Below are 262,181 nucleotides of genomic sequence, written 5' to 3'. Positions count from 1 at the left end.
ATATGTATATATGTAAAAGCATATATATGTTCACTATTGAGAAAAAACAAGCGTTTTGCATTTTATAATTGGATATAGTCAACCTATGATGTATGTCTTTGTTTGTTGCTGGGTGTTGTCCCATTTAACCGCTCTTCGCACCCTGTCCCACAACAAATAGCCAAGCATCAAAAGCACTTTCATTTGAAAACTATGTTGTAATTTTTCAGTTTAAACTTTAAGGGGGACTTTGGCCTTGTTTATGCTTCTTGTTTTCTGAGAGCAGCAGACACCCCCCGCAGCAGTCATTACCAAAACAGACAAACCAAAGGTAACCAGCCAGCCCACCACCGAGGAGATCCGAGACACGGGGTTCCCACTGAGAGCCAAAGGACGTGCCCCGGCATGGTTTGCGTTTGGCCCGTGTTCAGATCAGTGAACATGACTTATTGCTTTATTTATTTATATTTCTTTTCAGGGAGCTTTCCCCATTTTCCTTTCTTGTATACCTGCCCCAGGTCATCCAATTTCTGTTGTTAATTTCATCCTCAATGTCACTGTAACCATCAGTGATGTCCTCTCATTGGGAAAGCTACATAACGGTATTTTATATGCGCTTACGCATATGTGTGCATGTGTCTGGGCTGTTCAGATCCGGAGGTCATTTTTGTTACAGTGTGTACACACTCACTTCTCCCTCTTATGTGCATGCACTCTCTCATTTAGTCTGTTTCTCTCCCTGGCTTTAGAGGTGCACCCACTGGTCCCCACTCTAACCCATTGCCAGGAGCTGCTTCTGGCTGTCCCCAGAATGTGGATGACCCCCATTGTCATCATGTTGGGCGTTTCTTTTCCAGATTGGCCTGCAATGGAAAGGAAGGCTTCTGATTAGTAGAAAACACAAGAGAAGACCTGTAGTCTCATGCCCCTTTGTCCTACCACACAAGGAATCCCTGGGAGACAGCCAGTCTTCAGAAGAGCGAAGTCCCATCTCCCATTCCCACCTTTCAGCCAAGAGAAATTGGAAAATCTGGGCCATTTTAGGGTTACCATTTTTTCCTTATTTGTGCCAATGTCCAAGCTGCAGACTTCCCCTTTTTCCTGTATTGTAACATATTAGAAAGATAAGTTGGTATTGCCAGTTAGAATTTTCTGTTTGGGCAGCCCTGGGGTGACACCCTGCCCTGAACCCCATGATTTCATAGGCTCTTCTTCTCTTAGGGTTCATGCTCCCCTAATTCCCAGCAAGACTTAAAGATGGTCCCTCCTGATCAAATTCTTCTCATTGTGGAACTTTATACCTGGAAGCCTTCGCGTAGGCTGCTAATGAGTTACATTAATTACTGCAAATCAGTGGAATTCTTGAGACAAGATAAGCTTCGTGTAGACTTGTCACCTCTCTTTCTTCCCTGTCATCCCTGCTACCCCAGTCCTAGCTTTGTTATACACCATCTTAAAGGGTTTTTAAGCCCTGACACTTGTCTAGCAGATGGAGAGCCTAATTTACCAAAACGAAACTTGTACATTTTTGTGTCCTTGTATGTAAGTTTACTTTTTACGAAGGAAGATTCTAGATAATGACAAATGAAGATTACAAAATGTGTTTTACTCCTGTGATTAGGTTATGCGCACATGAGTCACAGCTCGCAAGTCGAGCCCCCTCGGGTGCAGGGTGAGAGAGCTCGGCCTCAGACGGTCAACGTTCAGTTGTTCAGGTTCATTAGTCAAAGTTAAGTTTTAGAACTACCTGTACTCAGTAACAAAAATGATTTTCTTTCTTTTTTTTTCTGTTGTTGTGCAAAAGTGTGAATTTGTTATTAAGCATTTGATTTTCTGTGTCCTTAAGTACTGCCTAAAGAAAAGCAAATTTTAAACTGGCAATTACGAAAAAGAACTATTTTAGCTCTGAAGAACTTAGTCGACTTTGTTAGATTAGGGAGGCCTTACAGACTGACTTGACTGAAGGAGGACGCGTCACTCACTGTCAGTGTGGTGTGGGCTTTATTTGCTTAAATACCTTCATTTGTATAGTATGTCTCACTTGAAATTGCTTTGTATACATTTTGTAAAAATATTTATAAAATGTTTTGTAAAAAAAAGTATAACAAATTGCAGTTTATTTTGTTATGTTGGATAAATACTGTTAAAAGAAACCAGTCAGTAACTATATTGTTAATCCATGGTTAGGAAATGTTTAGTTGGAGATTACAAAATGAAACAACCATTGCAATACAGCCAAAGATTTGGGAAAATGTGCACCTGTGATTGTCTTGATTTTGCAAATAGGAATGGCTGCTTTTCCCAGAAGAAAAGGGTAAGTAAGTGTTCAGTGGGAGTTCTATTTAAATATATTTACCATCACCAAAAAGTAGCCTAACCAGTGAGGGGATAGGATTTGAATTAATCGGCCTTTCCAAACAGCTACAAATTAACCAAAGCTGGTCAGTGAGGAAGGTAGTCACGGACCCCTCCGGCCTCCATCCCTGCTCCTGTCACATGGGTCTTTACTAAGGAGGAAAAAATGGAGTCATTGAAGTTAGAGAAGTGAGCTTGAATCTGCAGGAAGTTCTCATTATCATATTTATTTTGTTTCTACAAGGACAAGAAGGGTAGGTAAAGAAAACTGTTTTACATAAGACTTGTTCCGGAATTAGCATGTTTCTCTTTGGATTCACAATTTGACCAAATTGTATTGAGAAATACCTCTGTGACTTATCTGTAAAATCAGCCCCAAGAGGCCCGTCTGAGTTCTTGAACAACTTGTTAGGGCAACTACCAGAGGGCGAAATCTATTTCTCGGGGTGAGGGTATAGGATTCCTTACATTTTTCTATGGGGCCTAGAATTTATACTTAGACTCCTTACTCGGTGGTTTAATTGCACTCCCCCCACCCTCAAAGCAGTAGCAGTTGGGAAATGAAGACTGCAGTACTCCATACAGAAATAGGAAGTAGTTCTCATAAAGAAAAGAAGTTAGAATAATCACGTCAATGGATGGATCCCTTAATGTCTTTTGAAGTGTTGCCATGATGTCAAGCTTCTCTTCTTGCTAAGGACAAATGTTTGTCCACCATGACATTCTAGCTCCTCTTCAGGCCCTTCACTGTGGGAGTGCCCCCTGAATGAAAAGTTAGAAGGATGGATCATCTGGCTGCTTGGTTAGGATCAGAGTTTCTGTGTTCCCCAGGGGCAGGCCCAGAGGAAAGACAAGGCATCTTCTCTTAGGATGGTTAAAGACCCCAGCCCTAAGTCTGGGCGGCCCCAGTACTCCTTGATGTGGAGAATGTGGCCAGTGGATGATTGCGGGGAAAGGGAAAGGAAAGGAAAAGAAACCTCCACTGTCTGGGGGTACTGAAACAGCATCTCAGGCAGGGCTCGAGCTGTGCTGTCCTCAAGGGGCCAGGCCCTGGCTCTACTTCAGCCTTGTGTGTGTTCTCCGACACAGACTCCTGGGCAGCCAGCTGCAGGTGGAGAGCATTAACCCCCAAACATTCATTGAGCAGTTGACAGGCACTGCACCAGACACTGGGGATATCGGATAATTCAGTATGATTTCTGCTCTCAGGGAACTCACAGTCTAGAGAGGAAACAAGCACACAAATAATTATGTTACATGAAGGAACTGACGAGTTCAGGAGAGAAGAAACGGGGCTGAAACTCTCAGTCTGCCACTTAGTAGAGAGCTGCAATCTCTGTTTCCATGCCCTGGGTCTTAGTACAGTTTCCTGGGTTATATTTCAGAAAAAAAGAGTATGGTCCTTTCTGCAGGAATGAAGATAAAGGAATTTTGTAATTATAGTGCTAAATATGTGGAGAAACCTGCTTCAGTAAACACACAGATGGTAGGAGCACATTCGTAGTATGAAGTGGATTCCGTAGGATGCATAGCCGTGTCTACATTGCTGCAAGCGAAAAGCCTTTAGAAGAAACACTAATCTGTATTCTTTGTAGGCGTGCACTAGAGCCTGGCCTTTAAAAACGCTTGTAAAGGCAAGAAGATCCTTAGGAAAAAATTATTTGTGTGAAGGTCAAGGAAAGCAGTACAATGGGCTGGGCAGAAAGTGCCTTTGGCAGCAGAATCTGGAAACAGGTCCCAGAACTTCATCAAACAGGTAAGCAGATACCTTCATGCAAGTTACTCTCAGCCTCAGCTTCCTTGCCTATAAACTAGGAAGACTTGTCCCGGCCCTCCACTTCTTAGGGTGTAAAATGAGGTGTTACTGAAGAAGTGTGGAAGGTGGAATAAGCTAATGTTTCATTACCCCTGAAATAACTCAGCAGAGGTTTGGGTTTTCTGTTGTGCTTTTGTTCTTACCTACTGCACGCTGTCCCCTTCCAACCCTAGCCTTCCTGTGTCTACCCTCAACCCTCAGAAGGCTGCTGCCCTTCACGTGTGCTCTCCTTCCTTCCCGCCTTTGCTCCCTTATGCTTGTTTTTCATCAGGATCAAAAGCTGTTGTCCATGTTCCTTCCCGAACGCCAGGCTCATCTGGCTGCTCTCACCGTCCTCTCTTTCCCTTCTGCTTCCTGGACACCCCACGTCACTCTCTAAGGAAGCACCAAGGAAAGCCTGAAACCAAATGAAGTTGACTGCAGGAAGGGTCATAATCCAAGAGGTTTGGGGGAGATGGGAGATTATGGATGGAGCCCCCTTCTGGTTGTGTTGAGTGTGGTGGTTTTGCCTTACTGAGAAGGTACTGCTCAATTATCTCTTAAGTGAAAAAAAGTAGGATTCCAAATAATCCAGAGGTGCAGGCAATACTGAAACAACTTATTGTGAGACATGTTAGGAAAGGGATCCTGGAGTCAATTCAGAGAACCACAAAATGTCGGCCCTGAAAAGTCTTTAAAAACGTATAGTCAGGGGCTGGCACAGTGGTGCAGCGGTTAAGTTCGCACATACCACTTCTTGGTGGCCCAGGGTTCGCCAGTTCGAATCCTAGGTTTGGACATGGCACCGCTTGGCACACCATGCTGTGGTAGGCATCCCACATATAAAGTAGAGGAAGATGGGCACGGATGTTAGCTCAGGGCCAGGCTTCCTCAGCAAAAAAGAGGAGGACTGGCAGTAGTTAGCTCAGGGCTAATCTTCCTCAAAGAAAAAAAAAAAAGAATTATAAAAAAAACAACATATAGTGAAGCGGTTTCTAAAACAGGCAAATCAGCAGAACCTGATTACCTAGAGAGTAACACCTGAGTAATATCTTAGTTTTTCTTAAACGAATACATATGTGATAAAAGGCATAAAACAAATGTAAACCTTCCGTTCCAGACCCCACTCCCATTTCCCAAAAATAACCCCCATCAAGTTTCTTGTATATCCTTCCAAAATCGTTGCACACAAATACATTTATAGCCAAAAAGCAAAAACAGCAACAAAACAATCTGGGAGCACTCCTACACCCTATTCTGTATTTTGCTTTTTCAGATGTAACCAAATGTCTGGGAGCAGTATTATTGTCAGGACTCTTTGGTTGTAAGCAACAGAAACCGATCTGGTTCACCAGCATAAAGGAGTTTTATAGGAAGGATAAGGATTGAAGGGAAGATTGAAGAACCATCAGGCTTGAGAAAGACAGGAACAAGGAAACTCCAGGAGCTCTTAGTGGGTGGAAATCCTTAGAAAGCCTTGCCCCAAACCTCCTACACTTCTATCATCACTCTACTCAAGATTCAAAACCCAGAGAAGTTTAGGCTCTGATGCCCCCTCCCACTGGGGAGGTGGGAGAAGTTGAAAAGATCTTCCAGAGACCCTCTCAACTTACCTATTAGGGGGCCAAGTATTTGGATATGATACCCTGCCCTTCCAGACTGCCCACGACGAGGGAGAGGCCAGTCCACAGGAGAAATGGGATACTGTTAGGAAATGGGAACGGATGTCAGCAGCCAAAAAATGAAAAACACCCACCACTGAGATTCTGGGATGTGGAGACCTACCTCACTGCATTTAATTGCACAGTCTTCCACAATTTATTTAGCCATTCCCTAATGATGGATAACTGAATTGGTTAAGAAAAAAGAGAAGAGAGGCCTCTGAGGACAAGCTAAAAAGAATAATTCTTGAGGCTGTAAATGGCCATGCCTCGCTCTCATTCAGCAACCTCACTTTGACATAAAAACCTTGTATCTTGCCTGAGCATATGGTCAATGTTCAGTAAACATGTATTCAGTTAGCGAACAATTTTGCATTGAAGAGGACTCAACCTCCTTTTCTCGGGATCAGTCTGGTGGAACAATAGCTCTAGCACTGAGAATAAGTACTCTCCTAGCACCATCTGCTGGCATTGGAAAACGTTGCCTGATTCCTGGCCTCCAAGTCCCTTTCAGCCAGGAGTATTGTTGATACCCCTGAAATTTCTCCTCTCCTCAATAATTTCAGTACCACAGAACATACCTTTTATCTGTAGACTGGAGGAGTTACAAAATATTACTTATTTTTCTTCCTTGTTTACTATCTAATGGATGTTTTACACTTTGGTGATGCTTCTGTTTTTGCCTCTTTACAAAGACACATGGTGAGATGCTGAAAGAGTGGATGAGAATGAGCCTCCCACCACTGTCTGTGACTCTGAAGACTGTGTTGTCCTTTGAGCTCTGTGCATTGTGGCACTGTCTCTGGTTGGACTAGCGACACAGCACCTACCAGAATGATGCCTTGAGCTTAGATAGTTCACAAGCCCCTGCAGGTGCCCATTGTTGTGATAGGTGCTGCAGAAGATACAGAGAGTATGAGACAAATTGCCCGCCTTCAGAGCACCCAATCTAAGTAGGGAAATAAGAAGCCAAACAGTACAGGAGAAAGTCTGTAGTGAAGCCTGTTAAGTGCCGACTGTCAAATAACGACATTGCCCTGGACCTTAAGATAGATAAATATATACATATATTAAGCTAAACATTTGGCAATGCCTGGAGATATTTTTCTTTGTCACAACTGGGGTGGGGGTGCTTCTGGCATGTAGTGAGTAGAAGCCTGAGATGCTGCTAAACATCCTACAATGCACAGGACTGCAACCCATAACAAAGAATTATCTAGCCCAAAATGCCAATACTGCCAAGATTGAGAAACCTGTGCTAGATTCTTAGGAACAGTGATGCACAAGGCAGGCACGGTCCCTGCTCTCTTACTATCACGGGGAAGTTATTTTATTGTGTGCCAAAGGAATTCAGAGAAAGGAAAGAGACTACTCTAGAGCCTTGCTAGGGAAAATGTAGTCCATAGAACCGAAGAATCGGCAGCACTTTGAATTATATTAAAAATGCAAAACATCGACCCCCCCAGACCCCCTCTCCTTCTTGAATAAAAATCTGCATTTTAACAAGATCCTCAGGTGACTCCTATGCACATTCATACTTGAGACGCGCTGTTCTAGAGGCTTCCAGAAAAGACAGGACTTGAGATGTTTTTCATTGTTTTATGAAGACCAGGAGAGAAGGAAGCATGTTCCAGGTGGTGAGAGCTATGACGGAAGGTTCTGAGATGGCAAAGAAGAATTTCTAGTTTTCGGTCTAGCACTAATAACTAACATAGTGTTGGCTGCTTAGTCAAACACTGTGCTAAGCGCTTTATATGGAGTATCTCATACAATCCTCATAACGCTGTTAGGTAAGGACCATTACTACACCTTTTTATGGGTAAAGGGAACCAAGCTACAGAAGGGTTAAATAACTTGCTCAGGTACCCGCGGAGGGAGCCAGGCAGACGGAATCGGAGCTGCATGCTTTACCATCCTAAACGGTCCACAAACACCTCCACTCACACGTGAGAGCCACAGCCGGAGCCCCCAGACCTCTCAACCAAGCTAGAACACTACCCGCGACTGCGTCTCTCCCTGGGTGAGGGGGGCACAGCCGAGCAGAAGCCGGAAGAGCGGCGCTCACCAACGCCGGAAGTCGCAGTGCGTTGTGGGAAGCGGTTCCTTGTTTACAGTCCAGCCACCAGTATTTTGAGACTATAGCTTAAGTGAAAAGGGCTGGATTTTGAAGATGATACAGGTTCTGAAATGCTTGGAAGCAGTGCGAGTAAAGCTCTGTGCAGCTTTTGTAGGGATCAGGGTTAACAAACCCTCAGCGGTTCACTGCTAAGAGGCTGCGGGCTGTCTGCGCCCGCCGGCCGTGAGCTAGACTAGACATCTCTATGGTCAAATAAACATAGAGCGGTTCCTCTCTGCCCCACGGGGTGGAGCTGCGCATGAGCGGTAGCCGCAGCAGCAGAAAGATGGCGGAGGAAGAGTGAGTGTTTGGGGTTTTGAATCTTTGGAAGTGGGGTCTTGAGCATCCAGTCCCATCCACGGTGCTCGTTCCTCGGTGGCAGGAAATAAGGGTACTTGTGAACTGGAGGCAGAGGATAGAAAAGGCTTCAGATGACAGAGGGTGGGGTGAGGAGCCGGAGGGTTGAGGGGACGGGTGGGCGGTTGGAGGGGGCCGCCATCAAGTTCCGGTTACCTCGAGGGGCGAGGGTTGACTCTTATCCTGGAGAGTGCCAGATTTGGGTTCTCCCAGCCTGACTTAATATTCCGCCCGCAGGTGGGTCTGCACCCGCTGCATCCCCGCAGGATTTTAGTAGAATCATATCGCTGCTGGTGTGCTAGTGTTTATAAAAGGCTGTAGCACAGTAACTGCTGACGTATACGAGAACCAGATGCTGGGAGGTTGCGGACTTTTTAAGGCTTTGGCGACGAGTGAATGGTACGGGTCCGTTTTGAGGACTAGAGTCAGAAACCACAGGTTTCAGGGGAGTCTCAGTCCTTAGGAATTTGAAGACAGTAGTGTTTCCCGAAGCCCAGGAAATGGTTTGGAAATTCATTGAAGATTTGTTTCCTAAATCTTATCGCTGATCTCAATTTTCTGTATCAGGCAAAGAAAAAAGATCCCTTTGGTTCCAGAAAATCTCCTGAAAAAGAGGAAGGCTTATCAGGCCCTCAAAGCCACCCAGGCAAAGCAGGCGCTTCTGGAAAAGAGGAAGGTAATGATGGGGAACCGGGAGGAAGGGGTTCGAATTGGAATTCGGTGAGTTTTATCCAGCACATGTTGAACTGGACTTGCTCTTTTTCCCCAAATCACCCCCCCCCCGTACATAGTTGTGTGTATATATATATTGTGTTTTTTTTTGGTTGTGGGTCCTTGTAGCTGTGACGTGTGTGACGCCGCCTCAGCATGGCCTGATGAGCGGTGCCATGTCCACACCCAGGTTCCCAACCAGCTGAAACCCTGGGGGGCTGAAGCAGAGCACGAGAACCTAACCACTTGACCACAGGGCCAGCCCCACATTTAGCACATCTTTATCAGACACTTTTTGCAGGCAAAATTCTGCAGTAAAGTTGGTTAAGGAAAAAGTGAAATGGTGGTGGTTCTTTCAGGTTCATACCAAGTAATTTGAGAGAGCAGACATACTTGTGAACCTAGAAGAACACATACGTATTTTTTTAAATGTGCCAAACGATTTTTACTGCTTGCTAAAATGTTTTTGGAGAAAAGTACATAATTTGTAAAAAAAAAAAAAAAAAAAAAAGTTGTGAAAGTATTTTGGAGGCAGAAAACAAAACAAGCTCCTGCCTGATTTGTGCTTTATGATGCCCAATACAATGCTAGGTTCCATAAAGACTTGTTGGTAAACATTGGTTGACAGCGTGTGAACTCATTTTTGCTTGTTTATTTAGCAGGGACTTTGCCCGGTAGTTCCCAGGTTTTCCCAGTCCCCCTTTACTTGGGTATCTCACTTTTCCTTGTCTAAGAATAGAGGTACTTGCTCCCCTTTACAGAACACGGGGAAGGAAGCTCTGTCAGTAGTGATTTGTGAATCCCTGTCGTGGAAGTAAAGATGAATAGAGGTACAAAATGGTGATGATGGTCTGCCTTCTCTGTAGCAGAAGAAGGGGAAAGAGCTCAAATTTAAGCGACTGGAATGGTTCCTGCATGATTCCTGGCGGCAAAAACGTGACAGGGTGCGCCTCAGGCGACTAGAAGTGAAACCTCATGCCTTGGAAGTGCCAGATGAACATTCCTTAGCGTTTGTTGTACGCATCCAGAGGTGAGGAACTCGTGACATTCTGCTGGGGCACATTGTTGGTTCGGCTTTAGACCCAGTCTCTAGGGAGATGAGAAGACAGGAGGCCTTCAGCTACTAAGGCAAGTCGTGCTGGGAATTCAGGGTTGAGCACAACATAGTTCTTGTCTTGAAGGTTAAGGAAACTTACTTTAGGTAAATAGACATGAAAATGCACCAAGTGCTATGAGGGTCAAGTGCTGGATATGAGGGGCTGGGGAGACGGGTAGCAGAGGGGATGTGCACACTGGTGGGGACACTTTGTAAAGCAGGCCCTTGAAGCTGAGACCTGCAAATGTGATAGGAATTAACTAGTGTTGGGGGACAGCTTTCTAGGCATAGATGCAAAGAGTCTTGACGTGAGGGAATCAAGGCGTCTTTCTAGGAGCTGAACAAAGGGTGAGTGGATGGATGGAGCATATTTGGTGCTGGGGAGCATGCATAAAGTGTTTCCCACATTTAGGGGCACTTTCCTTACCTGTTCCTACCTACACGTACAGCTTTGCCCTTTCTTGTTTCTCCTACCCAGTCACCCAAACCAGAAGCCTGTGGGGTTTTGAGTATTTATGAGCCCTCCTACCACTGCCCCTAATCTCTTTCCTGGAGTATCACATTAGCTTTCTAACTGAGTTTCCCTGCCTCTGGTGTCACCCTCTCAGATCGGTCATACATGCTTTCGTCAGTGATTGTCAAAAAGAAATCTGATCACATCTCCTTTACTGAAGGTCCTCCGTAGCTTTAACCTCCCACGGAAGCAAGTCCAGTTTCCTTAGCTTGACACGTATCGCCCCACCTCCCACGCAGGCGCGCGCACCACAGATCCAGGGACCATCTCTGTTGCTGTAGCACCTCAGGCGTTGCTCCATGTTGCGTGGAAATGATCCCTTTGCATAGCTGCCTCCTGCTCGGCTGAGCTCTGTGAGGCGCGATCTGCGTCTGCTCTGTGGGTGCCTAGTAGTGGCAGGCGTTTCGTAGGTGCTTGCTGGGCTGACATAAACTGAACAGAGCCTGACTTCCTGTGTTTCAGGATTAATGGGGTGAGTTTACTGGTGCAGAGTACCATTGCAAAGCTTCGCCTGAAGAAGATTTTCAGTGGTGTCTTTGTCAGAGTGACCCCTCACACCATGAAGATGCTGCGCACAGTGGAACCTTACGTGACCTGGGGGTGAGTACAGTTTTTTGTGTCTGTATTCACCTTAGATTGTATTTGAACGTGTTCGGAACAGCAGGGTGCACAGCATCCTGTTGTCCAATGCTCATGTTGTTGTGTTGATGGAACGTTTTGCTGTGACCACAGTCACCAGAAATCAACTGCCAGCCCTAAGAGCCTTGGAACATGGGGCAGGTAGAGCAGGAGGGGCAGTGCTGCTGATGCACCGTGAGCAGTACCCTGGCAGGGCTTGCTCCTTTGTAGGCTGGGGCTGAGTAAGATGGGTGGAGGAGAGAGAAATTCTCCGAGTCTTGAGGCAGAGCTGGGGCAGCGCTTGTGTAAGAGTAGTGTTCCTTCAAACATCAAAACCCAACAAAGGCTTGCATTTAATGTCAAACTCTTGCACCGTCCTGAGTAGAGGGTGACCTGAGGCCAGAGTCCTAGACTGTAAGCCAGGACTTGTTTTATTTTTCCGGGGAAATAAAATTTTTTGCCTGGTGAACATTTATATCTGTAAGTTTTCATTTCTGATGACATAGTCAGGGCCACTCTGGTTTTTCACCCCCTTCTTCGCTTGCGTATCCTCAAGCCTCCCAGCTGCACTGTGAGTGCAGGACGCTTCCTGGTGCGCAGAGGGGGTGGTTGGGAGAATGTGTCCTCAGCCAGACCCCAGGCCTGAGTGGCGCTTGCAGTGGAGTGTGCCAGGAGCTGGCTACGGCTGTACTTTATTCTGCCTCACATAGATTTCCAAATCTGAAGTCTGTCCGGGAACTCATCTTGAAACGTGGACAAGCCAGGGTCAAGAATAAAACCATCCCTCTGACGGACAACACAGTGATTGAGGAGCACCTGGGTAAGTGGTGCACGTTAGGGGTCAGTTGGGGCAGAAAGCAGGGATCTGGTGGTCTTGATGTGGGGTCCAGGTCATTTTCTTTTTGGGGTCCCAAGAACCTGGGACAGTACCCAGCGTTGGCATATAGGAGCCTTGCAGTATATGCTGGGTAAATGTCGAATAAAGGAACCTGTACCTTATGTTTCTCAGGGAAGTTTGGTGTCATTTGCTTGGAAGACCTCATTCATGAAATTGCCTTCCCGGGGAAGCATTTCCAGATGATCTCAGGGTTCTTGCGCCCTTTCCAGCTCTCAGTGGCCCGTCACGCTACCAAGAATAGAGTGGGCTTCCTCAAGGAGGTGGGCTCCCCTGGCTACCGAGGTGAACGCATCAATCAGCTCATCCGGCAGCTGAACTAAACCCAGGTGAGGCTGGGCTGACTTGATTCCTTGCCACTTAGAAATTCTTTTTATTTGCCAGTATTTGAGAGTAACACTGGCATTGTGGGGAGAGAGGACACTGGTATTTAAAGTCTAATGGATGGAGACCTGCTTGGAGCAGGGAATGCCTGGTTAGGTCACAGGGCTGTGTATATCCCAAGAGCTACAGGCTGGAGAGTGTTCAGTAACAAAAAACACCCCTTCTGCATTGCTGTGGTCATTTAGCTGGAAGTGGGGAGAGAATAATATTAAGAACTAATTTCAGAAGGGATTCGAAGATCTAAACCATATCTTTTGGGGAATCTCAACTGTTTGAAATTGCTTTTTATTACTGTTTTTACTCTTAGGTGCCAAGTTGCAGTAAGTTTTTATTAATGAAGTTTGTTCTTCTTCCTCAGAATATCTGAAAGCACAATGCGTTGGAAGCATGTGTTTTTGTTTCTTGGAATTGTTAGCCAGTATCTTCAAAGAAGATTATTTCCTGCTATATCTTCAGCAGCTGGAGAGGAAGGGTCAGGGAGAGGATGGCGATGGTCCTGGCAGGCGCTTCTCCTCAGAGTCCGGTTCCAAGGAAAAGTTCCTGTGTGTTTCCAGTTGGCCGCCACTGGCACCTCTGAAATCAGCAAACGACTCACGCCGTGGAGGAGGGAGTCCTGCTTTGTCAAATCTTCTTTCCGGGGGCTTAATGTTGGTGAATGAATACCAGACAGCAGTGGACCAAGCCCAGGGTCATATTGAACTTGGGGCTTCCTAGGGCCTTGTTTTGGAAAGAACTTGAAATACAGTTCAAAGAGCACAAAAACACTGCTCAGTTGTCTCTGTTGTGAGTCCATGTTCTAACTTTCCAGTGATGCCTTTGCGAGCTTGCAGACTTGGCTGGCTCTAAGTGTGTCTGGTAGTTTCCTTCTCCCAGCCTACATCTGGCATGGTCCTTTTCTCTAGCTCAGGATTTTAACCTCTTCTCATCTGTGAGAAGGGAAAGGACCCTTTCCCAGGAGAACATACATCAACTCCCATTTTTGCTTGGAAGTTGGAGGGCGTTTGTAGACCCTTCGCAGGGAGCCCTGCACCTCATGTGAGGAAGGCATGCGCTGTCAGCATTGCTCAGGCAGGCCGTGACCTTGCTAGTCTCCTCTGCTTCCATGTCCTGCGGAAGACCAAAGCTTACCCAAATAGCTTTTGTCCTTCATGCCAATTGGGCGTTTCCTGTTAAGAATACAGTCGTCGTTTGCCAAGCTCGTGTGCCATCTGTAACTTAGGGGCTGCTCACCGTGTATTTCCACTGGGCTTCAGGATGGAATTTTTTGGTTTCCCTCATGATCAGTCCTCTTCTTAAAACCCAAATCAGAAAAGAGTGAACCATTTCCTTGGTTTGGCCTAGATGAAATTAGCACTATTTGGTCTTTTAGACCCCAGGCAGGCAGTTTAGTTAGACCCTTTCCTCGCATATTCTAGACTCCAGAAGCGTTACCCTCTGTCCTGCTGATAATGACATAGTAGACCAACGCTAGGGCTCCTGGGGACGGTTGACCTGAAAAGGGGGTCTCATTCTGCTGTATTTATCATCAGTGTCCACTCCTAAATGAGCCTTCCCTCTGCTCCTGTCACTCAGTTGCCTCAACTTGCCTTCTGAGGAGTTGGATGAGGGCACACCAGGCCCAGGGTGAGACTTGTAAACACGCCTGAATTAACCATTGTGCCCCCTGGTCCCTTGAGATCAGCTTTGCTGAAGTTTTGGCTCCTGGGGCCCTCAAACATAGCTGTGAGATTAAGTTAGAGGTGTAATAATACCTTAAAATGTGACAGGTTGTGACTAATTAATTAGGTTGGTTGGCTCAAGTTAACCTCCCAGAGATAGATGTTATAGATGAATACTTAACCCTGTAAAGCATTGTGAAAGCAGATTACTTTAAAATGACGTATCAAAAAGTAACAGGGGTGCCAGCCCGGTGGTGCAGCACTTAAATTCGCACCTTCCACTTTGGCGGCCCGGGGTTTGCCAGTTCGGATCCTGGTGCAGACATGGCACCGCTTGGCAAGCCGTGCTGTGGCAGGCATCCCACATATAAAGTAGAGGAAGATGGGCACAGGTGTTAGCTCAGGGCCAGTCTTCCTCAGCAAAAAGAGGAGGATTGGTGACAGATGTTAGCTCAGGGCTAATCTTCCCCCAAAATAAAAAAGTAATGGGAAAAGAACAGTTTTAAGTGTGGAAGCCCAGGGTTTATATCGCAGATGTGTCTCATACAAAATATGGGAGTATTTCCACTCTTGCCTGTAAAATGGGGCTAATACACACTAGCTTTTCTGCTTCACATGGTTGGTAAAGGAGTAAGCAAAATAATAGTTTTTAACGTAGAATTCTATGTAAATAAATAGGGTACAAAAATTATGCACTTCTGCATAGTGTACCATGATAGAACATTTCCTGAAGAAGTCGTGGGACTATACTTTTTCTATCTGGGAAAAGCTCCTCCTCTTGCATTATATGTAGATTCGTGTATGCTAATGTGGGTTGTTGGTGACAGGGCATGTACCTGATATGTTCCAGGTGTAGGGGAGACTACCTAGTTTCAGGAAGCAGTGGGGCAGAGCCACATGGCCTGTTGAAAGAGACCGACTTCAGAAGGTGGTTGGAGGAGCTCTTCCTCGGCTCTGAGCCTCCAGCCCCTTGCCTGACCCAGCTGCTTCCCACAGCCATGGCTTCTAAGGTTTTTGTTGTTGGCTGTTTTTTTTTTTTTAATGCTTGGGCTTTTCTTCATTTACTGTATCCTTGAAGTCATTCGGGGCCAAGTTTTATCATCAAACCTTTTATTAACTGCTGATCTGGAGAATAGCTGTCTAAAATGGATCCTGTATTCACTTCCATAACCCCCAGAATAAGGTGAATCGGGAGACAGATAAATACTGACGTTCTCTACATTGCTAAGAAGCTGTTCCCAGTGGTTCAGACCCGGTTAGTGTGTAGCATCTTTAAAGTGAAAACATACCTGCATCGCAGATAGTCAAGGAAGTATGAGGTTTGTTTCAATTACATAAAAGGATTGAAACGGGATTTTTTAAACATTTTTAATGAAGATCATGGTCCAGAAATATGGATACAAACCAACCCCGATGATGCTCCCAGGAGGCCTAAGTCCAGTTGAGACAGTTTAGGGCGAACGCACAAAAGATGAATAACAGAGTGGCCAGTATCCAGGGTCCGAGTTCATGCCACAGTCACGTCCTCCAGATCTCGGCTGCAAAGGACCTCGAGCTTCAGGAACCCACTGCGTGCCATTTAGGACGGAGCGGTCGCTGCCTCCGCCGGGCCCCTCCAGGAGGGTCCTCCATGCGTACCTGACGGTCCGCGGGAGCTGTAGCCCCGGGTCTAGGGCGGGGGCGTGGGGGCCTCGGTCTTGTCCGCCGCTTCCCAGGGCTTGGGCCTCCGCGGGAGCAGGGACACCGAGGGCTCGCCAAGGGTCGCCGCGATGTGGCGCCTCTCCAGGCCCGGGAGCTCCCGGCCCTGCTGGACCAGCTGCAGTAGCTGCGCCAGGGTCACCGCGACCGGGGCCGACTCCGCCGGCCTGGGAGCTCGGCCCGCCCAGCGCGGAGCGCCTGGCCAGTCCGTGTCCGTCGGCGAAGCCATGTCGTGGACGCAGGCAAACACTTCCGGGTGGCATGGGTGCGGCAGGCAAACACTTCCGGGCGGCATGGGTGCAACCACTGTCGGAGGAAATGAAGGGGGGTCGCAGACCAGACCAAGCCGGCCCAGAAAGGGCGGAGCTTTGAGAATCGTGACAAGCTCCGCGCAGTAGCGCTGCACACACCCATACACAGTTTAGCCCACCCCAGAGCCTCCAACGTGGCATATGCTTTAGAAGAAACTTGAAGCCTTGCACAGACTGGAACGTGCGTGCAGAGACGCTGATGCGAGCAAAAAGACGCACGTTTGCACACATGCATAGGCATTGTGCACATACCTGCTTTCCTGCACACGCAGAATTGCGCACGTACAGGGACACATGCATGGACACATGACGGGGAGATAATCTCCATCCCAGGCTCAGAAGCACCGGACAGATAATGGCTGTGGAGCCATCTCCAGTGGCCTCAGGAGAACTGGGAATAAGTGACACCACTGGAGAGCCTGGACACTCTCTTCCCATTTCCTGCCATCCAGACTCTGCTCCTCATGTTCCCAAAGCGGGTGAGAAAAGATGAAAGCAGGCCAGGTGTGCTGCAGTCCCTCTCACTGCTTGGAAAGTCACTACCAATAATTCTCGGGTTTCCAAGTTTATCGAAAGCTAGCCTGATCTTAATCAAGGATTCAAAGTTTAATTACTATTAAGAGGACAAACTGGCATCATGTGCCTCCTGAGGGGATGCACTGAGAAGGACACTGCAGATGCGGGAATACTATGTCTCTTCCATAGTCTTCCTGCCGGAAACGTTCACTCTGAATCGAGTCTTGAGGAAAGAGACAAACCAAAGTGAGAGACATTCTACAAAATGACTGGCCTGGACACTTTGTAGATGTCAATGTCATAAAAGAAAAAGAAAAAGAAAAGACTGAGAAAGTCTGTCAGTTGAAAGGAGATATGAAACATGTGAAGATTGGATCCAAGATGAGGGGGAAATCAGCTATAAAGGACGTTTTCTGCTCCACAAATGACCCTGGGGGAAATGTGAATGTGGCACGTGTATTAGATGATGGTGTTGTATCAATGTGAAATGACTTGAGTGCAGTCACTGTGCTCTGGTTATGTGGGAGATTGACCTTGTTCGTAGGAGACACATGCTGAAGCATTTAGGGGTGAAACATCATGATGACAGAGAGAAAGCACATGTGGCAAAATTGCCCAGAATTGGTGATCTACATGGTTTGAAACTTGTCGAAATAAAAAGTTGGAGGGAGGGAGCTTGAGAAGCTGGTCTGGAGGAAACCACGCTGAGTGTCATATAATAAAGAATTTGACTGGCCTTTGTCCCTGGTTCCTGGGAGAGAGACTGTAAATCCTTGAAATTTCCCAAGAATTAGGAGTGATACTCATGGTGGGCCCTGATAGTTTATGCCAACAAGGTGACTCATGGTGGCCTCTAAATAGCTTCAGGATTGGGGCTGGCCACGCCAGAAAGACCAACCACATGATTAGAGGGCTGGGGCTTTGAGCCAGTGAGGTCCAGGAGGGGAGGGAGCTGGAGATGGAGTTCAAGCTCCAGCCAATGATCTAATCAACCATGCCTATGTAATGAAACCCCAGTAAAACTCTGGACATGAAGTCCAATTGGCAGACATACTGATGTGTCAGGAGGCTGATAAGCCCTGATTCCACAAGGAAAGGGCCCAGAAGCTCGGCACTGCCCTATGAGTCTGTTCATTTAGCTGGTCATAGTGATCTGTGTCCTCTCTGATAAAATTGTAATCATAATAGTACTTTCCTGAGTTCTGCGCATTGTTCTAGTGAATTATTGAGCCTGAAGGGGGTCATTGAAACCCCCCAAATTTGTATCCAGTCAGAAGTACCTGCAGCCTGGGGACCCCTCTGACCTCTGAAATTAGAGCAGTCTTGTCGGGGACCATGCCCTCTAACTTGTGGGGTCTGCAGTAACTCCAGGTGGTTAGCGTGAGAATTGAATTGCAGTACAGCAATCTGTGTTTTTAACAGAATACCGAATGAAGGAAGAGCTCATCCTGCTCTGTGGCCTGCTTCAGTTTCCTGGGCAATCTGCAGTTCTCGCCCTAAGGATGCCCTCCTAACTCACCAGCTTCACTCCCTGTCTCAGATGTCCTGGCACCAGTTCCACTCCCAACATCCTAGCTGGGGCGCTCTGGTTTTCTGCTCCACAATTTCCTTCTTTCCTACCTGTCAAGTGCAAAATGAAAACATCTCTATGAGGTCAAAACAAACCTTGGGTGTCCTCCCAGGCACAGTGAGGATCAAATTTACTCAGAATTAGGGAGAGTGACGTGCATGGGTTTGGGAAGTGGGGAGTTGTCTCAGTGTCATCATTTTTCTTCTCTCGCATTCTTTCCTTTTATCCTTAGCACAACTCCATAAGAGGGGCAGGATGAGCCTAGGAATCGAGGGTTGTCAGGAGGGACCTCAAACACCATTGAGCCCAACGCTCTTACATACAGAGCGGTAAGCCAAGCCAGTGGAAGGGAGGAATAGGGCCAGCCCCGGGCGGAGTGGTTAAGTTCGTGCACTCCATTTCCGCAGCCCAAGATTTTGCTGGTTCAGATCCTGGGCGCAGACATGGCACCGTCATCAAGCCATGCTGAGGCGGCATCCCACATAGCACAACCAGAAGGACCTACAACTAGAATATACAGCTATGTACTGGAAGTTGAAGAAGAAGAAAAAAAAGAAGATTGGCAACAGATGTTAGCTCAGCTGCCAATCTTGCAAAAAAAAAAGAGAAAGAAAGAAAGGGAGGAACAGGGCTGGGGTTGGAACCTGGGCCTGCTGACTCCTAACCCAGTCTTCTCTCTCCATCCCAGGCTGCCTTTCCTTTGAGGGCACAGAGACCCCAGCCCTGTGGGTAGCCATTCTGAGCCTGCGCACTGTCATGGATGTGCATGCAGAAGGCAGGGAGGCAAAAGAAGGAAAAGTGAATAAGCCCACAGGCAGGGGCAAAGAGATTTCCAGTCCAGGCACGTCCACAGCCTCTCCCTGCATCAGCTAGGACCCCAGGAGGCCACGAGGTCATTGCGGCAGGGGGTGGCAAGGCCAGATATCAATCTCTAAGTGTAGAGATAGGCTCCAAACACCCCTAAGCTCATTTATAACTCATTAGACATCTTTCATCCATGATTTTAAAAAATTCTATCTCATTGAAAATTCCCTCTCTCTCATTATTTCAAACTCAATTTATCCTTCAAAGGCTTCTCCTCAATGGGCCCACCTCTTCCATCATTGCCTTCAGAATTAACTGATCCTTTTTCTGCGCTTCCACCGTCCCTTGCTCATCTCACTATCCACATGTTGTCTCTTAGATTAGACTGTGAGTCCTACTCTCCATATGCCCATGTGCCTAGACCAGCACCTACAGAGACCTAATGGTGCTCAGAAATGTTAACTAAATGACTGACTGACTGACTGAATCTATTGTTATAAACTCAAGGAGAAAAGATCGATTTCAACTCAAAGCAAGCGTCGTTTGAGAGCCCACCTCACGCTGTGCACAATGCCAAATGCTTGGCATACAGATCTCCACCCTCAAGGGGCTCACCGCATACAGGGGAAAAGTCACAGAGCTATGTTATTGTGATAATTATGATATACACATATACTATAATTTATTGCATAAATAATGTAGCATGTGCCTGGTGCAGTAACAACGTTACGTGCCAATTGAAATCAGCAGCCCACACATTATACTGGTTTTGAAACGTATTTGATCTTACCAGCACACACGGGCGTAAGCTGCTCTTATGGTCAGCTTGTCAGCCTGCAGGGCTGGCCCAAGCCCGACTCTGGAGCCAGACTGAGCCTGGGTCCTAATCCCACCTCCGGCACTTACGAGCTGTGGGACTTGAAGCAAGTTGTTTCACTTGTCTGTGCGACAGATTTCTTTCTTTTTTTTTTTTTAAAGATTTTATTTTTTTCCTTTTTCTCCCCAGAGCCCCCCGGTACATAGTTGTATATTCTTCGTTGTGGGTCCTTCTAGTTGTGGCATGTGGGATGCTGCCTCAGCATGGTTTGATGAGCAGTGCCATGTCCGCGCCCAGGATCCGAACCAACGAAACACTGGGCCGCCGGCAGTGGAGCGCACAAACTTAACCACTTGGCCACGGGGCGAGCCCCATGTGCGACAGATTTCTATCTGTGAATCGGGAGCGATGCTAGTGCCTGCTTCACAGGATTGTCCGACAGATTAACTAGGATAATGAATGATGTTCAATGAAGGCAGTTATTAATGCCCTTATCAGATGGGTGGTTTTGCTGGTTCTCTCCTCTTGGCCCCTCCAGGTCCTCTCTCCACCCTTGTCCACCCAGCCTCCTGGACACTGACATCTACAGACACCTGCAATAGGCTCCCTCGCCCTCTGGCTTTTGGGTTTGGCCAAGAGGGGTGGGGGTGAGGGAGGTCCAGCAGAAGAAAGGAGGGGAAGGAGGTCAGGGTATGGATTCTCCCGTTTCCCTCCCTACAGGATCAGCACTGGCCGCAGGGTCCCTCCACACGGCTTTCTGGCTTTGGGGCCCTGCTGTTGCTCCCTCCCCTCACTCCTCCAGGCCTGTTAATAGTCCCAGGCACTGCACTGCCGCTTGAGATTTCCCTTCACGCTTCCCTCTGTAAATAGTCCTTTTATTAAGTTCTCCTCAAGTTCCCCAGTATAAGTGTGTCATCTATTTCCTGCCCATACTCACCAATACAGGAACTGGTTCCAAGAGCAGCCTCAGACAGGATACTGGAATTGATCATAAACTCAAGGAGTACAGGGGAAGCCTCCTTGCAGAGTGAGGGGGCAATGCACCCAGGGAATCCACTGCACACAAAGATATCATCATTACTCAAATTATCATTGGGAGTGGCATGGGATGAAGTGTAGGGTACTCCATTGCTGGGGAGAGGAGATGGGAGATGAAATGGCCATGGCTCTTCTTTACTATGGATGGAGTCATTTGGCTTCTGATGACTACAGGGAACACGCACAAGGGAAAGGAGAGCTAGAAGTTATCGCTGTCTGGTGGGGAATGTGAGTGAGCAGTCAGGTCACCTCGATGGCAGCTTGAAGGAGTCCCTCATCTCCTACAGGCAGAGAGGGCTGATGCAGCTGAGGACTGGCCCCGGGATGTCATTGTAAGGGTTGCCACAGTGTGGCGCTCATTAAATACTCAACCCTTTACATCTCTTATGTTAAGATAAGGGTATTGATGGGGAAGGGTGGGACCCTGAGATGGGATAGGGACATTTGGGCAGGCACAGATGAGGCTGAGAACTTTGAGCCCCCAAATTCTCTTGTCTGTGGAGACAACCTTCTCTTACAGTGCTCCTATGTCCTAGGACATCAGCCTCTGAGCCCTTCCCACCTCCATCCCTCTTGGCCCCAGGCCCTACATGAGTTACATCCCACACAGCCTGGGTGGAGAAGCACAAGGCCCACGCTAAGAGGAGAATGCCCAGAAGGAAAGAGTTACAGGCTTTGCCAAACTGCCTTGGCGGGAGCCATGGGAGCATGTGTGGAGAGGGTTCTAAGGGAAATAGACCCAGGAGGGTGGAATGTAAGGCTCAGTTTGGCCAAACTCATCGCCATGGATGCTTATCCAGGATTTGGGATTTAATGTGTTGGCTCAAGCACCTGGGAGAGGCATTAATACTCTGCTAGGATGGTTCGTTAAAGCCTGGACTTAATGGTAGCCTACAGTTAATACTTTGAAATGCCAGAACTTCTCTGGGGAAGTAGAGGAAGGAATCGGAACTCTCAGAAAGATGGGAATGCTGGTTGGATTTATTATGTGAAACTTGCTTACCCATTCCTAGCCATATATTTTAAGGGGGTCTGGAAAACACTCCTCTTACCAAGGCTCTAAGAAAGCCTTCGTGAGGGCCACCAGCATTCTTGACTTGCTCTGATGGTTGTCCTCTCTAGACGAGATGCTAGTGAGGGATGCTGGATAGATCAATGGAACTGGATTCCCTGATCTCAGTGAGATAATGGTGTCCTGGCAGAATAAAGGATTGTGTAACAGCCAAAGGCAAAGTAGCTACAATGACCCACAATAAGAATGGTCATCAGGTGGACAAGGTAACAGTCCTGTGGTCCATGGTCAGCCTCTTTCCCCAGGCATTCCAGGGCTTGCTCAGTGGACCCATGGTGGAAGAAATGGAAGCTATGCTCTGGCTCAGTGATAGTCTTCTCCTCTCCAAGGCTAATCCGACAGTGGCCAGTGCTGAGTGTCCATCCTACTTACAGCTCAATGCTGAGTCCCTAATTGAGCATCGTTCTCACTTCATTGTAGGTTGATTTGACTGGGCCCTCCTAGCATGGAAGGGATGTACTTTATCCTCATGAGAACAGACACACATTCCAAGTATGAATTCACTTTCCCTGCCTACGGTGCTTCTGTCAACACCATCATTCCTGGACTTACAAAACATCTTATCCATCACCATGGCGCTCCACATAACATCCCCAGCCAGGGCACACATTTACAGCCAAGGAGATGTACAAATGACCTTATACCTAAGGAATTTACTGGCCTTACCACATGCCCCATGACCCAGAAGCAGCTAGCATGGTGGATAGCATGGCCAGCTGAAGGCTCGGTTGGAGCAGAACTGAGAAACTATGCCTGCGAGGTGGAGGTGCGATCCTACAGGTGCAGTGTCTTCTTTAAGCCATAACCAGAATCATATATAACAAAGTAGGTGCAGCAGCAGTCTCCTCACTATTATACCTGAAGTCTATAACCTACTGGAAGAATTTTTGCTACCCATTCCCATAACCTTGGACTCAAGGAGTCTGGCAATCCTAGTATCCAAGGGAGAAACACCTGCACCGTGGAACAATTACAGTGCTGACAACTGGGAGGCTCAGAGGGTCCCTGGTCATTTCGATTTCTCATGCTATTGAACCAACAGGCAGAGAAAGGGGTCTCTGTAACGTCTGGGGTGATTTTTCCCAATGACCAGAGAAAATTAGGTTGCTACTGCATAGTTGAGATAGGGGCTAGATCTGGAAGCCAGGGGATTCACTGAAGTGCCTCTTAAGAATCCTCTGCCCAGTAGTCCTGGTTAACAGAAAACTTCAGCAACCCAACAAAGTCAAGACCACCAACGACTCAGACCCTATAGGAATAAAGGTTTGAGTGACCCACAGGTAAAGAATCCTGTCCAGCCAAGGTGCTGGCAAAGGATAAGGAGAATGTGTCCTCGGGGGTGACAAGGGGCAGCTGTGATTATGAACTTAGGCCTCATAACTCTCATTTTCCTCTGCTAACTTACGTGAAGAACACTGGTGGTAGCTCACATCTTAGGTTTCAGTGGGAGTAGAACCAAATTGACATCCCCTCTCAATAATATAACAGGTGATGAGATACTGTGTGTCCTCTGTGCTGGGGACATGAGTTTTTCCTCTGAATCAAGGATAAGAGGAGATTCTCTGTGACCCTCCAGCTTCACCTCACCCCCACCCCACCCCAACTGGCCCTGTGCCCTGGGGAGCTGAACTACATCCAAGGATTCCCACATCCCCCACTTGGATTCAGCCAGTGAGGGCACCAGCCAGGGATCAGAAGATGGGGGGATGACCAAGTCAGGGAATTTATCCTCCTGTTTCTCTCCCTTCGGAATCAGCACTATGTCCATTGACTGAGGGTCACAGCTGTTGTCAGGCACCCTCTGCACGCAGCTCTCTCTGGCTCTGGGTTCCTGTAACTGCTCCCACTCCTCCCCTCTTCAGACTCAGGTGCTCACACCCCACCATTACCAGCCACGGGGTGCTGCAGCAGCCCCACCCCAGTGGTTTCCCTATACCCTGCCCACCCCTTTATAAACAATCCCTTTGTTAAACTCTGCTCAAATTACCCACCTGTGTTCCTGCTAGGACCCTGGGACATCCAGTATTTTTTTTCTGTTAGAATTAGTTTTGGCAGTGAGCAACAGAAAAACCAAAATAACAATAGTTTCCACAAGATAAGTTTATGTCTTTCTTATATAAATTAAATTTGGTGTCAGGCAACCCAAAGCTGGTGTGGTGGCTCCATCAACATCAGAACACACATGTACATTTTTTTATCCTTTTAAAATTAACACAACTGAAACATTTTTCCATGTCATTACAAACTCTTCAGAATGAATCAAGTCTTAGCTCAAGTATCATCTTCTAAAGCACTTTTCCTGATGTCCACCCCAACTCTATAAGAATGACCTCACTCCCTCGGGACCCCACTCTCTACTTCTACGCGTGCGCACACACACATATCGCATACACTTCAGTCACAATATCTATTACACTCCAAGTCTCCATCTGTTTATGAACCTATTTCCTTCCTTGACTTTTGGGAATATCTCTTTTTTATCTTATTATCTCCAGCACCAATTTCTGGCATAAAACAGAGACCAATAGGGGGCTGGCCCCGTGGCAGAGTGGTTGAGTTCGCACGCTCCACTTTGGCGGCCCGGGTTTCCCAGGTTCGGATCCTGGGTGGGGACCTATCACCCCTCATCAGGCCATGCTGAGGCAGCGTCCCACATGCCACAACTAGAAGGACCCACAACTAGAATATACAACTATGCACTGGGGTGCTTTGGGGAGAAGGAGAAGAAAAAAAAGATTGGCAACAGATCTTAGCTCAGGGCCAATCTTAAAAAGAAAGAGACCAATAAATGATTTTGAATGAAAGGACATTTTAAGGCCTGCATAATTTTGCATCACATAGATGTACCCTAGTTCATTTAGCTATTTCCTTATCATTAAACATTTAGGTGATTTTTACTTATTAGAAATATCATTGTAGGATTTTTAGTTGATCAATGGATCAGGTGCCCCTGTCGGTATCACTGGAAGAGACGGCTCCTTGATATTTCAGCACACGCACCTGCTCACTCCCATTTTGCACCTCTGGTTACAATCTTCTGATGGGATATGTCTGATTTACAGCCAGTAATGAGTTGGTGATATCAGCAGTCTTCTCTATAAGCACTGCTACTTTCCCTTAATTTTCCTTTTCATTTTCTCTGTGGGTCATCTCCGTCTAACAAGGGGCCTCGGTTTCCTACCTGTGCAAGCGAAAAGAGAGGAGAGTAATAATCCGTCGGACACCAGGCGCTCAGATGGGTACTCATATTTAACTTAATTCTCCCAAAAGCCTTGTGCAAAGAGTTTTGGAGAGACACAGACCTGTAAACACATCCCTGTGGGGAACGCCGGGCTCCACCACCTGCCTGCTGGAGAATCTTCAGCGACGTAACTTCGCTTTTCTGAGCCTGTTTCCTCCACTGTAAACAGGCTTGAGAACTCTTCATGGGGCGGTTGTGAGGATTCCATGAGATGTCTGTGAACACCGCCTGGCTCGTGGCAGTGGTCAGCAAATGGCAGGTTCAATGCCAAGTGAGGAGATCAGAGAAGGGATTGGGCTCTGGGATCTAAGGCCAGAGTGTCAGGGCGTCCTCCCTGACCTGGGCATGGGTATCTTTAGGACCAGCAAGACTGTGAGTCAGGAAAAGATTCCTAGGGCTCTTGGAAGGAGAAAACTGAAGTGAGGAGCAGGCAAGAAGGGCTTCCAGGCAGAGCTGTGTCCAGGGAACTGAGAGTGGGCCAAGCAGAAGGGTAGCTGTGCCAGCTGGACGTGACCCAAGAGAGCGAGCGCTCGCGGAGGAAGGGGCTCTCCCCTTCCAGTCCTCGGGAAGGTCTTGACACTCCGAAAAGAGGGCTCTTTCCCCATCTGTAATGTGGTCATGGAGCCCGGACCAGCCCCTCCCCTGGCTGGAGGGCGGGAAAGTCGTTAGGGACACCTGCCTCTCTCCCACCCCCTCCCGGCGGGAACCCACGTTGACTGAGCGCACCTGGGCGCCCGCTGCGCCTGGGAACACGTGGCGCCCTAGGCCTCCAGGCTGCCCCGCGGGAAAAGGGGCGGGAGCGCGGCGCCGGCTGCAGACGGTTCCCTCAGGACGTCGGCTAGTCGTCGGACACGATTGTTAAAATAAACATCCAGAGGGAAATGGGGTGAGGCTGGCACCAGGGTAAAGAAGTCCGGTAACCAGGAAGAAATAAACCCGCCAACATAAAAGATATTAACGTGCAATAAAGAAAGTTTCGCAAAAGATGGGGACAGGAGGGATTATTCAATTAATAATCCTGGGATAATTGGTAAGCTCTTTGGAAAAAAATAAAATTTAGATGCACATCTTCACCATGCAGCAAAATTAATTCCTAGGAGAGTTAAATGGGGCTGGGGGGTGGGGATTAAACTACACATGCAAAAAGATGATAGAGGGAGAACGTATCCGCTCTCTAGAGGGGAGCGCACTTTCTACGTTTAAAGGGGGTGAGATAAATCCCAATAGGAAAGATACATATGGTGCTTCATATGAAACAGAAAATTGCAGGTTAAAAATTTAAAAAGTGAGATTAAAAGTAGTCAGTGAATTAGGAAATAGCTCCAAAAGTGCAATATACAAAGAGTTTGTATCTTTAATATGTGAAAGCTCTTACAAAATCATCAAGACACTAGGACTACAAGAGCACAATAAATAGGCAATACACTGAAGGAAACAACAAGATGGGAAAATAATGTGATCAGAGAAATGACATACTATTTTAACTGATTAAATTAGGATTTTTTTTTAAGGAATTCCAAATGCTGGCGGGGATGAAGTGGGTCTTTCATAAATAGTGGTGGAATATAAATTAGTATAACATAAATGTGTGTAAAAGAACCTTAAAATACAGAGGCCTTAGGTACTCCACATCACTAATCATCAGGGAATTGCAAATTGAAACCCTAATGAGAAAACACCTCATACACATTAGGATGGCTGCTTTAAAAAACCAAAATCACAACTGTTGGGAAGGCTGTGGAGAAATTGGAGCCCTCATGCACTGTTTCTTTGTTTTGTTTTGTTTTGTTTTGTTTTTTTGAGGAAGATTAGCCCTGAGCTAACATCAACTGCCAATCCTCCTCTTTTTGCTGAGGAAGACTGGCCCTGAGCTAACACCCGTGCCCATCTTCCTCTACTTTATATGTGGGACGCCTACCACAGCATGTTTGACAAGCAGGGCCATGTCCTCACCCGGGATCCGAACTGGTGAACCCCGGGCCGAGGAATCCGAACGTGTGAACTTAACCACTGTGCCACTGGGCCGGCCCCTGATGCACTGTTGGTGGAAACGTAAATTAGTGCAGCCACTGTGGAAAACAGTATGGTGGTTCCCCCCAAAATTAAAAATAGAATTACCATATAATCTGGCAATTCCACTTCTGGGTATACACAGAAAAGAATGGAAAGGAGGATCTTTTTTTCTTTTCTGAGGAAGATTCCTCCTGAGCTAACACCTGTTCCAATCTTCCTCTATTTTGCATGTGGGTCACCTGCCACAGTGTGGCCTAGGAGTGGTGTAGGTCCACACAGGGAACCAAACCTGGAACGCTGAAGAGGAGTGTGCCAAGCTCGGCCGCCAGGCCTTGGGGCCAGCCCCGCGAAGGAGGGTCCTGAAGAGGAGTGTGCCAAGCTCGGCCGCCAGGCCTTGGGGCCAGCCCCGCGAAGGAGGGTCCTGAAGAGGAGTGTGCCAAGCTTGGCCGCCAGGCCTTGGGGCCAGCCCCGCGAAGGAGGGTCCTGAAGAGGAGTGTGCCAAGCTCGGCCGCCAGGCCTTGGGGCCAGCCCCTGGGAAGGAGGGTCCTGAAGAGGTATTTGTAAACCCAATTTCATAACAGCATATTCACAATAGCTGAAACGCGGAAGCAGCCATTGAGAGATGTCCATTGAGAGATGAATGCATAAGAAGAAAAATATGGTATATACATATTAAGGGATATTATTCAGCCTTTAAAAAGGAAGGGAATTCTGACACATGCTACAACATGGGTGATGAACCTTGAGGACATCATGCTAAGTGGAATAAGCTAGGCACAAAAAGACAAATACTGTATAATTCCACTTTAATGAGGCAGTCAAATTCATAGAAACAGAAAATAGAATGGTGGTTGCCAGGGTCTGAGGGGAGAGGGAAGGGAGCATTAGTGTTTAGTGGGTACAGGGTTTCAGTTTTGCAAAATGAAAAGGATTGTAGAGATGGATGATGGTGATGGTTGTACAACAATGTGAATGTACTTAATACCATTGAATTGTGCACTTAAAAGTGGTTAAGATGGTAAATTTTATGTTTTGTGTATTTTACCACAATTCAGTTTTGTTTTTTGTTTTTTGGGTTTTTTTGAGGAAGATTAGCCCTGAGCTAACATCTGCCACCAATCCTCCTCTTTTTGCTAAGGAAGACTGGCCCTGAGCTAACATCCATACCCATCTTCCTCTACTTTATATGTGGGACGCCTACCACAGCATGGCTTGCCAAGCAGTGCCATGTCCGCACCCAGGATCCGAACTGACGAACCCCGGGCCACCCAAGTGGAACATGTGCACTTAACTGCTGCGCCACCGGGCAGGCCCCTCAGTTTTTTTTTTTTAAGTTAAACAGAAAACAAAAAGCAAAAACGTCACAGAGGCGGCCAGCCCCGTGGCCAACTGGTTAAGGTCACACGCTCTGCTTCAGCTGCCCAGGGTTTTGCTGGTTCGGGATCCTGGGCGCTGACATGGCACCGCTCATCAGGCCATTTTGAGGCGGCGTCCCACACGCCACAACTAGAAGGACCCACAACTAAAATATACAACCAGGTACCAGAGGGCTTTGGGGAGAAAAAGGAAAAGTAAAATCTTTAAGAAAAAAACCTAAAAAGTCACAGAGGTCTTAATAATTTTAAGGACATAAGTATGAATTTGGAAAATACTTTATAAACAAAGATATCCGTTGCCCTAAACTGGAAAACCCAAATGTCTAACAATAAAAGAATGGCTAAATAAACTATAGTACATCTATAGTTTTACTTTTTAATAATGTTTGTTTTTCTAATTTTTAAAATAATACAGGTTCATTGTAGAAAATTTGAGAAATAAACAATTATAAAGATGAAAATAAAAACTATCCAAAATGCTAACATGCCGAGATAACCGTTGCTAGCGTTTGGTCTGCTTTCTTCTGGGGATAGTTACTTATTTCGTATACAAAATTGGGTCTATCTTCTCTGCTTACACTGGCATCCTGTTTAGTTTACAAACATGCGACTTTGAGTTGTCTGTGACTATGTGTACACACGCATGCCGAGAAAGAGAACATTTATTGACTTCTTCCTACGGAACTGTGCTAAGGCCTCTTCATGGATTATCTCGTTTAACTCTCACAGGACACCTTTGAACTATGACCATCCCCTCTGTACAGACGAGGACATTGAGGCTTAGGGAAGAAGTTGGTGGGAGTCACACGACTCCTGAGTGATGTAGTCAGGATTGAAAGCCAGGTGTTCTGACTTCACAGTCCACACTTCAAACTCTTTTTTTACATCCCAGGTGATTAAACATTCTTTGAAAACAGGATTTTAAAAGCTGCTGCGTAATAGTCACTAATAAAAATACACCAAACATTAATTCATTCAACCCTCCCCCTAGCATTGAACAATTAGGTTGTTGGCTCAATTTCTCTTTCTTTTTAAAATATAATACTTCCAAGAACATTTTTGTGCATAAATCTTTGTCTTATAATGACTGAATCTCTTATTATTTCATTGGGGTATATGCCTCGGTGTGAAGTTCCAGAGTCAAAATGACTGCTCTAGCTAAAATTTAATGGAGTCACTGAAAATGGCATTTATAAAATATTTATTTTTATTTATTTATTTTTTAAAGATTGGCACCTGAGCTAACAACTGTTGTCAATCTTCTTTTTTTTTTTTCCTGCTTTTCCTCCCCAAATCCCATAGTTGTATATATTTTTAGTTGTGGGTCCTTCTAGTTGTGGGATGTGGGATGCCGCCTCAGCGTAGCCTGATGAGCGGTGCCACGTCTGCGACCAGGATTCAAACCTGCGAAACCCCGCGCCGCCCAAGCACAGCGTGCAAACTTAACCACTCGGCCATGGGGCCGGCCCTAAAATATTTATTTTTAAAGACAGGTTTAGGGGCTGGCCCTGTGGCCGAGTGGTTAAGTTTGCGCGCTCCGCTGCAGGCGGCCCAGTGTTTTTTTGGTTCAAATCCTGGGTGAGGACATGGCACTGCTCATCAAACCACGCTGAGGCAGCGTCCCACATGCCACAACTAGAAGGACCCACAACGAAGAATATACAACTATGTACCGGGGGGCTTTGGGGAGAAAAAGGAAAAAATAAAATCTTTAAAAAAAAAAAAGGTTTGATGTGAGGGGATAAGGAATATATGGGAAATCTCTGTACCTTCCCCCCAATTTTGCTGCAAACTTGAAACTGCTCTGAAAAAGTAAATTCTATCAAAATGTGTGTCGGGGGCGGGGGTTCTAACAACATGGAAGTAAGTTATTGGGCATCTTTTGGGCTGTAGTAAGGCAAGCCATAGGGAACAGATCAAGCCCTGGCTCTGCCACTTTCCTGTCGTGTGGCCTCGGGCAGGTCACTTGATCTCTCTGAGCCTCAGTTTCTTCCCCCGTGGGATGGAACTGCAGTGGTTGGGTGGACGGAGTGGAGTGCGCAGGTTAAGCCCCTGCCATTCAGCCTGGTGCTCTGTTTCCCGGAGAGGACAGTTGCCCTCTAGCAGGGCCAGTGACTGGGAAAAGCCTTTGCGGACCGTGAAGGGCTCTTCAGACGGGAGGGAGTTTGGCATCCACCTCCTGGTGTGGGAGTGGCACCCTGAGCCCCCCTGGTACCATGAGAGAGGATTGGGTTTAGGGGTCAGGTTGGGGGTGGGAGGGGCTCACCCGGGTAAACGGCTCCGTGGTGGAGCAGCTGAGGTGCAGCTGGGCCTGCGGCCTGGGAGGCGGTCTTGTGGGCACCTCCTCCCCCAGCCCACGCCTCAGGTCTGCAGCTGGGTCCTGCCTCCTCTCAGGTGCGCCATGGCCCGGACTTGGCTGCTGCTTCTCCTGGCCCTCGGGTGTCCAGCCCTGCCCACCGGTGAGCCCCCTCCCGGCATGCCTCTCTGTGCCCGTCCGTTAGTCTACTCAAGCCCACTGCGTGGCTCTGAGCCTCCCTGGGGGTGGGTGGGATGCAGGGAAGCAGGACAGAGCCACGGGGGCCTGCGGGGACGGTCTCCACAGAAGCCCATCACTGCCTTCCCTAGTGTACTCCACCTCCCAGCTACCTCGCTCCAGGCCCCAGATCCTGCTCCCCTGGAGTCCACAGCGGTGGTGGAGGGCGGTCACCTCTTGGAGGTATAGGGAAACAAGAGCAAGCTGGATGGGCGTCCACTGCTGGGGTGGGGGGGAAGCTTGGAGGGAGGGTGTAGCCGGGCTGTGTTATGCGATATGGGTGATGGGACATGAGCATTGTGAGGCCCTCTCCTGTCCTTCCTGGCCTGGCCTCCTGACCTCAGGGTGCCTTATTCCAACAGGGCTCAGAGTGTCTCAGGTTCACTCCCAGATCCCCCTTATCAGTGGGCTCTCAGGAGATGTCCCAAGGCCTCGGTGACTTCCCCGGGGTATTTACCCCGAGTCCTCCACAGAACAAGGTTGGAGCCAAATGACTCAAATTTTGAGAATTCCAGCTTCAGTTAGAAGCAGGTGCGTGTTTGCCTGTGTCAGGGGGAAAGGTCCTTGACCTTTGAGTCAGGGTGTTTTCTTGATCTGAAGCTAGCCCCAGTATGACACAGGCTCTCCCTCGCTAGGGAGACAAACCATACCCGTGTGGAGCAGGGAGAGCCCATGGCAGGAGGCCCGAGCTCTGGGAAGGAAGCAGCCAGGGTGAGAAGGAGCAATACTGAGAGGCTTCCTGGAGGAGGTGGAGGCTGAGCTCGACTTGGAGAGTGTCTCTATCTGTACGACTGAAAAGGCTCAGGAGGTTGAGGGTCCTGGAGTTAACTCCCAGCCTTCCCTACTCCCTTTGTTTGTGATACCTTATTAATATTAGTATCGATAATAATACTAATAACTATCTGCTAAGGCATTTTACATTCATGATCTTTACAACAAAATTCTATTGGGCTGGTATTATTAACCTCGTTGTATTGATGGGACAATTGAGACTCAGTAAATTCAATGGAGGAGTTAGGGGGCTGGCCTGGTGGCGCAGCGGTTAAGTGCGCATGTTCCGCTTCAGTGGCCTGGGGTTCCCCAGTTGGGACCCTGGGGGCGGACGTGGCACCGCTTGGCAAGCCATGGCATCCCACACATAAAGTAGAGGAAGATGGGCATGGATGTTAGCTCAGGCCCAGTCTCCCTCAGCAAAAAGAGGAGGATTGGCAGCAGATGTTAGCTCAGGGCCAATCTTCCTCAAAATAAATAAATAAATAAATAAGTAAAAATAATAAAATTTTAAAAATTTAAATAAATAAATAAATGGAGGAGTCAGTAATCAACCCAACTCTGTCTGAGGCCTGTCCCAGGCTTGGGCCACTGTGTCACATAGCAAAATCTTAGTTATCCTTCCAAGGGTGGGGTGGTCTGTGGGATTTGGGGTCACAGAGACCCGAATTCAAATCCTGAGTTACCATCCATGTGCTTCTGGTCAATTATTTGACCTTCAAGAACTCCTTCCTGAGCAGCCTCCTGTCCTATTTCCCCATGAGATTCTCTGGCACCCTTCCCACACCCTGGGGCATTTCCTTAGCCTGGCTGTGCTTAACTCATGGTGTGAATTTGTTTGTAGGTTTGTTTGTTTTTTGTGTTTTTGTTTGGTTTTTCGTATTTGTTTTTTGAGGAAGATTAGCCCTGAGCTAACCTCTGCTGCCAATCCTCCTCTTTTTTACTGAGGAAGACTGGCCCTGAGCTAACATCTGTACCCATCTTCCTCTACTTTAGATGTGGGACGCCTGCCAAAGCATGGCATGCCAAGCGGTGCCAAGTCTGAACCCGGGATCCGAACCAGCGAACCCTGGGCTGCCGAAGCGGAACGTGCAAACTTAACCGCTGGCCACTGGGCCAGCCCGGTTTGTAGGTTTTAACCTTTGAGATTTTATTGATATGACAAGATACCCAACCTTTCAAAAATAACATTTTGTTATGTATTAAATGAGTCATCTTTACTGAAAAGAATAAGTTTGTGTAAAATCAGGACTATTCTGGAAAATATAGGACAGAGATGACTTATTTTTCTTTTTTTAAATTATGAAATAATACAGACATACACTTTAAATGGGTGAATTATATGGCATGTAAATTACATCTAAACAAAGCTATTAAAAATACTGCAGACTTATAGAAAAGACTCAAGAATAATACAACACAGGCATACTCAACTCAGATTAACAAATGGTTAAAATTATTCCATATTTGAATCAGATATACTTTTTAAAGGAACAAAAATGTACAGATAAATTTGAAGCCCTTTTTGATTTCATTCCAGATCCTATTTCCTTCCCTTCCTCCCCAGATGTAACCACTCTCCTGAGGCTGGCACGACAAGGTATTATAAGTATTTGTTTATGCATCTGCTATCTTTCCCATGGGACTGAGTTCCTTAAAGGCAGGGACAATATCTTAATTAATGTTGTTTCCTCAGTGCCTGGCACAGAAAGGTTCAGATATGATAGATAGGTGTATGGGAGGATGGATGGATGGATGGACATACAGATGGAAGGTAGAGAGAATAGATGTAGGAAAGATGGCGATAGAAGGATGAATGAAAAGATGGAGGGAAGGAAGAGTGGTTAGATGGGTAAATGCAAGGAGAGAGGGATGGATGAGTGGGTAGAAGGATAAATAGATGGATAGTAGAAGGATAGATGGAAGGATAGAAACTCAGACGCAAGGATAGAAGTCTGCAATGAGATGCTGGCCTGGGAGGGCACAGACAGATGCAGCCCCCAACAAGTGTGTGCTTTCTTGCAGGTGTGCGTGGCACCCCCTTCCCCTCCCTGGCCCCACCAATCACGCTGCTGGTAGATGGGAAGCAGCAGACACTGGTGGTCTGCCTGGTCCTCGATGCTGCACCCCCTGGCCTTGAGAGCTCCATCTGGTTCTCAGCTGGCAATGGCAGCGCACTGGACGCCTTCACCTACGGCCCTTCCCTAGCAGAAGATGGCACCTGGACCAGCTTGGCCCAGCTCTCCCTGCCCTCTGAGGAACTGGCAGCCTGGGAGACCTTGGTCTGCCACACTGGGCCTGGGGCTGGGGACCACAGCCGGAGCACACAGCCCCTACAGCTCTCAGGTGGGGACCGAGCCTGGGCCCCTGTGGATGCTCCCTGCCCTGGAACACACCCTGGAACGAGGATATGGTGGGAGGGAGGGCAGGCTCCAGGCCTGGGGGCATGAAGGGTGTCCAAGTGCTGACATCTAGGTGAAGTGATTCCTGGGCTCAGAGCAGGGTGGCCTAAGGGCCCTGAGTCCTGGGATTTGCAACTGTAATATCTCATTCAAATCCAGGCTGATGTTTGACTTCCAAGAGGTAATAATGACTCCTCCCTCCTGGGGTTGAGATATACATACATACTGAGGTATATATATTAACCCTATCACTGAGGGTTAATATCTCTCTTTATATACCTAATGTTTTGTTTTTGTTTTTGTTTTTTTGTTGCTGAGGAAAACTGGCCATGAGCTAACATCCGTGCCCATCTTCCTCTATTTTATGTGGGACACCTGCCACAGCACAGCTTGACAAACAGTGTGTGGGTCCGCACCCAGGATCCGGACCTGCGAACCCTGGGCCACCAAAGTGGAACATGCGAACTTAACCCACTGCGCCACCAGGCTGGCCCTATACCTAGTGTTAATATCTATATCTATATATATCACCCTATTTATGACACCCTACCTATTAGAGCCAAATATAATTAAATAATAAATTGCTATCACTTACTTAATGCCAGGCACTGTTGTAAACACTTTACATTTATGAAGTAGGTCATATTATTTTCCTCATTTTATGGGCACAGAGAGGTTGAGTAACATGTCCAAATCCAGCTATTATTACTGACCAGATGATTTTCTTCCTCTTTTCGGATTATGTTAATTTTGTCATCTTCGCAATGAGACTATTTATTGAATAAATGCCCTGGCTTCCAAAGAAGGCTGCTAAGAAAACTGATTCCCTGTCTAAAAGTGCCAAGGCACCTCAGCCTCCCCGGGGCACAGAAGGGGGGCCAGCGAGGAGGGAGGGAGAGCTGGGCCCCTCCGAGGACATTTAGCAAATGGCTCAGGTTCTGCTGCTGGTTCATTTGTCCATTTAGCCACATGCCATGAAGAGCTGCCCTGTGCCAGGGCCAGGGCATAGCATCCGGGGGGAGGGCACGGCTCATCCCAAAGGACTCACTCCCTTCTCCTTGGCTGGCAGGAGAGGCTTCCTCAGCCAGGATCTGCCTCCGGGAGCCTCTCAGGGGTGAGTACTGGGGACCAGGACCTTAGACCATGTTGGGCTGTAGCCTGTGGGTCCCACCCAGTGTTGGTGGGTTCCTTGCGGGGTTGGGGCACTGGCTAGCCTGGACCCCTGTCTTCCCGTGGGTGAGACCGGAATAGATCCTCCGACCCCAGCCTAATTCTTGCACACAGCTGAGAAGCGCAGGTGAGAGCTAACAGAGGGTCCTTGGAGCTCTCCTTGCGCAGCCCAGATGGATGGTCTCAGTGTTAGAGCCTTGGGAGTCTCTTGGGAGCCTTGGGAAACTGTCCCAAGTCCCACCACCTGCTGGACAGAGTCATGAGTCAGGTTCTCCTTCCTGACCAAATAGAGAATTTTGAGCTGGTTATTCTCCTCTGCATCAGATGTTAATTCCTGCCTGGCCTACATCTCCCTGGTTGTTGGGGAATCAAATAAAATGAAGGCTAGGAAGGTATTTGTTATTATGACCAGTAAGAGCTGAGGTTAGACACCAGGTAGGACTTTCCTTGGATTTGGGGGGGGCGGTAAAAGGGAGGAGGGATGGCAAGGGCAGAGGGCAAGGCCCTTCTGCCCTAGAGAACAGTCTCCTGTCGGGGGGGGGGGGGGGGGGGGGGGGGGGGGTGGGCTCAGGGCCAGCCTCCAGGCCCCTAACCCGCTCCTTCCCTCTCCCGCAGGGACACGGGGCCAGACGCTGCGGCTGGGGGCGCTGCGGCTGCTGCTCTTCAAGCTGCTGCTGTTTGACTTGCTCCTGACCTGCAGCCGCCTCCGCGCCCTGCCCGCCGCGCGGGGGTACCCGGCCCGGGCGCCTGGCCCGCGAGACCCCGCGACCCACGAGCCCCCCGCGGCCCCGAGGGCGGACCGTCCTTTCCTTCCGCAGCCTCTGCCCGTAGGAGAGCCCTCAGCCCCCGCCCACTGGCTTCGCCGCCGTGATGGGGGGACCACAGGCCGAGCGCTCACCCCGTCCACCCCGCCGGCGCTGCAGCCCAGGGCCGGCCGGGAAGTTCCCACCCTCCGTCCGCGTCCGGATCCCAGGAGCCCAGTCTGGGAGGAGGGGATGGTCTCTGCCAACCGAGCTTGGGCCTGAGGCTCAGGACCCCCCTCAGTATTCCTGCCTCGAGCCTTGGAGCATTTGTATGTGACCTGCCTCCTCCTGCGGACAGGAGCGTCCTGGGGGCTGGGCTCTGTCTCCCCCCTCAGACCAAGGCTTTCTGAGGGAAAAGGCTGTGTCTCTCCCGTCAGACTGGGAGATCCTTGAGGGTGCTGATGGACTCAGGCACTGGGACGTTTAGGGTGCAGATAACCGAGAACAATTAAAGCAGAGCGTAAATGACACAAACAAATGAACAATATTTTGATTCAAATCTGCCCTGGGAGGAGGGAATTTGGCAGAATTAAAGGAGGCAGAAATCTGGGAAGACTCCCTTGAGGAAGAGGGCTTCCTGAGGGTGAGACCCTGGGAATTGCAGAGTGGGGTTGGGGTTGGGGAGGACCCTGTCCCACCTCTGTCTCCTTTCCCCACAGCCAGGCATGGGGCAAGGCCCCCTCTCTGTCTCCTCATGTGGCCCAACCTCTGTGAGAGGTCAGGGCGAGGAGCCCAGAGACCCAGGAAGGCGAGGTGCTAGGCCTCTGTGAAGTCTTGTACAGACTCAGCAGAAGTGAACAGGGCCAGGATCCCAGGGTCACGGGATCGTGTCCAGTGCCAAGACCATAGATGGTAATTTCAAACTTGCACATTATTAATCCATTAAGGGTCATTATTCATTTGAAAAATATTCATTGAGCATCACCTCTGAGCCAGGCACTAAGGAGGTTTTTGTTTTGTTTTGTTTCCTAAAGAGAGTTCTTGCAGCGATAGAATATGAGGCTCCCACATTGGAGGGTACACTGTGTGTCCCCTGTTCTCCAGCACGGGCCAGAAATCCAACCTTTCCCAGGGATTCCTCGCTAGTAGTCACCCCAACGTCTGGGCGTTTTCATGTGAATCTAGATGTCCCCTGGGCAGCATAGGACAGTCTGCCGGATCAATGGTGCTCCTTTAGTCTTCCTTCTCTCAAGGCGTCAGTGGGGAACTATGCTTTAACACCCCCCACACACGTGGTGTCAATGACACCTCCAGCTTCCTTGAGCCTCTGTGCCCTCTCAGCTGCTGTTCCATGGCAACTCTCACTGTCTCCTCCCCTGCTCGCCTCTCACCAGCCTGTAAGAAGATTCGCCTACCCCTTTTTTGGATTCTTTGTCAGGGGAGGGTGTCCCACAACTTCTGGGGGTGAATCTGTCCACCGTCCCATAGGGCCTGCTCCTTCCCCAACACCAGACTGAGGGAGGAGGTAGGCTGGGGTGGGGTGGGGGCATGTCCAGCTATCTCCTCAGACTTTCTCCAGCCACTGTCCCTTCCCAGCTCTCAGCTGAGATGCTAAGCCCAGGGCTCCCGCCAAACTACTTCTTACCTCAGTAAATGTCTTCTCATTCTGCAAGAGGGCTTCCCTTAGCTTCAACACCCCTCCCCATCTTGCGCCAATCCTGCCCTGCGCCAGACTCTGAATCTCTCCTGTGGCTGGCTTAATGTTATTTCCCAGGACGGCTTGTGGGCCTACGTCAATCAAGTCTCTGCCTTCTGGGAGCTCAGAATCCACAGAAATAAATAATAGGGCAGTAAAAAGGGCTGAGGTTACACACATACAGAAAATACACACGTAAAAAGAAAATTAATGCGTGAACTTTTTACAATCTGCTCCATAAGCTTTATTCCATTAACCTATTTGAGCTTCCCAGCAACAGGCAAACCTCGAATAGCAGCTGGGAGGATCACAAAGTGATCATACAGACAGACACTGAGGCTCAGAGAGGAAGTGGTTTGTTCTAGTTCTCACTGGGAAAAATCTAGGGTTACTGGCACTAAGTTTGAAGGCTGGGGACTGTTTGAGTCGTCCTGGTCTCACCCACAGTGCCTATTAGAGTGACTGGTAGTTAGAACAATAACAATAACCAAAAAAGTAATAATAATAAAATTAAAAAACAGGTGCTCAGTAAGAGCTTGATGCATTATGACTCCAGGAGGGAAACGACGTGCAAGGAGGCGGAGAAGACAGTGAAGACGGCCTCTCGCACATCTTCCAGGACCAGCGTGCAGGACCACGTCCCACTCAGGCCCTGTCAGCTGCTTCCCTCCCTCTTGTCCTGGTCCTCCAGCCCCGCCCAGAGCCACCGTTAGGGGGTGGGAAAAGATGTTGCCATAGGTCGCTGAGGACACCATCCGCCCTCTCATTGGCTGAGGCCGAAAAAAGCTCGGCCTCCCATTCGCTAAAGGACAAGCCCCGAAAAGCCCATTGGCTGCGCCGTCCGCGGGCCCCCGTCGGCTCCGGGGGCGGGCCGCGGAGCGAGCGCGCGAGGGGCTCGCGGTTGCCCCGGTTACGCCGAGGCACGTGTGCAGTCCCGGAAGCGGCTCCGGGAAGCTGCCCAGCGAGCGCCGCGGGAGGGAGCGCAGCCTGGTCCGCTCGGGTTGGGTCCGGCTGGGCCATGGAGCCGTTGGCTGAGCCCGCTCCCCGGCCCGGGCCTGGGCCCCGCTGTGTCCTGCTTCTCCCCCTGCTGCTGCTGCTGCTGCTGCTGCTGCTGCCCGCGCCGGACCTGGGCCCGAGGCAGGCCCAGGCCGAGGAGACCGACTGGGTTCGACTGCCCAGCAAATGCGAAGGTGAGGGGGCGGGGCCCTCGGGGAGTATCTGCCGGCGGGCGGGGCTTGCGGAGAAGGGTCAGGGGGATGGAAGGTCCTGGGCTTCTGAGCGAGAGTCTCTTCGTTCATTGAAACTACTGTGTGCCTGGCACCGTGCCGGACGCTGGGGACCCAGGAGCGGGCGAGAGAGCAGGTCTCGGTGCATCTGGAGCTTACAAATCGTTAAAAAGAAGCAGTTATCCAGGATAGTAGATGCCGTGATAGAGGAAGTACAGGGCTTTGGGGACCCGGTGAGGAGCACCTCATCTATCTTAGAGATGGGAGAAAGGCTGTGTGTAGAGGGAAGTCCGGAAAGGCTTCGTACAAGAAGCCCAGAGGGTGGTTAGGAGTTAGCCGGGTGAAGAGAAGAGAAAAGAGAGGGTCCCGCTCAGGAAACCACAGAGGCAGCGGCCTGCAAGCTGAGAAGCGAAGGAAACGTTTGAGGAACTGAAACGATCCGTGTGACTGGTCTTGGGGGAAGGAGACCCTGAGACTCTCCCCTTTGTGCCCTCACTGCAACCTCGTTTGTGTAAGTGGCTGTCTCCCGCGCTAGCTGTGGGCTCCTGAGGGCAGGGACCTTATCTCAAATATTTATTCACGCAGGGCCTGGTAGGTGCCCAGTAGATGTTTTTCGAGTAAATATGCATAAACAGGGGCCTGTGGGTGTGTGTAGAGGAAGGACGAGGGTCTGAGGTCTAAGGGGCCACTGTGGGAGAAGGATAGAGCCTGAGGGAGGGAGATTTTAGGAATATGGAGAAAGAGCAAATCCCAAAGATGTAGGAGTGGAGGTGTGGAACTTTGAGGGGAGTGTCAGCAGACAAACCAGTGATCCGGGACTGTGAAGGGTCTGCCTCTCCTTCCTCCCCTCCATTCCTCGGTTTCTCCTTAGCCCTTTACAGCCACTCCTTCCTTCCCACCTTCCTAGCCCCAGGGCCCCCAGAAAGTTGGCGATAAATATATTTCATCCCAATTCAAAGCTCTCAGCAGGCCAGATGTTCCCTGAGCGCTGGAAAGTGGGGGTGGGGAGGTTTAGGACACATAATCCTTCCCTGTAAGAGATTAAAGGTGAGATGCTTTAGAGATGAGCGACCGACTGCTTGGGCTCCCAGCGTGGGTTCCAGCCTGCACCTTTACCTGTACTCCTCAAGTAGACAGTCGGGTTATGGTGCTTTCCTTTCTCCCCTCCACTGGTCCTTACCCATATCCTTTGGGGGTTTCACTTCCTCTTCTCTTCGTTTTCTATTTCATTCTGGTACCAAAGAGCCCCTGATGTTCCTCTTATTATTCTCATAACCTAAGAAGCTCACATTTCTTTTCCTTAGGAGGCATCCACTCATAGAAGCATAGAACTAGTAAGGATCTTAGAGATCAGTCTCGTCCTACCTCATTTTGTAGGTTATTGATAAAGATTAATTTAAAAGGGATTTTCAGTCACAGGATGGCTTGGCAAACTCAAACCGCTAGGGTCCTCTTACTAATGTATTCACTTTATCCTTGTTATACCTTTGTTATTAAATGCTGACCATGTCGGGCTCGCAAAGCCTGCCTCCTGGCTCAGTAGCCTGAGTGGTACAGACCTTGGCACAGAGGAAGGAGAACCTGCCCTGAAAAAGAGTGGGTGGGTGCCCACGAGGGTCTGGGATCTGTGCCATGAGTCTCCTCCAAGTCTGGTTCTGGGTAGGATCCCCAGAGGGGCTCTTGAAGAGGTAGGGTTTGCAAGAGTTGGGAAGCAAGGTTGTAGTTGATGGGTATGAGATGGGTTGATAGGTTCCAACCCCCCAGGCCTGGAACACTACATATTGAGGGCATGGGAGAAGGGGGCAAAGGAGCCAGAAAAATGCTGAGCTTGTACAGCGTACAGGACAAAAGGGTGGGGGGGAGCCCAGACGGTTTTGGATGGAGAGCCAGGGAGGTGAGGCACCCTCAATTCATTGCAGATCTGAGATCACCAGCTTATATTTTGGAATTGTTGTGTTCCAAGTTCTCCAAGCCATCCATTAATGTATATGTTACAGAATTTCACCAAGCAAGCCTCCAGGGGATGTATTTGTTTTGGTGGTAAATTGATTTTCTACCAAACTCTACTGAATGTTGTAACGATGCTGATGGCATCTAGCCTGCAGACCATATTCCACTCAGAGGCACTGGAAGCTGTTCACCCACGAACACAGTCTCTCTCAGCAATATATCAACTATCCAATACATACACAGTCCCAGCCTAGAAGAAGGCAGGAAAATTCCAGTACATGATACTCATTTCGGGTATCCTTGGAGTCTAATTGGAGAGACACATGAGGTGACCGAAGGCCTTTAGTGAGAGCCTGGATCCTGCAGAGTCCAGGAGTGAAATCAAGAGCAGGTGGGATTAGTCCAGAGGGCTTCCTGGGGGAGGAGGCTTTTAAGATGAGATTGGGAGAATGGGCAGAAGAGCCCCACAGCCCCTAGAGAACCTTAAGCACTTTCCCGAGGTCTCAGGTACTTCACGCTTTCAGTGGTAGCATCCTTATGCAGTGGCAATTATTTGTTTATACTTCTTTCTGCTCCATTAGACTGAGTGTCTGGAAGGGAGGGACCTTGTTTTCATCTCTGTGTCCCCAGGCAGTACCTGACACACAGGAGTCGCTCAGTAACTGTTAGAGGAAGTGTAAGAGGAAATGAGAAAATAAATGTTCAGAAACAGCAGAAACAAGGCCTCTGGAGGGAATGGAGCAAATTAACTTGGTAGGAATAGAGAGCTGGTGTTGGAACAACATATGAAACCAAGTAATAAAACAGTCGTAAAGGACGTTTTGGGGACAATTGGGGAAATCTGAATATGGACCGAGTATTAGATGATATTGGAATTATTGTTCATTTTCCGAGTATCATAATTATTTTGTGTTTAGGTAGGAGAAGGTCCTTGTTCTCACAAGATGCATGATGACATATTTAGGGGTGAAAGGTCATGATGTCTGCAACTTTCAAAGTGGCTTAGCAAAAACAGTGTATATATTGTTGAGGTAGATTATTGTCGCATTATTTTGTGCCTTGGAGAGAGATTGTGGTAAATTATTAGCAGCTGTTGAATACGGGCAGAAGGTATATACTTATTCATGGTACTCTTTCAGCTTTTTTATGTTTGAAAATTTTAAAAGAAAAATGATTGCTGGGAGCTGAGAGAAATGACGTGAGTAGGATGAGGGCTAGGAGTGGACATGGGACAGTGGATCTTGGAGCCAGGTTTCACCCAGTGGACTCCATTTGGTGGTCTGGTGCTACCTCCTTCCCCGCCCAGAGCGTTGACGCAGTCTGGGAGAGGTGGCCACTTGAGTCTGTTTTGCTGGGAGCTGGCTCCCGTCGAAGACTCACATGTACTCAGTAGGCTGTGCTGTGTCTCCCTCCCCCAGTGTGTAAATATGTCGCCGTGGAGCTGAAGTCAGCCTTCGAGGAGACTGGCAAGACCAAGGAGGTGATTGACACTGGCTATGGCATCCTGGACCGGAAGGCCTCCGGAGTCAAGTACACCAAGTCGTGAGTGAATGGGGGGACCCACTGGCCTGGCCTGCTTTGTTCCTTAGAGCTTCAGTGGCTTGGAGTTCCCTTCTCCCTTCCAGCTAGGCAAAACCACCAAAGGGAGGCAGCTCTAACTGAGAACTAAGTTAGCCCACTACTTCTACCCCCAGCTAATAGTGTGGGGGTAGAAATCCCTTAACTCCTTCAGACATCCCTGAACTCCCTGGGCTTCAGATTCCTCATCTGTAAAAGCAAGACTCTTGGACCTCATCAGTGACTCCCAGACTCTTGGATTTGCAATTTTAAAAAATACAAATAACATAGGATTACCAGCTTTTAATTTGGCCAGGTATAAACATTACAAATAAACCAACAAATACCTCCATCAGCAATGATCATCCTTTCAAAATGAAATGATATTTTAACATCAAAATTTAATTCATTTTGCTTTATAAAAAATATCTGAATACCGAATCCTTTAGCTTTATGAAAAAATTCCTTCCCATAGAGCTGTTAAAATTTTGTCTCTCTGGTCTGTGTTCCAGCATCTCAGAGCCCCCAGACCAGATGACCTATCTTCCTTCCAGCTCTGACCTCCCGTTGGTGAGATGCGCAGGTGCTGGGGTAGCAGGGCTGGAGGGACGGACCGCTGATCCTCTGGGGCGAGGAGGGGAACTCAGTCCCTCTTGTGCTGCTGTCTCGGCAGGGACTTGCGGTTAATCGAAGTCACTGAGACCATTTGCAAGAGGCTCCTGGACTACAGCCTGCACAAGGAGAGGACCGGCAGCAACCGCTTTGCCAAGGTTGGATTTGTGCTTGTCCTTCATCCCCGCTGGGGCCAGGCCTGCATGCATCTAAGTGTGTCTGCTGATATGGGTGTCATTGGAAGATCAGTGCCTTGGGAGCTTCCTTCCTTGGCCTCATCCCATGCTTCATTGATTGCTGTTTGCACTCCTCCCCTCCTGAGTGGCCTGACTTTTCCGTGGCAGTCGGCACATTCCTAATGGCCTGGGCCTGCCCATCAGGGTTCTGCCTCAGCCTGAGACAGAAATGCTGCAGGCTGGCAGTCCCCGTGGAGGCCTAAGCACTGTGCAGGAAGAACTCAGGAGATACAAACTGGCCAGGCTTAGAGACAGATTGCCCTGTCTTTCCTCTCGGCCCACAGGGCCCTGGACCTCCCTCAGGCTGCCTATGTGACCTTTAAGGCACCTACTATGTGCATAAATGCTTCTCTTCTCTCCCTGGAGAATGAGCTGCTGACAACAAGGCCCATATTTCTTGGTCTCTACATCTTCAGGGCCTGGCACATTTTAAGACGGTTGTCTCCCACATTGGTGCACCTAAGTACCTTCTAACAAAGCAGATCAGTCAGAAACCCCTGCAAACCCTAGAGGGATAGTCTCAAGCAGCAGAAGTCTTAGGTTTTATTTTTCTAATTTGTATGAATTTTGTCCTCTACTTGGTAATATATCCATGTTTGCCTTAATGTAAAAGTGTTTAACATTATTTTCTGTAGCAGAAAAGTTGGAAACAACCTAACCATTGGCCAGTAGGGGGTGGTTAAATAAATGGATCTGGCCATTCAGTGGACTGCTCTGCAACGGTAAAGCAGAATGTGGTACTCTTTACAGACTGAACTAGAGTTATCTCCCAGGTCTAGTGAGTACAAAAGGCAAGGCGCAGAACAGTGTACATGAAACATACTACTGCTAACATAGAAAGCGGCGGAGGGGGATATATTTGTATGGATCTCTGCTTGTATTTGTGTTCATTATCTCTGAAAAGATAGAGGAAGTAGATGCTATGTTGTCTCTAGGGAGAATACCTAGGTTAGCTGACAGAAATATTTTTTACTGAACAGAGTCCTCCCCGCCTCACCTGTGCCCTCCTCCCACCGAGGAAAGACACAAGCCCTAGAAAGAACCCGAAACAGGGAGTGGGCCTAGCCCCTTGAGGGGAGAGAGCCAAGACAAACTTATTTCCTGGAAAACAACTGTACGTTCAAAGGATCTGAGGGCAAGAGCAGACCTTTTCGAAAGGAGGAGGTGTGGAGAGGCAGGACAGGGGGTGTGTGTCTGTGTGTTTGTAGGGGTTATGGGAAGCAGGCCTAAAAGGGGAGAGGAAGGTGAGGTCAAGTGTGAAGAGCCCTCGAGGGTCCTGACTTAGAGCTGGGTGCTTGGGCCCCCCGCACCACCAGGAGAGGAGGGTGGGAGGTAGGGCAGTGTCTCTGCGCCTCATGTCTGGTCGCTTCTTCCAGGGCATGTCAGAGACCTTTGAGACGCTGCACAACCTCGTACACAAAGGGGTCAAGGTGGTGATGGACATCCCCTACGAGCTGTGGAACGAGACCTCTGCAGAGGTGGCCGACCTCAAAAAGCAGGTACAGGCCTTGTAGCTCTCAGAGGCTGCTGTGGCCCACAGGGCTGGGTGGGGATCGGGGCTGCAGCTGTGGAAGCCCACCAAGAGTTGGGGGACGTTGGTCAAGTGCTTCGCCTCTCTGGCTTCAGTTTCCTCAGGAGAATCACAGCCCCTGCTGTGGGTCGTGAGGCTCCGCGGAGCTCCGCCAGGAGCGAGTCAGCGTGGGGGCTTTGCCAACGCCAGGTGTTGTGATTAATAGTGCGACGTGCTGGTGGAAGAGTTTGAGGAGGTGATCGAGGACTGGTACAGGAACCACCAGGAGGAGGACCTCACTCAGTTCCTCTGCGCCAACCACGTGCTGAAGGGCAAGGACACCAGTGAGTCTGAGGCAGGGAGAAGGCAGGGTGGGTCGGCCCTCGATTTTATTGCTTGCTCCCCCTCAGGGGAGGTGGGTAGGGAAAGGATGGAAAAGAAATAAGGAATAGGGGTCATCATAGCATCTCTGCCCACAGGGAGCTTGATGGGACGGGGTGGGGGGAAGAGGCACTGAAACCAGGTGCAGAATAACCTGCGACAATTCGGCTGCCCCAGAGGGGCCTGGGCCGCAGTGAGGCGGGAGGTAGGGATGGTGACCTCAGCCGCCACTTCCAGTGGCCCCCTAATCAGTGCTCCTCACCCAGCAATCCAGTCTGTTAAGGGTCTCTCTCTTCCTCACCCCAGGTTGCCTGGCAGAGCAGTGGTCTGGCAAGAAGGGGGACACAGCCGCCCTGGGAGGGAAGAAGTCCAAGAAGAAGAGCAGCAGGACCAAGGCTTTGGGCAGTGGCAGCAAACAGAGGAAGGAGCTGGGGGACCTCGAGGGAGACCCCAGCCCCGAGGAGGATGAGGGCATCCAGAAGGCATCCCCGCTCACACACAGCCCCCCTGATGAGCTCTGAGCCTAACCCAGTGCCCCTGTACCAAGAGCCGTGACCGGGCAGCTGAAGAGCTGGGGCATGGCTCTAGCAGGCAGAGACAGCTCTCCTGGCCTTGGGGCCTCCCTGCCTCAGCTGTGCCCTCTTCCTCACGGGGACAGACACGAGCTGGGAAGAACTCAGATGGGCTGCCATCAGCACGCGCTGGCCTTTTCCCTCTGCTGAGCGTTTCTCTCCTGACCCAGGCTTCAGTCAGGCCGTGCGATTGCAGGCCTGCCAAGGGTGCTGGTGTGAACGCAGGAGGGGCAGGTGTCGAGCTGGACCCCAGGACTGGAGCCTTCCGGAGCCCTGCAGAGGTCACACCTGGCCTTCACCTCCCCTCACTCCTCCCCTACAGGGAAGCAAGATTGCAGGCCCCAACTCCTCCTCTCTGCTCACCCCCTCCTGTGGACACCTTGTGCTCTGCCCGGCCCTCCCCAGGGCTCACAGAGTAAAAACCTTTTGGTCTTTTTTGTTCCGATTTCTGAGTCCCCTTCAGCTCCTCAGAAGGGCCTGGAGCTCCTTGTTGCTCTTCCCTGCTGCTTACCTTCTAGTGTCTGGGCTGAGGGTGCGGAGGTGGTTCTCCTCCTCCCATTTTTGAGGCTGGACCTTCCAACTGTGGGGAACCGCGTGTGCAGGGAGGGCCTGTGTACTTTTGGGATGAGGGGTGGGTCTGGGCATGGCGTGAGGCCCGGCGCAGTGCTCTGGCCCTGCCCTTCACTGGCCTTGGTCCCCTTGAGCTCCCCAGGCTGGGAGGGGCCTCGCTTGTGCCTGGGCACCCAGCTGCCCTCATTCCCTCCCTCCCTCCTGCCTCCCCTCTCTCCCTCAAGGCCTTGTCATTTGTTGTGTAAAATGTTTACTGGCGACCTCACCTGCTCCCACCCCTCACCCCTCCCTCCCGCCTCCATCCGGCCTTGCCTGTTGGTCTTGAACCTTGTTCCCTGATGACCACAGCTGATCCCTCTGCTCTTGGTAGCTGTTGTGCCTGGAGTCCAGAGGGGAGGACACCCCAGTCCCCCAACAACAGCTGGTTACGGCATGTTCCCTGGGAGCAGGGAAGGAACAGGAAGACCGGCCTCTGGGGAGAATGGGTGGGAGGCTCAGGCCCCGCCCAGTCTGTCCTGAGGGCAGAGATAAGGGCAGTCAATAGCAATGGTGACAACTGCATGTATTCACAGTGCTTTTAACCTTACAACACACTTGTGGGGTGGGTGCTGTTAGCCCCACTTCGTGGGAGAGGAAACTGAGGCTAACGTCAAGTGACATGCCCGAAGTCCTGGCACTCAGACTCTGGTTTTGACTCAAGTCCATTGTATTTCCACTGCCCCGCAGCTGCCAGGGCCCCTTCCCCCAACACCTGGCACTGTGATTCATGGTGAACTGGCTTGGTTTCTTGGCCTTAACCCACCCCCACCAATAAGCCTCTTTTAAAAGGAAAATAGGAAGCAGCTACTGCTGCTTGGAAGAGGAGAATGGTGGAAGGTCCCACCAGGTCCCTGTGAGCACCCACACTGAGACCCCTTCACACTTCTGGGCTGGCCCAGTGGGTGGGAGGGGATGCGTTGCCAAGTGCCCCAGACTCTAGCTTCTGCTAAAGAGGCTCCAGGGCCTGGGGGCCGGCCCTGTGGCCAAGTGGTTAAGTTCACGTGCTCTGCTTCAGCGTCCCAGCGTTTCACTGGTTCAAATCCTGGGAGCAGACATGACACCACTCATCAGGCCATGCTGAAGTGGCGTCCCACATGCCACAACTAGAAGGACCCACAACTAAAAATATACAACTATGTATCGGGGGGCTTTGAGGAGAAAAAGGAAAAATAAATCTTAAAAAAAAAAAGAGGCTCCAGGGCCTGAACTGGGGCTGAGGGGCACCTTCATAGCCTGGGCCAAGCCCCTCTTCCCCTCCCCCAAGTTGGGGCAGCCACGGCCGCGGAGAGGGGAGCAAACTGGAAGCTTTTTCCTCCAGCCTGTGAGGCTTGGAACAGGTCCTTGAAGGATGATGCTTTTTGGTCTAGCCCCCACCTCCCCATCTCCAGGACGGATACTGCCCCCTCTTAAGGGGCCGTGGGCAGTGAGATTCCAGGCTGGGCTCAGGTCCCATCCTGGATTTTGTTCAGGGGCTGGAACCCAGGGCTGGGGAACCGCTTGCAGCCCCCTGGACTATCTAGGATTTGGTGGCCAGTCTCTGATTACCCACCATCCCCCATGCTGTCACTCATGTTACCACAGGACTTCAGTACCTGGCTTATGTCTGTCCCCAGAGCTCATTGTCCTTAGAGTAGGATGAGGTAAAGACCTATCCCCTTACTGGGGTGTTGGCGCTGGGGCCCAATCCCAGGCCCAGGCCTAGACCAGAGGGCACAGCACTCTGACTGCTTTGCTCTTTGACCTGTGGCTGCTGCATGATGAGCGGCCTTTCCCTCCCCCTGCCCCCCAAGGGCCAGGCCTGTGGCACACTGTTAGCCCTCTGCCCACCCACCTGCAGCAGCAGACAGCCTCTCCCGGTGCCCAACCTATGCAAGGCAGAAGGCAGGATCCAGCTTCCCAGGTTTTTCCAAATGTTCCCAGCAGCCCTGCATTGCTTTAGTTCACAAGCATGAACAAAATTCCTCTTATTTTTTGACCTTGAAAGAAAAACCCACATTCTTCACGACAGATGCATGGTCCATGCCTAACTGTCTATGGAAGGACTCTACTAATCCTAGTGGCAGAGCCAGCTGAATCTCTTGAACATCCCCTGATGGCCTAGTTTGTAAAGAGTTTTCACTGGAGTAATAAGAGTAGCCACTATTTTTCGAGTGCTTACTACGTGGCAAGCACAGCTCTACATGCTTTACATAATTAACTCATTTAATGCAGCTGTGACCTCCACAAGGCCATGGATTTTTAAAAACTTTATTAAAGTAAAATACACGTTCAGAAACATGCACATAAATGTACAGTGAAATGTATTGTTTTGGGGGGAAGTTTCGCCCTGTGCTAATATCTGTTGCCAGTCTGCCTCTATTTTGTATGTGGGTTGCCACCACAGCATGGCTGCTGACAGTGTGTAGGTCTGCACCTGGGAACCAAACCCAGGCTGCAGAAGCGCAGCATGCTGCACTCAACCACTAGGCCACAGGGCTGGCCCCCAGCACAATGAATTTTTACAAACTGAATATCCATCAGCAGCACCCAGATCATGAAACATTACTACTATCCCCCCAGACACCCCCCCCCCCCCACACACACACACACATACTCAAAACAACAGGGATTTTCATCTATTTTGTTCAGTGTTGTATCCCCAGAATTTAGTACAGTGCCTGGCAGAGTAGCTGCTCAATAAACATCAGTTGAATGAAGCACAGGAAGGTTAAAAAACTTGCCCAAGGTCACACATTTAGTAAGTGGCCCAACCAGGTGATGAGCCCAGGTAGAATGGCTTCAGTGCTCTGGGGCATAGCCAGAATGCCACTGTACCCTGCAGCTACAGCTTGTTGGGTTGGACACCATCTTCCCCTTACACAGCTCTCTCTTCTAGAAGACAGGCCAGCTGCTGTCCATTGGTCTATTTATGTCATCAGAGTTTAATGTTGGGAATGCAATTAGGAGTGAGTTACCATTCTAGTCTTTCTCCCTTTTCTTCTCTTCCTTTTGTTTTTTTTAAGATTGGCACCTGAGCTAACAACTGTTGCCAATCTTCTTTTTTCCCCCTGCTTTTTCTCCCCAAATCCCCCCAGTACATAGTTGTATGTTTTAGTTCTGGGTCCTTCTAGTTGTGGCATGTGGGACGCTGCCTCAGCATGGCCTGATGAGCGGTGCCATGTCTGCACCCAGGATCCGAACCAGTGAAACCCTGGGCCGCCGAAGCACAGCGCGTGAACTTAACCAGTTGGCCACGGGGCTGGCCCCTCTTTCTCCCTTTTCAAAGTTTACAGTTGCATATAGCTTAAAGCCAGCTTAACTCTTATGCTGCCCTCAATGGCTGGCTTCTCTTTACAACTTCGTTAAGAGGAATCCAATTTTATTCATTCTTTCTTTAAAATTGTACTCTCCATTTATGAAAGTTGTAGAAGCCAACAGAATTTAAACATCCATTAAAATGATTGTGATTCATTGAGAAGGGAGAGAAACAGGCTGATGCCACCACCAGCTCCAGGGGTGCTGGAGCTATCACCACCAAACCTCCCTAAAATATAAAAAATTCTCTGCCAAAAAGAAAACAAAACAAAAAATATACTCAAAAAGCCAGATGCTATTTTGTTAGGAATTACTCACCAAAGTGGTCTTGGTATTTTACTCCTCATCTCATCAAGATATGATGGTGGGGCCAGCCCGTGGTGCAGTGGTTAAGTTCAAACGTTCTGCTTCAGTGGCCCGGGATTCATTGGGTTGGATCCCGGGTGCGGACATGGCACCGCTTGGCAGGCCATGCTGTGGTAGGCGTCCCACATATAAAGTAGAGGAAGATGGGCACGGATGTTAGCTCAGGGCCAGTCTTCCTCAGCAAAAAAGAGGAGGATTGGCAGCAGATGTTAGCTCAGGGCTAATCTTCCTCAAAAAAAAACAAAAAAGGATGTGATGATGGCATGTACTAAGTCACCTGTTTCAATGAGCAATGTTTAGCCTGTTACCAGGGCTCAGATAGCATATCATTTTTACATAGGAAGACAGCTCAGTGAGCAGATCATATACTGACCAGCTCTTATCGGAAGTTAGCATACCTTAAAACTGCTTTTAACAAAGTGTGAAATGGTCAAAGGGAACCTCTCCTTACATGTTGGTGGAATTCTCATAGGTGCACTTAGCTTAATAGTAATGTAGCCACCATTAATTATCGTTACCACCCACTGATATAGGGACCAATTTAACACTCACTTAAAGGGACTTTATTAAAGCAGATTGAGTCTTATGTGGTATGTTAAAGGATCCAAAAAGGGACCCATTGTGATAAATCTGCTAGCAGAGTCCACGCGGGTGGGGGGCTCCCACCCCTCCCATAGTGTCCCATTGTTCAATCTGGGGAGACACCGTCAGCAGAGCAGTTGTTTTCAGCAGCTTGGACTGGAGTTTGGAAATTGGCATCTAGCCTCTGAAAAATGAATTTCTGCCTGTTCTGAATCAAAACAAAAACAGCCAGGAGATCTTCCATTTGCAGTTGCTGTATATACATAATTCACAATTCTAGAATTTTCCTGTGTCCTCAAATAGGAATGTCCTTGAAGTTTGTCCAGGTGCAGCCATATTCTAATGCGGAAGTCTTTTTGCAAACACATACATTTGGGGATGAAGAATTTAGTCTTTTCAGTCAATTCCAAATAATAAGTGTTGCATATTAAAAATATCACCTATTCTGGATAAAATCATCCCATTCACAACAACATGGATGGAGCTTGAAGGTATTATGTTAAGCAAAATAAGCCAGATAGAGAAAGACAAACTCTGCATGACTCCACTCATATGTAGAAGATTAGGAAACACATGGACAAAGAGAATAGATTAGTGGTTACCAGAGGAAAGCGGGGTGTGGGGTGGGCACAAAGGGTGAAGTGGTGTGCCTATAACATGACTGACAAATAAGGTACAACTGAAATTTCACAACATTGTAAACTATCATAACCTCAACAACAAGAAAAATTGAATACAAAACTGTAAAACACAAATCTTGTATGTATTTTGAAATTAAAAGAGCTTCTTTAAAAAAAAAATCACCTGTTCTAGGGCCAGCCCCGTGGCTGAGACGTTAAGCTCGCACGCTCTGCTTCAGCTGCCCAGGGTTTCGCCTCTTCAGATTCTGCACATGGACGTGGCACTGCTCATCAAGGCATGCTGAGGCAGCGTCCCACATAGAAGACATGGAAGGACCTACAACTAGAATACACAACCATGTCCTGGGGGCGGGGGGGGCGGGGGGGGTGCTTTGGGGAGAAGAAGAAGAAGAAAAAAAAGAAAAACAAATTGGCAACAGATGTTAGCTCAGGTGCCAATCTTAAAAAAAAAAAAATCACCTATTCTTATTTTCAATTAAGTCAAACTGTAGATTGATTTATATTCTGTGACCTCTTCCATCACCCAGGGCCTCAGATTTGAGTGATCTAAAATTCACAGGGACTAATCAAGTAAAACAAAAGGCAGTTTCAATGTATGTCACTGAACAGAGGACACGGGCAAACAGTTCAGAGATGAAGGACTGCAATTATTGGTACATTTTGGTAGTAATTAAAGATGATTACAGCAATTAGATATGATTTTCTACCCAATGAAATGTCAATAAATAACATCTTCGTGTAGAGAAGAGTTGAAACAAACATTTGTTTTGGGTGACAGTATCAATTAATAGAAACTTTCCATTTGGAAAACGATTTGATCATAATCATGCACATGCTCACTCTTAATTGTGGGTGCACTTTAGATGTCCAGAACTTGGGGGATGCTTAAACATGTTGCAGCACAGCTACTCGGCATAGCCATCGAAAAGGTGCTTAAGGCCAAATCATTTATGGTCAAGAGAAGAAAATATGCTTTTGATAGTTAAAAGGAAAAAGTAAAAGAGAAACAAAGGTCCATGAAATTTCACGTGCACTATGATCTTGACATTTTTTTTAACGCCTCTGGATGAGAAAGAAATCACATAATTATTAACTTCAGAACAAAAATCTTGTCTTTGAAATGGAAAGTAAAGATTTTATTTATTGTTTTTTTTCCTTCTTCTCCCCAAAGCCCCCCAGTACATAGTTGTATATTTTAGTTGTGGGTCCTTCTAGTTGTGGCATATGGGATGCCACCTCAGCATGGCTTGATGAGCAGTGCTAGGTCCGCACCCAGGATCCAAACCAGCAAAACCCTGGGCTGCTGAAGCGGAGTACATGAACTTAACTACTCAGCCATGGGGCCAGCCCCTGGAAAGGATATTTAGAAGATACTCACAACCTATAATTTTTCTAATCTAAATTTACCAGTGGCATTCATATTTTTTTAAAAGATCATATTACGGTTCTGTGGGTAAAATTTTATGTTTCTCAAAAATCATAAGTATCAATATTTAAATAAAACCAAATATTTAAATAAAATTAAATTAAATGAATTTAAATAAAAATAAATTTTAAAAAAAGATGTATTCATGGGGCTGGCCTGGTGGTGCAACAGTTAAGTGCGCACGTCCTGCTTTGGCGGCCCAGGGTTCGCTGGTTCGGATCCCGGGTGCAGACATGGCTTGGCAACCCATGCTGTGCCAGGCATCCCACATATAAAGTAGAGGAAGATGGGCACTGATGTTAGCTCAGGGCCAGCTTTCCTCAGCAAAAAGAGAGGATTAGCAGCAGATGTTAGCTCAGAGCTAATCTTCCTCAAAAAAAAAAAAAAAATGTATTCAGAGAGAGTTAAGAGGCAAAAGTAAATGAAAAAGAAAGCAATAGTAAGGGAAAAAATAATAAATTGCCCCAGGCCAGCCACTTAACTTTTCAACTATTTTATGTCCAGCCAATAAAATAAATCATTTCCCCATCATTTTGGTAGCTATTCCAATTTAACATCATCCTTCATTTTTCTTCAGATTTCTTAAGTGCATTTCAGAACTCCAAAATCACTAAAGTAAATAATTTCATAGGTCTATTTTTCCTTAAAATTTCATTTCTTATATGACCAAATTCTTAATTAACAATTTAACCATCAGCTCATCAATTTATAGCCAAACAATTAATTACTTTCCTCCTGATTTAGGGTAAAATAAATATCAAGTTTATTTCAAGTAAAGAATGCATTTTCCTACCCAAGGAAGGAACTAATTTTCTTGGTGCCCTCATACTTAAAAACAGTCCACCCCATAGAGAGAAGTGGTTGCATATTATGCCTCGATGCAAGGACATAGCACCAGATTGCTGCCCACCACTGAGAGGATAATTCTCTTAACATGAAATGCTTTTCAAAGTCTAGGACTGGTGGAGAGGATTTCCTGCAGAATATTCTGACAAAGGAAAACTCTGGGCCTGCTTGCACCCCCCAGCACAGTGCCTTCTAAGTCTGTCGCCAAAGACCTGTCTGCAGGGTCAGCGTGAGCACAAGCTTTGTTGCTCGGACATGGACAAGTCCATCTGAGGCCATGTGCTGGAAACAGGAAGTTAGGAGTGATTACATGATCTCTGGGGTTGCTTCAGCTCCTAACTTCCATAGACAATAAACAAGTAAGGGGAGGCTCCTTTGTTCTAAATTCCATACTCCCTCTTTCTGAAGCCAGAAGAACAAAGACAGATGGGGAAGTCTGTTTTGGCTGTTTTGGGCTTCGCTGGGTGGCATCATCTTCCTGAATCCACCTCAATCCAGGGTTTTGTCCTAGGTTGAGACCTTCTGCTTTGGGAGAAAGGGTGGATGGACACTAACCAAACCAAAAGAGCAATTTATGAAGTGACAATGAACAATACACCAAGCACTCCCGTCCCTGACCCTGGACTTCCCACCCTGTGGGCTCGGTGCCTCGGTGGAAAGCAGATGGTCTTTAGAAGGGTGACCAGTTGGTGGGGAGTTGGAAGGAAGGACCAGACTCCGCCGTGGGTGGCTCAGGGAAAAGCTTGATGCATCACCTACAGGACAGAGGAACACCTGCCTGCAGGTGGGTGGGGTGATCCCTTGGTCCGGAACTGCTCCTGGACTTGGATGGCCAGACCTGCATTATCCCCAGAGAGTCTCCATTCCTCCCTTCCCTAGCTGACCAGGCCTCCTTCAGTCGGACATTCTTTCTCTAGATACGCTAATATCTTCATTCGTTGGGGATGGTCCAGTCCTGAGCCTCAGTTCTGTGTGGACTGTGAAGTTTTCTTTCCTTTCTTTCCAGCTTGAGTGGAGGTGGAGTGGGCAATCTCACTGCTCCCGGCTCTCCTGGCCCCTCCCCGGTCCTCCTGAGACCTGAGCTAAGTGGATAGGGGGTCGGGAGAGTCGTTCCCGGCCATGGGATCGTCTAGAGGCCTGGATCTTCAGGCCGGTGAGAAGGGCTGGTCCAGGTTTGCGAGGCAGCGTCCTCCTGGCGGCGCGGGCAGCGGCAGGCGCCGGGCCAGGAGCCCAGCAGGGGCGTGTCCCCGCGCTCACCTGCCATTGGGCAGGTGGGGTGGCCGGGCCTCCGGAGGGGCCATCGTATAAAGGCGGAGCAGGCGGCCGGGAGCCCAGGCACGTCGCAGGATGGTGGACAGCGTGTACCGGACCCGCTCCCTGGGGGTGGCGGCTGAAGGGCTCCCGGACCAGTACGCGGACGGGGAGGCAGCGCGCGTGTGGCAGCTCTATGTCGGGGACACCCGCAGCCGCACGGCCGAGTATAAGGCCTGGCTGCTCGGGCTGCTGCGCCAGCACGGCTGCCAGCGGGTGCTCGACGTGGCCTGTGGCACCGGGTGAGCCCGAGCGGGGTCAGGGGCCCAGGGGAGTGGGCTCCGGCTCGGCCCCGGCGGGACCGCAGGACCACAGCCGGCCCGTCGGAGCGGCTTCCTTCACCAGCCTGGAGCTGGGCAGGGCGGGCTGCCAGGGCCAGGGGAGGGTGTCTGCCAGAGCAGAAGGGGCAGAGCAAGAGCCTGGGAGAGGCTGGCAGGAGGAGGGGGCCGAGGAGACCCAGCATGAGAGCGAGGTGTGGGCACTTCGCGCTGGGAAGGGCCAGTTCGCCAGAGCCGGGCTTTGGGGCCAGACCGATGTGAGCGCGTCCTGGCTCCAGCATTTCTCCTTGTGTGGTGGCCTTGGTCAGCCTTAACAGCTCACATTTGTCTACATTTGCCCCTGCCAAGTGCTGTGCCACGAGCTGTTGGTACAGCCATCTTAAAAATCCTCACAAAACCCCACCAGGATTAGGGTGGTGATAGCCCATTTACAGTTGTGGAAATTGCGCCTCAGACAAGTCAAGGGCCTCCCTCTAGTGGAGAGGAAATACAGACGTAGGGTGGTTAGGGTGCCTGTGCTCTAAAGCACCATGCTATATACCTCTTGTGCATAGCTCACCTCACTTCCAGGAGCTGTTTGCCCCTCTCTCAAGTAGGGTAACACAGTATCTACTTCACAGGATTGCCATGAGGATTAATACACAGTTTGTAAAGTGCCTGACTCCCAACAGGTGCTAAAAAACAAAAATAAGGTTGCCACCCGGTGATAAGAAACAGATTTGCCAGGTCATTCGAGGTCAGTGGAGAGGAAGCAGAGGAATGGGCTCTGGAGAGTTGAGGAGACAGGAGGGTCCAGCACAGGGCCTCCTCCTTGCCTTCCCAGGCCTCTGACTGGCCCTCCCCGCCCCTCATCCTTGGCCCTGCCCAGGGTGGACTCCATCATGCTGGTGGAAGAGGGCTTCAGTGTGACGAGCGTGGATGCCAGTGACAAGATGCTGAAGTACGCACTCAAAGAGCGCTGGAACCGGCGGCACGAGCCCGCCTTCGACAAGTGGGGTACGTGGTCCAGCCAGGCCCTCCCAGCCCAGCCATCATGCACACAGTTCTCTCTGCCCTGGGCGCCTTTAGCTTCTGCGGTAGGGTGTTTTGTTTTCCTCAAGGGGACAGCAAAATTACGGTCATTTCCCTGAAAAGGGAGGCTTAGGCACCAGAATGAGGAATCAGTTATGAGGGGCTGGTTTTAACTATGTTTATAGTGTTTTGTCCCTCCCCCCAAATAAAAACCCATAAGAGCCCTCCTTCCCAACCATGGCTTCCTCCTCCTTCGACGTCTCTTTTCCCTTCCCCCTCCAAGTCCATAATGATCTCTTCCCCCTCTCTGGATGGGGAGTCCCTCGGTGTGTCTTGAAGGTGAAACTGAGGCAGGACAGCTCTTGGTGGAAGTGGGTGTTGCTGGTACCATGGTGCCACCCTGATCCCTCTTCCCCTTCCTGGCCCCCAGTCATCGAAGAAGCCAACTGGATGACTCTAGACAAAGATGTGCCCCGGCCTCCAGAGGGTGGCTTTGATGCCGTCATCTGCCTTGGAAACAGTTTTGCCCACTTGCCAGACTGCAAAGGTGAGAGGTGTTGCCTTGGGAATGGCTTGCTTTGAGCTGTACCCCTTTCCCCAGACCCCTGGGCGTCTGCTTTCCTGCCAGAGCAGACTGCTTTTCCCCTCTCTGCTTTGGCACTGGCACCCCTGGGGAGGAGAGATGGGAGGGAGATGGTACTGGGGGCCCTGAGCAGACGCAGCCTCTCTGCCCTTGCCTGGAGTTCAGGGGACCAGAGTGAGCACCGGCTGGCACTGAAGAACATTGCGAGCATGGTGCGGTCAGGGGGCCTGCTGATCATTGATCATCGCAACTATGACCACATCCTCAGTACAGGCTGTGCACCCCCAGGGAAGAACATCTACTATAAGGTAGGGCCTCTGGGGGATGGAGGGCCCAGAGTGGGAGGTGTGAGCCTGGGGTCCAGGCCCCACAGTGGTTGCAGAGGCTAATGGCCTGCATCACCATCTATAGAGTGACATGACCAAGGACATCAAGACATCAGTGCTGACAGTGAACAATAAGGCCCACATGGTGACCCTGGACTACACGGTGCAGGTGCCGGGGGCTGGCCAGGACATTTCTCCTCGCTTGAGGTACCCACTTGGCTAGGCAGGGGGTGAGGTGGGGTTGCTGAAGCCACTAGCCCTCACGGTGGTCTGGGGGCTCTGTTGCAGTAAGTTCCGGCTCTCCTACTACCCGCACTGTCTGGCGCCCTTCACGGAGTTGCTCCAAGCAGCCTTCGGGGGCAAGTGCCAGCACAGTGTCCTGGGTGACTTCAAGCCTTACAAGCCGGGCCAGGCCTACATTCCCTGCTATTTCATCCACGTGCTCAAGAGGACGGACTGAGCACGGCCTCAGCTCCCACAACCCTGTCTACTGCTGGGCTGTCTAGGGAGGTGGGGACCGGCCGCCCCACAACCAGCCCAGCCCCTGGTGCAGATCCTGGGGGTGTGGGCAGGGGCTGACTGCCGCTTCAGGCCAGGGATTTGGCTTCAGGCCAATGGAGGGGTGGACAATATAGTGAGTGCCTTCTTCAGTTCCTGCAGCCTTGTGTTTGTGTCAGAAATGTCAGAAGGACCAAGCTCCTGTGGCGCCCACTCTGCCCTCCCCTGGGGACTCCTCCTGCAATCTTGCTCTTCCCTACTCCAACCTTTCAGGCCGCAGCACCAGCAGGGGGCAGCATACACTTTATTTTCAGTCACAGAATCGCCTCCCTGGGCCCAATCCCCACACTCCAAGCCCCACCGCTCTCCCAAGCAGAGGGGCCCTGGTCTCAGGCCTGGCCTGGAAGGACGCACAGGGGCGCAGCGAGTGCCTGTGAGCTCCTGCAGGGCTCCTGATGCCCTTCAGCACCCAGGGGATCTCCTGGAGGGAGGCAGCCTTCAGGTGGGCCAGCAGCAGCCTGAGAAAGAGCTCTTTGCTCTTTCAGGTCTCTGTGGGGATCCCTAGGTACCTTTAGCCATTGTGGGTGGGGCCCCAGACTGCAGACGGCTCCTAGCAGGCAGCAAACTTGCGCTGGATGCGCTTGTACCGGAGCAGTTCCTGCTCGCTGACTGAGGGCTGCAGCCGGGCAGCGGCCTGCAGCAGGTCCTCCATGGTAAGCAGCAGGGTGGAGCTCCCGGGCTCCAGTCCTGGGCGGGTGACAAGGGGGAGGTGAGGCCAGGGTCCCATGCCAGCTGGGGAACAGGGTGTGGTCTATACCCAAGCAGAGGAGAGCCCTGTGGGAGGTACGTTCCTGCCCAGAGTCCCCCAGACTCCTCTGAAATCCAGAATGGCACCTGATGCCCACTAGCTTTTTGGTTGACCTCTGGAGCTGGCGAGTGGCTCACCTTCCTCCAGGTCCCGAACCCTGCGTTTGAGGGCAGCTGTCATGGCATCAGAGCAGAGGGAGTAGAGGTCTGCACCTGTCAGCTGGGGAGGACAGCGATCCAGCACATTCACCAGGCTCACAGAGGGCTCTAGCTTGAATCTGTTGTGGGGATACAGAAAGAAACAGTTTCCCTGGCATCCCTCCTCCCTCAGAAGGCATCCCTGAGCAGGCTGTTCTCTCATTGCTCTCACCCCCTCACCATCCCAAGGCCCAAGCCCTTGGAGTCTCCCTCTGACAGGGCATACTTGCGTGTGATGGCACTCAGAACACGGAGCTGGGAGGCCCGGTCCTCACTCACCCCCACAAACACCAGCTTGTCAAACCTTTAGGGAGATAGGTGGGCATAAGTGTCAGGAAGCCAGCATGAGAGGTGGAGGAGGCACAGGATGGGGTCAAGTGACAGGCCTAAATGGGCCTGGCACAGGTGAGAGGTATGGGCTGCCCACCTGCCAGGCCGTAGAAGGGCAGGGTCCAGGAGATCTGGTCTGTTGGTGGCTCCGATAACAAATACATCCTGAGTGCTGTGAAGCCCATCTAGCTCGGCCAGGAGCTGAGACACCACCCTGCCAAGGAGGAAGCGAAGGCGAGAGAGTCCTTGGCCCATCCTCAGTCTTTCCCCTGCCTGTGGTGCCTCTCCTTGCAGGTCTTCTCCACAGGGCCTGCTGTCCAGTTGTGCCCTGTGGACCCCTCTGTACAGGCCCCCATTCTCCTCAATGTCCCACACCCAACTCCATGGCCCCTTTCAGCTTCCGTTATACTGTCTCAAACCAGAAAGGGCTCTGAAGGCTGCTGCAGCCTGTCTCACGTCCCTCCGTCCTGCACCCCAGACTCCTTTCTGGCCCAGCTCCTCACCTGTCCATCACACCTCCAGAGTCTCCACTTCGCCCCCGGCTTGGCGCCAAGGAGTCCAGTTCATCAAAGAAGATAATGCATGGAGCCGCAGCCCTGGCCCTGGCAAACACTGAGGAGAGAGAGGGGCCCACAGGAGGGGGAAGCTCAGCGGGGTGTGAAGTCAGGGGATAGGGCAGGAAACCCAGGTTCGACAACTCCTCACTAACACTCCAGGTACTAGGCCCTACTGGGCAGGAACCTGACTGTGGTAAGGAGGACTAGGAATGATCATGAGCAGGTTGAGGGTGGGGGTGGCACAGGGGTCACTGGGGTTTGGGAAGGGCTAGAAGCCCTGCTCCTCCCCACTCACTCACCTTCCCGCACATTCTCCTCACTTTGGCCCACATACATGTTGATGAGCTCGGGCCCCTTCACGCTGAGGGAGGGGATGTGAGAGGGTCAGATACATAAAGACACAATGATCTCCTGGCCAGCCCCTGGTCCTGCTCCTCAGAGCCTGGTGCAGCTCCCAATCCACCCATCATCCCTCCTAGGCCCCCTCCCCACCTGAGGAAGGTAAGGCTGCACTCAGTGGCTACTGCCTTGGCCAGAAGGGTCTTCCCAGTGCCAGGAGGCCCGTAGAGCAGAAGGCCCGAGCGCCTCAGGCCCAGGCTCAGCAGCTCAGGGTGCTCTAGAGGGAGCTGAATGGTCTCCAGAATCTCCTTCTTCACCTCTTGCAGCCCACCCACATCGTGCCAAGACACTGAGGGGATCTAGGAGATGGAAAGTGCACAGTTGGGGACATGCTGGTGGAGGAAGCTCTGGCCCTCCCTCCAAGGACCTGGAGTCCCTACCTTGGGGGCTCCGATGGCCTGGGAGTGAGCTTCCTGCAGCTGCTCCAGCGCCTGCCCGAAGTCCTCAGCCAGGAGAGGAAAACCAGCAGCACACAGCTCCCCTTCATCCTCCTCACTCCAGCCCCCTGCTAAACTGCAAAGAGAAACCCAGAGGGAGGCCTCTGGAGGACCTGACCTAAGGCCTCTTCCCCAGCAGAGTCCTGTTCCCTTCTGTCTTCCTCAGCAGCCCCCAACCAACCCATATTTCTTCTCGCCACCTTTCCCCTCCTAAGCCCAAGTTCCTTACCCCGAGTTCCTGATCCTGGTGCAGGCTGCCCGGCTGCTGTGGGTCAAAAGGGCATAGAGATCCCCCACCACAAAGCCCTAGGGAACCATAGGGAAGGTCACATGAGAGGACACGGTAGGCAAGAACCCTTGGGGGTTGGTCCCCCAGCTGGAGCAGAGGACCACCGTTGAGGCCTCAGATTTCTCTACCCTCACTTGCAGGGTGGCAGGACTGAGTGGTACTTACAGCACACCGCCGTGCCAGCTGTGCCAGGTTCACCTCTTGGCCCAGGGGGAGGTGGGCAGTGAGGGCCCGCAGGATGCTGAGCCGCTGCCCCTCTGACAGCACAGGCACCTCCAGCTCATGAAGAAACGCTGTCTGCACATCAGCAGGCAGATCCTGAGCCCGGCTGGTGGTGGCCACAACCATGAGAGGAGGGCAGCTGCAGACGGGGAGTGGGCGCTAAGGGCAGCAACGTGGCTGGCAGCCCTGAGTACTGCCTTGTCCTGAGGCTGGTGCAGGAGGGCAGGGAGGTGGGTGGGTGCTAGGATAGGAAGATGAGCACCCCAAAACTTCCTGGATGGGGTCGGAATACCTTGAGAAGGGGCCCTATGCTCCCCCTCACACAGGGAGCTCACTGAGGGCAGAGGCTGCACTTTTTCTCCAACCTAGTGTTCCTCAAGAAATACTGGGGACCGCATCCTCTTCCCTCTGGGTACCCCTAAGTTCCTCAGCTCAGGGCTGTCTGGAGGGCAGCCGAATGGGCATTAGATGTCTGAGAAGCCACTGAGGGGGTGAGTTAGAGAGGACGAAAGGCTGAGAGGGAGGAGGGCTGGGCCTCGCCCCTTACAGGCCCAGCTCCATAGAATACCTGGTAAGGGGATCCTCATCGAGGAGGAGGTGACGCAGCGTGGCCACCACACGGGCGTCCTCACCTAGCCCATCACGGTCCCGGCCCAGAAGGTCCACGGCTGTCAGCAACAGAACCACTGGCCGGCAGCACCGGGCCCGGGAGAAGGTGGCCTGCAGTTTCATCTCCACGGCCCCACTGCTATCTGCACAGAGGCTGGAGCAGGGCACCTGGGGAGCGGGTGCCGATGGGTCTGTGAGCAAGCGGCAGGTGTGACTAGGGCAGGAGAAGGGGTCAGTGGGGGTGGGTGTCAGAAGAAGATGCAGCCGTCTCTTTCTGGAAGGCAGGGATGGGGGAAGAAGGTAACACTGGCCGAGTCCTACCTCTTCTTTACCCTAACCTCATTCCCTGGGCAATCTACCAAAATCTTGAAACCCCTTCCTTCTTGAAATATCTCTCAGGAGCTGAGCATCATGGGAACACGCCTGACTCACTGGCCCACTGGGCTGAGGCATTAGGGCCAGGCTAGTAGGCAGAGGGGAGAGGGAGAGAGGGAGCATCTGATCTGGGGAGGAGACATAGTTGGGGTTCCACTCTCCAGGAACCCTACCTTCAGTAAGTGGAGTCCAAGGCGGCCGCAGGCTGCAGCAACTGCTGTGGTCTTCCCACTGCCAGGGGGGCCCCGTAGAAGGACACTGCTAGTTCCTGTCAGCAGGGCACACCTGCAACCAGAGAACAGACACTTGTCTCCTCCATTCTGCTCCCACTTGAGAGTCCCCAGTAAAACAGGGACCCTTGGATCTAGAAGGCAGACATCCTGTTTCTCTCCCTGAGACACCCCCTCTCCCCCAGGGCTGTCTCCACATGGTGAGGCCGTATTTCCCACACCACCTATGGTGCTCTGGCAGGGCAGGGACTAATTCCCTTTTGTCACCACTGCCTTCAATAAGGCCTTGACTGTTATGTCTGGTCTGGACTGTATTGACAGAAATTAGGGAGGGGGCTTTGTCTACACTTAGGCCAGTGGTTAAGAAGCTGTGTCTTTCAGGGCCAGAGTAGTGAAGGCCAGGTTAGCTGGTGGGCTCCCCAAGGGGAAGGGCAGTCTCAGAGACAGCTGTGCCTGTTGAAGTGTCTTCTTCCATAGCTGACCTTGGAGAAGGGAGGTTATCCCAGGAAAGGAGCCTGGGAATTTGCTTACAAAAAGGACCTGGGCTATTGGCCTGGGCATACTGGTTTCAGGGAGGTCCACCCAATCCCACTCTGGCCAGGGCATTAGACTACTTGTCTGGCCTGCTGCCCCTCCAAGGATGTTCCGAGCAGGCTTTTTTCACACCCGGAGGTAGTGCCCTCACTCACCCTGGCTGGAGGCGAGGCTTCAGGGCAACACAGAGTTCAGTCACCAAGGCCTCCAGGCCTGGAGGAGACAAGCTGCTCCAGGGAGTGGATTCTTCTGAAGGGAGCCTTGGAACACGGCTCAGGGTAGAACCCACCTGTGAAAGGTGGGAGGAAGCTTTAGTTTCTAGAAGTTGTTTCTGCTCCTTTCCCCAGGTCCACTCCCACCCCCAGGGCCTCACCAAGTACAAGGAGGTATGAGTGGTGTTGGCCAAGTAGGCACTGGTTGGCCCATCCGGAGCGTCCCCAACTGTTTTCTTCACTTTAAAAAACATCTCCCACCACCTGCAGGAAAGAGGCCCAATGAACCCCCTATCCAGAACCCACATACACCCCTTTCCAAGGAAAGGTGGCTGTCTGAATCACAGAGGGCCACTGCAGGGACAAGAGCAGCACAGATAAATGCCCTCAGACACGGTGGCAGGGGAGTAGGGGGAAAGGAGAGCAGACGGTCTTTCTTATCTCCCTGACTGGATCATATACATTTCAGGGGCGGAAGCTATGCCTGTCCTCCGCACCCCTCATGACAACCATCAGAGAGCCTTGGGGGGTGTTTCTCCAGGTAAAGGGCCCACCCACTCAGCCCAATGGGAGAAGCTACTGCTGCACCAAGTGATGAGCATCTGACCATTTCCACTGGCTTCAGAGTACAGTCTCTCCCTCAAACACATACCCACACTAGAACTATTGGTCAGACTTTTACAACATCTCTCACAGTGTGGGATTCCATTCAGCAGATTACTGGTTGCCAGGGGCTGGGGGAAGGAGGCAATAGGGAGTGACTGCTAATGGGTGGGGATTTCTTTTTTGGGGTGATGAAAACGTTCTGGAATAAGACAGCAGTGTTGGTTGAACAACCTTGTGAATATACTAAAAGCCACTGAATTGTACACTCTGAAAGCATGAATTTTATGGTATGTGAATTATATCTCAATTTAAAAATTAACATTTTCCCCTCTTTTGGAAAAAAACAAAAAGACTGCACAGGCCCAGCCTCACCCTGGTTCTGCTCCAATAGCTCTGGGGTGCGACTCAGGCATCTGTATTTTTCGAAAGCTCCCCCAGCCATAACCAGGGCTGTGCAGTCACTGGCTAGTATCCGAGTGAGTTCGTGTTACTCAGCCTACTAAGGGGGCCGAGGGTGGGTAGCAGGTAGCAGTTACTAGCCCAATTTTCCACATAGAGAAATAATGAGCCACTCTCCTTTCTTTTTGCTTGAGGAAGATTAGCCCCGAGCTAACATCTGTGCCAATCTTCCTCCACTTTATATATGGGTTGCCACCACAGCATGGCTGACGAGTGGTGCAGGCCCATGCCCAGGATCCGAACCCCTAAACCCAGGCCGCCAAAGTGGAATACACCGAACTTAACCACTACGCCATGAGGCCAGCCCTGCGACTCCCTACTTTAATCTGCATGCAGCAAGGCAATGACACAGCTAGACTATGAACTGGGCCTACTTAAGGTAAATCAGGGTGCAAATTCCTTTGCTCACCGTGTCCCACAGTCACAAAGCTGCTCCCCCTGGCAGCAAAGGCGGGGTGGGAATGCCTCCAGGTGGAGGGGGGAAGCATACCAGGTATTATGAAATTCTTGCAACTATTACTGTAGGCAGTGATTGTGGTAAAAACTAGAATACAAGGAAAATGGTGTCCTAGTGTTCTTCATTATAAATAAATGATGAGTGGGTCTATCACCTAGAATCCCAATCAAGCCAAGCATCTTGAGTCAGAGTGCATCTGGCAAGCACTGGAATCCAAGGCGGAACATCCCTGTGGGGGGCTGGGGAGACTCCCTCTCCCATGAAGGGTGGTTAGACCACCTCGGTGAGAACAAGGGCAGACCTTTGGAACACATCTGCACACTGCTGGGGAACAGTGGGTTGTGTCCCAAGAGCCAGATGGGAGAGTGTGAAGCTGGATGTCGTTGGCCTGGTTTTGGGCAGCAGAACACAGGGGAGAGTCTGCAAAGGCTACACTACCAACAGCAGAACTCTTTTCCAAGATCACAGGAGCCTCCTTGCAGGGCCTCCCTTACCATGGCTAGGGACGCAGGGTAAAGCACTCATCTTTATCTGGCCCTGGACCCACCTGCCCACCCCAACCCTGCTTTCCAGGATCTGCTCAGGAGGAAGAACTATGCACTCAGCACCCAGAGGAGGGAGACAGGTCTCTAGAGGGCTGCAACAGCAGAGGTCCAGGAGCAGAACTGGCCTGCTGGTCTGTCTCAGGAGGGCCTAGTGCCTGTTTTCCTTTGAAAGTACAAAAGATGGGCATTCTATAGTATTCCTACAGAAAGCTAGCTCATAGACATTTACAATATTTAGGATGGGAGGTAGAAATGAGAAGGAGGGGGCCGGCCTGATGGCTGAGCGGTTAAGTTCGTGCTCTGCTTCAGGGGCCCAGGGTTTCGCTGGTTCGGATCCTGGGCACGGACCAGCACTATTCTCAAGCTATGCTGAGGCGGCGTCCCACACGCCACAACTGGAAGGACCCCACAACTAAAATATACAACTATGTACTGGGGAGACTTTGGGGAGAAGTAAAAATAAAAAAATAAAAAATAAAATCTTTAGGGGCCGGCCTGATGGCGCAGTGGTTAAGTTCGCACATCCCACTTCAGCGGCCTGGGGTTCGTATCCCAGGTGCTGACCTATGCACCGCTTGTCAAGCCATGCTGTGGCAGGCGTCCCACATATAAAGCAGAGGAAGATGGGCATGGATGTTAGCTCAGGGCCAGCCTTCCTCAGCAAAAAGAGGAGGATTGGTGGCAGATGTTAGCTCAGGGCTAATCTTCCTCAAAAAAATAAAATAGTATAAATAAATAAATAAAATCTTAAAAAAAAAAAAAAAAAAAGAAGAAGTGGGAAGTGACTGATACTCCCAGCCTGGCATTTTCCACCAGGCCCCAGTTGTAGATTTGATCTGGGAAAGCTCAAAGGGGTGTTGTGGAACACTTAATGAGATTACCCAGGGCACTACCGGGCCCTTCACCTGGGTACCATAGCCCTGAGACTGGGGAGATAGAGCACTGGCCAGAACTAAGCTCTGAATGTTGACCAAGGATGAATCAGGAGCCCCAGACAAGGCATCTCTCTCTTGGCTGGGGCTTACTGCAGGGGGTGAGTGAGGAAGTGGGGGCTAAATATTTGGCCACCACTGTCTTTAGAGTAAAATTAGGGTTGGGTTGAGGTTAGGGATGGTCAACACCAAGGACTTTGGTCCTGACGGCTCTTATGCCCAGCTTCCTGCAGGGCAGTCCCACCACTTCACTGAGATTTTCCTGAAAGTTGAGTTAGCGTGTGTACCAGTGTTCTTCTTCTGGTAAACCCCTACAGAAAATTGGTCTTGAATAGAGGGACTGGCTGGGGTATGGGGCTACACATTCTTCCCCCTTCATATAAGGCCAAAGGAGTCTCTGAATTCTTTGCCTCCTCTTTTTACCTCTGTGGTCAGAGTCAACAGGAGGAGAAGGGTGTACTCCTTGTTTTGGAGTTCTTGGCTCAGTTACGCTCTATTTCTCATTCTCTGTTGAGGACAAGGAAAGAGCAGGCCTCTCAAGGACAGCAGCAATCCTTCACTCCCCCTCTTTGGGAGACAGGATTGAAAAGTAGCATGTGCACACTGCATCAATTAGGGCAGAAATTGGAGCCTGGATCTCCCTATGTTGAGTATACCAGAAGTGTGGCCCAAATCTTTGCCCAAATATCACTGTGGCTGAGAATGGAAAGCAAGGAAGCTCACCTTGGTTGAGGCCATTAAGCTATTTTTAAAGCTTCCCTTTACCTAGGACCACCAATCAATTTGAGGATAAACACCTTCCAAAGCCAGCAGGCAGTGGTTCTTCATCTTTTTTCAGTCATGTGCCTGTTTGAGAATCTGAAGATCATGTACCTTCTCTCCAGAAAAATGTACAGGACAACAAAACGTTCTTGTGCACAACATTATTCCATACCACCTGGGAGGAGAGGATCAAAGAACTCCTGCACCCAGGTTAAGAAGCGCAGCTGTAAGACACGAGGTGGCTGCATACCTGGGCAGTTTCTCTGGGCTTCCTTCCAGGATCTCCACTTGCCCAACTGTTGGCACACACAGAACATCCCCTTCCTGGACTGCCCTGCAACACAGCAGAGGCCCTGGTCAGCTCACAGTGGGAGTCAAGATCGCGTGCCTGACACATTCTCCCCGTTCCCACCCCCAACACGCAGACTACTTCTTAGGGGCCTGCGGCCCACCCAGAGATTCCAAGCAGTTGTCCAGAGAACAAGTCTCACCTAGAATGAGCTGGGGGAAATGGCGGAGAGGCTAGAAAGGGGGATCAGAGAGGAGAAGCAGGATCCTGGTTCTTTTGGGGCCCTCTCAAATCAAAGAGGTTTCTCAGTTTAGAACGTCCAGATCCACCTCGTGGTCCAGATTTCTCTTCTATTGTCTGCCTGACACACCAAGAAGCTTCTAGCCACAATATTGCCTAAAAGGTGGCTTTTTTAAAGTCAGAGGCTCTGTGGGTCTGGGTGTAGATACCACAGGATAGGAGGAGAGCAATGAAGGTCAGATGCTATCCACCTGAAAGGGGTAACCAGCTAACCTGGGTGTCTGAAAGTGTCGGTAAAGAACGTGGTCATAATTTCCATTACTGCTGTAGTGGGGAGAGGACACAATTTCGACGTGTAACTCTTTGGCAAATGGAGGCCCAGGCAGCACTGAGCAGCTTCCTTTGTCTTCAGGGGCGCTGGAACCTTCCAAGTACCTCTATTAGAGAAATAAGCACCACCTTATAACCTTCTCCCAAGGAGTCAGGCTCTGCCTTCTCTTAGCAGCCAGTATTCTACTTTCATCCTTGTCATTCCCATAGGCACAAGGCTTGTGGGAGGGGAGGCCTAGGCTGGCAGAGCTGAATACCTATATCTTCCCTAGAAAACAGAAACCTCTCCTTCTAATGGGCACTAGGAAGAGATTTCTGATTCTAACTTTTCTGACTCTAGCTCCAAAAAAGTTTCTCAGTAAAGATAACCTTTCTGTGATACCTTTAAGTTGGCCCCGAGCCACTGAAATGGTAAAGACATTTAACTCCCCCAAGTCCTTTGAGTGACGCCAGGAAGCCACTGGGATTGATATTAAGTGGACATTACTGGAGACACTCTGAATTTAGGCTGTGGGAAAAGGACAGACAGGACTGGATCAGCTGAATGAGCTCCAGTCTGAAGGTAACTGAAGCTGAAAGGGCTGGGTCAGCTAAGTGAGCTCCAGTCTCAGTACACCAGTAGTTTCTCCCCCATGCAGAAGGAAACCCACACCTGACTCCCTTTCATGCGTATCTTCTGTCTCTGCTTGACATCCCATAGCACTAACTGCTATGCCAGCATTGTCTAATAGAACTTTCTACAGTGATAGAAATGTTCTATAGCTACATGTGGCTACCGAGCACTTGACATGTGACTAACGCAACTGAAGAACTGAATTTTTAACTTTATTTAGTTTTAATTAATTAACAAAGTCACAAAGTGGCTGGTGGCTTCTATATTGGACAGCGGAGGCCTCAACCACACATCTAGGTGCTTAAACACTGGACTATATTTGTCTCCTCAAATACAATTATCTTCTTGAAGTAAGCTCCTTAAAGGCAGAAACCAAAAACTTCTCTTGGATATATTTAATAAAATATTAACATTAAACCCCAGGCATTAGAGATAACAAAGAACCCTTCTCTTCAAGGAATTTACAATACACAATTGCAGATTAGACAGATTACATATTCATAACAAAGCAGAATAAAATAAATGCCCTAAGAAAGGCACAAAACGCTATAGGAGGAAATCACGTTAAATTTGTGGTGGTGAGATTAGGAAAGCCCTTGTGAAGGTGGCATCTTTAGATGGGCCTTGAAGGAAAGGATGGTAGGATTTTAACACATGACGCTAGAAGAATAGGAAGGAATTTGAAGCCAAGGATAAGCAGGAGCCAAAGAAAAGCAGTGAGATACCATCCTCCATACTACCCAGCATAATACTGGATACACTGTAGCAATTCCACAAACTGATTAGATTGAGTAGATTAATATACACACCTGGTAATTTGACTATGAATCTCACTTTTCACCTGAATAGATGAAAGCCTTTCCCATCCACCACCACACCATGGAGGATTATATTTTGATGTAAAGAATGGATAAAATAAAGCTAAGAGACATCAAGTGAGAAGTCCAAGATCTAAGGCGGAACGGATGTGAACTCTACAGCTCTGGTCTTCCAATTCAGTTAAGACAAAGAAGAGAGGATAAGGAGGAGGAAGTATTCCTGACCTCAGTTCTGCATCATACCTGAATTCTGAGCTCTCCCACTTCCAGGGGATCACAGCCGAGGTTAAAAGCCAAAGTGGCAGGCACGAGGGCCAGTCCGTCGGCTAGGGGCTCTTCCAGCTGCTGCCCAGAGCCGGGTCCCAGCCTTTCAGAGAGGTCCCAGCGAGGCTCTAGGACCTGCACCGTGGCCAAGTGTGGCTGGGAAGCGTTCGATGACTCTCCGGCCCGGGTCACCCACACCCATTCGCCCTGGAAGAGGCCGAGGCTACGGAGACAGCTCCGGCTCACCCCCAGTGAATCTCCAGTCCCTCCCAGGACTCCCCGGAGTCGCCGGACTGTGCTGGAAACCGCGAAGGAGGACACCACGGGCGGGGGTGGGGGCCGGCTGCTGTCCCCAGGCTCCGGACCCAGTTTGGCCCGCTCACGGAGCTCAGTCACAGCAAGCCGCGTCGCTGGGCCCAGCAGCCCCTGCAACGCCGGCCGCGTCTCCAGCACCCGCGGTCCGGGCACTGGCAGGACCTCTCCGCGCCTCACCAGCAGCGGCCCAACTCGCGGTCCGAGCCCGGGCCCCGGCGAGGTGCCAAGCAGCGCCCAGGCCAGCGCCGGGGGCCGCCGCACGGGCCGCGCCCGCACCCACGCCCCGGAGCCCAGGGCCAGGAGCCGCAGCAGCGCGCGGCTGACCAGCAGCTGTGGGGGCCCGGGCCCCTGCTCTTCGGTCTCCGCGCCCGGCCCCTCCAGGGCCGCCACGAGCAGCGCCGGCCCGGCCGGGCTCTCCCCTGCAGGCCGCAGGGCCAGCACCAAGCCCAGCCCCGCTGCAGGCCACGGGCCCCCGGGCGGCAGCAGCACCGCCAACGGGGGGGTCTCGGTCGGGAAGGGCTCCAGGACCCGCAAAACTGCCAGCGCCATGGTGACAGGACACCAACCAGAAGGCGAGGGAGCGCGGTTTCCGGGGCCGGAGAGGCAGGCGCCGAGGCGGCGCGCGCGCCGTTTCCGCTTCCGTCAGGGCAGGTGCGAGGAAAGGGGGAGGGGCGTCGGGTGCAGGGAGCACGCTCTGAGAGAGAGCGCTGAGCCTCGGCTTGGCCGGGATGCGACGCTGCTTCGACGGCGGTAACACGATCACTGAGTGTACGCGCGCGTCCTTTCAGATTGTGTTTACGGGGATTTGCCTTCTGCTCCTGCTGGGGGAGTAACGTCCTCTTAACTACCCCATCCCATGTACTTAACAGTTCATTGAATGATCAATGAAGGGTCAGGGTGCCCCGGACCAACTCGGCCCGTAGCGGGGAACCGTGGGTGGAGTGTTTAGGAAGGAGTCCACTCCTCTGTGGAGCTCCTACAGTTCCCTCTGTGGAACTGTAGGCACTGAGGTTTGGGGGTTGTGGGGAAGGCTGCAGGAGGGAGTGGTAGGATTATAAAACTGTCTCAGACAGTTTTTATGGATATGTAGTGGCTGCTGGATGAATTACTGCATGTGATTCATGTAGCCCTGGAGTGCTTGGTGCTGTCACACCTGTTCCAACACATCCTACACAAAACCCGCATTACAGTGTTTCTTGTCCTGTTCATTCTCCTCCCACTAAACTTGAAACGAAGACAAAGCTTTTTCATCCCTCCAAAACCCAGTTGCTCTCCCCACCATCAATCCTTGCAGGCTGGAGACCCATTTCTTGTTTCTACCCTAGAGGGCGGTGGGCAGCAGAGCAGGCAGAAGAGAGGGGTTGAAGGCTTCAGTCATGAGCACCAAACCAACACCTTGCTTCCCACCTGTGCTGTTACTTAGATTCCGTCCTTGTCTCCACCTCTACTGCTCTGTACAAGGCACTTGGACATTGGTAGGCCACACTTCCAGTCGTTAGCAATATATCTGCACCTAGAATCAATGGATTGGTTGGTGGCAATCTAGTCTTTCTGCACATTGCATTCTCTTCCAGCTACTATGCAACTTTCTCCTTTTCTTTACAGCTGAACATCTTAAGGCAGTCTTCTACTTTGTACATTATGCATTCCTGAAAATCTGAGAGTTGAATATTAGATTTACATGTTATAAAGTATTTCTACCCTTGGAGAGACAGGAAAATATTTTTAAGTATCTGATTATAGTTCCTGGAAGTACCTTTAGTCCTAAACCAGAAATTGCCCAGTTCCACATCTTTAAAATAGCATGCAAGAATGTACTATGTACCTGAATTCATAGGGATGAAAGCTCCCATTTGGTAGTTCTAAACTATTATGTGGCTCTGTCCCCTGCCTCCCAGAGGGACCAAGGACTGGGAGGATGGTAGGGTGGGTCCAAAGAAGATACACCTGCTTTACACAGCAGCAGGCAAGCTCTACGCCTAAGGACTATGGTGTTCCTTGAGGTCTTGGGAATGAGTAAATACATCTGGTATCCCACCTGGGGGTCAGCACTCATACACATAATATCCATCCACAGATAAATGTCCTTTCCTCTCAAGCAAATAATGGTTGGCACGCAGTCCATTTTGCATTAACTTGAAATCGTCATTAGTCACTGAAAGCCAAATACTATTTCTGTAAGATAGCCAGGAGCCTACGTTGTTGCCTTTACCTCCATACCTCTTGCTATAACCTTCCTTCCACTCCTCTGAAACTTTTGTGCAAAGATCACCTATAACTTCTTAACTGCAGAGTTAAGGTAACGCTTTTAATCTTTACCTTACTCAACCTTTTTCTGGACTCTGAAACTACTGACCACTCTTCTGCCATTATGACACGAGTTTTTCTCCTACCTCTCTGACAGCTTCCAGGAGTCATCCTCGACTCCTCCCTTTCCCTTACCATCCTCTGCACAATCTGATGAATCACCAAATCCTGTTGATTCTATGCTTTTCCCAATTTTGTCCTTTCTTCTCCATATAGATGGCCACTGTCTTATTACTTTGCTCTCCTGAGCAAGGACAACAGGCTTATTCTTGAGCCTTCTCTAGTTTCTTCATGTAGTCAGTCTATCTGCTACTGGAATCCACTTTCTGAAAGGTATTCCTCCAGCCATCTCTAGGTTTGTGTAACTTATTACATTGTATCTTAATCATCCGTTTATACACGTCTGTGAACTTTACCAGACTGTGAAATCCTTGAGGGCAAAAACTAGTCTTATCCATTAGGGCAGTGGCTTGGGCAGGGTGGGGAGTAAGGCATGTACTTCCCGGAGACACTCAGCGATGAGGTAGCTTTGCTACTGCGTTCTCAAGTGCTCAAGTCTGGTTCCCAATCGCAGGACACTTGCAGCAGGAACGGGACCCTCTTTCCAAAGTTGCAACAAATCCGGGATTCTCACTTCATTTCACCCAGCTCCCGGTCTGCCGGGCTTCCCCTTTGATCCTCTGCAAGCCCTGTCTAGGAAACGGATGCCCTCAAGGACTCTTGGGAGCAATTTCAATCAATTTTGCGTATGCAGTTAGTGCTACGTTACCCTGATGAAGAAAGGTACCCTTCATTTTAGGGCTTCTTTCCTTCAGTTTGGACTGGGCGGAGTAGCAGAGTAGGGAAAGCGTGAGAGCCGCTTTAGGGGAGAATGCGCTGCGAAGAATGGCCGAAGCCGACGCACAACAGACGCCGGAGTGCGGCACTCTGCTAAGCTGGGGCTTCCCCTTACCCCCGCCTCCTTCGCTGAGCTCGACCCACTTTAGGGCGGGACCTCCCACTTCGGCCAATTCTGCGAGCCGAACCCTGGCGGTTTGTACTCTTCCTTTCCAATGAGAAAAAAAGGAAGCAGCTTGGCTCCAATGACCAATCCGAGGAGGCGGCGCCTGGTTGTCAGGCAGGTTTGTAAGAGTTCGGGCCAATTGGAGGCGCAGACACCGCTCGACCCGGGCGCAGCGCGCAGGCGGTGGCGAAGAGACGCCGAGCGGGCCGAGTGTGGCCGAGCAAAGCCGGAGCCGGAGCGGGGCCGCAGGAGCCGGGCCGGGGCCGCACGGGCCGAGATGCCCTATAAACTGAAGAAGGAGAAGGTGAGCGTGGCCCTTTTCCCCGCGCCTCCGCCTTGGGGCCTGCGTGGAGCTCTGGGAGGGGCCCGAGCCAGGCCCGGGACAGCCCCAGACTGACCCTCCCGTCCGGCCCCCGCAGGACTCCCGGGGCCAGCCCTCCGTCCCGCTGCTGGTCGCACCCCCAGCCTGTGCCGCAGCTGGGAAGGCTCCCTCACCTTGCCCGGGATAGAGTCCCCCTACGTACACCTCCCTCCTGTCCTCCCTCCACCTATCCCCGGCCCAGAGTAACCTCCTCCCTCCAGATCTGCCCCACTCCCAGGTCACTCGCCTGCTTTTTCTCCCCCAACGACTCCCCCATCCCCCACCCGTTTGCCCGTTCGGGACAGCCCCTCATCTGAGACAGCACCTCCCTCCAGAACTACACCCCCCTCCCCGCGCAGCCGCTTCCCTCCTCTTCTCACCCGCCGGGGCCTGGGCCGGCCTTCTCCACTGTCCCCTACAGCCTCTTCTCCCTCCCCGCCAAGCTCCCTGACCTAGAACAGCTCTGCTTTCTCTCTCCTCCACCAAATCTGGCCTAGGCCCCTCCCTCTAGTTCTTCCTTCGCACACAAACTTGTAAGCCAGGACTGAGCCCTTGCTTCTGTCGGTGGAACCTCAGAACGACAGTGCTAGCAGGGACCTCTGAGCGCATTCAGTGCAATCCCTAGTGATACAGATGAGGAGACTGAGGCCCCGACAGGGGAAGGGACTTGGCCAAGGTCACACAGCCTGATGGAGGCCCAACTGCAATATCGGGTCTCCTGATTTAAAGGCCTCCTCTGTACCAAAGCCCCTCCTAACAGGCATCAACCTAAACCCATCACCTTTCCTACTCTGAGCAGGCTCCTGCCCTTATTCCTAATCCTAGGATAACCTTTGCATTTTTCCTTTTTTGCACCAGTGCTGGATTTTTGTCTTTCTTGGGCCACGCTATCCCCAAATTGGGAATCTGCTCTCACAATCCGATCAGTTTTCCTTCTTACCCCACAGGCCAGCCACCCCTGGAACCCTTGCCTTTGTCATGGTGTCCTGATAGCAAGCCATTTCTTGATGTTGTCTTCTTTCGCTTTCCTCTTCTACCTCCGTAGTGCCTTCTCCTGTTCTTCATCTCTGCCTTTCTCTACCCTCTTGCCTGCTGTTGCTGAGGTCTGACTCAGAGGTGTGGTTCTCTTGAGGTACAGACTCACAGAGGATGCTAGGATACCAATTCCAGCCTCCCCCAGCTTCTCCTCTCCTAGGGCTGGCCCCCTGTGGTGGGAGCTGGCTCTGGCCTGGTGTTCTGCTCACCCACTTTATGACCCCAGACGTGTCTTGCTTTCATTTGTCCTCTGATTGGCTGGGTTGCTGGGCTGCCATCTCCGACCTTATCAATTCAACTCTTTATCCTGGGCTGTTGGAGATTTGCCAGGCAGCTCTGATTCTGGGTTGTCCCCATAACCTCTCAGGGCCTGAGGTTCTGGGTGTAGGGTTAGTGATGGTGTACTGGGCACTGAACCTCCTGGGGTGCCAAGCTGGGCAGGTTTGTGTGCCCCACCCAGGGCCTGTGTCCTTGGGGGCTGGGCATGCTAAGGTGGTTTGAGCAGCTTAGCTGTAGGTGATGCACACACAAGTTAGCCACACCAAGGGCTAAGGGCCTCCTTAAAGGAGTGTGGAGGGGCATGGAATTCAGGGGAAGCTGGTGAGGTCCCCACCCATCTTTAGTTGATAGTCTGATGGAACAGATGCTATCCCATCCACAGAAAGCCTTTCTCCATTAGATGATTGAGAAGATGAAGAAAAATTCTTAAATAGACTTGCTAGGACCACACGTATAAGTATTTGGTTGGAAAAGAATACTGGAAGGATCGGGGTACATGGGGCGTCTCTCATCCCCTTTAAGGTTTAACTTTCTGCTTTTGATTTCCAGTTGCATTTGGCCTGCTTCAATTGTTGGCAAGTCCGGAGGGGGAGGGAGGTGACGATGTGACTGAGGTTTGCCTGGGTGGGGTGGGGACAGACAGGAGGGATGGGTGGAGGATCTTTATTGCTCATCCATCACCTCTCCCCTTTCTCCGTCTCTGCTGATCCCAATCCTGGCCATCCTTCAGGGCCTCCTCCGTGAACCCTTTCCCAAACCCTCGGTGAGGAGTGAGGTCTCCCTCCTCCCCTGGATTTGCAGAACACTTGGTAGGTCATTTATGGCCCTTTTGTATTCCCTTGGACTGGAATTAATTGTGGACAAGTCTTTTCGTTCCCCTTGAGATAATAACTAAGCTCATTTTGGTTTAGCATCTCCCTTGCACACGTAGGTGCTCAATGGATGGGTGCTGAGTCAATCCCGTGGGGGGATTTGCATCCTTCCTCTTCTCTCATGTTCTGATCAGGGACTTATGTCTTTTAGGTTCCTGCTCCCTCCCACTTTCTTCTTGTTCATAATAATAGTAATAACATTGAATGACGTTAGGGTTTTCATGTGTCAGACACAGTGCTAAAGGGAATTAGGGGTGCTGACCCCGTGGCCAAGTGGTTGGGTTTGTGCGCTCTGCTTTGGTGGCCCGGGGTTTTGCCGGTTCAGATCCTGGGCGCGGACACGGCACCGCTCGTCAGGCCATGCTGAGGCGGTGTCTCACATGCCACAGCTGGAAGGACCCACAACTGAAAATACACAACTGTGTACCTGGGGGCTTTGGGGAGAAAAAGGAAAAATAAAATCTTTAAAGGGAATTAGGTACCATGATTGTCGTCACCTAATAGATGAGGAAACTGAGGCTCAGAGAAGCGAGGTGACTTGCCCAGGATTATACAGCTAGTAAGAGCTGGGCCCGAAACACAGGGCTGGCTCCAAACCACTGTGCCATGCAGGGCTGGGCTGAAGTGTACGCACTTCACCTGTTCTGCACGAGCCAGGGAGCAAGGGCCGTGGGCCTGGTTTCCCCACACCCACCCTCACCCTCACATACCCTCACATGCCCAGGCAGCTGGGCTCTCTCTTAGGCGCATTCCTGAAGAGATATGTCTGAGTGCTATAGGGTGGGTGGGAGGGCTACAAAAATGAATCAGGAGCTTATGATCAAGTAGAGAGATGAGACCTATGCGAAGACAGGTCAGCTTTGTCCCAGAGGCCTACATCTGGGGTGTGTGCAGACAGCTGCCTCCAGTGCTGTGTCCTGCCTGCACCCCCCTCATCCTTTTCCTCTCCACCCCACACTCTGAGCCACTCCCTGGCCCCTTGGCGAGGGATCAGTGTGCCCAGCCTGGTCAGCAGGCAGTGGGAGAATGCTCAGCCCAAAGAAAGAGCTCCTTCCCGCTGGTGCAACTGCCAGGAGCTGCTCCACACCTGGGCATGGCCTCCTTCCTCCCTGCCCCCACGAAGCCTTCCCTCTCTTCCAGCCCACACAGAGCTCTCTTCTCCCTGAAATCTTTTTGCCCCCATAATCATAATCACTTCATTTAACACTTCTCACTGAAGGGGCTCAGGTGCTGTTGAGTCGCAGAATCTCAGAGCTGGAAGTGATTTCCAGGGTCCTCCGATCCAGCCTTCATTTCAGGCTTGAATCCCTTCTGCAACTTGCCTTAGAGGAGGCATGAATGCTCCTCTGCTTGAATGCTCTCAGGCTTGGGGAGCTTGCAGCCTCACCTGGCAGCCACTTTCTGTGCAGCTGCTCCGGGAGAAAATTCTTCCTTGTTTAGAGCCTCAGCCTGTCTTCCTGCCTCTTCAGCCCATGGCTCTGGGGCCTCTGGATCCACATAGAGCAAGCTGCATCTTTAGTCCACATGGCAGCCCTTCATTTGTGTGTTAGGATCCCTCTTGCTCCCCCACTGCCATGACTCCTCCCTTCCATTGTTAACGATCCCAGTTCCTGCAGCTGTTGCTCTCAGGACATGCTTTTGAATCCACTCCCAAGATGGGTTGTATTTCTCCCCAGAAGAAAACCTAGGATTTGTCTTTGTCTCTCCCAAAGTCTGGTGCTCACGACTGAACCAGATCCTCCAGAATGGCCCTGTCAGTGCCGAGGACAGGGCACTTCCATGTCCCCCAGGGCCAAGCAGTCTGCACAGGTCTGTTCACTGGACGGAAGGTCATGCGAGCTGCCTGGCAGCCAACAGCACACAGATGATTTGTGTTGAACTTGCAGTCAGACCAAAATCCTAAGTCTTTTTCACATTTTCCCCATCCTGTCCCTGGACACTTGCTTTTTTCGGCCTGAAGCATAGGAAGAGATGCTGGCAGGCAGGACTCCGAGCCAGTGGCCAGGTTCCTGAGGGAGGCTTCGGACCAGTGCTCATTCCTTGTAGCACCTCAGGGCCTTACCCCCATTCTTGTCCCTGTGCTTGTCCACTGAGGCCTTCTTGGAGCAATTCCTATACCCGTTGTCATCCCTGGGCCCCATTGATTTTGCCAGTAGCACCCTCTAGTCTGAGAGCTATTTGTGACATCCAAAAAGTGCCTCTAGGTCTTTCCGGATGGCCTTGGGGGGAGAGTGGTGGCTTCCTCTGCTCCAGCAGGAGAGCCTCAGGCACCCTCTGCCCACTTTAGCCACAAGCCAATCTGAGCGGCTTGTTCCATGATGCTTCTCCCTAAGACTCCTCACCCTGGTGCTTACCTGACAGAGGCCCTCCCAGGCCCTAACTCATACACCAGTCTTATGAAGGGAAAGAGCAATATCATGTTTAATTATGGTGTGTTAGAGATGTCTTCCTAACCAGATTCTAAAGTCCTTGGAGGGACTGAATCTCCCTTTGTGTCCCCCAACCCCCCCTCCCCTCAGGCAGGGCACAAGGTAGATGCTCAGTGGTTCTGATTGATTGATTGATTTAGTTGGACAGAGGATAATTACAGCAGAGACCTATGGGGTCCAGACGAGGCCTCTTCCCTTCCCCTGCCATCTGCTAACTCTCCCTCCATCTTCTCCCTTCAGGAGCCCCCCAAGCTTGCCAAAGGCACGGCCAAGCCCAGCAGCTCGGGCAAGGATGGTGGAGGCGAGAGCACCGAGGAGGTAATGAACGTGGGCACAGCCCTAGTTATGGTGCAGGCACGAGCTCCAGCTGCTTGATGACTAGTAGGGTGAGGGGCCCAGAAGTTATCCAGGCAGGAGGGAAGGCGGCGTCCACAGCCTGGGAGGGACCTGGACAGCCCATCCCGGCTGCCCTCAGGCAGGCTTTCCCTTCGGCTGGTACAGACCAAATAAGCTCTCCAGTTCTTTGACTCCTCAGCAATTCCTGTAGAAGTCGTTTCTCTGTCTACCAACTTTGAGTGTTAAGAATTCCTTTTTTCTTAGGGCAAACAGCTAGGGGTATTGGGTCCTCCGGAGAAGGGAAAAAGTACCTGGGTGATCAGTGTGGTGGCGAGTGGCTTCAGCATGGCTCTGGGTTGGGCAGGGGCTAGGGAGAGGCTGGTGTCTGAGTCGGGCAGGACTGGGTCCACTGCCCTTGGTCCCGATCAGACGGGAGCTGCTAAAGGACAGTTATTAGCAGAGGCCAGCACAGCTCAGCAATCTAGGGCTATAAAGCAATAAATGGCAAACAGAGAGAGCACTGGAGGGTGGAGGGACTTAAGGAAATCCAGAGTATGTCCATGAAGGTTTGGGAGCGTGCACAGTGGGATGCTCAGGATGGTGAATGATCCTGTGGACATGTTGAGCAAGTGCCTGTATTACCTGGGGGCTGATGAGCCTTGGTTTCTCTGCTTCCTCTCTCCTGTTCTAAACTGTTCAGAGGGAGGGAGGAGAACAGGAAACAGCTCTTGAATTATGGGCAGGTCATGTGGTTTTTTGGAGAGATGAGATTGATTAACAAGTGTTTAGGGTTAACTCTGGATGTAGATTTTTCTGGGTACTTCTGGTCCCTGTCACCTCTAAAGAGCTCCCAGCACTTTTCACACCTGTGACCATCCTTTTAGGCCGCACTTGAATCATTGGAAAAAGCAGGGTAGGTTTTCCCCATTTTACAGACCTGGTTGTTGAGGACTACAAAAGATAAATTCCTCCTCCCTCTGCACTTACACGGTAATCTGAACATGTCTCCGTGATAGTCCTTATCCCTCATGTAACTATTTGTTCCCATGTGTGTTTCTCCCCAGCACACTGTGAACTCTGAGGGGAGGAGCTGCACGGTGTTGCTTCCTCCTCGCCCCTGTGTGCTCATGCGCTCGGTTCATATAGATCATCAGTAAATGCTTCTGGGGAACACTCCTCTGGGCTCAGTCTCCCCTTCAGGAATGATGACATCTGTGGGACCCACAGGGAAGGTGGCTGGGAGCTGGCAACTGACATTTAAAGCAGCAAGAGAGACTTAGAAACAGGATTTAAAGGGACAGAAAGGAATAGTTAGGAGGCCGCTCCTGCCTTTTGCCTAACTAACCCCTACTTGTTCAGTTACTAGATAGGCTGGATGTCCTGTCCTGAAAGCAGCCTTCCTTGACTGCCCACCCCCATCCCCAGGACGTGGTTGGGGCTCCTGCTATTTGCTCTTCCGGCATCCAGTACCAGTACCACTCCCCAGCATCACATACCCGCAGCTGTAATGAAACAATTCCATGTGAATTCATTGTTTTTCAGTGGTCTCCTGTGTTAGCACGTGAGGCTCTCGTGTAATGCCCAAGGGCCTGGCACACCGCAGGCACCAGCATTTGAATGCATTAGTGAGTGAATGAGTGAGTGAGTTAAGGAGCAGACAAACCAACTGCAAATTAGAGCTGGAAGGAACCTTAGAGTCTAGCCCTCTCCTTTCAAAGATGTAAGATGAAGGCTCAAACAGACCAGCTGCTAGGATTTCTCCACTACCTTTCTTGACATATCTGTTAAAGACAGTGGGTTGATATCAAGCCCTCTGGGAAAGGAGAGTGTTGAGTTCACCTTGGGCTCTGTTTTATGAAACACTGCTCAGGCTCCCCGTATGAGGAAGCTGCAGGAATTCTGCTCCTTGATTTTCCAGAAACGCACCCATGTGGCCCCAGGCAGAGGGACAGTGGAAAAGTTGGGGGCCAGGCTGTGAGGCCCACGTCACCAAAAGCCGTTTGGCACAGTCCTTCTCTTGCCCTTTTTCTAGTCCAGATTTTGGGGCTCTTACAGCCAAATTTAACATGTCATGCAATTGCCAGAACTTTTCCGATTGATCCTAATAAGTACAGCCAACATTTGTTTTATTGAGCAGTTACATGTGTGTTAGTTTCCTAGAGCAGCCATAACAAATTACTACAAAGTGAGTGACTTAAAAAAACAGAAGTTTATTCTTGCACAGTTCAGGAGGCCACAAGTCTGAAATCAAGCTCTCGGCAGGCATGTCCCTCTGAGGTTCTAGGGAAGAATCTGTCCCATGCCTCTCTCTAGCTTCTGGTGGCTTTCCACAGTCTTTGGCACTCCTTGGCTTGTAGATGCATCACTCCAATCTCTGCCTCCATCTTCATTGGACATTCTCCCCTGTGTGTCTCTATGTCTCTGTGTCCAAATTTCCCTCTTCCGTAGAAGGACACCAGTCAGATTGGATTTAGGGCCATCCTAATCCAGTATGATCTCATCTTAACTTGATTACATATGCAAAGACCCTATTGCCAAATAAGGTCACATGCACAGATGTCGGGTTGACGTGAATTTCGGGGCGACACTATTCAACCCTGTACACTATGTGTCAGGCACTGTGCTAAGAACTTTGCATGCCTTTCATCTTTTAATCTTCTCATTTAATCCTTACAACACTCTCCTTAGGTCATTCTGTTACTATCATCATCCCCATTTTACAGATGAAACAGATTTAGCGATGTTAAATAGCTTTCACTCAGCGAGTAAACAGCAGAGCTAGAATTTAATCCAGGTCTGTGTGGCTCAGGAGCCAGTTCTGTGTTCTTCATGACGTGACAGTGTGCTGGCTCTAAGGTTCTCGGAAACTTAGAACGGAAAGGAGCCTTGAGAGATTACGTCAGACTCACTTGACCTGCCACTGTAGGCAAGGGGCTTTCTCGGTCTGTCTTGGGAGAAAAAAATTCAATGCTATGGACTCTTATGTGCTGTGCTCTGTCCTGAGGTCTGGGAGTGGGGACAGAAGGAGGAAGAAATCCCAGTCCCCCCACTGCAGCCTGTCCTCCCTGTAGCCAGAGTTGTTACCCTGAAAAACATTTTTGGTCTTATCAGTCCTCTATTTAAAAACCTCTGTTGGCATTTCATTGCTTACAAGTTAAAAGCCGAATTCACACTCTCGGCTCCTCTCACCCCACTCTTCTAGCCCCTATCCTGGTTTCTTGCCCCCCAGGATTTCCCATCTTCTGATGTGACAAGCCTTTTTATGACTCAGGGCCCGTTCTGATTTGATTTCTTTGGCCCGGACTGCTTTATTTCTCTCCTTTCTTTCTTTTGCCAACTAAACTCACGTTCTTCCTTTAGGAGCCATATCAAAAGTCACCTCTTCAGGGACGTCCTCCCTAATTCTTCAGGCAGAGTGTGCAGCTCAGCCCTCTTGTGTTCCCTTATCCTTTGTGGCCCATGGAGCTTTTGCATTTCCCTTGTACTAAGAGCTGCTTCCATGTCTGTCTCACCCACTGGACTGTGAGCTCTTTGACGGCAAGGGCCATGTCTTATTCACCTTTTAATCTCTAATGCTTAGCATGATGTTTATTGAATAAATGAAGGAAGGAATTAAGCACAGCTAGATAGAGCTCTAGATGACACTATAGCAGGGGATGCTTCTGTGATTTTCAGGGTTTTAAACTAAAATGATCTTTATTTGGCTAGTTATTTCGTTATGCAAAAGCTATAACATTAATCTTTGCATTTTTCACTGTTAATTTTATTTTTCATCTTTCTCCTACAATATTTTCCATAGTGCTTAAATTATATTTCTATCTCCTACTTTTTGTGTTTAAATATATGGTTTAATTATTAATGCATCAAGTTGGACCAGGACTGGTTCAGAATGGGCAAGTGTAGTTGCAGTCTCCTGAGTGTGAGCATAGTGTGTAAATTCAAAGTGCCCTTTGATTGCTGGAGGCCTGAATCTGGGAAGGCTTCTTGGAGTCCAGATCCTCTTGAGAGTGTGGAAGTGGGAGAAGGTACTTCAGGCAGAGGAGATGGCCACTACAGAGCCTCAGAAGTGGGACCAGGCAGGACATAATAGGAGGCGGTGGGCAGGTTGGCCAGGTTGCCTTTGGTCAATGTGCATCCCTGCCCTGATGGCTGTAGAAGGTTCTCCAGGGGATCAGCTGCCTCCCACCTCCAGCCCAAGTCAGGAGAGAAGTTAGAAGCTAGAGCTTTTAGCAGAAAGGGTTGAACGTGAAGTGGGGTGCTGGCATCTCCTCATACTTCCCTTCTGACAAGCATGTTTCCTGGTGAAAGGTGAACAGACCAGAGGATGCCTTATCGAGTTCTGGCAGCCAAGGCCTTTGCTGGCTGGACCAGCTGTCTCTCAGATGCTTCTTGTGTATGGGGCCTGGGAGCCAATGGTCCTCATAAAACCAGGGTGGCCCAGTGGGCTGGGGGTGGGGCAGGCTCAGCTGCTCTCCAGCCGCCCCAGTCTTCAATAATGCAAGCCTAGTGGGGAAGGGGCCTTAGGCATCAGCTCGTTGGGTGTTTTTTTAAACTTTTATTTTTAGGCATGCAACCCTCTGTTCTCTTGAAACCTTACCTGGAGAGTGGTTGGGAAACCACTGATCTAGCCCAGCCCCCTCCTCATTAGCAGAGAAAATTGAGGCCTTGCTTTTCCCTTTCTGGGAAGAATGCCTCCTTTCTCTGAGGTCCCCTCAGTATGAGGTTCACGGAGGTGCAGGGTGTCTGCGTCTTATCTGGGAGGATGGAGAGACGTGTTCTTCCTGAGTCTTGTTCCTCAGCTGCCACTGAGCCCCTCACCCTAGTATCGCTGCTGTTTCTCCCTCCCACTCTGCTCCTGCCACTGTACAGGGCTCTGTTCTGAGAGCTCCCGAGTCAGGACAGGAAGGGCCTGTGTGGAGGGGCCTGGGCTTGGCCCCCAGTCAATCAAGCAACCAAACATTCATTGAATGCCTGTCAGGTGCTAGTGCTGAAGGGACCCAGAGGGGTACAAACCGGGGTTCTGGCTTTCAGGGACTTGCTATCTAGTTGGGGGATGACACATGAACAGACTGAGCAAGAGGTGTCACTGGGGATGATCACAGAGCCAATGGAACAGATACGTAGTGTCAGGATGGTGGGAGCGGAGTGGACACTCAAGGCCAGGAGTTATCTGAGAAGGCTTTTTGGAAGAAGCTGAGACTTAAGCTGGGTCTTGAAAGATGCAATGCTTTCTTGGGTTCCCCCATTTTAAAGCAAGGAGGATAATGGACTCTAAGGAACATTTGAGGTGTGCTAATATCAGGAATTTCTATGCTGCATTCCTAAAATCCAGGGATGGGAAATAGTAATAATAATAATAGAAGATATTGCTTATAAAACTCTTTTGTCTGCCAAATATTGTTCATTTAAATCCTTATTACAACCCTAGGAGGTACTATTGTCACCCCCATTTTACAGATGAGGAAACTGAGGCACAGAGAGGCCATGTGACTTGCTGGAGGTTACTCAGATAATATATGGCAGAGGGGCCAGCCCCATGGCCAAGTGGTTAAGTTCGCGTGTTCTGCTTCGGCGACCCAGGGTTTTGCTGGCTCGGATCCTGGGCACAGACGTGGCACCACTCGTCAGGCCATGCTGAGGTGGCATCCCACATGCCACAACTAAAAGGACCCACAACTAAGATATACAACTATGTACTGGGGGGATTTGGGGAGAAGAAGCAGGGGGGGAAAAAAAGATTGGCAACAGTTGTTAGTTTAGGTGCCAATCTTTAAATAAACAAATAAATAAATGGCAGAGCCAGGAGTCAAATCCAGGCAGTCAGACTTGAGTCTGCTCTTGACCATTAAGGGTTTGGTTGTTCCTACAACAGCGAAATGGAGGCCCAAAGCAGGGAAAGTCTGATGCACACCAGGCACTGGTGCGTCAAACTTCTGCCTCTCTCCATCTCTGCCCAGTCCTCCACTGACGTGGGATCCACCTGGAGACCCCAGACTCCAGGGTGCCTTGCCCTGTCTAACCAAAATCACACTGGCTGAGTGCTGGTCACGGCGGGAGAGGTGTGTGAGGGCTGTTCGTGCTCCACTTCCTTGTGTTCCTCTCGTCAAACTGATGTCTGGGGCTGTCATTCCAGGCGGAGGAGAGGGCCATGTGGCCAGAGGGGTAATGAGCTACACTGGGCCCAGTGCTCCTCTCCTGTTCTTTGATCCCCACATAGGTCACAAGCTTGACATACTTGTTTCTATAAAAAATTCAGAGCATATAAAGCACAGCATATCTGTCTTCCTTGCCCCAATCCCAGAGGATTTCAAATTCTCCCACTTTTTTTTTCCTTCTTCTCCCCAAAGCCCCCAAGTACATAGTTGTATATCCTACTTGTAGGTCCTCCTAGTTGAGTATGTGGGACGCCATATGGCTCAGCATGGCCTGATGAACAGTGCTAGGTCCACGCCCAGGATCCAAACCCGCAAAACCCTGTACCACCGAAACAGAGCGCACGAACTTAACCACCCGGCCACGGGCCAGCCCCTCTCCCATTCTTATTGTATGAAGTAGTTTGTGGAGGGAGCTGGAGAGGTGGGGATGGCAGGTATGAGGACGGGGGGGACAGCTTTTCCTGTGGTGTGGGTACCTGGCTGGATGTGGCCTCACTCCTTTGGCCCTGCTGCAGTCTCTGGTGGGGGCAAGGGCTGTCCTGTGGCTCAGCCTCTCTCCTCTCCCTACAGGGGTTACCTGGACAGTCGCTGTGGGTTGACAGCGCTGCAAACACCAGCATGTAGACTTCTGAAAATGGGCCTCGTGGTCCTCTGACACCCATTTCTGGGAGGAAGTAAAGAGAGAGCTTTTAGAAATTAGTTGTATTTCTCCCATTATAAAAGCAGTGTCAGCTTGTAGAAAATTTAGAAAAGGAGAAAAACATCCTGTATCCCTCTGGTACCGTGGGAGACCATCATGAACACAGTGGTGGGCTTGCTCTTGTTCTGTCCTTTTCCTCACCGGGTTTGGGGTTCTGTGCATGCGCTGTAACATGGGTGAGCTGATTTTGCATATACAGTTTTGTATTGTCCTTATTAACTTAGCATAGGAAGCAATTTTCTGCCATTATATAGTTTTAGGCTTTTTGTTTTATTTTACATTTTTATCAACATGGTAACATGTCCATCATTCGGAAGGTCAGATCATAAGGGCAGCCCCACCCAGGCCCCTGTTCTCCTGTGCTCTGTGGCAGCCACTTTCAACTCCTAACTCTTTCCTTGCAGACTGACTTCTATACTTCCAAATAAGATTCTTTCACTGCTTTTTTCCCCCTTTTTGAACTTTAAATATTATCTGTTGACTTCCTACCGTGGAAAATTAAGGCCTCGGTGTCTTATACCTCCATGCAGACATTTCCCCTCCTCCCAAAGTACTTGTTGCCAATTTGGGGTAAATTACTATGACTGTGTAAATATTTTTCACAGCTGAGCCATGTATGATTACATTTATACAGTTTTCATAAACATAATTTTAACTCCATGATTTCCCATTTATTTATTTGCTGTTATAAATAAGGCTGTGAAAAGTGCACACAAAGCCTTTTTTTATATTTAGGATTGTTCTTAAGCTATATTTCTGGTAGTTAAACTACTGAGACATGAGAATGAATTTCTTTAACTTGTAACTGAAGAATGTCATACATTCAGTAAAGTGGTAAAGTACAGTAAGCTTAGGTATCCTGCTCAATGAATTGTCATGTATGTTTATGCTATGAACCACCTCCCAGATCCAGTCAAGATACAGAATGTTTCCTGGGGCTGGCCCAGTGGTGCAGTGGTTAAGTTTGCACATTCCACTTCTTGGCGGCCCGGGGTTCACCAGTTTGGATCCCGAGTGCACCACTTGGCAAAAAGCCATGCTGTGGTAAGCGTCCCATGTATAAAGTACAGGAAGATGGGCATGGATGTTGGCTCAGGGCCAGTCTTCCTCAGCAAAAAAAAGAGGAGGATTGGCAGTAGTTAGCTCAGGGCTATTCTTCCTCAAAAAAAACCAAAAGATATAGAATATTTCTATTACTCAGAAGGTTCCTCCTCCCACTTCTCAGTCAGTACCTGCATCTCCCTACCACCACCACTGCCACCTCGGCCCTCGCCAGATGGCCACTTTTTTGACTTCTGTTACCATCAATCCATCAATGAGTGTTGCCTGTTCATGAACTGGAATGCACATTTTGAAGGCTCCTGATGCACGGGAAGTGGGCATCACTTTGGGAGACGTGACTTCTTGACCACTCCCTTCCAGGAGAACCCTTAGTTATGTCTGACCGTGGCCCTGGCTCCTTCAGGGCAGGAGACAGCTGCTCGCCGCCCAGACCTGTACAGGCATAAACTGACTGGGGGATGGACGGTGGCCCAGGCCCTGGATGGGAGGCATGTCTTGGGGAGTGGACTTCAATAAATCACTTGTTTGACCAGGCCCAGCCCCAGCCGCAGCCACAGCCCCAACCCCAGCCCCAGTCTCAACCACCGTCATCCAACAAGCGTCCCAGCAACAGCACGCCACCCCCCACACAGCTCAGCAAAATCAAGTACTCAGGGGGGCCCCAGATTGTCAAGAAGGAGCGTCGGCAAAGCTCCTCTCGCTTCAACCTCAGCAAGAACCGGGAGTTGCAGAAGCTTCCTGCCCTGAAAGGTACTTGGAAAACTTTGAGGGGGCTGGTGCACCAGGCCTAGGGGGCACTGGGTGTTGGCGGAATGGAGGTTTGGGGTATTTTGGGAGGATGGGAGTTCTGCTGGGGCTGGGGGTGCCAGGGGAGCAGGATGGCAGCAGGATGGGGCAGGGGAAGCCCTGTAAGGGGAGTAGGACACAGCAGTGAAGGACTAGGGAGGAGAAGCTGACTGTTGGGTGCTCCCCAGATTCGCCAACCCAGGAGCGGGAGGAGCTGTTTATCCAGAAGCTGCGCCAGTGCTGTGTGCTCTTTGACTTCGTGTCAGACCCACTCAGTGACCTCAAATTCAAGGAGGTGAAGCGGGCAGGACTCAATGAAATGGTGGAGTACATCACCCATAGCCGCGATGTTGTCACCGAGGCCATTTACCCTGAGGCTGTCACCATGGTGGGCACAGGGAGAGGGGAGAGGAGGCAGGGCCGGGGGCCAGAGAAGCCTTTACGGAGCTCTCACCTGGGCCTTACCCCTCAGTTTTCAGTGAACCTCTTCCGGACGCTGCCACCTTCATCAAATCCCACTGGGGCTGAGTTTGACCCAGAGGAAGATGAGCCCACCCTGGAAGCTGCCTGGCCACACCTCCAGGTACCAGGGCGAGGGGGCAGGTTGGTCTGGCTGCAGGGAGTGGGGCACTCTGAGAGCTGCAGCAAGGGGGTCTCTCCCAGTCCTTGGGGAATACCCCCTCAGCGATGCTCCTTCCCCCCACAGCTCGTGTACGAGTTTTTCTTACGTTTCCTTGAGTCTCCTGATTTCCAGCCAAACATAGCCAAGAAGTACATTGACCAGAAGTTTGTCCTTGCTGTGAGTCCCTGAAGTTCTGTCCTTTCCCTCCTTCCAGTCCGTGAACTCTGGCCCCACGGCCCCTCAGTCTGGTCTCAACTGCTCTTTTTCCTTCTGCTGAATATATTGGGTTTCAGCTGTGTCTGGTACAAGGGACCTATGGGGGCTTAGACAAACCTGCTCTGCCCTTAAGAAGCTTCCAGCATAATGGAAGGAAACAAAAGAGCAACATGGTTACCTCTTCCCCATGAATGGGGTCTGCAAACATGCTTCCCAGACCTCACCTTGGGTAGCGCAGTGTAATGGAATCACTCTGCTTTCCAGAGACTTGTCTCCACTCCCCATCTCCAGAAACCCTCTGGGCTTCCCCTGCCCAGGCCCCTGTCACCCCAGCCCTGGTGTTCCTGGGCTCCTGCCTCACTAGCCGCCTTTCCTCCCATCTGCTCCCAGCTCCTGGACCTGTTTGACAGTGAGGATCCTCGAGAGCGGGACTTCCTCAAGACCATCTTGCATCGCATCTATGGCAAGTTTTTGGGGCTCCGAGCTTATATCCGTAGGCAGATCAACCACATCTTCTACAGGTGAGGCAGGAGCCCAGGCTCAGGAGCAAAGCAAGCCTCCGCTAAGGTGGGGTGGGAGAAGGGAGGTAGGTGGGACTCTGCAGGAATACTGGAGGGGCATCAGGGTTGTCAAGAGAGCCTTTTTTCTTCCCTCAGGTTCATCTATGAGACGGAGCATCACAATGGGATTGCGGAGCTCCTGGAGATCCTGGGCAGGTGAGGCGGGGTGGGGTGGAGGCGCAGACAGCTGAAAAATGAAAAGCTTGGGAGGATTGGTGCATTGCGCTTGGACCTGGCCCTTTGGTCCTAACAAACCGCCTTTAACTCTTAGCATCATCAATGGCTTTGCCTTGCCCCTTAAGGAAGAGCATAAGATGTTCCTCATCCGTGTCCTGCTTCCCCTTCACAAGGTCAAGTCCCTGAGTGTCTACCACCCTCAGGTGAGCTGCCTTCCTCCTGAGCATCTCTGACTCTGGCAGCAGAGAAGAGAGGGGAAGGGCAGGTATTCCAGCTGGGATGCGGGTGGGATAATTCCTCTCTGGACCTCCTCTTCCATTCTGGAGTCTTGTTTCTGTCACTGAGCTCTCTGAGACCTGGGCCTTGTACCTCACCTCCTTTCTGCCTCGCCCTTTTGCAGCTGGCATACTGCGTGGTACAATTCCTGGAGAAGGAGAGCAGTCTCACTGAGCCGGTAATTCCCCTTCTGGGCCCCAGGTCCCACCTCTTCCTGGCAGCGGCACTGGCGAGTCTGTACCTATCAAGCAGTGCCATAAGCAGGTGTTCAGGAGGGATGTGGCCCAGCAGGTGACACGGTTCCCTCTCTGAAGAAGTAAAACCTATACACACCAAGGAAACAGATACAGGCCAGAGAAACATGAGCAGTTAGCTGAGGCCACCCAATCTGTGCTCACTGGGGTGGGGAAGAGAGGGCAGGAAGGCTTCCTGGAGAAGCAGGCAGTCATTGAGTGAGCATTGTATCCCCATATCCCCCCTTCTCACAGGTGATTGTAGGACTTCTCAAGTTCTGGCCGAAGACCCACAGCCCCAAGGAGGTGATGTTCCTGAATGAATTAGAGGAGATTCTGGATGTCATTGAACCTTCAGAGTTCAGCAAAGTGATGGAACCACTTTTCCGCCAGCTTGCCAAGTGTGTCTCCAGCCCCCATTTCCAGGTGAGACCTACACTCAGCATTTCCCAGCCCCTGCCTCCCAGAAATTGAGGGTCTTCAGCAAAGCGAGCCCTATCTCCACTGAGTTCCACCTGTTCCCACCAGGTGGCAGAGCGTGCTCTCTATTACTGGAACAATGAGTATATCATGAGCTTGATAAGTGACAATGCTGCCCGAGTCCTCCCCATCATGTTCCCTGCACTCTACAGGAACTCCAAGAGCCACTGGAACAAGTAGGAGGCTTGGCGGGGAGCTGGGCAGTGGGGCTCTGGGTTTGGAACCTGTGAGGGTGTGGAAGAACTAAAGAGCTAGTGGTCTCATCTGGTCACTCAGCAAGTGGGGCTGGTGCCCACTGCATATAGATAGGACCTTGTTGAGGGCCTGCCTGGGGAGAAAGGATCCCTGTGTGAGAGATCTCTGTGACAGCAAGCAGCAGAGCAGTGCCCTATATTACATCTCTGCTTGCGGTCAGATATCCTGCAGCTTTGGAGACTTAATTCCATGCTGTGAGAAGCTGATGTGATCTTCTTAGTATGTGCTGAATCCCAGTGTTGTAAAAAGGCTTTCCTGCTAAAAGCATGTGCAGTCCATCATGCTGCTAGGAGGCCATCAGTGTGGGCTGGAATGTAGGAAGTGGGGGGGTGGGGACGATGGACAGGCAGACCAGTATTTGTAAAGACCCTGAAATGCCAATCTCAAGTCACATGATTTGGCCAGAGAGATAAGCTTACACTGTACAGAGGTTTGTGGAATGGGAGCAGTAAACGAGAAGGCTCTTAGCAGAGACACCTTCTAGGAGAGAGCAGACTGGGGTCCTGGCACCAGGGCCAGGCTCTGGCCTCTACCTCATCTTTCTTCCTGGTGGCAGGACAATCCATGGACTCATCTATAATGCCCTGAAGCTGTTTATGGAGATGAATCAGAAGCTGTTTGATGACTGCACACAACAGTACAAGGCAGAGAAGCAGAAGTGAGTCTCTCTCCAATTGGGGGGCTTTCACCTTCGACCACCAGCCCCTCTTTGCTTCTCTCTCAAGCCCAACCCCAATCCTGTCTCTGCTCCCTCAGGGGCCGGTTCCGAATGAAGGAAAGGGAAGAGATGTGGCAAAAGATCGAGGAGCTGGCCCGACTTAATCCCCAGGTGAGGTTTTTCTGCCACTGCCCTGAACTGAGGGCCCCATCTTGGGCTGTGGGAGGGTTCGTTTGAGGAACGTGAAGCAGACAGGTTCACAGACTTCTGACATGGCTCTCACCATTTGTCCGTGCCTCTTTCCTTCTCAGTATCCCATGTTCCGAGCTCCTCCACCACTGCCTCCTGTGTACTCAATGGAGACAGAGACCCCCACGGCAGAGGACATCCAGCTTCTGAAGAGGACAGTGGAGACAGAGGCCGTGCAGGTGGGAGGGCACAGGGGGAGGGGGAGCAGAAATAAAAGACAGCTCTGGAAGGGAAAGGAGACAGGAGCAGCAGAGCCAAGGAATAAGGGAGGAAACAAGAGAATTTGGTGGGAATTGGTCACCATTCCTCGACTTCTCTGTATCCACATACAGATGCTAAAGGACATCAAGAAGGAGAAAGTGTTGCTTCGGCGGAAGTCAGAGCTGCCCCAGGACGTGTACACCATCAAGGCACTGGAGGCACACAAGCGGGCGGAAGAGTTCCTAACTGCCAGCCAGGAGGCTCTCTGACCCCCTCACCTTCCCACCACAGGGCCACAGCCCACGCAGCCCTGGGACGCTGCCCTAGCCCTCCACCCTCTGCTCCCCACTGACTGACCTGGGGCAAGGCAGTGCCTCTCTAGCTACTCCAGGGAGGGGGATGCGGCACTGAAGCAGGGACACCCAGAGTGGTCCCTCTTCTCCCCAAAATGTGTTCATGCCTCCCTGTGGCTAGTAGACAGGCTGAGTACTGAGATGCTCAGTGCTCAGACAACTTGGGGGTGCCCATCCCCCTCCTGCTCCTAACCCCACAGCTACCTGAGGCTGCTCTGAGAAATACAGGAATACATATGCTCCTCTCCCCTTCCCTTCATCTTCATTTGAACTCCAGGGGTCTTTCTTTCTCTCCCTTCCCTGCAGAAGCATTTGGGAGCAGCAGGAGATTATTCTCACCAAAGTTATGCCAAGCCCCACTGGCCCCTGGAGAAGCTGGAGGGGAGCCAACCCCCAACAGCACAAATAGGCCCCCAGCCCCAGCACTGTGCAGGCTGATGGGGCTATATTATTTCCTCTTACCCCTGCCTGACCAAGACAACGTGGGAGGTCAAAAGGAGAAAAGCCTAGGTTATGGACAGTAGGTGATGAATACAGGGCCCAGATGGACCAAGAGAAGGGGGTGAATGAACACCCGACCTGTGCCCTCTCTTTGGTGAGCAGCAGCCCTGGGATCACAGACATGGAAGGGACCACCCTGTGGCTGACTGCTTTCCTGTGCTGTTGGTTCCCAAATCGAGGAGGAAGGAAGCAGGGAGCAGTGCCCCAAGCATGGCTCCCCTCAACACCTATTTATTTCTTTGTTTGTGCTGATGCTGGGCAGGCCCTCACTTGTCCCCTTCAGGCACGTTGGAGGGGCAAGGGGCTGAGGAGGGCCAGACCCAGGTTCCAGGGGCACAGGCAGTGCAGCTTTTGGCTGTGTACATAGGGTGCTTTATTCTCCACAGAGTGATACATGCTACGGTGGGTTGGGCTTGGGCCGATGTCCCCATATGTACAGAACTGAATAAAGTGGGTCTCTGAGAAGAGGTCTGATTCGCCTTGATGTGGAAAGGGAGGTGGGGAGGATGGAGATGAACAGTACAACCAGGGATGTGTTCAGTCCTGTGTTGGTTCTGGCCTGGAATGCAGGGAGATAACGCAGCTCTCAGAGTGGTCACTTCCAGACTGGGGATGCCTGCCGGGCCTGGAGGGCCTTCTGTACCACATCTTCCCACTGGGCATCTGATATCTCCTGAGCCCAGGCAGGAACCCCTGGTGCAGGCAGGCTTACTCCAGCCATCGTCCTTTTCACCAGCTCTACGTGTTCTGAAATCATAGGCAGAGACCAGTTGGAGACAAAAAATGAGACCAGCTCCCCTCCCCAATCCTTGAAGTACCCAGAACCCTCTGGCTAGCAAGGTCACCAAATCCATCTTATTTTTAGGCAAGCCTGCGCATCCTCCAAGTCTAGCAGAAGAGCATTTCATCTGGATTCTGAAGTCTGCAAAATCTTCTATTACAAACTTGTTTTAACAACAGAGTGTTCCTCTGTGACTTCCCTCCTCTGGCTCTGGCCAGGCCCTTTCCTCTGTAACTATTCCAGAATGAAAGAACGATCCCTTTTACCTGGGTCCATGGGAATAGAGCTGTGGTTGCTCAATGCTGTAGCTCCCTCCTCATCTTCACCCTCGCTCTCTAATGGTGGGTCTGGCAAATGAAGCCCGAGGGCCTGCAGAGACAGAGAGAAGATAGGTCAAGGCCAGCCCTTCAGGGATCCCAGCTTCACCTGCTCAGGAACAATGCCACGTCCACCATACCTGGATCCGATCCTGGATATCAGCAACTACATCTTCTCCATCCCCCACTGGTGCCAGCTCCACCTCCTCTTGTTCAGGATCTTGGTTCAGGGGCTGGTAGGAGTAGCCAGCTGGGCCTGCCCCCGTTTCCTCCTGCTCTTCCTCAGGCTCCTCACTGCTCCAATCCCCGGTGCCTTCTGTAGGGCCCTGCTGTGGCCCTAGTTCCTCAGTCTGATTGGGGAAGATACGCTCAGGGCCCATGGTGTCTCCACCTAGAACAACTGCTGCCATCCGGGCAGGGGCTGCAAGAACAGGGAGGCATCAAGATAGGGATCAGATGAAATTAGGTCCATCTTCAGCTTCTCATCCAGTTCCTTGTGATCTCCTCCTGCGTCCACAAAACATTTAAATGCCCCCCAAGCTTCCTGCACCCCACCCCACCCCAGCCTCTCTTGGGCCCTCAACCTCTTAAGTCGGCTCGAGGGCTCTTATCTCGAGCCGAGGCCCATCTGCCTTGCTCCGTCAATTCCTAAATAACAGCCCAGCCGGAGGCCATGCCACCTCCCAAAAGACGCTCCTTCCAGAAGCCCCTCCTCACCCCCGACTTGGGAACTCCGGATCACCAAAACAAGCTCCCGTAGACAGGGCGTACCCGCCCCCTTCTCCCCTTCCCAAGGGGTTCCCCTCTGTACCGCGTGACAAACGCCCTTCAGGCCCCAGGGCCTCCCCTCAAACGGGCCCGACCGCGGCGTCCCCCACCGGCCCCCACCGACCCTCAGCGCCGGTACCCCCGCGCGCCTCACCTGCTCCCAGCCCGCGCCCGAACCGCGCCTTCACTTCCGGCGGAGCAGGACGCGCGGGGGCGCCCCGCCCCGTGCCCCATGATTGACACGAGCGAGGACGCGGCCCGCCGCTGTCCCCGCCTCCCCCCCCCCCCACCGCCCCGCCCTGACAACAAAGGACTACATTACCCAGTAACCCGTTTTGACACAGGTGGACCTACGCGGCCTCTCCTTCGGCCCCTGTCCCCCGCTTTGCCCGATCCGGCCCTCCCGAAACCCGCGGACTACAGGTCCCGGTAGGCTTCGGCGCTCGTCTGACTGCCTGTGCGCACACCGGGCCCGCCCGAGGGAGCGAGCCTGGCTGTGTTTATCTCGCTGGGGACTGAGCCGTCGGTTGGCGCGCAACCGGTTCTAGGCTGCAGGCAGCGCGAGGACCCACGGCCCCGCCCCGGCCCGGCCTGGCAGGTAGCCCGGGATGGGTTGAGGGACAAGGAAAATTGAAGGGGCTGGGGGCGCCCATACCTAGAGCTGGAGTCGTGGGGGAGGGGCCTGAGAGTGATGGGTGGGGGTGGGGAGGGAACTAGGGGGATGACGGGAAAGGAGAGTGTTAATGGGGAAAGAAGGGCTGGGGGAGGATGGTGAGGTAACGGGTGGGAGAGACCTGGTGGCTGGAGGAGGCACTGAAGGGAATTGGGAGGAAGAATGGGTTATGAGGAGAACGAGGCAGCTGAGGATAATGGAAGAAGCGGGGGGGTGGCGGCTGGCGTTGTTGGGGAGGGGAGGTTGGACTGACGGGAAGAAGATAGGGATAGCGTTGTATACAGGGAGGCATATCTCCGGCTGAAAGGGGTCAATGAATCTTAGCTTTTTCCCTCAGTGGAAGAGGGAAAATGGAGGGCTGTCGGGGTGGAGCTTGGAGTGGTGGGAGAGGGAAAAAGGAGAAAACCGCAAAGCTCTCAGGAGATCAAGAAGGACCAGAAATGGGGAGTGGAAATTGGGAGAGACCAGGGAAGGTGGGTAGGTAGGTACGAGAAGGGAATTGAAGAAGCTTGAGAATGCTGCGATGATGGAGCATCCGGGAGACCCAGAGAGAAGCAGAGCCCCTGAGACCTTGGGGACTTGTCCTCCATGAGGTTGAGTTCTCTTGATGGAAGAGAAGCTGAGATTCTCTCCACCTTTGGATAGAATTGCTTCTCTCTTCCCCTGTGAATTTTTTACCTTGACATAGCTGAACAGGGGAGTAGAAGCTAGGAGGGAAGGTGAAGGACTCCCATTCTTAAGCCCTTCAACCTCCTGTCTGTCCCCACATGCCCAGATCCACGATCTTTTGGATCGAGGGCAGGGTAGTGAAGTGAGAGTGGTTTCCTACTGGAGCTATTTCAGGTTTGGTAGGCTGGCTGTTGAAAGGGAGGGGTGGAGGGTTCAGGGAGGTTAGGTGAGGCTGGCAAGCCAGCTAAAAGCCATGTCTCTTTCTTGCAAGGGGCCTCCCTTACTTGTGCTTTCTCTGTGCCTGAGGTTCTGCCTGGCTCTTCCCTCTGCCAGGGCTTCTTGTAAAGAGAGCAGATGATCCACCCAAACCCAGCAGGTGCCTGCCAGGGACGGCAGTGCCAGTTGCAGGAAGATTTGCCTGACAGAGCCTTCAAACGTACCCATTATCACTAGGTTGGCAAGTTGTCTTTAAAAGACCAGGACCTTCATGCCTGGGTCTTTTTCTTGTCCTGCCCATGGTTATTTGTGCTTCCCTTCCCCTTTCCAGTGCACGCCCCCACCTCATCCCCCCTTTCAGGGACCCAAGTGAGAGAGGAGCTGTTAGAAACAGCTTGTTTTATACCCCAAAGGCAGGGCTGGGAAAGTGACAGGAGAAAACCCTTCTCCCCACCCCCACCCCCTCAATCCCCAGCAGACACATACCTTTCTGGCTTAAGTTCCTAGTCTTGGCAGCATACCAGGCACAGCTGTCAAAGGAACTCCTCGTGCCTGTGAGGGGCCCTGGGTGACCCCAATGACAACTGCTCAGCTTGACAAGAGCTTCCTGTGAGGGGCTAACCATCCATGGTAACGTGGAAGCCCCTGTCCTGGATCACTCCTACCTTGTCCTGGATAGAGGGACTGTTCCACTCTAAAAGCCTAAAAGCTTTTCTGCTTGGAAGCACCCATGCCAGCTTTCAATGGACCGTCTGGGGCTGGCTGTGCTATTAATAGCTCTGAGTATTTTGAGATCCCTCTCCCCACCTTAAAGAGCACAGAGATTCTTAGAGAGGTGGCAGTAAGCGGAGCAGAGAGCCAGAGAGACAGGAGAACACACCGGCCTGGGAAGGGGGCTTGGAGCTTGTGCCAGGCCAGGGTCAGAGTGGAGCCTCCATGAGTAGGGGGCGACCACACTGAGAGCCTTGATCAGCAGATTCTGAGCTAGCAATCAGGACGAAGTGGCCCCACCCTTTGCTGTTGGAGAACACAGGGCCAGGGCTAGCTCCCTGACCTCGGCAGCTCCCCTGGGGCAGGGCCAGCCAACTGAGCCGTGAGGGGTGGTGTGGGAGGGCCACCAGGGTGACACTTAGAGGCAAGGGCTGGCCCAGGGCAGAGTCACAGTGAGCCAGGCAAAGGCCTTGCCTGAGGAGCCTGTGGCCCTAACTTGTGTGCAGGGAGCAGAGGCAGCAGGCCGTGCCGGGGGGGCATGTTGCTGTAATCAGTGGCCCAGGGGATGTTACGGTGGACAGTGCACCTGGAGGGCGGGCCCCGCAGGGTGAACCATGCTGCAGTGGCTGTCGGGCACCGGGTCTACTCCTTTGGGGGTTACTGCTCTGGTGAAGACTATGAGACACTACGTCAGATTGATGTGCACATTTTCAATGCAGGTAAGCTAATGCTGAGACCATCCCTGGGTGTCTGTCAGGGAGGGAACGGGTGGCTGAATGAGGTTTGGTGGTGGACGCAGTGGCCAAAGGGATGGGGGAGTGAATATCTGGTTTGGGAAAAGGTGGACAGCCTGTAGGGATGTTCCCAGGGCTGAGCAGAATTGTGCCTACAGTGTCCCTGCGTTGGACAAAGCTGCCCCCGGTGAGGCCCGCCGTCCGCGGGCAGGCTCCCGTGGTACCCTACATGCGGTATGGACACTCAACCGTCCTCATCGACGACACAGTCTTCCTTTGGGGTGGGCGGAATGACACTGAAGGGGCCTGCAATGTGCTCTATGCCTTTGACGTCAGTGAGTATGGGTATCAGAGAGGCTGTGTTTTGCCAAATGGTGCTTCAGGGGGCTGGGAAGGGTGTGAGCTGAGGGGTTTTGGGAAGGGCACCCCGGAGTCTAGGAGGGAATGTCAGAGGTTGCTTACCTGGCCCATTCTCTCACCTCCTTCAGATACTCACAAGTGGTCCACACCCCGAGTATCAGGAACAGTTCCTGGGGCCCGGGACGGACATTCAGCTTGTGTCCTGGGCAAGACTATGTACATTTTTGGGGGCTATGAGCAGCTGGTAGGTCTGGGAAGAAACTAGAGGTTTAGGGTGGGGATGAGAGAGGAAGGGAAATTGAGGATGGTGGGATGGGAGGCTTGGTTTGTTGGCAGGTTTTGAAGGGAGGGATGGAGGGTCAGAGCGTGACCACTGACCGCTTCTTATATTCCTTCCTCCACTTCCTTCCTTTCTCTTGCCACTCAGGCGGACTGCTTTTCCAATGACATTCACAAGCTGGATACCAGCACCATGACATGGACCCTTATCTGTACAAAGGTCTGCCTCTTCTTCTTTCTTCCAGTTCCCTACCCTCAATTGAAGAAACCATAGGAAGTTCACACTGAGAGTAGATCCCCTCCCAGCCTCCATTCTGACCCCCGTCCCCGTCATCTCTGCTTCTGCCCAGGGCAACCCTGCACGCTGGAGGGACTTCCACTCAGCCACGATGCTGGGCAGTCACATGTATGTCTTTGGGGGCCGTGCTGACCGCTTTGGGCCATTCCATTCCAACAATGAGATTTACTGCAACCGCATCCGCGTCTTTGACACCAGGACGGAGGCCTGGCTGGACTGTCCGCCCACTCCAGTGCTGCCTGAGGGGCGCCGGAGCCACTCAGCTTGTGAGTGTCTGTTACGTCCCTGTGGAGGCCCCTTCCCGCCCATTGTCCTCACTTTTAACATTCCTCTCTCCTTCCAGTTGGCTATAATGGGGAGCTGTATATCTTTGGTGGTTATAACGCAAGGCTGAACCGGCACTTCCATGACCTCTGGAAGTTTAACCCTGGTAAAGAACACTACCTTTAGGGGAAAAACAAGAAGCAATTGAGGGGGGAGGAAAGAAAAGAAGAATCCTGAGTAGGTAAGGGGAGAGGGGTGGAGAGGATATCCAGACTGGGCAGGTATTGAACCTCCATATAAACTTCTCTTTAGTGTCCTTTACCTGGAAAAAGATTGAACCGAAGGGGAAGGGGCCATGTCCCCGCCGGCGCCAGTGCTGCTGTATTGTTGGTGACAAGATTGTCCTCTTTGGGGGTACCAGGTTCGGAGGAGAGGGGGAGGGCTCAGGGAAGGGCCTAAGTCTGTGACTCACATGGGAGGTATTTGAGCAAGAGGCTCTCATGGGTCGTCTTTCCTCCTTCCTTCATCTCTTTTTTGATCCCTACAGTCCATCTCCTGAGGAAGGCCTGGGAGATGAATTTGACCTCATAGATCATTCTGACTTACACATTTTGGACTTTAGTAAGTACACTTATCCAAAGGGCTGCTGCCGTCAAGGTCCTTGTCTTTAGGTGGGGACATCCAGGATTGAACCCTTTCCATGGCTTTGACCATCTCCCTCTTCCCCACTGTTCCTTTAAAGGCCCTAGTCTGAAGACTCTGTGCAAACTGGCTGTGATTCAGCATAACCTGGACCAGTCCTGTTTGCCCCATGACATCAGGTACAGTGAGTGGTTGGAAAGGAGGGATTGGTTGAGGGTGAGTGGGCAGCACAGGCATGACCTGATTAGCCTGATCACAGGATGGAGGAGACAGGAGTTTCTCTTCTGCTGGAGGTGGAGTGTACTTGTGGAGAAGGAGACGGAAGGAGATATAAAACTCAGTTGGGTGAAGTATATGGGGAAAAAACCCAGTTTTTTTTTAAACAAGCTCATAAGCATCACTTCCTAAAACCTGAGCCTATACCATTGTTTTGTTAACGTGCTGAGAAAGTTTGATTAAATTTTAGAACCTAGCTGCAAAGGAAAGACAAATTTAGGAGCCTCTGGATCACATTCGTTTCAGAATTAAAGGGTGGTTCTTAGCTACTTCCCTTTGAATTCCATTCTTAGGTCCAAACCAAGCACCAAAAGTTATTTTGTATATAATAATATTCTGTTATTTTATATATTTTGTGCTCTTCTGGGTCATTCTGTGACATTTCCCTCTCCTTGTATCAGTTCTGCTTAGCTCTTACTTGCTGAGGGTCTGAGTGTTCAGTGTTTGGTGATACATAGTATACAAAGCTGAACTGATGGATCCTAGGCTTGGCCAGGATTGACACATGTGCAAGTACCTAGTACCAAGCAGACTGTACTGAGGGTCTTGGCATAAGGTGATACGTGGTAAATCTTTGTAGAATGACAGAATTGTTGAAAAGAGAGGGATTTCATTTTAATATGGTGGATGGGTGGGAAGGCCTCAGGGAGGATAGGAGAGCCAAGACAGGGCCTGAAAGGGATGGGAGTTGAGAGCAAAAATGAGCATTGCTGGTGGGGGAGAAGGCAGAGGGGCTGTCTGGTTGGGTCCCAGCAGAGGAAAGGTAGATTGGGAAGTTTCTTGAGATGTGTACACAGATGCTTTTCTCCAGGTGTTGGGCACAAGAATATATAGATAAAAAGTCCACATGAGCTTGCAGGGGGAGGAGTGGGTGGTAATGGATTTGGTTGTGGGTGGGGTCTGATTGTTAAACTTATTAGTAAGGCTGTAAGGAAGAGGTGGCTGTGGGTGGTTGAGCTTTAGGAAGTTGAAGGGACTGGTGTGTTCATAGCTTTGTTCGAGCAATTCTGGGCTTGGGGGTGGAGGCTCCACCTTTTGTCCTTTCTGCCTCTCATTGTTGGCCTTCCAGGTGGGAGCTGAATGCCATGACCACCAACAGCAATATCAGCCGCCCCATCGTCTCCTCCCATGGGTAGGAGGAAGTTTCTGCTGCTTCCCCTCCTGAGCCTGCTGTTGTCTTCACCACCCCTGCCCATCTCACCCGCCTGCCGCTATACCTCCACATGGAGTTGTTGGACTAGAGGTGTTTTCCGTGCTGTGAACTCGTTGGGGAGCTGTAGGGGGGAGAGCTAGGTTCCTCCTCCCTTGGGCCAAGGGCCCCTTCCCTTGGTGCTGTCCCATCCATCTCCTTCCAGCTGCTCCTGGGCCTCTGCTTTGCCTCAGGCCAGACAAGCTCTGCTGGGAAGTGAAGGGAATGGGGAGAAGGGAGAAGCAAGCAGTGTCTGAGCCTCAGAAGCTTCCCCCAACCCGTTTCCACCCCTCCCCCTGCTTGAGCCCTGAGCATTGATTGGGAGCTGAGAGGAGCTGCAGCTGTTGGCATGAAACCACCGCCTCCCTGACTTGGGGAGGCGAGGACCAGCAGATGATCCCTCCCTTCCCCGAGCTGTTGCTGTTCCCTGACGCTCTCAGCCAGCTCAGATTTTATAAAAAGGAATTAAAAACTTCTAAACGTGTGATCTGTTTTTGTGGAATGCGATGAGGATGGCAGGGTGCTAAGATTCAGGCTTCTCAGCCAAGAGCATTAAGAGACCAAATGCCACCACGGCCTGGCCCTAGTTTCCCTTCGGCGCGGAGTCCAGCGCCATGCGACGAAAAGGCGGCGGCGTTCTTCTGAGCACGCGGCCACCCCGAGTCGGCGTGTCTGGCGCTTCCATCGTCACGTGGCGCAGACTCCGCCTCCGGAAGAGGCAGGGCGGCCCCTGTGGCGGCGGAAGTGGCGCCCTTTGTGCTCCCTGCGCTGCACGAGCGAATGCCGAGGGCGAGCGCCCGTTCCGCGGCGGCCGCCGGGTTTCCCCGCGGGGCCCGGGACGGCGGGGAGGACTGCGGGAGCCCAGGGCCCGGGGACTTGCAGAAGGGTGAGGGCACTCCGCCGGGGCCGGGGGCGGGGAGGAGGGCGGACGGCGGCGCCCGCCCCGCGGAGGGAGCGCACCATCCGGCGCGGGCTCCGAGCCTGCAGTTACCGTGAGACTACGAACTTCCCTGAAAGAGTTACACACGGCAAGCGCCCCCCAGCGCGATGGAAAGTCGGGAGGGAAAGGGGGTACTTCCTGGGTTGGGATATCCTGAGCAGTTTCTTAAAGAGAGGGTGAGGGTTTTCCGCAGGGAGAAAAGGCTTGTGCAAATGCCCAAAGTCAGGAAGGGGCGTGGGTAGCTGGGGAAAGGTTAGCGGGTCAGATTTCAGCAAATTGCGCAAACATCGAGCATTACTGTATGCAAGCACCGTTCTAGATGCTGGAGATGCCCTAGTGAATAAAGCAGTCGAAAACTCCTGTCCTCATGGAGCTTACCTTTTAGGAAGGGCAGTAAAAAAAAAAAAAAGTACGTTAATATATTAAAAGGCAATGAAACATGGAATTGTATATTTTAAAAGGATGAGTTTTATGGTGTGCAAATTGTATCAGTTTTTCGAAAGGCCATAAGGGCTATGGAAAGAAAGTAGGGGAGGGGTTACAGTTTTAAGTAATCAGAGAAGGCCTCACTGAATAGGTGACATTGAGCAAGGGTTTGGAGGAGGTGAGGGGGCAAGCGATAAATATATCTGGAGGAAGTGTACCAGAGGCAGCATCCGGTGCAAAGGAGCTAAAGCAGGAACATTCCTTCCTGCTCAGGAGCTGCTAGGACGCTGCGGGGTGGGTGGTAGGGGTGGCAGCGCCCCACCCTAGGTCACAGAGGGACTTTTCAGGCCCTTATAAGGCCTATGGCTTTTACTCTGAGCAAGGTGGAAGCCATTGGGGAGTTTTGAGTTCTGGAGTGACATGGTCTAAAGTGTGTGTGTGTAGAAATTAGGTAGGTGTGATGAGATCAGATCTGCATTTCAGATACCTCTCTCAGGCTGAAGCAGACAGTGTAGTTTTGGTTTTTTTTTTTGAGGAAGATTAGCCCTGAGCGAACATCCGCCGCCAGTCCTCGTTTTGCTGAGTAAGACTGGCCCCCAGCTAACATCTGTGCTCATCTTCCTCTATTTTATGTGGGACGCCTCCCACAGCATGGCTTGACAAGCAGTGCTAGGTCCACACCCAGGGTCTGAACGGGTGAAACCCAGGCCACCGAAGTGGAACATGCATACTTAACCTCTGCGCCATTGGGCTGGCCCCAAGAGAGCATAGTTTTGAGAGGAATGTGACTGGAGGTTGAGAGACCAGTTAGGAAGCTAGAGCACTGACTGAGGTGAGAGGATGAACCAGAATACTGGCAGTGGTAACGGAGCTTGGGAGACAGAGGCCCTGAGGGGAAACCTGTGAAGGAACAATTTAAGAGAGAGTGACTGTGGCTTGGTCCATTTCCAGCCTTACATAGACACCTTCCTTAGCAAGGTGAGGCACCAGGTAGCTGGGACAGTTGGGGAATTAGGTTCAGTGTAGCACCATTGCAACCTCTGCCGCCCAGGGGCTGGTAGTGATTGGTCTGATGGGGATGTTGGAAAGGATCAATTACCTAAGGAATGAAGCGGGGATGATGTCCTTACAGCAGTGGGAGATGCTAAGCTGAGTTGTGTGTCCCCGACCCCCCAACTTCCACAGGCACGTCTAACATGTCATTTGAGGAGCTGTTGGAATTGCAGAACCAAGTGGGGACTAAGACATACAAACAATTGGTAGCCGGAAAGAGCACTAAGAAGCAAGGCTCTAGACCACCTGTCCAAAATGCATGTGTTGCAGATAAGCACAGGTGAGCAGCAAGGCCTGTCCAGGAGTTGGAGAATACCTGGGACTTTGAGTGGGTGTCTGCTTTCTTGGGTAGCAAGTGGGAGGCCTTTGACCATAACTGGAGTCCTCTTAACTTGTCCTTTAATTTCTCTGTAGGCCTCTGGAAATGTCAGCCAAGGTCCGGGTGCCGTTTTTGCGTCAAGTTGTCCCCATCAGTAAGAAGGTGAGGTAAAGGCAGGAAGCACTTTCTCAGTGAAAGGAGACTGAACGGTTCTTTTATATTCTTTCTGTTCTCTCCAAAGGTAGCCCGGGACCCCCGCTTTGATGATCTATCAGGGGAGTATAATCCTGAGGTGTTTGACAAAACGTATCAATTCCTGAATGACATCCGAGCCAAAGAGAAAGAGGTCTGCAGCATGGGACTGGTTCATGGGGGTTTTAGGGTGGGAAACTGGGACACAGGTTAGAGAGTCAGGCAGAGGGGAGCGGGGAGCATGGTGGTGGGCAGATTTAATTCTTCTTCATTAATTTAACTTTATCTGATTTGGTTCTTATATTCCGATCTTGGCTCATCAGTTTACGAGCTCTGTGACCATTAACGGGTTACTAACCTGTGTATCAGTTTTCTAATCATAAAAAGAGACGATTCGTATCTAATAGTGTTAGTGAGTTAATATATGTGAACCTCTTAGAATAATGCTTGGCACACATTTCTGTAACACTAACAGTTACAGAATGCTAACCATCATACTCATTTTCCAATGTGGAGCTTGTGAAAAAGCAGTTGAAGAAGCACCGTTCAGGGGAGGAGCATGAGAAACTGCAGCAGCTGCTTCATCGAATGGTGAGTGAGTCAGAATCGCAGGTGGGTGGTGAGAGCAGTTCAAGGCGGGAGGTGAGTCATAGTCCCTCCTGTTCACCCATCTCACCTATCCCATCTTTGTTTCTCAGGAGCAGCAAGAAATGGCACAGCAGGAACGAAGGCGGCAGCAGGAGCTGCACTTGGCCCTGAAGCAGCAGCGGCGGGCTCAGGCCCAGCAGGGCCATCGGCCGTACTTCCTGAAGAAATGTGAGTGGGACAGATCATTACAGGCTGGTTACAGGGACAGGGTGGCTCTAGTGGCAGGATACTGTGTTGGCGGGTTCGTTGGCTCCCTAAGGAAGGCGTGAAGGCTGGATCCCATGGTAACTTGGAGGAAAGTAGAAATAGCAGGGAGGAGTTATTTGTAACCATTCTTATATCTGTAATTAGATGATGGGCAGGGATTGCCGCTTTTATCTCTGTCCCCCCACCCCCCACATACGCTGGGCCAGGCACATAGAAGGACCTCGCTGTTGAAATCATAGAAACAGTCAGCCTGTTTACACACACTGGTGAACTCACGTGTCCCAGCATAGTGGTTGAGGATTACTGACCTGGGGAAGGGGAAAGAGGGGGCTTCCTCATTTGCTTACCAACTTTCTTTCTCCCTGTCCTCTAGCTGAGCAGCGCCAGTTGGCTCTAGCTGAGAAGTTCAAGGAGCTGAAACGCAGCAAGAAGCTGGAGAGCTTCTTGAGTCGAAAGAGGCGCCGAAATGCAGGCAAAGACAGGAGACATCTTCCTTTGGGCAAGGAGTAATAAGGAACTGTTTCCAGCTCTGCCGCTGCCCCAGTGAGAAATGGATCTGTGGGGACAGACTTGGGCTTGACCTCTTCTGCTTCTTTCCCATTCAAGGGCAGGGATCACAGCTGCTCTTGAACTAGGTTGGTTCAGAGAAGACTAGAGGGCTCTTGGAATGCCCCTAAGACTGGACAAGAGCAGGTCAGCTTCTACCATGCCACACTGCGTCTGTTTGGCTCTGGTTCATTATGTCTCTCGTGTTGTTCTCTCATCCTTGCCTTAAACCAGTGATTCCATTACAGAAAGAAAGGGGCTAGTGAGTGACCTTGAAGCCTGTGAAGGCCATGGAGTCTGTCAGTGGCTCCCAGGGCTGAGACTTTATGTGGCAGCCAGTTCATACATATCCTTGTCATTCTTCTTTTTATTATTTGGCTTTTTTTGTGGGGTTTGTTGGTGGCCTAGAACTACTATTTTAGTGAGCCACGTGTAGGGGTAGGCAACAAACCTAAGGCTCCTACAGAGTGAGAAGTCAGATCAGAGACCACTCTGCTAAAATCCAGAAGATGACACGATCAATTAAAAAGTGAACCAATCCCACAGCTCACCTACTTAGCTTTGGTTTGGGATGCGGGGGGAGATAGGAGGTGGGGACAAAAAGCTTCTCCAGTAATATGTAAGCACAGCTGGTTCTCAGTATTGTTGGGGTCTAGAATTCATACTGTGCATCCACGTAGACTGGAAAATCCTCAAGCTGATAATTCAGTTTAAAGTAGTCTCAGGTTAGTGATGCCTCCTGGTGCCTGGCAAAAGTAAATGCGTTTCTCTCTTGAGGATTATACTTTAAATCCAGGCCTTAAGGAATTCCTTCAGATAAAATTTCAAGGAATATAAGCTTAAAAACACCAAGCACACAAGGAAAGAAACCACCATGAGCGGTAGAGAACAATAGGTAACGGACCAGCAAAGACTGAGATGTTAGAAGTCTAAAATAGGAAATATAAAATGTCTTATATTTAAAGAAGTATGACTAATGAAAAGAATATCAAAAAGGACCAAATTGATTTGATAAAAAGTAAAACTTTTAAAAATGAAAAATATATTCTTTGGGGCCAGCCCTGTGGCCAAGTGGTTAAGTTTGCGCACTCCGCTTTGGCGGCCCAGGGTTTCGCTGGTTCGGATCCCGGGCACGGACATGGCACCACTCGTCAGACCATGCTGAGGCGGCGTCCCACATGCCACAACTAGAAGCACTCACAACTAAAATATACAACTATGTACTGGGGGGGCTTGGGGAGAAAAAAGCAGAAAAAAAAATCTTTGTAGTTAGAAACTTTATTGTTAAGCAGCAGATTGTACACACCTAAAAGGAGAATGAACTGGAAGCAGATCTGAAGAAGCTATACAGATGGAGCCCAGGGATCCAGAGAAATGGAAACTAAGGAAAAGAGGTTAAAAAACATGGAAGATAGAGTGAGAAGGTATAACACACATAATCAGTTCCAGAAGGAGAGAGTATTTTAAAGAGGCTGTGAATTTTCTTGATAAAATTTGTAAGCTAAGACTCAGGCAACCCAGTTAATCCCAAGCAGAACTGAAAAAAGAGAACCCAGAACTCCATAAATCATAAGAAATTACAGAACATTAGAAAGACTAACATCTAAAAAGCAGTTGTCAAGAAAGGTAGAATTAGATGCTAGGACATCTATTGCTTGATGCTTCTGGGCTGGGGTAAAAGATACAGTTCTGATGACAGAAATGTGAGATGAAGGACAAAATGCGCTTCTTGCAGTGATTGTAAGCCCAGGCCTGCAGCTGCCAGGATAGTTTGCTCAGACTGAGTGAGGGGCTCAGTGCTACAGAGTCCCCACTGTCATGTGTCATCCTACTTTAAAGCCAAAGAACAGACTGGCTGGTAAAAGCAGGGAAAGACTATTCAAGTATGGAGCTCACCAGAACCACTGAGAAGGCTGGAGAGCAGCTCAAAAAAAGGGAGGAGCGGGCTGGGGAATAAAGTGAGCACTTAAAGCCCTCTAAATCTGACCTCGGAACAAGAGTGTTGATGTGAAGATGTCACTGCTGCCACCAAGTTACCACTGTCCCCCTCCTTTGCTCTTGACAAATTCCCTGCAGAGGCATCTCATTAGCTGAGCTTTGGTCACTTGGCTGCAAGGAGGACACTGGGAAAGCAATCTGGTCCTTTATATGGTGGGAGGTGGGCTCTCCCTTCTCTCTGGGTTTGTGGTGGGGAGTTTCCAATCATGAGAAGGGAGTTCAGATGATGGGTGAACCAAAAAACCATGATGAATGCCCGCTGCAGGGCTGTATGTGCCCCCCAAGCCTCCAAACTGTTATTTCCCCATCAACAAGGACCCAGAGGAGACATTGGAAAGCTCAGCAGCAGCTGTGGGTTGGTTTTGGTTTTATTGATAACAGCTTTATTGACATAATAATTCACGTACCATACAATTTACTCAAAGTGTATAATTCATTGGTTTTTAGTGTATTCACAGAATTGTGCATCCATCACCACAATTTCATAACATTTTCGACACCCCAAAAAGAAACCCATATATCCTTTAGCAGTCACTCCCCACTTTTTCCCAATCCCCCAGCCATAGGCAACCACTAATCTATTTTCTCTCTCTAGGTTTGCCCATTTGGGGACATTTCATGTAAATGGAATCAGTATATGGTTCTCTGTGTGCAAACCGGCTGTAGGGATATAAGGATTGAGGCTGTGAGGATGGTCTCACGAGGGGGTCAGGGTAGCAAACTTCTGTCCCTATGAGTCATCTGGGAAGTGTCTGCCCTGTAGGGATGGAAAGTTATGAGGGCAGAGGAAGAGGCTCAGGTCCTTACTGGCACTGGTGAGAGAAGGACAAAGTCAGGACTGCTCTTCTGCATGGTTAGATTTGGGCAGATCAACCAGGCTGGTCTGGCGGTGGGGTGAAGGTGTGCTGAGGACAGCGGGCAGCACAGGAGCTGGGCTGCAGGCAGGAACATACAGAGTTTTGGGGCTAAAGCTGGTGTGTGGTTCCCTTAATAATTATTGGAAACTCATCTATTGCAGATGAGCACGTAGGTACCCCGTGGGAGGCTGAGGGGCAGGGTGACTGAGTGGGATGAATAGGGGGTTGAGCAAGTGCAGCTTGTAAGACTCATGGCCTACATCACAGCCCACACAGAAGCTGCCCCCAGCACGGGGTGGCAGTGGGGGAAAGTCTCATCCTATCCTCTACATGCAGTCTATGCTGGCCTGGCTCCTGGAGCCCAGGGGCTCTCTGGGTTTCTGGTGGGAAGGATGGGCTCATGAAGAGCACGAGAGCACAGAGAAGGGCTATAAGCTCTGGCCCCTGAGAGCTTCCTCAAGAATAAGGCCATGGCCTTGGCCAGTAAGTGAGGCTGTGATCTCTGGAGCAAAAGTGAAGAGGCACCCAAGTGACAAACTGCAGCAACCCCAGTGTGCCCTGCAGCCCAGCACTGCTCCAGCCTGTCTTCTGCCTCAGAATAGCGCACACCAGCAGGATGGTTCTGCTGTGAGAACCATACTGCAAAGCAAGCGTGGGCCCTCTGTGTCCACCAGGGCCCCCTTTGCCGTTTTCTTGCCTCATCCTGAGCATCCTGACTCTCCCAAGCCCTGGCCTCTTTTCCCTCACAGATTCTATTCCAAATCTCAGTCCTGGTGGCACCCAGTTCCTTCTGTCTGGCCTCTGTGCCCTCTCACCATCTAAATCTTCCTCACCCCTTCCTCCTCTAGCTTTCTCCCAGTCACCTCTCACTGCAAGAACCATGGACTCAGCATGCCTGCCTGGGTCACTGCTTCCCTCCTCCCCTGCTGGCCCCTGCCAAGACAGAGCGCCATCCCTGGCACTGAGTCCCCTAGCCAGACCTGCCCCGCCTCAGTGTGGGTGGGGCCAGAGGAGCCAGTCAGCAGCACATAGCACCAGCCTGCCTATGGAGTTAGTTGGGGTCCAGCTTTGGTGACAGCATGTAGCTCTGCATGGCCAGAAGAGAGGGGCAACAAGGGGCTCATGGGAGCTGCAGTTCCTTCTGGGTCTGTTTTCAACTCAGACCCTAAAGCATCCTGATGGAACACACATTCAGGCTGCTGCTGCTGGGTGCCTACAGTGGCTGCAAGGGTCCTTTAGCTCACCTCACCCTCCCAGCCTTGCTTAGGGAAGGTGCTATGTATTGCACACACTTCTGGGAGAGGTGGCCAAATGAGGGACTCACTGGCAAAACCTTCACCGTGTCAAATGCTCCCACACCTGGTGCTGGGCAGAGTATCACAGCGACTCTGGTCCCATTTCACAAACGAGGAAAATGGAGCCCTGCTTGATAATCTGTCCAAGGTACAAGCCGTCTGGTGCATGGCCAGGTGGGCTTGGGTCTCCGGCCTGCCAGGTGAAAGCACTTCTGACCACACACCTCCTCCCCGCCCCGCCTGGGGAAGGGGCTGAGATCCATCTCTGTCCACTTGATCCCCACGTTGAGAGGAGGGGGCCACGTCACACTCGACTCTCTGTACCTTTCTCCCCAGGCTGCCACCCTCTCCCTAACAAGAGAGACTCCTGGTGTGGCATGAGGCAGCTTCAGAGCCAGAGGGCTGTCTTCCCCTCTCAGCCAGGAAAGCCTCCCTTCTGCTCTCAGATCCCTAGCAGTCACCAAACACACATAGGCCACGTATCGAACTCCTGCATTTTACTTGTGTAGAAAGCCCTGGCCCAAGCTCCAGGGCTACCGGAAGGTAGAGAAGCTCTGGGTGCCAGTGCAGGAGGCATAGGGCACACCCCGCGAGCGAATCTGCAGGGTGTGGAAGGTGAGGGGTGGATTGGGGCCCGAGGAGCCTGGGTTCAGGGACTCGGTGTGAGGCTCCATCACTGTCACGGGGACTGCATAGGACAGTGTCTGGGGCCGGTCATCATGGCGTCTCACTGTGCCCTTGCCCAGGAGATGTAGGATGCAGGAGAGGACATCGGTGCTGCTGCAGGCAGACCCCCTGCCAAGGCTGCTGACCAAACCCCTGGGAGGACATGGGCCCTTCTGCCAAGCCTCCAGCACCTGGTGTGGAGAGGAGGGGAAGCAGTTGGTCAAGACACGCTGCTTACCCCACCTCCAGCTGCCACTCCGACCACAAGCTGCCAGGACAGGAGGCCGCAAGGACATTACGTGTACCCAACCTCACTCCTCACACCCACAGGCTCCCTAGTGAACCAGATGCTTCAGACGTGGCCCCACCTCCTCCTGTGTCAGACTGCTCTCCACCCCAAAGCTCCTTCACCCACTGTCCACCCCACCTACCAGACAGACAAGCTGGTCAATGTGCAGCCCCTCGTCCCCATGGGCCTTGAGGATTCGGACAATGAGGCAGTTCAGAAGGTTCCGTCTCTTCTCCAGGTTCCGGCCCTCTTCATCCTCAGCTTTCAGGTATGTCTGAGGTGGGATGAGCCACACGTTGCCCCTCCTTGGCCTGGGCTCCTCACTGGCATCTCGAATCTTGAGTACCCCTGAAATAAGTGCTGGTCACTCGGTGGGGGGCCCACGAGGAGCCTGGCCCTGGCTCAGAACAGAGGCCCCTCTGTCCTAAGTGCATACCTCCTGGGACGTCCTTTTGCTCGTGAAGGTCTAGGGGGCCTCTTAAAGAGGTAAGAGGCCCAATTGCCTGATTCAGCATGTCTTGAGAAAGCCCTGAGAGAGCCAGCAGACTTTCCACAGAGACCTCCTGAGAGAAGAGGAGGGAAATACTCAGGGCCTCCTCAAGGGGTAGAGCAGAAAGGGTGGAGGGAAGGAGAGGGAGTCGAGGTGTAGGGAATAAAGGTGAGGGACAAGTGGTAGACAGAGGGAGGCACAGAGGGGCTGGGCCACCTTCAGGTCGTTGAGGTACAGCAGCAGCCACATCTGCACGGTGGACACATGCAGGGTCTGGTCTCCAAACTGCAGCTCAGCCCGGCCCAGCCACGTCCACTGCAGTCGCCTCTGTGGGCCCCGCTCTACGACAGGGTAGCTCTGACCTGAGAAGGTCAAGGAGAAGGAGGGAGTCATGGCTGTGAGGACACACAATTGGTGGAGCTTTGCCGTTGCTATTCTCTGCAGGGTGCGGCCCAGTGTTTATGGGCACTGTGGTTCCTGGTCTGAGTTTCCAGACCTCAGCCTGCTCTGTGCCTGCCTCCCAGGTAAGCCCCAGCTATCTGGGAGCCCACCCTGTGCCTAGCCCTGCACCAGGTGGGCTCTGATCAGTCCTTCCAGGAGTTCCCCTCTCTTTTTAGTGACAAAACCATGAAGTGAGGAAGGACTAGGGCTCTCATCAGACTGGAGAGAGGAAACAATGTCTCCCCCATTAGCCTGGGAGCTCCCTGAGGGCAGGGTCTGAGTCTCTTCCCCCTCCTTGGTGGCTGCCCAGCCCGGGATCAGCCCCCAGCGGGGAGCTCAGGTTACAGGGACTGACCAGGAGACAGACCCCTACCACTGAGGGAAAGCCCTTTCTGGTAGCCTCAGGTGCCTCCTACCTCCATCCTCCCCACCACCCATAAAGCAAAGTCCCGGGTCTTATTTTAAGGACAGAAAAGGCAACAGTTTGGGGATCTGGTGCCTGATAGCACCCCCATCCCTGCTCCAATCCCAAACCTAAGCTCCTGCCCCTTTCTTCTCAAATCCACCCCATCAAGACTCCCAACCCCAGGTTCTTTCCTGGTATCCCATCCTCTTCCCAGCCCCCAGTTCCCTCTGCCCGGCTCCTCACTCTTGTTGTAGAAGTTGGAGTATCGGTTCAAAGTGCCCCTCAGGTAGGAAGGCAGGCAGATTTTGGGGTTCAGCGTGTGGCAGATGGAGGCAATGGGCCAGCAGCGTGGTGACAGGACTAGCACAGACACTTCTGGCATTGCCCCTTCATAGTAGAGGTCCTCATTCTCCTCCTCCTCCTCCACCTCTGCTTTATCTGCTGCTGCTGCCGCTGCCCCAGCTTCCTCAGCTTCCTCTTCGTTCTCTCTCTCATACTCCTTGCCACTGGCCCCATGGCCCCCCTGAAGAAGGAACACAGGGTTCCCAAAAGCCGACAAGCCTCCTCTGGTCTGCTCCAGGCCTCTCTCCTTCCTGCCCTCCCATTTGCTAATCCCTCCTAACACCCACCTGCATCTTTTTCTCTGTGTCCTCCAGCTTCAGGAGTTCCTGGTCAAGCCGCTGGAGCTGGTAGACGTGGAACTGGCGCTGCAGCTCCTCGGAGGTGCTCAGACTCCGCAACATCTGCTGGGGGAGGCGGTTGGGGAAGCAGAGGCCGATCTGCTCCAGCACGGCCCCCTCCAGCCAGCTCGAGCCCACGCCCAGGAGACGGTCTGCCATGTAGTGCCTGCAGCACACACAGCCCAGGCGGAGCCTCAGTCTGGGCAGGCAGCACGACCCGGCCTCCTGCTCCAGGACACCAGTCTGCCTGGACCCCAGACTCCCAGGTCCTGTGAGCTGACTCTGCCCCTGTCATCCTCCCTCCTCCCACCTCCCACTGCCTAGGTCCACACTCACTGGTAGTAATACTCAAAGGTGGTGGCTATCTCCAGGCCAGAGAAAACCAGGACAGTTTCCAGGCATCGCTGCAGTTGCGCCAGCATCTCCATTCCCCGGGCACCCCCAATCCGGCTGCCCTGGATCCTCTGGTCAATGTGCCGAGCGAACTGCTCACTCACCTGGACAGTGGGAAGAGCACAGGAAAACCATGAACGAGCAAGTGGAGGAGGTGAGGGGGAGCAGTGAACAGGGTCAGAGGAAGTAGACATGAATGGCCAGCAGCTTCATAAATGGGTCAATGCTTCTATGAAATCATTAACAGTTGTGCAAATTAATATTAACAATTAATAAGTGTTTTTTCACATTGAGCGTGTCTAAAAATCAAACCGATAACAATAATTTAAAGTGAGGAAATAAGTTAAGTGCACAAAGATGGTCCCACTGGTGTTACTGATAAGAGCACAACCGGAAGCAACTCAAGGAGCCACTGCTCCATGTACCTGCTGCATGGTTCTTTGTTACCAGGGTGAGTATCATATTTTAGTTTATCATTTGCTAAACTGTGTGTCTTCCCTAGGAGACTATAAACTTTGAGGGGAGGGACAGCATCTATCCCAGCTCTTATCACAGTGCCTGACACATTTTAAGCGCTTATTAAATATTTATGGAATGAATGCTAATGGTGGAGTAAGTTATAGTACATCCATTAGATGGAATTTATGCAAATATAAAAAATGAAGACAAATAGCAACACTGAACAAGGCTTTTAATGTAATGGTCAAAAGAAAACAGGGTAAAGCATTTTAGCTACTTACGAGCAAACTACATGAAACCTCACACACAAACAGAAGAAAGTTTATCAAGATATATTAGGATGGCATGCTGCAGGTCACTTTTTTTTAAATTTTTTCTTTTGGTGAGGAAGATTGGCCCTGAGCTAACATCTGTGCCTGTCTTCCTCTATTTTGTATGTGGGACACCACCTCAGCCTGGCTGACCAGTGGTGTAGGTCTACACCCAGGATCCAAACCCAGGAACCTGGGTCACCGAAGTGGAGCACACTGAACTTAACCTCTACACCATGGGGCCAGCCCCTCTTTTTTCCATATTTTGAATTTTTGATAACATGGTTATATACAAATACGTGTTCCTTGGTGAATGGGAATGGAAGGGTGGGCCATTTTGAGGAGATGGAGAAGGGAGAGTTGCGGAGGTGAGGTGAGCTGGCAAGGCTTACGTGGGCAGCTTTGAGAAAAGGGAGCTTCAGCAAGGCACCAGCACAGCCGTTCTGCAGGGCCAGCAAGAAGGCTGCCCGTGGCCCAAACAGCTCGGAGCTCGACTTCTGCAGGTTATTAAAGTGTTCACAGTAGCGTGGCACGAAGTCATCATCCCGCCAGTGTGAGGTCAGAAAATTGTTCACCTGGAGGGAGGTGGCAGCAGCGTGAAGAGGCAAGCCAACATGCCACCTTTATAGTTCTTCCCTCCCTCCGCCGCACCTGCTCCTGCCCACCTGCTCCTCCACCACGGCTCCCCAGCAGCGGGTCAGGTTTCTCATGATGCTGCTGGGAAGTCCCCGGGTAGCCAGGGAGCTCCAGTCATGGCTTCTGTTTCTGCCCTCTGTGGAGACAGAGGAAGGGGCAGGGGCAAGGAGGGGGCAATCCCTCAGCTCCTGGGTCCCCATTCAAGGGTGAACCCTGGGGCCTTTCCTGACATGCTCCCACCCAAAATGATGCTCCTGGGTGGGGGTGACACAAACCTGGAAGATGAACAGGCTGAGCACATACGGAGGGGAAGGATGAGGAGGGACAGAAGCCTGTAGCATGCGAGTGGGGAACACAGGGAAATGCCCCAACTGAGCTCCCACCTGAGTCCCCAGTACTCACGGGGCCGAGGAGTGGCCACCACCAGAGGGGGCACCTCACAGGGCTCCACATGCACCAGCAGGTGGGTGAGGCGGCGCACCCGCGAGGAGAAAGCTGCAGCGCGGCTCTGGGGGTTGTGGGCAGCTTCCCGACACTCCAAGTACTGGTCCAGCAGCCAGCCCAGGGGGCTGACACCATCCTCATCTAGAGGTTGGGAAAAACAAGCAAGGCAGGGCGGTGGGAGAGGCTGGGCTGCACAGGAGCGCAGAGAGGAGCAGATGGATGAATGATATGGGGAAGAAAGTGGCAAGGCCCCTCCTGACCTTGTGGTATCAGGGAGACACGGGAAAGCACCGGGGCACCAAAGGAATGCAGTACTGAAGGGCCAAGAGCACAACCCTCAGGGCAGAGCAAGAAGGGCTGCTAAGTGGGGCCAAGCAATAAGATGGTAAAGGGGGCCAGGGTCAGGCTGGTTACCAGGGGAGGTGATGTTCTGCACCAGTGGGCTGACCAGGGCTTCCCAGCAGGTCTTGCCCAGAGCTTGGGCGGCCTCGTTGTCAGGGAGGAAGCCATCAGCAAAATTCTGCTCATGGCGCAGAGCCCCATGGAGTCTGGGGATGAGAATAGGGAAGGAAGGTGTCAGGAACTTGAGGCTTAAGTTACCCCAGTGTCCACCCAGCCTGAGACTGCCCGCTAACCCCTAGCAACCAGACCAAATCCCTGCTGGGAACTTCACAACTCCCCTAGGTTAACTGCACATCCCATTCCCAGCCCATCACGGAGATCTGTTTTCTTTAGCCTTTCTTCCCTTCCCCAACTGCAAAACACTCCAGCCCCCACCCCAAGCATGCTGACCTTCCATCTTATGCCCTCCACAGAACCCCGCCCGGCAGCCATCTGTAATACTCTTACCTTTCACACACACACAGGCACACTCACATGCTCACACACACCTAGAACTCAGGTGCAGGAGGCTCCTGCGGTCCTCTGCTATGTCCTGGCTCCAGGCCTGTGCCCGAACCATGTAGAAGAGGCGTGTGTGACGACACAGCTGCTCCTGGAACACTGGCCAGAACGTGGGCTTGGGGCCCAAGACCTCCAATCCCCGAATGCGCGTGTCGATGCCACCCTGCAACGCCCAAAGGCTTGTTTTCACCTGCCCCACATCCTCCTCAGGACGGGCTAGTGTCAGCCACACCCTCAGGCCTCACTCCTGGAGCTGCTCGCAACCCTGGCGGGAGCTCTGGCCCAAGATCTGCAACAGTACAGGGTCCAGAGCCCCAAGCCTGGGGCCACACCTCACCCTCCTGCCATACCTGCTGGCAGCGCTTTATGCGGATCTGGATGATGGGCCAGAAGCGGTTCAGGTTCTCCAGGAGGATCAGCCGGCTGGCAGAGGGCATCACATTGACCTGATGGTGGGCAGAGAGGACTGTCACCTCCACACATGTGGATGGGAATGCTGAGAGCACACAAGTCTTTTCCGGTCCCCTCACTATGTCCCTCTCCTCCCTCAGCCCTGGGATGGACAGGGTCCTAATGCCACCCTCACTGCTCAGGGCCTGATGCCATCACACAGGAACAGGGATAAACGACTCAACTTTCTATGAGGCTCAAGACAGGGAGGAATATAGGAGGTTAGGAGTCTGGGCAGGAGAGCAGATCCTGTGAGGGGTGGTCTAATGGCACGGGGGTCCCTACCGAGTTGAGTTCTGTGTTAAGAGAGCTGGTGCTGTCACCCCCAAACACTACCACTCTGGCTGGCATGTAGCTCGAGTCTTCGCCAGCCACCAGCAGAGTGAGCTGCCTGGGAGTGGAGAAGGGGAAGCAATCAGAACCAGAACCAGTCATGTCTTTGCAGACAGAACGGAGAGGACTCTGGTCACTTTCAGGGGGTGGTGCTTCCCAAACACAGGGAAGTCACGAGAAAGTGCAGGTCTATAGCTAAGCATATGCGTGGAATGTGATACCTGATGAGGACACCCTGGTGCATGTGCAAGGTGATGTAGTGGGAGCCGGCGCTGCCATTGGACTCCCAGTAGGTCTTGGGGTTGCGGTCCGTCAGCTTGCTGGCCCGGTGCGGGTTGGAGGACACCTCCACCTTCTCCCAGCACTTCTCCTCCTTCACTTCCACACTGGAGCCTGGGGGCAAGCGGGAGGGGGTGGAGGTCACAGCCTGGTAGGTGTAGAGGGAAAACAGACGTAGGTGTGGGGATGTGGCGTAGTGTGGGGACAGGCACGAACCCTGGCAGAGATGCCTGAGGAACACGTCAAAGAAGGGGATGTTGATGGGTCGGTGGGTTCGTCTGTGGTCTTCAATCTGGCCCAGCACCATCTGCAGCCGGGACATCAGAGAGGAGGGGTGCGGGGAGAGAGGAGGAACATGGAAACAAGGAAGGAGAAAAGACCCAGCAGCAATGGGACTTTCTTCATGACACTGGCACAGCAGGACCAAATGGGGAAGAGGGGCGGAGAACAGACGCCCCGGGGCCACTGGACTCACCTGCCTTTCCCAACTTCAGGAACACACCCCCTGCCCCGGCTGCTGCTCCAGTTTCATATTCTTACCCAGCTGTGAACCCACAAGCTTCCCCTGCCCTTCCTCCTGACCTGGATACAGCCTCCCAGGATGTTGGTGGTGAGTTTCCGGTAGAGGTGGGCATGCTTCTCACACTTGAAGACCATGTCCCGCAGCTCCTGAGCCAGCTCCAGCTTTCCCAGGTGCTTTTCCAGGGCCTTGGAGATGGCATCTCGGGCTCCCAGCTGATTAAGCACCACAGCATAGTCCCTGCTCACCGAGGCCAGGTGGTGCAGGAAGAAGATCAGTTCCTGAAGCACCTGGGATGGGACAGGGGGATGTGAATAAAGGGGACAAGGCATGGGCCGCAGGGTATTGCAGTAGTATTTATTATACACCCACTGTGTGCTGGATGCTGGGGTCACGGCAGTGAACAAGACAGAGTGAGGAAGTAAAAAGACAGGGATGGAAGAGACACGAAGGCTGGGTGGAGTCAGAGAACTAAAGACAAACTGAAAGGGACATGCCCTGCCACCCTGGGGTTCTCGACTACTGATTATGTTGGCAGCAGCTGCAGAGAGCATCCCAGGTTGTTTCTTTTCAGGCCTAGCTGTCCTAAGAACCAGCTGTGGGGCTGCATCTTGAGATGCTCAGGCCCCAAGCACAGATACCTGATAGCAGGGAGGGGACCGAGAGGGACCAGATATGTGTGTGGGCACTCAGTGAGTCCACCGCAGAAACCAAAATCTGAGTAACAGCCAAAGGTGTGTACTGCAGACCCCCACTGCCACTATGACCCTAGTTCTCTGACCCCTTCCCAAAGCTTTCCATGCCCAGGACCTCTCAGTGGCAGGGGTCTCTGGGATGTGATGATCCCCTCTGCCTCCTTCATCCCCCTTTCCCCACAGGCCCAGCCAAACAGGAGTCACTGAGGATCTTAACATAATATAGACATAACCTTTTGTGTAAGAAAGGAGAGGGCAAATAAGATCATGCATTTGGGTTTGTTTAGAAACACAGCAAGGATACAAAAATGAATACAAGTGGTTACCAACAAAGGGGCGTGTGGGGGCACTGGGAGAACAGGGATTCAGGTGGGAGTGAGGATTCTCAGTGTATACCTCGTTAGATCATTTTGATTTGTGAACAGTGTGAATGTAATACCTATTCAAAAAAATAAAATTCAGTTTTAAAAACAAAACCCAAACCAAGTGCACAAAGGCTCCACTGTGCCCTCCAGAGCCTCGCCTGGGGTCTGCCTCGGCACAGGCTGCCTCGTGTCCTCTCCCTCTCAGCATCTCCCCTGAGCAGGGCAGGGTACCTCTCGGTCAGTGTCTGGGGACCGCAGGCAGGCCATGCAGGCATCCATGGCCTCGTGCCAGGGGAGCAGCAGCGCCTCGGGAAAGTCCACCAGTTGCGTGAGGATTCTGGGGAGCAGAGCACGGGAGGGGAGAGATGTGCAGCCAGCCTCAGAGACCCCTTTGCCCAACCCTGTCTCTCAGCACCCCCTCACCTCAGAACGGTCAGGTGCAGGGACTTGTTGGCCGCCGGAGTATCAAGGCTCCGCATGAGCACGAGGAACGGCTGGGGCTGTCTCTGCAGCTGCAGCAGCAATGGCTTGACTTCACTGTCCTGGGCCCCCTCTGAGCTGAGGGCTCGCTCCAGATCCAGGAAGATTTTCCCAGGCTGACCATAACCCTCTGCCAGACGCCGCAGGGGAGTGTTGGGGCACTGAGTCGGGGGTTCTTTTGCTACAGGCAGGGAAAGTCACAAGAGTTGGGCATCGTTAGTCACGCAAAGGATCAGAGGACAGACTCTTAACTCTCCATCTTGTTTCCTAATTTCTTCTAAAAATGTCTTTGATTTTTTTTGTCCCTCTAAAAGTTAGGTTTGCGGATCTCAAAACGTCTCTTAATGTACTAATAAGGAGCTTCACAACAAACTTTGTATTCTTAAATAGCAAAGGAACTTCCTGTCTGCAAACAGCAGAGCATTTCCCTATATCTAAAAGCATGCAATAATTTGTTTTTCTCTACAAAAGAAAAAGTTAAATGTGGGAGCTTTTCAAGGCTTCAGATCTCTTGCGATTTTCTAACTGTACATCAGCCTTCACTCTTTGGAGGGAGTACAATGTCTGCTCCATTCATTGCTTATCTCTAAGTTTTAGATTCTTCCTAAGGTGCTATCTCTTCCAGACAGCACTGCACAAAAATCAGCACAAACATCTCTCCTGGGCTAATGCCCTCCTAGAAGCCAGTCTGCAGAGCTGCTGAGTCTGTTTGGCACCCCACCTTCCACTCTGGCTGCATCTGCTGATTCCTGAGGCTGGGCCTGGGCTTCCAGCAGGGATGCGTAAGCTGGCTGCCCTGCCAGGGCCTCGGGCCCATATTTCCTGTAGACTCGGCAGTTGAACAGGTCCCTGAGAGCGCTGTCATCAAGTCGCTGTGGCAGAGCCAGCAGCAAGTCTTGGGCCAACTCCATGGGCACGGCCAGCTCAGCCAGGACCTCGTCATCCAGAATCTGTCATCAAGGAGAAGCTCTCACTGCAGGCAGGCCTGCCAGCACAGAGGCTCCAGGGGCACTTGGCAGAGGTGGGGATCTCTGCACATGCCTTCTCCATCCTGAACCTCTCATGGCTGGCAGCTGGCTCCTCCCAAACAGCTCACCAACACCTCTGAACATTCTAGACCCCTCCCCTGCAGCCCCTTACACTATTGAACTCCGCGTCCCATCCTGAGCCTTCCGAATGTTCTATGACATTCCAGCCCTTGCAGTGGAGCCCTCCAAATTGTGTACATCTCCGGGAAGGCTCTACCTCCCCATCCAGGTTCTCCTGGAGGATCTGGAGAACCTCCTGATGGTCAGGTCCATCGAGCTTCTTGATGAAGAAGAGGAGCTCCCACCACTCGGCCTGGGTCAGGTGTTCACTCTCCTCAGTGTCCTCATCCTCAGGCAGCACGCAGGGCACAGCATAGAGCTCTGTCATGGGCTTCCACCGCCAGGATGGCAAGGCTATGGAAATGGGTCATAGGGCACAGGGATGTCACTGCCTACCCTGCCAGAGCACTGCTCCTGTGCTCAAAGCTGACCCCTGCCTCCTCTCTAGGCTTACCTGCACCCAGGGCTCCAGTGACCACTGCCCCCTTGTACTCATCAGCCTTGACCACATTCTCAATGTCTTCCTCAAAGCCCAGAATCTCCAGCATGTGCCAGTGTACCCAATAGGTACGGCCCGTCGACTCCCACAACACCTGGAGGATACGGGAAAGAGAGAGAGGGAAGGGGAAGAAAGGGCTCACTTAATGACTGGCTGTGGCCCAGTGATGAGCACATATAGCCCTCAGGGTGACTACCCAGCCAGGTTTGCAAAAACCTCCAAATAGCAAAACACTGGCATATGGAGGACACAAAATACACACAAAGGACTCCTTCCACTACTAGGGGTGGGGCTCTGCCTCTCCTCTCACCCTATCCTTGATGGCGTAAGCCCCTACACTTCCTCCTGGCCTCAACCACCCTGTCTCCTCTGACCTTTGGGAAAGTCTTGCTATATAAGCTTCTTCCTAGGAGAGTGTTCCTGACCTCACAGCCTCCTAGACTGAGGTTTTCTCAGCCCTCCAAATGGCCCCCCTCTCAATTGCTGACCCCCCTTTTACCATCCCAATCCTACTGAGGGTTTTCTCCCTGGGTGGCCTGCCAGAGCCCACTGCATGAAGCCCCAGTTATGCCCTACCCAAGAGAGATCCCCAGCAGCATCCCACCACCATGCACTCGCTCACCTGCACAGGGGGCACGCCACTGTTGCTCTGACGGAACTCGCCCTCGTCCCCAGCACTGATCTCCTCGTAATCATCCAGCATCCGCACTCGCATCCCTGGCTGCAGCGTATCCCGCACATACAAGGCATAGGTATTACCACTTGCAAACTCAGAGCGAGGGCGAAACCGCCTTGACCTCCTGAGGGAGGGCTGGGCCTGGGCAGGTGGCAGCCCTGGGCCGGCATTTGTCAGCTGGGGCTGGAAGATGGAACAGGAGGACCGTGCCAAGGGCCCCTGTCTGCTTGAGGCCCAGTCCCAGCGCATGGCCTGCACCAGCTCTGAGATCAGGGTGCCCATGGCCATGCTGAACTCCAGCTCCAGCCGACCCCTCTCCCCACTCAACTCCTCGGGGGCAGAGTTGTTCTGCACTCCTGGTTCTGCAGCACTGTCATTCAGCTTATCGAGGAGGAAGGTGACATGCAAATAGTGCTTCACCAAGGAAAAGAGCAGCCTTCCCGGGACCTGTAGGACACAACCTTTGTCTGCCTATGTGGACTATGTCCACCTTGTCCCACCTTCAGCCCCTCTCTACACCATCCTCTATGGACAGGTGCAAAGGCCTGGTCTCTAGATCTTGTTCATAGCTCTCCCACAATGCCCTCACAGAATACCTGTGGCAGTTGAATGCCCTCGAAAGACATGGGGTGTTCAGAGAGTGTGGCCTGTGCAAACAGAGCCAGCAGAGCACAGCGGCTGTCAAAATCCAGGTGCTTCTCAATGGCCTCTTGTTGGCTCAGTGACAGAAGAATCTGGGTCCGGGTGCCTGTAACCCACACCCCAATCAGTAACTGCTCCCTACCCTCTCCCTTCCCAGGCATCTCTCCTAGATCCTCTATTCTCTCAGTCCAATCCTCTGCCTCGACACACTAGGAATGACACGATTTGCTTCAAAAGCCAAAAGTGAGGGGCCGGCCCCGAGGCCGAGTGGTTAAGTTCGCGCACTCCGCTGCAGGCGGCCCAGTGTTTCGTCGGTTCGAATCCTGGGCGCGGACATGGCACTGCTCATCAAACCACGCTGAGGCAGCGTCCCACATGCCACAACTAGAAGGAGCCACAACTAAAAATACACAACTATGTACCGGGGGACTTTGGGGAGAAAAAAGGAAAAAATAAAATCGTTAAAAAAAAAAGCCAAAAGTGACTATCTTTTTCATATCTACCTATGTATCTATCTCCTACAACAGTCTAATAGTGTAAATGCTAAACTCTTCCTTTGCAAAGAAAGCCAACTAATATGAAGTTCTTGAGAACTCAGTCCTTCCTCTTTCTGTAGAGTTGCCTGCACCCACCTTCCCATCTCCGTTTTTCCAACTCTAAGAGAAGGGCAACAGAATCATTTACACACTGATGAAGTCAGAGGTTCCTGCCACTGTGTCTTGGCAGGCCCTAAGCCAGCCCAGCCCTTCTCCTGCTCCCTTTTCCTCCCCACGCTACTCCTCACCAGCATCATGGGATGCCAGGGCTTGTATCATCCGGCCCGCGCTCCAGCGAATCTGATAATCGGGACTGCTCAACATGTGCATGAGCAAGTCAAGGACCCTTGGGTCTTTGAACACCCCAGTGAGGGGCTCGATGCTGGCGTAAGCGCTGAGCACATGGACAGTGTGAAGCAGAGGAGCAGGGGGGATGCTGCCCACACACTCCTCCAGCTGCCGAAGCGCCCTCTGAATCAGAGACTTCACGTCGGTTTCCATCTCCCCCAGCACAGACTTGTCCAGGGCCCCAGCCTCCCCTCCAGTCTCCTGGGAGGGCCCGATGACCTGGCCATCCTCGCCCAGCATCTTGTGGCAGTTGGCATAGATCTCGTCGTTGGACATCCATAGCAGGATGTGCTCAGCCTTGCAATCCACTTGGCCAGAGCCCCCTTCCCCATCATCCCCACGCCTGAGGATGAGCCAGCGGATCTGGTACTCAGGATGCCCATCGTGGCCCACCCGCTGGCGGATCAGCTCATCAGGGTAGGCGTGCAAGCCGGGCCCCAGGGGCACTCTGAATTCCCTGTAGCGGAGCTCCCCCACCATCGTGGCACCTGGTACACACAAGGAAAAGAGAACAGGCAAGCTAGAGTGAGAGGGGAGGTCAGAAAAGCAAGGACATCCAGGAGTTGTGGGAACAGCTGTGGGGCTGGGTGGGGTAAAGCAGGGCCCAGGAGTTGCCTGCTACAGGCTGGGTGGGGTCAGGCCCAAGCAGAGGAACACTGGGGTGTTTGTTCTGAGAGAACACAAAAATCGGGGGCTAAAAGGAGGGTCCAAGGCCCTGCAGCCTGGAGGGGGTTGGTTTGGAGCTGTGGGAAGGGGACCGTGGGGGCAGGGCAGCCTTGGAGTTACAAGTGAGTCCCAAGGCCCTGCGACAAGCGGCAGCAGCAGCCCTGGGAAGGCAATATGCAAAGCCCAGAGGGGGGTGTGTTTGCGGGGCGTTGGGAAGAGAGACCCCGAGTGTGTACGGGAGGCGGGCCTAGCTCTAAAGGTAGAAGCACAGGAGTGTGAGTCGCAGAGACAACAGATCCATGGAATTGGTGGTGGGGTGAGGGCGCAAGGCGCGACGGGCTGGGAGGAGGGGCCGGTGGGCTGCAGGAGCTGATGACTGGAGGCACTGGAGCAGTAAGGCTTGGAGGGTGACGCGAGACCCGGGACAAGGGTCACAGGAGACCCGATGGGCGAGGGGCGCGAAGCTTGATGGCCGGAGTCGAAGGCCCGAGAAGCAAGGAGCGCGAGGCAAGGTGAGGGGGAGGGAGCGAGGCCGGATAAGCGAGAAACCCGAGGCCCGGTGGAAGGGGGGCCGCGAGGTCGGGTGAGCGCGAGGCTCCGTGGCCGAGTGGGCTGAGGAAAACGCAGGGTAGGGGCAGGGGGCCGCGACGGGGCTCTGGCCACCTCAGAAGCCGATGGGGGTCCTGGCGCGAGGCCTGTCCTTCGCAGAGCTAGGGACGCGGCGCAGACGATGGCGGCGACGCTGGCAGAGATTTGGGCCCCGCCTGCGCCCCCCGAGGGGGTCGAGGCGGAGAGGTGGGAGGGGGCGTGCCTCCCGAGGACTGGCAGGCGGGCAGGGGGCGTGGCGCGCAGGGACGAAGGGCCCTGGGGCCGGGCGCTGTCATCGCCCGCGCGCAGGTCCACGGCGGCTGGGGCGGGGCGGGGCGGGGCGGAGCCTGATCCCCCCAGCGGCACAGCCCCCCCAGCTTTGGGGGCTCCGGCGCCCGCCCGGAGCCGCGGCTCATTTCCGCCGGACCCAGCGGAAAGCTAGGGGCCCTGGGAGAGCGCCGGGGCGGTGCCGCCCGTGCCACCTCGGCGACGCGCGGCACCTCCTCTTTGCGCCGCCCTTTCCTCTTCCTTCTGGTCCTCCCTCCTGCCACCGGAAGTGCCTTTCCCCTTTCCCAAAGTCAGAACTGGTAAAGTCCTTGGAGGTCATTTATTCCCCCTCCTCCATTACACGTGAAGAAGTGAGACAAGGGGATGGGGGAGGGGCTCGAAAAGAAAGGGGAGCAGCTTCAGTCTTTGCCCATATTATCCTTTCCTTTCTCCTCCCCCCGCAGTTGTTTGCTCCTGGTTTTTTCCCGGTCCAGTATGTACCATCCTCCCGCCCAAAAAACCAGTAACAGATAAAAGTGGAAGGCCATTTTATTAGAATTCGGGGATATCAGCTTTGGGCAGCAGCTGAGGGGAGCTTCACATAACTCTTCATAGGCGGCAACGGCCGAATCTTTCGGCCAGCCCAGCCCCCCTTGCGGTGCCATAGCCCGCTGTTAGGCCTTTTGCCCAGCCAGCGGTTCCGCCCAGCCTTGCCGATGACCCGTTTGTTATGATCAACGTTGGATACTCGACCTACTGTTGCTATGCATGTTTCCAGCACCTGACAGAGAAAGCAGATGGAGAATACACCATGGGGGGAAAGAGCCTGATACTGTTGAGGGCACGGACTCTTAGGAGGCTTCCTACACTCAGTGAGAGAAGGGAGAGAGCAGGGGAAAAGCACAACATAATTGAACCTGAGTGCAGGTCCTACTGTCGCTAAAAACCAGACACTGTTTCCTGTTCCATCATGGTATCAGCCTGACAAGGCGTGCCTAGTCACGTGGCAGAAAAGGACAGACCCAACTGGAGGCAGTGCCTAACATAAAACACCTGGGAGCTATCTTGGACAGGAAAGGTACGTTCCAAAAATCCCTTTTTTGCTGATCCATTCCACCTGTAGCCGCACACATACCTGCATCTGCCTCTTAGAGGGCAGCTGGATGATGGCTGTCCCATTCACCTTCCGCAGAAGCACACCACATGTCCCTGGGGAAGGGAGAAGCAGCTTTGCCACCCTCCACAAAGGAGGAGGTGGGGAACAGATTTACAGGGGGCCGTACCCCACACTGCCCTCGCTTTGCCCTTTGGGAGCAGATATACTGAAGCAGGATGCATGCAATGTTTTAGGTCAAAACACAAGCACCTCTTCACCCTCATTTTCCTTCTTTCTCTCTGCCAGCGGACCAGAGGTGGGCCCAGGCGTTCAGAGACTTTTGACCTCAGGTACTCTTTGGCCTTCCAAATTTTAAGACCCCAAGTAGCTCCTTTCCTCATACCTGCAGCTCGGATATACTGAGCTCCCCGGCCTGGCTCACTCTCCACATTGTTGATGAGGGTCCCTACTGGCAAGGCCCCAAGAGGATGTGCATCTCCTTCCCGAGCAGCCACTAAAAGATGGAATTTCATCAACACCAGAACCCTTGCAGCCTCCCAGCCCACACACACTTGGAAGCCATCTCTCACCTGCCATTCGGCCTATGTGGTCAGAGTTCAGGATTATATCTCCAGCCTGCATGTTTTCTGTGGCAATGATCCAGCGTTTCCGGCTACCCCCAGCAACCAGAGCTATGTCTGCTGACCTGTTCAGGATGAGGTTCAGGTGAGCAGACCGTCTAGGCAGCCCCACATTTGAAAAGCCACAGAGCAGTCATTCAGGCATGCCATTATCACTGCACGTCCCAAACTTGCCTACAGGGATCATAGCGGACAGTGATGACCTTCTCCTCAAAGGGTCCTGACTTGGTTTCCTGCTCAGGCCGGAAGCGTAGAAAGTCAATCATGCGATAACGTTGCTTGTGGCCCCCGCCAATACCATGCACCTTGATTCGGCCTGTGGTCAGGACAGTGGGGCGGGCGACATGACCCAGGTCAGACAAATCAGCTCCCAGCATTGGGAACAGGCCTGTCCCGGGCAGAGAGCACTGCTTCCCAACATTATGACACAAGAAGAAAATTATAAAAACTTGCACAACACAATGGGGTCAAAGAGGGTGGAGAAACATCTACAAGGAGCTGGGTAAAAACATAATTGTATGATATTGAAATTGGATAAAACTTCCAGATAAAATCTCTACAAATTACTGATTTCAGTAAGTTTACCGAGGATTTGAATAAGGATTCAGTAAGGATTACTGAGCATGTAAACAGTGCTCAGTTTTAACTTTTACAAATTTTTGAAGGGTGTGAAGAAAAATGTTGTGGAACTTCCTGTGTATGTCGTTTTCTTCAAGTACTTAGATTGTCTTTAGGAGTACAGACCACTTGTCTGTTGCTTTGAATTCTACTCTCGCTCTTACACATATACTATATGCAAGTCTCCTAAGTGCTTTTTAATTACATTCCTCTGCCTGTATCAATATATAGACCTAGGGTCCTACCATGGTTCCCCTGTTTACTGCTTAAATCCTCTTGCCCTTGCTCCCACCTGTGTGGTCTCGGCCCCCAGACTTTCTCATCTTCATTGGTGTAATGGTGTACTTGGTATGACTCTTCCAGGAAACAAAATTGGCACTAAGGGCCACAGAGGTAAGGACTGGGCGGCAGGGAAGCAACATCGAGGCAGAGGGCAGCTGGAGGAGAGCATTGTTTGTCACCTAGAGATAAACAAAAACCTCTTTCACTTTAAAGCTAATTGGAGGAAAAGCATCAGAGAACCAAGGGAGAGGGCACAGACCAAGTTTAGCTTGTAGCCCACTTCCTCCTTTAGCTGTCCCAAAACTCCACTCTTCACAGCTTGCACAGATACCAATGCAGAACATTTATCCAGGTGTGTGTGTTGATTACCTCTCCTCATTTGATCCTCTCATCTCTGAAGCATTTCTTCAATGGAATGTTCTCCCCTTGGTGCATTTCCTTCCAAATTTGGCTCAAAACTCTCTCCAGGAAACTTCTCCTTCCCTAAACAACTCCCTTCTCCTGAGGTGGTAACTTCCACAGATCCATGTACCACCATTAGCACCAATACCTTTTTGGCCATCTGCATTATGTTTCTGAGAGTTTTTCAGATTTGAATGGAGGGGTGGGATCATATCTGTCTTGTTCCCTGCTGCATTCCCAGCATTTCGGAGTAGGCTGCTTTGGTTCTGAATTTTAAGTATGCACCTGCCAAACTACCATCAGCCTGAAAGGTCTAGAGGGGCAAAATTTACAACTTCTCTTTTCTGTGACTCACTAATCACCCACTGGGGACCTTGTAATGCCTTCACTTTAGGCTTCTATTCTTGGTATCTAGCCCTGCATTCTCTAATCTCAGCAATAACTCATCCTTAATGCTTATCGATAATGGTTACGAGCCCAGGCTTTAAAGCCAGACTACCTAGCTCGGATAGTTGATACATCACCTTGGCCTGCTTATCAGTTTCCTCATATGCAAAATGGGAATAATAACTACCTCATAGAATCGTTGCAAGGAGTTCATTTATTTAAAACGTCTATTATTTATGCTTCGCCTATAATAGGCACTCAATAAATATCAGTTATTATTGAAACCTGTACGACTGGTGATTTGTAAAGCACTTTCGCCTCCAATAGCTCGGCTGAGGAATCCAGCGGCCCTGTGAGATAGCAACATTTACAGAGGAGAAAGCGGAGACTGAGAGTGACTTATCCAAAGTAACGGGCCGGCATGATTCTGACCAGGTTCGCGTCCCGCGCCTCCCATCCCCGGTGCCCCTTCTCCGGCACCCCGAACAGAAACAGCCTGATCTCCAGGAGGATTACCTGGGCGGCCTGGAGCAGGCTTGGGCCGGAGGCGGCAGCAGCCGGGGGCGTCAGGCTCAGAGAGCCCAGAGCGCGGGTCAGTACCCGCAGGGCCATGACGGTGGCCAAGCTCCGCTGAGTTCAGCACGCCACCGTTACCTTTAGCCAGACTGCCTGGCGCTCCTGGATGACGCTAACGGGTCCCGGTGGCGTCGCTCCATCGTGACGTAAAAAGAGGCAGGCAGAGAACCCGAGACCGAGTTGGATACACACCTCCTTTCCTCCCCAGCGTGTAGTCAGGGCCAATCCTCGGGCGGCTCCTAGGTCGCGTGACTGGGAAACAGGCCCCGCCCCTAGGAGCCGTCAAAACAATTGCCTCAAGCGGTAGCCATGATGGATTTAAAGGGGCAGCACCGGCCAGGGCGGCAGCGGGATCGACAGACTGCGGGTGAGTCTTTGAAGGTACCTCTGGGACTGAGGGTTGAGGTCCCGCTACCTCCTTCCCGCACTCCCGGACAGAGGGACAAACCCCCTTCGACCGATCTCAAACAACTCCAGACCTATTCAAAAACTCCGCCCCCTGCGATTCTTCCCGCCCCTCGGCGTCCAGACAGACAGACAGACGGCCTGCCCCGCCCCCTGCGCTAGTCTGTGGCCTCGGGATTGTCGGGCCCCTGCGTCCTTGCCCGCGACCCAGACCTCGGCAGTCCACCTGCACCTCCCCCGTCGCCCCCGCCCATCGCACTCCATCCCCACCCTAGGCCCCAGGGCAGGTCCACTGCCTGGGACACTTCTCAACCGCATTCCTGGGCCCAGGAGACTAACTCCCAGCGCCTCGTTTCCCTGTGACCCCGCAGCCGCTCAGCAGACCCGCCGTTCTTCCCTGCATCATCAGGCGTCTGGGAAGCACCCTAAGGTGACTCCTCTCAGAGCCTGTTAGTAGGTGATCATGACACAGACAAAGCCCTGGAAGTGCCTGGGCTAGGATTGACCAGGTCTCCCTCCACACCCTTTCCGAAACACGCCCCTTGCCGCAGGTCTCGCATCACGTCTCACTCCTTTCTTGCGAGAAAATAGCTCCCCAGGCCTGGGATGTGAGGTTGACTTGGGGAAGGAGGAGGGACGTTGGTCGTCTTTGAAGACCTGTAAGCAGGGCAAGGGAGGGTGTTTGTCCTGGGTGGGGCTCTGTGTCAGGTCCTCTGTGTGTCTGTGAAGTGGTAAGAGAAGGGGTGGGAACGCTGGACTTCTGGACTTTGGGCAGGGCAGATCCTTTTGAGTCCCTGGCTGCCGAATAGAGTTTCTTCCGGGCTCCGGCCTGCGCGCCACAGCCAAGGACTCTGCTGTGTATACCGGTAAGAGGACTTAAAAGATGAGAAACAAGGCTCTTTTGAGGAAGTAGGAAGACAGCCTGACACCTGGGGGGTGGGAAGTGTGGGTTGAAGGCTAGTGGGGAAGAGTCAGGGCTGACCAGGTTTGGAGATGCTGGGCTTAGCTCCGTGAGTGACGCAGCCTGAAGACCTTGAGCCTTCTGGGGCCCTCTCATCTGGGCCCTGCGATGAAGGCTCTTATTTTCGTCTTTTCCCTCTCTTCCCTGATTTAACTTTGAAACCTATTCCTTCCCTTTTTTCGAAACCTCTGCATTATTTTCTGTATATCTCCTGTCTGCTTTAACCCCCTTTCCTTTGCAACTCTCCCCAGACACCCTCTGTGTTCCCTATAGTGCTGTCTCTCATCTCCTGATTCCTTTTCCTAACCCAAGCTCTTTCTCCAACTCCTTTTCTGTTCTGTTCCTGAGTTCTAAAACCCTCTGCTAGTTCTCAGCACCTTTGTTCCTTCTATAGTCTTTTGTCATTCAAGTCAATTCTTCTCCCTCTCTCTCTCCCACACCTTAGCTTTGTGTTTAGTGTTGCTGACTCCCTCCTCCCTGGTCAGTCTCTCCAGTTAGACCAAAGGGTCACCCGTACTCTCTCTCGTCCCTTCACTTGGATCCCCACCACCCTCTAGCCAAGGGGCTCAGCCTGTCTTTCTTATCTTTACCCTGTTGAGCTCTGGCTGTTCTCTCTAGTCCAGGGAAGGTCCCTCGGCCAGGATGTCGGGCCTGGTATTGGGGCAGCGGGATGAGCCTGCAGGGCACCGGCTCAGCCAGGAGGAGATCCTGGGAAGCACGCGGCTGGTGAGCCAAGGCCTAGAGGCCCTACACAGTGAACACCAGGCTGTGCTGCAAAGTCTGTCCCATACCATCGAGTGTCTGCAGCAGGGAGGCCATGAAGAAGGGCTGGTGCACGAGAAGGCCCGGCAGCTGCGCCGTTCCATGGAAAACATCGAGCTGGGGCTGAGTGAGGCCCAGGTGAGAGGGAGGAGGTGGTACCACATGGCCCATGGAGCAGCAGTTGTCTGATTGGAGGTTTGGGATCACTTAGGATCTCCTTGTGCTAGATGCTTGCATTTATTCATTCAGTAAATATGGATTAGGCCCCTTCTATGTGCCCCGCATTGCTCTTCTGGGCACTGGAGACACGTCACTGAACACATCAGACAAAAAATCTTTGCCATCTTGGAATCTAGCTGGGGGAGGCAGACAATACACAAATAAATAAGTAAACGATTCAGCATGCCAGAATGATAATTGCTAAGGATAAAAATAAAGCAGGAAATAGATTAGGGAGCATGGAGAGAGGATACAATTTTCGATAGAGTGGTCAGAAAAAGCCTCACTGAAAAGGCGACATTTGAGCAAACATTTGAAGGTGAGAGAATGAGTCGTACAATAAATGGGGGAAGAGCATCCTCAGCAGAGCAGACAGCAAGTGCAAAGGCCCTGAACTGGAGCCTTCCCAGTGAGTTCAGTGAGGGGCCAGGGTAGCTGCAGTAGAGTAAATGAGGGGAAGCAAGATGGAGTTTGAGTGGTCATGGGGTTGGGGGAGTGGGGGACAGATCATGTGGAACTTGTAGGCCATCATAAGGGCTTTGCTTTTACTTTGAGTTAGATGGAAACTCTTGGAATGTTTTGAGCAGAGGAGTGATGTGGTCTAATTTAACATTGAAAATATGGGTTGAGAATGTACTCTAAGGAAACAAGGGCAGAAACAGGGAGGCCAGGGAGGAGGCTCCTGTAGTCATTCACTGTCAGTGGGAACTGACAGTGGCTTGGCCTAAGGTGGTGGCTATGGAGGTGGTGAGAAATTGGATTCAGGGTATATTTTGAAGGTAGAGCCACTGCTACCCAACCCTGCCTCCTGGCCCCTGCCAGTCTTCCTGCCTCCTGGTAGGCTCCCCTCCCGCCTATCCCTGAACACTCCTACCCAGGTGCTCACAGGATGTGCTTACCTAGGTGATGCTGGCGTTGGCCAGCCACCTGAGCACAGTGGAGTCGGAGAAACAGAAGCTGAGGGCTCAGGTACGGCGGCTGTGCCAGGAGAACCAGTGGCTCCGGGACGAGCTGGCGGGCACCCAGCAGCGGCTACAGCGCAGCGAACAGGCTGTGGCTCAGCTGGAGGAGGAAAAGAAGCACCTGGAGTTCCTGGGGCAACTGCGGCAGTACGATGAGGATGGGCACACGGCAGTAAGTGTGTGCAGGCAGGGCTGGCTGGTGGGTGGACAGCTGGGAGTCACCACAAACATGGGGACAATTGCTCCATCATGTGCAGGGGCCAGCAATGCTACACACCCTGCCCCCACCTGGCAGAATAGAGGTCCTGACACCAACTCCAGATGATAGCAAGGGGAAAACAACATTCACTCATTCAATCAACATTTAATTAAGTGACTACTATATATGCCAGGCCTTGTGCACTTGGCTGGGGATGCAGCAGTGAATGAGGCAGAGAGAGTCCTGCGCTCACAATGATAGGTATGTAGGGGGGAAACATATAAGCGCCTGGACAATTCCAATCCAGAATCCTAAGCACTACCATTAGGGAAAGCATTAGCCCAGTTGAGCAAGATCCTCTTAAAATTTGCTCTCAAAATGTGTGAAATTTAACCCTCACTCAAAAGACATTTATATATCTCTCTGCCTGAGGCAGTGCAAGAAGATGTATGTAGGGGAGATGTAAAGAACTATAAAAGAGATGGGGCTGGCCTGGTGGTGCATGGGTTAAGTTTGCACGTTCCACTTTGGTGGCCCGGGGTTCGCGGGTTCGGATCCTCGGTGCGGACATGGCAATGCTTGGCAAGCAATGCTGTGGCAGGCATTCCACATATAAAGTAGAGGAAGATGGGCACGGATGTTGGCTCAGGGCCAGTCTTCCTCAGCAAAAAGAAGAGGATTGGCAGCAGATGTTAGCTCAGGGCTAATCTTCCTAAAAAAAACCCCAAAAACAAAGAACTACAAAAGAGAGTTCTTGCCGTCTCAAGATTATAATGTGGCTGTAGGGACAAGGCTTACACATGAGAACACGTAGGTGACAATGCAAGTGCTTAGTGTTGGATGAATGGTTCAGTCAGTGTGGGAGGAATTCCAAGAATATAGGTTCCTGGGGGCTGGAATGGTCTGAGAAAGGCTGGCGGGTGAGGTGGGTAAGACTTAGGTTGGACTTTTCATTTGAATGGGTTAGGAGCTGGGATGGCTTTTGATGGATGGTGGAGAGTGAGGCACTTTCTAGACTCCAAGTGGGTGTGTGTCATAGATAAGACTCCAGGGCTGAAAAGCTAGTTTATCTCCAGGAAAGTGGGATGATTTGCATGGGACACATTGGTAAAGCTGGGCAGGAGGGTTGGAGGTGTTTGTACAAGGCAGCAGTGTCTGGTGGGGTAAAGCAAATTTGCCCAGTGTGGAAGAAAGGTGGACAGTGAGTGTTGGGCACTAAGTCCAGAGAGAGCAGTGGCAGATGATGGGTGCAAGGCTGAGCTAGACACTTTGGGTACATGTCAATCAGATCAGACACACTCCCTGCCCTCAGGAGAGACAGAACAGACCTGTAATCAATGTAAACACAGAGGAATCAGCACAGGGCTATAATTACAAGAACTGAGGGGGAGAGAGGTTGAGGCTGGAGAAGGAGGATGTGTAGGAAGGAAACTCTTGATGTGAAGGAAGGGAAAGTCATGAGATTTACAAACGAGAGAGGCCTGAGCTTGGCGAGACAGACACTGGCCTCCCAGGGCCAGGGACATGAACAAGAGTCTTCTAGGCCCCAGCTGCCAGTGATTTCATGGTTTAGAGTGGGCCTGAGGAGGCTACTGGGGATATCTTGGCCCAGACATGCTGCTGCTTCCCTTCCAGGAGGAGAAAGAGGGCGATGCCACCAAGGATTCCCTGGATGACCTCTTCCCCAATGAGGAGGAAGAAGACCCCAGCAATGGCTGTGAGTCTGCCTCTGGAGCTGGAGGGTGGAGAGGGGCAGCAGGAGGTTGGTCCCAGCCCTGGCCCCCCTGGACAAAGGATGCTCACCATTCAGAAATAAGTTCTCCACTTGCTCTGGAGATGGGCAGGGCCTGGGCTAGTACTTTGATTTCCTCAGCCTCCCCCTTATTTGTCAACATTTATGAAACACTTAACATGTTCCAGGCACCATGCTAGGCACTAGGGATACTGAGATGAGAATGACGCAAGTCCCCCCAATAAGGAGTTCACAGTTGAGGTGAGAATGACCCTCAAGTGGAAAAGCGTGAGCTCCTCAAGGGAAAGAACTAGGTCTTTCTTATCTTTGTATCCCTGGCTCATATTCATTAGTAAATGTTTGTTGAATGAATGAATTATTGGGTGAACCAACTGGATTGAGATGGGCACAGGTGTAAGGGAGTAGGCAAAAGAATAGCAGTTGAGGTGGGTCTCAGGAGAGAGCCTGGTTGGGGTGGGCACAGCCATGGAGCAAGACATGGAGTGGGGTAGGGAAGGCAGACAGGAAAGGGGAGAGGAAGGGTCCCCTGAGGGAGTTCTGTTCATTTTCTGGGATCGTTTAGTGTCCCGTGGCCAGGGTGCCCAGCACAGCGGATATGAGATCCCAGCAAGGTTGCGGACACTGCACAACTTGGTAATACAGTATGCAGCCCAGGGTCGCTATGAGGTGGCCGTGCCGCTCTGCAAGCAGGCGCTGGAGGACCTGGAGCGCACATCTGGCCGTGGCCACCCTGATGTCGCGACCATGCTCAACATCCTTGCTTTGGTGTATCGGTGAGTATAGCCCTCCTCCTCACCACAAATCTGCCTCCAGATTCCCACCTTGGTCCTCTTTTGGTTCCTATTCCTCCTCTCCACAAGGTCTCTCTTCTCCCTGCTGGGCCTCCCAGGTACACCCCACTGGGGGGCTTTCTCCTGTACCAGACCTCTCAGTCTTTCCATACTTGAGCCCTTGACCCCAGAGAATACTCATCTCTCAGGTTCTTTGCTTCTCCAGTCTCCTCTCTGGGGAGGGTGTCTTTCTCTCTCTGCTTCTGTCTCTTGTGTCCTATAACTTGTGGCCTCCTCTTGGCGTGGCAGTGTTTTGCATCCAGGTATGGGTGTGTTGGTGAACCCCTCTCACTGCTCATATCAGGCTTCCTGTCTCCTCATGGTGGTCCCCAATCCCTAAATGTACCTCAGTTGTCCTAAAGGGAAGGAGGACAGGAGATGGCTTGGGGGCAGACTTCAGGGTGACCCCTGTCACTTTTTTCCTTTTCCAGGGATCAGAATAAGTATAAAGAAGCTGCCCACCTGCTGAATGATGCCCTCAGCATCCGGGAGAGCACCCTGGGCCGGGACCACCCTGCTGTCAGTATTCCTTGCTCTCCTTCCCCCATGCTCTTTTGGCCCCCTTCTTTGTCCATCTGCTGCCCTCAGCCCACCCACTAGGGGTGCTCAGGAAGGAGGCATGAGGATTCCATTCTTCCAGGCACTGTCTACTGATCCAGTGGTTCTCAACTCTCTGAGACCCAATGATTCCTTCTTATAATGGATATTTTCCTGAAACTTAATTCATAGATAATGTAACCTACCCACACATATAAATTCCAAAAAAATTGAATGATACCCTATTAATATAAAAGAGAAACAAGGAAAGTAATTTATAATAAAATATCATATATAATACATTACAATAAAATAAAAATACAATATAGTAACAGTTGTAAGGAGTACAATTGTGCTCAAAGACATAATATAGTTGTCTGATATATAATGAATAACTTTAGATTTAGAAGAAATATTACCAGTAAGCCATTCTGTATAAGAACTACTAAAAAATGACAGAGCAGAAGTATTGGTAGATACGAGATTAAAATCCACTATTGGAATAAGTAATGACAGACCAGATTTGTTTGTATATGATAAGAGAAAGAAAGAAAAACCCTTAAGTAGGGGTAGCACGCCAAGACAAATAATAGATTTTCAAAGTGGAAAAAATGAGAAATAAGATGTTTTTGAACATGAGCTGAAAATAATGCCCTGTGTTATGACATGTGATAGGCAGGGATGATGTATCTCAGAAAAAATAACTCCTATCTTGATATTCCACTAAGTGTCAAAGCTTACATTCAGTGTTTGAATGTCTGGCAGGACATTCAAAAGTTGGCAGAGCTGTCGCACACATGCAGAACACCTGTGGCATCCTTGCCTCCCCAAAGGTGATACTGCCCCTAATCTTTATGGCAACCAAAAGAAACACCTCCAGAAATGTGTAAAAATCCCCCTAGAGGGCGATACCACCTCCAGAGAGAACCTCATATCAGGTTCAGCAGTTCCCCCTCCCCCACTCTGGCTAGGGTGGTAGAGTCCATTTCTCTTGGAGTTGTGCAGCATGGGGCCCTGCTGTGCGGTGGGAGGAACTTTGATTCTCAAGGTCCTTGAAAGCACCAGTGTCTCAGCGGACAGGCCTGTCTTCCTAGGTGGCTGCCACACTCAACAATCTGGCGGTTCTCTATGGCAAAAGGGGCAAATACAAGGAGGCGGAGCCACTGTGCCAGCGGGCACTGGAGATTCGAGAAAAGGTGCCTGTGCCCTCTCCCCATTCTTCCCTGCTGCTGTGGCCCCTCCTCCACTGTCTTCTGGTCTAACCTCCTCCCTCACTTCTTTTTTTCTCACCCCCTATCTTTGCCTTGTTCTCACCTCTATTGTTCCCTTCCCCCTTCACCCGTCATGGGCACGTGCAAGCACATGCACACACACACACGCACATAATTGTAGCCATCTATTGCTCCTTTGCTCCCCTTCAGGTCCTGGGCACTGACCACCCAGATGTGGCAAAGCAGCTGAACAACCTGGCCCTGTTGTGCCAAAACCAGGGCAAGTATGAGGCCGTGGAACGCTATTACCGGCGGGCCCTGGCCATCTATGAGGGGCAGCTGGGGCCGGACAACCCTAATGTAGCCCGGACCAAGAACAACCTGGTAAGGGAGGAAGGGGAAGCATCATAGTCTGGTACACTAACCTCAGTGCCTTTGCGCTCATCTCTGGGGCAGAGGGATCTGCTCCATGCCAGCTGGATGGCAGAAATTCCATAGCCTCTTGGGAGTGGAGTGGGAACGCTTGACCCTGCAGCTAGAAAAGGAGATGTGGGGAGGATCTCCGGGGAAAGTCATAAAGAGACCAAGAAGTGGACATCCCTGAGCTTGACTGAGACCTTGTCTCCATCTCTTGCTCCGGTGTTTTTACCTTCCTGCCCCCAGGCTTCCTGTTACCTGAAACAGGGCAAATATGCCGAGGCTGAGACACTCTACAAAGAGATCCTGACCCGTGCTCATGTGCAGGAGTTTGGGTCTGTGGATGGTGAGTGGTGAGGGCCTGGGGAGGGAACTGCAGAGAGGAAAAAAAATGCAGACCAGAGGTGGGGGGTTAGGCCACAGTGGTTCCCAGGGCGAGCCAGACCCCTTTAGTCCAGTCCTGTGGACCTCTGGGTCCTGGCTCCCCCATATTGTCCAGCTCTGTTCTTTAACCTTGCCACCCCTTCCCATGTATCACCTCCAGACGACCACAAGCCCATCTGGATGCATGCAGAGGAGCGGGAGGAGATGAGCAAAGTGAGTGCAGGGGGCCAGCCTGGGGAGCACGAGGCAACCAGGGCCTCTGTCTTACTCCTGGCACTAGCCCAGCTCCTTACTTCCCACCCGAGCACCAGCCCCAGATGCATGGTGCCTTCCCCAGCCCTGCCTGCACCCCAGCATCTCTGTTCTTTCATCTCTGGCTTCCCCTCCCTCTCTGTCCTCCTGCAGAGCCGGCATCGTGAGGGTGGCACACCCTACGCTGAGTATGGAGGCTGGTACAAGGCCTGCAAAGTGAGCAGGTGAGCAGCCAGTGAGAAGCTGGTTTGGCCTCCGATGTTCTCCATCCAATCCCTGATCCTGGCCTCCTGGACCTTTTCCCTCCTTCCCTTTGACTTTCCCTCTGCCTTAGCTCTGCTCCAGCTCTCTCCTATTTCTTTTCTGAACCCATCCTCACTTCCTTCCCTGGTCTCACCTCCCATAGCCCCACAGTGAACACTACTCTGAGAAACCTAGGAGCTCTGTACAGGCGCCAGGGAAAGCTGGAGGCAGCTGAGACCCTGGAGGAATGTGCCCTGCGTTCCCGGAAACAGGTCAGAGACTAGGAGGGGAAGGAGGGCCTGGAGGGTAGGGCCCTGGGGATGGGGGACCACTGAGGCTTCTTGTGAGTCTTTGAAGAACAAGAGGAGAGGCTGAAGAGGAAGACAGAGAAAGGAAGGTGAGACACTCTTGTGGTTATGGTTGTTTTCAAGTGTGTTCTTACCCTCCATCTGCTCTTTGAGGTCAAGACTCCAAGTTTCACTTCACTAAATGGACTATTAGAAGGGAAGCCCTGCTCTTTCACAGAATCTACTGAGGAGGGGCATGGGGGGTGTAGGTGAGGGGGTTGAGGGTGAGAGGAGCCCTAAGTCAGAGTTTCTCAAATTGCTGGTCTTGACTCAGTGGGTCATGAAATCAATTCAGTGTGGGCCATGGCTAAAAACATACATGTATCTATATGTAGGAATGCATTGCAAATAGAAAGGGTGAGTATCGTTCCAGGATGTATGTACTGGGACATCACAAGGAAAAATGTTTTCCTTGCTGTGGCCGATGGTGAAAAAAACTTTGAAAGCCCCATCCTGAGGAGTTCGGGAGTGGGAAGTCCCAGCTCCTTCCTTTTCCTTCCAGGGCACTGACCCTATCAGCCAGACCAAGGTGGCTGAGCTGCTTGGGGAGGGTGACAGTGGAAGAACCTCCCAGGAGGGCTCTGGGGGCAGTGTGAAATTCGAGGGAGGTGAAGATGCCTCTGTGGCTGTGGAGTGGTCAGGGGTAAGTCTGGTTATTGCCCCTTGGTCTGTCCTGCCCCGTCCTGCTGGTGGTGGTGAGAGGCTCTGAGCCTGTCCAGGCAGGACATGAGGGCATGTTGTCCCCATTCCAATGACCCTAAACCTCTCAGGGGCATCTCTGCAAGCCAGCTATCGTCAGGGCTCTTGTTTTCACTCACAGGGCTTTTTGGGGGAGGGGAGATGTGTGCAGAATAAATGGCAGGAGTAGACTCAGAAGCCAGTCTGTGTGGGATCCCCTTAGCTTTTGTTCCCTATCCCTCTCTGCCAGGATGGCAGTGGGACTCTGCAGAGGAGTGGCTCTCTGGGCAAGATTCGGGATGTCCTTCGTAGAAGCAGCGAACTCCTGGTGAGGAAGCTCCAAGGGACTGAGCCTCGGCCCTCCAGGTACACAGTGAGACTGAGATATGGCACAGCAGGCAAGTAAGCCCTTGCCTCCAGCTCCTCTTGGCTCCTCTTCTCTGGAGGAGAAGTTTGTTGGAGAGAAACATGGAGGAAGTCAATGGCATGGCCACGGAGAGAGAGTTTGGGAAAAATGGGTGCCCCAGGGGGAAAACAAATACCTGAGGAGATGCTGGTTACTGATGAAGATAAGAGTCTGTGTGTGTTTATGTGTTGGGGCCGTCGGATGGTAGGGAGTCAGTGATTTGATTCTCTGTGGCAGTGTGCAAGGGGCCCGGAGCTTTAGAGCCACTCATGGGGAAGAGAAGAGGCCTCAGTTCTTTCTTTTTCCATTGTAGCAGCAACATGAAGCGGGCAGCCTCCTTAAACTATCTGAACCAACCCAATTCAGCACCCCTCCAGGTAAGAGTAGTGCTGTGAGCATGTGGGTGGGTGAGAAAGGACAGCCACAGAGCCAGCCCAGCAGGAGTTAGGGAAGAGGGGAGAGTCATCTGGGATGAAGACTCTAGCCAGGGAATTGGAGTTGGGCAGACAGCAATTGGACAGCCAGCTCGTTGGGGGTGGTGACCACCAGGGAACAGTTTCGGGCCAGAGATAGTGGCAAATAAATTAACCAAGAGGGGAACAGGAATTGATGTTCTCTAAACTGGTACTTTGGAATTATGACTAATTCAAGAAGGATTTGGGGAGGGGCCGACCCAGCGGTGTAGTGGTTAAGTTTGTGTGCTCTGCTTTGGCAGCCTGGAGTTCATGGGTTCAGATCCTGGGCATGGACCTACACACCGCTCATCAAGCCAGGCTGTGGCAGCATCCCATATACAAAATAGAGAAAGCTTGGCACAGATGTTAGCTCAGGGCCAATCTTCCTCACACACACACACAGAATAATTTGGGGATACTAATTGCTCTTCTTCCTGCAGCCACCATACTCCTCACCCTGGGGACTCATAGTAGATGAGAAGGGCAAAAGAAAAAAAGTATTAAATCATCTCTATTTGAGAAAACAGTAATGATATTTTAAGGGGAAATAACCAACTGTATCAACACATTCAAAGTATATGCCAGTATTCATGTGGCTCTTCCAGGTATTTCTCCACCAGAGCATTGTCTTCTAGAAAACCCTAGCAAAGGCTAAACAAAGCCCTAGAGCTTGGGGTTGAGGTTACAGGTTCCATCCTAGGTCCAGAGGTAGATTGCAGCCATGAGATGGACAGACTCCAGCGGACAGTCTTTGGGAGGCTGAGGTGCCTGGGCTGATGGCATGGTATTGTCTGTTTCAGGTCTCCCGGGGTCTCAGTGCCAGCACTATGGACCTCTCTTCAAGCAGCTGACAATCAACCCACCCCCCAGGTCTGCTGGGTCCCCCCACAGCCCTTACAGCATTCCCTATTGCTCCTGGCTCTTCCAACCCCAAGGTGGGACAGTGAAGGGGGAGCAGTTAACCAGAAGATTTGCTGCTGCCCTTAGGGTCTCGGCTCCCTCCTCAGGAATCCCCCCCAGGAAGGACCCTCAGGACGTCCTTTCCCCACCCTGTGGTCCTCTAGAGTAGCTAGCTCTAAGGTTCCCAAGGTGGGTAAGGAGCAGGTACGCACCTCAGAGATGCAGCCTGCTGCTGGCTTTTCTGTCAGAGGGTTTGGGGCTGGCCAGCCAAGCTGCCTTGCTCTGGCCTCTCTTGTTCCCTCGGCTGCCTCACTTCAGGTCCATGTATTTCACTTTTCTTAAATAAAAGAATCAGGTAACCAGTCTGCCACTTGAGTCCTGATTGAAGAGGGTAGGAAGCACGGGTTGTGTTGGGGCCCTTCACAGAAGGGTGAGGGGCATTGATGGATAGGGCATAGGAGGAGTGTTGATTCTTGGATCTCTCCTCTCTTCCTTCCCCTGTTGTATCCTCTCCAGCAGGGCCATCAGGAAGGCATCTGGGGGATGGGGGAGGAGGCCCACAACCCAAGGAGAAGGTGCTGTGGACTGGGTTGTCAGGGACATGTGGTGGCCATGTGGCAGGACCCTGGAGTCCTGGCGCCACTGCTCCTGGCCTGTGAGGCCCTCTGTGGCTGCCCCTCCTCCTCCCAGCTGCTTGGGGGAAGGGAGGTCTAAGCAGGCCTGGGGGGGCCCTCCGGAGCCAGAGGGGGACCAGGCACTCACTATCCATCCCTTCTCAGCATATCCTGGAGGCCTGAGCAGCAGCTGGGGCCCATCTTCTAAAGCTTGACTCCTCCTGACCCGCCTCCTACACCCCTTGCTGCTTTCACAACAAAGAAAGAATGTGGGGGTGGTGGCGCTGGGGGGGGGGGGGTGCCTGGAACAAGGGCTGTGCTGGGCCTCCCCACAGCTGGAGACTTGGCCATGCCCTGACACAGCCCAGACTGCCTGGAGATGGACTTGGGATGAATTTGTCAGTTTAACAGCCTTCACCCGGCCGTTCAGAGCCCAGTCTTTTTCTACCTTTGGGTTCAGATTGGTCCAGAGCCGAAGCAGACCACAGCCACGCGCTGGTCCCTCACTTCTCGAGGCTCCATCTCTCCTAGGGCTCCACAGTATCTCCAGGTTTACCTTGCTTGGGGACACCAAGGACACCTTTCTGTTCTAGGTCTCCCTCAGGATTTCAAGTTGCTGAGAAGTGATTCAGATCCCACGTTTTCCTCCCTTACCCCGAGAATTTGGGGGAACTGTTGGTGAGAGCCCTCAGGAAGGCCCAGAACCGACTGTCCTCCCTAGGGACCAAGGAATCATAAAGTCACTTTGGTTCCCCTGAGTCCCTGCAGTCTAGGCGGCAGGCACAGTCTGCGCTCCCCAACCTCGCTCAGGTCCCCATACATCCCGGGGCTTCGCTCCCTCGGTCCCTCATCCATCTCCAGACCCCACCCCCAACCACGAGCTCCTCCCCGCCACGGCGGGGAGGGGGCGTCGGAGGGGCGGGGCTTGGCGGCGGCCGGCGGGGAGGGGGCGTCGCGGGGCGGGGCTTGGCGGCGGCGGCGGCGGCGCGCGAGCACTAGGAGGTGCGGGCGCGCGCGGCTCCGGCTCGGGACGCCTCGGGCTCGGGCTCCGGCGGTGGCGGCTGCAGCGGACCCCGCGCTCCAGTGCGCTCGGCCTCCTGGGCCCGCCGCGGAGCGCAGTCGGCGCGCCAGCCCGCTCCTTCCCCCGAGCCCGCAGCGATGGGAGCTGCGCGGGGAGCCCCAAGCCGCCCCCGCCGGCTGCCTCTGCTCAGCGTCCTGCTGCTGCCGCTGCTGGGTGGTGAGTCCCAGCGCGCTGGGGGAACCGGGCTCGGGAAGCGCGGGAGCCCCGCGGGCAGGAGGGGCGCCGGGAAGGTGGTGGGGGTGGCTGGAGCGAGGAAGACACCTTGGAGTGCTGGAGAGGCTCGCTGGGGCTGCGCGGTCCCGGCGCCTGGGCGGTGGCGAAGCCCCCGCGGACTCGGTTGGGGCCCCTCTCCCACCCGCGCCCACGAGGACGCGTTTCCAGCCTCCAGAGTTTTCCCGGCCTGCGCGGAGAGTTTGCTCGGGAACTGCCGGGAGTTGCGGGCTCCCGGGCCCTGGTAGGGAGTTTCTTTTCGGGAGAGGAACGACTGCCCCCCACTTAGGAGGCTGCAGTGAGGTGACTGGAGGCGGGGGGCACGGTGTCCCCCGTCAGGCTCAGCCTAGGTGAGGGAGGCCGGCCTGGGGCCGGATTCGGGACCGACCTGCGGCGCGCGGGGCGCGGAGCTTTGTTACCTACGCCGGCCGACGCTCCCGGCTTCCCTCCTCCAAGTTCCTGGGCCAAGCGGGCACCCCTGATGGCCCTGCTGGGGAGGGCGGAGGAAGGGAAGAATTAGGGGTCACCTCATCTCCTCCTGCTCCTGGGCCCGAGCCCTGAGCCCACTCCCAGCCAGGGTCGAATCCGGGGAGCAGAGAGTCCCAGGCTGTCGCGGTGACTAACGTGTGAAGGCCGCTGCCAAAATCGGGCATGGCCGGCCTGCAAAGGTGCGGACGGGGTTTGTTCTGCCCCTTCCTGGATTTCCATCCTATCTCTCGTCGCCGGCGAAAGGAAATCTCTCATTCTACGGGTAGAAAGGGAAAAAGAGTTCATTCTGTCTTTTCTTGGAGGGCCTCAGCATTTTGATGAGGGTGTGGCCCGCATCCCCAGGGCGGACAGGACCTGAGCCCCACTCCCCCCCTCCCCCCACCTCGCCACATTATTTCTAGGCTTGGTTACACCTGAGAGTTACTACTGAGGTGTTGAAGTGCGTTACAGGAAAGCAGCAAGCTGCCCGCACACCCCACACAGCCTGGACTGGAAATATGCTCCCTGTCCCCCCAAACACAAAATCTTTGGTGATGATCCTGGCCGCACACCTCTCTGGGGGACCTTTGCCCAGGGGACCTGGTTCTAGCTTATCACTTTCCCACTTCTTTGAAGAGTGGCCGTGGTGGTGGTGGTGGGGGGGGGGGGGGGGCTGGGTAGGGAATTGCCCTTTCTGACATCGCCCTGGCCTGCCAGCTGTTTGAGGGGTTTTGGTGCTGATGGAATCAACCTCTCCCCCACCCCTAGTTGTAAATGGAGAGGTAATTGTAACCCAGGACGCAGAGGTACGAACAAGGTCCGGGAATGTGTAGGAGGTGTTTCTGGAGCTGCCCTGTGTTCCTTGTGATGTGCGGGGTGGTTATTGCTCATGGCAGAACCCACATCTGCTCCCAGAGGAAGTATGGAAGTTTTTTGTGCAGCTGGGATCGGGGGCCCAGCCATATGGGTGAGCAGCCTCAGCTCACAGGCTTCCTAGGTTGGCCGGCTGTTTGGGTTTTGGTGTGCCAGTCGCCCGATATGGCTGCCTTCCTTGCTGATGTTTGGAGTTCTGGAGTCTAGGGAAGATTCTGGTGGAGACAGGGCTCTTGTTCAACAAATGCTAAATTCCTAAATTCCTTCCGTGAGAAGACGACTCTGATGTTAATCGATGTTAATCCGGTGACGGGTGTTTAGTGGAGGGGGAGTCGTGTGGGGGGAAGTTAGGGCAGGCTAAGGGCTTGGGACTGGAGGTCTGGAATCTCCTCTGGGGGTGGGGAGATGTCTTGTGCTCAACAAAGGAACATTTTAATGAGAACCTTAAATCAGTTCCACCAAATGTGCCTTGGTGTGGAACCTGTCCATGCGCTGTAAACACTTCCAGTGGAGGCCCCTGCTGTCTTCCGGGGAAGTCGGGGGACTGAGCCCACCCCCGACGGCGTGACTTCAGAGGGCAATGATTTTTTAATAGATTAGAGTAGATTTTTTTTCATCTCATTGTTTAACTGTGTAATTAACTGGAATTGTAGTGAGACTCCTCCGTTAGTAAAGCTGGAATAAGGGACCTATACTGGCTAGGTTTGTGGATTAGACCATTTTGAAGTTTGGGTAATTATGCTGTAAATGGCTGAGTAACTTTCCAGACTTTGAGATCCCCGTTGTGATAAACACGGTGGTGTAGGAGAGGGCTCGATGTTTGAAACCTGGGATTCTTAGCCCAAACCTCTTGAACGGTCGGTTGTGGTCACTATCCATCCCCGATTCTGGGTTCTTTCCTCCAGGCTCTTGTTTCTTTGGGGAAATTGAGTTGTCACATTCTGAGATAGGCTGTCCTGCAGCTTCCTCAAGGCTCTGCAGCCTGTAATTCAGGCCTAGGAGTTGCTGTTATCAGTGATGGGCTTTCTCAGATGTTGGGAAGTATGTTGGGAGGGCAGGATAATCTCTGCACATCACTTGCCAAAGGATCAAGTCAAACTCCCGGTGTTCGGAGCAGGGTTGAGTGGTGGAGAGAGCTCAGGCTGTGGGGATGAAGTATTTGGCACAACAGCAACTCAGACTCTTTGATAGGCCCCGTGGCCCTGGGCAAATTTCTTGACCTCACAGTTTGCCTCCTCTATAAAGGGACTGACTTCCTGGAGTTGTGCTGAGGATTAAACGTAATGAAGTATATAAAGGGCCTCTTTCTTGTTCCTCCCTCTCCTGTGGTGTGCTTCCAGCATACCTTTCCAGCTTTACAGTCATCCCCAACAATAAACATTTTCCACCTCCTGGAACCCTCCGTTCCAGCCCAACTAGTCTCTTTCCCGTATCCTAAGACAAACATGGTTTCTGAGACCTTTCTTTCCTCTCTGGCCAGTCCCTTGGCTTGTATTGCCTCCCTCATCTCTCTTTTGCCCAGCCCCACTCCACTTCCTCCCTGAAGCTGTCCTCTCTCTTTTGCTAGAAAGTGGATGCCTGTAGAACTTCTGGACTCTTAAGACACCTTCTATATTTTTGCCCGAAGTTGGGTTTTGACTTACCGAAGGGCTCCCTCTGTAGAATTCATTACAGTATCTTATTTATAACAAGTTCCTATCTAGGTCTATTAAAAAGGTGAATGAAGCTTTTGGGTACAGGGCCGAGTAACCAAGGGCAAAGGAAAACAGCCCCTTTGCCTCTTAGGCATTAGGGGTCTTTTGTGTCCTTTTCAGCTTCTCTGGGTTCAGGTTCCCAGTTGTTCCTCCTTGTGCCCACTCTCCCGTGACCCAATCAAGGGACCAGACGTTCCTTCCCTGTTTCTGGGCTGTCTCTCCTTGTGTTTTTGGAGTCTTGATGCGGCATGGTGTCTGGCTTTCTCCAAGAGTTCTGGGCATCTGCAGCCACCTCTACCCGTGAAGCTGACCTGCCTCAAAAGGCCACAGCTTAAAAACCGTGAACTGTGCAGGGGCCTAGATTACCTACAACTTTGCTGCTCAAAATAAGGTCCAAAGACAAGTGGCATCAGCGTTCCCTGGGGGCATGGGTGAGAATCTGCATTTTAACAAGCTCCCCAGGTGACTGCACCCAAAGTTCCAGAAGTCCTGCTCTGGGCATCCCTCCTTCTACAGAAACTCAAGGTGCAGAGCTTGCCCGTTGGAGCAGTACAAATTAGGGGCCCTAGATGGTGCGCAGAATTTGAAGACTTACCGTGAATAACTTTTAGTTCATGTGCACACTCTTCAGTGTGATGTGTGCACTTAAAAATTACCCCACTTTGGGGTGAATTTGAATTAGATTTTGTCAGGAAACTTATCCCTTAAATGTGTGACTGGAGAAGGTTCGCAACATTAAGTGTGATGTTCATTTCCTCTTGAAGCCTCAGCTTTTGCTCGAGAAGCACGTGTCTCATTTTGTAATGAAAGCTAATGGAGAAATTGGATTTGTTAGGCAGAGGTTTGGTCAACAGACGACTTTTCAGGATTCCGTGTGGTTCACAGAGGGAGGAGATGTCTCCGTGGGGCTTCAGTGGTCGTAGCTTTGTTAAGTCTTTGGAGCATTTCAGATTTTGGAGTGAGGGGGTTTGTGTGAGTTTGTGTTTAAGCCAGTGCAGCTTCTGTGAGACTCATCTGGGATGGAGGTTGGCCAGTTCGGACTCTAACATTTGAGCCAAGAGCAGATTGGGCCCAGGGAGTCCGTCTTTGGTGCTTTTGTGATGGAAGAAAGGGTCATTAAGCAGGGTTGGGTATCTTTGGCCTCCCTCGGCCTCTCTCTGCTCTCCCCAACCTCAGTGGTGTGCCTCTCTGCTGCTGTGCCCCTGGCACTACCCCCTGGCAGAGCCACATGGTGGGGTTACAGGCTCAGCCACAGCTGCTGGCACTGATTCTTGCCCTCAGGCTGCTGGCCTCCTTCTCTCCTCGCATCCTGCTCTGGCCCCCCATCCGCCTGGTCCCTTTCCCCAAGAGTATGAAGTTCTGCCGGGGTGGCGAGGTGCTGGGTTAGCGTCCTGTCTTGGGGTTCTCTGAGTTCACTGTGGAGTGCCCGTTGGCCCTGCCGAGACCCCTGATGCTTTGGTATTAGGGGCTGCCGCAGCTAATCTGCGGTTTGAGGAAGCCCTCTGTACTGTGTCACTTTTTCCATCCTCTTTTCTTCTCGGAGTTTAGGCCATTTCCCTCTCACTAATGCTACCCAAGCAGCAGTGGGACAGGGAGGGAGCTGTGTTGGCAGGGCTGACATACGCAGGCGCCTTTTCCCTCTTGCAGCTTGGTTTGGGTCACCAAGCTCTCGAGTGTCTGTGCACATTCACACTGAGTGAATGAGTGTACAGGTGAGTGGGACACAGTCAACCAGGCGTCCTAGATCCCGAGTTCCTGCTAGAAGCTTAGATGTTGATGAGCTGGCTGTGCACTTGCTGGTTGAGGTGTGGATGTAACTTTGGAAAACTGGGGTCGTGGGGTAGGGATTGTGGGTCACACGTTAAGAAGATGTAGATTTGTGTTGCTCAAAAATGTCTGGAGATCGGAGAATATAGTGGGAGGGTAGACAACCAAAGGTACTGGTTAAAATTTGAGCTGCCTGGGCCTTACTGCAGACCTGCCCATCAGAGTCATTGTGGGAGGAGGCAGAAGGTTTATTTTATGTTCTTATTTGTTAGATTATATTGTATTTTTTTTTTTTTAGGAAGATTAGCCCTGAGCTAGCTACTGCCAATCTTCCCCTTTTTGCTGAGGAAGACTGGCCCTGAGCTAACATCCATGCCCATCTTCCTCTGTTTTATACGTGGGACGCCTACCACAGCATGGCTTTTGCCAAGTGGTGCCATGTCCACACCCGGGATCTGAACCAGTAAACCCCGGGCCGCCGAGAAGTGGAATGTGTGAACTTAACTGCTGTGCCACCGAGCCGGCCCCTATATTGTATTTTTTGAGTGGCCAATTCAGTTGTGTAGTTCAAATCTCAAAAGGAAACTGCACGGGCCGGCCTGGTGGCCGAGTGGTTAAGTTCGTGTGCTGTGCTTTGGCGGCCCATGGTTTGCTGGTTCCAGTCCTGGGGCAGACCTACATACTGCTTATGAAGCCATGTTGTGGCACGTGTCCCATGTATGAAATAGAGGCAGATGGGCACAGACGTTAGCTCAGGGCCGCTCTTCCTCAGCAAAAAGAAGAGGATTTGCAGCGGATGTTAGCTCAGGGCTGATCTTCCTCAACAAAAAACAACGTCCCCCCCCAAATCCAAAAATGGACGAACAAAGGAAACTGCATTTTAAAAGAGCTTCCCAGGAGACTCCTACCTACACTCAAGTTTCAGAACCACTGGGTAGCCATAAGGAGAATTTTGCAGTCTGATGTGGAGATGTGGTGATGAGAAAGAGGTTGGTATTACTATCGAGGGGCTTAGGATGGGATCATTTCAAAGTGTTTGCATGTCTTCTATGGGTGAAGCTGTCTCAGGTGGGGCAGGAGGAAGGAAGGAGACAAGATGGGAGATGTGAATCAGATAAAGTATAATAAAAGACACCACATGGTAAAGTGCTAAATAGATAGAAGAACATTCCAGAATGTATAGGAAGGTAAGTCCATGACACAGGAACAAATGGGGCGTGGGAGGGCTTCAGAGAGGAGAGAGGATTGACATTGCTGGTATATGTAGGCTGCTATGATGGATCAGAATGATGTAAAGGCATTGGACCAAGAGTCTGAAAACTTGGGTGGTTTTTCTCTAATATCACACACATCACTGCGTGATGAGAGAAGTGACGTCTATGGTGCTGTGACACCTGTTTTTCTGTCTTTTGGTCCCGGCTTAATTGCTGCCTAGCCACATGACCCTGAGCTGGTTAATTAACCTTTCCCAGCCTCGATTTCCTCATCTGCAAAATGCAAATAATGCTGATCCATCCCTTGCCTGCTTCTGGGAAGGAGTTATGGTGTAGAGCTTCCGGCTGTGAAGATGGTTGACCCAGGGGAGCAGCCCCTCTGGCCAGCCCTGGTATCTCTTCCCAGAGACTGTCCTGACCTTTTGTCTCCCTTTAAGGTGTTAGCCTTTCTTTCCAGTCCTCAGTCTCCAGAATGGTTTGCAAGGGCTCAACAAAGTCCATCTTGACTGGCAGCTTTAGAAATGATTTCCTCATTCTAAAGCACAGGTTTTCTAAATGCATCTCAGTATTCCACAGCAGCTCAGAAATGTGGGCACAGCCACTTTGCATTTCCTGGTGGGGATTCTTACTCTCTATCCCAGTAGCACACTCTCCCCAGGGTGGTTAGGGCTCGTTCAGGGCCACGGTTTCCCCTGGCCTGCTGAGGTTCTTCCAGGGAGCGAGTAGTAAACTGTTCTTCCTGCAGCCAAGGCAGACTTTTATAATACCCAAGGGAGGGGCTTCTGTCGTCACAGGATGGCTATGGGGGTTTCCGCAGTCAGCCACTGTGTAGCTTGTGGGAACTTCTGTCAGTGCCACGGGGAGGTTCCCGAGGTGCTGTGTGGTCTCCCTATGGGTGGTTAAGGTGGCCAGAGTGGGCACCACCATGCACTGCCTCTCCCCCAGGAGACACACTGGCTCTCTTTGATCCCCTGCTCACGGTGGGCAGTGGGGCAATGAGGAGAATGCTTGTCTGCTTTTGGGACTGCTGAGGTGTCCAGCAGCTAGCACATACAGTGCCTTTGTGCGAATTAGAAATGAGCGCCCTTCCTTTGAGTGAATGCAGCCCTGCCCCAGGACACGGCGCTTTGGCTGTGGAGCACAGGCGGTATTTCAGTATTAACACCTTGGCTGGGCATCTCGTAGTGCACAACCTGTGCAGTCATACGTGGCTGTCCCATTGGAGTGAGGGCCTTAAAACACATGGCTCTGTGCTTCTCAGCTGACGTGCCAGGGTGATTTTGGTGACCTCTATTCTAATAATATGTTTCAGGTGATCCCTTTTCACTACTGTTCTGCCTCCTGTGGTGGTGGGGTGGGGCACTGCTGCTCTTAACTTGCAGTAGGAAAAGCCTGGGAGGCTGGTGCCCCAGGGCTGTACCCCCTCCTCAGTACTCGTCTGTGGCTGCTGAGGTCTTAGCTGTTTCTGGGCTCTTTTCCCTCCAGAGGATTTTGCTGCCTTGTAGATACGGGCTTCTATCCTTATGTCATAAATGATGGAGAAGGCTGACTGAGTGCTCAGGGAAGAGGGGCTGCTTAGAGTTTATTTCACATTTCCTTACGGAGCTCAGGCTTCCCCCCTCCTGTGTCCTCTCTCCCTGGGCACATTGGGCCTCCCATGGCCCCAGGTAAAATGTGTGGGCGTCTGATTTAGAGGCAGTCCTGCTGGAGAAGTGGTGTCACTTAGTCACAAAGATGGGTCCTTGTTCTTGATGGGCTGTAGTCCTGGGTCCCCTGGAGGTTTATGTTCCTCTTAGCCTGAAGAGGCATGGGAGGAACACTGGGCTCGGAGTTGGGAGACGTGGACCCTGCTCTCATATTTGCCCCAGATCATGCATGTGATGTTTGGCAAGTCCCACTTGCCTGTTGGGCCTCAATTTGAGGATAGAAGACCTCAGAAGACCTTTACTGTGGTGACTTTTGAGGCTGACCCAGTATTGCCATACACAGTCTCCAGCTGTGTTTCCGTCTCACCTTACAGCCTCTCCTCCTCGCCATTGGTTTGAGGGAGAGGACTTGAATCTAAGGGCTGCATTTTATTCTAGAGTCTCTAGTGCGTGGGCACAGCTGCATTTACACTCCACTGACTGGTGATGTGGCTATTAGGGTGTAATTCCCTGGGTGCCAAGGGGAATGGAAAGGTCTGAGTAGATTTTGGAGAGGTTTGGGAGGGAGTTCTTATAAGGAAAAAAAGTTTTTATCTGAGTAAGAAGAGAAGGCAGAAATATTTACCTGGTTGGTCCTCAGGCATTTGAGGGACTAGTGCCTGGGTGGGGAGGACCTTTTCTTCTGCACAGAAGGGAGGACAACTGAAGGAAGGCTGAAAGTTGGGAAGAAGGGACCGACAAGCGCACCCAGCTTTGCAGTTGACAGAGTGCTTCACTCACGCTAACGTTTGATCCTATCAACAAGGCTTAGGGGTAGGCAGGATGAGGGTGGTATTTTTTTTTTTTTTTTGGAGGAGAAGAGGTGGGAGGCATTTGACAGGTAAAGAAACTGAGGCACAAAGTATGATCCACTGCAGAGCTGGTAAGGAACAGAGCTGATTCCGTGCTCTCGGATGACCTTCTGTGTTTGTCATCACTAGAAGCTATGAAATGTGCACCCACATCCGTTGGAGCAGGCTGAACATCGGGGAGTGGATTTTGCAGACAAGATAACTCTCTGGATGGGTTTAGGAGCAGTCCTGCTAGAGTCAGAGGGTGGAATAACCTTTGCTCTTTCTACATAAGGAGTATATCAATAACTTAACCATGGAGAGGTCTTTTGGGCCACAGCATTCAAGATCGCCAATTCCCCCACCTCACCCCCCCACCCGTTTTTTCTGTTACAAAACAGCAAGCTTAGGGTTTTCAGTGGCCCATTCAGAGGTTTGTATACATCTTAGTTTTTAGAGTTATGGACAGACTATATGTAGTCTAGAAGTCCAGAACACTGTGCCTGAATCCCCAAGATTTGAGCTTTTCTTATGAACCCAGAAGTTCTTAGTCTCTTCCGCCTGGTGCTTCTGGAAGGTCAGGGGCAGTTACAGGCCCCGGCTTGCAGGTGTGCTGCCACATTCCAGCTGGGTTAGGCTGTGGTGGAGGCCACATAGGTGCTAAGAGTCATCCCTGCTGTGGTGACTAGTTTGCTGCCTATAACTGCTTTCGTGTAGATAGATGTGCCCACGCTTGGTGGTTCAGGTGCTGGCACATAGTAGGGGCACAGTGGATGTAGGTTTCCCTTCCATTTCAGACTTGGGAGGTGAGTCTTTTAGTTCTCAAGGGTTTGCAGAAGTTGTTGGACTGAACATTCTGGGAGGTGTAAGTTTTTTGGTGCCAGGTTTGTCTCCCTGGGGCCAAGCAGTTGACTGCCTTCGGCAGTCCTGCTGAATTCGTTCTTCTGCTTCTCAAGTCCTCAGGTTCCCACGCTGGAACCTGTGTTCTGTCATGGAAGGGTGCAAAGTGACACTTGGGTGTTCTGATTCCGTCGTGGCTCATCTATGACAAAACTCAAAGCGGAGCTGTTTCCTGGCTGGGAGAAAAGAAGGAAGGATCCTTCAGGCCTGCAGGTCCTTAGAGAGGTGAGGATGGCATTTCAGATCTCAAGTTCATTTCCAGCCTCTTGAAAAACAAAACAAATCACAAACAAAGAAAACAGTTGTCTTGCAGCCTTAGGGGGGAAGAAAAAGGAAATGCTGTGGGTCATGTAGCTCCAGCTACAAAGAGCGAATCATTTTATCTGTTTGGTTAATTTAGCAGATTAAGCAATTGTTAAACTGACCAGTTTAGAAAATGCCCAACTTGCTGGCAGCTTTGTGGCCTGTGATCCGGGCTCCTCCTCCACCCCAGGGGTCCGGGTCTCCTGCTGGAGGAGCTTCTAGGGGAGGGGGGGCGCTGGGCTCTGGAACAGCCTTAGGGGCCTGGAGGAGGATCTCTGTCTTCTCTTTACTGCTCCCTACCCCCTTACCGAAGACTTCTTCTTAAAACAAAAGGCTTTTATTTAGTAAACACCGGCACCCAGGCTTGATGGAGTGTCCTGAGCTGCTTGGTGTGCTGGGGGCTGGGGTGGGGAATTTGCCCCTTTCTTTCTGGGTAAGAGGCTGGGGTGCTTCTCTGGCCTCTTGTGCCTTCCTTACTCTACCTTTGTTTCGAGGGCCTTTTGAAGATGGTCTGAGAGGTCCTGCCGAGCTGGCCTGCTCTGTCTCTGGCAGCAATTTTAGGCGAGTCTCTACTTGAGCCTCCCTGTGAGACTGACTTTCCCAGGCCCCCCAGAGCTGCCGCCGGCGACCCACACAGCGGGCAGGAGAGCCTGGGCTGGCCTGGGCTTGGGTGGCACCTCTCTCGGTCCCCTTCCCACCCGGCCCAGATCAAAGGAGCCTCCTCAGGGAACAGGGAAATGCCTCTCCCAAAAGCCCCCACCAGTGAGTAAACAACCAGGGCCTCTTGCAGCTTTTGAAGCGCGGTGCTTCAGGCCCCGAGGAATGCAGAACATTTCATTTTAGGAGTGGACTTAGGTTTCCACTGCTTTCGGTATTTGCAAATTTGAAACAAATGCCCTCATTTAGCAGCAGGCAGGCTGGGCAGTAAACGGGGGCTGTTTAAGGGCGTTTATGGCAGTCACAGGTATTTGTGGGAAGAGGGACCCCAGCAGGTTTGGGAAAGGACAGAGGGTTTATGGTTAGGTGGGTTGTACAAAGACCCCAGCCAGGTCTCCGTTGGAGGGTTGTTGTTAGGTGTGCTTTGTCGTAAAAAGTATTGCTGCCTCCTGCCCCCCAGGAAGTATCTCCTTCTGGCAGACAAAGGGGTTTGGGATGGTGTTTATCCCCCGGGGCTGATGCTAAGGGCCTTGTCCCCCTCGCTTGGCTGCCAAAGTATCAGATTTCCAATGAACCCTTCCTTCTCCCACTCCCAGGGCTTGAAAGGCTCGTTAAATGTGCTTTATATATAACGAGTTGGCTGGGAGGTTCCCCCCTCTCTTGTAGCCAGTTCTGTGAGGAAGGAGCTAGGGAAACCTGTTTTCCTTTGGTTGTTGTTTCTGGAAGTAGGAGCTGTGAAGGTGCAATTTGTAAAAAGACCTTGATTTTAGGAATCAGCCAAGCAAGTGTTATTTGCCTTTGATGGGGCAGCTTAACCAGGGATGGTCTGCCCCTCTTCTCCCCTCCTGGGGAAATTCAGAAATCTGTTTAGGAACTGAGTTCTGGCTTCACAGTGTGCTCCCCATGAGACCTTAGTTCACTTCACCTCTCTAAGCCTTAGTTTCCTCTTTTGTTAAGATGCAGATAATAATAGCGATACCATTACAGTTCTTGTGAGAATTAAGGGAGATAGTACTACATTTCATGAACCCTAAGATATTTTTTTTCCCCCGTGGTTTCACATCTTTGAAATTGGATTGTAACCTTATTATGTAGTATTGTGTCTTAGTTTAACTGGTACTATTTCCTGTTAGTGGAACATAAATAATGTTGTATCTTAAAATCTGTGATATCTTTGAAATTCACTGTTTGTGAAGGACTTAGTCTGTCATATAGTGAATACTCAATAAAAGATAGTTATAATGGGATGAAGGTGATTTATTTACAGGCCTGTTTTTATTTCCTATTCACCAAAAACTTTTCCTTTTAGTCTGGCCCATAAGTAACAAATGATGCTTAAGGCATAAGGCATCATGCTAGGTCATGTGTTTGGGGTGGGGTGGGGGACTTTTAAGTTGTTAGAAGGGAGGAGATGTCCAGAAGAGGAAGTAGATGTCCCTAAGAGGGCAAACAGTCTGTCATGGAAGGAAAATGCCTCTCTGATGGTAGAGTCTCCTTTTAAAAAGGCTGAACTATTTCTGGGGGAGACGGGAGACTCACTCCAGGAATGGATTGTCTGGCAGGCAAATTGAGACAGAACCAGAGGAGAGTAATTAACAAGGCAAGGACATAGAGAAGCACCAAAGAGGGGGACGCAGTAAATGCCAGGTGCTCCGAGGATGGAGACCTGAGTGGGGCAGGCAGGAGACGGTAGCGTTTTCTTCCCCTCCTGGGCAGCACAGTTGTGTGGGGTTGATCCAAGCTTTGTGGAGACAACTGGTGCTGTTCATTCTGCTTTGTGCTACCCAAACATTTGCTGAATGGCACTTCCCCCTTCAGGACACAAGTAGCCCAAAGGCCGGGGAGTTCTACATTTGGTTGAGTTCTGGTTCATTTGATGTGGGATGACTTGGCTGTAGGGTTGGGGTTTAGATGGTATATGAAAAGAGGAAGATATATCCCTTTTGTATGTATCAGTGAATGTCGAGAGCAAAGTTTTTTTGTTTGTTTGCTTTTAAATGGATTGCTGTGTAGAATTATGTTTCAAACCTTCCAGATGTTCACTTCTGTAGGCTTAGGCACTCCACTTGATAGGGGTCTGAGATGCATTCTCTCTGTGTGGTCGCCCAGAATTTTAACCCTTGGTAGGTGTGCCGAGCTAGAAAAGGGGCTGATTAATGGACCAGCTGGGAGCCAAGAATTCAGAAGTCCCAGGGTTGGGGAGACACAGGCCCTCTGTGGAGTGGATGCCCTTTGTTACTTCCTTTGGGAACATTTTGAAGAAGAATCTTGTGGCTGATGTGCCTTGAACAATCAGGAAGAATGATATTGAGGTTAAGAAAATTCCAGTGCTCTTTTCCTGAAAGCCTTTGATATACTGGTAAGGGCATTTTTGATGATATAAAAAATTATTATTTTTTTTCGGTCAGGAAGATTGGCCCTGAGCTAACACCTGTTGCCAGTCTTCCTCTTTTTGCTTGAGGAAGAGTGGTCCTGAGCTAACATCTGTGCCCATCTTCCTCTATTTTGTATGTGGGTCGCTGCCACAGCATGGCTTGATGAGTGGTGTATGTCTGCGCCCCAGGGTCCAAACCCATGAACCTGGGCCGCCATAGCAGAGTGCACTGAACCTAACCTCTATGCCACCAGGCCAGCCCCTAAAAAATTATTTTTAAACAATTCTAAAAGCTCAGTGTGACTTTTCTTCTGGGGGAGCTCATCTTCCCATTTTCTGTCCTGGGAGGGTTGAAAGAGGGAGTGTTTCTTTTCAACAAATACTTTGAAGCCCTTTTTAAGTCTAAGGCACCCCAAGTGATACTTGTGGGCCCTTAGTTTTCCTTAGTTTAGCCAGTAGCCCAGTTTGGGTCTGACACCGTTCATTCCGTACATCCATGGCCAGAGAAGTAGAGAGGACTTGGATGGACCTCCGTGGGTCTCCTGCCAGCTGTTGGCCTTGGGGGTGACAGCGGTGGCAGCTGAATTAACAGCTGCCTGTTCTGGGTCCCGCCACTGCCTTAGCCCTGGGGAGAGGTGTTGATCAGGCTGACAGAGCAGCAAATCCCCCTGAGCCCCAGGTTGGAAGTAAATTAGTTAAAAGTTGCTCTTAGACTCCTGACAAATTGCTTTCAGTTTTTGCTGCCAAAAGAGAACTCTGAAAACAGGGTGTAAATTGGGTTATTTACACTGTCTCTGTTTTTGTTGCTTCCATGAAGTTGGTGAAGGAGGGCGCCAATCCAAGTGAGTTTTCAGGATCCCCGTTGCTCAGTTCCTCAGGTACCTGGCATCAGGTGAAGGGGAGGTGGAGTGGGCGTGTCGGGGTGAAGTGTCCTTGAATACAGGAAGTGTGGTGACCGGACAGGCCTTTGAGGTGCCTGGGACCAGCCCCTTTCATTAGATCAAAGAAATACCTTTTGTTTTTCCGCTCACACTTTCCTCTGCCCTGGAGCCAAAGTCGTAAAGAGGTGGAGTTGTGAGGGTCTGCATCTGGTGGCTGGGGTGGTGGGTAGAATGGGGACAGGGGAGGGTCTTCCCTCATGCTGTGCACTTCCTGCATTCTGCTCCCACTGCCCTGGGTGTGCAGGGGTCTGCCTGGGCTAGCCTGGGCACCTTGGGTTCTGCTGGGCCGCCAGCCTGGTAGGGCCCTGCCTGAGCTGGGCTGTAAGCTGGTGAAACCAGCCACACAAAGGTGGATTTCACTCCGGGCTAAGTGTTTTGTTGCTGAATCATTTGCATTCATTAAAGGTAGTGACGGGTGAGTGATATTTAAGGCAACTGGATGGGTTTGCTGGAGGCTGCTGCCTTAGGACCTCATTAAGAATTCTTGGGGCCAGGAGAGGACGGGGGCAGCTCCTTCAAAGCTTACTTAACTTCTGACTGCTTTGGGCATAAGCCAGCTACTAAAATATGAAAAATGTTTGCCCAGCAGCCCCCAGAGCTTGGCCAGACTGCCCTGGCCAAAGAAAACACACACTGCCAGTTCATTATTTAGCTGCCTCCTGTGCGCTTGCTGGTGTCTCTTCCTCCCCTGAGACCTTGCTGAGTTGGGGGCACAGGAGGGGGGCAGGAAGGCTGCTACAGATTTTAAGGGGAAGCTTGGCCTAAAGCAAGTCTGTCTACGTTTTCCCCCTGACTCCCACCTCCCTTCCTGGGTTATTGCACCACGTCCCTACTGATGGTCTTGAGGGCGTTTCTGAGGGTTTGCCGTTTTAAGCAATGCCACCACAGTTATCCTCATACCTGTCTTTCCCCTTGTGAGTGTCTGTCTGAAAAATAAATTCCCAGAAGTGGAGCTGCTCTGTCAAAGGATATGAACATATCAAAATTGTGTACAGCATTCTGTATGTTATTTTTCTGGGGAGGAAGTCTATAGCTTGCATCAGATTTCTGAGTCACTGCTGTACAGTGGGCTTGTGAAAGTCACACGGGCTAATGCGTGAAAGCTGCTAAGCATGGTTCAAATGTGGGGCATTGCCGGGGTGACCAGAGAACTTATCATCTAGACAGGGGTGTTGTTAATAATTATGCCAAGACAACCAGCATAAGCCAAGGTTGTTCCAGGTAACTTGGGAGTATGGTGCCCAGTGCCCACCAAGGACCTTATTCCCTGGTCTCAGACCTTCTGTGTTCTCTCTTCCACACCGTGTAGCTCTGAATACCTGCTCCTTTTTATTTTCCATTCCATCAGACGTGTTCTTTTTTGTTACCCCCAACTTGATGATGAGCTTGACAGGGTGGGTCGAGTTCCTGTCCTCTGTTTTCCCACAAAACCTAACCCTGTTTCAGATGCTCAATGGGTGCTCAAGTCGTTTCTGGATTCCCAAGACCAGAATTCAAATCCTGGAAACAGTTTACCTTTTCTGAACTCCGTTTCTTAATCTGGAGGATGAAAATGATAATCGCCACCTCTTCTGGCTGTGGTGAGGGTCTCTTGAGGTAGTTTGTGCTGGGGTGTGGTCGTGTTGCCATTGTTCTCGGGATGTGAGCCTCAGGGACACTTGAATTGACATATATGGTCACTCCTCATTGACATGTTCTTGGGAGCCCTTAAGGCATTGCGAGCTGGGCTAGATTTGTGTTTTCTGCTTCGCCGTTAATTACTCTCCCCTTAATTGCTCTCTGTCTGTTCCCTCCTCTTATATCCCATTGTCCATGGCTTAGTCAGTTCTTGTCATTTTTCCCTTGGAATACTGCTTGGAAAAAGAAGTGAACTTTTGAAGGCAGCATCTTTTTTCCCCTGAACAGTATCAAGAAGACATATACTTTATGAAACTTGAGAAAAAAATCAGGTGAGAAACAACAGACTGAGATGAAAAGGAAGCTGACTGAGAAGGGTGAGGAGATAAAAAGGGGGCTGGCTGAGAAAATGAGTGAGAATAAGGAGGCAGAAATGCAATAGCAGAAGGAAGTTTCCAGTATAACCTTTAAAGGGCCGAATCAGCCCTGCAGTTAATCGAATCAACGTCACACAGTCGAGGCGCTCTCAGAATCCAGAGGAAAACGTATGGTGACATGAACATGATGGAAAAAAAGGTGATGGGGTTGGCCTGGTGGCGCAATGGTTAAGTGCGCATGTTCCGCTTGGGTGGCCCAGGGTTCACCAGTTTGGATCCTGGGTGCGGACATGGCACCGCTTGGCAAGCCATGCTGTGGTAGGAGTCCCACCTGTAAAGTAGGGGCACATGGGCACGGATGTGAGCTCAGGGCCAGTCTTCCTCAGCAAAAAGAGGAGGATTGGCAGCAGATGTTAGCTGAGGGCTAATCTTCCTCAAAAAAAAAAAAGTGATAATTAGAGAAATAGATTTGAGATTTTAAAAAGTAATAAACAGAGGGTATACTAGTAGAATGAAAAAGCAAAAGTATACCTTGCAGATCTTAAGAGGTGACGGAAAAAAAACACAAAATATCTGCCACAAGGGAAGCAGTGCTGCAGTATTAAAACATGAAACAGATAAAAGCAAAGACAAATATATCAGTTATGATGATAAATTTCAGTGGCATAAGTCTTCCACTGAGTTAAGACAAAACTGAGTAAAAAAAGTTTCATGTTCTTGACACCAGACAAACCGAAAATAGTGACAGTTTATTTTATTGTTCTTTTTTTAACTTTAGGCCAATAACTTAATTTATCTCACTCATTATTTAGGGAGTAATGTAAGTTATTGATTTTCTTCTGAATACAGCTTTGAAATTAATAAATTTGAAGTGAAAAAATATAGAATTGATAAGATCCATTGCTTTAGGAAAAAAACAATAAAAGAAAGAAAGTTGTGGCAAGTGGGGTCAAGAAAATGAGAGAAAAGGTCCATAGGCAAAATAAGAAAGGAAAAGGAGACTTTAACTTCCTTCCTGGTTTCACACCATTTTCTTGAGCACGTACTAGGTACCTGGTGCATAAGGGGACGTACGTCAGAGAATGAGATGGAGCTGGGCACGCCTTATGAAAATGTATACTGATAATTACAATTGTGATAATAGCAGTGGAAAAGATTGTAAAGTATATCGTCGGCCAGCGTGTTCAATGCTATGCTAAGAAATCTACGCTCGGAAAAGATAAATTGCTGAAATTTATTCAGGAGCCATTAGAATGACTAAATAGACCAGTAACTATTAAAAACAATTGAAAGATAGTAAAAAACAAAATAAAACAAAACATATAATTCAAACTGTTGTATCACAGGGCTTTGAGGGGAAATTTCAAAGAATGTTGAGTAAATAGAGCCTTGTGATGCTTTATAGACTCACAGAGTCGAGGAACAGATGGACGGCCACTCCGTGCGTGTCGTAAGGTTGATATAACCTTGCTCCCAAATGCTGACTGAGTGCAGAAAAAAAAAGCGCACTCCTTAGAAATACTGATGTAAAAGTCTCATATAGAATAAGGTTGAGGGGCCGGCCCTGTGTCCGAGTGGTTTGTGCGCCCTGCTTTGGCGGCCCAGGGTTTCGCTGGTTTGGATCCTGGACGCGGACATGGCACCGCTCATCAAGCCATGCTGAGGTGGCGTCCCACATGCCACAACTAGGAGGACCCACAACTAAAAAAATATACAGCTATGTACTGGAGGGCTTTGGGGGAAAAAGGAAAAATAAAGTCTTAAAAAAAAAAAGAATACGGTCAAATTAAATCTAATACTACTTTAAAGGGTAATGTGCCATAAATAACTAAAGGATTTATTCCAAAAACGCGTGGATGTTTTAATCTTATATAACTCATCAAAATGGGAAGTCAGAGGAGGCACGCAATTATCTCAATAGATGCAATTAGATACAAATTAACATCCATTCTTGATTTTTTAAAAAAAATCTCAAACCACAGCCAACATTATACTTAAAAATGAAACTATAATACTGTTCTCATTAAAATAAAGAAATCACTACATTAAAGTAACGAAGGCACTATATTTAACATTCTGGAAATTGCAGTTGAAATAATACTATAAGAAAGCAAAAGTCAAAATAAAGTTAATGTTCTTTGCAGATGGTATCAGTTTTTACATATGAAACCCAAGTATCAACTGAAAATCACCAAAATCAAGAAGGGAGTTGAGTCATTTGGCCAAATACAAAACTACACAAAACCCAGAAGGTTGGCCAATTAGAACCTTTTAGAAAATAGAATGGAAACATTTATCCCCATTCACTAAACCAATAAAAAGACATAAAATACTCAGGCATAAAGCAAAATAATAGAAACTATATGTTGCAGAAGTCGATAAATATTATCCTTCTCCCCTCTAAATCTGAAACCAGTGGAGGAAGGAAGGAAAGAGAGACACAGGAATTGGACAGATGGAGATCAGTGTATCATCTTTATTATTATTAATAAAGGCTAGTTTGAGAAACAGGGTTTTAATCTGAAGAGGATAAGCTTGTCTAATTCACCCCTGAGTTAGTGGGGGACGTGTGTATGTGTGCACACATGCGTGTGCATGTGTAGGCTGCCTATATAAAATGTGTCCTGTCTGCAGGGAGGTGTGTGTGTGAGGGGGCAGATCCCCCCTACCCTAAATGGGTGGAGGAGGAATCAGAGCCAAACCTGCCCAATCAGACGTCACCCTCCCTGGGGCTTGTGCGAGGAGTTACTTCTCCATGAAACTTCTCTCCCTTTGCTCTCTGAACTCTGGGGCGGCTTAACCGTTGAAGGCCCTGGACGCCTTGATTGTGGGCGCTTAGGGGTGTGGCTCTTCCCTCCAGGGAAATGGCGCAGCTGTTTTTCAGCTCTTCCTGCTTCCACCTTCGCTAACCACACTGCTCCTTTGTGGATCCTTCCAGGACACCTGGAGAGCAGAGTAGATTTCCCCCAGAAGGCTCTCAGACGGATCCAAACAGGACAGTATTTAAATTAATTCCAAGGCAACTCTGTACCCAAGGGTGGATATTCACTTCCTATCTATCTCCCAGCCCAAATCATGTGCAAAAATATTTTCTTCAGAGAAGTGAAATAATAATTGAGAACTGGAACCTTCCTGGCCTTGTTTGCTGCTGTCTTCCCAGCAGTTAACAACAATGCCTGGCTCATAGTAGGCATTTGATAATTTAATGAGCATTCTCGGGGGGAAAAGGTACAACATGTAATGCAGAAAAGGCCTTATATTCCTGGCCTTATTGATTGCAAATTAATAAAAAGATAGTGAAAAAGAAACAAGGAAAAAAATCGACAAGTTAAATAGAAAATGGACAGTAGGAAACTTAGCCAACCAGTGAACCCATGAAAGATGGCTTTATCTTCAGGACAAACTGAGTGTCCCAAACGAATTGCCAGTTAAAACAAAGTATTATTTTGCATCTCAAATTGACAAAGATTAGTAAGTATCAATGTTGGTAAGGAAGCATAAGTTGGCACAACCTTTTTAAAGAGCAGTTTGTCATTTATCAAAAACTTGAAATTGTATTCTTGAGTTGTAAACTTGAATTGTAGAAACAGAAGAGGGCTGTTTCTAGGAAGTTGTCCTACAGAAACACTCTCATTACCAATGTACGTAGGAGCATTGTTTGTAATGGCAAAAATACTGAAACCATCTGAATGTCCATTATTAGGGTGTTGGACAAATAGATGAGAAGTCACTGATACAGTGAAATAATACACAGCGGTTGAAATGAATGAACTAGAATTGTGTGAAGACGTGAAGAGATATCTGTGGTCAACTGTACAGCTGAAAAAGCAAGTTGCAGGTGTTGTGGGTTGAATTGTGTCCCCCAAAAGGATATGTTCAAGTCCTGTGACCGTAAGAGTCTTTGCAGATGTAATCAAGTTAAGATGGCGTCATTAAGGTAGACACTGATCCTATATGACTGGAGGTGTCCTCACAAGAAGAGATGAAGAGGCACAGAGACATTCACAGAGGGAAGACAGCCATGTGACGTCGGAGGCAGAGGTTGGGGTGATGGGTCTACGAGCTGAAGAATGCCAAGGATTGGCAGAAGCTAGGAGAGAGGCGTGGAATAGACTCTCGCCGGAGCCTCCAGAAGGAACCAACCTTGCTGACACCTTGATTTTGCATTTCCAGCTTCCAGAACTGTGCGAGAGTAAACTTTTGTTGTTTTAAGCCACCCAGTTGTGGCAATTTGTTACAGCAGCTCTAGGAAACTAATAGAACAGGTATGGCATTGTTATCCCGTAGTCGTGCCTTCTGTGAATGCGCCTGCTGCCCTTTCCATGACAAAGAGCTGCTTCAGTCCATTCTCTGCCCTCACCACCGCCTCCCTGGAAACAGGGACTCACTGTGCTGGTGACTTTTCCGTCAGAGGACAGCCCGAGCAGGGTAAATTTGTGTTTCACCTCTGTTGCCTCCCTCTCCCACACCAGTGCTGGTGGCCTCTTGTTGCGTTCCCCATCATCATCCCTTAAATTCCGAGCCTTGTGAGTCACCCGGAGTTCTCTGACATGGCTTTGTCTTTGTGCTCCTGTCTTGTTCTATTTGCCAAGCCCCATTTCTTCTTAAAACCTTGTTTCGAAGAGCCTTCTTCCAGGATTCTTCGCTGTCCCCACAGCCCTCCACTCTGAGCTAGAAGCTTGTCTCGTGTACCCATCCATCGTGTGCTGTGTGATAACGCAGTGAAGGCTGCTGATTGTGGTGGGCGTTCCCCTGGAGCCCCTGAGATTTGAATCCTGCATTTGTCGCTTACAAGCCGTGTGACCTTGAGCAAGTTGCTTTACTTCTCTGTGCCTCACTTTCCTCATCTGCGTAATGGGGATCCTAGTACCTACCTTACTGGGTGGTTGAGGCATTAACAAACTAAGATGGTTTAAGTGCTTGGAACAGAGCCTGGCCCATAGTAAGCGGTCAGTAAGTGTAGCTATTATCGTAATTATATGTTTACTTGTCTGACTCCCCTACTAAACTGCAATAATTAAAGGCAGTAATTGTGTGTTTTTCTCTCTGCATCCTCAGTGTCTTGTAGAGTACTTGGCACATGGTAGGCTCTAAATAAATGTTTGTTGAATTAATAATGATAATTAACGTAATTGCCTGCCAGGATCCCATATTAGGCTTGACCGTCTGCTGGTTCCACACCATGCAGCAATAATGGGGCCCAATGTCTGGCTCAGTGAGACGACCACAGACCAGCTGGTGTTTCCTGAGCACCTGCACTGGAGGGGACGGCCGAGAGTGAGACCAGCCTTTGTCCTCAGGGAGCTTAGGATCTAGTGGGGGAAGACAGGCTGTGAGCGTGTGAAACGTTAAACACCAGTATTAGGTTTTAATAACCACTTGTGGGAGCAGTAGAAGACAGAGAATGTGCGTTCACAGATACTATTGCAGTTGGTGGCACATTGTTATCTAACTTTTTCCTCATTTTCCACATTCGGTCTGGAAAGCTTCTTAAAGTTTTTAGTAATGAAACTTAGATCTAGAGGCTTCATGAGGTTCAGATTTGATTTGTTTTTCCATGTGTACTTTCCTCAGTAGACACGTAACATCTGGTTGTGTCTCTGAAATTAGCAGCCATCAGTAATCCTTGCTAGATCCATTCTTTCATTGGGGGTTGTGACATGGTGATATTCTATTTATTAGCTGGAGAATTCTATAAAGACAAACCTCCCCTCATGAACTGTTTACTTACCCTGAGGCATAGCTGTGCAAGAAGGAGAAAAGAAATGCTTGATTCTTTACCAGTTTTTAGAATAATGAGTTGGTTTTCTAGCATCCTTCAAAAGGGACTCATGGAGGGGCTTGCCCGGTGGCATAGTGCTTAAGTTCACGGGCACCACTTCGGCGGCCTGGGGTTCTCGGGCCAGATCCCGGGCGCGGACCTAGCATGCTCGTCAAGCTGGTCTGTGGCAGCATCCCACATAAAACAGAGGAAGATGGGCACAGATGTTAGCTCAGCTACTATACTCCTCAAGCAAAAAGAGGAAGATTGGCAACAGATGTTAGCTCAGGGCCCAATGGCCTCACAAAAAAAAAAAGGAAAGAAAAGGGACCAGTGGAAGGCTTTGGGCGCTTTTTTTAATCATTCTGAACTCATGAATTTTCAATTTATTCTTTGTGTTTAAGTCCATGTGGTTCTTACCCTCATGGATGCTTAAGTGGGCCTGTCTTTGGCCTGTGGGAGCCTCTTTAAGTTGGCTCTGAACCTTTATTTTTTTTTTTAAAGATTGGCACCTGAGCTAACAACTGTTGCCAATCTTCTTTTTTTTTTTTTTGCTTTTTCTCCCCAAATCCCCCCAGTACATACTTGTATATTTTTTTAGTTGTGGGTCCTTCTAGTTGTGGCATGTGGGACGTAGCCTCAACATGGCCTGATAAGTGGTGCCATGTCTGTGCCCAGGATCCGAACCGGTGAAAGCATGGGCCGCTGAAGAGGAGCGCTAGAACCTCTCAGCTAGGGGGCCGGCCCCTGCCCTGAACCTTTTGACGTGACCCTGCTAGTCTTTCCTCGTGTGATAAGATGTTCCAGGCTCATCTTGCACCTTTATTGCCCCAGACCTGGAATCAGGACCTTCTCCAGTGAGGAAGGGCATTAATTTTTTAGCCTATTGGTACAATTTTACCAAACTACTTTTCAGAAGGGAATTATTATTTACACTCCTGTCAGCAAAGTATGAGGACCATTTTCTCCATACGCTCGCCAGTGTTGAATGTTATTTTTAAAATCTTGGGGTTCATTTGATGGGCAGAATAACTTAGTCTAATTTGCATTTCTTAGATTACTAGTGCATTGGAATGTTTTTTATATTTATCAATCAATCGTTTATATTTGTTTTGAGGACTCTACATGCTTTGACCATGTCACTGTTAAAATTTTAGTAGTTATGATTGATTTGTAACTATATATCAAGGCCAGCAATCTCTCTTCCGTCATTTGCTGGAAATCATTTTCCTAATTTCTTGTTTGCCATTGAGAGTGTTTACAACTTCTATTTTATGTAGTCAGGTGTTTTCCTTTATAAAGCATAGAATTTTCCAGGCCTCTGTCATTGGGGCCTCATGGGATCGGAAAGCTGAAGTCTTATAGTTACCTCCAGACGTTAGTTGGTGCATGAACATTCACTGTGCTTCCCGCACCTCACTACAGTTGTGTTCTTGAGGCCAGTGACTCCCTCATTCTAAGATGGCCTGGATCCGTTTTCACCCAGACGGACTCGCTCTGATTCTTATTTGTGTTGAAGGTGCCTCTGATTTGAACAGCTTTTAGAGGGGAGTGATTGAAACTATGAGCAGCTGGTAGGGCACTGCTGTGGAGGCTCGCAGCTGTCAGCAGCTACCCCTGCAGGACTTCCCCACCACAGGGCAGCACCCCTTGAATGGCACAGCCCCACATATGTGCATCCGGTGACCAGGTGGCTCTGAGGCTCTGTCGGGCACTGGTGGGACAAAGTTTCAGACTGCAGGGTCTGTCCAGAGAGACCCACTATACCCAAATTGTAGATTGGGTGAGTGGCAAATCGAGCAGGCACTTTTCTAGCTCCCAATGATTTGCCTGAGAGGAATGCCAAGGGAGGCCTACACTGTGTAAGAGATGTTGCGATGGGATGTAGTTCCTAAGAGATGAAAAACATAATAATGACAATAAATAATAGCTGAGAGCCCAAACTCTTATAATACTTAATGTGTGCCAGGCACTGTTCCAAACATGCTACATTTGTTAACATGTGTATTTACTTTTCTCAACCGAGGAGGTAGATAGAATTATTGGCACCATTTTATAGATACAAAAATGGAGGCACCATAAGGATAACCAGCTTGCCCAAGGTCATCCACTTGGTGAGTGGGAGAGTAGAATTTGAGTGCAGCCCATCTGACTCTAGACTCTGAGCTCTTGCTCCAGCTCCATCCTGCCTGTACGCTGTAGGCCAGGGCCCTAAAGTTGTGTACCTCTCCAGCTTCCCAGAGGGTGTTCCATCTTTGTAAAGGCCCTGCAGGATGAAAAGCAGCTCGCTGGTTTTACATATGGGGCAACGAAAGCCCGAAGAACAGCGTGGCTTGCTCAGAGCCGAGTCTAGGATGCAGGTCTTTCTGCTTTTGGTAGCTGACACTCATTTGACATGAAAGTCAAACTCTGTACCTTCTAGGAGCAGAATTGCCCTTAGACAGATACAAACAAAGTAGTTGCCTTTTCCCTTTGAGAAGGCCAAATCCTTTGGGGTCTTGAACTTGGCGGTTTTACTCAGGACTTTTCTGGGCACAGCTCTGATCTCTGGCACTGGACTCTTGAGGGCTGTTTGGGGGCCTGCTCTCGGGATCTCATGGGCCTTTCTGAAAGTCGAATGCTTTGCCCTTGCGTGAGGAGCCGCAGACTGAGTTCCAAAAGCAGCAGGACTGCTGGGTCAGGGGTTCTGGAAAAGGTGGGTAGAAATTGCCCCGCTGTCTTCTTGCTCCTGGCCTAATGGCTCAGACCATTTTTAGATGTCAGGAAGTATAACAATATGGTACATTTATCTTGGTGAATAATGGATGAGCCCGGGGAAGCTACTGTACTTTTCTTGGTGAATTATTTACCAGGAGCCTCTAATCTGAGGGGTCTCCAATATGAATGGTCTGATCTGGCTTATATAGAACCCCCTCCCCTCTCCTTTCGATCCGCAGGTCTCCCACCTTCAGGCTAGCTGTAACCTTTCGTGTCTAGTGTTTTACTGGGCAGCCATGTGGCCTGTAGCCAGGGACTGTCTGACTTGGAGCCCTTGCAGCTGTTGGGGAGGGTGGCCGGAGCGGGTGGGAGGACCTCCGTGCTAGAGACACAGGGACAGATCTGCCGGGGGACAGTGGGGTACATGTGGGGCTGGGGCCTGCTCTACAGGCATGGGGGGCCCTGTGTGTGCTTACGTGTGTGTGTACATACGTGTGTTCTCTGTCTTCATTTTCTTGTTCCTTTCTCTGGGTCTCTCTATGACTCTGTTACTCTGTCTCTGTCCATGTCTCTCTATCTGTTGATCTCCCACCTTCTCCCTCTGTCAGGTCTGTCTCTCTCTTTGTCTCTCTCTGCCAGTATCTCTTTCTCTCTTAGTCTGTCGATCTCCCTCTGTCTCTGTCGCTGTCTCTGTCTCTCTCTGTCAGTTGCTAGTCTCCCTCTGTTTGTCTCTCTCTATCTGTCTCCCTCTCAGGCTGTAGATCTCTCTGTCATTCAGTCCATCAGTCAGTGTCTCTCTCTATGTCCTTCTCTCTCTCTCCCTCTGTCTCTCTTTTCTCTCTGTCAATCTCCCTCCAGTGCCCTTTGTCTCATCTTCCCATCTCCCTCTGTCTCTCTGGCAGTGTCCCCCCCCCGTCCGTCCCCCCCCCCCCCGCCTCAGCCACAAGCGTGACTTTAGAGCTTTGTAAGAGGCCCCTCCTGGAATGGAGGGACAGCCAGTTCCAAATTTAAGTGAAGCCAGATTTTCGTGCCTTCCAGACCCTGACTTAAAGATCGAGCGAGTAGGCATGAAATAAACTTTAGGTCTTTGTCATTTTTCTGGCTATTCAATTCGGTTATTGCATCAGCCACTCCTAGGGGCTTTTTTTTTTTCCTTCAGCTATTTGTGTGTGCTTTATGTTTTATAACGTTTTCCACCCCAAAGTTGGTTATCCCTAGGCTTTTAAGCATCTGATGATGAGTTGCAAGTTTTCAGTGCTTTTAAAAATAACTTACAAGGAATTGTTTCTGTCTGTTTTTCATCAGTTTGTATTTTTCTCATCTGTTGTTATTGATTTGGAGATTGAAATACTTATTTTGCCATCTTGAGCCAGATGCTTTTTCTAAACAGCTGATTTTTTTTTAAAAAACTCTTTTTTGGATATTTTCCTCAAAAAATAAAAGAGCAAATCATTAGTAATGCACTTAAAAGATTAAATAAAAGAATAAAATTAGTTTTGCCTTATTAGAAAGTTTACATTTTAAGCAGTAAAATGAGGTTTATGAGGATTCTAGGAATTGTCTGATGGTTTGACTAATTAAGCAGCTGGTCTGCCTTCCACTTCCCCCTCTGTCCACTGAGCCCTGCCCCCACACCTAGTGACACTGGGCCAGACTCCATTACATCTGAATAATATTTGAGCAATGATCATGGCTATAGTAGTTTATCCCCACTACAACGTATCTTACCCCTCCATCATTTTCCCAGCCATCCATGGTAGCAGAGGTGACTGAGAGGAAAGCTTTGATGGCAGGAGCAAATCTGTCTTCAGAAGGAGGCAGTGGGCACTGTGCAAAATCCTGCCCCCCACATCCCTCCCCAGCAGCCTAGAGTCCAGGAGGGCACCCTTGCCTCTTCAAGCCAATGGCTCTTCCAAGCCTCCTCCCTCAGTCTGAATTCTTCTTTTGTGTCCCAGGTTGAGGCCTAAAGCCTGGAGCATCCTTTTCTAAGACCCCTCCCTGGAGAGAAGGGTTGGTTTCCAAAAGCAGCTGTTGGTCAGACAGGTGGAGAAGGAAAGAAAGGAAGGCTGGGGGAGGGGCACTTTGAAGATGGTGTCTGGCTCTGACTCCTGGTGCCTGGCCCGGAGGGGACAGCCAGGCTGCCGAGTGCATTGTCCGACAGGGTCTCCTCCAGGCTGCCAAGGGGTGCGTTCGTCTCCTGCACATGTGTTAGGCATTGCTGCGTGTCATCTGGTGTGTGGCAAATGCAGCCCGCTGCCGCAGGCCCTGAGTGGCTCGTGCTTTCCACATCACACATAGCAGAGTGATTTCCTCACATTCCCCGCTCTTGTCTGCTTCGGGAAGTGGTTTGCAGAGCACTTCTAAATATAAAAGTATGAGACTGACTCTCTCATCCCTTTGAAACCAGCTGAGGTCCAGCCTCTTCAGTGACTTTTTGCGTTTGTGGGGAGGAGGAAGGGCAACAGGAGAATCTGGTGTGTGTGTCCGTGCGTGTGTGTTGCACCAGACTCTGCACGTACCCAGATGAGTGGGGGAAACAGGCAGCGTGGGGCTAGGTGTGGTCACGGAGGCCAGGCAGGGTACTGGGGGCATCCAGAGAGGAGGGTGTAGACGCAAAGGCTGATGTTGAAACTATGGCCAGCTGTGTTCATCTGCTTACTTGTTTAAAAAATTTCGTTTGCTTCTTCCCTCCCCAAACCCAACAGTATGTTCACGTCCTGGAGAGAAGAGCAGGATGTAGGAGATGGCCACAGCGAAGGATCTTAAAAACCTAGTGCTAAGTAGAAAAAAGTAAGAAGCAGAGTGAGAGATAACTCAAGACCATTACATAAGTTAAAAATACCCCCACAGGAAACAGTAATCACATTTTACCAGAGCACATACAAAGGGAAGGATTTACATTAAACACGATGGAATGGTTGTGCGGGGAGTGCGGATAAAAGGAAATAAGTCAAAGAAATGAAAAGCAGCCAGCTTGGCATCATGGAAAGAACACAGATGTAGGAGCCAGACCGATCCAAGGGCAGTTCCTGACTGTGCCATTTACTGAGATAGCCTTGGCTCCAGTTTCCTCCTCTGTAAAAGGAGGCTGACCCGTGATGAGGGTTCTTTGGATGAGAAACAATGTGCCTGTGCACAGGGCCGGCAGGAAGCAGACAGAGGGGCTGAGGCAGCACTGCCCAGTAGGACTTTTTGCAGGCGCGGAACTGTTCTCTTGCTGCACCATTTAGTACAGCGGCTGCTTGCCACGTGTGGCTCCCGAGCACTTGAAATGTGGCCAGTGGGACCGAGGGAATGAATTTTCAATTTTGTTTCATTTCAATAAGGTTACATTTAAATACCCCCACATGGCTAGTGGCTACCATACTGGACAGAGCAGGTCTAAGGGAGATTTTAACTTCTTTAGGAGCCAAGGAGAGTTTTCATTATTGAATGGAGTTGAGGCCACTCCATCTAAAGAGCAGGGAATCATGGTCTCCTTTCCACAGGGAATTTGGGGTGAAGTGCTGTGGCGGCTCTAGTTAGGTCTGGGGTCTGTGCTCACTGCCTTATCAGCCTCCCAGGGCTGAGGCATAAATGGGTAGAAAAGAGCTCAGAAAACAGAGTCTCACAGAGTTTTCTGAGCCTGTCTTGAAATTTAATAAACTAAAGCTCAGTCCAGCAAGTCCCAAGGTTGTGGTCCCCAGGCTGTCATTTAGTTTGCCCCCTGCTTGCACAGGAAAGACCACGGGAAGCTGACTCCCAGGCTCGCTGCAGAGCTCTTCTCACTGGTCTCCCAGAGCCCCTCACCAGTGCACCTGGCGTCAGACCTGGTTGGGCCTGCAGGCTTGAATGAATGGCTGTGAGCCTGCGGCCAGTCCTTTTCCATGAGGATGATGAGGGGCTGGACTCTTCATCCCCTCCAGGGTCCCTGCACACACTGGCTGAGCATCCTGAAGTCTTCCTGGGGTTGAGCTTCTGGCTCATTTCCCATTCTCTTGGTCCAGCGGCCCCATCACCTTCCCTGCGATGTATATTGTTTCCTCAGGCCCCTCACTGGTGTCTTCAGGAGACAGCTGGCTGCTGCTCCCCCACACCAACCTTGGGGCTGAGAGTGGATCTGTCCCCTGGCATAGAGGATGCAGAGAACTCCTGGTTCTCCCTGGCAATTCTGCTCCAGCCCCCCTCCCCCATTCACCAGGCCTTTGGATCCCCAGGGATCACCTTATCCAAGGACATTTTAATCTGGGGCCTACAGTTCCCTACAACTTTTGGGGTTTTTTACTTCCCTGAAAAATAATGTAGGCTCTTGTGTGTGTATTTCATTTGAACATCCTAAGGGCCTGACAAAGAATCACTAAAATCAATTTCAAGGCTGCCGTTTTCCAGGTGAGAAAACTGAGGCCTAGAGAGGAAAATTAAGTTGGCCAAGACTGGATAAAGGGAGACACAGGACAAGATTTTAGGTCAGATAGACTCTTAAGTGACTTCCTTCCCTGGTAAATGCTCGTGGGGTATTTATTGCACAGCCGGGGCACAGTGTATCATACTGGGCATGAGTGTGCGCCCTCCCCTCGACCTTACAGGCCAGCTTGGGGGATGCAGCGCTCAGTCACAGCACAGGTGGGAACATCAGGGGTGCCGCAGGCAGTGAGCTGTCAGTGCAAGTGTGTGGCCAAGGCAGAGGCGGGATCTCCTGGAGAGGCGGGATGCAAGCTGAGCCGCAGGAATGGCAGCAGCTTGTCAGAAGTGATGCTGGATCCCTGTTTGCAACCCCCAGCTGCCTCTGACCCGCACACCTGCCATTTATAGCATCACTCTTAATCCCTCCTGGGGCTGGCCCTCCATTTGCCACGTGGCTCCAGGGGTTGGCTGTGCAGCTGGAGGCTGGGGGGTGGGGAGGGGGATCTGGGGAGTGAGCCCTTTGTTTCTGTAGCTGCCTCTGAGGCTGATTGCTGCAAGTCTGGTGTTAGGTCCTGGTGACTGTCCAGTTGTATCCTCTCATTTCTCTAATGTGACATAATAAAACTGTCTGGCGTGGAGGTGGTCATCAGCCAGGGTCACTCTGCTTGTCAGTTGTTAGTGCTTGTTAGTGTATTGAGACTAGAACCTAGGTCTCCCAACCCGGTGTTCCTTCTGCCTGATCACACTGCTTCACTCTGGCTGGGTTTTTAATTCATTGCGGCTTCCTTGGAGACATTGTATCTGTTGAAGGATTGCTAAGGGTGAGAGACCTGTCCCGGTATGGCCCCCTCAGCCCCAACAAAAGACAGGCTGGTTCCAGGGTTGGGTGATATGGCTCCCGGCTGGGGAGCATCTTAAACCACATCTCTGGCTGGTGTATTTGTCCCTCTGGGCTCGGATGCCATGTGATGTTGGACACAAGGACCCGCTCCTGCCTTAGGGGTTGGTCTTCCCCCTGTCGGGCCTCCAGGAATGGACAGAGCAGGTCCGAGTTGTGGTTTTCATCTAAGGTAGGCGAGCTGGCTTACTAGATTGTTTCTGCCCTAATCCCTGATGATTTTGTTCTGTTCCTCTAATCCGGATGTGGGAGCCTCTCCAGATATTTACGGTTAAGTCCTGGGACAGGAAAACTCAGCTGAGTCCCTGGCTCACTCCCTCCTGCACTGCTCCAAGCAGGGGCTATGATGGCTCGTGGAGGGCTGCGGGGCTCCTGTCAGTGGACCTGGGGCCTTTTGTAGACTCTGGGAGGATGGAAGGGGGATGGAACTTCATGCTCTGCCTCTGGGTCTTGGAGTCAGCTGTGGCTGATTTTCAGTGCCCTTCTGAATGTTCTGAGCTCATCATCAGACAGTCTGGGTTGCTGGTGCAAAAACCAGTACAGTATGTTGGTGGTACACCAGTGGTGGTTGAGAGGGACATTCTAGATCCCCAGATTCACAAATCTTGCTGCACCATTTTCTTTTTCTGCCGACCTCAGTGAACGGGAGGATGAGTGGGCTTGCTGTTCATCCAACAGACTTATTCCTGCAGCAATTGAGATTTGTTCCTCAAAAAACCCACAAATGTCTACAGGCCGTGGACCTTTGAAGTGGCTTCAGAGCAGCTGAAACTGTACCAGTGAAATCCCTGAAGGCCAAGGGTCTGCGGTCCAGTGTCGGCCCCTTGGGGAGGGGGGTGGCCCTCATACCCCAGGGGCTTCCCACTTGGTGCCCTTAGAGTCTCCGGATGGAGGGGACTTGTGAGGAGGGCTGTCCTTGTGTGAGTGAGGGCCCTGGGGGCTGCTCTTTCTCCTGGATCATTGGTGCGTCTCGAGTTGAGGGCTACCTCTCCTGGCCTGTGTCTTGATGCCATCACCCCAGACAGGGCACAGGAAGTTGGCAAACCTCTCCCTCAGGGGTCTCTCTGCCCCAACAGGAGCCACCTTGGCCTGGGCTCTCGGGGTCACCTGGGAGTCAAGATGTCCCCACAGGGACCTGGCCCTAGAGCCAGAGACTGAGTCTTAGGTGTGGAGGAGTCAGTGGCTGGTTGGCCTGGGGCGAGGGAGAGGTCACAGTCACTTGCACGATCACACACAGCTGTGCAAAATGCCCATGCCAGGGCCACACAGGGATCATCTGGGTATCTCAGCCTGAGCCTACGGCATCTGTGTGAAGGATGGAATTTCTTTAGTAAGAGAGAGAGAAGGTAGACAGAATCAACTGGTCAGGTTTGGCAGGTTCTGGACACTGCTCAGGGTCCTGGGGGTGTTTTTCCTGGATCAGGAGGACAAGGCCCTGAGAGATGGGTAGTTGAGTGGCCCAGATGGATAGTTGGACCAAAGTAGCTGAAATTACTTCAGAGCAGAAAAACTTCCTGTCATTCTCTGCTCTCCATAAAATCATGTTTACACATATGTGTATGCATACATGCACACGTATACACAAGTGGGTCGACTGGGCCTGGAGCCCAGAGACCAGCACGGAGGGTGGGCACCAGACCAGATGCTTGCTGGGGGGTGGGGAGCAGGAGTTGGGCTGCTGCCCGCATGGCCCTTTCTCAGGGACTGGGGCAGGGCACAGGCAGAGTGAGTGTCTGCATACAGATGGCTGCTGGGGAGCCAACGAAATGGCTTGGAAAATGTCCTTATTGGGTATTTGCAGCTCCAGCTTTGTTGGGGTTGGCACCTGGTGTGGGCAGATGGCTCTGCCTGCCTGTCGTTGCCGAGTGGCTTTTTGAGCCCACCGTGCCCAGCGAGGCAGCCCGTGCCCTCTTGCGCTCCGTGCGCTCCGTGCTGTGCTGTCGGCTTTGCATATGTGAACCCACTTAGCCCCACACAACCCCTGTGCTAGGGCTAGGGTCCCCATTCCACTGCAAGAGAAAGGGTGCAGAGAGGCCAGGCTAAGGTGGCACTGCTAGGGAGCAGTCAGGCTGTTGGGCGGCATCGAAGCTGCCACCTGAGTCGGCTGCCTTGAGGGCACATCGGCGATGTGTTCCGTGAGGGCCTGTGTGTAGAAGGCATGATGCACGGTGTGGCTGGACTGTGAAAGGGCGCAGCTTTGGGAAGCCCTGGCCCAGTGTGCCTTCCACCAGAGAAGGCCTTCCCCAGACCACAGCCCTGGGGGCATCCTCAAGTCAGAGGAACAGGAATGTGCTGGTGACTGGACCACCTTGAGGCAGGTACCATCCCAATCCCCGAAAGCTTTCCTCCTCTCCCTTTGCTGTCCTCCCTTTCTTGTTGGTATCAGCCGTAGCTTCTGAAGAGTTCCTCCCTCCCCTGTCCCTCCTTTTCTGGAGTCTGGCGTTTCTGCTGGGGGCTCCTCGGTCTGCCTCTGAGTCTCCTCCCCGTTTCCCCCAAACAAAACAACAGACCAACCTCTCCTGCAAACCGCACAGATGGCCAGACCGGGCACACCTCACGCTGTCCTCTCAGCAAACGTAGGTGCCACAGTGCTGGGCCAGCCTCCCGCGCGAGGAGCCTCGTGGCCGAGATGCGGGCTCACAGCAGGGCCTGGGGGCTTGGAGAAGGCCTGGTGGCTGCTCTCCCTGCCTTTTGTAACATCTAAAGTCTGCCCCAGCCAAGCACTAACCAGGACCTGCTGTGAGCTGACGTCAGGACAGAGGGCCCCGCGGGGCCGGCTTTGATGTTTCCCAGGCCCTGTCGTGGGGGCGCAGGGGGCTCTGAGTGGCAGTCTGGGAATGCAGCATCTCTCACCACAGCTATGGAGCAGCCCCAGCCCCAGGAGGCTGAGCTGGGGTCCCTCTGAGTCATGCCATCTCTTGTCCCAGCTCAGGTTTCTGTGGCAAGTGGTCTGTGGTTCCTGCAGCCCCACGGCCCCTTTCCTGCCATCCCACCCCTGCAGCTGATTATCCCCCTTAAACTCCTCCCCATCCAGGGTCTGAGAGTGGTCCTGGGCCTTGCAAGGGGGGGAGCTTTCTCACGTCCTTACAGTGCGAGTCCTTGGGCAGGAAGGGTGATAATGATAATAGTAAGGGTAGCAGCCGCTCACTGAGTTTGCTCTGTCCGAGGCACTTCACACACATCACTGCCTTTGTGACTCACGACAATCTCAGGAGAGAGGCAGAGGAAGCTAAGACACACACTGTGTGTGACAGTCACACGCTGAGTATGACGGTCAGGATTTGAGCCAGACCTGTCTTGATTCCAAACCCTTAACTAATGCTCCTCTGCGTGGGCGAGACTTCCGTCTCCCCACTGTGTCTGGACAAGCCGAGCTGGGAAGTGGGGGTTGGCCCACACTTTGAGGCAGGTGGTCTCTCTTTGGCCTTTGACGAGCGTCCTGGAGTTCTGGGTCGAGGGTCCCAATATTTTGGTGAGTCCCCTAGGCAGAGGCCCACTGGGACCCCAGCTCAAGTCTGCCCATCTGTGTCGTGAAAGGCGGTCAGGAAGTGTTCCGGACCCCTCCATGTTCGCCAGCTTTGGCCCCACACTTCCTGTGAGGTTAACCTCAGTTCGGCCAGTGTTTGCTGAGTGCCTTTGTGTGCCTGGCATTGTCTGCAGGAGGTGTGTTCACCTCTCGCTCCCTGGCAGCGGGGAGTGAGACCGGCTGTGGGAGCAGATACTTCCAGGGTTGGTTTTGAGTTCCTTTGTGGGGCTGGGAGGAATGCGGGTCTAGGAGTTGGCTTCCTCGGGTCATGGTCCTGGCTCTGCCACAAATTAGCTGTCTTATCTCTGGCAAATCCCTTCATCTCTCTGGACCTCAGTTTACCCATTTGTACTACAAAGAGATTGTACCGAGTTGCCCAGTCAGGGCAGGGCCCACTCCTCTTTGGTGATTAGAAATGAGTGGGGGTGTTTGGATTGTCACGGTGATCAGTAGTGTCCAGGGGGCAGATTTGTGAACTTGCACGTTTGGCGAGATAGCCCGGCATGGGGGAGATTTATCCCTAGAATCTAGAAAGCCAGCAGTACCCACCGAGCAGTGATAGAGATGGTCTGAGCCACTTCCACCTCTCTATGCCTTAATGGCTGGCCCCTCTGAGAATGTTGGGAGATAGACCAACACCAGGGGCTGTCCCTCATCTGGACCCAGCCCAGGGGGATCCTGCACTTGCCTTGACACTGACTTTATGAGGAGACTGTTCTTAGGCCCTAAAGAACTAAACCCCACCTCTAGGGATTTAGAAGGTACTCTTTTTTTTTTTTTTCCCTTGCTGAGGAAGATTTGTCCTGAGCTAAGATCCATTGCCAATCTTCCTCTTTTTGTATATGAGTCGCCACAACATGGCCACTGACAGACGAGTGGTGTAGGTCTGTACCCGGGAACCGAACCCGGGCTGCCAAAGTGCAGTGCGCTGAACTTAACCACTAGGCCACTAGGGCTGGCCCTGGAAGGGTACTCTTTGGGCCAAGATCATTCTCCACTGGTTTGGGAGGGAATGGGCAGGACACCATTAACCTCTTCCTTCTTGTCCTGCCGGCCCAGTTTGGCCAGAGGCAGAGCCTGCTTCTTCACATAGCTGCCACAAGTGACCTGCTTCTTCCTGGTGGGGAACATCCTCTTCTGTGCTATCACCCACCTCTGGCAGGCAACTGGTGTTCCAGGCCCAGCAGCCCCAGGCCTCTGCAGGGCACCCGCGTGGGCTGGGAACAAAGACCAATGTGTTATTCCTGCCGCCATAACCATGCCGCCTGCCCTGCCCTGCCCTCTGCTTCCCCAACCCATCTGCTACTCAGCACAGCCTTCTCACTCTTCCCTTTGTTCCCACTGGCTGCAGTTCCACCTTTGGTTGCAGGGCCCCTCTTTTCCAAGGGTGCCTTGCCCCCTGCCCCGGCCAGGGCTGAACTGTAGCCATGCAGAAGGGAGAATGGAGTCAGTTGAAAACCCGGAACCACTTGGCCAACCTCTCAATTTAGCCCAGGGAAGTCAGCCTTGGCCACAGACCATCCTTAGGGATAGAGAGTAGGTGTCGGCTGGCGCTGGCATGTCTTTGGGAATAACCCAAGTTCTAGAGAATATTGGCTTCTTCCTTGATGAGTGGGTTCTCCCAAAGAGGCCCCTGGGGAATGCTGGGCTGAAGAAGGTCTATGGGTTGGATTCAGAGCACCCTATCCGACCTATGGCCGCCTCTGACGCTGCACCCTCAGTGGGTGTGAGTGCCTGGAATCCTTCTAAGATGCTCTTTAAATCATGATTTAAGTTTGTTCAACGTCCTGGACTCTGAAGATGGTGGAGAGGGTTGCCTGCTAACATCCCTGGCATCAAGACCTCCTGTGATCTGGTCCTGCATATCCAAGGCCCTCTTCCTCCAGGGAGCCTCCTGTGTGTGCCACCAGGCCCCCCACCCCAGCCCTTAAGTCTCCCTCCCTCTTCTGTGCTCTAGAGGCACTGAGTGCCCCCACCATTCATTTTGCATGAGCCTTGCCACGTCCTGTATTGTTTTCCTGTGTCCCTCTCTAGACAGGCCTCCTGGAGGGTACTGCGTCTTTGTATCTTGTGGAGTACCCATCACAGTTTAAAAGTTCCTCAGTGGACACTTGGCAGTTGTGGTCTCATGATCCTTCTCACCTGCACTTATTCTCGCCTCCTGTGTGCACAGCCCCTTTCCTCCTCCTGTGCACAGGGTGATGGGTGACCTGTGTTAGGACTGTGGCTGCAGCTCCTCCTGACCCTGCTTCTCCTGTGTCCCCACCTGCAGGTGCCCAGGCAGCCATTGTCTTCATCAAGGAGCCGTCCTCCCAGGACGCACTGCAGGGGCGCCGGGCGCTGCTCCGCTGTGAGGTCGAGGCCCCGGGCCGAGTACACGTGTACTGGCTGTTGGATGGGGCCCCTGTCCAGGACACCGAGCGGCGTTTCGCCCAGGGCAGCAGCCTGAGCTTCGCAGCTGTGGACCGGCTGCAGGACTCAGGAGTCTTCCAGTGCGTGGCTCGGGATGACGCCACTGGAGAGGAAGCCCGCAGTGCCAATGCCTCCTTCAACATCAAATGTGAGAGCCGGGGGCTGTGCCCGCCCCTCGCTACACCCACACCTCCTGAGCCCTGCAGGCCCCCTCCTTTCCCGCAGCTTCTCCCGTCTCCAGTTGAATGGGGCAGTCCAGGTGCAGTCGTGGTCAGGTCTTTCAGAGTTTCTTCTTCAGAGGAAAGGAAACTTTTTAATTTTTCCAAATGTGTTTTTTTCCTTCAAGTCTGGACCCATTTATCTGCTAGATGCTTTTGCAAATGGCAAGAGCAATGAGGCAATGTGGCCAAGTGTCAGGCTTGGCCTACCAGGGACCCGGCAGGCACTTGGTCCCTGGGGTCCTCGTCTGCAGCCCTGCCCTCAGCTTCACAGGGCTTCCCTGTGCCGTCTCTTGGCTCCAGAGCCTTTAGGTTCCATCATTTCCTGCTTGTCTCCCTTCCCCTCTGCCCTCCCACCCTTGCTCTGCTCCGTCCATCACTCTGCAACCGTGGCCTCTGCTACAGGGATTGAGACTGGTCCTGTGGTCCTGAAGCATCCAGCCTCAGAAGCCGAGATCCAGCCACAGACCCAGGTCACGCTGCGTTGTCACATTGATGGGCACCCTCGGTAAGGAGCTGACTTTGAGGGTGGGGATGGAGAGGGTTATTCCAGACAGGCAGGGATGTGTCCCCAGATGGTAGACTCTATTCGGATGCACCTTCATCCTGTAACCACCCTACCCATAAGCTGCCCCACACCAGCCCCTGGTGACTGAGGAGGGGCAACATTGTGCTGCGGAGTGATCCTGGATTCTGGGATCTGAGAGATTAGAATCTCAACCTGATTCTGCCCCTGAGTTGTTGTGTGCCCTTGCGCAAGTCACTTCCTCTCCCCAGGTCTCAGTTTCCCCATTTGTAAACTGAGGGGTCTAGCCCTGACCCCTTCATTCTGTATCCTCTCCGCTGGCCACCTGAGTACCCCTGCTCCCTGCTGCTGACCCCCTTGGCCCCGCAGGCCCACCTACCAGTGGTTCCGAGATGGGAACCCCCTCTCCGATGGTCAGAGCAACCACACAGTCAGCAGCAAGGAGCGGAACCTGATGCTCCGGCCAGCCAGCCCTGAGCATAGTGGCCTCTACTCCTGCTGCGCCCACAATGCCTTTGGCCAGGTCTGCAGCAGCCAGAACTTCACTCTGAGCATTGCTGGTGAGCCTGGGGCAGGGGTGGAGAAGGTAAGGTGGGGGTGGGAGTGGCCTCCCCACCCTGCCTGTTCACATGTTGTGCTTCCTCCACCCAAGATGAGAGCTTTGCCAGGGTGGTCCAGGCGCCCCAGGACGTGGTAGTGGCGAGGAATGAGGAGGCCATGTTCCACTGTCAGTTCTCAGCCCAGCCACCCCCGAGCCTGCAGTGGGTCTTTGAAGATGAGACTCCCATCACTAATCGCAGCCGGTAAGGCATCTGGCAGGGGGCCTTCATGTACAGTGGTACAGGTTGTGTACTGCACATGTGTGTTCTCTAAAGGGGAATGAGATTCCTATCACAGACATGATAGGTCTGTACATGTATTACTTCAAATTTCCAGCAGATGGCAGTAGAATGTCTTGCTGTTATAAAACGAGTCCAACAAAGGGAAGAGTCTCCAAGAAGGGCATCTTTTCCCAGTTCCCACAAAGACACTGTATGAGCTACTGGTGGCTCTACTTCTTTCTCCCTCCTCTCCTGTCCCTGTGGGTCTTCTGGGATGGGGGTAGAGACTGAGGGATGGAGGGGGCCTGGTGATCATAGTCTGAATAGGAAGGTCCTGAATGGCAAGGACACCTTATTAACACATGTGCACACATGCACACACAACGCGTATTTTTTGGAGGAAGCAAACATTTCCAGAAGGTGCTGGGAGGTGGCAGCCCTTCTGTAGGGACTTCTGTCCTCACCCAGGCCTTATGAGAGCAGAGAGCACCTTTGCCATGCCAGGTGTGGCCGTGGACCTTGGGGATGTGGCTCCCTAGGCTAGGGGCTTGGGTCCCACCTGGCGTCAGCCCTGAGGACATCATCAGTAGTTGATCTGGTATGGCCAAGGGGCTTCTGATTGCTGGAGCTGGGTGCCTGAGCAGCAGGCTTATCTTGACCCGGCGGGAAGGGGGCCCCTCCTTCTCTGCAGTTGCACATTGTTGATTACTTGCTGTCTCTTCCCTGCACTGCTGCTCACCTTGCCGCCCCAAAAGCCGAGTCTCTTGTAGTTAGAATACACACTCACACATGCACTTGAACACACACACCAACGTGGCGTGTCAGCTTCCTTCTCTCTGCCCTGTTCCTGGCCGACTGCTTCCTACATCTCTGACCTTTGTGGGACAAGGTTCCCTGGCATTTCCCTCCAGAAGTAGGCCTGTGGGCCACTTCTTCCACATAACACTCTTTCCCCTCCGCAGTCCCCCCCACCTCCGCAGAGCCACGGTGTTTGCCAACGGGTCCCTGCTGCTGACCCAGGTCCGGCCACGCAATGCAGGGCTCTACCGCTGCATAGGCCAGGGGCAGAGGGGCCCTCCCATCGTCCTGGAGGCCACGCTTCACCTGGCAGGTGAGTGTCTGGGTCTGGGGTGCTGAGGGCGGGGCTGCTGTCAGCTTTATTGGCATGTAGAGATTTAGGCTCCTGTTTGCCCTTGGAGGGAAGCTTGGAGGGCAGAGGTAGGAAGAGGATGCTGGGGTTAGGGAGAGAAGATGCTGAGGGTTGTAGGGGAGGGTTTGTGCTGGAAAGGCTTGCCGTGGGAGAACATTCGGTACCCTGATACGCTAATCAGCTGTTTGCTCACACCTCTGCAGAGATTGAAGACATGCCACCATTTGAGCCACGGGTGTTCACAGCTGGCAGCGAGGAGCGTGTGGCCTGCCTGCCCCCCCAGGGTCTGCCGGAGCCCAGTGTGTGGTGGGAGCACGCAGGTGTCCGGCTACCTGCCCACGGCAGAGTCTACCAGAAGGGCCATGAGCTGGTGTTTGCCAGGACTGCCGAGAGCGATGCTGGTGTCTATACCTGCCACGCAGCCAACCTGGCTGGTCAACGGCGACAGGAGGTCAACATCACCGTGGCCAGTGAGTACCTTTGCTCTGAAGGTGGAGGTGAGATGGAGGGGAGCCCAGGTCCTAGGAGGTCTTGGGCTCTGGGTGTGATAGACAGAGGCTTCCCTGGTGTTCACCCAAGGCCCTGTCAGCTCTGGGCCCTGCGGTCTGGGAATCAGTCAGCTGCTGGGAGGTGATGTTGGAGTAGACAGTGGAGAGCCAGGCACAGAGGTTGGAGTGACAGCCCTCACAGAAAATGATCCTCTGGCTTCAGAGGAAAGAGCAATGGACTGGGAGTCTAGAGTTCCCAATGCTAAGTGACTATGGGTAGCAAGTCACCCGCCTTGCTGGGGTTCAGTTTCCTCATCCATAAATTGGGGCTAATAGCTCCCTGCCTACCCTACAAGATGGTCAGCAAGATCAAATGAAGTGGATAAAAGAGATTTTTCTCTTTTGGGAAGGTGATGGTGGACAAAGTTATAGGTGATTATAATTTTGTCATTCTTTCTAAATTTCTACAATGGACATACTACTTGTGAAATAAGAGGAGGAAAAAAGCAATAGATATGACGAAGAGAGCATTGGACAAGTGCGCCAGGTGATGCTTATGCATGCAGAAGGGTGGAGGATGCCGGCTTTGATCCGTCATTCAACAGGCACTGAGTGAGCCGTGCCCTGTTCCCTGCACTGTGCTCTGAGGAGGAGGCCTGTGAAGTTAGAGAGAGAGTGCATGATGCGGGCAGGGCTAGATCCAGGTGCGGAGGGGTAGGGGATAGAGTTTGCAGGAGGGAGAGCTCCGTGACTGCCTTCCGTCAACAGATTTATCAAGTGCCTTCTTTGTGCTCGGCGCTGCTCCCAGTACTGGGAATGCAGGAGTGAGCAAAGTGGACAAAAATCCCTCCCCTTGTGGAGCGCATAGTCTAAAAGGAGCAACAAAGCAAACAGGAAAAACAGGTGAATGAGCAAGTGTATAATTTTAAGTGGCAGTAGAGCCATGAAGAAAAATAAAATAGGGTAAGTGACAGAGAGATGGCATGAGGGCCAGGGGGAGTTTAGAGAAGACTTTTCTAGAAGGTGGCATTTGAGTTGATACTTAAATTAAGGAAGGAGCCGTGTGGATAGGTCCTGAGACAGAAATGGGCTTGTATCTTGGAGGGACGGCAGTACCCTGTGTGGCTGGAGTTGAGTGAGTGATGGTGAGTGTGGTTGAGTTGTCTGAGAGGTAGAGTGAGATCTTGGGGGCCCTGTAAGAACAGAGTAGGGACTGTGACTTGTATTCCCAGTGTATCTGTTATCTGCTGCTGCATAACAAACCACTCCGAAACTTAGTGACTTGAAACAATAGCCATTGATTTGTGTATGATTCAATGGGCAGGGTTCAGGTGGGACGCTCATCAGCTCCGTCTCGGCAGGGCTGGGCTCACGCGTGTGTTTGCAGTCAGCCCATAGGTCGGCTGGTGGCTGGCTGTTCTCTGATATCCTTACTCACATGCCTGCCAGTTGACTGAGGATGTTGACCAGGGTGCCTTGGTTCTTTTTCATATGGCTGCTCCAGCAGGCTAGCTCAGGCTTCCTCACCTGGGGACTGGGTCCCAAGAGTGCTAAAGTGGAGGTTGTAAGGCTTCTCAAAGCGTTGACTTAGAAGTTGCACAGTGTCACTTCCAGTGTATTCTGTAGGACAAGGCAAGTCACAGGCCACCCAGAATCCAGACAGTAGAGACACAGACTCTGCCTTTTTTTTTTTTTTAATTTTTTTTTTTTGAGGAGGATTAGCCCTGAGCTAACATCTGCTGCCAATCCTCCTCGTTTTGCTGAGGAAGACTGGCCCTGAGCTAACATCTGTGCCCATCTTCCTCTACTTTATACGTGGGATGCCTGCCACAGCATGGCTTGCCAAGCGATGCCATGTCCGCATCCGGGATCCGAACCAGTGAACCCTGGGGCACTGAAGCAGAACATTCGAACTTAACCGCTGTGCCACCGGGCCGGCCCCTAGACTCTGCCTTTTGGTGGGAAAGGGGCAACATCACATTACAAAGACTCAAGAGATGGGAGGACCGTTAATGGCCATCTTTGCTAACAATCTCCCACACACAGTTGGAGGACGGTAAGTCCTTGCGGGGTTTTAAGTCGGAGAGTGGCATTTTCACAAGATTACTCTGGCTGTTCTGAGAAGACCAGATTGTTAGGGGCAAGAATCTAAGGAGGGAGACCAGTTAGTAGATGACCATCATCGTCCAGGGGAGATGTTGAAGGGGCTTGAACAGAGCTGGGAGCAGTGGAGGTGAGAGGTGGTCGTATTCCAGATATATTTTGGAGCTAAGGTAGGCAGGGTTTGTGTAGAAGGAATGTGATGGGGGGACTGAGAAGTCAGGCTAGATTTTTGGCTTCTGTCATTGGCTTGATGGTGGGCCATTTACTGAGATAGGGAAAACTGGGATGAGCAGGTTTGGGGAGAAATCAACTGTTCTCTTTTGCACATATAAAGCTTGAGATGCCTATTAGATATCCAGTTGGAGATGCCGGTAGATAGTAGATGTGCAAGTCTGAAGCTCACGGGGGGAGGTCAGGAGTCAGGGTATAGGTTTGGGAATCATCCACTCAGACGGTATTGAAGGCCGTGGACCGAATGAAATCATTCAGGGAATGAGTATGGCTAAAACAGAGCAGAGATCTGAGGACCAAGCCTTGGAGCATTATGGGGTAATGAAAAGAACAAGGATTTTGGAGTCATACAGACTGGAGTTTTCAATCCTGTCTCTATCATGTATTATTAGCAAATGGCCATTACTTTTTTGAACCTCTGTCTTCTCAGCTGTAAAATGGGTACAGGAATATGTCCCTTGGGGGTTTGTTGTGACCATTAACAAAGATAATACTTGGAAGATGCTGGCGCCTGGGGCTTCACTAAGGCGTAATTGCTGCAGTTATTACCAGAGCAGACAGGGTTTCTGGACTCAGGGCCTAGCAGGGTATGAGAATTTCTTGGATTTGGATCCTTTGGTTTTGCAGACATGTTAATCAACTTTCTGTTTCGTCCCTGTCTCTCTAGCTGTGCCCACGTGGCTGAAGAAGCCCCAAGACAGCCAGCTGGAGGAGGGCAAGCCAGGCTATTTGCATTGCCTGACCCAGGCCACACCCAAACCCACAGTCATCTGGTACAGAAACCAGATGCTCATCTCGGAGGTGAGAACGAGGATCATTGCTGGTGGATGGGGCGAAAGCCCCTCCTGCTGCTGACTGTGCTCACACCCATAGCACTCTTTCCCCAGAGGCTGTCCCCAGGGGGATGTTGGTAGGGGTTCAGGCTGAGACCTTTTCTGATCACATCTTGTGTTGCTGTAGGACTCGCGGTTCGAGGTCTCCAAGAATGGGACCTTGCGCATCAACAGCGTGGAGGTGTACGATGGAACGTGGTACCGCTGCGTGAGCAGCACCCCAGCTGGCAGCATCGAGGCCCAAGCCCGCGTCCAAGTGCTGGGTGAGCTGGCGTGTGCGAGGAGAGCACTTTGCCTGGCAGGCAGGAGAGTAAAGGGGAAGGGGCAGCAGGGTCCAGGGTCTTCAGGCCTGTAGCAGCCTGTCTAGCTTCCTCAATTCCTCCTCATTCACCCACCTGCCCTTCCTCTCCTGAAACAGAGAAGCTCAAGTTCACACCGCCGCCCCGGCCGCAGCAGTGCATGGAGTTTGACAAGGAGGCCACAGTGCCCTGCTCAGCCACAGGACGAGAGAAGCCCACTATTAAGTGGATACGGGCAGGTGGGAACTGTGTGGGCAGGGGTTGGGGGGCAGGCAGGATAGTCCACTGGTCAGATGTGTGTGTGTCTGAGGACCAGCTGAGCGCCCAGTTCCATGCCAGGAACTGTGGGATAGATGAGAAATGTAGGGCCGATTTGTAGTCCAGTTAGGAAGAAAAAAGCCAGACACAAAAGAGGTCAGATTACAGCATTAGACAACATAGAAGATGACTCAAGGCAACAAGTGATTGGATTGGTCCAGACGGTGCTGTAAGGTCCTCCCTCCCCCTTTTCAAAATAGTCATCCTTTCCGACATATGAGCAACACGGGCTCCTTTAGAACATTTTGGGAGAAAAAAATGCATAACCCCACCATCCATCATCATTAGATTTGTTCCTTTTTCTTTTTCTATGTGTATCTTTTTGTTTTTACATAGCAATTTTATTATACAACTGTATGTACATATAATTTTCACTTATTTAACTTACATGAGTAAGTCACCCTTACTATAGAAATAAAAGATGCAGATAACCGTATGTCATTTTATATCCTCTTTTACTTAACATTATCTAGCATTTCTCCATGTTTTTATACATAAACATTGGTTTTGATGATTGCAATAATATTCCAATGATTGGATTCACTTAATTTACTTAAGTGTTCTCTAAATGTTGGAGATTTGGGTTGTTAACCATTGTCCTTCCCTCTCTCTCTGTCTTTCTCTCTCTCTCTGTCTTTTTATTGCTGCAATAAACGTCTTTAAGCCAAAGTTTTTTCTGGATTTGGGTTTATTTCCTTTGGGAAAGATTCCCAGAAATGGAATAATTATGTATAAAAGGCTATGCACATTTTTACAACCCTTGATGCTGATTGCCAAATTGTTTTTAAAGGGCTGGACTAGTTTTTACATTCCCATTAACAGTGAGAGTTGGAGAGTAGGGTTGTAGGTTTTGAGGAGGACGTGGGCTCTCTGCTCAGGTGGTCTGGGGAAGCTTTCTGTGGGAGGTTCAAAATAGATTTGAAGCCTGGGATGGTGGCAAAGAGCTGGAATGGGTTCTAGGAGTGAGAAGTGACAGGCAGTAAGGATGAGAACAAGGCAGATCGAGGGCCAATCAAAAGTCCAGCTGGCAGAAGTGATGTTATATAGGACAGTGGAAGGAAGTGAGACTGAAGAATTGGAAAAGGGGTTAATAATGGGGGACTCCCAATGCCTGGCTCAGGAGTTTGGACTTTCTGCATAGTCAGGAGGAACAACGTGTTTTTGAGTTGATGTGAGTGAGTGAGGACATTGCCAGCCACTCATGTAACTGGTCAATCCCACAATTCCCTTTGTTGCCCCTGTAGATGGGAGCAGCCTCCCAGAGTGGGTGACAGACAACGCCGGGAACTTGCACTTCTCCAGGGTAACCCGTGATGATGCCGGCAACTACACTTGCATCGCCTCCAATGGTCTGCAGGGCCAGATCCGCGCCCACGTCCAGCTCACTGTGGCAGGTGTGACTGGGGCAGGGGCTGGGGCTGGCAGGCCCCTGCTAACCCCCTTGCATACTGCTCACTGCCCCTTGCTGGGGTCTTCCCATCCAGTGTTCATCACCTTCAAAGTGGAGCCAGAGCGCACGACTGTGTACCAGGGCCACACAGCCTTGCTGCGGTGTGAGGCCCAGGGGGACCCCAAGCCACTCATTCAGTGGAAGGGCAAAGACCGCATCCTGGACCCTACCAAGCTAGGACCCAGGTAGGGCCATCTCCCTCCCACACCTCCCCACTTCTCCTGCAGCCCGGTCTCCCCAGGAGCTGGCAAGGTGGGCAGTGTTGTGGCTTCTCTCCTGGCAGGATGCACATCTTCCAGAACGGCTCCCTGGTGATCCATGATGTGGCCCCTGAGGACTCGGGCCGCTACACCTGCATCGCGGGCAACAGCTGCAACATCAAGCACACAGAGGCCCCCCTCTACGTTGTGGGTAGGGGCAGGGAGGGGTGTCCTGCACAGGAAGCGGTGGGGCCAGACTTATTCTCATCTTTGTACGCATTGGCCCCCTGTACACAGAAGTCACTTACTCCATTTTTGTGTTGGGGACCGGGATCCAGCTGTGCCCCCCACCGTGCACAGCTCAGTTTCAGGTTCCTTGCCTAAAGCTGTGCTGTCACTTATATAACATTCCACAGCGGGGGGTGAGCTGTTGGGGGAGAGCTCTTGTCCTAAAACTTTTCCTCCCAGGTCCCCTGCAGTATCCACGCATCTGCCTGGGTGGGCGGGGAGGGCATCAAGTTGGGATGCAGCAGGACGAGCTCCCTTTGCCCTGGAGGCCCAGAGAGGATGATATTTCAGTTAAAAGGCCCTGACTAGGGTCAAGAACTCTCCTGACTATGCCTTTGGAGGTGTTATTTCCTCTTCAGGGGCTTGTTTCACATAAGATGAAAGTAGTTTAAATGAGAAGTTCTCAAGCTTTTTTGGTTTAGCGGCAGAAGTGTTTTTCTAGACAAAGTCTCACATGGGACTTTAAATGGATCACAGTGAGGTGATGAGGCCCCTTGGTTGAAGCCAGTGGGTGTGTGTGGGAGTTGGGGGATCTTGCATGGTCTCCTCTTTGGACCTCTCTCCCTCAGCTCCCCAGTGACTCCTGGCACCTCTTTCTCCGTGGGACCCTAGGCTTTTGAAAGCCCCTGGATTAGAAGATCCTTCTAAACCACATTTCTTGAAAGACCTGCTCTGTGCTAGGCAGGGTCTGGGATTCTAAACCAAAACTTCCCACATGCTGCTCTTCAGGGCCTGGCTCACGATATCAAGTCACTTAGGAAGCTTGTTAAGAAACAGTGTAGGTTTGTGTTGGCACCCTGACAGGTGTGTTTTCTATGTGTATCACCGGCCTCATGTTCAGATGCACAACCAACTTGGGAATCACTGGCCCCATGTCCCTCAGAGCTCCATATGACCTTGGTAGGGCCTGAGGACCTGGCCTTTATTGAAGCCAGTGACAGTGATGACCCTCCCTGGGTCTCTGTCTTGGTCAGGCCATCGAGTGTCTGGGAGTTTGTCATACGTGCGTGGTGGGGAGGGGCTGGAAGAGAAGTAGGGCTGGGTTTGCTTCAGTGGCCCCCGTTGCAGACCTCCCTGTGTCTCTCTCAGACAAGCCTGTGCTGGAGGAGTCCGAGGGCCCAGGCAGCCCTCCTCCCTACAAGATGATCCAGACCATCGGGCTGTCCGTGGGCGCCGCCGTGGCCTACATCATCGCTGTGCTGGGCCTCATGTTCTACTGCAAGAAGCGCTGCAAAGCCAAGCGGCTTCAGAAGCAGCCTGAGGGCGAGGAGCCAGAGATGGAGTGCCTCAATGGTGAGGGGCCCCTGGAGGTGGGAGGCAGTGCCAGTGTGCGGGTGCTGAGCGCCCTCCCGCGGCCACAGAGGAGAGAGCTGTGGCGCTGGGTAGCTGGGGCCAGAGCAGAGCTGTCCACCCCTAGCTGGAAGCCTATAGAGTTGGCTGATTCCCAGGGCCTTGGCTTTTGAGGAGCCTGGCTCAAGACTCCCCCATCGGAGCCTCTTGGGCCAGCTTCCTAAGTTTTCCTGCCTTCTCCTCCCCAGAGCACTGAGCCTCAGATAGAATTAGTACATGTAGTCATGTTTCTGTTACACATCTTTGTCTCCCCACTTTAGTCTTTGAGTTCCCCCAAGGGCAGTCTGTCTGTTTCCCTCTTCCTGCCCTCCCTCTCCCCCGACTGGGAGCTCCCTGGGGCATTGCTGGGTCTACCCTATTAGCTTAGGGGTTCAGGAGCAGGGCCTGGTCTCCCTCATCTGATTTCCCCTTTGTGCCTGTTTAGAGCTTTGCACATAGGAGGTCCTATGAAAGCAAAAACCCTTCTGTCAATATGGTGTCCAGGGACCCAGGATTCAGATGACACATGCAGTTTGTTCCATTTCAGAGGTCGTAATCAGTTGCACCAATAAGTGGTCCTACCCTAAGGGATGTCTGTCACCCTGGCCTCCAGCCCCATCAGTTTATCTGTTGCATTGGCCCTTTGGTATGGAACACCGGGATTGGACCCATTTGGTGGAAGTGGGGGTTTGGAGGAGAGAACTGAGGTTCCCATGGTGGCCAGAGTGTCAGGTCTCATCTTGACCCTCTCTCTTGCTCCCTCTTCCCAGGTGGGCCTTTGCAGAATGGGCAGCCCTCAGCAGAGATCCAGGAGGAGGTGGCCTTGACCAGCTTGGGCTCTGGCTCCGCAGCCGCCAACAAGCGCCATAGCACGAGTGATAAGATGCACTTCCCGCGGGCCAGCCTGCAGCCCATCACCACACTGGGTGTGTTGGCTTGGCCACCGCTGTCCCTGCTTAACTACGGGCTACCCCTTCAGTCTTGAGGCTGGATTAGGGCAGTGGCTCTGAAGTCCCTGAAACCTAGAACCCTAGAGATGGAGGGGAGTGTGGGGGATCGAATCCAGTGTGTCCCCAGTGCCTCTCTCAGACCCTACTTCACAGATTTCATCATTTCTGCGTATTATTTACTTGAGGTTTTCTTTAGATTGACTCCCTCCTCCTTTTCTTTTTAACTTAACTAAAGTTAGCTTTATTCTAGGAAAAAATGAGAAATTTAAGTTTTTTCTGAGCACACATTAAAATGTGAAGACATGCTTATCATGAGCCACCTAAAATTCTCGTACAAACCACCCTTTAGAAAAGGCTGACTATGAATCCCACCCCTTTATTTTACTGTTGGAGACCGGGAAGCCCAGGGCGGGCTGGGGGGTGGTTTGCTCAGGGTCACACAGCAGAACCGGGGCCACTGCCCAGTCCAGGTGAGTAGGGTGCAGCAAAGACTCCCCATGGTGTGACATAGGAAGGTGAGGCATCTCCCCAAGTCAGGGGCTCCCTCTGCTTGGGTGAAGGCAGCTGGCTGACTCAGAGCTGTACCCACAGGGAAAAGTGAGTTTGGGGAGGTGTTCCTGGCGAAGGCACAGGGCTTGGAGGAGGGGGTGGCGGAGACCCTGGTGCTTGTGAAGAGCCTGCAGAGCCGGGACGAGCAGCAGCAGCTGGACTTCCGGAGGGAGTTCGAGATGTTTGGGAAGCTGAACCACGCCAACGTGGTGCGGCTCCTGGGGCTGTGCCGGGAGGCAGAGCCCCACTACATGGTGCTGGAGTATGTGGACCTGGTATGCTGTTCGCGGGGGACCTGGGCGTCTCGGGCAGGGCAGTGCCCTGATGGCGGGGGCGGGAGCGGGGCACCGTGGGAATCTTGTCTCATGCAGTCTCAGCTGAGACCTCGGCCACCTGCTGTTGCCACCTTGCGACTGGCGCTCCACTTCCTGCCCCCCCAGCTCTCTAACACCTGACTTTCCTTGATCAGCGCATCTTTCCCATCAGCCAGTCCTGTGTCTGGTGCTTGGTCCCAAGTTCTTGCTGGCTTTGCACTCTGTACACTGCATGGTTGCCTTCCAGGTCTTCTTCCCTGACTCTAGTTTTCTTTGGTTTGTTTTTTCCCGTTCTCCCCAGTGCTTGTCACCCCTTGAGGATAAACTTATCAGAACCTGGATTTCCTTCCTTCCCAGCATCCCATACATTGGAGGCCCCGTGTTAGCCTGGTCACTAGCCTTCTCCTTCCACTCCAGTTGTCATGCCCAGATCTGCCCCTTCATTCCCTGACTGATCCCGGCCTAGTCCCTTTGGTTCTCAGACTGCTGCTTATCCAGTCCCCGAGCTCAGGAGCAGGAAGGTGTGATCCTTAATCTTTCTACTAGCACGTGTTTCTGCTGCTGGTGTTCCCCCTGTTTGTTCCTGTCTGTTAGATAATAAACCCCTGGAGGGCAGGAGTTTCCTCTTAGGGGTCCCAGAAGACAGAGGGTGGGGACTGTGTTTTCCTCTTGGCTCCCTGAGGGCAGGGGCTTTGTCACCCACGTGTCTGGGGGCTCCTCTGAGGGTAGGAAGGACAGTCCTCTTCTCTTTGGGACTGGGAGAGTTTCCAGGAGACATCTCCTATGTGTTTAATTCCTGCTGGACTTATCCCCTGGGAAGGGGGCCCAGTCTGGGGTGAGTGTTCAGGTCAGGGCTTCTCACCACCTGCCCGGGTGGGAACCCCATGCGCACCTGCTTGGTTTGATGCTTTGGAGATAATGACTGGGCTTGGACCTGACAGAGACACTTGGCTGTTCCCTCAGGGAGACCTCAAACAGTTCCTGAGGATTTCCAAGAGCAAGGATGAAAAATTGAAGTCACAGCCCCTCAGCACTAAGCAAAAGGTGAGGACAGGAGGGAGAGGTCCCCAGGGTGGGCCAGGAGCAAGGGCAGTCATTTGACAGGTCCCCTGATGGAGAGCTCCCTGTGGGCCAGGCCCTGTGGTAAGTACTTTACAGGGGTTGTCTCACTGATCACAGCGATCCTGAGTATATGTTGCTATCCCCATTTTGCAGATGAAGAAACTGAGATTTAGAGACCTTAAGTGACTTGCCCAGATCGTGTAGCCTGCAGGTGGCTTTGTATTGACGTGTTGCTTTCACGTAGAAGAGCTGCTCTTCGCCTCTGCTGCCTGAGCGGGCCCTCTGCTCCCCTGCAGTGAGCACAGGGCTGCAGGAGCAGCAAGCAGCTGCTGCTCTAGGGGCCTGCTGGGCTGGGTGTGGCCCCCAGCATGGAAGACTCTCCTGTGACTGGGCTGCCCACGTTTCACCTGCTGTTGTTTTCACACTTTCACCCTCACGTGGGCTGTGGGCTGCTCAGCCTTTCCTTCCGGTTCTCCTCTGCCTTCTGGGCAGAGGGTTGTTCTGAGTACAGAGCCCTGGCTGGGCCCCACGGTGGAGCAGACCTAGGGTGAAACAGTGAAGAAGGGAAAGCTTGCCTCCTATCCTCTGCCCACCTCAGCCATCCCTTCTGGAGCCCAGCTCCTCCTGTCCCCAGCCTCCTCCCCTCCCCTCTGAAATGGACCCACCTCCTTCCACGTGACTGGACACTCTGCTTTCAAGCTGACAGCAGTCACCTTATAAACCAATCAGAGCTCAGGGCGGGTAGGCAGAGACTGGTAGGGTCCTCCCGCGCAGGGGACAATTCTGTGCCCTGTAGGCCTGTGACCCAGCTCACAGACTCTGGGGGCAGGGCAGAAGGGCATGGCCAGTTGATCAGTCAGGCAAGTGGGACCCTGGCTGCCCTGATCTCTGGGGAAGCAGCTCTGCCACCTTCAGACTGACCTCCTCCCATTACAGGCGAATTTACCAAGGTCACCAGATCACCAGAGCTGGCCTCCCAACACTGTGTCCCTGCTTTCATCTCTGAGAAGCCACAGGACTGTCTGCAGTGGCTGTAGATGGGAAGCCACAGGACAGGATGTGCTACTCCAGCTAGGTGGGATGTCAGGACCCCAGAGCTCACAAATCAGGACACATATGGAGCCAGCAACTCTTTAGTGAGTCAGCCATGGCCCTCAGGGCCCTTGGGGATGCGAAATTGAAACTGCCGGGCATCCTCGGGGCGCTTAGGATCTAGTCAGGGAGCTTGGGTAAATGAGTATCGCATGTGCTTTGCAGGCTTCAGGTATGACACAGAAAGCAAAAGAAAGACAAATTAAGAGAAGTTGAAGACAGCTGTGTCCTTGAGGTAGACAAATGGTGTCATTAACAAAGAAGGTTTCCTGGTAGAGAAAGCCGTTTGAGTTCAGTTGTCAAGGACAGGAAGTAGTTGAATGGCAGGAAGAAGATGGCTTCAGGGGAGAGGGGAGTCAAGGTAGGTTTCTCTGGCTGGGACAGGGAATGTAGACGGGCTGACAGGAAGTCACTTACCTCCGTCACGTGACCTGAGGGACTATTTGGCTGCAAGTCATCACCACCTTTGCTAGAGATCTCTCCTAGCCTCTTTTTTTTTTTGCTAGAGCATCTTAGATTTGATGGAGGAACTTCAATAAGTTGAGTTCCATACTCTCCAAGGACAATATTCTGCATCAGATGGGGGTTAAAAAAAAAAAAAAAAGCTGGTTTTTTTTCTGGACCGTGTGTCAGACTGAGGAAATCAGAATATCTGAGAGTGGGCTCTGAGGACCTGCATTTTCCAGCCAAGCTTTCCGGCTGATTCTTAAGCTCATTAAAGTTTGAGGAGCCTAGTGTAGGATAGTAGCTTTGAAATGTGTTTTGATTAGGATCGCCTGTAAGAAATGCATTTTATGACCCAGTGCACACATACACGACACGCACACACACACACAACTAAAGTTAAACATTCGTGACACTATATTTGATGCACTTGATATTTCCTATCCTTTTTTTTTAACTCACTAAATTGATTTTGAGACTCATGTGGGTCTTGATCAGTAGTTTGAAAAATACTGCTTTTTGAGGATTCCATGAAAATGAAAATTCTTAGGGAAGATAGATTAAAACATGTAGATACTTTCTTGTGCTAATAATTTAGGGAGTTGCTGTGTCTCTTTATGTTCCTAGGATCCTGGGGGAATGGGAGGAGGAAAAGTTAAGTCTTTAAAGGGAGGTGGAGTGGTAAGCAAGGGTGCTCCCTGGCCAAACAGAGCTGGAACGAGGTGTGGGTGGGCCTGGGGAAGCTGCAAGAGGATTCCAAGACAGCAGTGGGATAGTGCTAGAAATCAGAGACACGGGCCCTGGGTGTGGGCGTAATGGTAGGTAATGCTTATTAGAGTATCTGATAAGATGATGGAGATTCTGAAGTCAGAGGACTGGAACCTGTGATTTCTCCTGGGATCACCTGTGAGCTAATGACAGGCGAGGAGCAGGGTCAGCTTAGCACACCTGGTGGACAGCGCCTCATGCACTCAGATGTCTTGATGGGAAACAGCCCGTTGTGATAAGAACTCAGTAGTGTCACAATGAGTTAGCCAGAACTTGGGCAAACCCTTGGATTGTGGGAGTTGGAAAGGAAGGGGTGGGTCTGGTCTTTACCAAAGAGCAGGTCTTTATAACAGTATTTGGAAATAATCCTGTGGCCATCTGATGGTGTCTTGCCCAGTATTAGGGAAACACTTAAGTAGCTTGGGCCTAACAGAATTCCCTTTTACTGCCCTTGCTTAGCCAGTATTTCCAGAAGCTCTGCCTCACTGGAACGATAGCAAGTTAGTCACCATGCCAAGTCCACTCTCTTCTGTTTCCCTTGACCAGCAGTAGACTGTTTCGCTTGGAGCCGGACCAAAGAGAGCAGGCTGAGGAGAATGGCAAGTCTGATGAGGACACATTACAAAAACCTCTGTCTGCCTCGGACAGATATCCGGGCAAGGCCGGATGATGCCTTGGGGTTTTGAAGCCTGAAGTAGAGCCTGTCCATTTATGATGACCACTTCAATGGTCATCTGGCCCTTTTCCCACCAGTGACAGGCACTTGGGGCCTTCTGAAGATAGTGGTCTGGGGGCTGTTTGGGGAGTGTGGCCTCTACTTTTCCTTGGAGACCCAGTGCAGGCTCTGCCTCCAGGGGACGGCGGGGTGGGGGTGGGGGGGCATCTCGGTAATCCTGGCAGACCTGTTCGCCTGACCGCTTCTTTAACCCTCTTCACTGGTTGCACACATTTGGTTGGAAGCTGTCTGGAGAGTTTGTGTCTTCACTTTTGACAAAGAAAATGCACCAAGAAGATGAGATTTTCCCAGCTCTCGATGGTATCCTTCGTTCAGGTCCTCTGCATGTGCAGCGTCAGTCCATACCTATTTGGTGGTGGTTTGGATCAGTGCTGTCTAGTGGCACTTCCGGCGATAATGGAGATGTTCCATTTCTGTGCTGTCCAGTGCGATAGTCATGAGCCTCCTTTGGCTGCCGAGCACTTAGAATGTGGCTAGAGTGACTGAGGAGTGAATTTTTAATTTTATGAAGTTGTTTTTTTTTTTTTTGGAGGAAGATTAGCCCTGAGCTAACTACTGCTAGTTCTCTGCTTTTTTGCTGAGGAAGCCTGGCCCTGAGCTAACATCCGTGCCCATCTTCCTCTACTTCATATGTGGGACGCCTACCACAGCATGGCATTCCAAGCAGTGCCATGTCCGCACCCAGGATCCGAACCGGTGAACCCTGGGCCACTGAGAAGCGGAACGTGCGAACTTAACCGCTGTGCCACCGGGCCGGCCCCCATAATTTTATGAAGTTTTAATTAATTTAAATAGCCACATGGGGCTGGGAGCTACTGTTTTGGACAGCATAGGTTTAGACCATTTTTTTTAAACTTTTTTGACTGAGAGCCACAGTAGCAAAAAGCACATTTTACATCACAACCCTACACATATATGTATATGTATATACATAGGCATATGTATATATTTAGAAAATGAAAAGCGTTTCATGAATGATACTTACCCTTACTATGATGGACTCTGATGTTTTCTATTGTTTTTTTTTTTTACTTTTTTTAATGCTGGTTCAGAGTCACTAAATTGGTTTCACAACATACTAATAGGTTGTGACCACAGTTAGCAAACCACCAGTGGAGGCAATGGGGCTGCAGGGATGTCACTGGCCAGTGCATAGGCTGAGAAGACCTGTCTTTGGAGTGGCCTTCTCCCAATGTTTAGGCTCGGCTCCTCTGCCACCTTCCTGTGACCCTGGGAGCCAGGCCAGTAAAGCTGCTTGGAGCCAGCCAGGGATGCTGAAGGGCCAGTCTGTAGCCACTTGCCACCTCTGGGCTCAGCGATGGGCACACAGCCCTTCCTGTGCCCCCATCACCAGTGCCATGACACAGGAGAGGCAGCTGCGGTGTTGAGGAAAGAGCCAGGCTTTGACATTCGGCTGGTGCAGAGCCTTGTGTGGGACCGTGGGCCGAGCTGAGGGTGAGCCCCACCTCACAGGGTGCATGGAGGAGAGGGAGCTGGTGTAGCTCAGAGCCCTGCACACAGGAGGTGCTCAGCAAGGGTTGCGGTCCCCTTCTCTCTGATTGGTGGCCTCTCACTGGCATTAGGTAACTTGGCAGCAGCCCCTCCACCACTCCCATTCACTTTGTTTCCTTTTTGAACTTCAGGAACATAGAATAAGCCATAATCTTCAGTTAATCTATGACATACCCTCATTATTGGTACACATGTGCCTCCTTTAACTTAGTTATTGTTGTTTTTTAATGTGTGTGTGTGTGTTTGGTAAGTTTTATTTTGATATTTCAAACTTAAAAAAGCGTACATAGTTCAAGGAACACCTGCAAACTCTTTATCTAGATTCACTTGCTTCCATTTTGCCCCATTTTATCATTCTCTCTCTCTGTGTATATTAGTATTTGTTATGCTTTTTTTCTGAACCATTTGAGATAAGTGTGAGGCCAACTTTGGGCCTTTGCAGTCAGATATGTATCAAATGATACCTCGTTGGACCTTGATTTGTGTTTCCTTGATCACTGGTGATATTTGTTACTAGCCACATTCTTACCATCTCTCCACGATTGCATTATGTGGTGGGTGACTTCTCTCCTGTGGATCCTAAGAGTGAGTCTGTATGCCAGAAGAAGCAGACAGCTGGCCCGTAACTTGTTAAATCATCTTCCCCAGGGACCTCTTTGCAATTTTTGTCTGCCGTGTTTTTATATACAAGGAAATGCTAGAGGTCCCACGTGTCCTTGGGTGGTTGCTTCCAAGGTTTGGATACGGCTATAGAGGTGAGGGGGCCCTGGGTCTTTACAAGCGCTCTCCTGGCGCTTGCATTTTACCTCTGTTCTGTGGACCACCTTCTCCCAGGTGGTGGCGAATATAGTCTTTGTCTCCCTGCTAGACTGCCCTCTCACCAGGAGCCCTGTCTTGCCATCCCTGTTACATTCCACCAGCACCCAGTTGTGTTTGGCCTACATAGATGCTCAATTAATATCCAGTGCATTGATATAGACTTTTAAAGTGTTAATATAATTACAATTATATGTAGTTACATAAGGTATTATATATAATAAATTCACATGGCTCAAAATTTTTAAAAAGGTACCAGTGAAAAATCTCCCTCTCTCCTACACTTTGGAAAGTAGTTTGGCATTATTTTGTAGAGCTAGAGATACTCATAGTCCATGACCCACACCGAGATATCTTAGAGAAACTCCTGTGTACACTCTTAAGAATATTCATAGCTGCACTGTTCTTAAAATCCCCAAATGGGGAAAAAAACCAAATACCCATTGGCATTAGAAGGAATAAATTATGGTATGTTCATGATGAAAAAGAACCCTGGATGTGAGCTTTACGATTATTTGTGAAAATAGACATATGTCTTATAAACTTTCCTATATGTAGTTCACAATTTAAAAGAATATAAACCAAAAATTCCCCTACCTTTCTACTTTTTGGCCTCCAGCTCCCCTCCTTGGAGGCAACCAGTCATTTGTGTATCTACTTACACACATATTTTATATGTATATGTATGTCTGTCTGTTTTGTTTTTTATAAAACACAACTAGTAGAAAATTTGTAATTTTGAAGTTAAAAAAAAAAAAAGGGAACGACCCATAAAGATGTGAGCTCTGATTACTGCCCAGTTATTTTTCACCCAACAAGTGGTTACTGTGTTCTTCCTGTCCCATGTGCCACACACTTAATCTAGCACCTGCTGTGTGTCAGAGTGGTGCCAAGCACTTTATTTCATTCAATTCAGTTCTTCTGACAGCCCAGTGAGGCAGGTACTGTTATTATGCCCATTTTACAGATAAGGAAACTGAGGCTGTTGTGCCTTTGATTTGGGGCTTCCTAAGTATCACATGGGTGGCACCGAGACCCCACCAAGGGTTGTGTCGAGGGTGGGTGCCTCGATCCCCTAGTCGTAGGCTGCTCTGACAGGCCCCTTTCTCGCTTCAGGTGGCCCTGTGCACCCAGGTGGCCTTGGGCATGGAGCACCTATCCAACAACCGCTTTGTGCACAAGGACCTGGCTGCTCGCAACTGCCTGGTCAGCGCTCAGAGACAGGTGAAGGTGTCAGCCCTGGGGCTCAGCAAGGACGTGTACAACAGGTAGAAGGACGTGGGCGGGGTAGGGCGAGGGGCAGAGGGCAGATACACTTGGGTGGGAAAGGGCTTAGTGTCTGCTTAGTCCGAAGCTGGAGCGGGCAGAGCCTTCCCATCCTCTCTCCAGTGGTGCAGCAGCTTCCCAGCCAGTGGACCAAGGTCCCTGACACTTACAAATTTTCTCTAATGATAAAAATATTACAGGGGCTGGCCTTGTGGCATAGTGGTTAAGTTCATGTGCTCTGCTTAGGTGGCCCGGGGTTTGCAGGTTCAGATCCCAGGTGCGGACCTAGCAGAGCTCATCAATCTACACTGAGGCGGCCTTCCACATACAAAAACAGGAAGATTGGCACAGATGTTAGCTCAGCAACAATCTTCCTCAAGCAAAAAGAGGAAGATTGGCAAAAGATGTTAGCTCAGGGCAAACTTCCTCACACACAAAAAAATTACAAGCCTTTTTTCTTTTTTTAATAATGGTTTATGTGTAATTTATTCATATGGTTCCCTCTGTAAAGTACTGAATTCAGTAATTATTATTTTGAAGCCTAAGACGTGAAGCTCAGCACCCACGGCCAGAGATTGCTCTGGAATGCCTGCACACACTACATAGTGTCTCTGGGAACTTCCCCTCGAGTCACCCCAGTTCTGAGTCACCCCACTTCGTGGTTTAGTCATGATTGGTTTATCACTAGTAAAGCTCTTTAAATTTTCTTTCCATTTAACATGTCCGTTTTTCACATTTTTTAAAGCCAATACAGAAAAGTATGTATGATAATTAGTGTTTTTTCTTATATTAACATTTAGGCAAAGTTTGATTCTTACTGGAATTTTTTAACCATCAGACCCCATGTGGATGCCTCCAGACTTCATCCCGTATGCCTCTATGCTCAGCATAAATGTTACCCATTTCCGTAAATGCCTAGATGTAGAGGAGTTGGGTTCTAGCCCGGGTATGAGACCCAGACCTGGGATGAGGTTGGGATCTGGGCTGTGTCCCTCACCCCACCCCACCGCCATGGTTGTGTGGTTCTCTCCTGCAGTGAGTACTACCACTTCCGCCAGGCCTGGGTGCCCCTGCGCTGGATGTCCCCCGAGGCCATCCTGGAGAGCGACTTCTCCACCAAGTCTGATGTCTGGGCCTTCGGTGTACTGATGTGGGAAGTGTTCACTCACGGAGAGATGCCTCACGGTGGGCAGGCAGACGACGAAGTGCTGGCAGGTAGGCAGCTATGTCTCCAAGGGACAATTCCAGATGTTCTCCAGGTGGAGAGCTTGCTCAGGGTCCTGAGGCCGGTTCAGCCCGTCTCCCCTCTCAGGCTTAGTATTAGCAGGTACACAGATATGGCCACTTCAGTGGTTAGAATACTGAAATACTTCCATGCTGGTTGGTAAATAGCCCTTGTCCCCAGTGCTCACTCCAGCCACTCTGATGCCTGCCCACTGACCCCACTGCAGCCCCCATGCATTGGCTGCCTCCTGTGCTGTGTGGACCCTGCCCCACCAGCTAGAGAGAGCTAGGGCCGGGGGAGTCCCCTTTGGTTACAACATTGTTGCAAGTGTACTCCTTGAGTATTGACTCGCCCATACTGGCCAGCCCCCCCTAGAGTCTCCCTCGTGTGGTTGCTTGTGGGAACTGCAGGCTCCAGAGAGTGTTGGACAGGTGTTTTGACTGACATTCCTCCCAACATCTTCCTGCAGACTTGCAGGCTGGGAAGGCCAGACTCCCGCAGCCTGAGGGCTGCCCTTCCAAGCTCTACCGGCTGATGCAGCGGTGCTGGGCCCTCAGCCCCAAAGACCGACCTTCCTTCAGTGAGATCGCCAACACCCTGGGAGACAGCCCCGCTGACAACAAGCCGTGAGGAGGGAGCCCAGGCAGGCTGTGCCTCAGGATGGCGTGGGCAGGGGAGGACATCCTGAGGGGCGCCCACAGCATGTTGGGCAAGATCCTGGTGTTCCCTGGCCCTAGGGGCCCTGCCCTGGTACCATGGGCACTGCTGAGGTCTGGGCAGGCCTGGGCTTCCCTCCTCTTCCTCACCCTCAGCCCTTGGGGAGGCTGACTCGGACCCAGACTGGGTGACTCGGGCCTTGGGCCGGGCAGCTTTCTCTGCTACCCCTTCTCCCGTCAGGGACAGTGTGGGTGCCTCAGGTAACCCCAATTTCTGGCCTGGGTCTGCTCCCCTTGACCAGGTCCAGTTCTGCCACTCACCTGTCTACTCTATCCAGGGAGGGCTACGCTGGAGGTGAGCTGGGTTTGAGGGCAGTTCCTTAATATACTCAAGTTCCTGGGTAGTTCTGGCCCACAGGGCCCACCTCGGGGTGTGCACCAGGATCTTGGAGGACACTGCCAGTGAGTCCTCCCTCCATGGACTTGTGCTGACCTGGACCCGTGCCTCCTCTCCACCCTTCTCTCCTTTCCTCATCCTAAGTGCCTGGCAGATGAAGGAGTATTCAGGAGCTTTTGACACTATATAACCCGCCCTTTTTGTATGCACCATGGGCGGCTTTTGTATGTAATTGCAGCGTGGGGTGGGAGGGTATGGGAGGGAGGGGTGAGCCCTGGAGGCGCTGGGGAGGGTGGGCCATCCCTGCCTCACACCTTTATTGTTGTTGTTGTTTGTTTGTTTTGTTTTTTTTTTTTACACTCGCTGCTCTCAATAAAGAAGCCTTTTTTACAACCTGCTTCTGATGCTCATTCCCTGCCGTTGTCCGTGAACGATGTCCCTTCTTCCCTCGCTTCTCAGAATTGGCCGTGTGCCTTCCTGGAGCCTGGTGGGTCTTGGACAGGAATAACTGGCAGACACTGGTCCTACTCTCTGGTTCTTGGAGCAGTTGAGAATGTAGGCTGGGAGGACATGAGGCCACCTCTTGTCCGTGTGACCCTGTATTCCTCTCTGACTGCCAACTGCCTATTCTCTGCTGGCTGCCCTAGTCCTCACTGAGCAGAGAGACAGTGCTTAATGCCTCACCGCTCCAGGGCCCTCTGCTGGTGTGATTCCTGCCCCTTCGTCACCTAGACCTTGTGTGCTCAGTTGTACTCTACGTTATTCCAGGAACTTCAGCCTGGTTCCCCATTCTAAAGAAATGAGTCCTCTGAATTGTTCTGGTTCCTCCTGTTCCTCACTAAACTTCTCAGTAATGAAAATAACAGCTAATACTTATTGAATACTTGCTCGGTACCCAGTCACTTTGTAAGCACTTAACATGCATTATCTCATTTAATCTCTGTGATAACTCTATTAGCCAGATGTTATTGTTCCCATTTCACAGATTTGGAAACTGAGGCTCAGGGAGGTCAGGTAGTTTCCCCAAGGTCACACAGATAGTAAGTGAGCCACTGTTGTTGCTGTACAGAGTATTACATCCCTCAGGTGGGTTGGAGTGAAAACAACCCAAGAACAATTTTTCTAGAGAAGTGTTTTTCAAACTGTGGGTTGCAACCAGCATTTTTAAAAAATGAAACTGAGGCTGGCCCTGTGGCATAGTGGTTAAGTTCATGTACTCTGCTTAGGCAGTGTGGGGTTTGTGGGTTCAGATCCTGGGCATGGACCTACACACTGCTCATCAAGCCGTGCTGTGGTGGGGTCCCATATACAAAACAGAGGAAGATTGGCACAGCTGTTAGCTCAGCAACCATTTTCCTCAAGCAAAAAGAGGAAGACTGGCACAGATATTAGCTCAGGGCCAATGTGCCTCACCCACACAAAAAAGAAACATAATAGAAATTATCAGAGTACATTGTATACCGTAAGGGTAAGTCTTGTTTCATGAAATTTTCTTTGCACTATTTGATAGATGTTTGTGTATATTGGGTATGAGTCAGCTGTTGGGGTGGGTGGTGGTGATGCATAATAACCCCCAAATCTCAGTTGCTTACAGCTATTTTTCTCACTCATGGATCTGCAGGTTGTTGAGGTTTGGCTGATCTTGCCTGGTCTTAGCTGAGTAAGGCTAGACTCAGCGGGGCTTGGCTCCAGCCTGTAGGTGTGGGTCTGCTCTGCTGGCCTCAGTGCACGCTCTCATGCAGTGGCAGGAGCACAGGAGGTCAAGCCAGATCATGCAAGCACATTGAAAACCACAGGTCTGTTAACATTTTATTGGCCAAAGCAAATCACCTGTCAAAACCTAACATGAACACCATTAGGAGGTACTGCAAAGTCACATGGCAAAGGATGTGGATGTCCAATTCCAAGACGGTATGAAGAATTGGGAGCAATAATCTAATTCACCATAGGTTGCAATGTGCCAATGATTTCTTACTGTGGGTTGTACTCAGAAGCATTGGGAAGGCTCTACTCTAGAAGATCATTGATCACTAATTCTCTTCCCACTCCTGGTCTCCCTTGACCAGTCTGCTGTGGCTAATGTCACTGGTCACATCTGCTATGTCAAACTCTCCCCTCTTGACTTTGGTGATGGTATGCTGTATCCGCCTTCTCTGACCAGCCCTTCTCCAGCTCTGACTGAGCCTTCCTTCTTCTGCCTCCCCCAGGCTGTTCTCCTGGATTTTGTCCTTGGCCTTCCTCTCTGTATGTTCTTACCCTCAGGAGTCTCATCCCACCTTACATGGCTTTAACTGGCCCTTCAGTGTGGACAGTTCCCAAAGCATTAGCTCCAGTTCAGCCCCTACCTCAAGCTCCAGATGCACACTTCCTGTTGCCTAGAGGACATTTCCTTCTGCTTGCTTCCCTGGGTCCAAACTGAACTTATCTGTCTCCCAAACCTGTTCCTCCAGCCAGGTTCCCTCTTTCCACCAATGGTACCACTGTATGAAGAATAGTCACCCTTACTCAAAATCTCAATCCATCTTGAGTCCTCCTCTCTGTGCACCCCCCTCCCCATGCAGCCCATCACCAAGTCCATTTATTCTACCTCTGCCCTGTTGCTCTCTCTGCTTAATTTTAAGAGAAAAAAAAAAGTATAAAAGGAATACCGATCATGGAAGAAGTCAAATGGTATAGACTCATGTAAGGCAAAAAACGCCTCGTCTAGCCCCTGACCCACTGTCCAGTGGTAATCCCTATTAGTGTTGGAACATGGCTTTCCAGACTTCCTGGCACACTGACTCACAACTTCTTTTCTTTTCCATTCCTTCTAATGCTGCCAGCACAATTGAGACCTCTTTTCTTCTACGTGAAGTTAAGAATCTCTGTGTAAAGGTTAATTCCAAATTAAAATAGTTTTAGAATGTTAGTAATTTACTTACAGTCGTGTGCTGCATCACGTTTCAGTCAATGACGGACTGCGTGTACGATGGTGGTGCCGTAAGATTAACCCCTTAAAGCCTAGGTGTGTAGTAGGCTGTACCATCTAGGTTTGTGTAAGTACACGCTATGACGTTTGCATAACAACGAAATTGCCTAATGATGCATTTCTGAAATCCTCATCGTTAAGTGACATGTGACTATTTATTTTTGTGAGGAGTATTGTCGCTGAGCTAAGATCTGTGCCAATCTTCCTCTGTTTTATGTGGGATGCTGCCACAGCATGGCTTGACGAGTGGTGCTAGGTCCATGCCCGGGATCCAAACCTGCAAACCTGGCCCGCCAAAGCGGAGCACACGAACTTAACCACTATGCCAAAGGGCAGTCCCCCTATTTATTTTTTTGATGATAGTAATTTTTAAAAGCAATCCTTCATTTTTGTTCTGATGTTATTTGGATGATAAAAATCAGGAGAAAGAAATAAAGGTCAAGGTGGGAATGGTGTAGTATGAGGGGATCTTGCTGAAATTCTGATGCCGTTCTGGAGGTCCTTCATGGCCTGGGGTGGACGTGAGCTCGCATCTTCCATGGGGCTACTGTGATTTAGGCCTTATCGGAGGAGCTCCAAACTCACATTCCAGAGGAGCCAAGCAGGGGACTTATCTGAGCTCAGTGGGCTGTGTGGCGTCTATAGTGAACCTGAGAGTGGATGCCTCTTCTGTGGCCACCACGCAACTCAGCTCCAGGCTATAGAGCTCTTGTGGGTATGTAGACCCAGAGTTGCTAAAAACTGCAATTTTTTGAGAGTCCAGATATTCAGAGTTTTATGTAACATCTCCTGGTTTTAAAATATGGTCCAAATGAAACTAAACTATGAGCTAGTTTTTGATTTTGACTTTATCCATATCAACAGTTTTGGCTCCTGAACCTGCAGTAATCCAATATAGTGTGGGTGTAGGTCTCCCCCTGCCCTGTGGTGACAAAGGGCTGCAAAGATGAAGCCATCCCAAGCAGGTGAAGGAGCTGTGGCACTAATGCTGGTGTTTCACCCCGGGGGTTGGGTGAAATTGGAGAGAGGGCAGGCTGTTTGAAGGGAAGCTGAGAACTGTGCTCATCCCGACACCCTACCCTGAGGATGTGGCAGATAGCAGTTGTCCTCTGGGGTGCCACTGCTGAGGGTTGTCCCTCCTGCATGTGTCTAAACTAGGGGTCTCAAATGGAAAAGTCTTTAGAAGCCAGGCCTGTGGTTCTAAGACTATGCAGCTCAGACAAATCACAGTCCCAAGTACCATTTGTGGCCCCTAAACTTCTGGAACCTATTTATCTATTTGGCCTGTTCTTCCTCTTAAGCTAACGCGTTCCATATGTTTACCTGTTGTGTAGAGTAAATTAGGAAAAGAAAAAAAACACTAAAACTACTGGAAATGGGGGAAGAAGAGGGCTCTTAATTCTTGTATTAGGAGTTTGATTAACAAGCCCAAGTTTTTATTTATGTGTGTATGTTTACATATGTATATATACATACATTATATCACAAAACACTTGAACATTCTTTGTCAGTATTTCTCAAAGTCTTTGGATTGTGACTCAGTAAGAAATGCAGTTGACATTGTCATCCAGTACACACATGTTGAACTATATGAAATATGAACCATATGAAATCAACAATATCCCACCCTCTTGACCTATAAGATGGCAGCTTTGTACTGTTAAGCCTAAAACCAATGCAAACCAAAAGTTTTATGCCACAATATTTGCCCTTGGTTTCTGTGATAACCATTAAATGCTGGTTGCAGTACCTTAAATTGACTTCACTACGACTACCACTAATGGGTCACAACCAACTGCTTTATTTAATTTTCACAAGTTTTAAGGCAGGAATCATCACCCTCTCCCATCCCCTTAAACACAGCAGGATGTTTATCCCAGGGATGGGGTAACTACCCCAGGTAGCTCCTATTAACTAGTCACTGACCACTTAACGCTGCGATTCAGCTTTGGCCTTTATCTCATTTAATCTGTATTAACCTCATGGATGGGTACCAACAGGGAGGAATATGGAGTTTGGAGAGGTCAAACACTTGTTTCCAGACACAGGACTAGGAAGAGGCAGATTCCATATTTGAATAACTTCTGTAACAGCAAAGCTCAAGCTATTTTCACCCAGACTGGACCCTGAACCTGGGCTTTGCAGCACCCCAGTTCTAACCGTTTTGTTTTTTTTTTCCTCTCATGGGCTTTCCAGAGAAGGGCGTGTGTGTGTGTGTGTGTGTGTGTGTTTGCTTAAACTTTCTGCCTGTCTACACTTTTTCCCAGGCCCTTGCACTGACTGTGGAGTGGGCTTTATCCCCGGACCACCCCCTCCCCCAGCCCAGCCCACAGCTGGAAGTCTTCACTGATCTCCATCTCGCCTCCCTGCCCCCCTGGGGGACCGGGAGGCCGACTGTCTCCTGCGGTCTTTTCCAGATGTACGTCTGCCGAAGACCCCCCCACCCCCACACTCAGTATAGAGGATGATGAATGAGGACCGGGGAGCTGGCCTGGTGGGAACGTGTCGTCGCCTTGAAGAGAGGGAAAGGGAAAGGAAGTCGGGGGGAGGGGATGAGTTGGAGCCCAGTGGCAGGGGCAAGACGAATCTGGACACCGGGGACCCAAGGCCCCTCTGCTCGGGCAGTAACTTTGGCTCCCTCAGGAAGGGGTGGATAAGTGCTCCAGTCTTTGCACTCCCTTGGAATTTGGGCTGTATTATATCATTTACTGCAACCAGTACAATCCTCCCAGGGACTACCCCAGTGTTTGCTTCCAGTTCTTTCAGTCCCGGGTTCCCAATGCTGCTCCCTCTGCTCCGCAAGACTGCGCTCCTGTCCCCTCCCAGGCTTCCCCTCCGCAGATTTCTCCCAATTCTCTCTACCATTCTCTGGTCAAGGGGGCGGAGTCGTCTCTCTTCTTCTGTTCCTTTAAGAGACGTCGGCTCCTCCCTTTTCGGAGTCGCCGTCTGACGCGGGATGACAGCAGCGAGTTCGGTATGTCTATGCAAATAAGCGCCCCCTATGGGCCAATGGGGAGCGGAGGTGCCGGAACCGCCGACCAATGGGGCGGGGGCGCAGGGGCTCACCATATAAGGAGCGGCCTCGCCATAAAAGGAAACATTGTATCTCTTTATATGGGGGGAAGGGTCGGGGGATCCCTCCGCCGCCAGCGCGTGGTCCCGGCCCCCTCCACCCGCCGTCTCCACCGCGGCCAGCAGCCCCTGCCCCCCGGGGGACGCTGACGGCCGCCGGCGCGCCGCCCTAGCATACGGACAGGGGGCGCTGCGCCCGGCCTGGGGCAACCCGGGCCACAGGGGCAAGAAAGTGAGGGCCCAGGTCGGCCCGGGCGTGCAGGGGCCCCGGGTTCGCAGCGGCGGCGGCGGCAGTGATAGCGGCTCCAGCAGCAGCGGGAGCGCCGGGTTGAGCCGGGAAGCCGATGGCGGCGGCGGCGGCGGCTCCGATTCCTCGCTGACTGCCCGTCCGCCCTCCTGCATTGAGCGCCATGTTACCGAGCCAAGCTGGGGCCGCGGCGGCGCTGGGCCGGGGCTCGGCCCTGGGGGGCAGCCTGAACCGGACCCCGACGGGGCGGCCGGGCGGTGGAGGTGGCGGCGGCGGCGGCGGCGGGACTCGCGGGGCTAACGGGGCCCGGGTCCCCGGGAACGGCGCGGGGCTCGGGCCGGGCCGCCTCGAGCGGGAGGCTGCAGCAGCGACAACCACCCCGGCGCCTGCCGCGGGGCCCCTCTACAGCGGCAGCGAGGGCGACTCGGAGTCGGGCGAGGAGGAGGAGCTGGGCGCGGAGCGGCGCGGCCTGAAGCGGAGCCTGAGCGAGATGGAGCTCGGCGTGGTGGTCGGTGGGCCCGAGGCGGCGGCGGCGGCCACCGGGGGCTACGGGCCGGTGAGCGGCGCGGTGAGCGGGGCCAAGCCGGGTAAGAAGACTCGGGGCCGCGTGAAGATCAAGATGGAGTTCATCGACAACAAGCTGCGGCGCTACACGACCTTCAGCAAGAGGAAGACGGGCATCATGAAGAAGGTACTGGGCCGGGAGGCTGGCCGGCCACGGGGGCCCCAGAGGGTGGGGACGCGCAGAGGGAGCCCGGGAGACAGGCAGAGCCGATGCGGAGGTGAGAGGCGGCGAGTCCGCAGGAGGTGTGTGGGAGGGGACGGCTGTTACCCCGGGAGGGTGAAAGGGGAGGGGCCGCTAGGGAAATGTGGGGAGAGGGGAGATGCCGCGAACGTCAGGAAAAGAGGGGAAAGGCGCCCGGGTGGGAGTGACGGGCGCGCGAGAGTAACAGGGCCCGTGCAGAATGAAGGGGTGAAGAGAGGTAATGGGAGGCCGCGAGGCTGCCCAGGAGGTGGTTAATGAGACGCGGGGGTCACTAGGGCCAATGCGCTCTGGTGTTCGGGAGAGGTGCCGGAAAAGCAGGGAGCAGGAGAGGAGGTATGGAGGTGAGGAGGCTGGAGCTGTATAACAACAATGAGCGAGCATGTGTGGGAGGAAGGTGGGCACCACTAGAGTAGTGCTGGCTGCAAGGACAGGCGGGGCTGATGACCGAATGGGGCTCAAGAGCTTCAGGTAAGGGAGCAGAGCAGAACTCATGCTGCCCTGAGCAGCAGGGACCAAGTCCAGCGGTGGCCATGTGTCTTCCATCCCATCCACTGGAAGCCAGCACACTCCCTGCAGCACAGGCTTCAGAACCATCTGCCTTTGGGACAAGTGGGATTTCCAGCCCCAGGGAGAAGCTGTGCATGGAGTTGGGGAGGAGGCAGGGAGATTTACAGAGGTACTTAGAAATTTCTCCTCTTAGAGCTGATTATCCAGGGAAAAGGGGTGAGGAAAGGAGTCATTTAGGGGTGTAGAAGATATGGGAATGGATGGAAGCAGAGGACCTGGAAACAAGAAGCTAGAACCCTGGGAACATTTGCTGGTGTTTATAATGTCCCATATAGAAACCAGAGCTGCTTCCAAGGTGGGTTATGGAACTTTATTGGGAGTGAGGATGCCATCTATGGGGCCATCCTTGAAGGTCCCCTTCTTAGGCTCATGTCAGGGTAGCTGCTAATCTAGCCCCCATCTCCCATCACTCCAGACACGGTTGTATCAAGACAAAAAAAGAAAAAAAGAGTAGCACAGTATTATAGGCAGAAGGACAAAATGGCAACAGGTTAGGGCCTGTGCAGTTTCTGGGAAGAAACATGGGACAGTTTAGAACTTAGGTGGCCCCTTATCCCTAATGTCTCATGTGACTTCCAGTATGGTAGCAACTTCATCCTGGTCCCTGTGACAGTGAAGAGAGGGTGGGAGCCATCTCTTCGTGAGGTTCTGGGCACCAAGCTGTAGTAAGGAGCAGTTACCTGGCTCCTCCATGTCCCGTGAGGTTATATATTCTGTCACCAGGGGGCTGTGACAGTTTTCTGGGGTATCTGCAGGTCAGTGGGGCTGCTCCTCAAAGGAGGAGGATGGCTAGTTTTTCTGCTCTCCAGCTCACCTTCAGATATCCTGATAGGAGCCCCCAGAGTCGCTGGAGAGAGGTCATTATGGGAGTGGGGCTCGAGATCACCGTGTACTTCCTCAGTTTCCTACTTCCCAAGGAAGGTAGAGATAAAAAGTTTGCTGACCTACCCATCTCCTCCCCCCTACCCCCAGGCCTATGAGCTGTCCACGCTGACAGGGACACAGGTGCTGTTGCTGGTGGCCAGTGAGACAGGCCATGTGTATACCTTTGCCACCCGCAAACTACAGCCCATGATCACCAGTGATACGGGCAAGGCACTGATTCAGACCTGCCTCAACTCGCCAGACTCTCCACCCCGCTCAGACCCCACCACTGACCAGAGAATGAGTGCCACGGGCTTTGAAGAGACCGACCTCACCTACCAGGTGTCGGAGTCCGACAGCAGTGGGGAGACCAAGGTGTGTTTGGGTTGCTTATGGGAGGGGAAGGAAGGGGAGGGACTTGACCGGCAGAGAGGGGAGGGGGTGCCTCTCTCCCTTGTCTAGGACAGGTGGATAGGGGCCCACGGATGTGGAATGGAGCCGGGTTAGTGCCCCTCATCCTAGGGGACAGGTGTCCATCCTCGCTATCCTGACAGGAGGCCAGCCCCCTAGATAAGCGGGCGGCCTCCGTGCCCATATAAGGCCGGCTCCGGCTCCACGCCGGCCTCCCGCCTGCAGCCCGCCTGCCTGGCAGGGCCCTTGCATTCCTCCCGCCAGCTGTCTCCCCGCTGGGGGCGGGGGCGTAGCTTAGTCCTGCCCTCCCGGCAGGCTGGGTCGCCAGGGAGTAAGAAGGAAGCACTCATAGATTCCAGGGCCCTGGGAACCCAGCACTGTCGGCAGGCAGGCTGGGTGACTGGGCTGGAGACTACCTTACTAGCCAGCCGCCTACCTCTTCAGGATGTCCGGGCCTGGGCACGTTAGGGAGCGAATTCGCAGGCTGCTAGGCATGCCGGCCCTCGTTACGCCTCCCCCTTTCTTTTCCCGGTAAGGAGAGGGGGCGGGGCTTCCTCCACGGTTCCTCTGGGGAGCTCCACCTTCCGGGTGGCCTTCACTAACAGGCCAATCAGAGGAAGCGGCACTGTTTGCCTTAGCAACGCCTCTGCCAATCAGGGGCTTCGAGCTCGACTGCTTAGCAAACATCCCGCGCTGACCCACCCCCAGTATTTGAGCCCCCTCAGTTCTCTGAGCTTGATTCTTAGCTCGTGGCTTCCTCCTTCCCCTTCTAAGAACAAAGGCTCCCTGAGGGGAGAATCAGTGCTCTGGGCTCCCTTCTCTCTTAGTGACTTATCATCTAATAATTTTTAAAATCTTAGCAGTAGGGATCATTTATTCTCAGGAAATTTTGCTGAATGAATAAATTCCTTTGGTAGTTTAAATCTTCAGTATTTGTCATAAAGTGCTTCATTGCCAAACTCCCAAGATATCTCTCAAACCCTAAGTTCGGTGAAAAACTCTCGTGTCTGTCTCGGAAGCCTGGCCAATCAGAGCTGGAAGGACTCTTTTAAAGACGTAGTAGGGGCTGGCCCTCTGGCTGAGTGGTTAAATTCGCACCCTCCGCTTTGGCGGCCGGGGTTTCGCTGGTTTGGATCCTGGGTGCGGACATGGCACTGCTCATCAAGCCACGTTGAGGCTGCGTCCCACATGCCACAACTGAAAGGACCCATAACTAGAATATACAACTATGTACTGGGGGGATTTGGGGAGAAAAAGCAGAAAAAAAAAAAAGATTGGCGACAGTTGTTAGCTCAGGTGGCAACCTTTAAAAAAAAAAAAAAAGAAGACATAGTAGCACAGCCCCCCTCATGTTTAGAGAAGAGGAAAACTGGGGCTCTGAAAGGGGAAGCAGTAGGTAAATGGCAGAGCTGGGATTTGAACCCGAGCACACTGGTTCCAGTCTGGGCTGTCAGTCTACACAAAGCCTCTGCAGGGGCAGGGTCTGGTAGAGGCTCACCGCTCCATCTTTACTCTGGGTGTAGGACACACTGAAACCGGCGTTCACAGTCACCAACCTGCCGGGTACCACCTCCACCATCCAAACAGCACCCAGCACCTCTACCACCATGCAAGTCAGCAGTGGCCCCTCCTTCCCCATCACCAACTACCTGGCACCAGTGTCTGCTAGCGTCAGCCCCAGTGCTGTCAGCAGTGCCAACGGGACTGTGCTGAAGAGTACAGGCAGTGGCCCTGTCTCCTCTGGGGGCCTCATGCAACTGCCCACCAGCTTCACCCTCATGCCTGGTGAGTCATACGGGGCAAATTGAGCATGCCGAGAGTGGGTTTAGGGCTGGCACAGGGAGAATCTCTTTTCCTGCTCAGAAGAAGGGTGCACAGGGACCAGAGCCTGAGAAAAGCCTCTTATGTCCCACTGACATGCATGTCCTTCCCCACTGGGACCCCTACTATCTTTGTCAGTAAGTTTCAACCATATACTCTAGCCATATCTAGCTAGTCTAGCCCTGTGCCCTCAGTTCCACAGGGACAGCAGACATTCTACCACTTCCCTACCTTGCCTGGACGGCAGATCATGTGTCCTTGATGGGTCAATGCCAGCTCCTGTGACAACTGAAGAGGGTAGAGGCAAGACCTAGGACGGAGGAGAAGGGAACGGCAAGAGCAGAGTGTGGAAGCCCCCGGAGACCAGACTCAAGATATGAAGGCCTCTTTGGCACCCAGGAAAGATAGTGATGGGAGTCGGGGACCAGTGTGCCAGACCCTGGGCCTGGGAATGTTTGAGGGTGCTTGGGGCAGGTGGTGGCTGGGTAGGACAGAGCATGAGTAAGTTTCTATGTCTCACAGGTGGGGCAGTGGCCCAACAGGTCCCAGTGCAGGCCATTCAGGTGCACCAGGCCCCACAGCAAGCGTCTCCCTCTCGCGACAGCAGCACAGACCTCACTCAGACCTCCTCCAGCGGGACAGGTATGGCTCGAAGCTCTGTTACTTCCCTGCCCTGCCTCCTTCATGAGGCCTAGCAGCAGGTGCCCAGCAGTATCCTTCTTATAACTAACATCAGAGAATTTCTTAATGTGGAGACTGGCTTAACCCTTATCCTACTCCCTATGGGAAAGCCAGGTGAGGATGGCTGGGTTTGGAATCTTGCCCTGCAGTAGGGCTGTGGATTCCAGGAAGAAATTACGGACCATTGAAGCCACCCTCCTCCTCATTCAGATGAGAAGCCTGAGGCCTGGAAAGGAGAAGTTACTTGCCTAAAGACGCACATTTGCTTAATTACCAGGAAGGATTTATAGAGCAGTTCTCTCCCTGTGGGAGGGTGTCCTAGGTTTTGAGTAGTCATAATTCCCCTTGGTGTCTCTAGTCATTTCAGAAATGATGAGACACTTTCAAAATATAATTACTTTTAAGTTCTTGTTATTTACAACCTTGCTACACAAAGTGTGGTCTATGGACCAACATCACCTGGGAGCTTGACAAATGCAGACTCTTAAGCCTCACCTCAAAGCTCCTGAATCAGAATCTGCATTTTAACAAGATCCCCAGGTAACTGTGTTCACGTTAACACTTGAGAAGTGCTTGTTTAAAAGATGGATTTGTTAGCCACACATTTAGGAAGAGGGAGGAGGAGTGAGAACATATGAAAAATGGGATGGTGGAGCTCCCCAGAAGGGGAGTATCCAAGTTTCCTTAGAGTGGGTCAGTCTTGGTAGTCTTTGTTTTTCCAAGGGCCTTAGGGTCTTGGAACAGAGAATTTAGCAGATAGATAATCGAATAGTATGCTGTGATAGGATATAATTAAAGGTTGGTGCTGTTGTGTTGAAGAAAAAACAAGGCTTTGCTTAGTTGATGACAGGGAGCAGAGGAATGAGTCTTGTCTAGCTTCTGACCTGGGAAATGGCAAGAGGGCTCTGGAGACCAGGAGTTCCTGGAGGTGGGATGGGGGATATCAGTAGGGACCAGTTCCAACCTCCCTGACATGTGTCTGTGTTTGCCAGTGACGTTGCCCGCCACCATCATGACGTCATCCGTGCCCACAACCGTGGGCGGCCACATGATGTACCCTAGCCCCCATGCGGTGATGTATGCACCCACCTCGGGCCTGGCTGATGGCAGCCTCACCGTGCTCAATGCCTTCTCCCAGGCACCATCCACCATGCAGGTGTCTCACAGCCAGGTCCAGGAACAAGGTGAGTTGGGGAGCAGGGCTGAAGAAAGGAGGACCATTTCCTCCCTTGCACGTACACACTTAAATGCCCCTATGCAGACTCAGATGTACACACTCACACACACACATCTATGCATGGATGCTTGCACACACACTCCATCATGCTTGTCCACTTGGATACTCATGCACACTTGAACACTCATACTCATGCACACTTGGACACATTTGGACATTCACCTTTGGGCACTTATATCTGAGACACACCTGGTCACTTGTGCATTTATCACCACTCCTCCAATATCTGGAAGCGATTCGAGTGTCTTCTGTGGTTTCCCAATGCAGGTGGCGTCCCCCAGGTGTTCCTGACAGCACCCTCTGGGACAGTGCAGATCCCTGTATCTGCAGTTCAGCTTCACCAGGTAGGTGGAAGCACTTTTTACCCCATCCCTGCCGGCCAGCCATTTCTTTATGTTGACCTTGGGGATTCCATTACCAGTTGGTTGAAGCCAAGATCCCTAGCTGGGAGGCCTATCTGTTTACCTGGTCAGGCTTGTGGTGAGCAGGCAGGCACGCAGTGGGGAGCCTGAGCTGGCTGGTCAATTCCCGCCCCCTTTCTTTACACACCTCCTTCCCTCCAGATGGCTGTGATAGGGCAGCAGGCCGGGAGCAGCAGCAACCTCACCGAGTTACAGGTGGTGAACCTGGACGCCGCCCACAGCACCAAGAGTGACTGATCCGCCCTGCCACCCTGGACAGATGGCCCAAGGGATGGCACCACTTATTTATTGTTGCCTTTTCACGTTTTCTTTACACACACGTTGACGGGCCGCAGGAGGGAGGCGGGGAGGAGGAGTGGGCAGCCACGGGACTGAGCCCTCTCACTCCAGCCAAAGAAATGGGCCGGCCTGCCCTCCACCCCATCCTCCCTCACCCTCCCCTCCTTCTAGCTCCACCTCCCATTTCTGTTGATGGTGGGCTGTCCTCCCTCTTCAGACTCCCTTTGCCAGCTTGGCTCCATGTTTGCCATGAGTATTAGCTTACCCAATGGGACCGTGCCCCACCTTCCCACACACAGGCCTCTGTGGGACTAGGCACTGTGTTCCCCTGAGGAAGCAGTGGGGTCTCCCCAGCCTCCTTGCTGACCCCATGTCAGCACTGTGTCTGCCACAGGCTGGGTCAAAACAGCCCTGCCCCTGCCCCTCAGGGAGCCAGCTGGGGAGATGGGGCTTCTTCCCTCACGCTGCCCACTGCCCCTGCAGCTCCTGAGAGCTGGGCCTGTGCACGGAGCAGGTTCCCAGGGCCACCTGCCCTGCCTTGCCGCTCCCCTCGGAACTCCAGGGGCTCCTGGGTTGGAGGGAACCACCAGGGTTCCCTCTCCCCCTGTCTTCCCCCCTCTCCTCCCAGCTGCTTTACTTAAAGTTGATTTTGAACTTTTTATTTGAGGAGACGAAGTGAAAACAAATCTATAAATATATATTTTTAAAATATTTAACTTTTTTTTATGGCGTTTTTCTCGTCCCCCTCCCTGCCCAAGCTCCCCTTCCCTGGGGAGCCCTGGGGCTCCCCGGAACTGGCTGGGCCTCTGGGGGCAGAGCCACCCCAAGAGCTCGGGGCCCGCCAGTGTGTGGGGGAGATTCTGGGATTGCCCGGGCCTGGGTTGTTTCCAGGAGAAAACCGGGGGAGGGGCCCTCAGGCCATGCCCCACCGGGGTGGGGAGGGTGACCCACAGCTCTGGGCCTCTTTTTGCCCTTTAGGGCTGTTGCTAGGGAGAGGGAAGAGGGAGACCAAATGTGGGGGTGGGGTGGGAGGGGGTCAGGTTGAGGCAACTGACTTCATTTGTGCCACACGCATGGGCATTGCAGCCTTGTGCTCCCCCAGGCCTGCAGCAGCCTGGGGCCCAAGTTGCAGTGAGCAGGGTGGAGTCTGGGAGGGGGTGAGAGGCAGGAATGGGGGTCGAAAGAAATGGGAGCAGCTCTTGGGCTGAGTGCAGCGATAGGGGAGCCAGAAATGGGCAGCTCTCCCAGGGAGTGAGCAGCTACTGTAACTTTTTTAAATTAAGACAAAAAGCCTTGAAGAAAATGACTTTATTTTTCTAAGTGTAACCTCAGTATTTATGTAATTTGTACAGGGGCTGTGCCCTACCCCCTCTGCCCGCCTTGGGGTAGACCTTGAGGGTGGGCCAGTGTAAGGGGAGGGTCTTTTACCCTGTGTCAGAGCCTACCTTCACCACCTATATCCAGAGAGGGAGCTTTTTCAGAACAGGGCAGTAGTTGGGGTGGTTTTATTAACCCCTCATGACTGCCTTCAGTAGGAACAAGCCTGCTGCTGTGATTAGGTGAGGGGGTGGGGGAAGTTTTTACGCACAGCCTAGTTATTGAGGGGATGATTTGCCGACATGTTTGAGAACCCCCTAACCTCTAACTCCCATTGCTATCTTGCTCCAATTTGGGGTGCCAAAATGGAAGTCACCTTTCTGGGCTTTCTCCTGGAGATAGCTGGGGCTTATGGGTGGCTTGCAAGGCTGGGGCATGGCAAATCAGGGGCCAGAGAGTGGGGGAGCTTGGGACTCAGGTCTGTAACTGCCCAGCCCCTTTGCTCTGCTCTCCTTTCACTCCACCATCACTCACTCACTCACTCCCCACCCCCCCACCCAGGGGAGGAGACCCTGATGAATTCCTCCTCTCCTTCCCACAAAAGACAGAACCAGTGAGTGAATCAGGCAAAGTGCTTATAATGGGTGTTGTGTGAGCGTGGCCTTGGGGAGAACATGCGTGCGTCAGGGATGAGGTGGCGATTATATGTGCAGTGACCCTTGGTGTTTCCCTTCCTTGATGGCTCTGGGGTGTGTGTGTGTGCCTGAGTGAATGTGTGTGTGTGAATGTGGAGTGTGTATGTCAGTGGTTTCTACTTCCCCTGGGATGCTGACCCAGGAATAGTGGACATGGTCACAGTCCTATGTACAGAGCTTTCTTTTGTATTAAAAAAAAAATACTCTTTCAATAAATGTATCATTTTTGTGCACAGACTGTGGGGTCTTTGCCTCCGTTTTTCCATATAGAGAGGGAGGGAGGGATGAATACGAATCAAACCCCAAAAGTTGCTGCTCTGAGAAGCAAGCCTGGCTGCTTGACGGAAACATCGGCAATGCTAAGGAGAACTTTGGGCTGCTGAACTCTACGATTTAATTTAAGGAACATTTCAGGGGGGTGGGGGCTTTATCTCTGTGCATGGCTTTGCCGGGTGTTGGGCCAACACAGAGATGAACAATTTTAATTAATAGGAAAAGTGACTCAACCAATCCAAAGCATTGCCGAGGGGTTTGGGAAACTCACGCCCTCGTTACCCAGTGAAAACTCAAAGGACTGCCTTAGGCGGGGAGTGTGGGTTACTAGGTTTCAGGGGGATGAGGAAAGTCGACTCACTGAAGGGGAAGGGGGCTTCACAGCTGATTGTGGATGGAAAGGGCTACCTACCGCTGCACGCGGGAGCAAGGGGACCGCGACGCGGGCTCCGCCTGCAGAGCGCCCCTACCCAGCGGCCCGCGGGCACTACGCATGCGCCACTCCGCCCGCTCGACTGTGGGCCTTGGTGGGACCCGTAGACGCCTGGCCGCGCGCGCACTCCCGTGTGACCCGGAAGGGAGCTGCTGAGGAGGCGGGGCCAGGACGGCGGGACCGGCCGCTGGGCCCCAGCGAGGGCCGAGCTGGGCGGTGGGAGGTGAGAAGAGAGTCCTGCGCCGCTCCAGTCCCCGCCCCGTCTCTCCCCCACGTCCCTTACCCATTCTCCGTGGGGCTGACGACGGGTCCCAGGTTTTGCTCTCTGAGATTAGCTCGGTCCTGTCAACCTCGGACCGCGCCCCCCCATCCTCACCCCGCCCCGCCAAACCCGTTCCCACCGCTGCCCTGGCCTCCGCCGCCGCCCCTGCTGGTCTGCAGGCTTGGGCGTGACCTTGCTACCTGCGCCTACCTGCTGTCTCATCCCTGCGTCCACACCTCTGCACACCTCAGTTTATTGTTCCAGGCCCATGAGAGTTCCCCCGCTGCTCCCCTCTCAGGCCCATCTGATTACTTTAGTCCTCCACCCTGCTCATCAGTGGTCCATCGCATCACTGGTTCCTTCCCAGTCTTGCCCCCCATGCTAACTGGACCCCTCCTCCCATCGAGGTCCATCTCCTATGTTTCCCCTCTTCTTCATGCCTTTCTTCTACTCTTATCTTCTCTCCGTGACCCCAACAGGACCCCTGCCCTGATCACCGTTTCTTATCTGGGTTTCCCTTCCATTTTCACCCTCACCACTCCCTGTTGCCCTTACACTGCTTCATATCACACAGATCTTTTCCTGACCGCTAGCCATCACCCTACTCCCATTCACAATCTTCTGGCTTAATATCTTTCCATTTGTCTGAGGACTGCTCCTACCTTCTCCATTTAAGAGTAGTAGTATCAGACTGTGTTTACAGAGCACTCACTATGTGATAGAGGCTGTTCTAAATGCTTTACATACATGATCTTATTACAACTTCATGAGATGGGTATGAATATCATTACCATGTTGCAGAGGAGGAAACTGAGGTTCAGAGGTTAAGTAACTTGTCCATGACTATGAATATAGTAAGTCAAAGAGCCAGAATTCGGAGTCACATTTATGTGACTCTGTAATCTGTACTATATTGCTTCTCTAATACTTCCACCATCTCCTGACCTCATTCCCTACCCTTTAACTCCATGATTACCACCTCCATCTGGATACACCTGCTTAGACCCTCGCCATGTATACAGCACAAGTGCACAGTGGGACCTGTCTTTTTTTTTCCGTAATTTTATCTGGCCTCTTGGGCCTCTCCCTTTCACTCTCATACCCTTTTCCCATCCAGCCATCTGGATGTGGGGACCCAAACCCTGGCCTTCCTTTCATCTCTTTTCTCCATATCTGCCATGGCCCACCCCTTTATAGCCGCATACCAGCTTTACTCTGTCATTTATACTCCCTGTCCTACCTCTCCCCTACCCTGACTTTCCTAACTTGCTCTAGCCCCACTATCATACATGCTGCTGTCTTTCCTGCTCACCCATATAACTCTTCCTTAAGTCCTGATTTGTATCCCTCAGCCACCCTTCTGTTCTGCCCATACTGCCCCTATTAATTAGCACTCTTTTTGTTACCTTAGCTATTATTCTTCTCATCCTCTCTCGTAACCTCTTCCATTTCTTAAACCCCTTCAATTCATCCTCTCGCTGTTTTCACTCCATTCTCTTTCTCTTATAAATCCCAAAGTATGTTCAAGTTATTTATTCCATCCTATTCTTGGCCTTTTCTATTTGGCCTCTGAATTCCACCATGCAACCTACTGGTCATCACCCACCCTATCTGTGTCTCAAGATTCCACCCCCTCCATGTAGTCTTCTTCCTTTCCCATATTGCCTTTATCTTTCTTCTTGTGTGTCCCAGGAGGTCAAGATGGTGGGGGAACGGCGCACTGGGGACCTCATGGTGCCCCTGGGGCCCCGGCTGCAGGCATATCCTGAAGAACTTATTCGACAGCGGCCTGGGCACGATGGACGTCCTGAATACCTGATCCGATGGAGTGTCCTGAAGTGTGGGGAAGTGGGCAGAGTGGGTGTGGAAGAGGGCAAGGCAGAACACATCCTTATGTGGCTGTCAGCCCCTGAGGTCTACGCCAACTGCCCCATGCTGTTAGGTGAGCCGGCAGTATCTAAGGGACCTCAGCATGAACCAACTGGGGGTTCAGGAAGCTTTCCTCGAGATCCAGGAGGCTTGGATGACGTAGCAATGGGAGAGATGGAGGCTGATGTGCGGGCACTGGTGCGCAGGGCTGCCAGGCAGCTGGCAGAAGGCGGGACCTCGAGCCTCACAGCCACTGTGCTCCACACCATCCACGTACTCAGTGCCTATGCCAGCATCAGGCCCCTCACTGGGGTCTTCAGGGAGACGGGAGCTCTGGACCTGCTCATGCACATGTTGTGCAACCCTGAACCTCAGATCCGTCGGAGTGCGGGCAAGATGCTGCAGGCTCTGGCTGCCCACGATGCTGGTAAGAGACAGGCAGGGGAAGAAGGAAAGTGCTGGAGAGAATGGGGCCACAAGGAGTCAGAACAGAAAGAGGAGGGATTTCTCAACTCTCTAAGAGCACCGAGTATTTGGTGAATATCAATTCAATGCAAAGGAAAAGTATTAATTAGCTAAAAGATTAATAAGCTATTCCAGGTACATAAACAGGATAAAATGATAGCACCTGGTTTATCTTTCCATTCTCAGTGCAGTGGCAGAGAAGAGAATGGGATAGGTTTATATTTCTAAACTGGATTGAGATTTATTAGTTGGTTGTGCCATCAGTTTGGTGGGTTACAACCAACGTTTTCTCGGTAATGTAAAATAGCCAGTATGTAGCAGTTAGTAAGGGAAGTTTTGTAGCATTGAATATCTGTTTCAGTTGTACATGTGTATGTTTGTGTTGGTTACCATGTAAAATGTATATCTTACTGTGAGTCTCAGTCACGAAGATGTTTGAAAGCCACCGGAGTAGGGACAGAGAGTCTAGGAAAGGCAGGGGGAACGTATTGGGGATTGAAGAGAAGATACGGATTGGGTGTGGATTACAGGGAGTCGGGCTCACGTCCTTCTGTCACTGAGCCAGCAAGATGGCATCGAGCAGCACATGGATTTCGACAGCCGCTATACTTTGCTGGAGCTGTTTGCAGAGACTACGTCCTCTGAAGAACACTGCATGGCCTTTGAGGGCATTCATCTGCCTCAGGTACTCTGGCAGCTGTTGGGGAAATGCTGCGTACAAGGCCTAGGGCATCATTTCTGAAAATGTGGTTCAGGACTGTGCGTCAGCACCAGAGCCACCTGGGGAGTTTGTTAAAGTGAAGGTTAAAGGCCCTTACCCCTACTCAGAATTTCTGAGGTTAGAATCCAGGAATCTGTGTTTTAAGACACTCCTTGTATGTTATATAAATCAAAGTTTGAGAACTACAGGTGTGGGCATGAGGCCTTTATATTTTTCTGTAGAGGATGACATTGAGGGGAAAGGAAAGGTGTGTAAAGCTGGGAGAAGATGACCCTACACCACGGACTGTGTCCTACAGATCCCGGGAAAGCTGCTCTTCTCCCTGGTGAAGCGCTACCTATGTGTCACTTCCCTGCTGGATAAGCTGAATAACAGTCCAGAGCCAGGGACTGGAGACCGAGGCTCCCCGTCCCCAAGAGAGTTCAGCCAGGAGAAGAGCCGTGGGCAGCGGGAACTGGAGTTCAGTATGGCTGTGGGCAACCTCATCTCAGAGCTGGTGCGGAGCATGGGCTGGACCCGCAACCTCAGCCAACAGGGCACATCGCCGCCCCGGCCAACCCGGTCCATCTTTCAGCCCTGCATTTCAGGCCCCAGCCTTTTGCTCCCCACCATCGTTGCCACTCCCAGAAGGCAAGGGCGGGCCTTCCGCCAGCGCTCTGAATTCTCTAGCCGTAGTGGCTACGGCGAGTATGTGCAGCAGACCCTGCGGCCAGGGATGCGAGTGCGGATGCTGGATGATTACGAGGAGATCAGTGCTGGGGACGAGGGCGAGTTCCGTCAGAGCAACAATGGCGTGCCCCCTGTGCAGGTGAGCGAGTGCATGGTGGTGGGACGCTGCTGGGGATCTTTTTTGGTTGGAGCATAGCTGGGGCTTCCATGTCTGGGACTCTGACAGGCCATCCATAGGGAAAACCCCCAAGGGAATTGGAATGGTTACAGGGGATCAGAAGTTGAGAGAGGGGTCATTTGGAGGGCTGGGAAAACCTGGCGGGAGTGGGTGGGCTGTGAGATCAAGGAGAGACTCATACCCAGGAAGCAGAAATGATATATTGAGACAGCCCTCACTCCCTACCCAGTGGAGCTGGCTAGGAGGGAGTGTTGGAACAGAGGCCATCAGGGTTAGGAAGAGAGGAGAGGCAGGGCCGACCCCAATGGGGAAGGGAGGTTTTTGCTTTATGGAGGCTTTTCCAAGCCTAGCTGAGTGTGTATCTGAGGGCTGTGTGCCCCAGGTCTGGGCCTGGCCATGTCCCCTCAAGCCTGCACAGCCCAGGGCTCAGAGAGCTGAGCCGTCTCTATTCTTCTCCCCTCTTTCTTCCTCCCTCCATACCAGGTCTTCTGGCAGTCGACAGGCCGCACCTACTGGGTGCACTGGCACATGCTGGAGATCCTGGGCCCTGAGGAAGCTGCTGAGGATAGGGCTTCAGCAGCTGTGGAGAAGGGGGCAGGGGCTACTATGTTGGGCACAGGTGAGCCTTGGAGGGGACATGGACAGTATGTCCCTGAATAGAGGAGTAGTGACTGGGATGCAGTCACTCCTGACCAGGAGCTGCCCCAGAGATTCAGAAAGCCACTCTGTTCCTGATGGATGCTGAGACCCCTATGCCTGTATCCTCAGCTCTTCCCTCCTGGGACTGGAAGCCGGTGGATGGGCTCTACTCTTTGCCATACCTCCAGCCCGAGCCTCAGAAGAAGGAAGAATTGGGATACCTGACTCAGGCTGAGTGGTGGGAGCTGCTCTTCTTCATCAAGAAGTTAGATGTATGTGAGCAGCAGTCAATTTTTCAGAATCTTCGGGAGAACCTAGATGAGGTAATATAGGCCTGAGGTACTTGGGTTTGTAGTGGGTTTAGAGGTGGGATTCTTGAAGGGACTTAGAGATGTGGGACTGCTTAGGGGGAGGCTGGGCTCGAGGTTAGAGGGTATGAGGGGTCCTGCAGGGGGAGGAGACAAATGCTCTGAGGGTCTAGTATGTAGAAGGTGTGCAAGGCATGGCAGGAGGTGGCCACCCTTCCTATTACTGTCCCCAGGACCTTTATGTCTGCTGGTCCCTGAAATGCGTACCCCCTTCTGTTGACAGAGTCTGAGTGAAAAGGCCCTAGGTGAAACCTCTGTGCCCATAGAGATGGCTGAGGGTCTGCTGCAGGTTCTCAGTAATCGGTTTGAGGGCAGCACCCTCAGTGACCTGCTCAACTCCCAAATCTACACCAAGTATGGGCTGCTACCTGATGAACCCAGCAGCTCATCTTCTTCACGAAGTCACTCCTGTACCCCAGATGCAGAAGAGGAGTCCAAGTCAGAGGTCACCTTCTCAGGGGAAGAGGCTGAGTCCCTCAAAGCAAAGGCTGAGCCCCCTAAGGCAGAGGCAGAGTCTGCCAAGGGAAAAACTGAGCCTCCCATGGCACAGAGTGATTCACAGCTGTTTAACCAGCTTCTAGTGACTGAGGGGATGGCTCTGTCTCCCGAGATGAAGGAGGCAGCCCGTGGTGAGTCAAGTGCTGGGAGGGGAGGGCAAAGAAGTTGGAACAAGTCCTGGGTGGTACCCATAGAAGTGGATTGTCAGGGGAGAGGGAAAGCCATGGACTAAGGTCACTTTTGCATGGGAAAACACTTTGGAAGCATGCATCCATCTTCCTCCTTTGATCTTGATTATATCTAATCAGTCGCTGCTCCCTTTCTTCAGTATCCCTGGAAAAGGAGGATCTGTTTTCCAGAGTATCTTCATCTTTATTGTTTGCTTATTAAATCCTTTACATAGAATTGGAAAAGTCTGAATGCAAGCTACAGTAATGATAATGTATTAAAGTGTCAGTAGCATAACTGGATTTGACCTATAAAGACTTCCAACTTAAAGGTGCTGCAATTTTTTAAGCCACTGCCTTTCCCTCACCAATTTCAGAAATGGCCAGAGCCTTGAGGGGTCCTGGTCCACGCAGCTCCCTGGATCAGCACGTGGTGGCGGTTGTGGCCACTGTGCAGATATCCAGCTTGGACACAAACCTGCAGCTTTCAGGGCTCTATGCCCTCTCTCAGGCTGTGGAGGAGGTCACGGAGCGGGACCACCCCCTGGTCCATCCTGACAGATCCCTGAGGTTAGAATGGAGGGGATGGAAGAGGTTTTGGTTTAAGCTGTCTGTGGGGGAGGGTGGTGGCGGGGGAGGGTGGTGGCGGGGGAGGGCGGTGGGAGGGAGGGAAGGAGCTATGAGATAGGCATTAGAAAGGCTAGGGGGGAAAGAAGGGTCAGCCTGAGGAGCGGCTGAACGGGAGGATGGACTATTACTATCACGGTTAATGTTCTTGGAGCACTTACTCTGTGCTGAAAGTTTTAAATGCATTTTCTCAATAATCTTCCTATCACCTGAGGAAAAGTTGATACTGTTCTTATCCCATGGTCGGGGGAGGATACTGAGGTTTAGATAATTTAAGTAATTTGCCCAGAGTTTGACAGAGAGCAGAGCCAGGATTCAAACCCAGGTCCTTCTGGCTCTAGAGCTTGAGTTTTTTTCTTTTCTTTTTCCCTCCCCAGCTACTTTCTTTCTATTTTAAAGGCTTTTTTTTAACTACTTATTAATTATATAAATAATACACAAATACATTCTTATTTTAAGAGATCTGAAGAATATAGAAGAACCTAGAAGGAAAAGCCAATGTTCCTTTTTAGCGCTGTTGTCAGTCTGGCATGTATCCTTCAGACCTTCTGTAGATTTACATTTGTTAGTGTGTATGGATAGAGGACATTTTCTGAGTTTGTGTTTTAATATATGTAATCACATTCTACATGTTTCTACAACTTTCCCCCGACACTCAATGTGTCTAAGAGGGCTCTGCATGTCAGTCCTCAGAGCTGCCTCATTATTTTCACTGCTGTGTAGGACGCTGCAATATGATTACATCCAAGTTCAAGCAGTACAGTGTTCTAATGGATCTGTTTTCCTCACGTCTGCCAACACTGGGTATTACCATTTTTTTAATCTATCAGATTGGCAAAATTTAAAAAGATTGGTATCTCCTTGTTTTAGTTTCTTAGTTGTAGTGAAGTTAGGCATATTTGCATGCATTTGTTGTGTTTCTTTTTCTATAAATAATCTCTTCTTATCCTTTGCCCACTTTCTTATTGTCTTTATCTTTTTCATACTGATTTATAGGCATTCTGGATATTAATCTATTATGTACCAAATATTTGCTTGTCTTTTTTTTCAAAATCATATTAACTATTTTCTGACTATAAAATAATATATGCTCACTGTAAAAAATTAGAAAATTATCTATAGATAAAAATCATCTGGAAATCGTTTAATGCAGAGATGCTAACTGTTAATATTTTGGTAAACATCCTTATGGGGGCTGGCCTGGTGGCGCAGCAGATAAGTGTACATGTTCCACTTTGGCGGCCCGGGGTTTGCAGGTTTGGATCCCAGGTGTGGACATAGCACTGCTTGGCAAGCCATGGTGTGGCAGGCGTCCCACATAGAAAGTAGAGGAAGATGGGCACAGATGTTAGCTCAGGGCCAGTCTTCCTCAGCAAAAAAAGGAGGATTGGTGGCAGATGTTAGCTTCAGGGCTAATCTTCCTCCAAAAAATAAATAAATAAAAAAGTCTATTCTAAAAAAACAAAATCCTTATGTTTCTATATCTCTTCATATATATTACTTATGTATATCACCTTATTTATAATAAGTCATGGCTACAGAAGGGGATATACATATTTAAAGTATATTGATTTGTGTTGTAGTCATCATAAAACTCATGAGAAAAGACAGAGCTTTCCTTGTACTTTTATTTGCCCTCTTTCCCAGAATTTCTCCTTTTGTGTTCCTTTCCTTCATAGTTCCCAGGCCACCTCCTCAATATGCATCTCTGTTCCTATGGAGAAAGATGTCAATTCTGGCTCTTTTCCTCTTGTGACACTCACTGTGACCTAGGGACTCTGGAGGCACTGCTTCCTTTCTTGCACATCAGCATTTCTGCTGGAACCGCTAGCTCACATTGCTTATCTCTTAACTTGGTGGATAGTGTCTTTCCTTTTGCTGAAGTTTTAGATTTTCACGTTGCTGTATTTTTCAACATTTTTAAGGCTTCTAGTTTTTAGGAGGGTCTATCCTATTCCAGGGTTATAAAAATGTTTCCCTATATTTTCTAAAAATATATATGATTTTGTTTTTTACCTTTGTTTTAAAATCTTTTTGCAGTCTATTTTTGCAAATGGAGTGAAGCAGAGCTCCAGCTTTTTTTAAAAAAGATTTTATTTTTCCTTTTTCTCCCAAAGCCCTCCGGTACATAATTGTGTATTTTTAGTTGTGGGTCCTTCTAGTTGTGGCATGTGGGACACCGCCTCAGCATGGCTTGATGAGTAGTGCCATATCTGCACCCAGGATTTGAACCGGCAAAACCCTGGACCGCTGAAGTGGAGCGTGCGAACTTAACCACTCAGCCCTGGAGCTGGCCCCAAGAGCTCCAGCTTTATTTCAGGTGGATAGCCAGGTGTTTCCACCTCACGTTTTGCATGGTCCTTCTTGTCCTCATGGGCTGAAATACGTCCCTTATCTCTCTTCTCATTTGTTGATCTGTCCCTCTGCACTGTGTCATTTCCAGAGTTGGTTTTTTTTTAAGATGTTATTTTTCCTTCTTCTCCCCAGAGCTCCCTGGTACATAGTTATATATATTTTCAGTTGTGGGTCCTTCCAGTTGTGGCATGTGGGACGCCACCTCAGTGTGACTTGATGAGCGGTGCCAGATCCGCACCCAGGGTCTGAACTGGTGAAATCCTGGGCCGCTGAAGCGGAGCGCGCCAACTTAACCACTCGGCCAGGGTGCCAGCCCGATTTCCAGAGTTTTAATTTTTATAATTTTATACTTATATCTTGATAGCTAGTAGGCAAGTCTACCATTATTTCTTTCCGAACATTTATTGACTATTCTTGCATATTTTCTCTTCCTGTGCCTGAATCTGCTTGTCACTTTTAAAGACTTTATTTTTTCTTTTTCTCCCAAAATCCCCCCAGTATCTAGTTGTATATTTTTAGTTGTGAGTCCTTCTAGTTGTGGCATGTGGGGTGCCGCCTCAGCCTGGCCTGATGAGTGGTGCTATGTACACACCAAGGATCTGAACTGATAAAACCCTGGACTGCCAAAGCGGAGTGCGAGAACTTAGCCACTCGGCCATGGGGCCAGCGCCATGCTTGTCACTTTTTAAAAAAACTTTTAGGCCTTTTGATTAGAATTACATTGAATTTATAGATTTATTTGGGAAGATGAGGTAGTGTTCGTAACCGTTTTGCTCTACTGCCTCCTTCAGGAGGGGAGGAACCAGAGGCAGTTAGGTTACAGAGGAGAGGGGGATCAGGAGTGAGACTAAGGCAAGGAGAGCAGGTTGGAGACAGGTGGGGAGGATGGACTGGGTCTTGGTCGATAGGGCGGGGCAGGGATTCAGGCCTGACTCTTGGGATGGGGAACTCCAATGTCTCTTCTCTCTCAGAGAGAAGATAGTGAAGACGCTGGTGGAGCTGCTGACCAGCCAGGTGGGAGAGAAGATGGTGGTAGTGCTGGCCCTGCGCCTCCTCTACCTGCTCGTGACCAAGCATGAGTGGCGCCCACTCTTTGCCAGGGAGGGTGGCATCTACGCTGTACTGGTTTGCATGCAAGAACATAAGACTTCCGTCCTGGTGCAGCAGGCAGGCCTGGCGGTGAGTGGACTGGGCCTGGCGAAAGAGAGTGATGGGTGAGATGGGCAGGTGGGGAGACTCTTGATCTTGAGGAGGTACTGTGGGTCATTTAGACCAAGGAGGAGACCTTGGGACAGAAAGATGCAAGTGGATTGAAGAGTTCCAACTGGACAGTCTTGGAGATTGAATGTGTTTGGAGAAGAGGAAAAGGATGTTTTTAGGGGTGACTCTCAGGTTTAAAATGGAGCAGCGGGGTGGATGAGGTGGCCATTTACCAAGTGGGAGAATGTTGGAAGAGGAAGAGGTATGGGGAGAAAGTCAGGAGTTGAGTTTTTAGTTGTGTTGAATTTCCCGTGTCTTTTTAGTTACAATTAGGTATCTGGTTAAAGACTAATTTTCTGTATGTGACAAAGTAATTTTTTAACCTTGATCTGAGTGGTACTCTTACACAGAAGATATCCCCTTACCAGATGTGGGTAAAATAGAGCCAGCATTGCCAATGCCTTATCACCCTGAACCCAGAGCATGGGGAAGGGAGGCCCTCCCCCAGGGGAGCTTACAGAAGAATTGGCTTCCTGACTACTCCAGACAGAAGTGCTGGTTGGTAGGAGGTATGGGCAGGGTGTGCTCTGTATAGCCTGAGGGTTCCTGAGGGTGATGGGTAGGCCTCGTCCAGAGCAGTTCTGAGAATGGATTCCAGTGGTATAATGGCAACAGCATGGACGGGGGCACAGGTCTTCCTGGAGCAGGCTGTCCAGGGAGAGGGTGGAGGCTCTTTCCTGTATGAGGCCAGTTAGGTGCTGCTCCTCCCAACAGAATCCAAGCATTCATAGTCTAGGCTTTGTTTGCTCAAAGAATTCCCTAACCCTTTCAAATTGCATGACCAAAATACAGTATTTGCTCTTAAATTCAAACTCTTGCCCTGTAACAACATTGCATCATCTTGTTTATAACTTAAGGTCTACAGAATTCAGCTAATTAGGGGAGACTGGGGTAAGCAAAGAGAGAAAGCCTCATTATGAGGTAGCATTTGCTTGGAGGGTCCAGGCCTCATTAGGGGGATTGTCCTGAGAATTATTTCTAACCTACTCCATTCCTAGAGGGTTTCTTCTCAAGTGTCAATCCTTTCACTGGGAGAGACATTTTCCATTCTAATGGTATAGTGTGCATCTTAATTTAATCTTCTCTATAGTATCAGCAAACAAGTTTGCAAATTTCATGTGTTTTTCCTGTGATTCCAACCACTCTGCCTGTGAGACAGCCCAGATAGTCTTGTTAAGGAGGGCTGGATGCTGGCTTTGGAGGTTGGGGACTTAGGTTTGGGAGTGTTGGCATATAGGTGGTAATTGAAGCTGTGGAGTGGATGAGGTTGCCTAGAGAGGGAGTGCAGAGTGAGAAGAGAAGGGAACAAGGAACTTCCATGTTGAAGGACCAGGCAGAGGAACTCCAGAGAGGTAGGACAACCAGGAGGATAGGAAGTCATGGAACTCAAGGGTGATCCCACCTGGTTAGCCTTGGTGCTGGCAGAGAGAAGTGGTGGGCTGTTTTTACCACTGAGTCTTAGATTTTTTTGTTTGCTTTGTTTTTCTTTCTTTCTTTTTTTTAAGCATTTGATCTCCTATGACTACATGTCCATTTCTGTCTCCTACTTGAGCTATTTGCAAACAGCTCAGCTGCCCCAAAGTTTGAGGTCTAGAATGATGGCCTGTCTCTCCTTTTCCTCTGCATGGTGGCTGTGCCCATTTCTAACTCTGCTTCCACATTCCCCTCATAGGCACTGAAGATGATGGCCATTGCCAGCTCCTCGGAGATCCCTACTTTTGTCACTGGCCGAGAATCTATCCACCCTTTGTTTGATGCCCAGATGACCAGAGAGATCTTTGCCAGCATCGACTCAGCCACCCGCCCGGGCTCTGAGAGTCTGCTCCTTACTCTCCCTGCAGCTGTGATCCTGATGCTGAACACTGAGGGGTCAGGGCATCACCCTCCAAACTCCGAGCCCCACTGTTCCTCTGCCTAAGCCTCATGTGCTTCACAGAAATTCCATTCACGTTGTTACCTTTGGATGAAATGTTGGTGGCTCTCTCTGACTGCCCCTGGAAGAGAGGCCAAATGGTTGGGGGTAGGGAGATTCCCAGAGAGAGCAGGGACAGCCTGACCTTCCTTCCTGGGGTTGGGAGGAGTGACCTGAGGTCGGGGGCAGATATCCTGGCCTCAGAGGTACCCCTGGAACCCTGTCCTCCCGAGCCGCAGGGCTCCACCCCTCTGCACTTCCTTCCCGCTTCCATTGCATTCACTCTCTTTCAATTTCTTCCTGGATCACCTCCCTCCTCGCAGGTGCTCCTCCGCAGTGAGAAATGGCCTGCTCCTGCTCAACCTGCTTTTGTGCAACCACCACACTCTGGGAGACCATATTATAACCCGAGAGCTGAGAGACACGTTGTTTAGGCACTCAGGGATAGCACCGGGGACAGAACCCATGCCCACCACACACACCATCCTCATGATGCTTCTCAATCGCTACTCAGAGCCACCGGGCAGTCCTGAGCACACAGGTATTGTTGCATAGGGGGTGGTTCTGCTCAGGAATCAGTGCCACTCTGTGGCCAGGAGGGCTTAGGTTTATGACTAGTACCTTACTGGAAGGACACAATGAATCTTTGGGAAATAAGTGAGGGTTTTGGTGTGCAAGTTAGGTCTTAAGTATAACTTCCTGACCAAGAGGGAGGCAGAGTCTAAAATAGGTACAAGGATATTGGCTTTTCTAAATGGCTGTAAACATATGAGGATTCCCATCTCTCTGGGGCAGATTTGGTCTAGCCTTATTGGACACTGGAAATTGGTTGAAGTGACTTCTAGAGAGGCCTTCTTTGGAGAATTTGTAACTTATGGTACAGAAAGTTTGTGCCTAGAAACATGAAATACTGATGTCATAGGGAAGAAACCCTTTGTGTTTAACAAGCAAGTGAAAACCTGGAAGTATGAGGGGAGACTGAAATAAGCAATGTGTGTCTTTTAGTCTCTATATCTAAAGCCACCATGCTAGATAGCATAGGAATGTAATTATAATAGCTAATATTTATTGGCTTATGTAACAGCATAGCTACCATTTAATAGTAAAAGGTAATTGTGTTACTATGTGAGATTAAAAATGTATTATGTTTAACTTGATAGTGTTTGCCATACTAGACGTTTTTTTAGATGTAGCTAGGTCTATATCTGGGGCCAGAAAAGAAAATCCCCCACAGTTTGGTAGAAACTGCAGACATCTTTCAAACTGGAGGAAAATTTGGGGGTGATTTTTCTGGACCTGCCCAGTTTTTGGTTTGACTAACTTATATGACTCCTCTTCATAAATGTTTTTTTCCTCCTGTATGTCTGGGCAGCAACACTGGAGACCCCCAGTGTCCAGGGCCTGGATGGATCCCCTGAGCTGCTGATCCGATCCCTGGTGGGGGGCCCATCTGCGGAACTCCTCCTGGACTTGGAGCGCGTGCTGTGCCGTGAGAGCGGCCCTGGGGGCGCTGTGAGGCCCCTCCTCAAGCGCCTCCAGCAGGAGACCCAGCCCTTCCTCCTGTTGCTGCGGACTCTAGATGCCCCAGGGCCCAACAAAACTCTGCTGCTGACTGCGCTGAGGTGAGGGGCCTGTTAGGCACCTGTGCATTGGGCTCTAGGGGAGGTGGCAGACTGCAGGAGCTTCACTCGTTTCCATCCCCTCACCAGAGTCATGACCCGCCTGCTGGATCACTCTGAGGCAATGGTCCTCCCCTGGCACGAGGTCTTGGAGCCCTGCCTCAACTGCCTGAGTGGCCCCAGCAGTGACTCTGAGGTACCAGAGCCATGGCAAGGGGAGGGGAGGGGAAAGCAGCCTCTGGGGCACCAGCTACGTTGGAGGCTTTGGAGGGCACAGCACAGCCTTTCTGGATGGGTCTGGACACTGGAAGGGTAGGTAGGAAAGAGAAGGCTAATGTCATCTAAGAGTCTCCAGAACTGAGGCGTTTGAAGTATTAACCGTTTTGCTGTACCTAGATTTTAGATTCTGGGTTTAGGAGAAGCCCTCAGTCACCAATCCAGACATTGCTTGCTCTCTGCCCTCTGGGGCTTGTGCCTTCAGGAGCGAGATTCAGGCACCCAGGTTGATTCCTGAGAGAGCTTGGTCCCGACAGGAAGAAACCTGGGAAGCTTTGCCCAGGCTCTACTCCTGCCAACTCGTTCCACAGTTGCAGCACCCCAATATTCTGTTCCCACCTGTCTTTGGTATTCTTTTCCTGGGCTTTCAAGTTTCTCCAAAATCTCAGCCACTACATTCCCTTTACTAAACCCACTCTCAACTCTTGTGTGGCCTGCCCTTTGTTTCCCATACATTAATCTCTGTGGCTCTGGGCACAGATTGTTCAGGAGCTGCTCTGCTTCCTGCATCGCCTGGCCTCAATGCATAAGGACTATGCAGTGGTTCTCTGCTGCCTGGGAGCCAAAGAGGCCCTCTCCAAAGTCCTGGACAAGCACTCAGCTCAGCTGGTGCTGGCCTGCGAGCTTCGGGACCTGGTGACAGAGTGTGAAAAACATGCCCAGCTCTATAGCAACCTCACCTCCAGCATCCTGGCTGGCTGCATTCAGGTGAGGAGACCTGTCAATCCGGAGCTGAGGGAGAACATAAGCCAGAAGCAGGAGAACGGGACTCAGTGTGTGGCCCTATTTGGTATCCCTGTTTGCCATCAGTGGTAGCACATCTGGGCACTTCTTCCCCAACCTTTACCTGACACGGTCCTGTTCTGCCAAAATTTGGGAAGAAAGGAGTTGAGTGTTCTGTTGTCCCTTGACTCTCTCCATACATGTTTCTCTGTGTTTCTCCGTGTTCCTCCCCGCACCCCTCCTCTCTGATGTCCCGGCTGCAGATGGTGCTGGGCCAGATCGAAGACCACAGACGAACCCACCGACCCATCAACATCCCCTTCTTTGACGTGTTCCTCAGGCATCTCTGCCAGGGTTCGTGCCTGTCCCCACACTACGCCACATCCCCACACCTACGTCTGTTTTCCCTCCACACCTACCAGGCTGTGACCTCCACCCCCTCCCGCTTGCCCCCAGGCTCCAGTGTGGAAGTGAAGGAGGAGAAGTGCTGGGAGAAGGTGGAGGTGTCCTCCAACCCACACCGGGCCAGCAAGCTGACGGACCGCAACCCCAAGACCTACTGGGAGTCCAATGGCAGCACCGGCTCCCACTACATCACCTTGCACATGCATCGCGGTGTTCTTATTAGGTGTGAACCCACTCATGTGCACATGTGCACACACACACAAATGTTCTGATACACCCCAGTATGCATCCTCAAAGCACCCACATGCACACAACCCCATCTGTAACCCCTGTGCCTGAGGGACACACTCAGACTCATTTTGTGCGGTGAACAGTTGGACACAGTAATCTACTTTTCCTGTGCGAAGTATAGACAGCCCCTCACTCCTTAAGCCTGGTGACGTGCTCCCTCACAGGTACAGGTGTCGCTGCCTGCGCTTGGTGTTGAGGGAGATTGACAACTCACTTATCCACTCTTCCCATGGGCATTTGTTTAATGTACACTCTGTGCCAGGCACTGCGCATGAGTCTGGAGTTCTAACGACGATAAGATAGGGTACCTGTCGTCAGGGAACTTGCAGTATTGTTGGGGAGCCAGGCTGGAAAATCAGTAAGAGCATAGAGTATGAAAAAGCATTATGGTCGACATGTGCACTGGATCCTGAGGGCAACTGAGAGGTCAGAGAAGGCTCCCAGAAGGAGGGGTCAACTGAGCTGAGTTTTGAAGTAGAAATTAGCTAGATAAAGAGAGGGCAACGGATATTCCAGGCAGAGGGATAGCATATGTGCATAATGGAAGTAAGAAACACAGTGATGTGTTTGGGGGAACTTCAAGTCATTGTTTGGTTGCAAGAAGGGTGTGTGTAGTAAAGTGACAGAAGGTAAAGCCAGAAAAGTAGGCAGAGCCAAATCACAGAGTTTTGTGAGCTAAGAAGTTTGAGCATTATTCTGAAACTTAGGGAGTCATTGAAGGATTTTAAGAAGGGAAGAGACAAAACTAGATTTTTTATTTAGAAAACTTACTCTGGCAATTATGGACATTTGTTTTGAGAAAGAGTTGGAAGGTTTATGCAGTGGCCTATGCAGTTGAGAGATGATGAATATCTTTAGTTAGGCAGAGGGAATGGGAATAGTGAGGAGGTGATGGACTGGGAGATCTCAGAGGTGGAATCCACAGGGCTTACCATTGACTGAATGAGGGAAGCCATGAGAGGGGGAAGTCACAGTGAGAGAGTGTTCTAGTTTAAGTACTGGGTGGATGGCAGTTTTCTTTCCCAGGAGAGACATCCAGGAAGAGGAGCAGGTTTCTGTGGGTGAATGATCATTCCATTTGGGCATGTTGACTTTGAGGTGCCTGTGGGCCATGACATGGAATGCCTGTTGGATACACAGCTTGAAAGCTCAGGAGAGTGGTCTAGGGTAAAGATGTGTATTTGGATTCATTAGGGTATTAATTTTCAGTTGACACTATGGTTTTAAATGAAGTCCCTTTGGGGGAAGATAAAGGGAAGAGCAGAGGGTCTGGAGAAGACTAATGCTTAAGGAGCCAGCAGAGGGACAGGAGTCTGAGGAGTCTGAGTTTCGGTGGGTTGAAACTGTTTTGAACAAAGACAAGTGTCCTGGTTTTGACTGATTCCTTTTTCCTCTCCCAGGCAGCTGACTCTGCTGGTGGCCAGTGAGGACTCAAGTTACATGCCAGCCAGGGTGGTGGTGTTTGGAGGTGACAACACCAGCTGCATCAGCACGGAGCTCAACACGGTGGGAATCCTGGTGCCCTCCTTCACCTTACCCCTCAACCCCCATCCTTCTGTTTGTCTCAGGGCCTTCTCAGAAGGACCCAGTCCCTGGAGAATTCCCACATTCCTTCCTCCTGGGCAGGCATTGCCTTGTAAGCAGGGAGCATGGAATTTGGGATGTGGATTTGAGTAGATCCATGGGCTCAGTGCAGGAGAAGTGAAGGGCATGCACCTTCACGAACTTGGTTGTTGTCGATAGTCCTTCCAACCCCACTTCTAGAGGTGACAGCTCTCTCTCTACCTCTTCTCCCCTGCCCCTTTAGGTGAATGTGATGCCCTCTGCCAGCCGTGTGATCCTCCTGGAGAACCTGAACCGCTTCTGGCCCATCATCCAGATCCGCATAAAGCGCTGTCAGCAGGTAGAGCGAGGGAAGAGGCTGGAGCTGGGGATCAGGAGATAGCACAGGTGTCCATGGTGGCTGGGTTTTCTAGCATTTGGGGGCCAGGCTCAGGGCACAGTTCCTCCTAGGTCTGCTTGAAGATGGCCCGGGAACTTGTGGAGTTCCAGAGATGTGGGAATGTCTCCAGTGGCCCTAGGGAGCTCAGGGTGTGAGGCCTGGCTTTGGTAGTGCTCGGTGGCTGGGTGGCTTAGGTGACAGATCAGTCTTTGCATGTTACAGGGCGGCATTGACACCCGAGTTCGAGGTGTGGAGGTCCTAGGCCCCAAGGCCACTTTCTGGCCACTATTCCGGGAACAGCTATGTCGCCGTACATGTCTCTTCTACACAATTCGGGCACAAGCCTGGAGCCAGGACATAGCAGAGGACCGCAAGCGTCTCCTCCAGCTCTGTCCCAGGTGGGTGGGGCAGGAGATCGGCAGGGCTGAAGGGAGAAGGGGAGATGGTTAAGGGAGCAGGACACTGTTAATAAGTAGGTGGTGGGAGACTTCTGTGGAGTCTGAAAGGTAAAGCCAGGACATGAGGGGAAAGTGAACATAGGTGAGAAGTCCGTGCTGAGAGGGGAGAGCTGGGTAAGGGCCCGAGCATGGGGAGAGTGGGAGTTGACTGCACTTGAGTGGAGGCCTCAGAGAAATCTGTGCCTTTAATCCCTAAGCACACACTGTTTGTTCCCAGACTGAACAGGGTTTTGCGCCATGAGCAGAATTTTGCTGATCGCTTCCTCCCTGACGATGAGGCCGCCCAAGCACTGGGCAAGACCTGCTGGGAGGCCCTGGTCAGCCCCCTGGTGCAGAACATCACCTCCCCCGGTAACCAGCCCGACCCCTGGCCCCACTAACCAGCTCCTCGTAATTATTCCCGGGGGTCACCTGAGTTCATGCTCTTGGTGCTCTGGGTTCCTGTCTTATCCCTGAAGGCCTGTCACTTCACTGTTCCTCTCCTTCCTGCCCCAGGGACTGCTCCCTGAGACTCTGGTATTTGAATCTTCCCCTCCAACCCATCCCCAGCTTGTCACCATATCCCCAGACTCCAGCTGAAGTCCGCCGTGGTGGGGGGGGGGGGGGCGAGGGCCCTGCTGCCCCTAAATCTTTCTGTACAATTGCTCCTTCTCTCTCCTCTTCCCAGGGTGTATGTATCCCTATTTCTCATGGAGACCTGTTCCTGACCTGTCTTCTTTTAGATGCGGAAGGTGTGAGCTCCCTGGGATGGCTGCTGGATCAGTACTTAGAGCACAGGGAGAGCTCTCGGAACCCCCTGAGTCGAGCAGCGTCCTTTGCCTCTCGAGTTCGTCGCCTTTGCCACTTGCTGGTGCATGTGGAGCCTCCCCCGGGGCCTTCTCCTGAGCCATCCACTCGGCCCTGTGAGTCCCAGCTGTGGCCGGTTGAACTAAGAATCTGGGCAACAGTGATACCTGGCTCCTCCCCATCCTGGGTTTTACTCTTCCTTACTGCCTTGCTATGGGCCTTTCCGCGGGTCAGTACCCAAGACCCCTGGACTCACACAGGGACTGAGATGAAAACTCTTCCTTTGCCATCTGTCTCCACAGTCAGCAAGAACAGTAAGGGTCGGGATCGGAGCCCCGTGCCTTCACCAGTTCTTCCAAGCAGCAGCCTGAGGAACATAACCCAGTGCTGGCTAAGTGTGGTGCAGGAGCAGGTGGGCAGAGGGAAGTTGGCATCTGGGGAGGGGGCCAGGCTGCTAAACTGTCCACATGCTGGGACTGTGCCTTTTATGTTATTTCTCCTTTCTTCTCAGGTCAGCAGGTTCTTGGCTGCAGCCTGGAGGGCCCCAGACTTTGTGCCTCGTTACTGTGAACTCTATGAGCACTTGCAGAGAGCAGGCTCAGAGCTCTTCGGGCCTCGGGCAGCCTTCACGCTGGCTCTGCGCAGTGGCTTCTCAGGCGCGTTGCTGCAGCAGTCCTTCCTCACCGCTGCTCACGTGAGTAGCACCAACCAGCCTCCCAGTCAATGAGGCTAAGCTCGTGCTGATGCTCCTCTTTTTCTCTCCGCCGTTTCACCTCCTTTTACTCCCTACTCTCCTACTCCCCTACTCCACTCTCTCTTCATGGTTTGCCCTTTCCATTGCCCCTAGATGAGTGAACAGTTTGCCAGGCACATTGACCAACAGATCCAGGGTGGCCTGATGGGTGGAGCCCCTGGAGTGGAAGTGCTGGGGCGGCTTCAGCGGCACCTGGAGCCCATCATGGTTCTTTCTGGCCTTGAGCTGGCCACTACCTTTGAGCACTTCTACCAGTAAGTGCAGGTCTGGAGACATAGGGGATGGGAGGCCTAGAGTCTAAAGAGGGTGAAGATTTGAGTCTTAGAGGGCAGATGAGGGAGGAGACAGTGGGGAGGAGAGATTAAGATACAGAGATGGCTGTGGCACCGGTGGAAAGGGAGTGGGAAGGTAGGGCCGGTCACTCAGCAGGCTGCAACAGAGGGACCTATGTTCTGGAGTGGGAGGTTGGACCTAGGCCGTGCCGCATGCCCACACTGAGGCTCCGCCCGGGCTGTGTGTGCTGCAGGCACTACATGGCAGACCGTCTCCTGAGCTTGGGCTCACGCTGGCTGGAGGGGGCCGTGCTGGAGCAGATCGGCCTCTGCTTCCCCAACCGCCTCCCCCAGCAGATGTTGCGGAGTCTGAGCACCTCCGAGGAGCTGCAGCGCCAGTTCCACCTCTTCCAGCTCCAGTGGTTCGACAAGCTGCTCTTGGACAAGGAGGATGATGAGGAACAGGGCCTGAAAGAAGACGAGGTAAGAGCAAGGGAAAAGAGTGAGAGAACAGGCTGGCAAGAGAAGACTGGACCAAAGAAGGGAGCCCAGGAGTCCTAAAAATCCTTCTCTCTCTCAGGAGGAAGAGGAGGCTGAGAAAGAACTATTTATCGAAGATCCAAGTCCAGCAGTTTCTGTACTGGTCCTGTCACCACGTTGCTGGCCAGTCTCCCCGCTCTGCTACATGTACCATCCCAGAAAGTGCCTTCCCACAGAATTGTGTGATGCCCTTGACTGCTTCTCCAATTTCTACAGCCAGAGTGAGGAGATAGGGACAGGCAATTGGAGATCGGGGTGAGATTTGGGGTGGCAGGAGAGGAAGAGGAGAGGACCTATGGACAGAAATGTGTAGATATGAAGACAAATAGTCTAGGGACAACAGTCTCCTAGGGAAGGGTGAAAAAGTGTGGGTTAGATCTTCATTAATTTCTCTTATCATTTCCTTCAACTTTGGTGAATATGTTTTGTTTTTCTTTTTCTAACTTGAAGTCACATGCTTACTTAATTTTTAGTCTTTTCAGACTTTTTTCCAAGTAGAAGTGTTTAGGGCTATTCATTCCCCTCTCAATATTGCCTTAGCTGCATTCTGTAAGTTTTTTGGTTTTGTTTTTTAGATTTTTTTAATTGAGGTATAATTAGTATTCAGTAGAGTGCACGTCTTAATTATGACTTAATGAATTTTATATCTATATGAACTCCCATAACCACCCCAGATCAAGATGCAGAACATTTCCAGCACTCTAGAAGGCTTCCTCCTTCATGTCCCCTTTCTAGTTAGTATCTTCTTCCAAGAGAAACCATTGTTCTTCCTTTTATCACCATAGATTTTTGCCTGTATGTGAACATCATGTAAATGGAATCACAGAGTGTGTGTTTTGCTATGTCTAATTTCTTTCACTCAACACAATGTCTATGGGAGTTACCCAGGTTGTCAGCTGTATCATTACTTTGTTCTTTTGTATTTCTGAGTCATATTCCATTGTATGAACACCATTTACCATTTCTGCTGTTGATGGATATTTGGGATGTTGCATAAGTTTTTATTATGTAGTATTTTATTATTGTTTTAAGAATTTTCTAATCTCCATTATTATTTCTTCTTTGATTTATTTGTTTTTTAGATGTATATTTTCAAAATTTCCGAATGAATTTTTCTTGGTTTAAGTTATCTTTTTGTTTTATATTTCAACCTTCATTCCATTGTGGCCAAAGAACATGGTTTGTCTGATTCTGAATCTTTGCAATTTATTGAGACTTCCTTTATGGCCTAGTAGATGGTCAAATTTTATAAGTGTTCCATGTGTGATTAAGAAAACTGTATATACTTCAGCTGCTGCATACAGGATTCTACATATTCCACTAAAATGACCTTATTAATTGTGTTCAGATCTTCTATAGGCTTACTCATTTTTGTCTGCTTGATTTATGCTGAGAGAAGTGTACTAAAATCTACCATTATGATAATGAATTTTTAAACTTCTCATCATGTCAATTTTGCTTTTATTTTTTGACTATGTTATTAGATACAAGTTTAAAATCATTTAACAGTGCTGTCCAATAGAACTTTCTGTAGTGATAGAAAAGTTATTTTCTGCACTGTTGAATATGATGGCCATTCATGGCTATTGAGCACTTGAAAGGTGACTAGTTTCCCTGAGGAACTGAATATTTAATTTTATTTACTTTAACCAGTTTAAATTTAAATAGCCACATCTGGCTAGTAGCTACCATAATGGACTATGCTGGTTTAGAATCTTCATGGTCAATTCAACCTTATTATTACTAAGTGACCTTATTTCTTTCTAGTTAAGGTTTTTCTCTTAAGGTCTTTTTGGTATTAATAGCATACTAGCTGTCTTTGGTTTGTTTATCTTTCTAGCCTATCTTTTTCTATCCTTTTAGTTTTTGGGTTTTTTTTTTTTTGATAATTCTTTTCGGTCTCTCTTATTGTGGTAAAATATGAATAACATAAAATTTACCATTTTAACCATTTTAAATGTACAATTCAGTTATCCTTTTACTTAAAATCTTTTTTTATTTGGAAATAATTTCAAGTTTACAGAAAAACTGTGAGAATAATACAAAGAATACTCACATACTCTTTATCCAAGTTCACCTTTTGTTAACATTCTGCCCCATTTGCTTTTATCATTTGCTCTTTCTGTATATATACACATATATAAACGTGTGTGTATATGTATATGTATATATGTATGTAGAGAGAGACACTTTTTCTTTTCAGAACCATTGAGAATAAATTGTATATGTGTTGGCCCTTTGCCCTAAATATTTTAATACATATTTTCTAAGAATAAAGGTATTTTCTCAGATAATCACAGTTCATTTATCAGTCTCAAAAATTTAGCACTGCTATGTCGACCTCCCATATTCCAGTTTTGTCAGTTGACTCCATGATGTCTTTTTTTTTTTTTAAGTCCAGGGCAGGATCCAGTCTAGGATCACCTGTTACATTTGGTTGTCATGTCTCTAGTCTCCTTTAATCCGTAACAGTTCCTCAGCCTTTCTTTGTCTTTTATGACATGGACATTTTTAGAGAATACAGCCCTTTTAAATTTTCTAAATAGTTCCTCATTTTAAATTTGTATGCTGTTTCCTCATTTGGATTCAGGTTAAGCATTCCTGGCCAGAATACTCGGTGACTGTGTATGCTTCTCAGGGTGTTGTATTTGGAAGTGCACAATTTCCACCTGCCCCTGTTTTATGATGTTAATTTTGACAACCTGGTCAAGAGGTGGTTTGATTCTCCACTGTATGGTTAATATTTTTTCCCCTTGCTACAATTAATAAGCAGTCTGTCGGGGGAGATAGTTCAATACCATGCCAATATTCTACTCTCATCCAAATCTCCCAGTATTATTTTACTTTCAACTTTGCCATGTGCTTATATTTTAGGCATGTGTCTTGTAAATACCTAGAATTTTTTTTTATTCAACCTGAAGTCTCTTTTTGAGTCGTCAGTTTTAACCTATTTATAATTATTACGAGTAATGATATATTTGACTTTTATTTCTAACCTCTTATTTCATATTTTAGTTTACCCTTCTTAAAATTTTAGTTATTTGACATATAATAGAATATACAAAACATGTACAGTTAAAAGAAGAATAAAAAATTGAACACCTTTATCAATATGATTCTACCCTGGGTTTTTGTGCATTTTTTTCTTCTTTTGGATTTGTTTTTTTAATGCCTTTTTTGTCTCTATCAGTTTTGGAAGTTACATGTTCTGTTTCTATAGTGATTACGCTTATATTTTTAAGCTATGTGTTTGATTTGTTCATATCACTTCCCGCCTTCCTGACCATAAAAGGACCATAGAAAATCCTAACAGATCCAGCTCCCATCTTACTTGTTACCATTGTTCAGTATTTTCGAATTGTCTTTTTTACCTCCCGATTAGTCATTATTATTGTTTTATTCAGTTGATGTTTAGATTTGCCATCATACCAATTGCTTAGTCATCTTTCCTTTTGCATCTTGACTCTTCTTTCTAAGGTCAATTTTCTTCCTAAAGTACATCCTTTAGAAGTTTCTTCATTGAGGGAGTATTGGTGAAAAACTTAATCAGTTTTTATTTGAGAATGGCTTATTTTCACCCTCATTGAAAAAATCTTTTAATTATGATAAATTTCAGACATATACAAAAATAGACAGAATAGATAAACTCCACTGTATCAACATACATCAATTCATGGCCAATCTTGTTTCATCTATACCCCCACCCACTTTCCCCAGCCCTCAAATTTAAAAGATAAGGACTCTCTTTTTAAAAGCAAGGACACTACAACTATCAACCCTTTAGAAATTAATAGTTCCTAATATCAAATCTACAGTCAGTGTTCATATTTCCTTAATTGTCTTGAGTTTTTAAAATTAGTTTTTTTATTTATTGAGGATCTCAGCAAAGCCCACATACTGCATTTGATTGAGTTGTATCTTTTGTTTTCTTAGTTTGTAGGTTCCTGCCTCCCTTTTTGTCCCCTTTCTAGTTGTTTATGGAGGAAACTGGGTTGTTTGCCAAATAGAGTGGCCCGCAGGCTGAATTTTTCTGGATTTTGTATCCATATGGTGTCCTCTAGCATGTTCCTCTGTCTCCTTTATTTCCTGAAAACTGATAGATGTAGAAGCTTATTCAGATTCGGGTTTGATTTCTTGGGCAAGATCACTTTATAGGTGGTATTGTGTACTTCCCCCAGGAGGTCTGTTACCTCTAGCCATCTTGCTTTGTGATGTTAAGATGGGTCAGTGGATTTCAGTGTTGTCAGTCTAATCTCTACATTATATATAGTTTCCCACCAGCTTTTTACTAGGGAGTCATTCATTATCATTGCTTAGGTATGTCATTTCATCAGGGGTTATGAACTAGCGGTAGTCTAGTTTTGTTAATCCTTCTTCGTGTATTAGCTGGAATGCTTTCTCTATAAAGGGAAAATTTCCTCTCATCACCTTTTTGATTACACTGAAATACAGTTTATACAGGAAAGGCTTGATTCTTTCCTCCTCCTTCTCCTCCTTATTTTTAACCAGTTTTCAAAATAATGTGTTAGTTCTCTAGCATCCTTCCAAGATGACCAATGAGGTCTTTTAAAAAAAATATCATTATGAAACTCATGGATTTTTAAATATTTCATGTGTTTCAATCCATCACAGCTGGCATTTTTTTTGATGTTCAAATTGCCCCATCTTTGGCTAGAGAGCACCTCTCATATTGGCTCCTTTTGATACTCTCCCTTTGACAGCATCCTTGCTTTCTAGTATGAGCAAACATCCCAGGCTCACCTTGCCTGAGGAGGTGGGAAAGAGGGAAGAGGAGGAGGAGGAAGATGCAGGAAGAAGAGGAGGGAGGAGGAGTAGACCCAGCCTAGTTGGTCTTTAAAACTGTCAGCTCCATGAGGGCAGAACCCAGGTCTCCTCTCTCTTGTGCGTCTTCCATGGAGCCTGCCTGGCACAGGGTGGGCTCCCAGATACTTGCAGCTTGCCAGGGAGGCAGACACAGAGGAGGCTGAGCTCTGGAAGCTTACCAAGGCACCTCTATGTCTGTAGATGCTGGGGCCCTCCTCCCCACAAGGACTAGCAGGAGCGAAGCTTGACTAATGGCGCACATTCGCTTCAACCCCTAACCCGCTTGTTTTCCCTACTCTTTGTCGCCATTCTTCTGCTTGACACTTTCCCAGGTCAGAACCATCCAGTCCTGGACATGGGACCACATCGACGACTGAAGTGGACGTGGCTGGGCCGGGCTGAACTGCATTTTGGGGACCAGACCCTGCATGTGTCCACCGTGCAGATGTGGCTGCTGTTGAATTTCAATCAGATGGAGGTGATTCAGCTCCTTAGTCTCTCTCTGTCACTGTTCTCCTGAACTTTGTTCCTCCTTCCATCCTCCCTCCCTCTTATTTTCCTTTCCCTTGACTATCTACTCCTGACTGGCCCTGTTTCTCGTCACCAGGAGGTGTCAGTAGAGACCTTGCTGAAGAGTTCTGACCTCACCCCAGAGCTGCTGCTTCAGGCCCTTCTGCCCCTCACCTCTGAAAATGGCCCTTTGACCCTGCATGAGGGTCCGGACTTTCCACACAGGGGTAGGTCGATGGGGGCAGGATGGAGCCTTTGCTCCTAGGGGGTGGGGCTCTCGGGGGTGGGGTGTGGTATAGTAGGGAATGAGCAAATGGGGCCCCTTCGTCCCCACTCTTCTGTTCCTTCCCCTCCTCCGGTACTGACTGAGACTGAGTTCCAGGTGTGCTGCGGCTTCGTGAGCCTCGGCTCCAACCCCGTGGGGAGGCCCTGTGGCTGATACCTCCCCAGACGTACCTGAATGTAGAGAAGGATGAGGGCCGAACCCTGGAACAGAAGAGAAACCTCTTGAGCTGTCTTCTTGTCCGTATTCTCAAAGCCCATGGAGAAAAGGGCCTCCACATTGATCAGCTGGTTTGTCTGGTAGGCAGAGAGGGGCTCATGAGGTTGCAGGGGGAGGGAGTCATGCTAGAGGATGGGCGTTGGAGCCAGGGATCATCACAAGGGAAGATAAACTCTCTTAGTATAAGACTGTGTATGGTGACATTCCCATCTGCGTTTTCTGTTTCCGATAGGGCAGTTAGACAGAAGGGAGAAACAAGGCATGAGTGTTTACCATGTGCCAGGCCCTGTTCCAAGAGCTTACATGATTAAGTCATTTAATCCACACAGCAGTCCTAGGAGATAGGTGGTGATATTATTATTATTATTATCCCCATTTGACAGATAAGAAAAGTGAGGCATGAGAGAGTCAGTACCTTATCCATAGTCAGAGCCGGGCATGCTGGCTCCTCTAGGTAAAAAGTGGCCTGCCTGTTTTCTCTCCTGTCCAGGTGCTGGAGGCTTGGCAGAAGGGTCCAAATCCCCCTGGAAGCCTGGGCTGTGCTGTTGCTGGGGGCGTGCCCTGTACCAGTACAGATGTCCTCTCTTGTATCCTGCATCTGCTGGGCCAGGGCTACGTGGAACGGCGTGATGACCGGCCCCAGATCCTGATGTATGCCACTCCAGAGCCCATGGGGCCCTGCCGGGGTCAGGCAGAGGTCCCCTTCTGTGGCACCCAGACCACCAAGACCTCCAAGCCTAGGTAGGCCCCCAGCTCCTTCCCTCTGCTGCAAGGGCTCCAAACTAGTAGAGAGGGATGGGTTCCCCAGGACAGATGCAGCAGTCACCTGGGAGGGGTTGCAGTGCCAAAGCTCAGCTTCCTCATGGAAGAACACTTCATTTCTTTCTTTGTCTCACCCCATTTTACCTGTCCCTGTTATTTCCCCCACTTTGCTAGTCCTCATTCCTGCCCCCAGCATTGCCTTCCCAATCAGGAGCCTTGCTGGCCCCATCCTCCAAGAACCAACCCTTAGGCAAGGGACCCAGACATGTAAGCTTCTTTATAGACAACTCTCATTCTAAACAAATATGGAATGTTACACAAATGTGTACTGAGTGCTAACTGTGCACTCTTTTTGGTGAAATATACAAACTAGTTTTCAGGAAGCCTGTTCTACAGAAGAATTTGCCATGAGATTCCCCTGAGTAGCTGGCACCCGTAAAGCTTTTTACATCAGATCCAGTTCACCAGAAGTTGTTATCGCACTACTTTTCCGCCTGCTATTTGCATTGTGTGTAGAGTGAGTTCTCTAGAGTAATCTTCCTTAAACTTTCACGTGCAGATACATCACCTGGGGATCTTTTTTTTTTTTTATTAAGGTTATGAAAGTTAACATCCTTGTGAAATTACAGTTGTACATCATTATTAGTCATGTTGTAGGTACAGCACCTCACCCCTAGTGCCCTCCCCCCACCCCCGTTTCCCCTGGCAACCACCGATCAGTTCTCTTTGTCCATATGTGGGGATCTTGATTCAGTAGAGTTCCCTGTGATACTTATGCTGCTGGTCCATAGAGCACACTTGGGGTAGTAAGGCTGCAGTAGTAAGACTATTGTTTCTCACCAGACACATTGGTAGCATTTTGGGTGAGACCTACAGTGGGATTGTCCCATCCACTGCGGGTCAGTTAGCATCCTGCCCACCGCCCACTAGATTCCTGTAGTGCTCCAGTTATTGCAACACACAGCCCCACGTGGAGGGCCATGCGCTGACAGTTGGTTTGAGTGGTTATCCTCAGGCTGGTTAAGCAAGTGTGAGCAGGGGTGCTCAAGCAGGAAGCTGGGGTCAGGGTGGGGTTCAGTTAGTAGGTTGGATAAGCAGAGCAGGGAGACTGACTGCTACCTCTTCTCTCCCCACAAGCCCAGAAGCTGTGGCTGCCCTGGCATCTCTACAGCTGCCTGCAGGCCGCACCATGAGCCCCCAGGAGGTAGAAGGGTTGATGGAGCAGACAGTGCGGCAGGTGCAGGAGACGCTGAACCTAGAGCCAGATGTGGCTCAGCACCTTTTGGCTCATTCCCACTGGGGTGCCGAACAGCTGCTGCAGAGCTACAGTGATAACCCAGAGCCACTGCTGCTGGCGGCTGGGCTGTGTGTACCCCAGGCCCAAGCTGCCCCCACACGCCCAGACCACTGCCCTGTCTGTGTCAGCACGCTGGAGCCCGACGACGACTTGCCGTCCCTCTGCTGCATGCACTACTGCTGTAAGGTGAGGCTCCGCCGGCTTCTCCTGCCCTGGCTTTCCGGCCCAGCACAGTTCCTGGGAACTCGAGTCCAGCCCCAGCACTGCCATTTCCTGACCTGGGCAGTGTTGGACAAGTCTCTTAGTCCCTCTTAAACTAGTTTTGTCATCAGTAAGTGATGCCACCTGCCTTGACACTCTGAAGTGTGGTTGTTAGAATCCAGCGATATGTATCACTGGTTCTCAAACTTTGCTGCATGTTATAATCATTGGGAGCTTTTCAAAAAATCCTGAGGCTCAAACTATACCCCAGACCAATTAAATCCGAATCTCTGGAGGTGAAACCCAGGCAACTGGAGAGTTAAAAACTCCTCAGGTGATTCCAGTGTTCAGCCAAGTTTGGGAACTACAGATAGATGATAGATAGATAGACAGAAAGACAGATAGAAAGAATATATGTACACACATATATATATAACATATACGTCAAGATACTTTGTAAATGAGAAGTATTATTAAATTGGTGATGACTATAGTTTATGGTTCCTTTATCACCATTCAATTCTCTGTCTCAGAACATCATCACTTCTTTTATCATGTGCTCTCATTTAATACAAAAATAAAAAGAAATGGTGTAAACCAGAAAATAACACAAAAATGAAGGGAATTATGGGACATCAGGGCTTGCTGCTGTGAGGCTGAAGCAGAGAAGGCTGTAGATGGGGAGTGAGGATGCGGGGAGGGACTGAGGCGCGGGGACCCAGGGTGCTGAGTGTCTCATATTCCCTGCCTCACAGCTCGTAGAACTGCTGCCAAGCCCAAACACATCAGCTTAACAGGATGAGCGCCCTGGTTGCCATGAATTCTAGCTGCCTCTCCCACCAGCGTCTCCCAGTGGTGGGTGATCTGGGACATGCGCACTTGCATGCGTGTGTACGTGTGCTTTTTCTCCTTCCCTTTTGCTCAGCTTCAAGTTACTCTTCTCACATAGTTGCCTGTGCTTCCTTTTATCCAGGTTCTTAATTATTTCCTTTATACTTCCATTTTTTCATCAACTAATACTTGTCATGGACTTACTGTATTATTGCATAGTACTGGGTGCCATATGAGGGAGTGGGAAAATCCAAGCAAGAAATGACCTGGGTGCTAATAACAACAACAGCTGATATTTAGGGGGACTCCCTCTGGGCCATTCTGCTGTTTTACATACATTATCTTGCTTAATTCCCATAATAGTTCTCTGAGGAAGGTATTTTAACTGTCCCCATTTTACAGATGGCAGATGGAGGCACTCAGAGGAGAAGTAATTTGCCCAAGGTCAGGATTTGGATTTTGGCAGTCTCACTCCAGGGCCTGCCCTCCACACTCTCATGATGAGTGTAGGGAAGAAGATACAGGGCTCATGTCATAGGAAGTGACTGAGGCTGAGAGTGGGATGAGGGGGATTGTCAGGGACTTTAGATTGGGGAGGTCAGGGAAGGCCAGTCTGAGGAGGTGAATATCCGGGGGAAGAGTGTTGCAGACAGAGGGAACAGCAAGTGCAAAGAAGCTGAGCCTAGCGGCTAAAGCACAGTAAAGTGGTGGGACAGTGGAAGAGGAGGAGATTTGGGAGGTGGACAAGGGCCCGATTGGGTTGAGACTGGCAGACGGTTTAATTTATGGGAAGCCATGCTGGGTTTTAATCAGGAGAGTGCTATGATCTGATTTACATCTTTGGGAAGATGTTTTATATTGACAATGCAAGAATTTTGCATTCAGCTTCCCAGTTTATGTGGGCTTGTTTCACTATAAAAAGAGTTTTGTTTTGTTTTGTTTAGTACTTTCCTCTGAGTAAAATAGTCCAGTGAGGTGCTGCCCATTTACTCTGGAGCTTTGGTGCCACCGATATGCATACTCTCCTGGGGGCTTAGATGCATCGTTTGGGAAGGCTCGGCAGTCGGCAGTGAGGAAGGGGGTTGTTAGTGGAGGGTTTTAGGAGGCTCAGGCTGCTGACCGTGCATGTACCAAGTGGACTGCGTGGGGAGAGATGGCGGTAGGAAGACTGTTATTGGGACAGGCTCCTGCAGGGGATCATGGCCTGGTTTAGGGTGGGGCGGTGACACGCGAGCAAGAAAAGCATTCAAGAGACGTGAAGGTTCCGACACTGGTGACTGGGGGAGCGCTGGTGCCATGGATCAGGATTTGGGGGATGAATGGGCAAGTCTGTTTTGTGGAGAAGAGGCTGAGTCTGGGGAGATGGGACCATCAAGACAGCACTGAGGTGAGCCAGTGGAGCGAGGAAGAGAGGCTACAGTGTCCCAGGCCAGCCACCCCCTGGGGAAAAGGCCTCCCACCTCCCCAGGCCTCCTTTCTCTCTGAGCTTCTTGCCTTCTCTAATTCTTTCTTAGAACTTGAATCTTTCTTCTCCTTTTTTGTGATCCTCTTTACCCATTCCCTCCATGTCCAGCCCAACAATAATTGTAATTAGGCTACTATCCTGGCCTACACATCCTCAAAGACAACTGTAATTTGGGCCAATCCCAGGAAAACCTATGGAAGCCAGAAAGATGACTGTCAGTTTCGAGGTTGATCTAGAAGCAGGCTTGTCTTGGCCTTCCACGTTGTTGGGGAGTGGCACTGGGTTAGTTACCAGGACACCGTCCTCTTGTGCTGCTCCCGCGCTGTCCCTGAGCGGCCCCTCCTTTTCCCTCCCAGTCTTGCTGGAATGAGTATCTGACAACTCGAATTGAGCAGAACCTCGTGCTGAACTGCACCTGCCCCATTGCCGACTGCCCTGCCCAGCCTACTGGAGCCTTCATTCGTGCCATCGTCTCCTCGCCAGAGGTCATCTCCAAGGTAGCCCCACCCTCTGAGAGAAGTGCCAGTGCACAGCCAAAGGAGTGGGCCCCAGGGAATGGACTGACATGTGGGGTGCTGAGGGGCCTGGAGGTGTGGCACCCTGGAGAGCCAGGCCCTCACCTCATGGCACCTACGTCCCCACAGTACGAGAAGGCCCTCCTACGTGGCTATGTGGAGAGCTGCTCCAACCTGACCTGGTGCACCAACCCCCAGGGCTGTGACCGCATCCTGTGCCGCCAGGGCCTGGGCTGTGGGACCACCTGTTCCAAGTGTGGCTGGGCCTCCTGCTTCAACTGTAGCTTCCCTGAGGTGGGCCCTGACCCTGAGCCAGAATCACACCCCTCCCCTGCTCAACACCCCTTCCTGCCTCCCACACATAGACTCTGCCTTGTCCTCATCCTCTGCCACCCAGGTGAGCTCTGTTCCTCCTCCTCTAGTCCTCCAGATGTGACCTCCCTCCCTCTCGCATGCACAGCAGCAGTGCCACCCTCAGTAAGGGCTGAGCTGTGTCCTTACCACCGCTCCTACTCTAGGCACACTACCCTGCCAGCTGTGGCCACATGTCTCAGTGGGTCGATGATGGCGGCTACTACGACGGCATGAGCGTGGAGGCCCAGAGCAAGCACCTGGCCAAGCTCATCTCCAAGCGCTGTCCCAGCTGTCAGGCTCCCATCGAGAAGAACGAGGGATGTCTACAGTAAGAAGGGGGTGCTATGGGCACGGGGAGTCAGAGGGCACGGGAGAGGGTGGGAGACCTGGCAGTAAGGAAGCGGCAGTGGGGCTTGCCGGAAAGCTCAGCAAACAAGGGCAGTTACTCAGGCACCCCTCTCTTAGCACTCTCCAGAGTGATTCCTGGGTTTTAATGTTCCTTTCCCCATTTTTCAGTCTATACCGTATGGGGGAATTCAGAAGCAAGGGTGCGTGTCGTAGGGATTGGTAAGGCTAAGGAGACAGTAAGGGCATGGGAGGGGCCAGGGGCATCTTCAGTAGAACCTCCAGGCCCTGGCATTCCTGGTGTGGCCCTGGCCAGAGGCAGGAGCCCTCTGACCAGCTAGCTTCCTCCATAGCATGACCTGTGCCAAATGTAACCATGGCTTCTGCTGGCGCTGCCTCAAGTCCTGGAAGCCCAATCACAAGGACTATTACAACTGCTCTGCCATGGTGAGTGGCCGGGCCCCGGGAGGAGGGCGGAGGCCCAAGGGCAGCAGGATGGGCAGAGAGGGCTCTGTGTCCAGAGCAGCTGTTGGGACAGAGGCTCAGTGGGGAGAAGACAGAAGCCACCTGCACCTACAGAGTTCTGTCATGAGAGGTCTGCATAGGGACCTCCAGCCCAGGATCGGACTGCTCACACCGAGGGGGCTACAGAAAGGCTGGGGCAGGCTAGGCATTCTCAGGAGGCCCCAGGACAGAGAGGAGGAGAGCAAGGACTCTGAGTCAGAGCCTCGCTTCTCTGCTTAGTGTGTGGCTTTGGGCCAGTTTACTTGTCCAAGCCGCAGCATCCTCATCTGTAAAAAGGGGTAAGGATGTGACCCCCCTCACAGAGTTACGAGGATTAAATGAAGAAATCTGGGTGAAGCATCAAAGGCCTCCCTGACTGGTAGCTAGTCTGATTACTAACCCTGTGCTGCCCAGCAAAGTACCCGACAGCCCTCTCAATGTGTCCTCACCAGGTAAGCAAAGCAGCCCGCCAGGAGAAGCGGTTTCAGGACTATAACGAGAGGTGTACCTTCCACCACCAGGCCCGGGTGAGCAGCGAGGAAACAGTTGGGTCCATGAGGTCAGAGGGCTGGGGTAGACAGCTGGGCAGGGGCCCCAGGCCCGAACTGGATGGGTGCTGTTCTGACTGGCTGGGGCGGGGCTGCAGGCACGGGTGCTGACCCACCTTCCTCTGCACAGGTGTTTGCTGTGAACTTGCGGAACCGCGTGTCTGCCATCCATGAGGTGCCCCCACCCAAATCCTTCACCTTCCTCAGCGATGCCTGCCGAGGACTGGAGCAGGCTCGAAAGGTGGTGGCGGGGTGATAAGGGAGGAGAGGGACGTGCCAAGGGGGTCTGGTGGGCTGGGCCACTTTCCTCTCACCTGCCTGAATAGAAGGAATGAGGAGGGAGCGGTGGAGGGGAGGCCCGCCCCTCAGCAGGGGCAGGGCTGACTTGGGCTCCCCTAGGTGCTGGCCTATGCCTGCGTGTACAGCTTCTACAACCAGGACACGGAGCACATGGACGTGGTGGAGCAGCAGACCGAGAACCTGGAGCTGCACACCAATGCCCTGCAGATCCTCCTCGGTGAGGCCTGGCCCCTGCCTGGTCAGTCCTTTTTCCTGCCCACCTCTCCCCTCTGAGCGGCCCATCCCAACAGACACGCAAGTGGACGAAACAGCGCCCCCCAGTTCCCCACCCTCACTCTGTCCTCTTACTCCTCCTGCTTCTTCATAGCCTTATCACCACGGGCCTTTACAATTCCCTTATAAAGGTATACAGTACATGCCCAAGGCGCAGATCTTCCCTTGACCTTTCATTTCATTGCCATCTGCCCCCCACCACTAGTACGTGAGCCCCAGGAGAAGGCCTGTCTGGACCTGTGCCTGGTAGACGTTAGTAGAACTTGGTAGATGTTCAGTAGGTGTTGGGTGAAGGAAGGAGTGGAAGGAATGAAAGAAGGGAGGGAGCCCCTGTGCCCTGCCCCCCTGCAGAGGAGACCCTGCTGCGGTGCAGAGACCTGGCCTCGTCCCTGCGCCTCCTTCGGGCAGACTGCCTCAACACAGGCCTGGAGCTGCTGCGGCGGATCCAGGAGAGGCTGCTCGCTATCCTGCAGCATTCCGCCCAGGTATGCTACCCCGGCCCTGCACCTCCTGTGCCAGCACAGCTCCTGCCTGGGGGAGTCCAGAAGGAAAGGCAGCAAGGGCGAAGGGATGTTTGGAGACCTGGGTGTGCGTTCCAGCTCCTAGGCCAGCCTGCTGGATGCTGTTGGATCCTGCCACTTAACCACCTGGCATTTCCTACAGAATAAAGGAGTTAGCCCAGATTTGGCCAAATGCTTGCTCGTCAGGATCACTTGGGTAACTTTTTCAGACATATTTCCCAGAGGTGGATTCACAATCCCGGGAATAGGGGCCAGGGAATTGGGATCCACTGGAGTAAGGGATCTCTGAGGTTCTTTCTAGCTCTGATACACTGACGCTGAGTCTAACCTATGAAGCCTGCCCTCAGGGAGCTCAGGGACTAGTACGTAACCTGGACAGGAAGGACGTGAGCATACACTGCGGGCTCCTGAAGCGCAGGGTGGTGTGCTCACGGGCGTGTCCTGTGTTCCTGGAGACACCTCGGAGTTAGATTACACACAGGCGGGGGCTTGTGAAGTGCTGTGGCGAGGGAGGGAGAAGAGGAGGGAGCATTCCTCCCAGGGGCCTGGCACCTAGTAGGCCCTCAAAGAACGTGGGTGAAGGAATGCTGGTCACAGAGGCCCCATGTCCTCTGCTCTCCTACTCCCTACATCCTCCTTCTTCTGGCCAGGATTTCCGGGTTGGTCTCCAGAGTCCATCATCAGAGGCCTGGGAGGCGAAAGGATCCAACACGCCTGGCCATCAGTGAGTAGTCTGGGCAGAAGCGTGGACGGGGAGTGGGAGACGCCAGGCTTCCTGTGGGGCTGAGTGTGGCTCTCTCTCCCTAGGCCCCAGGGCTCCTCGGGGCTGGAGGTGGAGGAGGAGGAAGAGGAGGAGGACGATGAGGAGGATGTCCCTGAGTGGCAGCAGGATGAGTTTGATGAGGAGCTGGACAATGACAGCTTTTCCTATGATGAGGAGTCTGAGAACCTGGACCGGGAGACTTTCTTCTTTGGTGATGAGGAGGATGATGATGATGCCTATGACTGAGGGGGCAGGACGCAGGGAACACCTGGGGCCACCCCGGAGTCATGGGCCTCGGGGGTGGGGAGTTCACCCCTTCCCACCATCGTGGGGGGAGGCGATTCCCAGCATCTGCAGCTCCTTCTTCTGTTTACTGAATAAACGTCTTTTTTTTCACACACTTCTCTGGAAGCTGGCTGGGCAGCCTCCCCAAAGGCCAGGTTCAACTCCCCTCACCCCAGCCCTCCTCATTCTTTACTGTTTTCTTTAGACCTCTGGACTCTTCTGTCCTCAGAGAAAGCCCAAGGCAGACCCATCTGCCCTAAGCTGATAAAAGGAAATGCAGGTCCACATGGTGGAGGGCCAGGCGCAGGCTTGTCCACTTGCCCCAGAGTCAGAGGAGACAGAGAGGAATGGCTCTCCCCCGTGAGCAGCCTTCCTCCAAACTCTTGAAAGTCCCTGCAGGGGCTTGAGGGTATTAGGAAGGGTCTTCCTCCTGGGGGCCCATAGCCTTTTAAAGGGTCTCTCCATCGTCACGTGAAGTGGGGTGGGAAGAGGCTATTACTGAGGACCTGCCCCGCCCTGCCACACATACCGATGTAACGTGTGAATTTTAAACATACCTTTTAATTTGGTACTGGGGCTAAGGGGCAGGAATGGTACTAGAGCAGAGTCTGGGATTCGAAGAATTTAATGAAGTGAGGTTAAGTCAAGCGGTTGGCTCAGGGGAGGCAGCCACCTCCTCAGAAGGATCAGCCTCAAAGTATCGATCCAGCATGGCCTCCACCTCTCCCTCTTCATAGTCCCATACCTGGAACCGCAAGCCATCTGCTGCTCCGCGGATCATGGCTGAAAGCACTAGGAGGGGTGGAGGAAGGTGAAGGGGCCTCCCTTCCATACTCCCCCCTTTCCGCTCCCTTCCTCCTCCCTTTTTACGGGTAGGCACTGTACTCAGAGGCCCCAAAGAAGGCGCTGAGGGCTGGGTCCTCAGAAAGCTGGGGAGGGAGGGTGTGGCCATCCAGGGCTTGGAGTGCTCACCTCGGCCAGACTGCGGGCGGAAGAGGCACAGGATTCGCTTATTGAGGGCTACGGCCCGGCCCAGCTCGTAGCCTACACCCAAGGATGGCTGGGTCACTTCTGCCACGACCACTGGGAAGAAAGGTGAGATGAACGCTTGTGAGGGAGAGATGACAGAGTCTGGGTGTGGTGAGGAGGCAGCTCCAGGGCATCCCTTCTAGGTGGGGAGGCCAGGCACGTCCAGGGGATCTAACACCCCAGAGGAGCTGGAGGGTAGGAGGGAGGGCCACTCACCATCAGCCTGCTGCAGCCAGGCCAGGTCTCGCTCATGGATGAGCTTGTCACCCCCAGCAACCTCTTCCCCTGTGGTGGAAAGAAAGCTGGTCAAGGCCACACCCCGGCCCTGTCCTCAGCACTCAGCCCCTCTCCCCTGCCCTCGCCACCCCTATGTCCACCCTGCTCAGGGAGGGAGGGAGACGTACTAGATGACCTCCGAGGGCCTGCCCAACACTAAGATTCCATGAAAAGGAGTGAGGAAGCGGAACAGCCGCAAGAAAAATTCACTCCTGTGCAAGGTGGGATGTGTGCTTAGGGCCAGATGAGTGATGCAGATGAGGTGAAGGGAAGGACTGACTCACTGGGTCAGGATGACTAGAGGAGAAGAGAAGGAGGAGAGCATCCCAGGTGGGGGAAGGGGCAGGCAGCTGCAAGAGAGGCCCGTGCAAGGAAAGGCTGGAGAACAACTAGAGCCCAACAGACTGGCTTCAAGCTCTGGTGGGAGCAGAATCGCCTGAGAACCTGAGTCTTGGCTGCTTCATGAGCTCTCCAGGTGCTTCTGAGACGCGCCGACCTTGGAGAGCCACTGCCTGAATGCAGAGCGTGACCAGCAGGAGGCGGTGGGAACTAAGGTAGGAGAGGCATGCTGGGGTCCAAGGGTCAGGAGCTCGGTGACCCTACCTGATTAAACGTTACCCACTGGGACCTGAGGCTCACAGCCACCGGCGTCAGAGCAGAATCACTGGAGAACTTGTTAAAAAATACAGTCTAAGTCTTCGTCGCAGAGAATCGGCATTTTAAACAAGCTCCCTCAGATTATATTTGAGCACACTAAGGTTCGAGAATCATTAGGCAAGGGTGGATATGACCTGAAACCAAGGAACCTTAAGCTTCAGGGTCCCTCACTTGCACAGGCCCTTTCCAAGGCCCTAGCAATTTTGTTTCGTGATTTCATTTTTTTAAAGAAGTCTCCCCCGGGGCTGAGCCGCTGGTGAAGAGCTTAAGTTCGCACATTCCGCTTCTTGGCGGTCCGGGCTTCGCTGGTTTGGATCCCGGGTGCGGACATGGCACCACTTGGCAAGCCATGCTGTGGCAGGCGTCCCACATCTAAAGTAGAGGAAGATGGGCATGGATGTTAGCTCAGGGCCAGTCTTCCTCAGCAAAAACAGGAGGATTGGCAGCAGTTAGCTCAGGGCTAATCTTCCTCAAAAAAAAAAAAAAGTCTCCCGGAATTACATTAGGTCCCACAAATCCTGAATCTGCTCCTGAGTCGGGCAACGAGGAACCACTTAAGGTTTTCTTTTTTTTTTTTTTTTTTTTAAAGATTTTATTTTTTCCTTTTTCTCCCCAAAGCCCCCCGGTACATAGTTGTGTATTCTTCGTTGTGGGTTCTTCTAGTTGTGACATGTGGGACGCTGCCTCAGCGTGGTCTGATGAGCAGTGCCATGTCCGCGCCCAGGATTCGAACCAACGAAACACTGGGCCGCCTGCAGCGGAGCGCGCGAACTTAACCACTCGGCCACGGGGCCAGCCCCCCACTTAAGGTTTTCTGAGCAGAAGAAATACAAGAGTTCTAGGCACAATTTTCAAACTAGAAGAGTCAGCGAGATTCCGGACCAGCAGATCAAAGCCAGGCATTAGAAAGACCCAGAAGCCAGAAGGAGCAGAACACTATAGTAACAGCCTGATCAGAGGGCGGGACAGGTGGTGGGCGGAGCACTGGGGTCTGTCCGTCTAGGAGAGGGCGGATATCCGGACGTAAAGGGGGAAGCAGAAGAAGTTTTGTCTTAGGTTGGGGAGAAGGTGCAGCAGGTGAGGTGGGAACGGAAGCAGCCCCGTCCACTCCCATGCTGGTCCTCCCTACAAAACGCCCCTGGAAAGAGCTGAAGAAAGTTCTCCAAGAAGGAACCACAGGTCAAGATAATAACTGAAAGCGGAGACCGGGCTCACAGCCGCTGGCGTATTCGGACACACGGAGTCTGAGCCGCGGCTCCTTTTCTCGGGCAGGAGGGCGGGCTCCGCGCCGCTGGGCGCGCGGCAGGGTTGCGGGCGGCCGCCGCCGGGGAGTGTGCAGTTTTGGTGGAGGGACCCGGGCCGGAGCCCTCCCCGGTCCGCCCCGCAGCGCGCGCTCTGCGCCCCGGTGGCCTCACCGTGCACACCCAGGTCGGGAGCCGCCACGTGCTCGGTGAGCACGGTCCCGAAGCGCCGCAGCCGCGACACGATCCGCTCGTACAGCGCCCGGTCGTCGCGTCCGCCGCGGATGCTCCCGCAGAAGTACAGGGCCCTGCGGCCCGGCTCCCCGCGCTCGCGCGCTGCGGCCATCGTCGCCGCCGCCGCCCACCTTCCCGCGCCAGGGGGCGCCAGCTCGCGGCCACGTGACCTGGGCCGCCCCGGACTCAGAGCCCTGGTTCCGGAGCGTCCACACCTGTGAGATGGGGACGAGTTCGGAGGATGGCATTACCATTCACACACTGACGACACCCATGTGCGGCAACCCATCGCCTCCGTCTTCTTAACTTTAACTTCTTCAGGCGGAGCTCGTGGTCTTCCCCATGTCACCTACTTCTGCTCCCCTCCGCCCCCCAGTCTTCCCCATCTCATCCTCCAGGCTGCTCAGGCCCAAAACCTTGGAGTCATTCTCCTCTGCTTTTTCTCTCAAACCCTACATCCAATCCATCGGCAACTCTCGTCGTTTGTCCCTTCTAGCTATTTCCAGAGTTGGATGCCCACCCACCACCTCCACTGCCACCACCCTCCAAGCCTCCACCACCTCTCAACAATCTCCTCGCAGGGCTCCCCACTTCCCGGCTACAGGCTGGTTTCCACGCAGCAGCCAGGCTGACCCTGTGAACACATATTAGGTCATGACCCTCCTCTGCTCAAACTCTCCAGTGGCTCCCATCTCATTTGGGGTAAGACTCAAAAACCCCACAGTGGTCCGCCAGGCCCCACATGATCTGATGACTCTCCAACCCCTCCAACCCCAGCTCCTGTTACTCTGCAGTCACCCTGCTTTCCTGGCTGTTCCTGAAGCGTGCTGGCCACCACTCTTGTCTCGGAGCCTTTGCATTTGCTGTTCCCTGGAGCCCTTTTCTCCCACCTAGCTCCCTGGATGACTCCCTCACCTCCTCCAAGTCTGCTCCCGGGTCGCCTTCCCTGACCACCCGCCTCAATATGACATCCTCCCATCCCCAGTACTGCCACCAGCCTTCCCTGCCTTGCCTTTTCTCCTCATGTGCCATGTAATTTATTAATTTTGTTGTATGTCTTTCTGCATCCAGTAGAATGTAGATCCCCAGGAGGGGAGGAATTTGTACCTGTTTTGTTCACTGCTGTATTCCGGCTTCTAGAGCTGTGCCTGCCTGGCACATAGGAAACATCAAGTATTTGTTGAATGAACGAGTGGATTACATGACAAGTTACGTTTGACAGCACTTGTAATCCGCTCAGCCTTATAGTAGGCTGACAGAAGCAGGCTCTTCAGGGAAACACTGCTGCTTACTGGTAATAACGATGGTTTTCCCCTCATTTTATTATGAAAATACCACAAATATAGGACAAAAAGTTCAAATGAAGCAAGAGGGTTTGCAGTGGGAAGTGAGTCCTGAGACCCCCAGTCCCATTCCCCAGAGGAAGGCGCCATTGGTGGTTTCTTCTGAGCTCTGCCTGAGTGTTAACTATAAAATGCCAAAGAATGGGGTTACAGAGCAGACACAATAATCATTTAAAAAAATGTAAAGACACAAAGAGAAGGCAAAGAGATTTCAGGATATTTCCATCCTCTGATAGTCTAGCTGCAAAGATACAGACCATGGGGCAAACGTGTATACAGAGCTGTGCACTAGTGCCCCCAGGCACCCGCTCACACACTCACACACGCACCTTCAGGAAGGAAGCCTCATGTGCCGGCTGGCTTGATCCTGCACCCTCCTTGTCCTCGCTCATGCCTTCCCTCGGGTTCTCCCCACTGCTGAGGAATGCACATGCACGTGTACACACAGAACATCTTGTTTCTGCCTCTGTCTTAAAGAAGATAAACCAGCCTTCATCTCCTTAGGGTCCACACCTCTGATTGGCTGGAATCCCCTTTCCACCTCAGGCTGAAGAAGAAAGAGTAGAAGAGAGATTCTGTCTTTTTTCTCCAGATAGGAAACAAGGCCCTGAGACTGGTTCTACATCCACTGTTAGCTGGGTGTGGATGCAGAGCCAGCCGAGGCTTGCAGCTCAGATCCTCCGGCTCCATGCGGAGAGGCCTGAGTTGGAGGGATGGGGCACTAAGTGATGGGATGGGGGGACAAGGGCGGTGGGCAGTATAGCAAGGCAGCATGACAGGGGAAAATATCTCACCAGGTGACTGGAGGCCAGAATTGAGTCCTAATTCGGTACTTGCTAGCTCTGTGACCTTGGGGTCCTTAAACCATCGGAGCCTCAGTTTCCTCATCTATAAGATTAGTAAGAAATGTTATCCTGCCTTACTTACGCCCTTTGTTTGAGTGTGGTGCCATTCAGATAAAGTATGTGAAAGCATTTTACAAACCACGAAATGCTATAGAAATGTAAGTCATTGTTCAATTCAAGAAAATTGTTTTCACTGTGGAAAATACCAAACTTATATACTAGTAGAGACAATAGCAGAAGACTACGTACTATATGATTCCACTTAAATGAAATGTGCAGAAAAGGCATATTTAGAGAGACAGGAAGCACACCAGCGGAGGGCTGGGTGGGAGTGGGAATTGATTACAGAGGCCCCAAGGAAACTTTTTGGGGTAATGGAAATGTTCTAATGCTGGATTGTAGTGACGATTGCACAATCCTATAAATGTACAAAATATTGTTAAATTGTACACTTGAAACTGGTGAATTTTATTGATATGTAAATTATACCTCATAAAACTTTTTTAAAAAAGCAAAAATAAAGTATGGAAAATAGTAAAAAAATATAGTGAGATTCAACAATTATCCATTTATGGCCAATCTTGTTTCATGTGTACCCATATCCGATTTCCTCTTTGTACTATTTTGATGCAAATTCAAAATCACATCATTTCATTTGTAAATATTTTAATGTGTATCTCTACAAGATACTCTCTTTTAAAAAAAAAAACTAACCAAAATACCATTATCACAGCTGAAAAATTTAACAAGATTTTTTTAAACATCATTAAATATTCCATCAGTGTTCAAATCTCCAATTGTCTCAGAAATGTTATAAATGTTTGTTTGTAATTTATTTGTTTAAAAGCAGGAGCCACATAATGTCTACATGTTGTGATTGGTCGATGTGTCTTTTAAGTCTATTTTAATCAAGACGTTCTCCCCTTGTATACTCTGTCCCCCACTGCAGAGTTTCCTGACTCCAAATCTGGAGTTTGCCGACCTTGTCCCTATAGTGTCATTTAAAGTGTTCCTCTGTCCTGTTAATTGGAACTGGATCTAGAGGCTTGATCAGATTCAGGTTCAGTTTTGGGCCAGTCTCCTTCACAGGCGCTGGTGTGTCCTCCCGTCACGGGGAGCATAATGTCTGGATGTTGCTCTTTTTTGATATTAGCAGCCACTGATGCTTGTGCCCAGATTGATTCATTTGTTCAGTCATTCAGGGGACACACTCATAAAAATCTTTTTATTGTAAAGTAAAACCCACCTGCAGACAACTTAAAAGCACCACCTTAAAGCAAATGAATTATTAGGAGATAAATACTCTTGTAACCATCACTCATGTCAAGAAATAGACCTTCAGCCATCCAGAAGCTTCCATGAGCCCCATCCCGATCACAGCCTCCTTACTCCCTCCAAGAGTAACCACTGCCCTTAGTGTTATAGTCAGGACAACAAAGAAGGACAGAAATAAACTTCCTTATGTTTCTCTGTGGTTTTATACCCAAATGTATATCCCTAACATATGGTTTAACCTTACTCTTTTCTTATATGCCTTTTAAGTGTCTTTTAATATACAGCTTCGGCGATACATTTTTTAAAGCATTTTTGTGCAAGACACTCAGTGGGCACTAAACAAGCTACAAAAAGGAGTCAAGAAGTGTCTGAGACTTTAGACCTCGTTTGGCTTTGAGACTTAGCTCAGGAATAGAAGTCAGATTAAAGCTGTGCTGGGACGCGCAAAAGGTGGAGCGATTCAAAGAAAGCAGACATCAAGCATGTGGAGGATCCCTTCCAGTTTGTCCTCACACTCCTGCCATTTAAAACCCAGGTCAGACGTCTGCTTCCAGCCGAGAAGCAGTAGCGGGGACCAGATTTACCCGCCTACGTTTTTTGTTTGTTTGTTTTCCAAATGTAACTTTCCTTTCCCAGATGTGTTTAGAGGAGACAGATTTGAGCATCTCCGCCCTCATGTGCACCCTGTCCACCTTACCTACGTACGTTCTTAGGCTGATCTCCTCCCCAGTTGCTAGGACGTTTTCTTGCTAGTGACATCACTTATGATGGGAATTTTGTGAAAGAGGGGGGCATCTGGCCTCCTAGTCCTCTCTTCTGTGCCAGCCATCTGTAGAGGCCAAAACAAGGAATTCAGCCTTACTGCTCAATTTCAGATTTTCTTGTGAATAATTATTAATTTTAAAATTTATTACAAAACATACCAAGTATGTGAAAAGTATAAAGACCAGTATATCAAATATCCTTGTATCAACTACCCAGGTTTATCAAATCTTAAAATTTTCTTATATCTATTTCAGATCTATATATGTATATTATATATGTTATAATATCTATTATAAATATAATGTGATCTATGTATCTATTATATACATATATTATCTATTATGTATACATATATAATAGATATGTATAATAAATATCTATGTATGTAATAGATAATATATTTAAATTATATTATAATTTAATAGATATAATAGATAATTTATTATTTATATTTTATATAATATCTATACACACATATACATTAGATCCAAGTTGTTAGTTATATTTTTATTTTTCAAATCTTCTATAGCTTTACTTCCCCCCCCTTTTGATTTATCAATTACTGAGGTAATTTTGTAAAAATCTCCCTTTGACAATGAATTTTAAATTTTTCCCTTCTGATTTTGCCTATTTTTACTTTGTATTCTGAGATTATTGTTAGGTGACCACAAGTTTAGAATTGTTACATGTTCTTGGTGGCATACTTTTTTGTACTTAGGATGTGACTGACCTTTTTTCCTAATAAATTCTTTTGGACGTATATATTTTTATTTCTTTAGTTTCAGCCTTTTTGTATTCCTAATGTGTCTCTAGTAAGCAGCTTAAACTTGCATTTTTAAAAAGTCGATGCTCTATTAATCAATGAATTTCATCCATTTGCATTTACTGTGATTACTTACGTGTTTGGATTTTTTCCTGTTATCCTCTTTTTGCTTCATATTTAACATGCTTTTTCCTCAGTCCTTTTTTTTGGTTTGTCATGCTTTCTCTTATGTGGATTCTTAAAAATTTTTTTAATTGAGATATAATTGACATATAACATTGTATTATTTTTAGGTGTACAACGTAATGCTTTGATATATGTATATATTGTGAAATGATAACCACAATAAGTCTAGTCAACATCTATCACCATACATAGTTACAATTTTTTTTTCTTGTGATGAGAACTTTTAAGATCTACTCTTAGCAACTTTCATATATACAATACAGTATTACTAACTCTAGTCACCATGGTGTACATTACATCCCCAGAACTTTTTATCTTATAACTGGAAGCCTGTACCTTTCGACCACCTTCACCCACTTTGCCTACCTCCCACCTCTGGCAACCACTAATCTGTTCCCTGTATCTATGATTTTTTGTTTTTGTGGGGTTTTTTTGTTTTGGTAAGGAAGATTGACCCTGAGCTAACATCTGTTGCCGATCTTCCTCTTTTTGCTTGAGGAAGATTGTCACTGAGCTAACATCTGTGTCAAGCTTCCTCTATTTTGTATATGGGACACCTCCACAGCTTGGCTTGACAAGTGGTGTTTAAGTCCATGCCTGGGGTTCCAAGCTGTGAACTCTGGGGCCGCTGAAGCAGAGCATCAAACTTAACCACTATGTCACTGGGCTGGCTCCTGATTTTTTTTTTTTTTTTTAAGATTCCACAAATAATTGATATCATACAGTATTTGTCTTTCTCTGACTTATTTTACTTAGCATAAAGCCCTCAAGCTCCATCCCATGTTGTTGAAAATGTCAGGATTTCCTTCTTTTTTATGGCTGAACAATATTCCATTCATCAACTTCTTCATCCATTCATCTGTCGATGGACACTTAGGTTGTTTTTCTGTATTGGCTACTGTAAATAATGCTGCTGTGAACACGGGGGTGCAGATATCTCTTCAACATAGTGTTTTTTTTTCCTTCAGATATATTCCCAGAAGTGGGATTGCTGGATCTTATGGTAGTTCTATTTTTAATTTTTTGAGGAACCTCCATACTGTTTTTCATAGTGCCGTCACCAATTTACAATCCCACCAACAATGCACAAATGTTCCCTTTTCTTCACATCCACACCAGTGTTTGCTATCTCTCGTTTTTTTGATAATAGCTATTCTACCAGGCATGAGGTGATATCTCACTGTGGTTTTGATTGCATTTTCCTAATGACGAGATGCTGAGCACCTTTTCATGTTCCTGTTGGCCATTCATATGTCTTCTTTGGGAAAATGTCTATTCAGGTCCTTTGCCCATTTTTAATTGGATTATTTGTTCTTCTCTTGGTATTGAGTTGTATTAATTCTTTTTCCAATTTCATAGGTTGTCTTTTCGCTTTCTTAATGGTTTCATTTGCTGTGCAGAAGCTGTTTAGTTTTACATGGTCCCACTTGTTTATTTTTTGTTGTTGCTTGTGCTTTAGGTGTCATATCCAAAAAATCATTGCCAATACCTATGTCAAGGAGCTTCTTTCCCAGGTTTTCTTCTAGGAGTTTTATGGCTTCAGGTCTTACATTTAAGTCTTTAATCCATTTCGAGTTAATTTTTATAAGTGGTGTAAGATACGGGTCAACTTTCATTCTTTTACATGTGAATATCCAGTTTTCCAAGCACCATTTATTGAAGAGACTGTCTTTTTTCCATTAGGTATTCTTGGCTCCCTTGCCAAATATTAGTTGACCGTATATGCATGGGTTTATTTCTGGGCTTTCGATTCGTTCCATTGGTCCATGTGTCTGTTTTTATGTCAGTACCATACTGTTTTGATTACTATAGATTTATAGTATAGCTTGAAATCGGGAAGTATGATGCCGCCCTCTTTGTTCTTCTTTCTCAGGATTGCTTTGGCTATTTGGGGTCTTTCGTGGTTCCAAATAATTTTTGGATTGTTTTTTCGACTTCTGTAAAAATTGCCATTGGGATCTTAATAGGGATTGCATTGAATCTATGGATGGCTTTGTGTAGTATGGTATACTTTCATGTACCTATTGGCCATTTGCGTGTCTTGTTTGGAAAAATGTCTATTCAGATCCTCTGCCTTTTTTTTTCCTGAGGAAGATTCACCCTGAGGTAACATCTGTTGCCAATCTTCCTCTATTTTGTATGTGAGCTGCCCCCACATACAATGGCCACCGATAGACAAGAGGTGTAGGTCTGCGCCAGGGGACTGAACCCAAGCCATCGAAGCAGAGTGCACAGAACTTAACCACTAGGTCACTGGGGCTGGCTCCCTCTGCCCATTTTTAAAGTAGATTGTGTTTTTTTCTATTCGGTTGTATGAGTTGTTTATATATTTTAGAAGTGAACCCCTTATCAGATGTATGATTTGCAAATATTTTCTCCCATTCCATAGATTGCCTTTTCATTTTGTTGATGGATGCCTTTGCTGTATACCCTTCCATGTTTAACAACAACAAAAGAACTTGGCAGAACATATGAAACAATGATATTTGAACATCAGCCATCAGGCAGCACAGGACAGCAATCCCCGAAGGACTAAAAAAAGCTGGGTGAGCTCTGCGTTTGCCCCAGCGTATTGCCTGCAGGGTTTCCAGGCCTCAGCCAGGAGGAACTCAGGCTGAGCCCCGCTGTCTCCGTGAGCTGAGGGAGCAGAGTGGAGAGTCCACAGAGGCCAAGGCAGATAGTTTGCAGGACAGAGCACAAGATAGGAGAGAGAGCTCTGGAATCTTCAGAGGGTTCCCTGTGACAGTCAGCTTAGGATTGATCAGCACACGTGTGTGAGGAAACCCTGAGGTGGGAAAAGAACCATTTGAAAGGAGAAAAGCAAACAATCTCTGGAGCTCACACAGCTGTTCCCTCCAGCTGACCTGGAAAACCTCATAATTCATGGGGCATGGGGCAAATTCTGCTGAAGGCTTTTCCTCAGTGGTGGGGAGAACTTATGCCCAGACTAGAAGCTGCCCATGTTCTACCTAATAAAGCTTAAAAAAGTAAGCCTTGAAAGGAGCAAACTGTTTCTAAGTAAACTAGTTGCATCCCAGAACAAAGCTCAAGAATATTTATTGAAACACAAAAATATCCAGGACCTAACAAGGCAAAATTCACAAAATCTGGCATCCAATAAAAAAATGTGATACAGAAAGCAGCAGAAAAATATGACCCATAGTGAGAAGAAAAATCAATTGAAACTGGTCCAGAAATTACTCAGATAATAAAACTAGTAGACAAGTACATTAAAAGAGTTATTATAACAATTTCATATGTTGAAGAAATTAGAAGAAAAATTGAACATGAGAGATATTTTTTTTTTGAGGAAGATTAGCCCTGAGCTAACTGCTGCCAATCCTCCTCTTTTTGCTGAGGAAGACTGGCCCTGAGCTAACATCCATGCCTATCTTCCTCTACTTTATATGTGGGACACCAACCACAGCATGGCGTGCCAAGCAGTGCCATGTCCGCACCTGGGATCCGAACCGGCAAACCCCAGGCTGCCAAAGTGGAACGTGCGCACTCAACCACTGCATCACCAGGCCGGCCCCAAACATGAAAGATTTTTAAAAGATCCAGATTGAACTTCTAGAGATGTAAACCACAATAAAAAATACATTGGATAGGATTAATACCAGACTAGATGCTGCAGAAGATAAGATCAATGAACTTGAATACATAGTAGTAGAAACTATCAAAATGAAATACTGTGAGAAAAAGACTGGGAAAAAAATGAACAAAACATCAGTGAGCTATGAGACAATATACAGGGTAACTGGAGTTCCTGAAGGAAAGGGGAGGGCAGAAAAAATATTGAGAAAATAATGGCCAAAATTTTCCAAACTTGACGAAAAGTATAAATCCACAGATACCAGAAGCTCAACAAACCCGAAGCACAAGAAACATGAATAAAACTACACCAAGTTCCATCGTAATCAAATAGCTTAAAATCAATGATAAAGAGAAAATCTTCAAAGTAGCCAGAAGAGTAAAAGACATTACATACAGAGAAACAAAGATAAAGATAATTGCAGATAAATCCAGAAACATTGTGAGGTAGAAGACAGTGGAGCAACATTTTTAAAGTACTGGAAAAAAAAATTGTCAACCTAGAATTCTAACCCAATACTCAGATCAGATTGTGTCTTATCTCTGCTCAAAATTCTTCAGTGTGGGCTGCCCGGTGGCACAGCGGTTAAGTTTGCATGTTCCACTTCAGCAGTCTGGGGTTCACTGGTTCAGATCCCGGGTGTGGACATGGTAACACTTGGCAAGCCATGCTGTGGTGGGCGTCCCACATATAAAATGGAGGAAGATGGGCATAGATGTTAGCTCAGGGCCAGTCTTCCTGAGCAAAAAAGAGGAGGGCTGGCAGCAGATGTTAACTCAGGGCTAATCTTCCTCCAAAAAAAAAAAAAAAAGAAGAAAAAAGAAAATTCTTCAGTGATTTCCTGTCTAAAAGTCCGATTCCCCTGACCGCTGACTCTGAGACAGAGATTACTGTGCAATAAGTTAGTAGATTTACTGGGAAGTGCGCTGGGGATCAACATGTGTGGAGGAGTGAAGAAAGAGAATTGGGCAGAGGCAAAGTTGGACTT

The 262,181-nt window shown here is 50.9% G+C and overlaps 15 protein-coding genes and 2 long non-coding RNA genes across 34 annotated transcripts; 10 read left to right on the top strand and 7 right to left on the bottom strand.

The window, feature by feature from the left end:
• Nucleotides 1-7,867: 7,867 nt before the first annotated feature.
• Nucleotides 7,868-13,245, top strand: RPL7L1 (ribosomal protein L7 like 1). 3 transcript variants are annotated; one of them, XM_014837383.3, is made up of 7 exons: nt 7,868-8,206; nt 8,831-8,939; nt 9,841-10,004; nt 11,047-11,184; nt 11,913-12,022; nt 12,212-12,426; nt 12,840-13,245. In XM_014837383.3, exons 1-6 carry the CDS (start codon nt 8,166-8,168, stop codon nt 12,418-12,420), a joined length of 771 nt encoding a protein of 256 aa, XP_014692869.2. In that variant the 5' UTR covers nt 7,868-8,165; the 3' UTR covers nt 12,421-12,426; nt 12,840-13,245. The 3 variants fall into 3 exon arrangements, with proteins under 3 accessions (XP_014692869.2, XP_014692870.2, XP_070371035.1); XM_014837384.3 differs by having other exon boundaries at nt 7,875-8,206; nt 9,844-10,004; XM_070514934.1 differs by lacking the exon at nt 7,868-8,206 and adding an exon at nt 8,428-8,662.
• Nucleotides 13,246-30,985: 17,740 nt separating this feature from the next.
• On the top strand, nt 30,986-36,740 carry PTCRA (pre T cell antigen receptor alpha). Its single transcript, XM_070516828.1, has 6 exons — nt 30,986-31,054; nt 32,896-33,027; nt 33,440-33,499; nt 33,925-34,245; nt 35,371-35,415; nt 36,087-36,740. Exons 1-6 carry the CDS (start codon nt 30,997-30,999, stop codon nt 36,494-36,496), a joined length of 1,026 nt encoding a protein of 341 aa, XP_070372929.1. The 5' UTR covers nt 30,986-30,996; the 3' UTR covers nt 36,497-36,740.
• A 2,005-nt stretch (nt 36,741-38,745) lies between these two features.
• CNPY3 (canopy FGF signaling regulator 3) lies at nt 38,746-46,399 on the top strand. Of its 4 annotated transcripts, none has more exons than XR_011504968.1 (7): nt 38,798-39,100; nt 42,505-42,628; nt 43,156-43,213; nt 43,317-43,413; nt 44,868-44,990; nt 45,228-45,345; nt 45,689-46,399. XR_011504968.1 is itself a non-coding variant. In XM_070514932.1 (7 exons), the coding sequence occupies exons 1-7, from the start codon at nt 38,929-38,931 to the stop codon at nt 45,901-45,903; spliced, it is 945 nt and encodes a 314-aa protein (XP_070371033.1). In that variant the 5' UTR covers nt 38,798-38,928; the 3' UTR covers nt 45,904-46,399. The 4 variants fall into 4 exon arrangements, 2 of the variants coding, with proteins under 2 accessions (XP_014692873.3, XP_070371033.1); XR_011504969.1 differs by having other exon boundaries at nt 45,118-45,345; XM_070514932.1 differs by having other exon boundaries at nt 43,156-43,214; nt 43,280-43,413.
• On the bottom strand, nt 43,025-46,630 carry LOC139045831 (uncharacterized). The gene is made up of 2 exons (XR_011504970.1): nt 46,466-46,630; nt 43,025-45,326 (listed from the first exon to the last, which is right to left on the bottom strand). It is a non-coding gene; the product is annotated as an uncharacterized lncRNA (long non-coding RNA).
• Nucleotides 46,631-46,903: 273 nt separating this feature from the next.
• On the bottom strand, nt 46,904-50,311 carry LOC123288309 (uncharacterized). Its single transcript, XR_006531957.2, has 3 exons — nt 50,176-50,311; nt 48,395-48,496; nt 46,904-47,039 (listed from the first exon to the last, which is right to left on the bottom strand). It is a non-coding gene; the product is annotated as an uncharacterized lncRNA (long non-coding RNA).
• A 4,562-nt stretch (nt 50,312-54,873) lies between these two features.
• GNMT (glycine N-methyltransferase) lies at nt 54,874-57,877 on the top strand. The gene is made up of 6 exons (XM_014837389.3): nt 54,874-55,271; nt 56,176-56,303; nt 56,749-56,865; nt 57,067-57,209; nt 57,313-57,434; nt 57,516-57,877. The coding sequence occupies exons 1-6, from the start codon at nt 55,066-55,068 to the stop codon at nt 57,685-57,687; spliced, it is 888 nt and encodes a 295-aa protein (XP_014692875.1). The 5' UTR covers nt 54,874-55,065; the 3' UTR covers nt 57,688-57,877.
• A 134-nt stretch (nt 57,878-58,011) lies between these two features.
• Nucleotides 58,012-70,189, bottom strand: PEX6 (peroxisomal biogenesis factor 6). 2 transcript variants are annotated; one of them, XM_014837388.3, is made up of 17 exons: nt 69,219-70,189; nt 67,488-67,651; nt 66,936-67,019; nt 63,086-63,188; nt 62,868-63,001; nt 62,122-62,233; nt 61,533-61,741; nt 60,908-61,103; nt 60,683-60,759; nt 60,397-60,529; nt 60,110-60,315; nt 59,917-59,978; nt 59,564-59,672; nt 59,158-59,274; nt 58,957-59,034; nt 58,671-58,810; nt 58,012-58,472 (listed from the first exon to the last, which is right to left on the bottom strand). In XM_014837388.3, the coding sequence occupies exons 1-17, from the start codon at nt 70,101-70,103 to the stop codon at nt 58,336-58,338; spliced, it is 2,946 nt and encodes a 981-aa protein (XP_014692874.2). In that variant the 5' UTR covers nt 70,104-70,189; the 3' UTR covers nt 58,012-58,335. The 2 variants fall into 2 exon arrangements, with proteins under 2 accessions (XP_014692874.2, XP_044632636.1); XM_044776701.2 differs by lacking the exons at nt 63,086-63,188; nt 67,488-67,651.
• A 2,792-nt stretch (nt 70,190-72,981) lies between these two features.
• PPP2R5D (protein phosphatase 2 regulatory subunit B'delta) lies at nt 72,982-91,671 on the top strand. Its single transcript, XM_014837390.3, has 16 exons — nt 72,982-73,168; nt 78,081-78,158; nt 86,627-86,843; nt 87,068-87,267; nt 87,352-87,462; nt 87,586-87,678; nt 88,108-88,238; nt 88,374-88,433; nt 88,549-88,657; nt 88,855-88,908; nt 89,219-89,389; nt 89,492-89,619; nt 90,255-90,356; nt 90,455-90,527; nt 90,668-90,784; nt 90,938-91,671. Exons 1-16 carry the CDS (start codon nt 73,142-73,144, stop codon nt 91,073-91,075), a joined length of 1,809 nt encoding a protein of 602 aa, XP_014692876.1. The 5' UTR covers nt 72,982-73,141; the 3' UTR covers nt 91,076-91,671.
• Nucleotides 91,672-92,009: 338 nt separating this feature from the next.
• MEA1 (male-enhanced antigen 1) lies at nt 92,010-96,153 on the bottom strand. Of its 3 annotated transcripts, none has more exons than XM_014837393.3 (4): nt 95,571-96,153; nt 92,899-93,179; nt 92,708-92,810; nt 92,010-92,407 (listed from the first exon to the last, which is right to left on the bottom strand). In XM_014837393.3, exons 1-4 carry the CDS (start codon nt 95,707-95,709, stop codon nt 92,256-92,258), a joined length of 675 nt encoding a protein of 224 aa, XP_014692879.1. In that variant the 5' UTR covers nt 95,710-96,153; the 3' UTR covers nt 92,010-92,255. The 3 variants fall into 3 exon arrangements, with proteins under 3 accessions (XP_014692879.1, XP_044632644.1, XP_044632643.1); XM_044776709.2 differs by lacking the exon at nt 95,571-96,153 and adding an exon at nt 93,849-93,988; XM_044776708.2 differs by lacking the exon at nt 95,571-96,153 and adding an exon at nt 93,681-93,816.
• KLHDC3 (kelch domain containing 3) lies at nt 93,984-106,149 on the top strand. Of its 5 annotated transcripts, XM_070514930.1 has the most exons (15): nt 93,984-94,124; nt 96,302-96,514; nt 96,688-96,864; nt 97,018-97,133; nt 97,317-97,388; nt 97,519-97,732; nt 97,810-97,896; nt 98,043-98,151; nt 98,278-98,351; nt 102,389-102,536; nt 102,671-102,737; nt 102,817-102,921; nt 103,284-103,358; nt 103,466-103,583; nt 103,996-106,149. In XM_070514930.1, exons 2-15 carry the CDS (start codon nt 96,361-96,363, stop codon nt 104,130-104,132), a joined length of 1,653 nt encoding a protein of 550 aa, XP_070371031.1. In that variant the 5' UTR covers nt 93,984-94,124; nt 96,302-96,360; the 3' UTR covers nt 104,133-106,149. The 5 variants fall into 5 exon arrangements, with proteins under 5 accessions (XP_070371031.1, XP_014692878.1, XP_070371027.1 ...); XM_070514926.1 differs by lacking the exons at nt 102,389-102,536; nt 102,671-102,737; nt 102,817-102,921; ... (1 more) ...; nt 103,466-103,583; nt 103,996-106,149 and adding exons at nt 95,202-95,321; nt 98,473-98,551; nt 99,718-100,317 and having other exon boundaries at nt 93,986-94,124; XM_070514927.1 differs by lacking the exons at nt 102,389-102,536; nt 102,671-102,737; nt 102,817-102,921; ... (1 more) ...; nt 103,466-103,583; nt 103,996-106,149 and adding exons at nt 95,140-95,321; nt 98,473-98,551; nt 99,718-100,317 and having other exon boundaries at nt 93,986-94,124.
• Nucleotides 106,150-108,794: 2,645 nt separating this feature from the next.
• On the bottom strand, nt 108,795-123,110 carry CUL7 (cullin 7). Its single transcript, XM_014837396.3, has 26 exons — nt 122,677-123,110; nt 121,248-121,835; nt 120,418-120,569; nt 119,768-120,268; nt 119,101-119,239; nt 118,804-119,000; nt 118,280-118,508; nt 117,502-117,739; nt 117,310-117,415; nt 116,081-116,308; nt 115,715-115,805; nt 115,441-115,612; nt 115,172-115,277; nt 114,787-114,882; nt 114,424-114,599; nt 113,948-114,081; nt 113,492-113,674; nt 113,119-113,225; nt 112,846-113,028; nt 111,627-111,787; nt 111,240-111,456; nt 110,854-111,133; nt 109,980-110,125; nt 109,710-109,836; nt 109,416-109,621; nt 108,795-109,175 (listed from the first exon to the last, which is right to left on the bottom strand). Exons 2-26 carry the CDS (start codon nt 121,825-121,827, stop codon nt 108,852-108,854), a joined length of 5,079 nt encoding a protein of 1,692 aa, XP_014692882.3. The 5' UTR covers nt 121,828-121,835; nt 122,677-123,110; the 3' UTR covers nt 108,795-108,851.
• A 289-nt stretch (nt 123,111-123,399) lies between these two features.
• On the bottom strand, nt 123,400-127,379 carry MRPL2 (mitochondrial ribosomal protein L2). The gene is made up of 7 exons (XM_014837402.3): nt 126,811-127,379; nt 125,516-125,684; nt 124,780-124,921; nt 124,555-124,670; nt 124,368-124,478; nt 124,004-124,077; nt 123,400-123,649 (listed from the first exon to the last, which is right to left on the bottom strand). The coding sequence occupies exons 1-7, from the start codon at nt 126,904-126,906 to the stop codon at nt 123,437-123,439; spliced, it is 921 nt and encodes a 306-aa protein (XP_014692888.1). The 5' UTR covers nt 126,907-127,379; the 3' UTR covers nt 123,400-123,436.
• KLC4 (kinesin light chain 4) lies at nt 127,128-139,154 on the top strand. Of its 5 annotated transcripts, XM_070514923.1 has the most exons (17): nt 127,187-127,237; nt 127,827-127,934; nt 128,855-129,136; nt 130,121-130,351; nt 132,014-132,095; nt 132,694-132,904; nt 133,393-133,480; nt 134,593-134,694; nt 134,920-135,093; nt 135,373-135,472; nt 135,671-135,723; nt 135,916-135,986; nt 136,169-136,277; nt 136,855-136,995; nt 137,281-137,396; nt 137,750-137,813; nt 138,692-139,154. In XM_070514923.1, exons 3-17 carry the CDS (start codon nt 128,879-128,881, stop codon nt 138,740-138,742), a joined length of 1,851 nt encoding a protein of 616 aa, XP_070371024.1. In that variant the 5' UTR covers nt 127,187-127,237; nt 127,827-127,934; nt 128,855-128,878; the 3' UTR covers nt 138,743-139,154. The 5 variants fall into 5 exon arrangements, with proteins under 5 accessions (XP_014692885.3, XP_070371024.1, XP_070371026.1 ...); XM_014837399.3 differs by lacking the exon at nt 127,827-127,934 and having other exon boundaries at nt 127,128-127,237; XM_070514925.1 differs by lacking the exon at nt 127,827-127,934 and having other exon boundaries at nt 128,488-129,136.
• Nucleotides 139,155-140,366: 1,212 nt separating this feature from the next.
• PTK7 (protein tyrosine kinase 7 (inactive)) lies at nt 140,367-198,472 on the top strand. Of its 2 annotated transcripts, XM_070514920.1 has the most exons (21): nt 140,367-140,642; nt 175,895-176,182; nt 176,658-176,760; nt 177,148-177,338; nt 177,431-177,581; nt 178,562-178,710; nt 178,953-179,219; nt 182,239-182,372; nt 182,532-182,667; nt 182,823-182,942; nt 184,266-184,415; nt 184,506-184,656; nt 184,755-184,882; nt 186,049-186,252; nt 187,059-187,214; nt 187,830-188,062; nt 189,065-189,145; nt 195,648-195,799; nt 196,834-197,012; nt 197,492-197,533; nt 197,803-198,472. In XM_070514920.1, the coding sequence occupies exons 1-21, from the start codon at nt 140,564-140,566 to the stop codon at nt 197,868-197,870; spliced, it is 3,162 nt and encodes a 1,053-aa protein (XP_070371021.1). In that variant the 5' UTR covers nt 140,367-140,563; the 3' UTR covers nt 197,871-198,472. The 2 variants fall into 2 exon arrangements, with proteins under 2 accessions (XP_070371021.1, XP_014692889.1); XM_014837403.3 differs by lacking the exon at nt 197,803-198,472 and having other exon boundaries at nt 197,492-197,789.
• A 5,910-nt stretch (nt 198,473-204,382) lies between these two features.
• On the top strand, nt 204,383-212,121 carry SRF (serum response factor). The gene is made up of 7 exons (XM_014837361.3): nt 204,383-205,053; nt 206,668-206,934; nt 208,494-208,755; nt 209,314-209,433; nt 210,465-210,656; nt 210,977-211,053; nt 211,273-212,121. The coding sequence occupies exons 1-7, from the start codon at nt 204,526-204,528 to the stop codon at nt 211,366-211,368; spliced, it is 1,542 nt and encodes a 513-aa protein (XP_014692847.2). The 5' UTR covers nt 204,383-204,525; the 3' UTR covers nt 211,369-212,121.
• Nucleotides 212,122-214,229: 2,108 nt separating this feature from the next.
• Nucleotides 214,230-249,099, top strand: CUL9 (cullin 9). The gene is made up of 41 exons (XM_014837404.3): nt 214,230-214,351; nt 216,083-216,686; nt 217,255-217,409; nt 217,744-218,253; nt 218,776-218,911; nt 219,061-219,254; nt 219,523-219,928; nt 220,342-220,534; nt 223,918-224,125; nt 225,879-226,075; nt 226,442-226,659; nt 227,491-227,740; nt 227,828-227,933; nt 228,494-228,721; nt 229,000-229,090; nt 229,193-229,364; nt 230,833-230,938; nt 231,240-231,335; nt 231,597-231,772; nt 232,050-232,183; nt 232,555-232,734; nt 232,921-233,030; nt 233,130-233,312; nt 233,466-233,626; nt 233,899-234,127; nt 234,225-234,405; nt 239,341-239,486; nt 239,616-239,745; nt 239,901-240,100; nt 240,511-240,761; nt 241,920-242,265; nt 244,933-245,073; nt 245,221-245,385; nt 245,610-245,773; nt 246,144-246,237; nt 246,747-246,821; nt 246,973-247,083; nt 247,242-247,359; nt 247,767-247,900; nt 248,587-248,660; nt 248,744-249,099. The coding sequence occupies exons 2-41, from the start codon at nt 216,092-216,094 to the stop codon at nt 248,943-248,945; spliced, it is 7,566 nt and encodes a 2,521-aa protein (XP_014692890.3). The 5' UTR covers nt 214,230-214,351; nt 216,083-216,091; the 3' UTR covers nt 248,946-249,099.
• A 426-nt stretch (nt 249,100-249,525) lies between these two features.
• On the bottom strand, nt 249,526-255,139 carry DNPH1 (2'-deoxynucleoside 5'-phosphate N-hydrolase 1). The gene is made up of 4 exons (XM_014837407.3): nt 252,362-255,139; nt 250,230-250,298; nt 249,957-250,067; nt 249,526-249,776 (listed from the first exon to the last, which is right to left on the bottom strand). Exons 1-4 carry the CDS (start codon nt 252,531-252,533, stop codon nt 249,628-249,630), a joined length of 501 nt encoding a protein of 166 aa, XP_014692893.1. The 5' UTR covers nt 252,534-255,139; the 3' UTR covers nt 249,526-249,627.
• Between the last annotated feature and the right edge of the window lie 7,042 nt (nt 255,140-262,181).

The sequence above is a fragment of the Equus asinus genome, chromosome 8 (assembly GCF_041296235.1).
Source record: "Equus asinus isolate D_3611 breed Donkey chromosome 8, EquAss-T2T_v2, whole genome shotgun sequence".
Taxonomy (NCBI): domain Eukaryota; kingdom Metazoa; phylum Chordata; class Mammalia; order Perissodactyla; family Equidae; genus Equus; species Equus asinus.
Note: the sequence above shows the minus strand (reverse complement) of the source record. Positions and strands in the feature narration are given on the sequence as shown.

Coding starts and splice junctions, on each gene's coding strand:
- SRF (XM_014837361.3), top strand. CDS start 204,526: ATGTTACCGAGCCAAGCTGGGGCCGCGGCGGCGCTGGGCCGGGGCTCG. Junction 206,935..208,493: donor ACAGCAGTGGGGAGACCAAG/GTGTGTTTGGGT, acceptor CTCTGGGTGTAG/GACACACTGAAACCGGCGTT. Junction 208,756..209,313: donor CAGCTTCACCCTCATGCCTG/GTGAGTCATACG, acceptor TATGTCTCACAG/GTGGGGCAGTGGCCCAACAG.
- KLHDC3 (XM_070514930.1), top strand. CDS start 96,361: ATGTTACGGTGGACAGTGCACCTGGAGGGCGGGCCCCGCAGGGTGAAC. Junction 97,897..98,042: donor CCTCTGGAAGTTTAACCCTG/GTAAAGAACACT, acceptor ACTTCTCTTTAG/TGTCCTTTACCTGGAAAAAG. Junction 102,537..102,670: donor TGTGTTGCAGATAAGCACAG/GTGAGCAGCAAG, acceptor ATTTCTCTGTAG/GCCTCTGGAAATGTCAGCCA.
- RPL7L1 (XM_070514934.1), top strand. CDS start 8,616: ATGCTGGGAGGTTGCGGACTTTTTAAGGCTTTGGCGACGAGTGAATG. Junction 8,663..8,830: donor GCTTTGGCGACGAGTGAATG/GTACGGGTCCGT, acceptor TTTCTGTATCAG/GCAAAGAAAAAAGATCCCTT. Junction 8,940..9,840: donor CGCTTCTGGAAAAGAGGAAG/GTAATGATGGGG, acceptor CCTTCTCTGTAG/CAGAAGAAGGGGAAAGAGCT.
- GNMT (XM_014837389.3), top strand. CDS start 55,066: ATGGTGGACAGCGTGTACCGGACCCGCTCCCTGGGGGTGGCGGCTGAA. Junction 57,210..57,312: donor GGAAGAACATCTACTATAAG/GTAGGGCCTCTG, acceptor CACCATCTATAG/AGTGACATGACCAAGGACAT. Junction 57,435..57,515: donor GACATTTCTCCTCGCTTGAG/GTACCCACTTGG, acceptor GCTCTGTTGCAG/TAAGTTCCGGCTCTCCTACT.
- CUL7 (XM_014837396.3), bottom strand. CDS start 121,827: ATGGTGGGGGAGCTCCGCTACAGGGAATTCAGAGTGCCCCTGGGGCCC. Junction 117,740..118,279: donor AGATGCAGCCAGAGTGGAAG/GTGGGGTGCCAA, acceptor CCCTGCCTGTAG/CAAAAGAACCCCCGACTCAG. Junction 109,176..109,415: donor TTGACCAGCTTGTCTGTCTG/GTAGGTGGGGTG, acceptor TCTCCACACCAG/GTGCTGGAGGCTTGGCAGAA.
- CNPY3 (XM_070514932.1), top strand. CDS start 38,929: ATGGAGCCGTTGGCTGAGCCCGCTCCCCGGCCCGGGCCTGGGCCCCGC. Junction 39,101..42,504: donor ACTGCCCAGCAAATGCGAAG/GTGAGGGGGCGG, acceptor TCCCTCCCCCAG/TGTGTAAATATGTCGCCGTG. Junction 43,414..44,867: donor GCAGCAACCGCTTTGCCAAG/GTTGGATTTGTG, acceptor CGCTTCTTCCAG/GGCATGTCAGAGACCTTTGA.
- DNPH1 (XM_014837407.3), bottom strand. CDS start 252,533: ATGGCCGCAGCGCGCGAGCGCGGGGAGCCGGGCCGCAGGGCCCTGTAC. Junction 250,068..250,229: donor CTGGCTGCAGCAGGCTGATG/GTGAGTGGCCCT, acceptor CTTTCTTCCCAG/TGGTCGTGGCAGAAGTGACC. Junction 249,777..249,956: donor CCGCCCGCAGTCTGGCCGAG/GTGAGCACTCCA, acceptor CACCCCTCCTAG/TGCTTTCAGCCATGATCCGC.
- PTK7 (XM_014837403.3), top strand. CDS start 140,564: ATGGGAGCTGCGCGGGGAGCCCCAAGCCGCCCCCGCCGGCTGCCTCTG. Junction 177,582..178,561: donor CCCATCACTAATCGCAGCCG/GTAAGGCATCTG, acceptor TCCCCTCCGCAG/TCCCCCCCACCTCCGCAGAG. Junction 188,063..189,064: donor TGCTGGAGTATGTGGACCTG/GTATGCTGTTCG, acceptor CTGTTCCCTCAG/GGAGACCTCAAACAGTTCCT.
- KLC4 (XM_014837399.3), top strand. CDS start 128,879: ATGTCGGGCCTGGTATTGGGGCAGCGGGATGAGCCTGCAGGGCACCGG. Junction 132,905..133,392: donor ATCCTTGCTTTGGTGTATCG/GTGAGTATAGCC, acceptor TTCCTTTTCCAG/GGATCAGAATAAGTATAAAG. Junction 135,094..135,372: donor CCCGGACCAAGAACAACCTG/GTAAGGGAGGAA, acceptor TCCTGCCCCCAG/GCTTCCTGTTACCTGAAACA.
- PPP2R5D (XM_014837390.3), top strand. CDS start 73,142: ATGCCCTATAAACTGAAGAAGGAGAAG. Junction 88,658..88,854: donor TGAGTGTCTACCACCCTCAG/GTGAGCTGCCTT, acceptor GCCCTTTTGCAG/CTGGCATACTGCGTGGTACA. Junction 90,785..90,937: donor TGGAGACAGAGGCCGTGCAG/GTGGGAGGGCAC, acceptor ATCCACATACAG/ATGCTAAAGGACATCAAGAA.
- CUL9 (XM_014837404.3), top strand. CDS start 216,092: ATGGTGGGGGAACGGCGCACTGGGGACCTCATGGTGCCCCTGGGGCCC. Junction 231,773..232,049: donor CTCCTCCAGCTCTGTCCCAG/GTGGGTGGGGCA, acceptor GTTTGTTCCCAG/ACTGAACAGGGTTTTGCGCC. Junction 234,128..234,224: donor AGGGCCTGAAAGAAGACGAG/GTAAGAGCAAGG, acceptor TCTCTCTCTCAG/GAGGAAGAGGAGGCTGAGAA.
- PTCRA (XM_070516828.1), top strand. CDS start 30,997: ATGGCCCGGACTTGGCTGCTGCTTCTCCTGGCCCTCGGGTGTCCAGCC. Junction 34,246..35,370: donor ACAGCCCCTACAGCTCTCAG/GTGGGGACCGAG, acceptor CTTGGCTGGCAG/GAGAGGCTTCCTCAGCCAGG. Junction 35,416..36,086: donor CCTCCGGGAGCCTCTCAGGG/GTGAGTACTGGG, acceptor CCTCTCCCGCAG/GGACACGGGGCCAGACGCTG.
- PEX6 (XM_014837388.3), bottom strand. CDS start 70,103: ATGGCGCTGGCAGTTTTGCGGGTCCTGGAGCCCTTCCCGACCGAGACC. Junction 60,530..60,682: donor ACCAGGATCAGGAACTCGGG/GTAAGGAACTTG, acceptor TTCTCTTTGCAG/TTTAGCAGGGGGCTGGAGTG. Junction 58,473..58,670: donor GGTTCGGGACCTGGAGGAAG/GTGAGCCACTCG, acceptor TCACCCGCCCAG/GACTGGAGCCCGGGAGCTCC.
- MRPL2 (XM_014837402.3), bottom strand. CDS start 126,906: ATGGCCCTGCGGGTACTGACCCGCGCTCTGGGCTCTCTGAGCCTGACG. Junction 125,685..126,810: donor GCCTGCTCCAGGCCGCCCAG/GTAATCCTCCTG, acceptor GTTTATCTCTAG/GTGACAAACAATGCTCTCCT. Junction 124,078..124,367: donor TCAGTATATCCGAGCTGCAG/GTATGAGGAAAG, acceptor TCCCTTCCCCAG/GGACATGTGGTGTGCTTCTG.
- MEA1 (XM_014837393.3), bottom strand. CDS start 95,709: ATGGTTAGCCCCTCACAGGAAGCTCTTGTCAAGCTGAGCAGTTGTCAT. Junction 92,811..92,898: donor ATATCCAGGATCGGATCCAG/GTATGGTGGACG, acceptor CTGTCTCTGCAG/GCCCTCGGGCTTCATTTGCC. Junction 92,408..92,707: donor CTCTATTCCCATGGACCCAG/GTAAAAGGGATC, acceptor CTATGATTTCAG/AACACGTAGAGCTGGTGAAA.